General features: G+C 41.4%; 4 protein-coding genes and 1 pseudogene across 12 annotated transcripts; 2 read left to right on the top strand and 3 right to left on the bottom strand.

Annotated features, from left to right (window-relative positions):
- Positions 1 to 27,997: 27,997 nt before the first annotated feature.
- osgin2 (oxidative stress induced growth inhibitor family member 2) lies at positions 27,998 to 71,717 on the top strand. 7 transcript variants are annotated; one of them, XM_080194379.1, is made up of 7 exons: positions 27,998 to 28,248; positions 39,355 to 39,539; positions 46,763 to 46,907; positions 53,515 to 53,651; positions 56,413 to 56,604; positions 58,492 to 58,583; positions 66,713 to 71,717. In XM_080194379.1, the coding sequence occupies exons 3-7, from the start codon at positions 46,841 to 46,843 to the stop codon at positions 67,746 to 67,748; spliced, it is 1,524 nt and encodes a 507-aa protein (XP_080050505.1). In that variant the 5' UTR covers positions 27,998 to 28,248; positions 39,355 to 39,539; positions 46,763 to 46,840; the 3' UTR covers positions 67,749 to 71,717. The 7 variants fall into 7 exon arrangements, with proteins under 7 accessions (XP_080050505.1, XP_080050508.1, XP_080050503.1 ...); XM_080194382.1 differs by having other exon boundaries at positions 27,998 to 28,226; XM_080194377.1 differs by lacking the exon at positions 27,998 to 28,248 and adding an exon at positions 37,999 to 38,448.
- Positions 71,718 to 78,990: 7,273 nt separating this feature from the next.
- Positions 78,991 to 126,432, bottom strand: nbn (nibrin). Of its 3 annotated transcripts, none has more exons than XM_080194387.1 (17): positions 126,347 to 126,432; positions 121,614 to 121,747; positions 119,567 to 119,715; positions 118,164 to 118,323; positions 116,664 to 116,767; positions 115,152 to 115,269; positions 112,768 to 112,955; positions 108,577 to 108,668; positions 107,234 to 107,375; positions 104,966 to 105,019; positions 102,541 to 102,822; positions 101,902 to 102,268; positions 100,604 to 100,675; positions 99,116 to 99,277; positions 96,037 to 96,150; positions 95,759 to 95,808; positions 78,991 to 81,114 (listed from the first exon to the last, which is right to left on the bottom strand). In XM_080194387.1, the coding sequence occupies exons 1-17, from the start codon at positions 126,378 to 126,380 to the stop codon at positions 81,081 to 81,083; spliced, it is 2,256 nt and encodes a 751-aa protein (XP_080050513.1). In that variant the 5' UTR covers positions 126,381 to 126,432; the 3' UTR covers positions 78,991 to 81,080. The 3 variants fall into 3 exon arrangements, with proteins under 3 accessions (XP_080050513.1, XP_080050511.1, XP_080050512.1); XM_080194385.1 differs by having other exon boundaries at positions 101,833 to 102,268; XM_080194386.1 differs by lacking the exon at positions 104,966 to 105,019 and having other exon boundaries at positions 78,992 to 81,114; positions 101,833 to 102,268.
- Positions 126,433 to 126,720: 288 nt separating this feature from the next.
- On the top strand, positions 126,721 to 168,200 carry decr1 (2,4-dienoyl CoA reductase 1, mitochondrial). The gene is made up of 10 exons (XM_080194388.1): positions 126,721 to 126,823; positions 134,322 to 134,524; positions 136,282 to 136,339; positions 144,196 to 144,282; positions 154,227 to 154,374; positions 158,500 to 158,599; positions 163,178 to 163,250; positions 164,736 to 164,882; positions 166,381 to 166,443; positions 166,876 to 168,200. Exons 1-10 carry the CDS (start codon positions 126,749 to 126,751, stop codon positions 166,933 to 166,935), a joined length of 1,014 nt encoding a protein of 337 aa, XP_080050514.1. The 5' UTR covers positions 126,721 to 126,748; the 3' UTR covers positions 166,936 to 168,200.
- A 99-nt stretch (positions 168,201 to 168,299) lies between these two features.
- calb1 (calbindin 1) lies at positions 168,300 to 220,532 on the bottom strand. Its single transcript, XM_080194389.1, has 11 exons — positions 220,395 to 220,532; positions 220,001 to 220,077; positions 218,143 to 218,217; positions 216,347 to 216,427; positions 212,235 to 212,291; positions 188,337 to 188,414; positions 177,124 to 177,179; positions 176,984 to 177,023; positions 176,505 to 176,558; positions 169,721 to 169,792; positions 168,300 to 169,605 (listed from the first exon to the last, which is right to left on the bottom strand). Exons 1-11 carry the CDS (start codon positions 220,480 to 220,482, stop codon positions 169,492 to 169,494), a joined length of 792 nt encoding a protein of 263 aa, XP_080050515.1. The 5' UTR covers positions 220,483 to 220,532; the 3' UTR covers positions 168,300 to 169,491.
- LOC145347055 (small ribosomal subunit protein eS17 pseudogene) lies at positions 191,430 to 191,831 on the bottom strand (annotated as a pseudogene).
- Positions 220,533 to 288,358: the final 67,826 nt, after the last annotated feature.

A 288,358-nucleotide genomic window follows, 5' to 3' on the forward strand; every position in this document is an offset into this window, starting at 1 on the left:
CTCAAACTCCAGAAGAAAGAAAAGATCAATATATAATATAAAATATTTTTATTTTGTAAGATATCTCAATCAGCGCACACTGTTTGGTACAAATTACCTGATGATATTTGATTGGCATCAACAGGAAACTCATCTGCAGATTAATACCCATATTATATAATCAGTTTTATTCTTCACTCCACCATAGTTTTATGTTTTATTTTGTTCTGAAAATTATGGTTACATCTTATCCTCCTTAGAGCCGTTTGTATTTTTCTTTGGGCCGTACTCATATTAAAAGCTCACCTCTCTGTGTGGGTGACTTTGTGTCACTTGTTTCTAATGATCCACCTGAAGCAGCTCTGCATTAGGAGTAAAATTCAACTTTGGCATGAGCACAAATTGGTTTTGTCAAATCAACCAGACACTATACACCTCACTCTCCTCCTTTCCAATGGAAACGCAAAGTAATTGAACACATACAGATTTCATAACTTAGCAAGCTTTGAACAAAGAACAAAGAAAAGTACAGCCCTCCAAGACTGCACCAATCATGATGTCTATCTAAACTAAAATCATATGCATTAATTGAGTCCGTATCCTTCCATTCCCATCCTATTCATGCATTCATCTAGTTGCTCCTTAAACACCGCTGTCGTATCTGCTCCCACCACCTCTCTGTGTAGCGCATTCCAGATATTCTCCACCCTCTGTCTAAAAAACTTGCCTTGCGCATCTCCTCTAAATGTTTCCTCACGCACCTTAAACCCATGTCCCCTAGTACTTGACTTTTCTATCCTAAGAAAGAGCATCTAACAATCCACTCTGTCCATGTCACTCGTAATCTTGTAAACCTCTATTAGGTCATCCCTCAACTTCTGTCATTCCAGTGAGAACAAACCAAGTTTATCCAACCTGTCCTCATAGCTAATACACTCCAGACCAGACAACATCCTGGTAAACCTCTTCTGTGCCCTCTCTAGAGCATCCACATCTTTCTGGTAGTGTGGCGACCAGAATTGTACACAATATTCTAAATGACACCCAGCTAAGTTCTTTAAAGCTGCAACACGACCTGCCGATGTTTATATTCAATGCCCCACCGATAAAGGTAAGCATGTCGTATGTCTTCTTGACTACCTTATCCACTTGCATTGCCACTGTCAGTGATTAGTGGACACCTACGCCCAAATCTCTCTGCCTATCAGTACTGTGATGGATTCTACCATTTACTGTATAATTCCTGAATATTGTACATTGCACCAAAAGTATGGCAAGGCATTATAAAAGAGAAGCTAATTCATTAAATTAGTGACTTCTTGTATTTAAAATGTTTTTATTAAAATTAAAGAAGTTACTTTAACCTAAACATGTGAACCACAATTGTTCACTTCATTCCTTATTTTCACAATTGGGCCAGTAGATGGCAGTATGAGCATGATCTGTGGATCACAATGTTGACACTAAGGAGATTGCACAGTAAGAAGTCTCACAGCACCAGGTTAAAGTCCAACAGGTTTATTTGGTAGCACAAGCCATAAGCTTTCGGAACTGGCTGTTCCTTCGTCAGGTAAGTGGGAGTTCTGATCACAAACAGGGCATATAATCTCTATAATCTTCAGATGCCCTGTTTGTAATCAAGCAAATTAAGCAAATTAATACATTCGGAGCACACTGATAATACCAAATTGTTCTGAGGGACAAGATGAACATTGGTTCTGTTAGCGTTCATTGGTTCATTGGAACCAAAAGTCCACCTCTCACTGAATCAGGTATTGCAAAAAAATTTTACAGTGAATAAGCCAAAGGGTAAAAATGATGATGCAATTCAAGACAAGAGGAAAGTTTGTAAAAAAAAAATTATTTTGAAAATTTATATATAAGTTTGTTATTTAAAGTGCCAAAACTTTGCAAGGATTTAGGGGAGAATATCGTGTTGGGATGTGCCTCCTGTCCAGTACTGCCACCACTGGCTGCTCAAAGTTGGCAGGGCCAGAGTAAATTCCTTAATCATTAGCTTACTGATACTTATTGACCTTTCCCCCAAGATGGCACCAGAGCGAGGCAACTTCTTGCAAGCTGTGCCCAGCCTACCTTCTAATTCTTTCTTTTACTCTCGTACTATGCTTCTATAACTTCATTCTAACACTTTTAAACTACACCCTAGCTATGACTGTAACACTGCATTCTGCACTCTCTCATTTCCTTCTCTATGAACAGTATGCTTTATCTGTATAGCATGCACGAAACAATATTTTTCACTGTATACTAATATTTGTGACAATAATAAATCAAATCAAATCAAATTGAATGATGCTCCAGACAGGTATCTAGATTCCCTGCATGCTGGTGAAGCCAATAATAAAGGTTAAGGAATTGTGTGGTGAAATTGATGACAACCCAGGGCGGCTACTTGTTAAGATTTTTGAAGATTGGAATGGCCCTCAAGTTTGTCATTAAAGACAACCATGAAAGAGGAATGAGTAAGAAGGGCAATAATTCAGGAGGAAGCATGGTGGCTGGGAGGGAAGGGATGGCTTATTGGAAAGGTTAGTGAGGTAAAAAATTAGGGATCTTGATGCAGGAGATCAAGATACTGACATAGGTAAATGGCAGTTAACAATAGCTCACGTGGCATTTTGCTCCTGCTGGCTTCAAGGGCGGCACAATGGCACACATCATGGTGGCACAGTGGTTAGCATTGCTGCCTCACAGCGCCATGTATCTGTGTTTGATGCCCAGCTTGGTCACTGTCTGTGTGAAGTTGCACATTCTCCCCGTGACCACATGCGTTTCTCTCCGGGTGCTCCGGTTTCTTCCCAGAGTCCATAACACATGCTGGCTAGGTGAATTGTCTGTGCTAAATTCTCCCTCAGTGTACCCAAACAGGCACTGGAGTGGGGCGACAAGGGGATTTTCACAGTAACTTCATTGCAGTGTTAATGTAAGCCTCCTTGTGACACTAATAAATAAACAAACAAAGAAAATAAGTACATTTTTAAAATTGTAAAGAACAGAAAGTAATGTGGTCCTGGAACAACGCTGCCTATATTTTTGCCAAAGACGTCAACCCCCTGAAAGACTCCAATTGTATGTTCACAAAGAGAGAACATTAAGTGTTTATTGTAACATGCATATATATCCAGGATGTATCCCAAGCTATGAGCTAACTACATGCTGGCTTCTACACAGGTCTTGGTCCAGTTCAGAAATGATTCTAGTCTGTTGTCTTTACATCACACTGAGCTATGTTGTTTCCCATTCCCATGTTAATCCGTGCTCTGCCAGATACCCTTATACTACAACTCCCCCTATGTCTCTACTCAACATATTTACATTACAATCGCGCTACTCCTTCTTCCCCCTTCATGTCTCCAAGATGATAAATTTAGACAGTGTGAAAGCTTGTCAGTTCTTCCAGATCTTGTTCTGATCACTTCGGAAAAGAGTTAGGCTCTGTTGGTTTGAGCAACCTTCACTGATTCAGTGTTTGAGTTGTAATCTGTGTTTCTGGTATCTGTTCAATGGAGCTGAACTTCTCTTTGTCAACTCTCCATCTGATCTGCTTGGGAGCCATTGGATTGTCTCATTCTTTTCCGAAATAAAAAGTTTAAAGTTTATTTATTGGTGTCACAAGTATCTTATATTAACACTGCAATGAAGGTACTGTGAAAATCCCCTAGTCTCCACATCCTGGCACTTGTTCAGGTACACGGAGGGGGAATTTAGCATGGCTAATGCACCTACCCAGCACTTCTTTTGGATTTTGGGAGGAAACTGGAGCACCCCAAGGAAACCCACACAGACAGGGAGAGAACGTGCATACTCTGCACAGACAGTGACTCAAGCAATGCATTGAACCCAGGCCCCTGGCGCTGTGAGGCAGTAGTACTAACCACAGTGCCATCGTCATTCACCAACAACCTGTCCTGGTCCCTCCATGCCAATGCTAGAGTTAAGAAAGCCCCACCAACACCTCTACTTTCTGAGGAGGCTAAGGAAATTTGGCATGTCCACTACAGCTCTCACCAACTTTTACAGATGCACCATAAAAAGCATTCTTTCTGGTTGTATCACATCTTAGTATGTCCCCCAATCTGTCCTCTGATCACATGAACAAAGTCTAGTCCATCACGCAAACCAGCCTCCCATTCATTTGACACTATCTACACTTCCCGCTGCCTTGGAACAGCAGCCAGCATAATCAAGGACCCCACTCATCCTGGACATAGTCTCTTCCACCTTCTTCCATCAGGAAAAAAATACAAAGGTCTGAGGACATGTATCAACTGACTCAGGAACAGCTTCTTCCCTGCTGCCATCAGACTTTTGAATGGACTTGCCTCACATTAAGTTGATCTTTCTCTATACCCCAGCTATGACTGTAACAGTACACTCTGCACCCACTCCTTTCCTTCTCTATGAACGGTATGCTTTGACGATATAGCGCATAAGAAACAATACTTTTCACTGTATACCAATACATGTGACAATAATAGATCAGATCAAATCACACCATTCATGGTATGAATCCAGATTTCCTTCTGCTATGTGGTCTGCTATGACCTTTGAGAGAGTAGAAAGTGTCTCTCCCTGTTGTTTGGATGTTCTTATTGGGGGGATCAGTTTGGAGCTTTTATCATGATACTGTCCTTCTATGCAGAAAGTGTATGAGGTCCTGCCAACCTTCTCAATTATGGTGTGCACAGTTGATGGAGATGCAACGATTTCTTAACATTGATGCCTTTACATGTGGAAAGAGTAGTCACTGTATGCAGCATCAGATATGATACCCAAACCCGTGCATTCCAGCCTTTACCAATGGCTTGCATGCTCAGAATGCTACCTTAAATGGACATGATGGAATCCAAGTCTTTGCCATTCAGCGCCCCACTGAATTGCAGTAAAGTGCTCCGCAGCACTTTGCCAGCAGGGAAGTCCAGGCGGGCCCCCTCTTGCCCCCTCCCCCACCTCATCCAACTCAACACCTCACATCTGCCTCCTGTCTCGATGGTTGAGTTTGCCCTTGCGCTGGGTAAGTTCAGGCCCTCACAGTTTTTGAATCCCAGAGGACATGAGCCAAAGGTATCTGAGCAGCAAAGTGAGCAGCCTGGCTCCAGCTCATGGTCAACGCCAAATAGTTTTGACGGAGCAAGTAATTTTCTTTGGACATGGGTATACATGCAGATGTTAACACAACTTTAAATGCTGCTTTGCTGATTGATTTCTTTGTATCATAATATTCAATTGTTTGCTCCATTTTTGTTTCTGCTGCCTGTTAATTGGCCTTGTGCAGAATGATAGGACAAGAGTGAAGGACTTTCAATGGGTATCGTGAAAGGAAGGCGTCGTTGATTTTCGGACTGCTTTATACAGGATGCATGGGGTGAGGGAGACACAAGTGGGTTTCGAATTTGTCTGCGAGATGGCTGCACACGTTCAGTATAAGTGAACTGTGCCTGAGTCAGGCCTTTCTGGGCATTCTGGTGTGTTATTTGTGTGACTGACTGCTGGTGCTTCACAACATCATGCTCCTATTCCTCCTCATGTTGCTTCTCCTCCTCCTCAGAGGGAATGTGTTCTGCTCCTCCTTCTTTCCCTTATTTCTTGCTGTTATGCTCTGTTGCATTCTGGATTCTGAAAGGGAACCCACCAGGAACTTAGAGCACTTAGCTCATCCTCAGCACCCCCAATGAAAGTGGGAGGTAGAAACAGGAAATGCTGGATAAAATCAGCACATCTGACAACATCTGTGGAGAGAGAAACAGAGTTCATGTTTCAAGTCCATTGACCTTTCTACAGATTTTTTTTATTCATTCATGGGACATGGGCCTCACTGGCTGGCCAGCATTTATAGCCCATCCTTAGTTGCCCTTGGAGGGCAGTTGAGAATCAACCACATTGTTGTGGCTCTGGGGTCACTTGGAGGCCAGACCAGGTAAGGACAACAGATCTGACCAGGTAAGGACATTAGTGAAACAGATGGGCTTTTCCAACAATCGACAATGGTTTCATGGTCATCAGGAGATTCTTAATTCCAAACACTTTTCATTGAAATCTAATTCCACCATCTGCTGTGGCAGGATTTGAACGCAGGTCTGCAGAACATTAGCTGAGTTTCTGGAGTAATAGTCTAGCGATAATGCCACTAGGCCGTTGCCTCTCTTGCTAGCAAGGACCAGTCATAACTTTGCTTTGAGATGAGGAGACCTGATTGACAAAGATACCGAGGTAATTTGAGAAATGGAGATCAAACATGTTAGACACCAAAGTAATGGAAATCACCTCAAAAACATTGAAAGCATTCTCAGAGCAAGCGTTGTCAGCAACAGCCTTTCACTGAAGCAAGGAAGCAGGCATGGGATCTCAATATTTAAAACATTTCTTGCCTGTCACTTGTTTAGGCCCCAAAAATCCTTCTGTCTTCTCACCTTGCCCTCCCTGGGAAGTTCCATAACTCCCAGGAGTTATGCAGTTAAAATTCAGTAATCCTAATTTAAGCAGCTGATAAAGAGCCCTAAACATTTTATAACTGCCAACCCGCCAGTCCCAAAGTTTCTGCATGCTGTAGATTGTGTTGAGGCTAAAGGTCAGCAGTTTTGGCTTTCCACCGTGATGTCAGTGTCGGGCATTTTAACCAGCTGCTTGTCTCACAAACCTCTCCCCCAACTTGTCAAATTAAAATTCCCCCAGTAGCCTGGTTATTCAGTGGCAAACATTATCACCTACTTACTACATTTACATTCACCCAAGGACATTCTGTGGAATTTTGGACTGGAACATTTTTAATCGGGAGCCATTTTGAACAAATAATTGTGCACCTCGTTAACCAATCAGATTTGTTTTATTCATTTGTGGGATATGGGTGTCACTCGCTGGCCAGCACCTATTGTCCATCAGTAGTTGCTCATGGAGGGCAGTTGAGAGTCTGCCTCTCCCTTGCTGTGGCTCTGGAGTCACATATAGGCCAGACCAGGTAAGGATGGCAGATTTCCTTCCTTATAGGTGGGGGAGGGGGTGGGGGCAGAAGGGGTGATGGTGGGGAGGGGGGTGTGTGGGGAACCCAGTCATAGAACAGGGAGCAGTCACTGGAACACATTCCTGAACAGGGCTGGAAGTGGCATTGACTACACACTCCACAGAAGTAAGCAACAGATTTGCATAATTGAGGCCTCATTTAAGACCATCCCCTTTCTCCCCCACTGAAGTTGGAAACTGCCAGCTTCAATGAGACATATTCTTTGTGGCAGTCCAGGGAGCAATCAGAACCAAAGACTCTTGGCCCAAAGACAAGGCTGAGGGCTGTGTTCCTAACTCAATATCCAACCTTTGAATTTTCATAGAATCATAGAATCCCTACATTGCAGAAGAAGGCCCTTCAGCCCATTGAGTCTGCAGCAATTCTCCAACAGAACATTTTATTCAGACCCATGCCCTGCCCTATCCCTTTAACCCCACACATTCATCCTGCTAATTTCTCTAACCGACAAACCTTGGGACACTAAGGAGCAATTTAGCATGGCCAATCCACCTAACCTGCACATCTTTGGGCTGTGGGAGGAAACTGGAGCACTTGGAGGAAACCCACACAGATATGGGGAGAACGTGCAGACTCCACACAGACGGTCACTCAATGCCAGAATTGAACCCATGTCTCTTGCATTGTGAGACAATTGTTAACCACTGTGCCACCATGCCACCCTGTGTGCTGTGCATTTTTGCTTTGCAATACCATTAATTGCACTGTTACAATTTCTGTCATTAGGTTGGTGCAGTGGGATATGTGCATAACGGAACAAAAAGGAATGTTTAAGAAGATGAAGATGTGTAATTCTAACCTAACCTACCCGTGGGTAACTGACAGGAAAGGAACAATCTCCCACTGGCTGGAAAGGAACACTGGCTGATTTTAGTTTTTATTGAATGTAATCAGGTGGGGCGTTAAACAAGCAAAGGATCTAATCCTGTTAGTTTCTGAATGGTTGAGTTAGATCCAAATGATTCCCATGGTGTTATTTCAGAAATTGAATGTTCATATTGTCAGATGAAAGAGAATAGAGTGCTGGTAACAGCGCTGAAACTTTAATCAATATTATTTCAGTTGTTAATCAACCTTCTCTGCATTTTTTTTCATATTTCCAATATATCTGTTTGTTCATAGCATTGGTCATTTTAGTCTGATTTGTGATGATGCCAAATTTTGTGTTATCATTTTAGTATCCACTTCACCAGCAAAAGTGAAGCCTAACCAGACTGAAGTTCACCAATTTCTACAGGTGCCAACATCATCCTAAATGGTGGGCAAAGCATCATCAGTAAGGTTGAAGTGGGGCTTCACACTTTTGTCAGTGCACAATCGACTCCCAGGCCACCAAAGCCCTGCCATGTAGGTCTCAATTCAGCACAGTGAGACCTTACCTAAATAGTACAGCAGAAGTTATCAGCTCTCAAAAGAGCTACATGCTGTAATGTGTACAGTCCTCAAGGCATCACTATTTATTTCCCCAAGTTCCCTAACATCCATGCTTTTCTCAACAGTAAATACTGATGAGAAATATTCATTTAGGATCTCACCCATCTCTTGTGGATCCGCACATAGATTACTTGTTGAGCTTTAAGTGGACCTGCTGTCTCCCTTGTAACACTTTTGCTCCTTACATATTTGTAGAAGCTCTTTGGATTCTCCTCTGCCTTATCTGCCAAAACAATTTTGTGTCCCCTTTTTGCCCTCCTGATTTCTCTCTTAACTGTACTCCTACATGCCCTATACTCTTCAAGGGATTCACTTGATCCCAGCTGCCTATGCATGTCATGTGCCTCTTTCTTTTTCTTGACCAGGGCCTCAATATCCCGAGTCATTGAGGGTTCCTGGCTCATGCCAACCTTGCCATTCACTTTAAGAGGAACATGTTTATCCTGAATCCCGGTTAACATACTTTTGAAAGCACGCCATTTATCAGACATCCCTTTGCCTTCCCACAGACTCACCCAATTAATTTTTCAAAGTTCCTGCCTGATACCATCAAAATTGGCCTTGCCCCAATTTAGAATTTTAACTTTTGGGCATTTTTGTACATTTTGTTGAAGGGGTTTTTTGAAGGGGTAACCAAGATGGTAGATAAGGACAGCGCAGTTGACGTTGTCTACATGACTTTAGCAAGGCCTTTGACAAGATACCCCATAGTAATTTGTTGCATAAAGTTAAATGTTACAGGATCCAGGATAAGGTATCTAAATTCATATAAAATTGGCCAGAGCGTGGTTGCTGAGAGTTGTTTTTCAAACTGGAGGCCTGTGACCAGTGGTGTGCCTCAGGGATCAGTGCTGGGTCCACTGTGATTTGCCATTTATGTTAACAATTTGGAAAAGAATATAGGGGGCATGGTTAGTAAGTTTGCAGATGGCACCAAGATTGGTGGCACAGTGGACAATGAAGAAAGTTATCTCCAATTGCAATGGGATCTTAATCAGTTGGGCCAGTGGGCTGACAAATGGCAGATGGAGTTTAATTTAGACAAATGCAAGGTGATGCATTTTGGTAGACTGAACAAGGGCAGGACTTAATCAGTTTATGGTAGGGCGTTGGGGAGAGTTACAGAACAAAGAGATCTAGGGCCACATGTTCATAGCTCCTTGAAAGTGAAGTCACAGGACAGAGTGGTGAAGAAGGCATTTAACATGCTTGGTTTCATTGGTCAAACATTGAATCCAAGAGTTGGGACATCTTGTCGAAGTTGTACAAGACGCTGGTAAGGCCACACTTGGAATATTGTGTGCAATTCTGGTCACTCTATTATAGAAGGGATATTATTAAACTAGAAAGAGTGCAGAAAATATTTATTAGGATGCTACTAGGACTTGATGGATTGAGTAATAAGGAGACACTGAATAGACTGGGACTTTTTCTCTGGAGCATAGGAGGCTGAGGGGTGATCTTATAGAAGTACATAAAATAATGAGGGGCATAGACAAGGTAGATAGTCAATATCTTTTCCCAAGGATAGGGGAGTCTAGAACTAGAGGGCATAGGTTTAAGGTGAGAGGGGAGAGATACAAAAGTGTCCAAAGGGGCAATTTTTTCACACAGTGGGTGGTGAGTGTCAGGAACAAGTTGACAGAGATAGTAGTAGAGGCGGGTACAATTTTGTCTTTTAAAAAGCATTTAGATAGTTACATGCATACGATGGGTATAGAGGAATATGGGCCAAATGCGGGCAATTGGGATTACTTAGGGGTTTTAAAAAAAAGGGCAGCATGGACAAGTTGGACCAAAGGGCCTGTTTCCACGCTTTAAACTTCTATGACTCTATGACTTTATGATGCTGATCTTGCAACATAATTAATCATCCCTTCAAGATTTATTATCTTCTCTCTGAGGCATTTCTGGGTGTTGTGCTCCCACCTGAACAGAACATGCAGAACACATTCCCCTGAGCACAGGAGTTATTCTCGGTGTCCTGACTAATATTTATCCCTCCTCAACATCACAAACAGCGTATCTGGTCATTATTATGCTTCTGTTTGTGGGAATTTGCTGAGCACAAGACTGCAATTGGGTTTCTGACCAATCAGTAACTGCATTTTGGAAGTCCTTTGGCTGTAAAACACTATAAAACACTCTGAAAAGTCATGAAAGTTTTTTTCCTTCTTTAGTCAGTAGATGTTCCACTTAGTCTACTAGTTGGTTGAAATTTCCTGGGAAAAGCTAAGATGCCACCATATCCCACTCCCAGATACAGACTCTTGATGTTTGGGAGAGAAAGGGTAAGAAAATCTGTTCTCTCCAGCAACCAGCCTCCTCATAGAAACATAGAAAATAGGAGCAGGCAGAGGCCATTCAGCCCTTCAAGCATGCTCTGTCATTCATTATAATCATGGCTGATCATCCAACTCAATTGCATGATCCAGCTTTCCTCCTATATCTTTTGATCCCCTTCACCTCATGTGCTATATCGAACTGCTTCTTGAAAACACATTGTAATGGAATCCCAAACAGAACTAAATTTCATTAAGTTCCTCCCCAACATTCATGCTAGCAATGTGGCCAGACATGGGTGCATATTTAAACTTAACAGATCACAATGTAAGCAACAATCAATTTAATTTATGATTTTGAAGTTTAATCTCTGGTATATTTATTTTGTATTGCAAAGATAGAGACTTGTTAAAATAATGATTTGGAAGGACATGTGTGGAAAAACATCACTGATTCTGAGTTATCCCGTATGTTATAAGAACTTGTTTATTCAAATAAACTTCCTCTCATCTGTTTAATTTACAGACAAAAAAGCTCTCACGATTATCAACATTGACTTGACAGAACTTAGTGAAGCATTCACAATTTCATGATGGTATTTTATTCACAGACAAATTGTAAAGTTAGCCTGTCTTTTTGGTCAGTTGTTTTATTTATCTAACACTGCTGAATCTGGCTCCATTAGATCCTCTGGATTATTGAATCACCATTCATCTTTCATGGTAAATGAACCCTTCAGTATTTAATGGTGTTGAACATTTTGATTCAACTGAGGGGTTCAAAGTACAATGATAAAAACAGCTCTTCAGTGCAGTTATTTTTGTTGGAATGGATGGTTTGATCAAAGATTATCGGAGCAAGTAATGAGTGATAATTCTTCTCTTCTCCACAGTTACCAGCATCTAGATGTGATGTATTCCTGGAAGTTTCATCATGTGACCTCCAAGTTCCAAAAGCCCTATGCCCAGTGCCCCTGCCATCTCTGCTCTTCCAGCATGACCTTCCCACACCAGTCTTAAAGCAAGCAATCTTTTCATATCTGATTGAATGATCCTTGGATTTTAATCAACTGGCCTCTTCCGCCATGTCCAGTACTTTCAAATCTGATGAAGAGGTAAGGTCAAAGAGAGAAAAAAAAACACTTCATTAATGCCCCTATAATTTTCTGACACTGGGGAAAAGATTAAACTTTCACTTATGGAGACTCCAAAGCACCTATTGGGAGAAAAAACATGACCTTATGTCAGGTGGCCCCCATCCAAAATATCTGATTTCCCTAAAGTTCGATATATCCCCCCTGATGTACGGTGTCCAGAGCTGCTCACAGTAGTCCACATATTCACCAGCTGAAAAACTTGGATTGATTTTTTAACTTGCCACCTCCTCTTACAGAACTTTTTAAAGCAACCTCCTCTTACAGAAAATGACCGATTTTTGTTTCTAATTAGTTTGCTGCCAAATTCCTGATTTTCACCTGGAACGTAAATTTTCAGCTAATCCTTCTAACCTATACACGTTTTGGCATGTAGGGACACTTAGCATAGCCAATCCCTCTAACTTACACCTTTGGACTGGTGTCCCACCCTGGGCTGCGGTATCATAGAATCCTATAGTACGGAAGGAGGCCATTTGACCCATCAAGTCTGCACTGACTTTCGAACAGAGCATTTTACCCAGGCCCTATCCTTCTAATCCTAGCGTCTTCAGCTAATTCTGCAGCAGAACTATAATCACTGAATTGTTTGAATTTCTACAATAACTTTGTTTTCCATTAAACCCTAACATCACAGAGATAAAATTCATGACAACTTTTAACTTCATTAGAAAAACTATTACTTCTGTGAGTTCTTAGAAGTAGGAAAGCTACTTAATGATTAATATTGCTTCAGATTAAAAGGAAGGATATTCACATCTGACAATAAATAGAGAAAAGCACAGTATTCTGAAGTATGTCAAGAAATTCAGGCCAGAATTCTCTGGCCATTCACTGCAGCAGAATTCTCTGGTTCCACTGCAGTGAACAGAGATTTGGCTGAGCGCCAAATCCTCAGTCCTCACTGGCAGCAGTGGTGGGGCATGAACAGCCAGGAACTTGCAGCCATGATGTCTGAAGGGTACTATTGTTCAGTACTGATGTCTTCTGAGGTAGCTATGAACTTACCCAAATGTTAGGAAGGGGAAAAAGAAGAGGAGTCATGGTCCAAAGACTACCCCAGCGGTAGTCCCCCAAAATATCAAGGGTAAGGCAACAACTGGGGTAGAAAGGGCAAGAGAGGAGGACCAGAATGCCTCAGAGGGAAGGAAGGAGGCTAGATGTGAGATAGTGGTGGGGGATCGGAGGGTTAAAGGAATTGATAGGTGGTTCTGTGGGCAAAAGCGGGACTCCAGGATGGTAGTCTGCCTCCCTGGAGCAGGGGTACAGGATATTTCAGAGAGGGTAGAGGGAATTTTGAAGGGCGAAGGGACCCAGGCTGATGTAATTGCACATATAGGAAAGAAGGATGTAGGAAGGAAGAGCAGGGGGGATATACGTAGGCAGTTCAGGGAGTTGGGGGCCAGGCTGAAGAGCAGGGCCTCCAGGGTGGCAATCTCTGGGCTGCTACCAGTGCCTAGTAATAGTGGGGCTAGGAATAATGAGATCCTACAGCTGAATGCGTGGCTGAAGGATTGGTGCAAGGCAGAGCGTTTTACATTTGTAGACCATTAGAACATAGAACATAGAACATTACAGCGCGGAACAGGCCCTTCGGCCCACAATGTTGCGCCGACCAGTCTTATTTTTTAAAAAAAACATTGACCCACTAATCTAAACCAATCCCTTTTCGTCCATAAACCTATCCACCAATCTCTTAAACGCCCCCAAACTAGGCGCATTTACAACTGCAGCAGGCAGGGCATTCCAGTCCCTCACCACCCTCTGGGTAAAGAACCTGCCCCTGACATCCGTCCTATAACTACCCCCCCTTAATTTAAAGCCATGCCCCCTCGTGCTAGCTTTCTCCATCCGAGGAAACAGGCTATCACCATCCACCCTATCTAAACCTCTAATCATCTTATATGTTTCTACAAGATCCCCTCTTAGCCGCCTTCCTTCCAGTGAAAACAACCCCAAATCCCTCAGTCTCTCCTCATAGGACCTCCCCTGCATACCAGGCAACATCCTGGTAAACCTCCTCTGCACCCTCTCCAAAGCCTCCACATCCTTCCTGTAATGTGGGGACCAGAACTGCACACAGTACTCCAAGTGCGGCCGCACCAGAGTTGTGTACAGTTGCAACATGACGCTGCGACTCCTAAATTCAATCCCCCTACCAATAAACGCCAAGACACCGTACGCCTTCTTAACAACCTTATCTACTTGATTCCCAACTTTCAGGGAACTATGTACACATACACCTAGATCCCTCTGCTCCTCCACTCTATTCAAAGTCCTCCCGTTAGCCCTATACTCAACACATCTGTTATTCCTACCGAAATGGATTACCTCACACTTCTCCGCATTAAACTCCATCCGCCACCTCGCGGCCCAGCTCTGCAACCTATCCAAGTCACCCTGCAAACTTCGACACCCTTCCTCACAATCTACCACACCTCCGACTTTGGTGTCATCAGCAAACTTACTAATCCACCCAACTATACCCTCATCCAGATCATTAATAAAGATTACAAACAGCAGTGGCCCCAAAACAGATCCCTGAGGCACACCACTCGTAACCGAACTCCATGATGAATAATTACCATCAACCACCACCCTCTGTCTCCTATCTGCTAACCAATTCCTGATCCAAGTACCTAAATTACCACCAATCCCATACATCTGCATTTTCTGCAGAAGCATACCATGGTGAACCTTATCAAACACCTTACTAAAATCCATATATACCACGTCTACTGCCTTACCCCTATCCACCTCTTTGGTCACCTTCTCAAAGAACTCAATAAGGTTAGTAAGGCACGACCTTCCCGCTACAAAACCATGCTGACTATCTCTAATCAATTCATTACTCTCCAAATAACTATAAATCCTATCCCTAATAATTCTTTCTAAAACCTTGCCCACTACAGAAGTAAGACTCACTGGTCTATAATTCCCAGGGAAGTCTCTGTTCCCCTTCTTAAACAATGGGACAACATTCGCTGTCCTCCAATCTTCCGGTACTATACCAGAGACCAACGACGACCTGAAGATCAGAGCCAGTGGCTCTGCAATCACCTCTCTTGCCTCCCATAGAATCCTAGGGTAAATCCCATCTGGACCAGGGGACTTATCTATTTTCAACCCTTCTAGAATATCCAACACATCCTCTGTATCAACTGCAATACTTTCTATTTTACACCCCTTCACCCCAGTGACCTCCTCAGCTACATTCATATCGTCCTGCGTGAACACATTGGGAAGTGTTTGTGAGGAAAGGGCACCTGTACAGGTGGGATGGGGAACATTTAAATGGGAAGGGCACAAATATTTTAGCTGGGAGGTTAGCTGGAGTGTTTCAGCACTAATATGGAGGGGGGGGTGGGGATGAGACCGATAGCTCAGTAGGCACTGGGATTGGGAGCGAGTTGGGTGACAGGGTAAGTTTGGATGAAAGGAAAATTCCCCAGGAGAAGGAGGATCCGAGTGGGCCTGGAGGTCTGGAGTGCATCTGTTTTAATGTGAGGAGTGTGACGGGTGAGACAGATGAACTTAAGGCTTTAATGTTCGCGAGGAATTTAGGTGTGGTGGCAGTGACAGGGACGTGGTTAAAGGAAGGGCAGCACTGGCAGCTAAATATTCCAGGGTATAAGAGTTTTAGGCATGACAGAGGGGGGTCGAAAAGAGGTGGGGGAGTGGTGTTGTTAGTTAGGGAGCACATCACAGCAGTGCAGGGGGAGGATAATATAGAACAGTTAGGAATTGAGTCGCTCTGGGATACAGACTGGGATAGGCTGTTTGAGGGCAAGTCCACATTCGGCATGTGGGAGTCTTTCAAAGGAAAACTGAAATGGTTGCAGGAAAGACATTTGCCGGTTAAGAAGAAGGATGGGAAAGGTAGGATTAGAGAGCCGTGGATTACTAAGGATATTGAGGACTTGGTCAGGAAGAAACGAGAGGTGTATGTTAGGTCTAAGCAACTAGGAACGGAGAGAGTATTGGAGGAATACAGAGAGAGTAGGAGGGAGCTCAAACGGGGAATTAGAAGGGCAAAAAGGGGGCATGAAATGGCTTTGGCAGACAGGATTAAGGTAAATCCAAAGGCATTTTACTCCTATGTCAGGGACAAAAGGGTGGTTAGAGGAGAAATCGGTCCTCTCAGTGACAGAGGAGGGGAACTGTGCTTAGAGTCCGAGGGAATGGGGGAGATCCTGAATGAATACTTTGCATCGGTATTCATGAAGGAGAGGTGCTTGATGTCTGGTACTGTCTTGGAGGGAGCTGTAGATCAGTTGAAGGAACAATCCATTACGAGGGAGGAAGTGTTAGGGCTTTTAGGTAGCATTAAAACTGATAAATCTCCGGGGCCTGATGGCATTTATTCTAGGCTACTTAGGGAGGCAAGAGATGAAATTGCTGGGCCACTGACATGAATCTTTGTCTCTTCTTTGGACACAGGTGAGGTCCCAGAGGACTAGGGAATAGCGAACGTGGTACCGTTGTTTAAAAAGGGTAGGAGGGATAACCCTGGTAACTATAGGCCGGTGAGTTTGACATCAGTGGTAGGCCAGTTGATGGAGAGGATTCTTAGGGATAGGATGTATGCGCATTTAGAGCATTGCGATCTGATTAGGGATACGCAGCATGGCTTTGTTATGGGGAAGTCTTGCCTTACGAATCTGGTAGAATTTTTTGAGGAGGTGACAAAAACGGTCGACGAAGGACGAGCCGTTGATGTCGTCTATATGGATTTCAGTAAGGCGTTTGTCAAAGTCCCTCATGCTAGGTTGGTTGAAAAGGTTAAGGCTCATGGAATACAAGGACAGGTATCTAGATGGATTGATAACTGGCTTGGTAATAGGATCATGATGTGGGTATGCCGGCGTTGGACTGGCGTAAACACAGTAAAAAGCCTGAAGCTTGCGAGTATATTATCAAATAAATAGGTTGGACTAAAACCTGGTGTTGTCAGACTTTTTACTTGGTAATAGGAGACAGAGAGTAGTAGTGGAAGGGTGCTTTTCTAGCTGGAGGTCTGTCACTAGTGGTGTGCCTCAGGGCTCAGTACTGCGACCTCTTCTCTTTGTAGTGTATATAAATGACTTGGAAGAGGGAGTACGTGGTGTGATCAGCAAACCTGACGAAGGGGCTAACCCGAAAGCTTGCGAGTATAGTATCAAATAAATAGGTTGGACTAAAACCTGGTGTTGTCAGACTTTTTACTTGGTAATAGGAGACAGAGAGTAGTAGTGGAAGGGTGCTTTTCTAGCTGGAGGTCTGTCACTAGTGGTGTGCCTCAGGGCTCAGTACTGCGACCTCTTCTCTTTGTAGTGTATATAAATGACTTGGAAGAGGGAGTACGTGGTGTGATCAGCAAATTTGCAGATGACACTAAGATGGCTGGATTGGCAGACAGTGAGGAGAAGTGTCAGGCAATACAACGGGATATAGATAGGCTGGTATACTGGGCAGATAAATGGCAGATGGAATTTAATCCTGATAAATGTGAGGTGATGCGTTTTGGGAGAAATAATGTAGGGGGGAGTTATATGATAAAGAGTAGACCTATAAAGAGTACAGAAACGCAGAGGGACCTGGGGGTGCAAGTGCACAAGTCTTTGAAGGTGGCAGTACAAGTGGAGAAGGTTGTGAAAAAAGCTTATGGTATGTTAGCCTTTATAGGAAGGGGTATAGAGTATAAGAGCTGGAGTCTAATGTTGCAGTTGTGTAGAACATTGGTTAGGTCGCATTTGGAGTACTGCATCCAGTTCTGGTCACCTTACTACTGGAAAGATGTGGAGACCCTGGAGAGAGTGCAGAGGAGGTTTACGAGGATGCTGCCTGGTATGGAAGGACTGGGTTATGAGGAAAGATTGGGCAAATTGGGGCTGTTTTCCCTTGAAAGACGGCAACTGAAGGGAGATCTAATAGAGGTATATAAGGTTATGAAGGGTATAGATAGAGCAAGCAGTGGAAAGCTTTTTCCTAAATTGGAAATGCACATTACGAGGGGCCACAGGCTTAGGGTGGGGGGGGGGGGGGGGTGCGGGGGGGCGAGGTATAATTCAAATGTTAGAGGGAGGCTTTTCACACAGAGGGTAGTGGGGGTACGGAATGGTCTGCCAAGCAAGGTGGTGGAGGCAGGCATGCTGGAGTTGTTTAAGAGTTACTTAGACAGGCACATGAGTGGGATGGAGATGGAGGGATATAGGAGGCTGTTTTAAATAAGGCTCAGGAGCCTTGGGACGTCCCTGGGAATCAATTGATTCCTATGGACCTTCCAACATATTTTCTGGCTCACTTGTTTTACTTTTGAGCTTCTGGGGATTCCCTTGAAGGTTTGTACAAGGATGTACATGGTATTGATGTTTTTCTCTTTTAATCCACAGGTGCTTCGGTCCACCTTGTTGTCCAACAAGGGGCATACACGTGATGGGTCTTACGAGGGCTGCTCTTGGTTGTTTCGAGGGTAGCCTAGTACTTCACATCGTTAGTGTATGCTTAAACTGGACCAGATGCTGGGCAACACAACAGTTCAGTGACTATCACTGCTAGCTGTGCAGATGCATGGATTTGGGCCAGTGTCTTGCACATTCTCCCCATGCTTGCGTGGGTTTTCTCCAGGTGCTCCGGTTTCCTCCCACACCCCAATGATGTGCTGTTAGGCTGATTGGTGTAACAAATTGTCCCTAAATTAGTATTCCCTCAATGCGGAATGCCATAAGCATAGACAAGGGTCATGGGTGGAGGGGGGACTCATAATGATAAAATGGCAGCGCGGGCTCGCCAGGCCGAAGGGCCTGTTTCCCGTGCTGTGTTGTTCTTTGTTCTCTTTGATACTGGCCATTCTCAGATATGGAAGCAAAGGGAAGAAAAATAGCTTTTACACGATGCATAAAAGAATGAATCAAATACAAAGTTATTACAGTTGTATTCACATCAGTCTCTGTAGATAATTTCAGTTAAAAAAAAAGACATCTTGCCAAACAAATCTTTACTTTTACCAATGTTTCCCTAATTATATCTGCATGGCCATTGTTTGGAGGAGAAGCATTTGAAAAGAATTGGTGGATTGAGCTGTAATGTTATTTTGTAATTAAGAACAAGGAACAAGTAATAACTTATCTGCTGCACTATTGTGTTAAAGAGCACTGGAAACCCTCTCTTCATGTTTTTGTTTCGATACAACATGAACTTACTTCGATGGAATATACAGAACAGTTGTTTACAGATGAAAAGTAGTTTCTCAGATACAATCCAGCCAAGTTTTCACCAAAACAAAAGTTGTTCTGATAGGATTGCCTTTTGGGTTTTCTTGTTTCATTTAACTTTGTGAGAGTCATACAGTGCTCGATATAGCAATGCTGCTGCACTGGGCACTGATGCCTTTTATAATTAGATGCCAAGCCTGAGGCCTTCTCAGCACACAGTGCCACATAGCACTGTGCTCAGCTCATTAAAACCACAAAGAGTTGTTAATCAAACAATAGCCCCATAAAGTGGTCAGTGTTCTCGATGCCTATTCTAAATTGCACTGAGCAATGGAAGGAATATTCTGTTGCCACATTGCTCTGCAAGCCTTAAAGTAGGCTTGTACTGATATAATTGTTGCCAACCATTGTTCTGTTTGTTTGCATCATTTCTGGATTAGCTTTCAGCCTCCTGGGTGCCATTCGCTGGAATTTGACTCCCACATGCAGGTCAAGGTCATCAATGTCTCTATGCTGGAATCACTTACATCATAGAAGAGAATAAGAACACAAGTTATCTGAATATCAAGAGTGTATTTAGTGTCTATATTTTTCTTCATGGGAAACATTTGAGTTTGGAAAATTGAAACTGTAAATATTGCCTTTCCTCAAGAACCTTGAATATAAGCATCTGTTTTGTTTGGGATGGGTTTATGAGTAATCTATGAACAGAGTATTGTTTCAGAAAAAAGCCACATTTAAAAGTTTTATTGAAGAAAATTAGACACAATAAATATTTTACATGAGTACAGAAACACTAAACAGAGCACTGATTAAAAGAGGCCTATAATTATTTTGAGCCTTTCTTGACTATTTCAATTAATAAATGTTACAAAGTCTACTCTCAAGAAAGTTAATCATGTCCTATTTGGGGATGATTTTGTACAGGAAGGAGTAAGGATGCTACATTAATATAGAAGTCGCCTTGTTGTTTTATATCAACTCTCAGTAAATTTCTGTAACTCAGTAGAGTGAAGGCCAGAAAACTCTTGAGTCCCAATCTGTCTAATTTTACAAATGCTAGACATCTGTAGCATTCCCAATGTAGTCCCATCGTAGCATAACTGGAAGAAATGCTGTGACCTGAGTTAACTGGTCCTGACCTTAAAGGGATGCCCCTTAGGGGGCCATCAATGGAGGATGGAAATCAGGATTTGTGGACTGGGTGTTCTAGGTCCCATGTCTTCAGTACGTTATGTATATGTCCAGCAGAAGTTCAGCCCTCCTAGCCCGCTCTGCCATTTAAATTGATCATGGCTGATCTGATCTTGGTCTTAACTCCAATTTCTTGCCTGCTCCCTATAGCCCTTTATCCCATTTTTTCATCAGAAACATATCTATCGCTTTCTTGAAACTGTTGATTGATTCTGCACTCTGGGGCATGATTGCATCAAAACTAACTTGCAAAATCTACTGGTAGAGGGTTACTCTTGAGACTAGATGATTACTGAAGATTTTTTTTTTAACAGTTCACAATCATTTTACTGTGCAGGGCAGCTGCAAGGTATTCATGGTGGGGAGAAACCAAACCTTCCCTCCTCCAGCTCAGAGTTCTTTGACCAGACTGTTTGTATCTTTGACAAGGAAGATGAATCAGATGTGCCTCTTGATCTGTTTAAAGCATTAAAATTATGGGACCTGGCCCTAATCCCACACATCAATTGTAAAGGATCTATCATGACACTTTACACTGGGGTGAGAATTTTAGGGACCAAAATGTTTAATAACATTATTAAGTCTATTTTAGTATATAGTTTTATAATGAGAAGTAATTTTCAAGTCCAGATCCTCCAGTATCAGCACTGTCAGAGATTGGACGCAGGTTGGGTGATCCATGTCAGAACCCCATAGAATTCCTGACGCACAGATATGCAGCGTGGTTGACCAGAAATGTTAAATTTCCGATGGGTTGATCATCACTGCCCAGGGTCCTCTGCAGAAATTTCCAGTATCAAAGACTTGGACCAGATACATAGGGCTTACCTGAATACTTACCCTGGAAATGTTATGCTGGTTAATACATGATCTAACCCAGTGAATGGCCAGCCAAGCTCAGCACTACAACTAACATCCCCAACTTGACCTCCCAGCCCTACCAGACCAACATCCCAACCCGACCTGACCAAATGCAGGCAATTGGGTCTAGGTTAGTGGTAAAAATTGGGTGGTGTGGACAAGTTTGGCCGAAGGCCCTATTTCCAAGCTGTAAACTCTGTGACTCTACAACTGTCCTTTTATGACTGCCCTCCACTGATCTGATCTGATAACGCACCCCCCCCCCCTTCAGATCAGGTTCAGTTACACTGCACTCAGCTACATACTAGATAAGTGGATGAATGATCCATTCATCCACTTATCCACTCTTTGAAAGACTTGAGATTTTTAAAACCTTGACTAATTGCAGCAGCTAATGCCATGAAAACAGGATGTATCCTCTCTTCATCTGTCTTTTCTTGTGATCGATGGTCTTTGCCATGGATATTTGATCCACTCACTGACCCATCGTAGCTTCAACCAGGATCGAAAGTATTGATTGAAAATTTGCATAAGAATCAGGTAGCAAATTTTCATGGACAGCATCAATGCTGACCAGATGATCTGTAAGAAGTCTGACAACACCAGGTTTAAGATCTGGGCCAGTGTGTTTATTATGCAAAAACACGTACAAAATAACCTGAAATCTTCATCTTTACAAAAGGATTTACACATGGGTTGCTTAGGGATACAATGTTAACTCAATTTCTCTTACCACATATGCTGCCAGGCCTGCTGAGTATTTCCAGCATTTCTGGTTTTATTTCTAATAGAGGGATGGCTCTTTCTCTCTCCAAAGATGAAGAAAGAGAGAGACATTGCTACAGACTATTTTCTTCTCAACAAAGATTACCATATGGCTCACGAGGTACAGCATGTTATATATTTAGTTTAGAGGGAACTCTTCCAATATTCATTTAACTAATCAGAGTGACACATGTACTAGGCGTCTCTGCCCCTCCCCAATTCTGTTAATCATATCTAATAATGAGATAGTCCTGTAACTGTCACTGGGTCATAGCTTTAATCCCTGATCAAACATCACAGCCTTTTTACAGTTAATCTCAAATTTTTCAAGGTTATTTTTTCACCTGGGTGTATGAGCTATCTTTATTCTCCATTTGACGTTATTCTACATAGTTTGAGTTGGAGAAAATTTCTTTTCACATTAGTAAGAAATATCTGCTAGTATGATCTTCTTGTTTGCAAGGATGATACCAGAACTGCGAGTCTATAACTAATAGTGCTCCAAAAGCTTGTGATTTCAAATAAACCTGGTGTCATGTGACCTCTCATCTTGTCCATCCCTGACCAGCATTTACATCTCCACATCATTGATTATGAGAGGAATTGAAGATTAAAGTAAGGATGTTATGCTTCATTTACACAGGGCACTGATGAGGCCACATCTTGAATACTGTGTGCAGTCTTTGTTTAAGGAAATATATAAATACACTTGAAGTGATTGTGAGAAGATTTACTGGAACGAGTGGGTTGTCTTATTAGGATAGACAACACTTGTTTCCACTGGAGTTTAGCAAAGTGAGGGGTGACTTGATTGAAGTATATAAGATCCTGAATGGTATTGACAAGGTGGACATAGAAAGGATGTTTCTTCTTGAGAATGTGTCCAGAACCAGGGGCACTGTTTTAAATTAGGAGTGACCCCAATATGACAAGCTGGGGAGTATTTTTTTCTCTGAGGGTTGTAAAACTTTGGAATTCTGTTTCGGACAGCAGTGGAAGTGGGGTAATTTAATATTTTTAAGATTAAGTTAGATAGAATCTTATTAAGCAAGGGAATTAACGATTAATGGTGGTAGATGGAAATGTAGAACTTGAGACACAAACAGATCAGCCATAATTGTATTGAATGGCAGAGCAGGCTCAAGAGGTCTGAATGACCTACTTCTGTTCCTATTTCATATCTACGTAAATTTTATGTGGGCATCTACTCCATGCAAGAAAAATGTGATGCCCACTGAACTGATTTCTCATGATTGTTCACAGTCCTCCATTTTATTTGATTTTTTCGATTGATGATGTATTGGCATATACTGGAATGGGCCTGGAGTGAATGTTCCAGGTATTTTTGACTGAACTACTATTCCCAACAGATCACAGTGAATGACATAGAATCCCTACAGTACAGAGGATGCCATTCGGCCCATCAAGTCTGTACAACCACATCTCACCCAGGCCCTATTCCTGTAATCCCACACGTTTACCCTGTTAATCCCTCTGACACTAGGTCAATTGAGCATGGCCAGTCAACTTAACTCACACATCCTTAGACTGTGGGAGGAAACCGGAGCACCTGGAGGAAACCCACGCAGACACGGGGAGAAAATGCAAACTCTATACAGACTGTCACCAAAGACTGGAATTGAACCTGGGTCCCTGGTGCTGTGAGGCAGCATTTTCACACATTTCCACTGTGCCACCCCAAATTTATTACAATTGTGATGTTATGGCATTTGAAGAAAAGTAGCACCAGCATTACTAATTGGTGATAATTGAATGTATTAAATTGCATTTTATTCCATGAATTCTGAGACAGTTACCAATATATTGAGAGTCAAATTAAACAGCATTATCCATTTTTCTTTAAAAACTGGAAATCAATGGGCTTTGGTTAATATTAGTGTACTTGCTGTACACTTAATGCTTTCTACCACCTTTTGTAGAGCCTGAGTTACATAGCAAGATATCTAATGCATATTCATTTGGAGATAACTTCTCAGTCATTCACAGAGCATCTGCTTTCTTAAAGCTCGACATCTCAATGATACCTTCTCCATGATTATCTTCTGGTGTCCTCAATCCCTAACTATCAAGTTTCTAGGTGTCCAGATCATCAACAGCCTGTCCTGGTCCTTCCACGCCGATGCTACAGTTTAAAAAGTTCACCAAAGTCTCTACTTTCTCAGGTATCAAAAGAAATTCAACATGTCCGCTACGACTCTCACCAATCTTTACAGATGCACCATAGAAAGCATCCTTTCCAGATTTATCACAGCTTGGTATGGCTCCTGCTCTGTCCAAGACTGCAAGAAACTACGAAATGTCATGAACATAGCCCAGTCCATTATGTAAACCAGCCTCCCATCTATGGACTCCATCTACACTCACTGCTGCCTCGGAAAAGCAGCCAGCATAATCAAGGATTCCACGCACCCCGAACATTCTCTCTTCTACCATCTTCCATCGGGAAAAAGATACAAAAATCCGAGATTACATACCAACCAACTCAAGAACAGCTTCTCCCCTGCTGCCATCAGACTTTTGAATGAACTGGTCCAGCCATGAATATGATAACCTGTTGCATTTTGAATGAGTGTAACACCTATGAAGTTTCAATGAGTCTTAGCAACTCATCAGGGACTGTACAAAGGATATATACTGCTGAAATGACAGTGTGATAATCAGGGACAGGAAAAACATAATTATCAATGTAGGAACATGGATACGTTTTGAGGAGTAGCTGTGAGGTATAATAAGCTTTTTTGTGAATTATGGCTCACATAGTACGCTGATAATTAGATACCTTTATTAAATGTCATGTTGATAACAGAATTTTAAATATGACACTCTATGAAGAATCATCATCGTGATGAGTCAGCATTTCTCTTTCAGCCAACAGACAAGTTATGAAATCTCTTACTATTTGATCTTGCTGTGCACAAAATGGCAAAAATGTTTCCATTCTTAAATAATAAGTGCTGCATTTCAAAGAAATTAATTGCTTATGAATTTTTTTGAACTGTTTGAAAAACAGTAGCAGCGGCAGTGGTGTAGTAATATTGTCACTGAACTAATAATCCAGAGAGCAAGGGCACTGGAATCTGGCTTCAAATCCCGCCATAGCAGATGGTGAAATTTGAACTCAATAAAAAATCTGGAATTAAAAGATAATTATGGCCATGGAAAAATTGTGTAAAAACCCATCTAGTTACTAATGTCCTTTAAGGAAGGAAATCTGCCAACCTTGCCTACATATGAGTCGAGATCCACAGCAATGTGGTTGACTGTCAAATGCCCTCTCTGATGCCCTCTGAAATGGAGGGTAGTTGGGCAATAAATGCCGGCCCAGCCAATGATGCACACATCCCATAAATGAATTAAAATATCTGCAATTATATTGTGCTTTTAATGCGTAAAATATCCCAAAATGTTTCACAGAGGGGATACAATTACTGATCACTAGTAACATGTGGAAAGGGAATTTGAGACATGATTAGAAAGGTGGGATTTTAGTGAGAGAAACAGTAAGACAGGCAGGGGAATTTCGGGAAAGAGTTTCAGGGTGTGAAACCAAGCTGCCTTTGGGAGCCGGGGTGGAGGGATACCTGAGCTAAGAATCAAAGAGCGTCCAGGCTGGGATGTAGGGCAGGAAAGTCTCACATTAGGTGAGGCTATGGATGAATGGCCAGTGAAGTTTAATTTGAAGCACTAGGAGCCAGGGAGGCTGTTCATGAAATGCAACACAGATTTCCAAAAAAGTTGCCACAGTCACTTTTCAGCTCAGAAAATAGGGATGGATAATGGGAATGAACTCATATTGTGATAAGTGTCCCACAGGGATCTGTACTAGAGCTAAAGGTTATAATGGATTTAGAAGAAGGAACAGAGAAACATACATCTAAGTTTGCTGATGACACTTAAATATTTTTAAGACGTGGGTTGATGGGTTTTTGATAAGAGAGGGGATTAAGGGTTACGGGGAGAGGGCGGGAATGTGGAACTGAGCCACGACAGATCAGCCATGATCTTATTGAATGGCGGGGCAGGCTCGAAGGGCTAGATGGCCTACTCCTGCTCCTATGTCTTATGTTCTTACTAAGTTTGATGGCACAATAGTTAGCCTGGATGGGAGTAGAACGTTGCAAAGTGTCACTGACATGCTGTACTAAGTGAATGGACAAAATTGTGGCAGGTAGAGTTCAATGTGGGGAAGTGTCAAGTTAGCCACTGTGGATCTAAGAAAGATGAACCAGACAATTTTCTAAATGTCAAGTAGAGAGAAACTCTGGATGAACAGAGATCGATGGACGGACAGTGATTTAGGGATTAATGTACAAAAATCACCAAAAACTAATGGGCAAGTACAAAAAAGTCTAATGCAATCTTGACCTTTATCCCAAGAGGGCTGGAATATAAAGTAGTGGAAGCGATGCTGCAGCGGTACAAGCTTTTGTGAGACCCTGCCAGGTGTATAGTGGAGCGCTTCAAAGTTTTCCCACCAAGAAACTGCTGAGGTTAGGTCATTTAAACATTGACAATTTTTTCTTAGACAGGGGCATTAAGGTTTATGGAATCAAGGTGGGTAGTTAGAGTTAAGGTATAGGTTATTAATGGCTGATTAAATGGCAGAACTTGCTCAAGAGGCTGAATTGCCTTCTCATTTTGCTGTTTCTCGATGAACATGTGAAATAGGAGTAGAAAAAGGCCCTTCAAGCCTATTCTAGATAAGATCAAGGCTGATCTGTTTGTGTTTCAATTTCTACATTCCCTTGGGTGGCATGGTGGCACAGTGGTTGTCACTGCTGCCTCACAGCACCAGGGACCCAGATTCGATTCCTGGCTTGGGCCACTGTTTGGGTGGAGTCTGCACATTATCTCCATGTCCGTGCAGGTTTCCTCCGGGTGTTCCGGTTTCTTCCCACAGTCCAAAGATGTGCGGGTTAGGTGGATTAGCCATGCAAAATTGCCCCATGGTGTCAGGGGATAAATGCATTGGATAAATGCATTGGGTCACAGGGATAGGACCTGGTTGGGATAGTGGTCAGTGCAGACTCAATGGGCCAAATGGCCTCCTTCTGCACTATAGGGATTCTATGATCCTATCTATTCCAATAATCTTTGATTCCTTTGCCCATCAAAGATCATGCCACCTCAGCCCTAAAAATATTCAATGACCCCCCCCCCCCAGTTCGAGACTTGCCCACAACAGGGAACGTCTATCTTGTCAAGGCCATTCATGATTTTATATACTTCAGTCAAGCCACCCCTCACTCTTCTAAGCTCCAGTGGAAACAAGCTCAGTCTAACCTTTCATCATAAGACAATCCCAGTATCAGTCTACTAAACCTCCTCTGAACCAACAACAATGTAGTATTTCCATTCACAATGGGAATTGCCTTTTATCACTCCACTGAGTCGTTTTGTTAGCTTTCACTTCCTCTATTTTCAGCTATTTTTAATACACTAAGAATGACATTTAACACAGTCTGAGCACTCAGTGCCATTGAGTATCTTTGTTTTAGCTTAAAGGAGCCACTGGAATGTATATTGGCCAAGTTGGCAATAAACACTCAGCTAAAAGCAAAATACTGCAGAAACAGAAAATCTGAGATACAGAACAGCCATTTAGATCTTAAATGTTAATTCTGTTTCTCTCCACAAATGCTGCCAGACCTGCTTAGTTTATCCGTCTTTGGATCAGTTCCGAATGAGGAAAGTTTTTGCTTATCAAATGAAAAGAATGGTGGTGCCAGAGCATGTAACGAGTATTTTATAGAACAAGGGTTTATTTGTTTATTGTTTTGGAAATGTAAAAATCCCAGTGAGGGTGATGCAGTAGAATGTGACTGCACAGGATTTATAGGAAGAAAAAGGCTTTAGTCCCTCTTTAATCCAACCAGGGACACTGAGTAAATAGAGGATATCACACTGACAGCATTACTCTAATTGGATTATCGCATGATTATGATGCTCATAATGGCAGCAGCCAATGAAGCCTTCTGTACTTTTAATTGTGATGCTGATAGAGTACACTGATTGTTTTGTCCAATCACGTTACTGTTAAGTGGAGGATGCTTGCATTCAGTGCACACACACACACACACACACACACACACACACACACGTGCACTATTGCTGAGATTTCACACTTTGGACAGAGTGACAGTGAGATAAGACACATGCTGACCCTTCCAGATTCTCACGAGATCATCACACTGGGGACTCTCAGCAGCATTTCCTCAACTGAGAGGGAGTCTGCCAGTTTGAAGGTGACACTGCAACACCTGAAAAAAATTGCTGAATGACCTTTCCCTAAACAGCAGACCAGGTGAGACCAAGGCTTTCCAGAGGTAAGTGATGGGACCAGACAGGATGAGCTACAAGATTCCCTTTCTTTATGGGAAGACCTCAAGCTCTTTTGCAATTGTTAAGTATTTGACAACCTGAGTCAGTAACAATTAATCTTGCTAAAGATAAATCCCCTCCCCACTCCTACCCCTCCCCGCCCCACCACTATCACTTGGTTCAGTGTTACATGAATGTGATTCCACAATTGTGGCATAAGAACATAAGAAATAGGAGCAGGCATAGGCCATCTAGCCCTTCGAGTCTGCCCTGCCATTCAATAAGATCATGGCTGATCTGAAGTGGATCAGTTCCACTTTCCCGCTGTCTCCCCATAACCCTTAATTCCCCTGTTTATCGGAAATCCATCTACCCGTGACTTAAATATATTCAACAAGGTAGCCTCCACCACTTCAACGGGCAGAGAATTCCAGAGAATCACCACTGTTTGAGTGAAGAAGTTCCTCTTCAACTCTGTTCTAAACTGCGCCCCCCCCCCCCCACTCCCCCCCCCCACTCCCCCACTCCCCCCCCCCCCCCATTTTGAGGCTGTGCCCTCTAGTTCTGGTTTCATAGAACATAGAACACTACAGCACAAACAGGCCCTTCGGCCCACGAGTTGCGCCGATCACATCAACACCTACCAATCTATAGACCTATCTATAACCCCCAATCCCATTAAATTCCATATACTCATCCAGAAGTCTTTTAAAAGACCCCAGCGAGTTCGACTCCACCACCACTGACGGCAGCCGATTCATAAGAACATAAGAACATAAGAAATAGGAGCAGGAGTAGGCCAACTAGCCCTTCGAGCCTGCCCCGCCATTCAATAAGATCATGGCTGATCTGTCGTGGCTCAGTTCCACATTCCCGCCCTCTCCCCATAACCCTTAATCCCCTCTCTCACCAAAACCCCATCAACCTGCATCTTAAAAATATTTAGTGAGGCAGCCTCCACCACTTCAACGGGCAGAGAATTCCAGAGATTCACCACCCTTTGAGTGAAGAAGTTCCTCCTCAACTCCGTTCTAAACCGCCCCCCCTTTATCTTGAGGCTGTGCCCCCTAGTCCTACTGTCCTTTCTGAGCGGGAAGAGTCTCTCCACCTCTATCCTATCCATCCCATTCATCATCTTATACATCTCAATGAGATCTCCCCTCATTCTTCTAAACTCTAACGAGTACAAGCCTAATCTATTCAGCCTCTCCTCATAGCTCAACCCCCTCAACTCCGGAATCAGCCTAGTAAACCTCCTCTGCACTCCCTCCAAGGCTAAAATATCTTTGCGTAAGTACGGCGCCCAAAATTGCACACAGTACTCCAGCTGCGGCCTCACCAATGCCCTATACAGCCGCAGCAAGACCTCCCTACTTTTATATTCAATCCCCCTCGCGATGAAAGCCAGCATCCCATTCGCCTTCCTATTCACTCACCACCCTCTGAGTGAAAAACTTACCCCTAACATCACTTCTGTACTTGCCTCCCCTCACCTTCAATCTGTGTCCTCTCGTAGTGACCATTTCAGCCCGGGGAAATAGCCTCTGAGAATCCACCCTATCTATTCCTCTCAACATCTTATAAACAAACCTCTGTCAGGTCGCCTCTCAACCTTCGTCTCTCCAGGGAAAAGAGTCCCAGCTCCCTCAACCTAACTTCATAAGGCATGCCTCCCAGTCCAGGCAACATCCTTGTAAATCTCCTCTGTACCCTTTCAATAGCTTCTACGTTCTTCCTATAGTGAGGCAACCAGAACTGCGCACAGTACTCCAAATGAGGTCTGACAAGGGTCTTATAAAGTTGCAGCATTACCTCCCGATTCCTAAGCTCAATCCCTCGATTAATGAAGGCCAGTACACCATACGCCTTCTTGACCACATCCTCCACCTGCGAGGCCGATTTAAGAGTCCTGTGGACCCGGACCCCAAGATCCTTCTGCTCTTCAACACTACTAAGACTCCTGCCCTTGATAGTGTACTCGTTCATCCCGTTGGTTCTGCCAAAATGGACGACTACACATTTATCTGCGTTGAAGTCCATCTGCCACTTCTCCGCCCAGTCCTGCATCCTATTTATGTCCTGCTGCAACTTTTGACATCCTTCCAGACCATCCACAACACCACCAACCTTCGTGTCATCAGCGAACTTACTAACCCATCCCTCCACTTCCTCATCTAGGTCATTTATGAAAATGACAAACAGCAAGGGTCCTAGAACAGATCCCTGGGGCACTCCACTGGTGACTGACCTCCATGCAGAAAAAGACCCATCCACAACCACTCTCTGCCTTCTGCAGGCAAGCCAGTTCTGGATCCACAAGGCCAAAGGCCCTTGGATCCCATGCCCTCTTTTCTAAGTTTCCTTTCTAAGTGGAAATAATCTCTCTACCTCTACCCTATCTAGCCCCTTCATTATCTTGTAAGTCTCTGTAAGATCACCTCTCAGCCTTCTAAACTCCAACAAGTACAGGCCCAGTCTATTCAATCTCTCCTCATAAGCTAACCCCCTCATCTCCGGTATCAACCCCCTCATCGGCACTATCATATGAGATGGTCACCAAGAAATCCAATAGAAATCAGCAGAAATTTGTTGCCAAAATCTGGTGAGAATGCAGGTGAAGGGATCAGTATAGATCCATTTAAGAGAAAACTAGACAAGTGTTTGAGGGAGAAAGAAATAGAGGGTTACGATGAAAGATGTAAATTATATGCATATTAAGTCACTGTTGGAAGGGTGGATGGAAGTGTGGCTTTGTGTGTGCTCATTGTCCAATGGGACCTGACTTGATTTTCCTCGAATGTTGAGATTGCTTGATGACAGAGATTTCTCCAGGTTTATTTTCTCCCATGTAGTGGAGTCCAATTTACAGGCTCTGAGATTGGCTTTTAAAATGTCTTTCTACCTAAGTTTGGGATTGTATACTGTGGATTCCCATGTTCAGCTGGCTGTAGAATACTGCCTTTGATTTGCAGGAATGTTCGTGTGTTCAGAAACTAAGCTCTAATGATCATGCTGTCATTACCAGATATGCAGCATAGGGATTTTGTCCTGTCACTTATGTTGCAGATAGATCTCAAGCAGCAAAGGTGAAATGTATCAACTTGCTTTATGTGGTGCTGATTAAGTTGCCCACATCTCTCAATCATAAAAGTAATGTGAGAACCACTATATGGTAGAGTTTGATTTTTGCTTTGAGGCAAATTCTTTGCTCTCTCCAAAGTCTGTGTGTGTGCCTGCCAAATTCTGAGTTTGCTTTTGTCAGATGATGGGTTATTTCATTATACAACTTGGTGATGTTGGAGAGGATACCCCAAAGTAACAGAACTTTTGAACTGAGTTGAGACGTGTATTATTGATTGTGGCTTTGGGGTTTTGAGGTTTGTGGCCAGGAACAGGTTGGTACAACATTTCTTTTCTTCTTTAGACATATTTTAAGGCTTGGACAAAGCAGTCAGCAAACAACTGGGTGTCTTCCAGAGTGTGCGCTGAGAACAGTCGTTAGTGAATAGGAGTTCACTCAGTAGTCATACTGTGATCTTTAAGCGAGCTTTAAGACTTTGCTGATCACATAGGTTGCCTTTTGGCATGAACTGAAAGTGTAGTGCTACATTGAGATTGTTAAATGTATACAGGAGCCTTGGTCGTAAAGTCAATAGCTAGCCGAGCTGGAGCCATTACTTAGCCTTGTTTGGTGTCTGGTGACTGGAAAAGCATCTAATGAAGCACCACTCTGCATCATACTGACTATCATGAGACCATGCAATGAGTGAGTGACTCTGGTCATCTTTTCAGAACAGTCGCATCTGTAAAGCCTCTTCCACAGGCCTTTACGGTTTACTTGGTCAATAAACACCCACGTGGAGATTGTGGTACTATTCGCAGAAGCTGGCTTGAATTTGATGCATCGCAAAGGTCATGTCAACCATTTCTCATCCAGCATAAAAGCCTCACAGTGATTCTGGGTGCATTAAGTCTGCATGATGAGTGACAATTCTAATGAGAATAATGCTCTCAAGATCTTTTCCTGCTGTGGAGAGAAGTGAAATATCACAATGACCATTGCAGATGGACTTGCCTCCCTTCCATTGTACAGGTGAGCTATGGAAATCTTCTGGTAGTCTTGAGACAAAATGCCCCGCTTCCAGATAATGCAAAAAAGGCTGGTGAGTTTCATAGCTATAGATGTTCCTCGAATGATGATCTGGAGGTGGGGCGGGCTGTTAACGCGCAAATAAATGCCGCGTGCAGGAATGGAACGGCGGTAATTATGGGGGATTTCAATCTACATATTGCTTGGTCGACCCATGTTGGACGCGGTGGGCTCGAGGAGGAGTTCCTGGAATGCTGCCGGGATAGTTTCCTCGAACAGTGTGTGTTGGAGCCGACGAGGGAGCGAGCTATCTTGGATCTGGTGTTATGTAATGAGGCGGGTAGAATTAGGGACCTTGTGGTGAAGGATCCTCTTGGGAAGAGTGATCATTGTATGGTGGAGTTTCTGATGCAGATGGAGGAGGGGAAAGTGGGTTCCCGGACATGTGTCCTTTGTTTGAACAGAGGGGAGTATGGTAGGATGAGAGAGGAATTGGCAAATGTTGATTGGGGGAGTGTGTTGGAAGGTAGGTCTGCTGAGGAACAGTGGAGGATCTTTAAGGAGATCTTTCTTGGTGCTCAGCAGAAATTTATTCCAATGGTTAAAAAGGATCGGAGGAGGAGAGGTAATCAGCCGTGGATAACGAAGGAGGTGAAGGAAAGTGTTAAATTAAAAGCAGATGCGTTTAGAGTAGCTAAGAGTAGTGGACAAGAAGAGGATTTGGAGAGATTTAAATGTCAACAAAGAATGACAAAGAAATTGATAAAGAAGGGTAGGATAAACTATGAAGCTGGGCTAGCGCTTAATATAAAAAAGGATAGCAAGAGTTTTTATAAATACATAAAAAGGAAGAGGCTGGCTAGGGTGAACGTTGGACCCTTAGAGGATGAGAGGGGGGGCTTAGTGGTAGGGGATGGGGAAATGGCTGAGGCCCTGAATAACTTTTTTGTTTCGGTCTTCACGGAGGAGGACGTGAATAATTTGCCGGGTGTTAGCGATGGAAAGATGGTAGGAGTGGAGGGCCTGAATGGCATTATTGTTACTAGAGAGGCGGTGCTCGACAGACTGGAGGGACTGATTGTGGACAGGTCCCCAGGACCGGATGGAATGCATCCAAGGGTTCTGAAGGAAATGGCGGAGGTGATAGTGGATGCCTTGGTGATTATTTTCCAAACGTCGCTGGATTCCGGGGAAGTGCCGGAAGATTGGAAAACGGCTAATGTTACGCCATTGTTTAAGAAGGGTGGCAGGCAAAAGGCAGGGAATTATAGGCCGGTTAGTTTAACGTCTGTTGTAGGAAAAATGTTAGAATCCGTGATCAAGGAGAAAATAGCGAGGCATCTTGAGGAGAATTGTTTGGTAGAGCAGGCGCAGCACTGTTTCGTTAAGGGGAAGTCGTGTCTGACAAATTTATTGGAGTTCTATGAGGATGTGTCTAGGGCGGTGGATAGAGGAGAGCCGGTGGATGTGGTCTTTCTTGATTTTCAGAAGGCGTTTGACAAGGTGCCTCACAAGAGTTTATTGCAGAAGGTAAGGGGGCATGGAGTTGGGGGTAGGGTGTTAGCGTGGATAGAGGATTGGCTGTCAAATAGGAGGCAGAGAGTGGAGGTCAATGGGTGCTATTCGGACTGGCGGTGGGTGACTAGTGGAGTGCCCCAGGAGTCAGTGCTGGGGCCTCAGCTATTCACCATTTATATAGATGATCTGGAGGAGGGAACCGAGTGTATGGTGTCAAAATTTGCTGATGACACCAAGATTGGTGGAACGGCAAATTGTGCAGAGGGTGTGGAGAGTCTGCAGAAGGATCTAGATAGGCTGGGCGAATGGGCCAGGAACTGGCAAATAGAATTTAATGTTGGCAAATGTGAAGTTGTCCACTTTAGTAGGAATAATGGTAGGAAGGACTATTACTTACGTGGAGAAAAACTGCAGCAGGTGACGGTGCAGAGGGACCTCGGGGTCCTTGTGCATGAGTCACAAAAACCCAGCTTGCAGGTGCATCAGGTGGTCAGGAAGGCGAATGGGATGCTGGCCTTCACAGCAAGGGGGATTGAATATAAAAGTAGGGAGGTCTTGCTGCAGCTGTATAGGGCACTGGTGAGGCCGCAGCTGGAGTACTGTGTGCAGTTTTGGGTGCCGCACTTACGCAAGGATATTTTGGCCTTGGAGGGAGTGCAGAGGAGGTTTACTAGGCTGATGCCGGAGTTGAGGGGGTTGAGCTATGAGGAGAGGCTGAATAAACTAGGCTTGTACTCGTTAGCGTTTAGAAGAATGAGGGGAGATCTCATTGAGACGTATAAGATGATGAATGGGATGGATAGGATAGAGGCGGAGAGGCTCTTCCCGCTCAGAAAGGACAGTAGGACTAGAGGGCACAGCCTCAAGATAAAGGGGGGGGCAGTTTAGAACGGAATTGAGGAGGAACTTCTTCACTCAAAGGGTGGTGAATCTCTGGAATTCTCTGCCCGTTGAAGTGGTGGAGGCTGCCTCGCTCAATATTTTTAAGACGCGGGTTGATAGGTTTTTGATTGGCAAGGGGATTAAAGGTTATGGGGAGAGGGCGGGAATGTGGAACTGAGCCACGACAGATCAGCCATGATCTTATTGAATGGCGGGGCAGGCTCGAAGGGCTAGTTGGCCTACTCCTGCTCCTATTTCTTATGTTCTATGTTCTTATGTTCTCTGTACTTGAATACTTCAGCTGGAGTGTCATTGCCTCCCACAGACTTTGGTGACTTTGGCTTGAGATAGATGAGGGCAAGCTCATATAGAATGCAATGCTGTGGAAGTGATTCAATAGTGGCATCACATAAAGGGCAGAAATTTCTCACCCACCTGCCACGGAAATTGTAGTGAGTGGGACAAGACCAAGCACAAGTCTGTTGGCCTTGGGCGGGATTTTCCAGTTTTGAAGCGAGTCCAATTTGATACACTTTTATCCCTTTCAATTCTATCTCTCTAAAAGTGAAGCCCAGTGTTTGATTTTTTTTTATGTCCTTGTTAACCTGTGGCAAACTTTTAGTGATTGACATATTTGTACTTCAATATCAATAATTACTCCACCGAGACTTGTATCTCAGATGTTGCTCTTTTAAATGAGATAGTAAATTGCTCACCCGTCAGTTATCTGAGCTGGATGTAAAATATTTAACAGAACTCTGTGAGGAAGAGGTTCTTTGTATAAAATCAGAAAATGTTGGAAAAGCTCAGCAGGTCTGGCAGCATCTTGGAGAGGGAAATAGAGTTAACATTTTGAATCCATACGATTCTTTTTCAGAACCTTATCAGATGTCTGTCTCTCTCTCCACAGATACCGCCAGACATGCTGAGCTTTTTCAGCATTTTCTCTTTTTAATTCAGTTTTCCAGTATCCCCAGTGTTCTAATTTTAGTTTAGAATTTCTTTGGTGCCTCGGTTAACATTTATAACATTTATCAGTTGTTTATCTCACATGCAGTCTGTGGGACTTAGGTCCACACAAATGGCTACCATGTTTACATACATAAGTCACCTGAATTATTCTCCCAACGTTCTTGAGCAATGCAGAGTGCCTCAGCGTAATTCCCTCTGCTAAGTGGTGAGTGGGGTCCTTTCCCGTCTGAGAGGACAGCAGCACCCTCTCCTGGACAGCAACTCCCCCCCCCCCACCCCTCCCAATGACCAGGTCCGAATACCTCACCCCGATGGCCAGACTCGATCATCTCCTCCCTCCTTCTCCCAGCGATTCTAATTGCAGGCCCTTCCCTTAGTACCCTGCCCCCTCTAGCCCTGTCCCTTTGGCACTGTCTGGGGATCAGTGGACAGTGCCAATGTGCCTGGTGGACAGAGCCAGTTTCCTCCTTGGGCAGTGCCAGGGTGCCAGGCTGACACAGTCAGGCTGGCTCTGCCCAACGGCCCTTTAACCCTGACCTCCGGGGGGCCTCAATGGCCACTGTTTCTTCCAGTGGGGTCAACAGGTTCCCCCTTAGTGGGCAGCAATCATAAACCTGCTGGAGGGAACCACTCCCAGTGGGGGGAAGAGGGGGGAGAAATGCTAGCAGGCCTGTTAATCATATTGAAATTCCAATTTCATATTGAAATAATCAGCTCTGCAGCAATTTCTGGTACGGAGCTGATAACGCAAAAAAAAACACACTTGGGAGTCTTGTGACTGGTGTTATGTCAGTTGCAAACTTCGCTAAAGGCCTCCCTGGTGTCTTCTGATCTGCTGTGCTGTTCAAATCCTGGTTAATATGTTCAAAGTATTTAACTGTTTGTGAATCACTTTGTGATGTGCGAAGGTCCCGAAAGGTACTCTTTAAATAGAAATAATTTTCTCAGCATTGACCTAAATTTTTAGTCCTTACATGAATATATACACTACTGCTAAATACATATTACCATTACACACTTGGTAAACCTAATCTCATCAAAGGTTCTGATGCCCCTATCTTTACTCACACCAAGACCTGTTCGGCCATCATACCTGTGCTTACTGACCTATATTATTGGTTCCTGGTCCTGTAACATCTTTGGCTCATAGTCCTGTGTTCAAATCATTTTAGGCCTCAACACTGCCTTAACCTTTGTCATCCCCATAACTCTCTGAGATATTTCTGCTCCTCCAACTCCGGCTACTTGCACACCCTCGATTGTATTCCTGCACTATTGATCACTGTGCTTTCAGCTACTTTGGTTTAAAGCTTTGCAATTTCATCCCTGCAGCCACCCCATTTCTCTACCCCTGTCTCTCTTACTTTAAGATGTTCCTCAAAACCTAACTCTTTAACCAAGTTTTTCATCACCTAACCTGTGGCTGCCACTGACATTGGGTGGCACAGTGGTCAGCTCTGCTGCCTCACAGCGCCAGGGACCCAGGTCCGATTCCAGCCTCGGGTCATTGTCTGTGTGAAACTTGCACGTTCTCCCTGGCCAGAATTTTATCAGAACCTGAGCAAGAGAGGCCCGCAGAACAGAATTCTCCATTGGCTTAGGGCAGGATTTTCCAAGCCTCACCTGAGTGGGTTTCCTCCGGGTGCTCTGGTTCCCTCCCGCAGTCCAAAGATGTGCAGGGTGGGTGGATTGGCTTTGTTAAATTGCTCCATAGTGTCCCAAGATGTGTAGGTTAGATAGATTAGCCATGGTAAATATGTGAAGTAAATGTGTGTTACAGGGATAGGACAGGTGAGAGGACTTGGATAAGATATTCGGTCAGAGTGTGGGTGCAGACTTGAGGGGCTGAATGCCCTCTTCTGCACTGTAGCGATTCTATAATTTTCTTTGGAAAGCAATCTCTCTGAATTTCCTTGGAACGTTTATACAATGCTGTATAAATTGTTGTTTGTGCACTTTGGGAGGAGAGTTTATTGCTATACATCCTAGAACAAGTATCTGAGAGGGATTTGGGGCTGCATGGTGCACAGTGGTTAGCACTGCTGCCTCACAGCGTCAGAGACCCTGGTTCAATTCTGGCCTTGGGTGACAGGGTGGAGTTTGCACATTCTCCCTGTGTCTGTGTGGCTTTCCTACGGTGCTCCAGTTTCCTCCCACAGTCCAAAGATGTGCGGGTTAGGTTGATTGGCCATGCTAAATCGCCCCTTAGTATCAGAGAAATTTGCAGCATAAGTAGTTGAGGTTATGGTGATAGGGCCTGGGTGGGATTGTTGTCAGTGCAGACTCAATGGGCTGAATGGTCTCCTTCTGCACTGTAGAGATTCTATGATCCAGTGACCTAGATACCAAATGCTACCTTCAGATTACTGAGTTAGACTGCAATTCAATCCGCCAACACTCTGATCCACTGGATAGCAATTGTAGCCGGGATTTGCTATCTAGGATACTGGTGCTAAATATGTTTCCGACTTCGGTTCGACTATCTGAAAGAGTGGGGTCAGCAGAAATTACATCAGAACTCCGCCTCTCCAGTGCTGCCGCACTGGCATTGGGAGCTGAAAACTCGGAAGCAAAGTGCTTTAGCTTTCTCCGTGCACAAACACTCCTGGCTCCGGCTTATCTCCTTGCCGGCAGGAAGATCCAGTACTGCTCCTCCCTGCAGGATCGGTTCAAAGTTTAATCCCGGACCGGAACCGTGGGAGCCTCATCACCAACAGCACAAGAAATCCAGTCGGATCTGGTGGTCAGTTTCATCAAAACTTTTCATTTCTCCACGCCTGTGCTACCGTTCAGCTTTTAGTTTGCTCCTCGGTGGATTCTTTTTGCATGGAGCATGTTTCAGGATAATATGAAGGTAGATGTTGCAGGTATTTAGCAGGATCATTTAGATTTGATTGATTTAGTGCAAATTTATGCAGATGGAGAGTTTCCCTAGATCAGTGGCAGAGACAAAGAAAGGGGGACCCCCGGGTCTACCAGCTCTCCCACTTTGAACCAGCACACTGTTATAGGATCTTCTGTTTTCAGAAAGTGTACGCTGTAGCCAGACAGCGGATTCAAAAATATGTTGACAAGTTTCCTGTTATCACATTACTTGTCTCAAATGATTTAGATTCCGATAGCAGTGGTTAACACTGCTGCCTCACAGCGCCAGGGACCCGCGTTCAATTCCCAGCTTGGGTCACTGTCTGTGTGGAGTTTGCACGTTCTCACTGTGACTGCGTGGGTTTCCTCTGGGTGCTCTGGTTTCCTTCCACAGTCCAAAGGTGTGTGGGTTAGGTTGATTTGGCCATGCTAAATTGCCCCTTAATATCAGGGGGTTAATAGGGTAAATAAGTAGGGTCATGGGGATAGGGCCTGGGTGGGATTATGGTTGGTGCAGACTCGATGGGCCAAATGGCCTCCTTCTGCACTGTAGGGATTCTATGATTTTAAGTCTTACCTTTGTATTAATAGTCTGTAAATTTATTTTCCAAGACTTCTAATTAGGAACGTTTTAGAGGTGAGACCTTTAAGAAAATAGCCTTAAGTTTTTAAAAAAATGAATGTGCTCCTTTCCCTCTTTGTTCCTATTCTGTATTTCAAGCATATTTTTGTATTTTTAAATGTACCTGCTTCTAATCCAGACTTTCCTTATTTTTTCATCCAGTGCCTTCCAATACAGTAGCCTGTAGAAGTATTGCCAAGATTGTCAAGATGATTAATACTGCTGCATAGTCCCAACCAATCCCCCATGTGATTATCGAACCCACAAATCAGCTACAGGATGAGTTACATGGGCTCTAATGTATCTGGTCTGGTAACGTCTGTGCAGGATAACTCACCAGTCTAGCAGTAAGTGTTAAAGCAATACTAGAGAAATGTCCAGTGCAGGTACTGTTCCTCAGTTATTCTCTCCTTTACATTAGCAATGACAACATGTGCAGTCATGCTGCCTCAGTCACCAAAGTGTTAACTTGGGCACATTCTATCTTGGTACTAGGCTTTAATAATACTCCATAAGTTCTGATTCCCATTTCATTTCCCACTGATCAAAATTGCTCGTTCCCATCATCACCTCCGGAGTATTCTATTTAAAGGCTTAGCAAGAAAAAAGTAGAACAAAATCTGTTCAGTAGGACACTATTTCTGTCAGCGTCACTGTGCAAGACTACAAGTTGGTAGCACAGATAAAAGAATTGCTGAGTACATGGACACATGATTTTAAAAAAAACAAAGTTTATTGTTAGTACACAATGAGAGCTTGAAATGGTGAACTATGTAGATTTAGGCAATGATAAAAATAACCAGAATGCCAGCTGAATCATACTGTGCTTCCAAACTATTTTTTATATGAGTTAATTGTCTTAAATATGTGAGTTTCAGCACTGTGTAAAAAAACACAGATGATTAGCTGTAAGGCACTGTGAACTTTATCACATATATCCAGAGATGCTGTCCATTGTTTAGAATTCCCATCATTCCTGGTCAATTGGGAACAATGTTACCTGCTATACAGTGTAAATATTATTGATTCTCACTAGCTTGATACAGTTAATCACGTTCCACTGGCAAGTACTGTAGTTGCTGGAACAATCCAACAAGTTAAAAATTTCAAACATTTTAATGGTTTCAAAAATAACTTTCTCTTTTGAAAACTTGGATTTATGCAACAGTTTTCAGATCTCAATACTTTTTACTGTATACCAATACATGTGACAATAATAAATCAAATCTCAGAAAAATCTCTGATCTCAAAGAGTTTCACATGCAATTTGCAGTACATTGATTGTTATAGTGTAGGCTAATGTTGCACCCACAATAAATCAGTGACCTATTCTGATCAGCGAACCTGTTGGTGGTGAAGGGGGGAAGAATGTTGGCCATTGTTCCTGTTTTCTTTCATGTAGTATCAGGTTAGCTTTATTTTCTACTTGTGTTGGCACACATTTCATGGCTTAATACCTCATATAATTTTGGAAGTTTGTATTATTGATGGGGTCCTTACCTGTTGGTTACACCTATAGGAAATTCTGGCACAAGATAACACTTAAAACTCTGCATAAAAAGAAAACTAAGAATATTGGAAATCCAAAATTAAAACACAAATGCAGATGGTGAAAGGCTATATCTGAAATCTAACCAAGTTTTTCCTTCAGTTGTTGCTCAATGTACTTATTAGTGAGAATGAGCATTTCTAATTTTCCTTGAAAAGCTCAAATAAATTTTAAATAGTTATTTTAATGCTTTCTCTATAATCTTGTAGATGCTTTCTCATATTGTGGTTTATTTCCATAAGTAACATCAACCAACTGGTATGTCATTCAAGTGTCCTTCACATAGGTAGCCAGTGAGCGCATATCGATGCAAGGTATCACACTGCGGTGAGCAGTACCAGTGTGCTTGGTGGGCAGTGCCAGGCTGGGAGTGCCCAAGGGGTGTTTCCCTTCCCACCTTGACCACCCAGGGGATCTCAACGGCCTCTCATCCCACTGTTGAGGCCATCATGTCTGGTCCCCATCATCGAGGACCATACATGATCCTCACTGGTGAGGACCTCCAGTAGTGAGGCTGTTAAGGCATATGAGCTGGACAGTTACGTCCCGGGCCCACTAATAATATTTAAATACACACTTAAATATTATGATAAGCCTCAAGTCAGCTTCACAGTGCCACTGGTATTGAGAAAGGTGAGAAACAGGCGCAAAACTGTTTTTTTGCCTCTCTCGCAATCTTACCAGCTCACCATGCCAAAGATTATCCCCAAAGTGCACGTTTCAGGCCAATTACTTTTTTGGCTCATTAAGTAAAACTATAAACTCTGCATCTGTGCAGATATGGCCTGGTGTGCTGAGTTTTGCCAACTTTTTTTATATTTCAACTTTGCAGCATCTGCAGTATTTTGAATTTACAGCAAACGCACTCTTGAAATCTTATCATTTATATCGTGTTTAACTGCATTATGATTGGGATTAAAAGTATGCCTCTCGTCCAGAGAGACTTAAGCGAAATGTAGTGCCAAATTGCCAATATAGAAATACCTAACTGCACGCAATCCTGAACTGAATCTAAGAGTTTCCCATTCTGTGCAGCTGTGTGATATGTCAACAACAATAGCAGCATTTATATTGATAAAGCACCATTAAGGGACTGAAACATCATCGGGTACTTCAGGGGAGCATTTTAAAATAAAATCTGACATCAAGCCACAAAGGGAGATATTAGGCTGAATGATTAAAAACTTTTCCATGGAGGTACGGTTTAAGGAGTGTCTTAAAGGAATAAAGTGAAGTTTACGGAGGAAATTCCAGAATTTAGTGCTTTGGCAGTTGAAGCCCATTGATAGTGGAGTGATTAAACTTGGGCTGTATAAGAGGCCCAAGTTACATTCATGCCACACAAGTGGCAAGCAATGACCATCTCCAACAAGAGAGGATCTAAGCATCACCTCTTGACATTCCATGCATTACCATTGCTGAATCCCCCACTATTAATAGCTTGGGGGTTACCATTGACCAGAAATTGAATTGGACTAGCATGGAGGTTGGTCACCAGTGGAGTGCCCCAGGGATCTGTTCCAGGACCTTTGCTGTTTGTCATTTTCATAAATGACCTGGATGAGGAAGTGGAGGGATGGGTTAGTAAGTTCGCCGATGATACGAAGGTTGGTGGTGTTATGGATGGTCTGGAGGGATGTCAGAAGTTGCAGCGTGACATAGATAGGATGCAAGACTGGGCGGAGAAGTGACAGATGGACTTCAACGCAGATAAATGTGTAGTGGTCCATTTTGGCAGGACCAATGGGATGAAGGAATACATTATCAAGGGTAGGAGTCTTAGCTGTGTTGAACAGCAGAAAGATCTTGGGGTCCGAGTCCACAGGACTCTTAAATCTGCCTCGCAGGTGGAGGATGTGGTCAAGAAGGCGTATGGTGTACTGGCCTTCATTAATCGAGGGATTGAGTTTAGGAGTCGGGAGGTAATGCTGCAACTTTATAAGACCCTTGTCAGACCCCACTTGGAGTGCTGTGCGCAGTTCTGGTCACCTCACTATAGGAAGGACGTGGAAGCTATTGAAAGGGTGCGGAGGAGATTTACAAGGACGTTGCCTGGATTGGGAGGCATGCCTTATGAAGATAGGTTGAGGAAGCTGGGACTCTTCTCCCTGGAGAGACGAAGGTTGAGAGGCGACCTGATAGAGGTTTATAAGATGCTGAGAGGAATAGATAGGGTGGATTCTCAGAGGCTATTTCCCCGGGCTGAAATGGTCACTACGAGAGGACACAGATTTAAGGTGCAGGGAAGCAAGTACAGAAGTGATGTTAGGGGTAAATTTTTCACTCAGAGGGTGGTGAGTGAATGGAATCGGCTGCCGTCAGTGGTGGTGGAGGCGAACTTGCTGGGGTCTTTTAAAAGACTTCTGGATGAGTATATGGGATCTAATGGGATTGAGGGTTATAGATAGGTCTATGGCTTAGTAGGTATAGAAGTGATCGGCGCAACTTGTGGGCTGAAGGGCCTGTTTGTGCTGTAGTGTTCTATGTTCTATATCAATACTGTGGCTACCAGAGCAGGTCAAAAGCTAGGAATTTTACAGTGAGGATGTGGCCAGAAGCTCATCTTGTGGCCATATATAATGCCAAAGTGACAGTCAGACTATTATAGTTTCAGACTGTTGTCAGGGAGAAGGATAGAGTTGGAAGCTAAGGAATGGAGTTTGAAGAACTAAAAACAAGTTCTTCACTCTTCCAAACATTTAATTGGAGGCGACTGCTGCTCATCCAGTACTGTATGTGGGAGAGGCAGTCTGGTAATTAGTGGAGAGTCAAGAAAGACAGTGGTAAGTTAGAGAAGTGTGTTGTCAACATATGAGTGAAACTAATGCTTTGTTTGATTTTGCCAAAAGGCAGCATGGATGAGACATAGAAGGAGACCAAGGATAGATCCTGAGGTGATTAGAACTAAGTGGTTCAGATGCTGGAAAAGAAGCCATTGAAATGATTCTTTGGCCATGATTAGATTGATATGAATGGAAACCGGTGACAACAGATTCACCCAATGGGAAACAGTAGAGAGATTTTGGGAAAGGATGGTGCGATCAACCATGTCACAGACTGCAGACAGGTCAAGAAGGACAAGGAATGTTAGTTCAGTTCATAGCACAAATTTTAAAACTATATTCTAAAAAAGTGAACATAAAAGCTATTTGATGGCTGCCGAATACTATGTGACTTTTGCCATATGGATTGCAGATAACATAGTTTGTGGCCAAGTCCTGAACAAATAAGGACCAAAAACCTACAGACAATGTGGTTTACAGCCAGGCCATCTCTATATTTTGCTAGGGAAACTCAATGGGTGGCAGACAAATTTTAAATGGATCCTATTGACTTTTCATTGTATTGTGATGATCCCTCATACAACACACAAATAGACTGCTTATACAAAACATTCAAAGTGTGAAAATCTATAACACAGGATGTTTATTGGCCTAACATACCACCTTATTTGGAAGAGGATTTTGGACTTGTAACAGATCACTTGGGTAAGACAGCCATGTTTGTTTCCGACTTTTAAAATGACAATAATCAGCCCTGCAGTGACAGGGAGACCAGCAAAAGACCATTGAACCAACTGCAGTCAATTAATTAATTAAGATAATAAACAGACTACCTTGAAAGTAGGAGCAGGACTCTTCCTCCAAACCTGTTCCAAATTAAAATTTAGCTGAGAAACAACCTCTGTGCAATTCAACTACAAAGAATCTCACAACTTACTGAGAATCCTGTGTTTTTCAAGAACATCACTCCAGCCAAAGTATCAACTTATCTAAGAAACCACCAGCCTGTCACAAAATAGATGAAATAATCCCACATTGTAATTGTACTTCTTTTTTCATTTCTGTCTAATTTTTGCATAACTAATACTGGGCAGGATTTTCTGGTTGTACCCACCCCAAGGTCAGAAAATCCCAGCCAAGGTAAACGGACCTTTGCATAATAATACAGGAACTTACCAAGGCTCTTTAGGCAGCACATTTCAAAACTCACAACTGTTTCCATCTTGGAGAACAAAGTCAGCAGACAGATGGGAACACCACCATCTTCAAGTTCTCCTCCAAGTAACTTACCATCCTGACTTGGAAATATATTGTCATTCCTTCACTGTCACTGGTTCAAGATCCTCAAACTCCCTCCCTAATCGCACCTACACTACACAGATTGCAGTAGTTCAATAAGGCAGCCCACCAATACCACCTCAAGGCCAATTAGAGACGGGCAATGAACGTTGGCCTTGCCAATGATGCCCATATCCCATAAAAAAGAATTTAAAGAACTCACAAAAATGTTTGCTGCTGAAGTTGTTTAAATTGGAACAACCACTGTGAGGGTGAAAATACACACACTACAGATACTTAGATCATGGACAATAAAAGAACACATAATCTATCCGTAACACACGTAAAATGTCCATGAGCCTGTGGGCCTGTACTCATTGGACTTTAGAAGATTGAGGGGAGATCTTATAGAGACATATAAGATAATGATGGGGCTAGACAGGGTAGAAGCAGCAAGATTATTTCCATTTAGAATGGAAACAGGAGCCTCAAAATACAGGGAAGTCAATTTAGAACAGAGTTGAGGAGGAACTTCTTCTTCCAGAGGGTGGTGAATCTTTGGAATTCTCTGCCCATTGCAGCAGTAGAGGCTATCTCGTTAAATGTGTTTAATTCACAGTTAGATAGATTTTTGACCAAAAAGGGAATTAAGGGTTATGGGGAGCAGGCAGGTAAGTGGAACTGAGCCATGATCTTATTGAATGGCAGATCAGGCTTGAGGGCTAGATGGCCTAATCCTGCTCCTATTTCTTATGTTCTTACGTCTTTTGTGACTTTGATAAGAATTGTTTTGGTACTATGATTATAGCGATTCACAAATGGAATTCTGAGAAAGGTGGTCATGGATTTGGGAGACAACAACATGTTCAAGGACTTTGGAGAGGAAAGGGAGGTTGGAAATTGGATAGTAATTTGCAACAACAGTAGCGTGAAGGGTTTTTCCTTTTAGAGGGATGTTGGCAGAAAATTAAAAGGGAAAGAAACCACACCTGAAGACAAAAAACTGTCAACAATGTCAGTTAGCCTGGGGACCAAGAGATGAATTTGGGTGGTCAGCAATGTGGTGAGAATAGCTTTGAAGAGATTAGGAGGTGGGGGCTCATGGACAAGATGCCCTCTGAGAAGGCATGAGTAGATTTCTTTTTGAATAGATAAAGGTGAGGCTTCAGAGCGTGGGAGGGGTAGAAATTTAGATGACATTTGGCACCAATCTCAAGCTAGCAACTTCAGCTTTACATTCCATTAAAAGTTAAACCACTTTTACCTAAGGAGAGGCAGAGGCAGCTTTTCAGATGGTCTTGATGAGCTGTCTTCACACTTATTGTTGCAGGTGACAGTTAAGGAGGCAGAGGACAAGGTTTTATAAAGAATGTTTGCTGTAGAGAAAAGAAGATGGTAGTCATGATGTGGAGATGCCGGCGTTGGACTGGGGTAAACACAGTAAGAAGTCTCACAACACCAGGTTAAAGTCCAACAGGTTGGACTTTAACCTGGTGTTGTGAGACTTATTACTGTAGAGAAAAGAAGCCAAGGCTATCTTTCTATTTAATTGTAGAATAATAAGCAATTTCAACTGATGCCAGCGATTTCCAATAGTCTTCCAAAAACATCTGGCAATAAATGGTTGAACCAGTTGTTTGCCATTTTCTTTAGCGTTCATGAGGGTGATTGAAAAGCTAAAATTTTCATAATAACTACTGAATGATTCATTTTCGTCTTTCAAATTAAGGAGCATACATTTGTTCTGTTCCATTCATCACAGTGGGTTACCAAAAGTTGGAACAAATGTACATATTATCAATATATATTAATTCTACTTGCTATTTAATTGCACAAATTATATCAAACTTATTTTTCACCTGAAGTTAGCATGTGCACATATAAGACTGTCACTTAACTTGAAAAAATGCACTTTGGTTGAATCGTCTTGTTTACTTCCACTTGATCTATACCACAACAGAATTAAGATTTGAGAAGCTTGCGTGGAGAGCATGAAACAATAGAAAAACTGCCCGATTATTGTTCCAGAAAGATTGCAATGCCATTACTGGAAGAAAACACCCTCCTTGGAAACCTCTCCATAAATGTTCCTGTTACAATTATAGGTAAGTTACCTCTATCTTTTTACTGCAAATATGAATCCCTCTACTGTTTTACTGCAAATATTTATGATCATTACGAATCCCAGACAAGTATCATTCAGGAGTAACTGGGTGCAGGTATGAATATTTATATGGGGTGGGATGATTTTCAATTTGCTACGTAGTAGTTTAACACCAGCACTGCTGCTGTTTAGTGGCCTTCAGGTTAAGAGATCAGTTAGATCTTCCCAAGCTCCTTGTTCACCATATTGAGGATATCTAATCTAATTGGCATCTGTGCCATTTTTGCTGCAACATTTTTCCAAGTGCCTGAACTGTGAAGAATGATTTTATTGCTGTTTGTGGGAGCAATTGGGTCTGTTTTTCCCTTGTCAGTATCTGTACCTATGAAGTAATTCATCAGCTATGAGTACAAGAGGTGTGTGCAAAAGTTGCTAACTGTATTCGTTCTTAGGTGTCAGTCTTGGTTCAGTGGGAATACTCTTATCTCTGTGTCATGGGTTTCCAATCCAATGATACTTGAGCACTTGATCTGATATTATTTTGTAGAATTGTGGGAAGATTGTTAGAAGTGTTGTTCTTCACATGGAATGTTAAATGGAAGCCTGGTGTATCCTCTTAAGTGGATGTAAGAAATCCAGTGGCACTATTGGAAGAACAGTGGGTTTTATCAGTAGCACCTTGTGTGCAAATTAACTGTTATTTTACATTATATAAGTTCAACATTATTTAGTCAGCTGGAAAGTGAATTTGGATGATCTGAGATTGCAAAAGGCACTACGTAAATGTAAATCCTTTCAATATTAATAGAGGTAATAAAGTGTCACACTCGCTTCTATTTTTTGTTGTTATCTGAGGAGAGAGAATGAGTTAACTGTTTTGTATTGTTGCTACGAACAACCAGCTATTAATAAGCTTGCTGTCTGGCTTATAGCCTACAATATTCCATGGTAGAATCTTAATTCTTAACACTTTTTAATCAATTAGATTATGTGAGAACTTGTACTCCCACTGAAAAAAAAGGAGAAACTATTTTTAATTCAAATAACTTAAATATAGTAACAGGTGTGTCTGTCTAACCCTCAAGGCAGTGCTGCATTATCAGATATTGTGGAACAAAGTTTTAATTCAAAATGTCTGGCTGGAAAATGACAGGACTGGATTAGCTTCTTATTTTAGGCTTGACATCAATGTGATGTGCCATAGATAGTTTATCGGAACAGGTTGTTTTCTTGGGGGTGATAGGGGTACTTTGAGAAACAGGATAATAAGAACGTAAGCATCAACTGTAGTGGTATGATTCTTTGCAAGATACCCACAGTCACATAAGGAGGCTGTTAGAGGGGTCTCTACAATGAAAAAAACTTCCTAAAAAGAATCCACAGCACTGCTCGCATACAGACATTAGAGTGGAAAGTATTCCATCACATTCCTGATTTGTGCCTTATAAATGGTGGACAGGCTTTGGGGAGTCAGGAAATGAGTTATTTGCTGCAGGATTTCTCGTTTCTGACCTGCTTTTGTTGTCACAATATTTATATGGCCAGTCCAGTTCAGTTTCTGGTCAGTGTTAATCCCCGTGATGTTGACAGTTGGGGTTTCAGCAATGGTAATGGCTTGCATGCCACGGAGTGATGGCTAGGTTCTCCATTGTAGGAGATGGCCATTGCTTGGCACTTGGATAACACAAATGCTACTTTCCAATTATCAGCTCAAGTCTGGACGTTGTCCAGGTATTGCTGCATTTTTAGACATGGACGGCTTCAGTACCTCACATGTCACAAATGCTCCTGAACACCTTGCGATCACCAGTAACCATCCCCACTTCTAACATTATGATGGAAGCAAGTGAATATTCTGGGTGGCGTCAGCCACTGGGTCACAAGCCATGGTTTTTTGTCTGAAGGGACTATGACACTGGCCCCTATGTCTAAATTAAAATTTGTTAAATGGCCATTAACTGAAACGTTCCCTCACCCAAGAAGAATGGCTTGCAGTCTTGACCTCATGGATGATCTTTGGGCTTCTGTGCATTTCACCTAAAACTACAGGATGTGGATCTTGCTTGTGGGGGAGCTTTGTTCTATAGAGTTGGCATGGTTACACTGCTGCCCGATTTGGGTATTGCTTTCCCACGCCTGAAGTGTCCCTATGCCTTTGGCGCTTAATCAGTTGAACTGTGAGTTAGCCTTTGCACCAAAAAACCCCCTTAAAATCTGTGATGTTCACATCGTTCTGATTGCCTAACTATCTATTGGGCAGCATGTTGGCACAATGGTTAGCACTGCTGCCTCACAGTGCCAGAGACCTGTGTTCAATTCCTGGCCTTGAGTGACTGTCTGTGTGGAGTTTGCACATTCTCCTGGTGTCTGTGTGGGTTTCCTCCCAGTGCTCCAGTTTCCTCCCAAAGTCTGAAACTTGTGCTAGTTAGATGGATTGGTCATTCTAAATTCTCCCTCAGTGTACCTGAACAGGCTCCAGTGACTAGAGGATTTCATTGCAGTGTTAATGTGAGCCCACTTGTGATACTAATAAATAAATGTTTAACTTTTTCTCTGGATTGCCTTTTCCAGAGTTAAATTTTCCTTTGTTTGCATGAGGTCAGAGAGTGCACCATCTGCTACTCCTGTCGCTATTCTTTCTCTGAGTTCAGATTTTAAGTCTCAATATTCACAACCTTCTGCCATCCTCTTTAAATAACAGATGAAACAGGCAACAGGTTCTCCTGGCTGCTGGACTTGCATGCTAAACTTAGCCTTTGCGAGTATTTTATTGTGTTGTGGATTAAAATAAATGTTGAAAGATTTTATACTTCTTCAAATTTAACAGATGTTTCATTGATTCCCTGTCTTGCTATAAAGTCTTCCGTGATCAGTGTTAACCTACCCTGCTTCTGTTTTCTTATCTAAACCTGAAGTGATGCTGTGTCATGAGAACCTTTTCCTCCAAAGTCTTTAATATTGGCCAGGATATTATGCCCACACTTGTCCCAAAACCGTAAAATCCTGCCCAAGGTCAGTGGACCTTCCCATGCTCTGCCCCTTACCCGCTCTGCTTCCCGTGGTGGGGAGGGCAGTAAAATTTCAGCTTATGTGTTTGCTCTGGGCCTTGGATTAACCTGAAATGATTTGGAAGTGTGGAATTCTGATCCATGTATAACTTCTTTGAAGATTAAGTGCTTTAAGAACATTCTGAATTTCAACATGGTGTCAACATTCATTTCAGAAAAAAACTTCAAAAATAGCTGCCGGAACCAATCACCTGCAAATTTCTCTTGTTCAGCGTTTTATTAAGTCAAGAATTTGTCAAATCCTGGTTTTTGCTTTCTCTGAGCTGAAATTAGAAATTACAATTCTCCAGGATCATTTAATTAATTACTTCTCTGTTTTGGAGTGTGCTTGGATGCCATGTGTTAAGTGCTGACTTGGAGACTGGGTTTTAGCGACCAGGCCTTTTTAAACTGAACTCCGGACTTTGAATTGTTTAAAGATTTGTCAGGACATGATGAGATTGGAGGTTAAAAGATTTAGCTCATCCCTGGTAGGTCTGCTGACTCTGCACTCCTGAGTTCAAAGCTGGACTTCCAAAGGAGTTGGAATTTAAAACTTCTGTTCTCAGCTTCCAAGTTTTTCTTTGGAGCCTTTTCTCTGTGAATTTTCCTCTGCTCCTTTGCTTCTAGATCTTTTTGTCAGGTCAGGCTGATTTGCTGAATTTTTTCTCAGTCTTCCAGCATTTTAGTTTTTCTATTCATTTTCAGCAAAGATTTGAGTTTCCCACAAGCTGCCGCCATTTTGTAAGGTTGGTTACAATTTGATTGGTCTGAAGAAATCTTTGTATTCGTACGTAGATTAATTGAAAGTCTTTATCAACACTTAAAACTATTTCTATAAGAGTGAAGGGTACAAACTAGGAGCTGGCTCCAAACTTGCTGGTACACCTGGCTCTGTCCAACACTCAACTGACCGCAGGTCATGTCATCCTTTATATCACCGCATTGACGGAACTGTACTCAGTCCCACAACCCTACATGTGCCTGATCCTTATACAATAATTCTTCTATTTCATTCACTATTTGACTCTGTCAGATTTTTTTTCACTCTGCTATTGAATTATGATTATTATGATCACAATTTTGGTTTCTGTACTCATTCTTCTGGAGGGATTGTGGCACAGTGGTGGAATTCCTACCTCTGGAGCAGAAACTCCAGGTTTAAGTCCCATGGTGCAGTGGTTAGCGCTGCTGCTTCACAGTGCTAGGGTCCCAGGTTCAATTCCTGGCTTGGGTCACTGTCTGTTTGGAGTTTGCACATTCTCCACATGTCTGCGTGGGTTTCCTCTGGGTGTTCTGATTTTGTCCCATAATCTGAAAGATGTGCTAGTTAGGTGCATTAATCCAAGCAGGCACTGGAGTGTGGCGATTAGGGGAATTTCACAATAACTTCATTGCAGTGTTAATTGTAAGCCTTACTTATGACTAATAAATAAACTTCAGCTTTACTTTCAGGACTGGATGGCCACAGAAGATGCCTTTCATAACATAGCCAAACAGGTTGATTATCAGCCTGTAAATTCCTTCCAATGCACATGACAGCAGGCACTAGGAGTGGGGGACTTTCTTAGTGAGCCATAGTGCAGAAGGCAACGGCAAAACACTGCCGACCTTTGCCAAATATCATCATGGAACAATGCTATGGAAGTCCATTGTCACCAACAGCCTTTTTGAGCATGGTATCTGATGGAGAACTCATTCTTATAACCTTGAGTGCATTTGGACATTAGGGAAAAAGGAATAATCATCATCCATTTGCACAAAAGCCAATTTTGAAGTTGGGAGTTGTAACCCATTAAGTTCTCCATTTATTTTTGGCGGAAGCGGCTGTGCTTTCTCAGTAGTTTGTTCAACCAGGAAATAATCAGCTCATTGGATTAACACCGCTTTGTGTTGCTATGTTACCACAGTAGATCAAACTAAAGCAGGAGTGTTATCCACACAGTGAATAGAATAATAGTATTAAAGTGGTAGAGCTACATAAACAGATACTGTTTTAAATTTATGGTAATACAAATGGATAAATGAATTACATAACCTCTAAGATTTCAACCGTGCCTTGAGATCAGGAATTAAAATGCTGCTAATTAAACACATATCTGCCAACAGAGTTAAGGAGCTGAATTTTCTGGGACCCTGGCACTGTGAGGCAGCAGTGCTAAGCACTGTGCCACTGTGCCATGGGACTTAAACCTGGAATTTCTACTCCAGAGGTAGGAATTTCACCATTGTGCCACAATGCCTGCAGAAAAATTTTCTGGCTAAAATGACAGGTGTGGCAGGAAGTCTGTTCAAGATCCCGGTGACTTCCTTGCAACAATTTAACACAGAGGAGCACTCAGTACTTTGGGGCGAGACTCCAACCCCTATCTCAGTGGGACATCCCACCTTAAGAGATCTGTCAGCTAATCAGGTGGTTGGCAACTGTGTAGTCTCAGTATGGAGCAGTAGCCACATCTTAGGAGCCCAGATAAGTCTGAGGTTGAGGGGGTTTTGGCAAGGCTGGTAAAGAGATTGGGGGCTGGGTTCAACAGGTGGGGGCGGGGGTGGGAATGAAGGTTAAATGGGAGGAGGGGATTATCCTGGGAGTTGAGGAATGGTGAGGCAGGGGGCTGCCTTCAGTGGACCTGTGGAGCCTGTAAAGGAGATTCTTCTCCAACCCTCTGCCGAAATGACATTGATCCATGCAACTCAAGTTGTGAGGCTTCCCACATGGTATGGGCCTCGGGGGTGGGGAGAAACGTTTGAGTAGGAAGCAGGATGGGCCCTCACAACATAGAATCCCAGATCCACTGGCGGGAAATATAAAACTCTGCTCAAAGTGTTTGCTCAATTGTTTTCAACCTTTGACCAAATAGTATCAACAGAAAATAACCATATCAGTGATCTGAATCAGTAGCTTTTTAAACAATACACAATCTTGATGCATTCTCACCTGCAGTATTATAATCCAGTTTTTTTTTAAATGATTGTAAACTTTTAGTTGAACATGCCTTTTGGAAATCAGTCACACCTACATTCAAAATGGGAAAGGGAATATTAACTATTTCCGAAGTAGACTGAAACATAAAGATAGGCAGGACATTTTAAATGAACTCTCTCAATCTCAGATGTTTATACTGACCATCCTATATTGAAGTTAAATCCATTTGTATGAGCGGTTGAGTCTGTATTTAAATTTAACAAGCCTCAATTACTCGAAAGGCTGTAATTGTTCTGGCCGTTAATACCTCAAATGAAAATTTGCAGTTTATATTTTTATTGTTGATTTACTTTTCTAATTCAATATCTGAAACCATTGTATCATTTAAAAGTGGAAAATTTCATGAGTGACTTTAAGTTAACTTGTCTGGCAGGATACGGTCTACTTCACACCTTTTGTTACACAATTTTACACTCCATTGATTACAGTGGAGAGTAAAATCACACAACGTATAAAAGTGGGTGACTTACACACAACAGCCAATTACAATTTATTAGGAAGGTTAAATTAACATGATTCCATTTAGATTTTAGAAATGTTCTGTCAATATAACAATGTTGCTAAAATTATTGATCCAGGAAATGGTCCTTCTGGGATATGTCTTTCCTATCTACTCTCTGGATATAGACCGTACATGGCACCAGGAGCTGTACATCCGAACCCAGTCCTTCATAACAAGCTGGAAGAAGGAAGACACTTTTCTGTTGTGGATCAGGTCAGTGAGACGGCAGCATATGTGTTTGTGTCTTCAATTCTGTTTATTTTTTATTTAGTATTCCTATGTTTGGATTTAATTTGAGGAGCTTATAAAAAGTACAAGAACGGAATCTCCCCTTAACTCTGTGAATTCTGCCCATAGGCCTGCTTTTACTATTTCCCTTAACTTCTCCTTCCAAAATGTACATCCACTTGAGAAGAAAGCCCTTGCCATCCATGAACCCTTTGTGGACGATCACATTAATATTTTGGCCTGTTAGAAAAGTGACTGAGGGGTAGTTTCCGAATGAAACTCTTTCACTGTCTATTCTTTCCACCAACTGCCTCACTCAATCCATCTTGGTGATGGTGTCACCTTCACCAAGTCTGTTCCCCGACTCCTTTATCCCCAAACTTCTCCTTTAAGTACCTTCCCTTGTTCCATCGTCCACATCTCCATGTTGTGGAGGACATGCCCCTGCCTACATCAATGGAGATGAGTTTCAGGTTTCAGATGTTCAAATCACCAACAGTCTGTCCCTTAACAGCGACGCCATAGTTAAGAAAGCTCACCAATGCCTCTACTTTCTCAAAATGCTAAGGAAATTTGACATATCCACTACGACTCTCACCAATTTTTACAGATGCACATAGAAAGCATCCTTTCTGGATGTATCACAGCTAGAATGGCTCCTGCTGTGTCCAAGACTGCAGGAAACTACTAAGAGTTGTGAATGTCTCCCAGTTCATCATGCAACCTCCCATCCATTGACTCCATCTATTCTTCCCTCAGCTTCGGGAAAACAGCCAGCATAATCAAAGACCCCACACATTCCAGACATACTCTCTTCCATTTTCTTCCGTCAGCAAAAAGATACAAAAATCTGAAAACATTTACGAACCAACTCACAAATAGCTTCTTCCCTAATGCCATCAGACTTTTGAATGGAACTACCATATATTAAGCTGATCTTTCTCTACACCCTCCCCTTTCCTTCTCCCCTATGTACTCTATGAACAGTATGATTTGTCTATTTGCTCACAAGAAACAGCAGTTTTCACTGTACCCAATACATATGACAATAATAAATTGATTCACTTCAATTCATTTATGTCTTATATGGTTGATCTCCTTGCTCTGAGATTATGCCTCCGATCCCAGACTTTCCCACAAGGGGAAACAACCTCTCAGCATCAAAGCTGTTGATTCCTGTGAATCCTATATACCTCAGTAAGGCTGTCTCTCATTCTTCTAAACTCCATTGAGTACAGACCCAACTTACTTAAGCTCTCCTCATAAGAAAATCCCTCCATGCCCAGGATCACTAGTGCACCTTCTCTCCAATACTAGTTCATCTTTCCTTAGATAAGGGAAGCACATCTGTTCAGTTCTTCAAGTGTGGCCCAACAAGAGCCCATATAGTTTTAGGAGGATTTTAACCTTCATATCCACTCCTTATTTTCTTTCTTCTCACTACCCTCCTTTCCTCTCTAGATCACTCCCTTTATAAAACCTCTCCTACCCAGGTAGAATACCACTCCTTCGATCTTGCCACCTCATACAGTCTCACTGTCATTACTGACATGGACAAGGCAATCTTTGAAAATTTCCTTATATTGTTCTCAATTCACATCCCTTTCTCCACTCACCCTTCTCAGCATCTCTTTCTGTGCCTGACCTTGGAAAAAGCTGTCCCTCAAGTAACTGACCTCTGCGCTCTCAAATCACCAACAACCTGTATTGGGTCTTTCAATTCAGCATGTTATCTCTGCAACTATTGGTTTGCTAAACCATACCTGTGTCCATTACCATTGATGCTCTTGGCCCCACTAGAGCTATTATTGTTTCCCACCCTAATTGTTCCCCTTAACATCTTTGCATGGGATGTAGATTTGATGGCCTTTGGTGAACAACTGGTTTAACAATTGCATATCAGGCTAGACAGCTTCTGGGCTTTGCCCTCCGTTATTAAAACAGACCACTATTCAAAGCTCATTCAGGGAGATAAGGATAGCACTCAGCTTTTCTTCACCAGCACTAGCTGCCTTCATAAACCACCCGCATTATTTACCTTCACATGCAACAGTACATCTGCTAAGCTTATGGAATTCTTTGTTACAAAGATTGAAACCATTCGATCAGCTGCTTCCCTCCCTTCTCCCACCGGACTTAACTTTCTCTGAAGATACTTCCTTGCCCTAACCCTGAATCTGCATCTGTCTCCACTTACATTCCTATCTACCTTATCTGACCAAGAGGCCTCCTTCTCTTTCCCTCAACTTTATTTGTATTAAACTAACAATCCTCAACTTCCCTTCTTGGCTGCTACATTAGCTGATGCTGTTAATGGTTCTCTCTGTTCAAGTACATTCTTTTCTGTAGGTAACTTCCCAGCCTAACCCATGCTAAGGATTTTTATTATACTAGAGGAAGAGTACATCCTGCTGCTCCTACTCTCTCGGCTGATTTTGGATGATCTGAGAGGTGATACGGGTTCAAGACGTTTAGCTGGCTTTGCAGCTACAGTAGATAAGCTGGTGTAGGCTGTTTCTCTGCTTTCACCCTTCCCTGCCATTCACTCTGTGATACCATTGTGCTATATCCTCCCGAATACTTGAATGTGTCACCATCCATGTGCAATGAACTTTGTTTCACTCTTCCAACATCTGTCTCTCCACTATGAGGCAGAGGTTAATAGCGTTCACCTTGATAAGTTGAAACGAGAGGCTGTAGATTCTGAGATCTCATAGGAATGATCAAGGTATCTTTATTTTTACAGGATCTGGAATACTTATCCGAGGGACTTGAAGGCAGGTCATCCAACCCTGTGGCACTTCTCTTTGATACCCTTCTTCACCCTGATGCAGACATTAGATTTGATTACCCGTCAGTCCTACAATGGAAGTTAGAGAAACACAAGAACATTCCTCATTTGGTGCTGGGAAAGGATCCACCCGGTGGTGCGTGGCATGTTAGTATCTTATTTCATATGGAATGTAATATTGTGTAGTGTATTGAATGATAATTAGATATCCAAAAGTTATCATGTTGAGAGTGGAAGGTAATTACTTAGGTTACAGTGGGAATATGGGATATAAGAGATTTTATAAATTAGCATTCTCAGCACAGAACTTCACACAACAAGCATAGAGGTAGAGCTTTGGTAGGGTATAGAACAGGATCCCAGAGAGGAACTAAAAGATCAGTCATCAGTGATGGGGCAGATGGAGCGAGAGATGCACAGAAATCCAACAACTGAAGAATATAGCAGTGGAAAGCAATCCTGGAAGCAAATAAAAGATAAGGAAAACTGGATAGATTTCAAAATGTAGAAGAGAGTTTTAAATTGGATAAACTGGGTGTCAGGCAGCCATTCTTGGTTAATGAGGGTGCAGTTTATCAGTAGGCAAGGAGAACATTGAGTTACCAGATCCGGATTGACAAAAACAACAAGTGTAAGAATAAGGGTTTCCTTTCCAGAAAGGATAAAATTTCTAGTTTTATATCTGAATGTCTGGACAATATATCCAAATGCATATTTACTTCTAGCAAGAGCTTCATGGCATGCGTTATGGACCTTTTAATGATTTGTGATCCACCAGTTCAGCAATCTTGAGCATATATTGCTGCATGATGTATGCATGCCTGGAATTGCTCATATGTAGTGCGTTGTGCTGTATTTATTTGTGTTAACAGCCTACAATTGCCTTGTAGTGAAAAGCCTGAATAATTGTATTTTGATTTTTTTTTAAAAAGTCAATTAAAATTTGTGGGACAGGCCACGCCCAAAAGAGCCTCTCAGACTGGCTTTTAAGCCCTTTTCCCCAGCCACATCACCTCTGATGTGACAGGTTATAATTTGGAGATGTGGCGGCTCTGATCCAATCATGGAAAGTACTGAGAAAACCAGGACTCAATGTATCCAGCTTAATGTTCATTCCATTGTATTTCCTTTGGATTTCTGATGGAATCATGCCAGGAGGGATGCAGAATATTGGCCCTCTAGTTTCCTTTAGTTGTTGTAGATCTCTAGTCAACAGCTACTGCTTCCTACCTTTAATCATAGAACCTCAACAGTGCAGAAAAAGGCCATTTGGCCTATTGAGTCTGTACTGACCACATCCCATCCAGGCCCTATTCCTGTAACTCCACATATTAACCCTTCTAATCCCTCTGACACTAGGGTCAATTTAGCATGGCCAATCCATCTAATCTGCATATCTTTGGAGTGTGGGAGGAAACCAGAGCACCCAGAGGAAACTGGAGAAGACATGGGAAGAATATGTAAACTCCACACAGTGACCCAAGGCCGGAATTGAACCTGGGTCTCTGGCACTGTGAGGCAGCAGTGCCAACCAGTGTGCCTCCATGCTTTGGATCCACTTGTTGTCTTTCTCCACCTATCAATATTTTTGTTTGTATTAGTAGGCAACTCAAAAAAGATCTCCAGCATATTCTCCACCATTGAAATATCCTCTAATCCTAAATCTTTTTGATTCTAGACACTTAATTTCCCTCATAACTCTTAATTTAAGTCTGTCAGAATTTCAATCTTGCTCCTACACATTGTTCACAATCCACACATTATTGCCCCTCCCTATATTTTCTTTATTGAGGTGCACAATATGGCCTCCTACCATCACTCATTCATTCCTAGGTTCTCCAGTCTTTCAGTGTAACTCTTTCAGTATTCCCTTCTTCCTCTAACTTCCAGGTTTCGAGAACCCAAGCTTGTCACCATTTGGTGACTGTTTTTATAATTTATTAGATCTCTTTTTTGTTTCAGCATTAGTGCAGTCTGGTCTGGCCAACCTTTCATGTGGTCTCTCAATAAAAATAATCTGTTGCATGTTTTTAGGTAATGAAAGGGTCCATGCTAACGATTAGTTTGGACAGTTGGATGGAGCTACCTGGATTGAAATTGAAAGACTGGACCAAAAGTAAATGGAGGTATCCAGATTAGTAAACTCTCTAGAATCTCCAAGAAAACCTCTTCAATGTATTACTAAAGATAATTCTGCACATGTAGAAGTGTATCCTTTCCAGGAATTGAAAACTGTTTCAAATGTTCCCTGTTGCCTTGTAATGTGCATTTAGTCAAAAGATTCTTTTTGATTCTAAATTCTAAGAATTGACTTCTGCATATTTCTTTTCTTCAAACGTACCAAATACAAAACAAAAGCTATTTTTGACCTAAATTGTTTAAAGTCTGGTGGAATGTATGCTTTATTTTGAAAAGGGCAAATGTTAAATCAGAATACATTTAAACAGATATATTTCCCTGATAGTCAATGTCATCAATAGGAAAACCAATCCTTGAAAATATTCTAAAAATGGATATTTAGAAAGCATATGGCAATTTGAAAAGTCATTCCAATTGTATTTTAAGTTGAAATAGTGACAGTTAACGATTGGATAATTTTGCATGGGAAAGGCCGGCGAGCCTGGATGTGCGAATAAAAACAGAAGGTACTGAAAATTCTCAGCCGGTCTGGCAGCACCTTTGGAGAGAAAGAGTTTTGAATCCAATATCACTTCTTCAGATTCTGAAGGTAAGTCATGTTGGATTGGAAACATTAACACTGGCCATGATTCTCCAGCTGTGCACGTTCCAAACCTGGAAATTCCCACCCGAGCTCACAGGCCCTTTGAATGGTGCCCAGAATTTCTGTCTTGCCCGCTACAATTCCCACGGAAGAATTTTGGCCACTGTTTCTCTCTCCCCAGATGCTGCCTCTCCTACTGAATTAAAGACAAGGATAGGAAACGCTGACCTAGGCCTGGATAAGTGCAGTTCACTTTGCTTGCGATGGTTCTGTTCAGCAAAGGGACAGAACGATCCATTAAAATTAATCCCCATGGAACCAATTTTCCTGGTCCTATACCCTGCTAAATCACCTGAACACAGTGGACACAGAAATTTGAGTGTGAAAGTGGAGCCTAATCTTTATTTTGTCGACTTCATTGTAATCGTAAAGGCCTTGGACACAGGAACTTCTGTGTTTGCTTCTGTGTTGTCACCATGCTATGATTCCATTTTCCCTGTATTACAGACAGTCTGACATTGCAGGAGGCTGGAGGTATTGGGCGGAACAAAAGAAAATCATTTGCCATGCTGTTTAAGCAGGATTCACAATTCACAACCCACCCTAGCCAGTTAGGTTGAAGGTAGGAAGCATGTAAACTCGATGCTTCCATCTCATTTAGAATCATACAATGCTTACAGTATAAAGGGAGGCCATTCAGTCCTTCAAGTCCCTGCCAACTCTCTACAGGAGCAACTTAGTTATTCCCATTCCTAAGCCTTTTCCCCGTTCACTCCCCCACCTTTTCCCCTTAGCACTGCACAATTGCTTTCTCTTTAACTGCTTCTCTAGGTTCCTTAGAAAGCCACAATTGAATTTGTCTCCACCACACCCTCAGGTAATGCATTTCAAATCCTAACCACTGGCTGTGTTAAAATGTTTTCCTCATGTTACCATGGGTTCCTTTAACCAGTCACCATTAATCAGTGTTGTCTCGTTCTTGACTAATGGGAACATCTACCTAGACACTCCCATGATTATGAACAATTCTATCTGAGCTTTCTCTTTTCTAAGGAAACCAATCCGAGCTGAATGTCTTCTGTTCCCAACCAGTCTGCAATTTTACATGGGGCCTAAGGTCGGTCACCCACATGCGTCCCAAATAGGCCTTTAAGTGACCAGTTGGCACTATAGTTGGATGATCAGCCATGATGGTAATGAATGGTGGAGCAGGCTCGAAGGGCCAAATGGCCTCTTCCACTTTTGAGGTTGTAGAGAGGAGCCCGTGGGCAAAATAGAAGCTTTTCTATTTTGGGGGCTCAGGTGGGGCGAGGATGGTGGTGCAGGGGACACCCTGTTAATGACTCCTTTCCACAGCTAGTGGTCCTCCAATAGTCTGTCCCTGCAGGTTCTCCCACTGCCCTCTGAGCCTCTGTGAATGCAGTCCCAGCCCCAAATGCTCTCCCCCCACACTCCTGTTCCTCCCTGCTAAGAGACTTGGAAGTATAACACCATTCCTTCACCGTCACTTTGTCAGAATCCTACAACTTCTTAACATCACTGTGAGTGTACATACACCAGATGATCTGCAACAGTTCAAGAAGATGGCTCACCACCACCTTCTCAAGGGCAATTAGGGATGGGCAAAAATGCTGAGCTTGCCCGGCCCTTTAAGGAACACCAGTACAGGACCCATCTAACAGCTTAGTGCTGCGTGATTGATAAGTACGTTGCCTGGTTTGCATGGCCCAAATCTGGTATTCTGAGACTGCATCAGCTGCTTGGGCTGTGTGACATCAGTGTGGCATTCCTTGACATCTTTCTGATGCACACTTGGGCGGGGGGGGGGGGGGTTGGTACCAGAAGGGTGCCCTTCACGAGCGGATGAACTGTTGCCATGCACACCACCAAAAAAAGGTGCCACCCCTCTGCTTATTATTACAAAGGGCAGAATTTTCCAGCCTCACCAGCCAGCAGGATCCTCTGGTCCTGTCAAAGTTGACCCAACAGCGGAAAGCCATGTATGTTGTCATTGACTTTGGCGGGACTGGAAGATCCCACTAGTGGCCAATGGTGAGCCACCTCCAGTGTGGGAAGTCCTGTTGCTGGGAATGGCTGGAAAATTTTGACCGTAAAGTGCCCTATTTTTGTTTGATCCTCCCACATTCAACAAGATGTGGATACAGGAGTGGAGAAGATTAGCTTCTATGGCTACCCCATTCAAATCTTTATCCACTTCTTATTTGTGGAATTTGATCTATTTGAGTTTTAAATAGCCCTACCAGTTGCTAATGGTGACTTCATTCTTTTAATGTTACTCCTCATCAGATTAATCCAGCCTAATGAATGGAATTTACTTGTTAAACCCCATTATGTGCTCCTTTATGCAGTGTGCCTGCCTGTGGTCATGGGCAGCCTGGCTTCCTATTATATCTATTTTTGATAAAGACAGCAGGATATGAATATGTCAACAAATCTGATCAGTTTTCACATTTATTGATAATTTGTCACTCAAAACTATTTTAGTTGAAGTTGTATGGACATTAGAATCATAGAATCCTACAGTGCAAAGAAGGCCAGTCAGCCCATCGAGTCTGTCCCTGCAGATTCTCCCCCTGGGCCTCTACCAATGTGGTCCTAGCCCTAAACAATCCCCCCCACCCCCACACATCCCTGCCCCTCCCTGCTGAGAAACTTGGAAATATAACACCATTCCCAACCATCCACAATCCCACCCAGGCCCTATCCTCATAACCCCATGCATTTACTCCTAGCTAGTCCCCCTGACATAAGAACATAAGAAATAGGAGCAGGAGTAGGCCATCTGGCCCTTCGAGCCTGCCCCGCCATTCAATAAGATCATGGCTGATCTGTCGTGGCTCAGTTCCACATTCCCGCCCTCTCCCCATAACCCTTAATCCCCTCTCCTATCAAAAACCCATCAACCCACACCTTAAAAATATTTAGCGAGGCAGCCTCCACCACTTCAGAGATTCACCACCCTTTGAGTGAAGAAGTTCCTCCTCAACTCCGTTCTAAACCGTCCCCCTTTTATCTTGAGGCTGTGCCCCCTAGTCCTACTGTCTTTTTTGAGTGGGAAGAGTCTTTCCACCTCTATCCTATCCATCCCATTCATCATCTTATACGTCTCAGTGAGATCTCCCCTCATTCTTCTAAACTCTAACGAGTACAAGCCCAGTTTATTCAACCTCTCCTCATAGCTCAACCCCCTCAACTCCGGTATCAGCCTAGTAAATAACCACCAAGGCATCCACTATCACTTCCGCCATTTCTTTCAGAACCCTCGGATGCATTCCATCCAGTCCTGGGGACTTGTCCACAATCAGCCCCTCCAGTCTGTCGAGCACCGCCTCTCTAGTAACAGTAATGTCATTGAGACCCTCCAGTCCTACCATCTTTCCATCTCTAACACCCGGCAAATTATTCACGTCCTCCTCCGTGAAGACCGAAACAAAAAAGTTATTCAAGACCTCAGCCATTTCCCCATCCCCTACCACTAAGTCCCCCTTCTCATCCTCTAAGGGTCCAACGTTCACCCTAGCCAGCCTCTTCCTTTTTATATACTTATAAAAACCCTTGCTATCCTTTTTTATATTAAGTGCTAGCCCAGCTTCATAGTTTCTCCTACTCTTCTTTATCAATTTCTTTGTCAATCTTTGTTGACATTTAAACCTCTCCCAATCCTCTTCTTGCCCACTATTCTTAGCTACTCTAAACACCTCTGCTTTTAATTTAACACTTTCCTTCACCTCCTTCGTTATCCACGGCTTATTACCTCTCCTCCTACGGTCCTTTTTGACCATCAGAATAAATTTCTGCTGAGCACCAAGAAAGATCTCCTTAAAAATCCTCCACTGCTCCTCAGCAGACCTACCTTCCAACGCGCTCCCCCCAGTCCACATTCGCCAATTCCTCTCTCATCCTACCATACTCCCCTCTGTTCAACACTAAAGGGCAATTTAGCATTGCCAATCCACCTAACCTACACATCTTTGAACTGTGGGAGGAAACCCACACAGACATGGCGGGAATGTGCAAACTCTGCACAGACGTTATTGGTAACGTTCATTTAAAAAAAAACTTAGAACGACAAAGGAATCTATGAAATGCAGTTTGCCTTTAAAATGGTAAATTAATATTTAGGAATGTTTCCCATGAAAATTAGAAAGCAATTTCGTCATTTTCATTGAAATTATTAATATGCAAAAGAAGCAATGTTATAGTACAAATATTCCTCAGTTGCTAAAGTAATAATTTGCATTTATATAGCACCTGCAGTGTAATAAGGCATTTTATAGGGGCATTATCCAACAACATTTGAGGATATTAGGACAGATGGTCAAAAGTTTGCGTACAGAGGTAGGTCTTGAGGAACTTCTTAAAGGAGGATAGAAGGGTAGAGTCGGAGCGGCTGAGGGAAAGAATTCAGAGTCTTGGATCTTGGCAGCAGTAGGCATTGTTGCCAATGCTGGAATAATTCAAATTCTGAAAGTAAAAGAGGCTAGAATTGGAGGAGCGCAGAGATTTCAGATGGATTTAGAACTGGAAGAATTTTGAGAGACCGGGAGGAGTAGCACCTTGAAGGAGCTTGCAAACAAGGATGAGAATTTTCAAATTGAGGCATTGCCAGACTGGAAGCCAGTTTCAGTCAATAAGCACAGAAGTGATGGGCAAATGGGTCTTAATAAGAGTTAGCATAGACAGCAGAATTTTGGGTGAGTTCAAGTCATGGAGAGTAGAGATGGATGTCTAGCCAGGGGACCATTGGAGCGGCCAAAACTGGAGATAACAGAGCCAAAGAGGAAACTCTCAGCAGCAGAGGAGTTGAGTCAAGGGCCGGTCAGGGCTGGATGATGTTACTGAAGTGTAAGAAGATGCCGGTGCTATACCAGCAGCACCATGGATACAACAAGTGTTCAGATATGGAAATTGTAGGTTCTTATGCCCAGTATTTTTATTGTCACGTTTATCTGTTTGAATTTAATTAAGTGGTGCATTGCACTGATGTTAAAACGTTGGAAAATTCCTAACTGTATTGAAAACTCATGTAATACAACATCACCTACAATCAGTTTCAAAATGTAAATTGTGTTGGCATCCTTCCACCAATGGGACATCATGGAGATGTGACAAAAATCCATTTGGATGGAGATGCCTTCATTTAATACATCTTTGTTAATGGCTGTGAACGCCATTAAGGTTCTGCCACAAAAATGATGGTAGTGCTCACAGCAGTTGTTGCCATTTCCTTCTTTCACCAGCTAGTGACTCTCCAATGCAATAATCAATGTTTAGGGCCTTCTTGTCACACTTACAATCATCCTTGAAGCCTTGGGCACCCCAATGGTCACCTGGATCTGGTTAGCTGGCCATCCAGGAAGTCCTTGAGTGTGTGATCTTATTGCATTCTGTGGACATGGCTGATCCGCCGCAGCTGCCCCTGTTTTATTACTGTAAGAAGTCTCACAACACCAGGTTAAAGTCCAACAGGCTTATTTGGAATCACGTGCTTTCGGAGCGCTGCTCCTTCATCAAGTGAGTGTCTCTCAGTGCTCCAAAAACACGTGATTCCAAATAAATCTGTTGGATTTTAACTTGGCATTGCAAGACTCCTTACTGTGCCACCCCAATCCAATGCCGGCATTTCCAGATCATGTTTTATTACTGGCAACACCTTTGAGTGAACTGCTGCATTTGCCATTTATTCTGTCAGGAGGTATCCAGAATGTGCTTCAGACAACAATGATGGAAATTATTGAGTTTCTTTTTCTAGTGACCATACAGCAAAAATTGCTGAGAACACAGGCCTTATAAATGATTAGTTTAGTCTTGAAAGTTAGCTTGATATTATCCCAAATGCATTTTGTCAGTCGGTTCACAGCAGTAGCTGCCTTCCCAATGTGTGTATCTAGCTCTGCATCAGTGACAATTCTCTGTCACCACGGACCCAAGGCAGCAGAACCAGCTAACTACTCCCAGTGGAGTGCTACTGTGTCAACATTGCTGCTGTACTAGAGACCAGTTTGGCCGCCGCTGGCTCTATTTGAGAGAAGAAATACACTTTTTGCTGACAAGGAAAGTGTGTTGGAAATCACTGCGAGCATGATGTAGGCCCCACAGTGAGCAGTGGACTGATATAGTTGATTGAGCTCTCAATTGCAACCTTGGACTGCTTCACCTCCCTGCAGCTATCCACTGATGGAGGTACAGTCAACATTATACATGCCTACGCACTATCTATTTCCATGATGACTCAGATGATGGTCTAAGGAACTTTCCAAATGGCAAAAGGCTGTATATTCTCTGTGACTTCAATATACATATTGAGACAGGCAGTGATTCATGGCTATTTTGCCTCAGTCATCATGGGGTGAACAAGATCAATGATAATGGACAACACCTTGTTGATCTTTATGTCCTGACTTCACTCTGCACCAGTAACCCCATTTTACAGACAGACATTACTACAAGGTATCATGGCATCACTGAAGGTCAGGACATTGGCACCAACTAGGCCTGATCATCACAAGAAGGCTTAATCTGTGTGTTTTCCAACCTGCACCTAGCATAGACTGCAACACTGACCTCTCACTTGTCAGCAGCAAAGTGAAGGTGCGTCCTCCAAAGTTTCACACTTCCAAACATGCCGGCCTTCTAAACATCACCATCCCTCACACAAGCAATAATGTCAAATACCAACATTTTGATCTGTTGATAGAACAATTGCTACTCACTAAAGGTTTGCTGGGCAAGGGTGAGGCTGGTATTATTGAAGCTTGGGAGTCATTAAGCTCAATCATCTCTGAAGCATTAGAAACATTATTTGGTAAAGGCAGAATCTGCAACAAGGACTGATTTGAGACCTACTCAGCTAAGATGATCTGGATCTTTGATTGATGAAAAATACAAAAATATTTATAGGATCAAGAGAAACAACAAAGCCTACATGATACACAACATATACTCAGCGGCTAAAACATTGAACAAACTGAAAGCAGGCAACACAGCTGTGTAAAAGACAGGGAAATATAATGCAAGCAAACACTGGATCAGCTTATGTCAAAGAGTAAATGGAGCAACGATTATTTATCTAATCATACAGTATTCTTACCATTGGAGATTTTTAATATTGTTCTAAGCAGTTCAGGAAATCCTTTGAAAAGGTTGAGGATAAATAAAATATGACCAAGTATACTTGATCTCATGCTTTGTTTAACCAATAATATTTAGAATAAATATTGTTCATCTAACCACCCACATAGTTACTTTTAGTTAAGAATGTTTGATTGGAATTTGTACTTAGAGCTTAGTGACCATTTCTAAATAAGGCTGAATGCCATATAATATTTGGCTCCAGTAAACAATTAAATACTTGGGAACCACAGAACAGACTTTGTTCAAATCAACATGAGCTTAAAAATTTGAATCACAGTAATCCTGTAAGAATTGTTTGTATGAATTATTAGACTGATTAAAAAAATTAAAAACATTAATGGTCAGGTGACCTACTTAATACAAGTATTTTTTCTACAGAAACCTAATGAATGACAGAGCAACTCCAGAAGAAATAGCTTCATATTATAAAGACTACGTTAAGATTATGGGTCTTCAGAAAAACTTTGTTAGCAACACTTGGGTCACTTCCGTCTCAAAGTGTCAGCAAGATCAAGAGAATGTAAAGGACAAAATGCTTAAGAACATCAAAAAGGATGTTACTACACAACAGTTGCCTGTTACTGAAAATGGACCAGCTCACACACTTTGGGAAGTCAGAGGATATCAGAGAATTGGAGATGGATCACATGTACCTTTTTGCCTTTTCACTGAGAATGTTGTCTTAGCCACTGGCACCTACGATTTACCTGCAAAGTTAGGGATTGAGGGTGAAGACTTGCCTTTTGTATTTCACAGCATCTCAGCCTTTGAGTCTGCCATCAAAAGCTGCAAAGTCAACCAGTTGTCAGATCCTGTTGTCATTGTTGGTGCAGGGCTGACTGCAGCAGATGCAGTACTCTGTGCCTACCACCATAAAATCCCTGTCATTCATACCTTCCGAAGAAATGTCACTGATCCGGGTTTGATTTTCAAACAGCTTCCTAAGAAGCTTTATCCAGAATACCACAAAGTTTATCGCAAGATGTGCAAGCAGTCCCACACCACAATGTCACACCCCAACTATACCAGCTTCCCTGAAAGCCGAATTATTTCTTTTCAACCAGATATGAAATGCATTCTTCAGAGTGTCTCGGGAGAGAACATTGCCTTAAATATCTCAATGGCCTTGGTGCTGATAGGTACTTACCCTAATTTATCCTTTCTTAAAGAGCATGGAAAGTACTTGGGAACAGATCCAAGTAAACCCATTTCGTGTAAGCGAAATCCGATTGAAGTTGATCCCTATACATTTGAGTGTACCAATGAGGCTAGCTTCTTTGGTATGGGCCCACTCATTGGAGACAACTTTGTCCGTTTTCTTAAAGGTGGAGCTCTGGGCATCACAAGTTGTTTAGTGAAACGCCTGAAGAAAAAGACACAGTTAATTTCTGAAATAGGAAATGATAAAGGGTAAAAAATCTCAGGATTAATGATGAATTTTGACCGTTCTATTTAAAATCGAAAGTCACCAACTGCAGTCCTTTAACAATGGTTTCAAGATACAGATAAGTCAGTGCAGGTCCTATTCATACTATGATAATGGAGTGGAGGAAATACTGCAGTTATTTCTCAATATGTACTCAGTAGTAACATTGACACCTTGCAAAAATTAAAAATGCGCACATTTCTTTACGCAACAAATGGCAATGAACATGGCAAACAAGCAACAAGACATGGACAAATCCGACAAGACATGGACAAGTCCATTCAAAGAAATCCATTATTGGAACTGCATATCAAAATACAATCAATTTGTGAAAAGTGCACATAAAAATGATTGGAAAATTAAAGGTCATGTCAAAACTGCTTGGTGTTTCGGCCTTCTGCCCATCTATTTTCTTCCTCCACTTCATTGGATGGCCTACTATTTTCAGTGCTAAGAAGGTCCTATGTATATTTTTCCATTAGACACTAATAAGGTGTGAACATTTCAGTAATTATTAGCATTTTCAATCACAATTATGCCATTTAGGAAATGTTCCTAAAGCATCTTATGATCTTCAAATGTTATGCCTCTCTGATTACATATACATTCCGGCATCTGATGAGAAATTGTGTTGATAACTTAGAACATTTATATTAGAATATTTAAAATGGAGCTGGATGTTGCAAGAATATCACAGAGTGGTGTCATACACCACTGTGTCAGTGAGGAGATGCATATTAGTGACTTTGCTCATATATTACAGCTCTCAGAGGTAATCTTTCAATTTTGCAGTTTCACCAAGGGAACGTCACCCACCAACATTGTGTAACAGAAATTCTGAGATGTGCTCTATATTATATTGATTTGAATAGTTTGGAAATCATGCACAGTGCACACCAACATTTCTGATCTAATTCATTACCGAAAGAGGTTCCCTGATGGAAGTCCAAAGTTGGAAAATTAGTTCTGCGGTTTTATAAAAAAAACTTTTTTTTAGAATGGAAATTATTTGTGATGTTTGGTTAAATCTGAAATGTTCTTTTATTGATAAAGAAGACAAAGTGTGTGTTTCTGAAAGTGCTGTTTCTTTTTCTGGCTGAGGACAACTTTGCTGCTTTTGAAGGAATCTTCAGCCCTTTTCAGTTTCATGAGTGGTCTTGTTCCATCCACCAACCTCAGTCAAAGAACTTGAGCAAAAACCCAAGCAGAAAAATGGCTGAGCATGATTTGCACTTGCCTGTATGTGGGCTGTGCACTGACATTTTAAGATGAGCAGAATTAATACAATAAAAGCAATCAATCCACTGAAATCAGGAACACAACTCATTAGGAACTCGCCATATGGATTTTGAAAAGCTAAATCCAGTTGCGGGATTTAAAGTCTTGCTCAAATTAGCCAGCAGAGCTGTGAAATTTTTCCAAGAAGATATCCAAAAGGATCATCATCACTTTCCAGCAAGTATCATATTTTTATTAAAAATGCCAATCATCCATAAGGTAAACCCATTGTGGGTTCATTTATTTAGAGTAGATGCAGAAGAACAGCTGTACCAAGGTAGAACTCTTGAAAATCTCAGCAGCAAAGCTTTGCTTGCTGTGTTCTGCTCACAGGCCAAAGTGAAACTGAGACTGGATCATCTGGTACATTTCCCTTCTAATGATGCCATGCAGCTGTCCTTTGAACGCATAACAGCCCCCTTTTTTTTAAAAGACATGGGCCAGGATTCTGCGACAGGTGGGAAAATGGGTGAATTTCCTGCCCGTTTTTGGGAGTAGTTAGTGGAATCAATCTCCGGCACCCTGTCTCTCAGGGAAATTTATGTGGGGGAGTGGGGGGGCGGGGTTGGGCAGGACCTCATCCTGCTGGAGAGACCAGCAGCATAGTGCTGAGTGGGCCACTGAACTTGCAGCGATCTGTCACTGGGGAGATTGCGCACTGACTCCCCCATTGCCGGCCTCCCAATCGTTTCCCATGCTCACCTGATTGTCAGGCTACCTGACCCCTCTGCACCACTCAGCAGCTCCCCTGGCCAGCCCTGGTTTCCCACCCCCATGGCCAGTCCCAATCCCCCACTCCTAATGTGGAGTTCCAATTGCTACCTCTCCCACTGATCCCTAATGTTTAAGTTTACTTATTGTCACAACTAGGCTTACATTAACACTGCAATGAAGTTACTGTGAAAATTCCCTAGTCCAATGCCTGTTCAGGTACACAGTGCACCTAACCAGCACATCTTTCAGACTGTGGGAGGAAACCCGTGCAGACACAGGGAGAAGATGCAGACTCATGTCTCACAAATTTGGGTTTTTTGAAGGGGAAATCAAGAAGATAGATGAGGGCAGTGCAGTTGATGTTGTCTACATGGACTTTAGCAAGGCCTTTGACAAGGTGCCACATGGTAGCTTGTTGCATAAGGTTAAATCTCACAAGATCCAGGGTAAGGTAGCCAAATGGATACAAAATTGATGACAGAAGACAGAGGGTGGTTGTAGAGGGTTGTTTTTCAAACTGGAGGTCTGTGATCAGCTGTGTGCCTCAGGGATCAGTGCTGGGTCCACTGTTATTTGTCATTTACATTAATGATTTGGATGAGAATTTAGTAGGCATGGTTAGTAAGTTTGCAGATGACACCAAGATTCATGCATAGTGGACAGTGAAGAATGTTATCTAGGATTGCAACAGGATCTTAAATTGGGCCAAAGGGCTGGCGAGTGGCAGATGGAGTTTAATTTAGATAAATGCAAGGGGATGCATTTTGGTCGATTGAACCAGGGCAGAACTTACTCAGTTAATGATAGGGTGTTGGGGAGAGTTATAGAACAAAGTGTTCTAAGGATATATGTTCATAGGTCCTTGAAAGTGAAATCATAGGTGGACAGAGTGGTGAAGAAGGCATTCAGCATGTTTGGTTTCATTTGTCAAAAACATTGAATACAGGAGTTGGGACGTCTTGTTGAAGTTGTACAAGAAATTGGTAAGGCCACACTTGGAATACTGTGTAGACTTCTGTTCACCCTATTATGGAAAGGATGTTACTAAACTAGAAAGAGTGCAATAAAGATTTACTAGGATCCTACCAGGACTTGATGGTTTGGGTTACAAGGAGAGACTGGATAAACAGGGACTTTTTTCTCTGGAGAGTAGAAGGCTGAGGGATGATCTTATAGAGGCCTATAAAATAATGAGGGGCATAGATCAGCTAGATAGTCAATATTTTTCCCAAAGGTAGGGGAGTCTAAAACTAGAGGGCATAGGTTTAAGGTGAGGGGAGAGAATAAAAAAGAGTCCAGAGTGACAATTCTTTCACACACAGTGGTGAAAGTCTGGAACAAGCTGCCAGAGAAAGTAGTACAGGCAAGTACAATTCTGTCTTTTAGAAAGCGTTTAGACAGTTACATGGGCAAGAGGGCTATTGAGGGATATGGGCCAAATGCAGGCAATTGGGACTAGCTTAGGGGTTAAAAAAAGGGGCAGCATGGACAAGTTGGACCAAAGGGCCTGTTTTCATGCTGTAAACTTCTATGACTCAACACAGACAGTAACCCAAGTTGGGAATTGAACCCGGGTCCCTGGCATTGTGAGGCTGCAGTGCTAACAACTGTGCAGAGTACACAATGAATACATTTCCCCCCCCCAACCCCCCACACCTCCACCACCACCGATCGGCCCCTATAAAGTCCTGCTCCTCCTTGCCCTGCCCTCAAGGTGCACCCCCTGCCCCAACCTTGTGGGGTAAATGCCTCTGTCCCCACCAGCAGGGTGAACATGCCTCTGTCCCCATCGATAGGGACCAGCTGTAAACCTCACTGGTGGGAATCTCTCTCAGCGGGGGAGGGGGGTGGTGGAAAGAAACATAATGGCCCAGTGACTACTGTCCTAGGCTTGCCTATCATGTTGAAAAGTCAATTTTAATAAGGTAATCAGTTAGCCCCACACCGATTTCTGGCACAGGGACCCCCCCCCCACACCGATTTCTGGCACAGGGTCCCCCCCCACCCACCCCCACCCCACTGATGTCCTCTGGCTCGCTGCATTACTTGAGCAGTGTATCAGGCTGGGAGAATTCCAGCCATTGCTCCCTGTTCCAAAGAAGCATAACTATTTACAATACATGTTCACTTTAGTTACCATTACATAAATGTATAGAACTGCTGAATCTATGAGTCTTTAAGGTGCAGAGGTAATCTGCTGGTACACCCAGATCATGCAATGCTAACCTTGTCTGGAGGTTTCCTTAATGGCTTATAGTGATCTTTGAGGTTATGTATGATTGGATGTCATTCCTGTTTGCATTTGGGACATTGTCCTTGATGCAGTAAGGCTGCTCAGTGATTGAGGATTTAGAATGGATCTGATTTTTTACACTTCACCATTGTGCCCACCATTCTTCCCATGCTTGCGTGGGTTTTCTCCGGGTGCTCCAGTTTCCTCTCACATCCCAAAAACATACTTTTCAGGCTGATTGGTGTCAATAAATTGTCCCTAAATTGGGTCTCCCTTAGTCTGGTGTACATATAATTCCCTTTATTGTGGAGTTCCACTAGAGGTAGACAGAAACGTCGACGATTGACGAAAGACTTGAAAGACACTCACTGAGTGTTCAAATGGGCAGTGCGGGCTTGTAGGGCCGAAGGGCCTGTTTCCTGTGCTGTGCTGTTCTTTGCCTTTATGACTTCACAGGACCTTGGTTCTGAACAGGTCCTGAGTCCTGGTCATCTCCACTGGTTGCCAAATACCTTCTGAGGAATCTCGGATGTGAACTATTTGTCCCAACTGTAAACTTGCCAGTTCTGTGCTCTGTATTTTTATTCTGCATATTGGTTTTTTTTGCAGTTTTAAAACTTATTCTAGTTTGTGAGAGAGTAGAATGAGTTAGAACGGGTAAGTTGGTATGCACTGGTCTGCCAAACATCAGTTTTGCCGGTGATGGAACAATTACACTTAAAGGTGTTTACTCTCAGATGTAACAATCTAATGGAAAGACCTTGCTGGGTCTGTCTACATTTGAGAGTTGGGATTTCACCATGTGAATCATTCATTCAGCCAGGCCATTAGATTGAGGGTAATGAGATCAATATTCTACTTTCACACATTCTGAAATGACTTGCCAATAAATTACAGATTGTTATTCATGATATTTCTAGATACACCAAATAAACTAAAAATTGCACCTTGAGTCTGTGTGACAGTTATGTTTGACATATTATGCAATTGCCAAAAAATGGAGTTGTGGTAGTCAAAGTTTAAGTGTATTTATTCGTCACAAGTAAGGCTTACATTAACACTGCAATGAAGTTACTGTGAAATTCCCCGTCACCACATTCCGGTGCCTATTCGGATCAATGCACCTAACCAGCATGTCTTTCAGACTGTGGGAGGAAAACAGAGCACCTGGAGGAAACCACAGACACAGACAAATGCAGACACAGGGAGAATGTGCAAACTCCACACATACAGTAATCCAAGTCAAGAATCAAACCCAGGTTCCTGGCACTGTGAGGCAGCAGCGCTAACCACAGTGCCATCATGCCACCCAGTGATGGTGAAGAAGTCTGTGCCTCAGACATGAAAGAGGTTGTATGCAATTTTGGAGCAAGAATGAATAGAAACTTCATGTGAAATGAATGGTTCTTTATGCTGAATTGTATATGCTCTTGACGTATCTTGCATTTCTTGACGAAGACTTCAATATCATTGTTTATACCCAGCCAATGGCCTGTCTCTCTTCTGAGTCTTCTCACCTGCTCATAAGTCTTTGTAGCTTCATCAGCATTTACTCTAGTGCACTGCTGCTGACAATAGCCCTTTTTGCCACATTGATTGCAGAATTGATTAAAAGCTGGGCATTTCTTTGGTGCACACAGAAGGCCAAATCATTCACATGTTGCTAGGTTTTATTGGTTCTAGTGTGTGCCAACAATTGAAACTAAGCTTCGCCAACCTGTAAAGATCACTTTATACTTACATGCTGGAATAGCTCTTTGATGCAATACATTTTGGGCACATCTCATAAATCTTTCTGGAATCCTTCCATGGGAGTGAATACAATACCAACTCAATAATTCTGGCTGCTAACTCTGCATTTGAAAAATTGTACTACATTCTTTTTTCTCTGCATCTGCTGACAAAGTGGTCAATGGATTCTGGAAGCTGTTGTCAAAATGATACGAGTCCTTGTCCATGAATACCAAAGTTTAACCCGATTCTGAATTGGTCTTCCAGTATAGTTCATACCTTTTAGGGATCTTTTAGCTCTTCTGCTAATTGTGACAGATCAACATATGTAGACCTTCATTTCAAATTCACTTCATAGAAGACTTCATAAAATCCATACAGTGCAGAGGAAGACTGTTCAGCCCATCAAGTCTGTACCAACTCTGTCACAGAGCACCCATCCAGGCCCCATTCCCATAATGCATTTATCACACTAATCCCCTTAACCTGCACAGGCAGCATGGTGGCACAGTGGTTAGCACTGCTGCTTCACAGTGCCTTGGACCCAGGTTCATGGTAGGAGATATAGGAGGGATGTCCAAGGTAGATTCTTCACTCAGAGCGGTTGAGGTGTGGAACGCACTGCCTGCAGTGATCGTGGAGTCGGACACTTTAGGAACTTTCAAGCGGATATTGGATAGATACATAGCGCACACCAGAATTATAGGGAGTGGGATAGCTTGATCTTGGATTTGGACATAGCTTGACATAACATTGAGGGGCAAAGGGTCTATACTGTGCTGTCCTGTTCTATGTTCTAATTCTAGCCTAGGGTGACTCTATGGAGTTTGCACATTCTCCCTGTGTCTGTGTTGGTTTCCTCCGGGTTCTCCAGTTTCCTCCCACAGTCCAAAGATATGAAGGTTAGGTAGATGGACCGTGATAAATTGCTCCTTAGTGTCAGGGGGATTAGCAGAGTAAATACGTGGGGTTACAGAGATAGGGCCTGGGTGAGATTGTTGACAATGCAGGCTTGATGAGCCAAATGGCTTCCCTCTGCACTGTAGAGATTCTATTATTTTTCTATGATCTTGAGACACCAAGGGACAATTTACCACGGCCAAACCACCTAACCTGCATGTCTGAATTGTTGGGCATATTTTTATGGCTTTCTTGTCACACAACTGAACTAAGAAACCAGTGCTCTACATTGTTCAAACACTCTTGAATTTAGATAGTAGGTCAGCTACATCCGAATTCAAACTGGGGAATTTTGTGGAAACTTTGATAATATTCCTTTGACTTTCCTTCTCCTATAGTACCTGGGATGAAAGTCGCTGCAACCACTTTCCCATGATATTCCAAAGCTCTGCCCCTTATAATTGTAACCTTTTCTGGCCTGATTTTCGCACATGCTGGTCACTCACCTGATCCCAACTGAGCTAATCCGATGCTAGTCCCCTCAGCATACTGACCCACTCACTAAACTGATAGGCTATGCTGCAAATTCACCACAAGCGATCTGTCTGCTTTCAATGCTGTGGCTTACAATCACCACATTGCAATTTCAACACTCTCAAATGCAACAAACTCATTGCCATCTGACTAGAAGATTGAGGATCATCTCATGCCATGTAAGATAGTTGATCATGTTGTACCTGTACTTAATTATGCTACCAGGCTATTTGACCACCTCTGAACACCATGTTGTATTTTTCTAAAGATATAAAAGCACCAATCATTCATAACTGAATGGGTTCATTTATTTAGACTTGGCACGCAAGGGAAGCTGCACACAAACTAGAACACTTGAAAACCTCAACAGCCAAATTATGTGCTGGGTTCGGCCGAAATGAAGCCAAGATTGGATCACATGACAATTTCCTTCTAGTGATGGCAAGCTGCTACCCTTTAAAGGCATATTACAACAGGAGACAGTAACTGACAGCGTATGACACAAATAAGGTAGACCTAAACTGCCCATTCAACAGTTTAAGAGTTGTTGCATTGACAGATAATTCTCATGGCTTAGCTTGAGCTGAGAGCTCAGTCCCAAGAATGCTCACAACGATAAGCCAACTCATGCACATCTGCTATTTTGACAGAACCTAACGAATCAATGGATCAGGATTGATACCTTGTACTTGACACAGTAGTTTTGAAAAATAGTTTATGCACTGAGTACCTCCATATTATGAGTGTGAATTCAAGTTGTGGTAGTCAAGAAATAGTTGTTCTCTGTATCTCTGTGTTTCCTGCAAGTTGAAGTTATTCTGCTTCTACTCATAATGTGGGTGTTGCAGCAGCTGGGTATCATATTTTTAACAACGCACCATCACCAGGTAAGCTTGTCTCAGTATATTCTGCTAGAGTCAAAGGCAAACAATCTCCAAGGAAATCCCATGATGTGGCAATAGTCACAGCTTCATAGCGAGGCGAATTGAATATAAAAGTAGGGAGGTCTTGCTGCAGCTGTATAGGGCATTGGTGAGGCCGCAGCTGGAGTACTGTGTGCAGTTTTGGGCGCCTCACCTGCGCAAGGATATTTTGGCCTTGGAGGGAGTGCAGAGGAGGTTTACTAGGCTGATACCGGAGTTGAGGGGGTTGAGCTATGAGGAGAGGCTGAATAGACTAGGCTTGTACTCGTTGGAGTTTAGAAGAATGAGGGGAGATCTCATTGAGACGTATAAGATGATGAATGGGATGGATAGGATAGAGGTGGAGAGACTCTTCCCGCTCAAAAAAGACAGTAGGACTAGGGGGCACAGCCTCAAGATAAAGGTGGGGCGGTTTAGAACGGAGTTGAGGAGGAACTTCTTCACTCAAAGGGTGGTGAATATCTGGAATTCTCTGCCCGTTGAAGTGGTGGAGGCTGCCTCGCTAAATATTTTTAAGAAGCGGGTTGATGGGTTTTTGATAAGAGAGGGGATTAAGGGTTATGGGGAGAGGGCGGGAAAGTGGAACTGAGCCACGACAGATCAGCCATGATCTTATTGAATGGCGGGGCAGGCTCGAAGGGCCAGATGGCCTACTCCTGCTCCTATTTCTTATGTTCTTATGTTCTTAAGATCGTAAATTATATTAGCTAGGGATTATGCAGAGCTTTAAAATATGAGGTTAAAAATGTTAAACCATTCCAGAGCTCTCAGGCCTCAACTCCAGTGTGAAGCTACTGCAACAGTTGTAATCTCCACCAGAAACTGTATATGGCTTTGCTATCAAGTTAGCTAAGACATTATTTAAGTTCTTGTCTGCCTCTGAACAAGAACACATTGCCTTGACACTGAGTTCACACATTATTGGCCTCAAAATGGGTTTACTTGGGTAGCCCCAGCTAGTAGAAGTGTAAAAGAAGCCAGTAAGGAATAAGGAAGGGAAGTTGAGACCATAAGTTTGAACTAGGTTCCCAAAGAGGCAAGTAACATTTTCAAAACATTTTTACAGACTTTCTTAACAAGAAGCTAATGAGGAATAATCTGGGAAAAGGGCAAACACCAAAACATTTTGCAGATGGTACCAATGTGATTGGTAGGATGGTGGAGGACAGTCAGCTGCGAATGCTCAATTACTGCAAGCAGATCGTCATATGGTGGAAGAATGAGTTTGTTATTGACAAATAATTTTCACTTGGATCTGGATAAAATGATCAAATGATGCATATTGTGGGAATAGAATAAAAGCAAAGGGTGGGATTAGTACCCATAAATTGCCACCCATTCCAAAATGGAGAAGGAAGAAATAGGTCCCTCAGCCCTAGATTAGTGTTAATTCTGAGCAAAAATAAGCTCGATAGCTGCTGCCACTAAAAGAAGAACGCGGAAACAATTTAGGAAGAATTGCTGCCCCTTTGCAGATCTTGTGATTTGAAGCGTCAGCCCCACAACTGAAATGCCTAACTTGCACTCTTTTCACGGAACCTGCCAATACGATACATAAAGAAATAAATATGAGACATGTTGTGACAGTACTCCTACATCAGTTACACACCATATAAATGCAACTGCATATTTCACAATAACTTGCTTGCTGAGAAGTGGAGATTCATCATGGTGAGAGGGGTCTCTGCTCCAATTCCCCTGTCCAAAGGCTTGGGAATGTTAAGGAGAAACATCAGGCCCATAAAAAATTCAGGGCTGTAAATGTACATGTCAATCTCTATCCACATATTCTTTACCTGACAAAACAAGATTCACTTACCTTCTACAACAGCTACCTAAAATGCTTCACTTTGTTACTTCCTGTCCCATCTTCAAAAGCCCACCCCAAACCTGTTCCAATCATGATTTCGGTTAGCACTTCAAAGACTTCTATAACGTGGCCCAATTTCTCCTTTATGAAACACCCAGAGAGGTTTTATGTTAAAGGCACAGTAAAATTGTAAATCATTGTGAACAAGTTAAAAAGATACATTATTAAGAAATGTTAACTGCTGTAACCATTTATGGACAAATTAAAAAGGATTTTCAAAAATATTAAAATGTTTGACTGCTTTAAGGTATCCTTTTTAAAGTAGTAACTGCTGCTGATTGCTCATTATTGACTTGTGGTCAAAGCTGATGGTTGATAGTTTGGATTCCTGCTTTATAAAATTTTGTAATATATTTATATTATATAACTTATATACAATATAACATATAAATATATATATAATTATTTATTTTATATATAATATTTTAGTGTTTTGTGATTAAGAGAAATATTCATGGGATGTGGGTGTCACTGGCTGGGCTAGCAATTATAAGAACATAAGAACATAAGAAATAGGAGCAGGAGCAGGCCATCCGGCCCCTCGAGCCTGCCCCGCCATTCAATAAGATCATGGCTGATCTGTCGTGGCTCAGTTCCACTTTCCCGCCCTCTCCCCATAACCCTTAATCCCCTCTCTTATCAAAAACCCATCAACCCGCTTCTTAAAAATATTTAGCGAGGCCGCCTCCACCACTTCAACGGGCAGAGAATTCCAGAGATTCACCACCCTTTGAGTGAAGAAGTTCCTCCTCAACTCCGTTCTAAACCGCCCCCCCTTTATCTTGAGGCTGTGCCCCCTAGTCCTACTGTCTTTTTTGAGCGGGAAGAGTCTCTCCACCTCTATCCTATCCATCCCATTCATCATCTTATACGTCTCAATGAGATCTCCCCTCATTCTTCTAAACTCTAACGAGTACAAGCCTAGTTTATTCAGCCTCTCCTCATAGCTCAACCCCCTCAACTCCGGTATCAGCCTAGTAAACCTCCTCTGCACTCCCTCCAAGGCCAAAATATCCTTGCGCAGGTGCGGCGCCCTTCCCTAACTGCCCTTGAGAAGGTGCTGGGGCTTCTTGAACCATGTTAGTCCATGCTAATGAATAATTTGGTGTGGTTTTCCAATGTTTTTAGAATATACAATTTGAACTAATGACTGTTGCAGAAATTTGCAAATAAACAGTGAAGGACAAAATGTATGCAACAAAAATAGTCAATATAAAGATACGATACTGTCCTTATGATAAGTGCACTTCCAACAAAAAAGTGAATTGATTTAAGGCACAGAACAGCACAGGAACAAGCCCTCCAAGCCTGCGCCGATCACGTTGTCCTATCTAGATCAAATGCTTATGTCCCTTGATTCCCTGTTTGTTCATATGCCTATCAAGATAAGTCTTAAATGTGGCTAACATAACTGCCTCAACCACCTTACTTGATAATGCATTCCAGGCCCTCACCACCCTCTCTGTAAAAATCTTTCCCTGCACATCTCCAGTGAACCTTTCCCCCCTTATCTTGAACTTGTGCTCCCTCGTAATTGTCATTTCTGTCCCGGGAAAAAGCTTCCAACTGTCTCCCTATATCTCTCATAATTTTATAAACTTCTACCTGGTTGCCCCTCAGCCTCCTCCTTTCCAAGAAGAATAATCCCAATTTATTCAATCTCTCCTCATAGCTAATGCCCTCCATACCAGGCAAAATCCCGGTAAACCTTTTCTATATTTTCTCCAAAGTCTTCATGTCCTTCTCGTAGTGTGGTGACCAGAATTGGACACAGTATTTCAAATGTGGCCTAACCAATGTTTATACAACTGTAACATAATTTGCCAACTTCTGTAATCAAAGCTCCGTCGGTGAAGGCAAGCCATTTGCTTTCTTCACCACCTTTTCCACCTGTGCTGCTACTTTTGAGGATCTGTGGACTTGTACTCCCTGTCTATGCTCCTAATGCTTCTACCATTTATTTTATAGCTCCCACCTGAATTGAATTTACCAAAATGCATCACCTCACATTTGTCCAGATTAAATTCCATCTGTCATTTCTCCGCTCATTTTTCCAGCCTATCTATATCCTGCTTTATTCTCTGACAATCTTCGTCACTACCCGCAACTCCGCCAATCTTAGTATCTGCAAACTTGCTAATCAGATCAGCTACTTCCAAGTCATTTATACATACTACAAACAGCAGCTGTCCCAGCACCGATCCCTGCGGACTAGTTACAGACCTCCATTTAGAAAAACACACTTCCACCGCTACTGTCTGTCTTCTATGCCAAGCCTGTTCTGAATCCATCTAGCTAGTTCACCCTGATCCAGAGATTTAATCTTTTGTACCAGCCTATCATGAGGAGCCTTGTCAATTGCCTTACCAAAGTCCATGTAGACAACCATCCACAGTCCTTCCCTCGTCAATCATTTTTGTCACCTCCTCAAAAAAATCCATTAAATTAGTGAGACATGACCTCCTCAACATCTCAACAGAAAACACTTGTAACTGATATTTTCCTATGCAGCATTTTTCTTCAACTTCAACAGGAAAATGTGCTTAAAACTGAATGTTGAAAACAATAATTGTACAAAGAAATTTGGGATTAAAGAAATTCTTATATATGCAAAACAATGTTTTTGTACAGACAATGCACCTCCAAGACATTTTGGCATAGAATGCATGCTACAGCACAAATCACAAACTTGTGCATCTGTATATCTGCCAATTTGACACTTGTTCATTTGTCATAAAAACTGCTAATATTTGCAAACTTTCATATATGGCATATAAAAAACTTCATTTTCTGCTTCACATACATCTTAAACAATTCCAATTTTCTGAATCAACTATAGCACATGCATACATATACATTCATTTATTAGTCATCTTTACCTCGGTGCTTTCAGAAAAAACTTCCTCTGATTTCTCACAAAGCAAAGTGCAGTTGACCATAAGGTAAACAAAAAAATCAATAAAACTTGGAGAAAGATTGACTTTTAAAATTAGAAAAGAGCACAAGCTAAAAATAGCTGTAAACATTCCAAAAGAAAATACACATGACTTCCATATGTCATCATCTGCTACGTGGAATGTCTCTTTGTGGCTCAAGAATGAGAGAGTTTGCTGCCAGTGAATTCAGTTTCCTCAAATTCATCTTCTTCTTTTAACAGATTTTGGGTCATATCTGCAAATTAATTCACATAATTAGCCTTGCAAAATGAAAATAAAACATACATGGTGACATATAAGTCAACAAGGTATATAAAACAACTCCTGATTTTGGATGTCAAAATGCAGGTTTGGGCAATATTTCCATTAGGAGTTGGCCTCAATTTTCCAGCTCAGAAATATATAATGGGTTATACTCAGCTTATAAGTTGACCCTTGGAATCGAGCAGGCAGCATACGAGGTGACGCACTGAGTTGAAAACACCCACACAAAGCAGGCCGCACATGGCAATGATAAACAAATTTTTTTCCACTTCAAATGGCGACCACCCACACCAACACTAATGGTTCATATTTAATATTCTGCGTATCAGTCAAGTTGATTCCAAGGGTCAACTTATAAGTTGAATATAACCCTAATTATATACTTCTGAGCTGGAAAATTGCGGCCAATTCCTAATAGGAGTATTGCCCAAAACATGCATTTTGACAAGGATTTATCAAAACTTCAAAGGTCAATGTATTGTCTATGATCATAGGTTAAAACGCACACTTAACTATTTCATGGTGACAATGTAAAGTTAAGTGGGAACATTCTACAATGGATATTATTATTTTACACCAACCTACATTTTGGCAGAAGTAATTTGAGAATTGACAATTTTGAAACTTTCAAGTTTCTTATTTAATCTTAAACATCACTATTGATATGTAAAAAACAAAGGGTCAAAAGGAAAAGAATTCTGACAGTCAAAGCTTAAGATTGCTATTGCAAAGCACAGTGACCATAAAAAGCCTCTGCAAGGACGTAAAAGATACAAAAGTGTCCACTAGAGAATCAGTGCACTATCAGAAGAAAGAGGTTTGATTTTATTTGCCTCTCATACTGTTTTAGATTTCAGCAATTTTGCTAAGAGCAGAAGCAAGGGAAAACAAAAAATCAGAATCCATTTTTACTAAGTCTCTACAATGCAATTTGAAGAAATAGTATTCAGTTATTTGAGTTAAACAGTTGTCCTATTTTGCCATCTGCTACTCTGTCCACTGCAAGCTGAGGCAAACTGCTGCTCCAAATTAATCTCAACTGTTCAGCCAGCTGTGATATTCCATTGATACAGAATTCAAAGGACACGTCAGGTGGATATTGTGCAGATTGAGAGCAGTGGACAGGAGCTAGCAGTAGACGGTAACACAATTCATTTAAATGGATTATCTAATTCATTTAAATTTTCTCTCAAGCATGTTGACTCATTAGAGAAACAGGAATTTCACACAAATATTTGTTTCATTTAAGTAGGATTCACCATTCTGGTTTTGAGCTGAAAAAGGCAGTTTGCCCCAAATTTCAGATAGGGTGTAACCTATAGAGAGAGGACCAATAATGACTAATTTTTAAGAATAGGATAACACACCTTCAATTCTCTCAGTCACTCAAAAAAAAGAAAAATACTTTCTTTCACAAAGACCTAAAGTCTATCATTTAAGTAGGTAGTTTTGGTGGCAAAAGAATAAACTGAAAACTGTTTACCTCTGAAATTTAGCTTTAAACATCGAGAAAACAGGGTCACAGTATTCTGAGTTTTATTCTCAGTAACATATTCTGAGCTTAATGGCAAGAAAGTTTGGGCAGGAAAATTTGGTGCTGATATATGCAAGCTCAAGAATGAACAATTTCATGTAAAGAGATTATAGGACATTTATAGTGCTTAGGGCATGTTCCTTTTGTACTTGAATTGACAATTGGGACACCAAGGCTAATAAAGCATCTATAATGAGCTAGAAATGCCCAAAGGAATGTGCAAATGAAAAATATTCCACTGGGTAGCACTATAACCACCACCTTTGACCTAGATAAGTACAAGTTATACACATACAGAAACACAGACACACAAGTACCAGTGGTCTATAAACAAATTTGACTTTAATCAGTCTCAGCAATAACACTAATATTACATTTCTGGCAGCAAGAGATTATCTATTGTAAGCAAGACTCCTGCAACCATCACAAAATCATTACAAAATAAGATTCACGTCTTGTTGATTTGTTTCAGCGCAAGTATTAACTGAAGTTGAGATTTCTCGTGTTCTTCTACTTTATATCCTCGAATATAATCAGTTACGTCTACAGCACAGAATACCAACTGCTTAAATTTGGACTTAAATGGACTGCATACATTTTCACAGAACAGTTTATGATCCATCTGTTTATCTAAAGTTTTTTTCAATTTGCCCTAACAAAAGCAGAATCAAATCTACTAATTTAAAATTTAGTTGTATGTTTTTATACTTAGTAAACTTCTAAACTTGTAAATTCTTTTTGCAGATGCTTTGGCATTACTAATTCAAAGGGAAGTTTAATGTTGGCTACACACCAATATACCCGACTTGAATTTAAATGAAAACTTTTTAAATATATTACATCCTTTATATCAAATATCTCGCTGGAGCCAAACAAAACATCAGCATTAATGCATCAGTCAAATTATAGCATTAACTATTCTATATGTAAATACATCAATAGACTTCAAAACCAGCTTTATTGTTCTACATAGTTTCAGTAGGACGTGAAAATACACGTTGCTTAGGAGCACAAGAAAACTGCAAAAAACATGGCTGCCAAATCTAATACCCATTCGTGAAGTCTGAAAGCACTTTGCTAAATAGAATTTTCTACTGCATATTGCTCAGTTAAATATGATAACACAGCACAGGATTAAAATAGAAATAATACAATTATAGTTTTTTATGATTGCCTAATGTTAGGAAAAGGCTTAACAAAATTACATTTATAGAGGGTTACGTTTGCTTGGAGAATATGGCTGTTCCCATTAATCCATGTGAAAGGAACAAGATTAAGGGCCTTGGTATGGAATTTTGACTAGACTCCAAAAAGAATGCCTTTGGGCTTGTCAATGTTAAGCTGCTCTATAAATAGACAGGAAGGCTATGTGAAAATATGAAAGTTATTTTAATAGGACACTTCAATCAACTGAATGGAAACTGGTTTACAGACAAAATTAGTCAGTGCAATGCATGATTGCTTGCTGGTTCTCGGTCTTGAAAATTATGAAAGACAATGCCCATTTTGACTAAGCTATTACTATTAACCCTACAAAGCAGGAAACAGAAATTGTAACATGCTTGAAGAACTTCAACCACAGAATAGCCAAGTTTAATGTGATTTTGGAAGCCAAAAATGAGTAAGTAAAAAGTTTAATTGATAGAAATGATGGAACAACTGAAGCAAATGGATTGAAAAGTTATTCAATGAAAATTCAGCAGAAGACAAGTGGATAATTTTTAAAGAATGCAGAGTACGGGGAGCAGTAGCATTTATAAAAAGCAAGAATCCCTGATTAAACAAACTTCACACTAGCTGGGTTAACAAATTTAAAAAGTTAACTTTGACAACATCTTGCAAGTGAAAGCAAAAATGAACAGTGAAAAATGCCAAATAGGCATTTGTGGTGTACACAGTCATTCAAAAGGCTTTTGAAATGTTACACACAAAAGGATATTAATTAAATCCAATGCTAACATTAATACTCTGCAAATGGATAAGAACTTGGCTGAAGGATAGAAAGGGAACATAATTTGGCAGAAGTACTGAAGAGGAGGCGGGGGGAGAGATGATGCCCTCAGATCTTGGTGTTAGGACCACAATTGGGATTAATATAAATGACTTGGATCAGGAACTGGTCAAAAATTGGTCAAATTTGCAGGCACATTAAATGAAAAGTAATTAATTGACTTGGAGAAGGCAGCTTAGAAATTGTGTGAAGAGGCTGAATATGCAAATAGGCAAAATAATGGTAGACAAACTTTAGCGAAGATGTGTGCAAAATATTGCAAATTAAATGAAGAAAGTCATTTACATATATCATAAATGCTGCTAAAATAGACAAACTCAAAGAAAAACAGGGATTATAGCTAAAATTTAACATCTCTGCTCAATATAGAGCAGAAATAGCAGGCTACAAATCAGAGAAACTTGTGACTGAACTGTATAATACCCTGGTCACAACACAATTAGAAGGACTGTGTTCACTTCTAGTCTCAGGGCACAAGGGAAAGATTGGAAAAACTAGCATTTTAACTTGAGAAGTGATTTTATAGAGGCTTATTAAATAGGGAATGGGAAAAGTAAATCCAAGTTATTTTAATTAAAAGTGAGTTGGACAAGCACACAATAAATTTAGGACTGAGGTCAGGAAATTCAATAAATTAAATGGCCTTCCAGAAATACCTTTCAAGAAACATTTGAAAGCTGAAATACAGACTTTAGAATCCCTCTGGATGAATGTAGATGAGCCAAATGGCCATCACAGTCCACGCCTAAAGATGTTTGAACGGTCTTGAAAACAAAATCTGTTGGTTTTCATAGTATTTTCTGACAACTTGCATTCATGCACGAATGGTTTGAGTTGATGATTTGATGACCAAGCTTTTATCTTTATAATTCTAACCTCATCTTAAACCATTTTTTGCTTAGACAGAAAAATATCCCCATTTCTGAACAGAATTACGTCATCATTTAACCAGAGATTTATTTACAGGCAAACACTGTTTCTAAGCAACATAAGCACATTGCCTTACAGAGTTCAAAGAATTTGCGCATTTGTAACGTCTATGTCAATATTTCTTAGTGGAGCTGAGATTATGCTGACAAATATTGTTCTGTTTTCTGAAGTTCTGCTAAGACAATTGCTGCGTCAATTTTTCAAAAAACACAACAGAAAATATGAAACTTTATACAAAATACCCTAAGTAAGAATGACAAAATAAAAGAGTTGCAGAATGCTAGATTTAGAAACGATCATACTTCTATCATACTGGAGCATTACAGTACTCTAAAAAATAATTGTGGAACAGATTAATGGTCACAATTATCCCAATATCCCAGCATTCCATTCATGATTTTAAGGTTACAAAGGAAAGAATGGCAGTGCGGTGGCAAAGCAGTTAGCACTGCTGCCTCACAGTGCCAGGGATTCGAGTTTGATTCCCGGTTTGGATCACTGTCTGTGTGCTATTTGCATATTCTCTCCATGTCTGCGTGGGTTTCCTCCAGGTGTTCCAGTTTCCTCCCACACTCCAAAGATGTGAGGGCTAGGTGGATTGGCCATGCTAAATTGTGTCTTAGTGTCAGGGGGACTAGCTAAGATAAATGCATGGAGTTATAGAAATAGTGTCTAGGTGGGAAAATGACCACCTTCTGCACTGTAGGATTTTATGATTCTATGAAGTATATAAACATACATAAAGTCAAACTCCAAAAGTTTAATAGTTTGTAGTCATACCAGACATGGGTCACATTTCACATACAATCCCATCTCACCTAAAATACTGTGATGTAATTTGCTGTTAACTCTTTCCCAGTAGCTTGCAGTCTCGGGTAACTGACACAAGGTATGGTCTACTAATGGGATAGTAAGGTTGATTCCTCAGCAAGGCATTTCTGATAAACCTCAGCAGCTATAGCCTCTGACTTCTGAATAGCATCCCCTGCAAGTGTGCTCAACAGGAGAATCTGATTGGGGAAATCAGGCCAATAGTTTCAACTTCTGTCAAAATTAATATGGTTGTGGTTGCTAGTGATGGGCAAAGATAAAATAAGTCACAATGTGCTCTCAGAGGGAGATAAACAAATTTCTAATTAAAAATAAGTGGGATATGGGGAACAGGTGGGGAGATGTATTTGAGATCAGGGAAAGATCAGCCACGATCTGACTGAATGGCAGAGCAGGCTCGAAGGGCTGAACTTGAATACTTCTGCTCCTAATTCCTAAGTTCATAAAATAGAAGGTGGAGTCAACATTTGAAGGTGAGGACCTTTTTAGCAACCCAAACTCCTCTCCTGACAGATGTTGTCTAACTTGTCAGTTTCTGTTTACTTTTCATGTTTCCAGAATCTGATGTATTTCATCATTTTGTCAGGAAACTGGACATTGTGCTACAGGAGAGATTAGGAGAGGTGTCCAAAAGTTTGATCTATAGGTCAGAGAGATCTGAGTGGGGAGTGTTGAATAAAAATGACAGGCAGCTGGAATGTGGAGCAAAGGGAAGGAAGAGGGGGTCACAATGGAAGTTTTAAAACAGGAGAAGGTGCTGGAGAAAGAAAGAACTATTCAGAATATCAACCAGCTCAGAGGCCCAGAATAAAAGTTGGGTAATAAACTGGAAATACCACAGGTTCAGCAACATCTGTGCACAGCGAAACAAAGTTAAAATTTCAGATCGACGAACAGATGATAATCAGACACAACAGCTTTTAAAGAGATGCTGAGGCAGGCAAAGGGGAAGGAAAGAACCAAAGGAAGGTATGTGACAGGATGAAAACAGGAGAGGTTAAATATCAAATGGTTGATAAGGCAAACTGAATGGGATGATAATGGAAGAGGTTTCACCTGGAAGGATTCCAAGGGCACAGGAGAGTAAATTGGGAGGCAGTTAAGGACAAGTATCGCATCTCTTGCATGGGAAGGTGGGACGTGATTGAATGTGGAGGGAATGATCCCCTCGGCATGTTGAAAGGGAAGGCAGAGGGAATATGTGTTTGTTGTACAGGTAGTGGCAGAAATAGTGGAGGATGACCCATTGAATGTGATGCCTGAGACAATGAAAGATGAGAACAAGATGTCCCCCATCATAGTTCAGGGAGGGAGAGAATACAATAGTCAGCAACTCTGGAAATGCTACTGAGAGCACTGTTCCACTAAACCAGTTGTTTTCAGCTAGTGGACACACTACACTTTACCATCATTATCTGTTTTGATTTTAAATCCAATCCAGAAATTTTCCTGTCATAGACATTCACATGTCCCTGTTTTCTTTATGTTTCCACCCATTAATTAGATGAAATAATTTGTTACCATACATTGATGGTTCTTTGCTGCTTTTTTATTTTCAAATCCTCTTTCTCTTTCCAATTCTTGTAACATATATTTGTTCTTTGTTTCTGTTCAAAGGTTAAAATGCTGAAATCCTGATGGTTGGATCTCTCAACAGATGCAGACTGATCCGGGAATCCAGACATTTTGCTTTCTTAAAGAATGTATAGACTGCGTTAAAATTATGAAACTGTTAGGGACCAGATCAGAAACTCCAACATATGTTATGAAGTTAGCCTAGACCCCAACTTGTTTTGATTTTGGCATTAGGATGAGTATAAAGTGTTTCACTCTAGGTATGATTCAATTGACCCACTAGGAAACTTTTATTAAATCAAACTTTACTTAACAACAGTTAAAATACAGCAAAAACAACTGACATAGCTTTTATCAATTGGAATACTTAAACATGACAAGGTATAATTCTTGACAGCTAGCTATTTCTATAGTATCAATGTTAGCAATATCCCCACAGACATCCTTCTTCAGGATTAGTTAGCACAAAAACAGGTATATTCATCTGGATTTTCACCCTTTTAACCTGTCAGAACAGATACAGACAGACACCTGCTTGACTCCCATTCAGCAATTTCCAGCGAAAGAGACTTACGTAAGAACATAAGAAATAGGAGCAGGAGTAGGCCATCTAGCCCCTCGAGCCTGCCCCGCCATTCAATAAGATCATGGCTGATCTGTCGGGCTCAGTTCCACATTCCCGCCCTCTCCCCATAACCCTTAATCCCCTTGCCTATCAAAAACTTATCAACCCACATCTTAAAAATATTGAGCGAGGCAGCCTCCAACACTTCAACGGGCAGAGAATTCCAGAGATTCACCACCCATTGAGTGAAGAAGTTCCTCCTCAACTCCGTTCTAAACCGCCCCCCCTTTATCGTGAGGCTGTGCCCCCTAGTTCTACTGTCCTTTCTGAGCGGGAAGAGTCTCTCCACCTCTATCCTATCCATCCCATTCATCATCTTATATGTCTCAATGAGATCTCCCCTCATTCTTCTAAACTCTAACGAGTACAAGCCTAGTTTATTCAGCCTCTCCTCATAGTTCAACCCCCTCAACTCCGGAATCAGCCTGGTAAACCTCCTCTGCACTCCCTCCAAGGCCAAAATATCCTTGCGTAAGTGTGGCGACCAAAACTGCACACAGTACTCCAGCTGCAGCCTCACCAGTGCCCTATACAGCTTATTTCCTGACAGCTCCCAGTCTCGAAATCATAAGATGGAAAGAGGCACTTTTCTCCAACAATTCTAAGCAGCAGCAGACTTGATTTCTGTGTAAGCCTAATCCTGTTCAATCACATAAATTTTTCTGTCAACCTAATCAAGCCCCACTCTGAAAAACCCCAGGGGAAAACACAAAGATAACAGAACTGCAATAGTCCAGATTGAAATAAAAATTCTACAATTAGGACCAATTATGCTTCTGCAGTATCAACAGGGGCTGCCGGTCACAGACAAAGCAGCACTGATAAATAGAACTGACTGCTAAAAGTAATCCTGCACAAGAAACATTTCTTAAAGAGACAGTATGATCACAATACTAGAAATGTGGCTGTGTGTGCACCATTTTAATACCCCAAATACATACCATTGTTTGGTGCTCCAAAATCATTTCAGACGCAGAAGATTTAACAATGATAAAATAGTTCATGAAACTCCTTATTTTTCATTCTGAATTCTTATCTTTGTTAACCCGATTCCTCTGCTATTGAGATGTTTCATTGGTGTGCAATATCATTTTATGAAGTGAGCTTATTAAAGAACAACCAGATTTGTATATTTCAGCTACTCAGAACAAAGGGGACAGAAACCACTATGGTTTAGTGCAATGCTTCTGACCCCTCAGAACTAAGATTTACAGGCTAATCATTTTCATTTTATCTCTATAAAAAGGGAGGATAACACAGAGTGGAACTCACAGGAAGACATTGATCTAGTTGTGATGTCACTGGACGAGCAACCCAGATACAAAAACAGAAAATACTCTGAAGAATCATCATCCAGACTCAAAACGTTAGCTGTTTTCTGTCCACAGACGCTACCAAATCTGCTGAGACTTTGCAGCATTTTCTGTTTTAGTTTCAGAATCCTGCATCCGCAGTAATTTTCTCATTGCAATCCAGAGACCTGGGCCAATACTCTGGTGATGGGATTTAAATTAAAATCTGGAATTGAAAGTTAGTCTCAGTAATTGTGACCTTGAAACTATCAATTGTCAAAAAACGTACCTGATCACTAATGTGCTTCAGGGAGGGAAATTTGCTGTCCTTCCCTGGTATAGCCCCAGACGCAAAATGTGGTCAACTTTGAACTGCCCTCAAAAATAGTCTAGCAAGGCAATCAATTCATGGGCAATTAGGGATTGACAACAAGTGCTAGGCTTGCCAGCTACATCTACAACCTTATGCAAGAATAGAGAGAAAAATTGGTGGGCGGGGGTAGGGGGCATTTAATCAGATGTGAGGGAAGCCCACTGCTTTCCCCCCTCCACCCTGAGAACCAACTCTGTCTTTACTAACGATTTCCTCCTTCCAGTTTCTTTGCAGATCCACCACAGCCTTTCCTCACCGCTCCTGTGGCTTTGGATCCAACAATAATACTTGGCCTCAGGTGGATGTTGCACTGGCAGCAGCTACCACCTCACCAGTGGCACTGCTGTTGAATAGAGCTGACATGGACAGCAGCTCTCAACCTCCGTGGTCTTAGATCCTGGTAAATGCTGTCCAGTTAAGTACCAGTGGGACACTTGATACGGCAGACCTGCCGAAAAAGAGGCACTATGGGTAGGGGTCCTCTTGCCAGAATTCCAGCTGGTGAGTGAGACTTCTGTCCTCTCCATTAATACTGACCTTAATCTGCATGTTATTTCACTGGGAGAAAGGTCATACAAAGGGACAACAGCTACAGACAGTTTTACTCAGGGGTGAAATAAAAACAGATTAAACCACTTTGTCGTGCGTAAACTAAATTCATAAAATGCTTTTATTATAAAAGTATAGCAAAGACAATCTAGAAAAGGAAATAAGTAAGACAAAAAATGCCAGTACGAGACTAGATCAGCAGCTGATCTGCTCAAATGCATGTAGTGGAAGAAATAAAATCGGCAGGTCAGAGTCACAAATTAAGCTGAAAAGGAATGATACATTAGCTAGTATAGAGATTTGGTTAAAGCTGAGCAAAATTGGGAGTACAGGGAAAGGCTTACAGAAATATACAGAAAAATTAAAGTTAACCAGACTGGGAAATCTGCATCAAGCAAAAGGATACAATGGAAGTAGGAAGTTATACAAAAAGGGATGTGAAAGCATTCAAGAAATATCAAAGCTTAAAGTAAAATGTTTTTATTAACATATTATGAAAAAGAGCGGTCAATTGGAACCTGTGCCCATTAAAGGTAGGTGTAGGCAAGACTATAATGGACAATAAGGAAACAGCAGACTTGTTAAATAAGCGTTTTATATCATTTTCAGTGGTAGCGAACATAATACCAGTGGTACAAGGAAACCTAAAAAATAAGGGCGAAGATTAAGCTCACTTATTGCAGTTTTCATTCAAGTCAGCCATCAGACTGTTATTGAATTCTCAATTCCTGGTCAAGCTGTGTTAGTTGATCTTAGCTAGGGCAACAGTACAAACACTAAAATCAGCTCCAGCATACTTCTAATTGCGTCAGTGAGCCTAACAGCAAGTGTATGATTGTAGTCAATGAATTCCACGGTGATGCTCTTCGTAGTCAAATAACCAGAAACTCATTGTTTATATCGTACAAGATACCAAAAGATTGCCAATGTGAAATATACTCTACCAAGATCCCGCAATAATATTAAGTAGCATGGGAGGGGCAAAAAAAAGAGCAAAAATAAAACCTATCGCCTTAGTCATGGTCATGTCTCCAATTGCTACCCAAAAATCAGGGTTGTCAAAAAACTGGATATTTTTATAAGGTGCTGTACTTCAATTTTAATTGTTATTAAATGAGTAAAATAACAATATAGTAGGTGCTGCAGTGACAGGGTCACGATAAAGCACTGGCCAGCAGGATTAATGAAAATCCCAAGGATTTTTATACATATGTAAAGAGCAAGAGGGTAGCCAGGAAGAGGGTTGGCCCGCTCGAGGACAAGAAGGGAAACATATGCGTGGAGCCAGAGGAAATGGGCGAGGTACTAAATGAGTACTTTGCGTCAGTATTCACCAAAGAGATGGACTTGGTGGATGATGAGTCTGGGAAAGGGTGTGTAGATAGTTTGAATTATGTTGAGATCAAAAAGGAGGTGGTATTGAGGTTTTTGAGAATCATTAAGGTAGACAAGTCCCCAGGGCCTGATGGGATATACCCCAGAATACTAAGAAAGGCAAGGGAGGAAGTTGCTGGGGCCTTCAGAGAAATCTTTGTATCCTCACTGGCTACAGGGAGGTCACAGAGGATTGGAGAATAGCCAATGTTGTTCTTTTGTTTCAGAAGGGTAGCACGAATAATCCAGGTAATTATAGGCCGGTGAGCCTTACGTCAGCAGTAGGTAAATTATTAGAGAGGATTCTTCGAGACATAATTTACTTCCACTTGGAAATAAGTGGATGTATTAATGAGAGGCAACATGATTTCGTAAAGGGGAGATCATGTCTCATTAACTTGATTGAGTTTTTCAAGGAAGCAACAAAGATGAATGATATGGGTAAGGCAGTGGATGTTATCTACATGGACTTCAGTAAGGGCTTTGAGAAGGTCCCTCATGGCAGACTGGTACAGAAGGTGAGGTATCATGGGATCAGAGGTGAGCTGGTAAGGTGGATATAAAACTGGCTCGGTCAAAGAAAGAACAGAAAGAAGTCTCATAACGCAGCTTAAAGTCCAACTGGTTTATTTGTAGCAAACGCCACCTGCTTTCAGAACAGGCTGTCCCTTTGTCAGGCGGGTGGGAATTCCAATCACAAACAGGGCACAAAGACACAAACTCAATTTACATGAATAATGATTGGAATGCGAGTCTTTATAGCTAATCAAGTCTTAAAGGTACAGACAATGTGAGTGGAGAGAGCATTAAGCACAAGTTAAAAGGATGTTAATCATTAAACTGAGTTTGTGTCTTTGTGCCCTAGTTGCGATCAGAATTCCCAGCCACCTGATGAAGGGACAGCCTGTTCCAAAAGCTTGTGGCATTTGTGATAAATAAACCTGTTGGAATTTAAGCTGGTGTTGTGAGACTTCTTTCTGTTTTTTACCCCAGTCCAACGCCGGCATCTCCACATCATGTCAATCAAAAAAGACAGGGGCTAGCAGTGGAAGGATGCGTTTCTGAATGGAGGGCTGTGACAAGTGGCGTTCCTCAGGGATCAGTGCTGGGACCTTTGCTGTTTGTAATATATATGTTATATATAATGTTTTGGAGGAAAACGTAACTGGTTTAATTAGTAAGTTTGTGGATGACACAAAGATCGGTGGATTTGTGGATAGTGATGAGGACTGTCAGAGGATACAGCAGGATGTAGATCGGTTGGAGACCTGAGATGAGAGATGGCAGATGGAGTTTAACCTCGACAAATGTGAGATAATGCATTTTGGAAGATCTAAGATAGGAAATATACAGTAAATGGTAGAACCTTTCAGAGTATTGGTAAGCAAAGGGATCTGGGTGTATAGGTGCACAGGTCACTTGTGCAGGTGGACAACGTAGTCAAGAAGGCATACAACATGCTTGCCTTCATCAGCCGGGGTATTCAGTTTAAAAATTGGCAAGTCATGTTGCAGCTTTATAGAACATTAGTTAGGCTGCACTTGGAATATAGCATTCAATTCTGGTTACCGCACTACCTGTAAGATGTGGAAGCTTTGGAGGGAGTACAGAAAAGATTTACGATGTTACCTGATATGGAGGACATTAGCTATGAAGAGCAGCCGGAGAAACTTGGTTTGTTCTCACTAGAACAACAGTGGTCGAGGGGTGACCTGATAGAAGTCTACAAGATTTTGAAAGGCATGGACAGAATGGATAGTCAGAAGCTTTTTCCTAGGGTGGAAGAGTCAATTACTAGGGGGCACAGGTTTAAGGCGCGAGGGACAAGGTTTAAAGGAGATGTATGAGGCAGTTTTTTTTTATACAGAGGATGGTGGGTGCCTGGATCTCGCTGCCGGGGGAGGTAGTGGAGGCAGATCTGATAGTGACTTTTAAGGGGCGAATGGACAAATACATGAATTGGAGTGGAGTTGAGAGAAATGATCCCCGGAAGGGTAGGGAGTTATATTAAATCGGGCAGCATGGTTGGTGCATGCTTGAAGGGCTGAAGGGCCTGTTGCTGTGCTGTAATTTTCTTTGTTCTTAGATGCGCAGACTAGTTAATGGCTTCACGCGCAGGTCTTTTTTGCTCACCCTGAATGGCCTTGATCGCAAGACAAGTCAGCCATATAATACTTTATTTCTTCATTATTATATATTTTTTCAAACTTTAATTTGGTTCCATGTGTCTCCTATTATTTGAGTTAAGGTTTTGGTGTTTTCTCCAAAAACTGGCACAATCCAAAATCCAGCCCAAATCAGTCCAAAGGTTGTGGTATTGAGATACTGTGGGGGTGAATCTCCCTTCTAGAAGATTTCTGCAGACCCTGATTAGCATGGTCTGTGCTGGACGCCAGCCCCAAGCGCAACTCCCAGTGCCGGATTTCCAGCGCCATCAGCTTCACGTAAGAATAGGCAAAGAGCGGCATTCGGCATTCAAAGGAGCATTTTTATATAATTTAGTTGTAATTAGCAGGCTTGGGACTAAAGTCCCCGGGCCCACTAGCCTCTCCCACCCTGGATTTCACTCCAGCAGGGCTTACAGTAGCTCCCCACTTGCAGGGAGCTAGCAGCCCAACCCTGTTGGAGTGACCTGGAAAGGTGTGGGGGGCCTGCTGTGCCACCTGGACTGGCATCTTGGCAGTGCCCAAAGGTCAGAGTGCCAATGGCCATTGGGCAATGCCAAGGGGAAAGGGCCTAATGGAGGTAGGGCCCCTAGCGGCTGGTTGGTGGGCTGCAGGGTTCCCACTGCCACTTCGCACTTGAGCTGAGTAACAGAGGGAGGGGGGCCAGAGATTGAGGCGGGCTGGTGCAGGGGTGGGGGGGGAAATAGGGTTACAGACATATTTGCAGGACCAGCTAGCAATTGGGCTCTGGGGAGGTAAGAGCCAGTGTTGCCGGGATCGCTGGCCAGCAATCGAAAGGACGGCAGACGTACCCCCTGCGCATGCCCCAATCTCGGCGCTGACAGATCAGAACATGCGCAGTGGCCCACTCAGCACTACGCAGTGGGAATAGATCCTGCTCACTGATTTTGAGTACGATTCTTGTTGGTGCACTCTGCAGTGCACAATGTGTGGCAGGTTCTTCTCTGAACTCCCACTGAAAAATTAAACAACATGATTTACTCCAGTTGTCACACAAATTCAACATTTAGAATTTTTTGGGAGAATCCCAGCCTGTATCTATAAGAACTCCAAAGCAAATTCCAAAGGTTATTCCATAAAAGTAGTCAAAACCTAAAAGGAAAAGGCAACCTTGAGTAGGTTGTTGGATATGGATTGGCCTGAAATCAACACAGTGAGTTGGGAACTATTCCTTTTTTCAGCTTTGTCGTTACAGGGCATCAACAAGGCAGGGAAAAACCTCAAGGAAGAGCTGCTTAATGGTAATAACATTGAGTTAACACAGCATGGCAGAGGTACACTCGTCTTCACTTGTTTCCACCACGCACAGTCCTTTAAAAATTATTTGCTCCTTACCTGAACAAGTCATCAGCAAGATTATCTTCTTTGGCTTGTTGGCTTTGCTCCTAGGTCAAACAAATGATGGAATATATTACTCTGCATGCAATTAAAATACATTCAGATTGAACAAATATTTAGTCCAAGTTTAACAAAATTACTTTAAGCAGGGCTTTCTGCTTCTATGGTCAACCTGCCATGATGTTTCATGCACTGAAGTGAATTAAAAAAGGGAACTGCAGGCTGGTGAGCACAGAAGAACACCCAAGGCCTTGATCATTAATCCACTTTCGTACCTCCGCTTCTTGTCTCAACCATTCCTCCATTTCTGAGCACTTTTTGGTTTGATAAGCCTTCAGATCTGTGCCCCCAATAATTTTAGGAAGCTCTTCTGCGCCTGGATACAAAACCTACAACAACGGAAAATAGTTTCAACAAATAGCTAAAATAACACAGCCAATCAATGCATAATGTTCAAACACGCATTTAATAAAAGGTTTTTAAAAAATCAGTTGAAAGATGCTGAATGAGAACATATTTCCACCAGGCAGCACATTCTCCTGTATAGTTTTCATTTAAGCAGGCCACAGGCAATCTGCTACCTTTAAGCACAAAACGTTTCTTTGGACAGACAGAACTGCTCAGAATGACATAGGGTGTGCCTTGCTGCGGTGGGACATCACTCAACATTTTTCTGCACTGTTCAACTCAAAAAACTGCTCACAGGAGACCAGCACTTTTTTTGCCACATGTCGTGTCACCAGCCATTTCTAACATAACTCAGCCGGTGCATCTTCTCCAGAAAGGCACTCACCAGAAGCAGTTGGCTTAGCACTATACTGATGGCACATAATCTGGCTCTGGAATTCCTAAACTGAACTGGGAACACCCTTTGAACAAATTCCTGCCTCACGCTGATAGTCAAAATTTTATGTGGGGGAAAGCGTAATATTGCAGAGACTTGATTCCCTCCAGGTTCCAGCTCTTCCTGAACTTGCAGCAATCTTACGCTGTGGCAGGCAAGACATCAGGCAGGAAGCTCTCCTTGCCCCACTAGAAGCCCTTAAGTGGCCAATTAATGGATAATTCAGGGCTATTTTCCACCCAGCCTCAAATGATTGAAGCTCTGTAGAGGAAACCCAGAAAGTTTGATATTGGGCAGGGAGAGGTGGGGTATGCGCGTCTCCATCAGAAGCCACCTTTGGATGGGGGTCCCTCCCTTTAACACCTGGTGACATCTGGACCACCCTCTCTTATCTGGCCTACTCTCCAAGACCCTAGTTGGTCCTACTCAAATCTCCCCAGGCTTTCCTTTCTCTCCATGTCCTAGGGCCCCTTACACTTCTCTCTGTTCCTGGGACTTAGTTTCAGGCAGCTCCAAGCAGTTTCTCTACTAGCCACCGCAGTTTTTGGCATTACATGGACTGGAGATTTGCTAGCCGATCAGAAAGGCCCCAAGATGGGCCTTTCTCTGAACGAGGGGCAGATGTCCAATCTATTGTCAATGCTTATTAGAACATAAAATGGGAGCGCAGCAGTCAAGCACCAGTGGGGCTGTGTTCTCTAGCAACTCTTCAGTTGTTGGGGACCAAGCCCTTGCCATCCTAAAAATTCAGGCCTGTGAAAATCAAGCACTAAGCTGCAAGATGAATCTTGGACCAGTGTTATATAGTCAGGCATCCAGCTTGCAGGCAAGTTGATAATCTGGTGATGTTAATAATATCATGTTTTCCTGCTGTAAAATGCCCGAACGTGCCTGACATGGAGGTGCTACGCTGAGTTCCGAGATTTCGCAGGGATGGTTTCGTCATCCTCACAGGAAGTCAGAACATTAGGCAACCTGTCCAAATAAGGTCTGGGGCAACAGTGAAACTGTCTCTGAGTCTGCAGCACAATGGAGAGATGGAGACAAGTCTGCGGAGAGAAGAAATTCTATGCTATACCCTCTGTCAAAGCAGCCAGACTTCTCCATGCTTGACAGTGACAGGAGACTGTCCAGCTGGCTAGCCAATGAACCAAGCATTGCAGTGTCCGTGCCTCAGCAACTTCCCGTATGCTTACCCACTGAGGTCATGAGACGAGGCCTCAGCAACATAACTAAACTGCAGTTTTGCCTTCCCTTGAGCTAAGAAACAAACCATCAATTTGCATTGTTAGAATGCAAACTCCCTTCCTAATGACACAATGTTCCTGCAGTGCATCACATCAACTGCAGCAGTTCAAGAAGGCAGATTACCACCATCCTCTCAAGGGCAGTTAGGGATGGGCAATAAAAGCTGACCTAGCTGATGTCCACCTCCCATCAACAAACTTAAAAAAAAGGTGCAGCCCACTGATGCCCAATGACTCACCATTTCCCAAATCTATACAAACGTCCATGTTATGTGAAACACTAGTAAAATGTCACGTGAAGATGTAGTCACTGAATTTAACCACCTGTGCGAGGTCATTAGACATGTTGCATTGGTGCTAGGTCCTCAGGGCCTGATGTTGGGAACTGATCTCCTTATTCACCTGCTCCTAATTCCTTCCAAAGGTGGCTCTTCAATGCCTCCTGGACTTCCTTAACCCTGTTACTTCTTCTCTGGCTCACTGCTACCACTAATGCAGCATATGTCATTCTTGACCCCTCTCTCCATTCTATGTTTCATTTTCCCTCTTTTAGATTCATGCAGCTCCCCTTTAAGGTTGCATAGTGATCATGCCACTAGAATAAGAATCCAGAGGCACAGTTAATGCTCCGATGACACGGATTTAATTCCCACCACAGCAGTTGATGGAATTTAAATTCAATCAATAAATCTGGAAATGAAATGCTAGCCTTGATAATGGTGACTATGAAACCATCGATAATTGGTGAAAAACCCATCTGGTTCATTACTGTTCGTTACAGGAGGAAAGCTACCATTCTTATCAGATCTGGCTCACATGTGACTCCAGAGCCACAGCAATGTGGTTGACTTTTAACTGACTCTTAATTCAAGGTCAATTTGGCATGGGCAACAAATGCTGGTCTTGCCAGCAATTCCTACATCCCATGAAAGATTAAGACTGAACTCTTTCGGCTGTTCCTGCAAGGGGTTCAAATGATGGGAAAACTCGTTGACAAGGCAGGACAGGAAAACCCACCTCCACTTCCACAAAACATGCTGTGGTGGGGCACAGAAAATCTCAACCCCACGTAAAAGGTCAGACCGCATTTAAGAGCAAGCTCTGAAGATATGCAAATCAGTTCATTGCTTAATCCCTGAATTTACTGGTGGATTTACATATTACAAAAGTATCATGGCAACCAGCATTGATTTTCAAGCAAAAAGCATAGATTAAAACTCCAATCTAGTGACAAAAAGTGAAAGTAGAGGATATGTTATTAACCTTTTTAAACTTTTTAAAGTTCTTCAATTGGGTCTTCTCTGCACTTGACACAGGTATTCTCCCTCTTCCAGGTTGGCTAACAACAAGTGACTTGAACACGGTTAACAGAAGTCTGCTTGGAAGAGCCTCATTATTTTCAGATTCATGCAGTAATTCCAAATGCTACAAAACAAAGCAAACATATTAGCATAATTAGGAAATGTTGATTCAATTGCTCATTTGTTCACTGAGTTGATCATCCTGTCAAGTCCTTCAGCATTTCAATGAAATCATCTCATTGATCTAAATTCAAGAGATTTTAGGCCCATTCTACTCAATCACTCTTCATAAAACTCTCTTAACCTAGAATCAACCCAGTGAACATATGTAGTGCCCTTCTAAGGCGAGTACATGCCTCCTTGGAAAAGGAGATGAAAACTGCACACAATAATCAGTTCTACTCTCAGCAAAGCCCACTATAATTGCAACAAAACTTTCTTGCTCTTTTTAAAAACAGACACAGGCCCCACCCCTATCCTGGCCCCACCCATTGGCACTGCCAGGCTGACAGTGCCAGGGTGCCATGTTGGCGCTGTCAGGATCTCAGGCTAGCACTGCCCAAAGGGGTATTGCCCCCCCACCCCAACCACAATGGCATCCAGTCCTCCCAGCAAGGCCACTGCATCAAATCCCTGTTGATGGAGGCCATATGTGACTCTTGCTAGTGAAGGTCCTCACTGGCAAATGCTGTTAAGGCAAGTGAGCCCAGACAATAATTATACTTAAATGTTGATTTAAATGTTTAAATCAGCCTCGCACCCTCACAGTGGAAATGTGGGGCCAGTAAGATGACAAGAGGCAAGAAACCGACATGAACACTGATTTGACAGTGCAAGGCAAAAACTAATTTGAGAGAGATGGGTACTAGAATTTAAAAAACTCTAAACTATTTAACAATTAAGTGAAATGTAATATTTATCCACCTAGACATTCTTCTTCTGCACTGTTTCACAATAGATGTAAATTCAATTTCTGACATACTAAATAAACAATTTCAAAGTCTAGGCTTATCATTCAACAATCACACAAAACTTTCCACTTCAGACTACAAAGTATGAACTTCACACTGGGACAACACAAGGCACCAAGCAAATCTGCCCTATTCCAGTTAATTTAGTTTAAAAGAAGTAAACCTGAGTATTTTTTTAAACAGAAAATTTCCATGCACACGATTGGCCTCAGAATTGTCGCGAACATTTTTTCTATTGCGGTCAAACTAGGGAACTAAGAATTAGTATCACATAACCCAGGTATTAACCCATCCAGGATTAAGATCATTGCTGTTATTTAAGATAGACTGACCACAGTAAAAGTGATCTTATAGAAAAGGGTAATCTAGATTGCTACTTAACTGGAAGGTGCAGAATCAAGTCTGATAATAATGAATCATAAATTCTCTTTCAGTAATGATTTAATATGGTTGGATTTACAATGGTGTAAAATACTTACATTACTTGACTCCTTATTAAGAGCTGCAGGTGATTCTTGCTTAATATCGGATTCTTCTTTTACTTGTGTTGACTTTGCATGTTTGGATACAAAGAAAAACAAGATACATTTACATTCCATAATTCCCACTCAATTATTAACAAATCACAAAATTTACCTTTTATGCAAACTGCACTGTAAATCTAGGGACCAAAGGTATAATTTTAATCATGGTTACATTTCTTTAAACAAATGTTATGGGTAGCAAAGATAGGATCAGTTGCTGAACAAATTTAACAGAAGTTTGTGGAACAAAGCTTTTAACACTACCACACACATATGGCATGCAATACAATTTTTTTCTTAAGCATAATGGTCATCTGCATTATGACTGGAAAACTGACTAATCAACATGGAATCTGTGAGCAAAAATGTTATGCCTGAAGTTTTATTACAAGTAATGTTCTAAAATAATATTCTCAAAATACCAAATGTAGGCAAAACACTGAACAAAGATTAAAACAAATCAAATCAATACATTTTTTAAAAAAGTGGATTTTCCCATCCCAATCTTACTCTGCCAAAGATCAAAATATTGGCATGATAGAATTAGTAGGATTGATCTTCATTACCAACCAAAAAAATCCATTAAAAAATACAACTCAAACAAGTTCCCCGATAACTCAGTCAGCAAAGACAAAATGTTGAGATTTGCTCATGATCGATTTGTGGTCAATGCCAAATTAGTTGATCTCAACAAGGCTGGCAGTATGATGACTACCACTGGTTCTTGCTCCTTTGCTTTGAGAAGAGGAAAATTACCCACTGTTCCAACTTCTGATCACTATTTGGGGCATATCAGACGAAGACCCGCAAAACCTTCAAAGAGAACAAAAAACTAAAAGAAATATGTAAATGTCGCCACAGTCCCAGATGACCATAGGCTGCTCTCCCCTCTGTGAGGAAGCTGACTGATGGTGGATTTATCCTGAGGATCACCACACCTCAGGGAAGGGGCAAGGTTGAAAAGGCAAGCCTGTACTTTTAAACTTAAAAACGTAACGACTAGTGATCCTCTAATATTGGAGGATTGGCTGCAATCATTTCAAACATAATCACAGGTGGTTAGATTTAAGGAACAGCTATTTTGTCTTATAAAACTTGCACTTATAAACTGTCAGTCTTGTGTTTGCGAACATTAGTCCATATGCACAAAAGATAAAACCATCAATTTAGAAAACATTACTCACAGTTGCTTTAACTCCACTTTTTTGTACAGCCTCATCTTTTTCATTGAAAGATAAAATCTCAGATTCTACCTTTCTTTTTTTATTCATTCCCAGCTGTTCCTCTCTGGAGAGGATCATCTCATCTTTCAAATTTTCGTCTTCTGGGTCTTTTCTTTTTCGTACTGCCTTTTCACAAACAAACTCTGTTTTTGCAGAGCCCCGATTGCTGAATGTTTCTTCTTCACCAATTTGGCCAGGTCTTTCTTTTAAACCCTCAGCAAAGGCTCCAGTTTGATGGTTTGCAGACAAACATTCAGAATCTGTGCTCTGGCCAGCGATCTTGGAGCCTCTCTTTTCCAGTGAAGAATCTGTGGTGTACAATTGATAATCAGTGGGTAGATTTGGCTCCCCTGTTCTTGCAAATTTAGCCTGGGATGATTCAGTCTCCTCTCTTTCCCTGTTCATTTTTTTGCAGAGGAAAAATAAATCAATTTTAATACTTTTAATTTCAGTTCTATTCTTCCCTAAATACAATTCTGATATAAGTAGGAACAGAAGAATACAAAAGATTAAGATAATAACATGCTTTTTTTTTGTAATTTAGAATTGCCAGGTTGATTATATAAGTATTTTTGGACCTATATTGCTGGTTAATTTCAACTTTTAGGAAATATGTTGCAAACTGAATATGATAAAGCAACTTCCTAAAAAAAAAATTTGAACGTTCACCTTTTTCTTCCCACTGGCTGAAAGAAGTCAACGATAGATTGCTTTTGTGAACAGATGCTGCCTTTCTTTTCAACATTTTGGAGTGCTTTTGCTGTGGATGGATTTTTATCAACTGCGATGATTGTTTGTCTTTCTTCTTTGCTCTTCAATTTCTGCCATTCGTCTGTTGGAAAAAACGGTCTCTTGCAGGAAGTTTCCTGCACCACCGAAGTATCCTGTGAAACCTCTTTGCTTTCCTTTTCAGGGGTTTCTTTTATTACTTGCGTGCTATTCATGTTCATTCTGCAACAAGATTTGATAATGTTTCATGCAAGCTTCAGCTATGAACAATCAAATTACCAACGTACTTTGATATTAAATTGAACATTTTTCCCATTTATAGTTACTCAGTAGATGCCAATATCAGTCACACCCAAAAAACTTCAAATGCGAAAAAGGAAATAGCGTACTTAACAAAATATCTCTCTGATTTATACATTATTAATGGAGTGTGCCATGCATTGAGCTACAGATTTAGTGCCACTGCATGCTGGCTTACTAATATTGTACCACACTTGTAGAAGCATTGTAATGGTTAATGCAGCTGAATAAATCAAGGAAAAGTGTGATGGTGGAGGAGAGAAAAATCAAGATATTTCTATTCAACTTGTAGTGGCTAAGTGTTGGCTAGCAATTCGCTCAACACAAGATATCAACATTATCTTGGTTCCTCATGGCTGATGAGGGCAGGGAGTGAAATGAGGATACTAAGTAAAGAGGCAGAGGAGCAGGCTTGTTTGGGGGGAGCAGAGAGGAAGGTGGTAGAAATGAGATCACAGACTGAAGAAGGAAAATTTACATCAAGGGGGCATAATGTATCCAGACATTAATGGGAGAATAAAAATGCAACCAGGAATCCAGTCAACGGTGCAAGGAAAGTTACTACAAGAGAAAATAAAAGCTGCACTCGTGAGGGGTATCTTCAAATTGTAAAGAGTTGGTTTTTTGAGTAGGGAGGGGGCAGCATCTTGTATTCAACATTACATTACATATTGCCAACTGACCTTTATATTTATTTATATATGGGGATGTGCGCACAATAAAAAAGAAGTTTGTGTTCAATATAATTTGTTTGATGCATTTTGTATACTTATAAAAAAAAACTTTTAATAGAACTTAATCTATAAAATTAAGGCTTGGTTGCCAAGGTGGAGTAGTATTGTTATATTGGTGTGTGTCGCATCTGTACTGATCTCGTGGCTTGACGCCAGGATCTTCGCTCTTGCTGCTCCATTGCCAACTCCCCAGATCAGCCACACTAACATCCACACTCATTTCAGAACCCCACTGTACCTTTGCTCTCCACTCTCCTGCCCATGGATCAACTGGAAAACCTCCATTGTCTCAGCTTATCCTTTATGCTCCTGAATCAATCCCTTTTTTGCCATTGACTCCAAAACTGGACATTGGCTTGCAATAAATCTGGCAGAGTTTCACTCACTGACTTTGCATATCAGTAAACAGTGGCCATGTATCTGCATTTTTCTAGCATTATCAAGAGGAAACTTTACTTGATGTACTTGCACATGGGAATACCTGATGCCAACACCAAAATACGCTTTTTCCTCCACAATAATCTCTCTAGCACAAACATTTTGAATGAGAAAAACAATTTAGAACAGTTTGAGAAATCTAGCCCAATCTTTTCCCACAGTGATGGGATCCGATTAAGATGATTCTGGCTTGGGGGCTGCAGTATCAGGAGCACAGGGGGTCTGGAGGTTGGGGGTAGAAAAAGAACCAAGGTAATTATCATATTGTTGAATAAATGTATAACTCAAAATAGTGAGACGTGAGGTAAGATTTATGCTCAGTAAATGCCTGCCATTAAGATTTTTAAAATATAACAATTTGTACTTATATAACAACTTTAATAAAGTAAAGCAACAGGAGCATTAGCAAATAAAATCTGACACTCAGACACATCATGAGTTAAAATGGTGATTATTAAGGAGCATCTTAAAGGAGAAAATAGAAATAGAGATGCAGAGAGATTTTTGGGAGGCAAATCCAGAGCTGTGGGCTTCATTAGCTGAAGGCACAACCACCAATGGTGAAGCAATCAAATCAGGGATGCCAGAGTCAGGAGAGAAGTCATTTTGGAAATGCAAAATTAGAGAAGGTTGAGGGATAGGGAGGGAAGAGTCCATGGAGACATTTGCAAAGGATGCACATTTTAAAATTGAGGCACTGATAAAAATAGAATTGGTGAAATACTTCCTCAAATAGCAGTTTGAATGTTTCAAGTCCCACATTCAATAGAAACCTTTCACCTATTCTATACAACCACATTTTCTGAGAAAACCAATGCCTCAGTATCTTGCTAACATATAATGAATGTTACCAATGTCAGAGTGGTGTTGAATTCATGCAGCCAGTTACTCACCCTGATATTGTCTCTGTAGAATTGACACAAGGGTGTTCTCCCCACTGAAGGCAGCTATGGGTTAAGTCAAAGGCCACAAAGAGGAAAATACAACAGGAAATTTTTTTCTGCACTCAAGATAAATATTTTGCATGGTTGCCTGTTCAGTTACAGCTGCTTTGTAAATGTCAACGTAATGCTAATTAATTGAACTTGTAGTGAATCAATAAGGTTTAATGTATAGAACTCTTAATTCTAGTCATAATTCAGCCAATAAATAATCTTCATCTGCATAATAACTCAAAAATAACAGGCTTTAATTTTTGATAGACCATTATTATAGACTTACACACAGTTAATTTCTGCATTTCTTTTACTTTTTCCAAATAATGGACAGCAGTTCAGATTACAGATAGAAATGAACCCAACTCACTACGTATCTTCCTTATTGTTGTATGGGCTAACATTTCTCAGTCTTTACCATCACAAACAGTATACGCAAGGTTGACTGGCATAGGAGACCCTACAATAGGACAACTGTGCCATCTAGTGTTCACTTTAGGTTCATTTGGAAAGTACCTCTGGTAATACTGCAACTTAAAAATCTATTTCAGATCCTAGTTCACCTAATTGGTCAATATGTATTAATAAAAAGGTAGCAAATCCAGGCAAGAATCAGCAGTGACATTTTTATTAAACTTATATGACATAATAAGTCATATGCTCTGAACAAAAGATGGTACAATTTGTTGAAAATGTTAAAATAGAGGCAATTTTAACAGGTCATATATAGCCAATAAAATGGTTGTGTAATAATATTCCTCACGTGCTTTCTCATAAAACTTGGTAGTGTCAAGTGTTACATTAGATAATCACAAATGTTTAAACACAACAGGAGAAAACTCTGGGCCATTAATTCCAAATTCACACTAAAACTAGCTATTCTCACCCCAGTTTCCTCTTCTTTTCCCCATACTCCAGTATTTTTAATCAAATGTTTATCAAGCTCTTTTTCAGACATATCTTGGCATCACATGGAAAAACAAAGTAATCATGAAGCAGTCCTTTCTAGGACAAACATGCTGAACAAGTTCGTGCTAATCAAGCAAAGGTGACTTGTGCATGTGCATGGATTGGAAGATGTCTGCATCCCTGAGGAGATACCATGAGAGACATAGGCCAAGTCAAGAGGCCAGCAGAGCACCCAACTCCAATTCAAGAATGCTGTCAATAGAGACATGAATGTCCTCAACATCAATCATGACAACTGGGAGCCTCTAGCTGACCATTAATGCAAAAGGAGACACCAGCAGGGTTTTGCCACCACAATGGCGTATGGTTTCAGAAGCTCCAGAACAAACACCAGCCCTGCAAATAAGCAGTCAACTGAGATCACCCCACACCACGGGCAAGGAACAACTTCATGTGTGCAGCATACTCTGCTTTTCCAGAATTGGCTTGTTCAGCCTTCAAGCAAGTGCATCAGATGTTCTCATCTGACCTCAGAGGTCATACTCCCATCAGCTCTCGCAAGGATGTCCAGCAGCTCTTAGATGCTGTGATTTAACTGCTTTAAACTGCCACTTGCGGTAGCTTTGTTTAGTGTAACCCCTGAAAATGTGTTCTAGCCTTCACCTTTACATTTCTAGTATTAATCCTAAATTTATGCTCCCTTGTTACCAATTTGGCAATTTGCAGAAATAATTTTTCACTGGTTACTCTCTAAAATACTGTTCATTTCCAGAATTGTAAACACTTGTATTAGATCTTCACTTAATCTCTCTAATCTAACGAATACCATTTTTGTGTCTACAAGCCATCAATACCACACCTTCGAATGTCAAATATCAACTTGGTGGCACCATTTCCACGGTTGCTATTGCCTTCCAGCAGTTCTGAGCACCTCACTATTTACTTGGCCTACCATTTGCTTCTAAGAGACCTACTGGACCTAGTAAGTAAATTGGCTGAAATATGTCAGATTGCTTTTTAATGTGAATAAATGCAGGATGATGCATACAGCAAGATGTCAGGAGTGAACATCTATAAGACATGAAAGGGTCTCAACCAAGAGGCTGAAAAGTAATAAGGTTTTGGAGTGATTATCCTGACTAATGAACAAAAGACACAAAATTTACAAACACTAAACAAAGCAGAAGAATAGAGAGAACCTGCTTCCCTTTACCTAACCAGAATGGTGAGTGAATATGTGAAATTATAATTATACCTATAATTATGTGGCATACAACTAATTTGCATTTCCTATATAAAAGCAAGTTTTTCCTTTACCTTATACTGTGTTCTTGTGATGGCTGTGTATCTGGTACGTATGCAGTAATTCGTTCAGAATCTGGGGCAGACATGTTGACCATGTCCACATTTTGAGAAAGTGTTGGACCTGGAAGCATTGTTCTTGAAAAGCAGCAAGTTTCTTTAAAAAAAAATCACCATTTTTCAAAGCATGCCCACAGTAAAGCAACATTGGGTTGAAAATGCTTTGCATGAAAAACAAACTGAAACAAATATTAAATAATCAGCCCCTTCAAAGAGGTGAAATAAGAATGGAAATGCAAGGAAACAATATCTTTGGTGCCTAGAGTTACTCATCAAAATTTCTAACTGCAACTTTGTGGACTGCAGCAGGTCTTACAATGATTTCAGAATCTCAGAACAACGTTGAGCAGGGAACTCCAGAATTTGGCCCAATGACAAGGTCAATTAGGATGCAAATAATTGTACTGAACTTATAGAAGGCAAGTTGAAATGTTGGAACTTAAGTGCATCCTCACAACTGCATGCATTTTTCTCATTTTAGTTCACATCGGAATAAGACATGACATTATGGGCCCTATTTTACCATTTTGATTCTAAGTGCTGGGGGGACTTGAAACTGGGAGTGTTTCAGATCTGACTTTCAGGCCCATTCTTAGGCGGCCCCATACAGAAAAAGTATCAGCGATTCCAAATGGTGCTCTCGAAGTCTATGGGCAGGGCTTAACATGCCCAAACACGACAGCTCTGATCGGCACATCCAACTGCGCAAGCGCAGACAAAACAAAGATAGAATGCCACTCCCTTGCCACATCGCTCCCAGCCGGATAATGCCTCCACCCGGCCCCGACAGATATTACCCCACCCCTCCAACATTACTGACCCCCTTATCCCTCCCCCAAGCCCCAGGGTCGATCGCGGGTCCCTCCCGCTCTACTGATCTCAGACAGAGTGGCAGCGGACCACTCCCCCAACCAATCTCAAACAGAGAACTGTCGGACGCTTGCACCTACCTCCTCACTAACTGGAGCGCCTGAATCAGACTTTTGTGGAGCACGTTTCGCGCCGATTCTAAATGGCTGACTGCAGTGATAAAGATGGAAGTGCCGGTAAGGTTGGGCATGCAACCCATTAAGTCAATTTAAATACATGTAAATGCACTTACGTGGCTGTCATGCCCATTTCGGGTATGGTCCTGATCATGGCCATTTTCAGGCCTTGGTAAAGAGGAAACCAGCATGGAGACGGGCACAGATCATGCTATTCATCTCACGCCTGATGTTACCAAGTTTTTGTGCCCAAAAACAGGTGCAACGCAACGGTAAAATCGAGCTCTATAGGAAAATATTTTATACACTTACCAGGCTTTGTCTGGGGGTTGCAATAAATATCTGTTGAATTGTGAAGAACTGCTAAACCAATTTCTGCCTCCGGTATAGCACGTAATCTTTTTCTAATCAAACAGAAAACATTATGGTTAATACAAATCACCAAAAGGACAACTAACAATTTAATCACTTTAGCACAAGTTACATACCAATCCACACCTAAGTTTTAAATATATAATTCCAATTTGAAGTGGCTATTTATACCTAAGGTTTATAGATCATAGAACCCTACAGTGCAGAGAGACCCTTCTGCCCATCAAGTCTGCACCAAACACAATCCCACCCAGGCCCTACCCCCATTCCCTACATATTATACCCACTAATCCCTCTAACCTAAGCATCCCTGGACACTAAGGGGCAATTTCTTAGCATGGCCAATCAACTTAACCTGCACTTCTTTGGACTGTGGGAGGGAACTGGGGTACCCGGAGGAAACCTACGCAGACATGAGGAGAATGTGCAAACTCCACACAGACAGTGACCTGAGCTGGGAATCGAACCCAGGACCCTGGAGTTGTGAAGCAGCAGTGCTAACCACTGTGCCACCGTGCCGCCCCTAATCTTATCAATCACTACAAATGGTATTCAGAGTCAACCAATTGTTTTGTGGGGCTGAAGTCATTTATAATAAAGGTTATTGGGGTACATACAAAATACAAGTTTATTAAATTAAATTTCATAACATATCATGACATGACGTGAACCTTTTGTTTCATGGATTCCTGGTCAAGTATCATATTGACTAGTCCTTTTCACTTCAAATAGAAAGACTAAAAAATTGCAATAATATTTCTCAACTTTTTTATTCATTCTTGGGACATGGGCGTCACTAGCTGGCCAGCATTTATTGCCCATCCCTAATTGCCCTTGAGAAGGTGATGGTGAGCTACCTTCATGAATGGCTGCAGTCAAAGTGCTGTGGGTTGACTCACAATGCCGTTAGGGAGGGAATTCCAGGATTTTGACCCAGCAACTGTGAAGGAACGGCGATATACTGCCAAGTCAGGATGTGAATTGCCTGAAGGGAAACATACAGGTGGCGGTGTTCCCATTTATCTGCTGCCCTTGTCCTTCTAGTGGAAGTGGTTGTGGGTTTGGAAGGTGCTGTCTAAGGACCTCTGGTGAATTGCTGCAGTGCATCCTGTAGATAGTAGATACTGCTGCTACTGAGTATCTGTGGTGGAGGGATTGAATGTTTGTAGATGTGGTACCAATCAAGCAGGCTGCTTTGTCCTGGATGGTGTCAAGCTTCTTGAGTGTTGTTGGAGCTGCACCCGTCCAGGCAACTGGGGAGTATTTGATTACTTTCCTGACTTGTGGTTTGTAGATGGGGTATAAGCTCTGGGGAGTTAGGAGGTGAATTACTTATTGCAGTATTCCTAGCCTCTGACCTGCTCTTGTAGCCACTATGCTTGTGGTGAGACCAGTTGAGTTTCTGGTCAATGGCAACCCCAAGAATGTTGACAGTGGGCGACTCAATGATGGTTACACCATTGAATGTCAAGAGGCTGTGGTTAGAGTGTCTCTTATTGGTGATGGTCATTGCCTGGCATTTCTGTGGCGTGAATGTTACTTGCCACTTGTCAGCCCAAGCCGGGGTATTGTCCAGATCGTGTTGCATTTGAATATAGGCTGCTTCAGCATCTGAGGAGTCAAAAATGATGCTGAACATTGTGCAATCAATCATCAGCAAACATCCCCATCTGATCTTATAATGGAGGGAATGTCATTGATGAAGCAGATAAAGATGGTTGGGCCCAGGACACTACCCTGAGGGATTCCTGCAGAGACTGTCCTGGAATCTCTGATCCTTCACAACCACAACCATCTTCCAATTGTGTCAGGTATGACATCAATCAGCAGAGTTTGCCCAATATTCATTGATTCCAGTTTGGCTAGGGCTCCTTGATGCCACACTCGATCGAATGTGGCCTTGATGTCAAGGGCTGTCACTTTCACCTCACCTTTGGAATTCAGCTCTTTTGTCCATGTTGGAACCAAGGCTGTAATGAGGTCAGGAGCTGAGTGGCCCTGGTGAAACCCAAACTTGGCATCACTGAGCAGGTGCTGCTTGACAACACTGTTGATGACCCCTTCCATCACTTCACTGATGATCGAGAGTGTACTGATTGAGCGGTAATTAGCTGGGTTGGATCTGTCCCACTTTTTGTGTACAGGACATATCTGGGCAATTTTTCACATTGTTGGGTAGATGCCAGCGTTGTAACTGTACTGGAAGAGCTTGGCTAAGGGAGCGGCAAGTTCTGGAGCACAAGTTTTTAGTATTATTGCCGGAATGTTATCAGGGCCCACTGCCTTTGCAGTATCCAGTGCCTCCAACTGTTTCTTGATATCACATGGAGTGAATCGAATTGGCTGAAGACTGGCATCTGAGATGCTGGGGACCAAGATGGATCATCCACTCACCACTTCTGGCTAAAGATTGCTGTGAATACCTCAGCCTTATCTTTTGTACTGATGTGCTGGGCTCCTCCATTGAGGATGGGAATATTTACTGGAGGAGGAGGCTCCACGAGTTGTTTACTTGTCCACCACCATTCTCGACTGGATGTGGAATGACAGCAGAACTTAGATCTGTTTTGTTGGTTATAGCATCGCTTATTTCTGTCCATCATTTGCTGTTTTTGCCATCTGGCATACAAGTAGTCCCGTTTGGTACCTCATGAAATTGACACCTCATTTTTAGGTATGCCTAGTGCTGCTCCTGGCATGCCCTTCTACACTCTCCATTGAACCAGGGTTGATCCCCTGGCTTGATGATAATGGTTGAGTGGAGGATATGCCGGGCTACGAGGTTGCAGATTGTGCTGGGGTACAGATCCACTGCTGTTGATGGCCCATAGCGCTTCATGGATGCCCAGTCTTGAGTTGATAGATCGGTTCAAAGTCTGACCCATTTAGTACAGTGATAGTGCCACACAACACTTCTTAATGCGAAGGCAGGACCTCAACTCCACAAGGACTGTGAGATGGTCACTCTTATCGATACTGTCATGGACAGATGCATCTGCATCAGATTGGTAAGGATGAGGTCAAGTGTGTTTTTTCCTCTTGCTGGTTCCTTCACCACTGCTGCAGACTCAGTCTAGCAGTTATAGGACACAACTAGCTCGATCAGTAGTGCTGCTGCCGAGCCGCTTTTGATGGTGGACATTGAAATCCTCCATCCAGAGTACATTTTGCATCCTTGCCACCCTCAGTGCTTCCTCCAAGTGTTGTTCAACATGCAGGAATACTGATTCAGCAGCTGAAGGAGGACGGTATATGGTAATCAGTAAGAGGTTTCCTTGCCCATGCTTAACCTGAAAGCATGAGACTTCAAGGGGTCTGGGGTCGATGTTAAGGACTCCCAGGGCAACTCCCTCCTAAATGTATACCACTGTGCCACCACCCCTGCTGGGTCTGTCCTGCCAATGGGACAGGACATATCCAGGGATGGTAATGGTGATGTCTGGGGTGTTATCTCCAAGGTATGATTCCACGAGAATGATTATGTCAGGCTGTTGCTTGACTACTGTGAGACAGCTATCCCAATTTTGGCACTAGCCCCTTGATGTTGGTAAGGAGGACCTTGCAGGGTTGAAAGGGCTGTTTGTTTTGCAGTCTCTTCCGGTGCCTAGGTCGATGACAAGTTGTCCACCCAGTTTTAGTTCTTTATTGAGACTTTGTAGCGATTGTTATAACTGAGTGGCTTGCCAGGCCATTTCAGAGGGCAGTTAAGAGTCAACCACATTGTTGTGGCTCTGGAGTCACTTGAGGGCCTTACCAGGTAAGGACGGCAGATTTCCTGTCCTAAAGGACATTAGTGAACCAGATGGTTTTTTCCTGACAATTGACGATGGTTTCATGGTCATCAGTAATTCCAGATTTTTTTGTTGAATTCAAATTCCACCATCTGCCATGACGGGATTCGAACCTGGGTCCCAAGAACATATCTGGATTTATGGATTAATAGTCAAGTGATAATACCTCTAGGCCATCACCTCCCCTTAATTCATCTAATATAATATTTCTGAAAATAACAAAGATACAAAAAGTATAATTTCTAAATTCCTCAAAAATCACCTATTGTCAATGAATAAATAATGCCTGCCTAGTGTTACCTATTGACCAATATAATCATTATAAAGATTGGTTACGTACCGTTGTAAAATTTTCATCACTGACTCAATCCATTTTTCTGCTGAGTTTGACATAGTTTGAGAATCTGACATTCCAACTTCAATGACACAGCTTCCTGGTGCTTCGAGGGATGACGTATCTGAGGTACAATTCTCGAGAAGTTTAACATCTCCTCCTCCAAGAGTGAGAGCAGAGTACAGCCTCTTGTGCTGCAAGGCAAGAGGCAGCCAACAGAAATAAACAGTATAAACTGGTAGTGGGAGTCCAATTGCACTAGATGTGGTGTTTTCATTAAAATATGCATGAAAAAACCATGCTTAATACTAAATGACAAATTATCTGGTTATTTGAATTCAGCATTGAAACTAACATGAAATCAAGAAGTTACGTACATATGAACATATAAATTGTCAGATCATTTGAACATATGAAATAGGTGCAGAAATAGATATTTCAATCCCATGAGCCTTCTCCACTAATCAACAAGATAATGGCTGATCTGTTTGTGTTTCAAATTTCACATTCCCATTTACCCAATAGCTTTTGATTCTCTTGCCTAACAATGATCAATCTACCTCAGCTTTAAAAATATTCAATGATGCTGCCTACACTGCCTTTTGAGGCAGAGGTCCAAAATTGCACAACCCTGAGGAAAATTCTCCTAATTTCTGCCCTAAAAGGGCAACCCCTAATTTTAATCAGTGCCCCCTAGTTCTACATTCACCCTGAAGGGGAAACACCTTTTCTGTGTCGGTCTTGTCGAGACCATTCAGGATTGTGTATGCTTCAACCAAGTCACCTCTCACTCTTTTAAACTCCAGGACAAAAGAAGCCCAGTCTGTCCAACCTATCCTTAAAAGACAATCTGCTCATTCCAGATTTCAATCTCGTAAACCTCCTCTTAACCATCTTCAGTGCAGTCAACAAGACAAACTGCTTTCATTGCCAGGCGGGTCAGTAACCACAGGACAAATTAAGGTCATTGACAAAAGATCCAAGGGTAAACAAGAATTGTTTTGATAACCTGGACTGTACTACCCAAAAAGGTGGTGGATGCAAATACAATAATAAACTTTCAACAGGAACACGTCATTCCACCAAGCAAATTAAAGGAGGAGAAAACAATGCCACATCAGTAAAAATACGCAAGTTATGGGAATGTTTTCATCCCCATTTTCAGACAGCAAGACAGTAACAGGCTGAATATTGCAATGCAGCACTGACTACCCCATCCCCAGTGACATCCAGCTGACCTAGTTTTTGAAACAGCTGAACAAACACGAGTAGCATGCCTGCCCAAACTAGGCAAAACACCTACTTAAATACACCAACATGCAAGACCTAAATATTATTTTGCCTGTTCCTTCCAACAGAATTCAATATTAAGCAATCAAACTGGCAATCTTGCACACTCCTCTATAAGGCTTAAGTTCATCACGTAAAATAGATGTATAGCATAAGGAAAAGGCACGCTGGTTTTGAGCATGCAGGAAAAGATCACTGGGAAAGATAAGACTTAATAGAGAACCCTGGGAGTTACATCAATCAAACGATTTACATTTATGCATCTGTCAAGGCTGAGAGGACAGCATTGCTGTTGGTGCTAGTCTGTGCTGTACTGCTGTTTCCTAATGGCTACATGTGCCCATGTGCATTGTGCAGGTTCTGGACTGCGTTTGTGCAAACGCAAATCATGTGACAAAAGGACAGAGATCTAGACAGATAGCATTCCAGGGAAGCTCACACCTGGGATATGGAACAGGGGAACAAAGTCCAAGACAGTCCCTAAAATCCAAGACTGGTCACTCTGGTCTCATTAAACTTGCTTTTTCAAGTTATTTTTTCAAGTGTCTTTTATTGTAGACATAAAATACTAATTTAACTTTTGCGCCATTTCTTTATTTTCCATTTTAATTTCCTGTCTCCATGTACACTTTAATTTCCCCACATATACTTTCATCATTCTCTTCCTTTTTGCATACTTGGAGAAGCTCTTACAATCTGTTTTTATATTTCTTGTTAGTTTTCTTTAATATTGTGTTTTCACCTTTGCTATAAATGTTTCGGTCATCCTTTACTGGTATGTGAACTCAGTCAATCATCAGGCTTCTTACTACTCTTCTTAGTAGTATGATAAACCTCACCTTTTAATTAATACTATAATACAATTTGTAACCTCTTACAAATTGCAGAAAGTTTCAGCCTGACTTTAAATGATATTTTAAAAAAATCCGATTCCAGTTTACATTGTACAGTACTATACTACCAGTTACTTTTACTAAGAAGATAATGCTTCCCTTCACACAATAATTAAACACAAAAATCCGGACATACGACAGTAATTTGAAATTGCTATTACATCTAATACTATTGAAGATTGTTCCTCTTCGAAATGCAACAATTACCTGTTTTCCATTCAACAATATGAATGTTTTGCCTCTAAAGATGGATTTTCTCTCGGGCTTTATTGTAATATCCAGCTTTTCAGTCCTGATACCCGGTTCATCAATAGGTGGAGAAAAACTGCCAGGAACAAAACATACGTCATTGTTTTGGTTTTATTACAAATTTCAGAATGAATGTTGCAACACTACACTTAGGTTGAGGGAACTGGGTCTCTTTTCCCTGGAGAGACGTAGGTTGAGAGGCGACCTGATAGAGGTTTATAAAATGTTGAGAGGAATAGATAGGGTGGATTCTCAGAGGCTATTTCCCCGGGTTGAAATGGTCGCTACGAGAGGACACAGGTTTAAGGTGCGGGGAGGAAAGTACAGAAGTGATGTTAGGGGTAAGTTTTTCACTCAGAGGGTGGTGAGTGAATGGAATCGGCTGCCGTCAGTGGTGGTGGAGGCGAACTCGCTGGGGTCTTTTAAAAGACTTCTGGATGAGTATATGGGGTTTTATGGGATTGGGGGTTATAGATAGGTGTTGATGTGATCAGCGCAACTCGTGGGCCGAAGGGCCTGTTTGTGCTGTAGTGTTCTATGTTCTATGTACAGTTTTTAATATATGAAAGATTACAAGACAATTCCTAAAATCAGGAATTAAAAAAGGACAACTGTAGATTTTCTTTTTCAGTTTACAATTTGACACTTCATTAACATATTGTTAATTAGAGTTGCATTGCAAATGAAGTAATCGAAATAATACCCTGGTCTATTGAGATTATCATCCTTTGTTCTCTTATGCTTCTCAATTTGCAATCATTATTTCAAAAATGGCACATTTACACGGTTAAAAGTGTACATTGCAGGGTCGTAGAGCAACAGCACAGAAACGGGCCCTTCAACCCAATCAGTCCATGCTGACCGTGGTGCCCTCTCAGCTAGTCCCAACTGCCTGTGTTTGGCCCATATCCCTCTATACCTTTGCCATGCATGTACTTATCCATATACTTTTTAAATGTTGCTTAAATGCAGCCTGAAATTTTCTGCAATAGAAGAAACTAAAGAGGTTACAAATTGTATTATAGTGTGAATTAAAAGGCGAGGTTTATATTACTTAGAAGAGCAGTAAGTCTGATGATTGAGTGAGTTCACATACCAGCAAAGGATGACCAAAACATTTATAGCAAAGGTGAAAACACAGTATTAAAGAAAACTAACAAGAAATGTAAAAACAGATTGTAAGAGCTTTTGCCAATATGTAAAAAGGAAGAGAATGATGAAAGTATACGTTGGGAAATTAAAGTAGACGTGGAGACAGGGGAAATTAAAATGGAAAATAAAGAAATGTTGCCCCTCAGGTCCCTTTTAAATCTGTCCCCTCACCCTAAACTTACGTCCTCCAGGTTTTCAATTTCCCTACCCTGGGAAAAAGACTGTGTTTATCCTATCTATGCCCCTCATGATTTTATGCACTATACTGGAGATTGCCAAAGTTCTTACAATTTAAGGAAACTGACAAATTTCCATTACCTTTCTGGACTGGGAAGCTGTCGTCTGTGCTGGATTGCCTCGGTAAGACGAACAAAAAATTCTGGTTTGACTATGGGTCGACAACAAATCATTGCACATATGGTCTTGCAAGAAAAAAAAAATTGGTGGTATTATTACCATTGGTATGTACCAACTGAAGCAACACATAGACAGTCATGTAATCAACAATTCAATTCCTTATAGAAGGCAAGTACAACTCAGTTTGCCAAAGAAATGAAATTGTCAGCTATTTACCTTTACCGAAGAACAATTTGATCTGTGTATAACTAAGTCTTGATTTAAAGCATATTATGTCTATCACAATTTAAGCAACATAATTGAACATATTTGGATGTGTTAACTTGCATTTTGTATTCGGAAAATAACAACAGAAGAAATAGGTAATTTGGTAATCAAACTTGAACGTATCCAATGCCTTTAACTTATTAAAACGTTCCAAGGCACTTTAAACAATTTAACACTGAGCCACACACCAGGTGGTATTAGGACAGCTGACCAAAAGCTTGGTTAAAAAGGTAGATTTTGAGGACTGAGATGTGGAGAAACAGAGAGGTTTAGGGAGACAACTGAAGAAAAAATTGCATACATGCAGGAGCAAAGAAAGTCAGCGAAATGCAAGAGGCCAGAATTAAGGGACTGCAGAAAGCAAAGGGTTACAGAGTTAGGAACAGGTGAAACCATGGAGGAATTTGAAATCAAGGTGTTGGCAACTGTACACAAACAAATCTGTGTTGCATTCCCCTCCATTTTTCACAGTTACAAATGCAACAACACTGAAGAAGAAAGCGTGAATTTGTCATTCCACTCTATTGCTTCAAGACGGGTTACCAAGCAAACGTCAGAATGCTTTCAAAGAAAAACCACGTGGGCCATCTGAAAATGATCAATCCAGAAAGAGAAGTCTTAGCGCACTACCATAATATAGCAGTACTTCAAAGAATCCATACATCTACCAAGTTGCAGTCAGGCTTTATAAAGTAAAGCTTCCTGGAAATTTTTCAGTTCACGTTTAAAAAACCAAAATGAAAATCAGCAGTAAAAAAAATTTTAAATGTATTCCTATTAAAGTCAGAAATACTATCAATTATGTTCCAAAAGACAAAGGGTGCGATTTATTGGCCGCTCCTGCTGCAGCGTATTTGGTGTCCAGCTACATCTCTGTTCATTGCAGCTGGATGAGAAAATCCCGTTGGCCTAAACGTCCATAACATTATGGTCAAAGTAAAATCCATAGAGCATACTGGGTATCTCTGGAAGAGTTAAAACCACTTTGGGGACTCAGGAGACTATTCGGGTTAGTGGAAAATAATCACTATTTATTTCAAAACCTGGGAGTTTCATTTTATACTGAAACTGAAAATGAAGAGTTTTATGTTCAATTAAAACAAAATTCTCAGTCAGTTACAGCTGGCATTGATTTAAAGCTTCACAAAACCCTGTAATGTGAAACATTATTTTGTTTTATTCCATTCAGCTAACCTTCACAGTGACCTTGACTGATGACATAACAAGATGAGTATTAGCTTCTGTCCAATTGCTAGTATGATGACCTCCAAGTTGTAGAATGGATTTGTTTAGCTCATTTTTTCCTGGCCCATCCAAACACGAAGAGCATACAATCAGGGGTTCATATTCCACTCTGAGGGGAAAAATATATTTACTGTACTGCAAAGTATAAAAAGGGACATTTGAATGCACAGGAAAATCAAGCAGTAGCAGCTGACACAGTTACAATGACTGCCATGTGATTCTCAGAAAGAATACTCAAAATATCAAAACCAGTCAATTTGTAGTAGAAACAAAAGGTTATGTGATCCCCTTGTAAAGGAATCACGGACGAGTTAGGCCCATAAAACCGGTTATGCAAAACATTATTAGGGGAGGCAATGATTTAGAGCTATTATCGCTAGAACCTGAATTCCATTAAAAAAACCTGGAATTAAACATCTACTGACGACCATGAAACCATTGTTGGTTATCAGAAAAACCCATCTCGTTCACTAATGTTCTGCAGGGAAGGAAATCAAACATCCTTATCTGGTCTGGCCTACATGTGCCTCCAGAGCCACAGCAATGTGGTAGACTCTCAACTGCCCTCAGACAACTAGGGATGGGCAATAAATGCTGGCTGGCCAGCAACACCCACGTCCCACGAATGGACAAAAAAAATTGTTTTCTTTCTCCAATTACATGGTTTTGTAGGGTTGAAGATAGTTAGTTAGTTTCAGCATAATTGAGAACCATCTTCCAACCTTTCTGGATCAGGAAGGTGGTATAACAACAAAAAACATGTTACTTCCCCCCCCCCCCCCCACATTGAATCATTTAGCAGAAAGAAAAGCAACTTTTTTCTTACAAAGGAAAATTCAAAAAGGTGTGGATTTAGCACAGTGACAAATGGCCACGCTTGTAGACAAATTCTGTCAACATCTGAAAGTACCTAGTGATGGAAAAATTTAATACCAGGATTAAGAGTCAGCAGAAAGTTGTATGGTCTTAATCATTATTAAAATGCAGCAGCTAATTTTCACTGAGCAAAGTTTCACGAAGAGTAAATGAGATAAATTATTTTGGTAGTGCTGAAGGTGAAGAACAATGGCCAGGACACTGGAAGAACTCCTTGCGCTTCTGCAAAATGAGTTTCGGTATATTTTTTATCTATTCATCCAAGTAGATAGAGTCTCATCTAGGATGGTGAAGAAAAGGAAATAATGCAAACCTCTGGCCTTTCAAATGACTCTGATTTTTAAATGTCTCTGGTTTCAATAGAACTGTTGCACAACCAGAAATATGGCACTCTTAATCAAATAGGGTTGACCAATTTGAAAGTTAATCATGACAATTATTTGTCAAACATTGATAAAAAGGCAGTAAATTATTACCTGAATTTGCTTTGGAAAAGTCCAAACGTGACCAATTCTCCTGATGTCAAGATCTTTGGGCTGTCACTCTCTAAGCGCTCCTCATTTACAAAGGTTCCATATTTTGAAGTATCTTTTAACGTCAGTACAGAGTTTCTAGCAGCTTGAGTCTTTACAGAAACAGGGAATAAATTTAGAATATTAAACATTCAATATCAAAATCTTCTTTTCTCAAGGGCAATAGTCAGCTGTTAAATCATTTGTAATGGTCACATGACTACATGAAATAGTTATTAAATGTTGTGATTGTTCTGCTGAAAGTGACACTGCTATTAGGATAACCTCTATTTTAAGATGTTAACTACAAATCCAATTAACATGCATACATTGCAATCTGAGGATTTATGGTGTTATAAAGACTTTACACAATAAAAGTATATTACTAGATTATTTGGAATTTCTCAATGTTATGAAGTGGGTGACTACACAAGTACTTCTTTCTTAGTCCCATGTTGAACTTTTGATTAGAAGCGGTCACTTTGTGCTGAATTTAATCAGACAATGAAGGTCTGTTGTCATGACATCATGGGTGTTGAACACTGGCCTTAACCCACTGCTCTTATTTCTTGTGTTACATAGGTGGAGCTGCATAAAAAGGTTTAATTTCCAACACCGAGTCTAACCATAAAACACTTACAGGGCCAAGTGAGACAATTCAGTAACAATGTAGTTTTCTTTTATTTAAAGTATACTGGGGCAATTTAGAGCGATATACCATACTTCTGACATTCTTACAACCCCACAGAGGAACAAAAATCAAAAGAAAATGTATGACCCACACAATGTACACTGGATCCTTTAGCAGATGGGTTAAAGCTATCAGCTAGTTCACCATCAAATCAATATTACTTTCTGATTAAAAAAAATGCAATTTGCCATAATCAGCAAGTTGTGTTACTTTGTGACTATCTACTATGATCATTTACTTAATTAAAATAATTTGGCATATTCATCCCATACCATAATAGCATCCTCTACAATGAATCAGGTCCTTAAATTATTTTGGAGAATTTAAAATTCCAATTGAAATAAAATAATTTAAAACAGTAGAATAAAGACAGAGAGTTGGAATGAGATAATATAATTTACACTTCCTGAAAATGTTAATTTTGTTTTCATAAATTTCAGTTTTGTTCGTCCATGATCCAAACAGGCAGTGGACTGTGGCAACTAGGGGAATTTCACAGCCACTCCATTGCAGTGTTAATGTAAGCCTTACTTGTGACTAATAAATAAACTTTACTTATGCTCTGTTTTTGTCTCAATATGGCCCCTTTCAACAGACTGCATACATCATTCACTCACGCTGCAGCTGTTACCTGCTCCTCAAGGCTCATCTTCCAACCTAACTCCACAGTGAAGTTCATTACTCTATTACATTAGCAGAATGTCAAATTTCCTGATTCCTAAAGATGCTACAAGATCACTTCTCATTGAAGACACTTATCTATGTTTCAAGTCCATATGACACTTCTTCAGAGCTCCTGAAACAAAGCTCTTGGACACAAAATGAAACTCTGCTTCTCTCTCCACAGATGCTGACAAGGCCCACTGAGTTTTCTACCATTTTCCATTCTTATTTCAGATTCCTAGCATCCGTAGTATTTTGCTTTTAATTTATCAGATTTTATTAAGCACTGAAAAGAAATAACTTTATTTTTGCAGTTGCTTAACCTGCACTCCAAAGATGGGTGGGTTAAGTTGAATAGCCATCCTAAGTTGCCCTCAGTGTCATGAGGACTAAGAGGGTAAATGTGTGGGATTGTGGGGACAGAGTCTGGGTGGGATTGTTGTGAGTGCAGGCTTGATGGGCCAAATGGCTTCCTTCTGCACTGTAGGGATTCTACGATCCTATACTTCCTACCAATGGCAGCAAATATAATTTTTGTATTAATGACAATTGAGCTGTGTGATTTTTAAAAATTGCAAGTAACAACTTAAGATTGAAACAAGAGGAAAATAGAAGCATTTCATTCTACAAAGGCAACATTAAAAAAAAATTACTCACCAGATTGGCAGCCGGGTGACTAACTGAAAGTGCGGCATGTGAACGACTAATGGACTGATCATTACGAAGAAGGATTGCACAGTTCTTTCGACCAACAATGTAATCTACACCAACTAACAAATGGTAAGGCGCTTCTGGAAATGAAACAAATATTAATGAATAAAGGGGAAATTAAGTTTACAGTGAACAACTTAGTCAAATACTTCAAATAGAGCAACAGTCATAAATAATAATCCTCATATTGACTGTAACTGTGAATACACAGGAATTATCAAGATAATCAGTTATACTTGAATTGTTGCAAGAAACGTATTCAAAGATAAATAAGGGATTTCCTTCAACAATAATAGTTTCTGGGTTAGGTGCATTGGCCATGCTAAATTTCCCCTTAGTGTCCCAGGATGTGTAGATTAGAAGGATTAGCAAGATAAATGGGGATAAGTCCCAGATAGGATTGTTGGCAGTGCAGACTCGATGGGCTGAATGGCCTCTATTGCACTGTAGGGTTTCTATGATTTCTATGAACACCAGAACCTGGCCTGAGACACCAGTTCTCCACTACACGACTATTACTGACCTCAGGGCACTCTGGAATAGGCAATGAAGATTGCTCTGTCATTGCTGATTACATCCAAAAGGTTAGATTTTTAAAAAAACTTTTGGATTTAGAGTGGTAGCTCATGGTCAGCAATTTAATGCCTTGTTTGAAAAAGGTTTGAACAGAAAGAGATACATCACCTTAAAAAAAACTTTTCATTATAATTTTATTGCATTTATTGTATTAAAATGCAGTTGAATTCAGAATCATTTATATAAAAACACAGGACTGGTGACTCCTCTACTTTCAGTCCCATTAATTTGAAATAAATTTATTTTTGAACTTCTATTACCAGTGATGACATTTTTCATATTCGCTTCAGATATGCCTGTTATCCAACTTTTATCTTCCAATAGGGGTAGCATAATGGTTTTATTACCAGTCTGGTAATCCAGAGGCAGACCCAAGTTCAATTCACACCATGGCAGATGGTGAAATTTGAATTCAACATTAAGACTGGAATTAAGAACAAAACTATTTTCTTAAAAACCAAACTTGTTCACTAATATCCTTTAGGAAAGGAAATCTGCCATCCTTAACTCGTCTCATCTACATGTGACTCCAGACCTACAACAATGTGGTTGATTCTTAAATCCCTCTAAAAACACCTAGCCAGCCACTGAAATCGAGGGCAACTGGGGATGGGCAACAAATGCTGGCCCAGCCAATGGTGCCCACAACCCATGAATTAATTTAAAAATTGTAGACAATTAAGACAAATATTTAATTTCCTTTATTGCTGATTGGTGTCAGACCAATGACTGTTTCTACACTTACATGCTTTTAACTTGCTTGATTCACAATCTTTATATCTTAGATGCCCTTTGTGCATCTCTTTATTTTCTTCTTCCTATTTAACATGTGTCTTTAAAAATATAGAGTGGATTTTTAGATTTCAGACTTGACAAAAATATTGGCTTATACTAAATGTAAAACTGGGGGAGTACTCAGTGTTACATTCAGAAATGTTACATTCAGGTGCAGCAGGTGGTCAGGAAGGCAAATGGGATGCTGGCCTTCATAGCGAGGGGGATTGAATATAAAAGTAGGGAGGTCTTGCTGCAGCTGTATAGGGCATTGGTGAGGCCGCAGCTGGAGTACTGTGTGCAGTTTTGGTCGCCGCACTTACGCAAGGATATTTTGGCCTTGGAGGGAGTGCAGAGGAGGTTTACTAGGCTGATACCGGAGTTGAGGGGGTTGAGCTATGAGGAGAGGCTGAATAAACTAGGCTTGTACTCGTTAGAGTTTAGAAGAATGAGGGGAGATCTCATTGAGACATATAAGATGATGAATGGGATGGATAGGACAGAGGTGGAGAGACTCTTCCTGCTCAGAAAGGACAGTAGGACTAGGGGGCACAGCCTCAAGATAAAGGGGGGCGGTTTAGAACGGAGTTGAGGAGGAACTTCTTCACTCAAAGGGTGGTGAATCTCCGGAATTCTCTGCCCGTTGAAGTGGTGGAGGCTCCTCGCTAAATATTTTTAAGACGCGGGTTGATGGGTTTTTGATAAGAGAGGGGATTAAGGGTTATGGGGAGAGGGCGGAAATGTGGAACTGAGCCATGGCAGATCAGCCATGATCTTACTGAATGGCGGGGCAGGCTCGAAGGGCTAGATGGCCTACTCCTGCTCCTATTTCTTATGTTATGTTCTTATGTTCTTTATGTTATGTAAATCATTCATAAGACATTAAACCGAGGTGCCCCATACAAGATCCCAATGAATTATTTAAAAAGCATGCAGCTCTTGATGTCTTTGGGGGGAGGGTGGTCTGTGCAAATTGGCTATTATGTTTACTCACAAAATAGTACTGAGTTTTTAGAAAGTAAATAAATGGAACGCATTTGTCTGAATAGGTGTGAACGAATGCAACTTTATTTCTCTAATATTAATCTATTTATCTATGAAAGCACAGCTTTTGGTATGCATCAGACCCTCCCCCCCATTTTTGTTTTGTTGGATTTATTATTGTCACATGTATTGGTATACAGTGAAACACACTGTTTCTTGAATGCAATTCAGACAAAATGTACCATTCGCAGAGTACATAGGGAAGAAGAAAAGGAGACCACTTATTGTATATTCCCTTGCCTTGTTAGGCCCTCCCAAAATGCATGACTTAATAGTTTTCAGGATTAAATTCCGTTTACCACTCTTCTGTGCATCTAACCAGCCCCTCTATAGCATCCTGTAATCTAAGACTTTGCTCCTCACTTTTGAATATGAACTTACTGATCATATCGCCTACATTCATGTCCAGACATTAATGTACACTAAAAACAGCAAGGGATCTAGCATCAATCCTTGCAGAACACCACTGGACAAAGGCTTGCAGTTGCAAAAACTATCCCTCCAATCATCAGTTGGAGCTGGCACCCGAACTGCAATGGCCATCCCATGCTCGTTGGAATGTTCCCAGCCCATAAACATAGCAGCATGAATGTCCACTCCCACCCATGAGCCTGCCACTGGGGCCAGCCCCTTGGTACAGGTTGGCACTGCCAGGCTGGCATGGTATCAACCTGTGTCAAGGGCATTGCCAGAACACTGTCTGGCCATTTTCCTCTCCATCACAGGGCTATAATTACCTTTATGCCCCTGGAGAGGCCTGCATGACAGGTGCATATCTGTGTGAACAACATTTGCATGACATCATGCCAGTGCATCATCAATATACAGCAGGGGTGGCAGGTTAATAATATACTGAAATGTATACAAAGCTGCTTCATGCCCAGTATGGGTATGAATCTAACAACAATGCCAGGGAGGGGCAGAGATGATCATAGAATCCATACAGTTCAGAAGTAGGCCATTCGGCCCATCGAGTTTGCACCTATATTCCCACCCAGGCCCTAACCCTGCAATCCCATGTATTTACCCTGCTAATCCCTCTAATGTATGAATTCCAGAACACTAAAGAGCAATTTAGCATGGCAATGCACCTAACCTGTACATCTTTGGACAGTGGGAGGAAACTGGAGCACCCAGAGCAAACACATATAGACACAGGGAGAACATGCAAGCTCCACACAGAGTGACCCAAGCTGGGAATCAAACCCAGATCCCTAGACCTGAGAGGCAGCAGTGCTAACCACTGTGCCACCCAGGCCAAAGTAATGTTCTCGTCAGTGAGAACAGCAACTTCCAATCTTGAGCCCCTGCTGACTACCAGGAGTGGAAACATGCAACCAGGGGAAAAGATTGGATGGGTTGGGTTGGGGATGTTCTTGGAAAGGAGTGGCTGAAGTAAGATTTCATTGAGATATACAAAACTGTGAGGGGCCTGGATAGAGTGGATGGGAAGAGCCTACTTACTTTAGCAGAAAGATCTGTGACTCAGAAATATCAATTTAAAGCAATCGATAGAAAAATTAGAGGGGAGTGGAAGAAAAGATTTTTCATTCAGATATGATATGGGGATGCCAGCATTGGACTCGGTTGGGCACAGTACAGTATCACAACACCAAGTTAAAGTTCAACAGGTTTATTTGGATCAAGTCTGCCTAGGTATGCTGTGTTTGTGAACCCAACTCTCCACTCACTTGGTGAAGGAGCAGCACTCCAAAAGCTCATAATATCAAATAAACCTTTGGTTGGACTTTAACCTGGTGTTGTGAGATTTGTTATTTCATTCAGATAGTTGCAGTCTGCGACTCAACTGTCCAAAAGAAGCAGAAACCCTCAACTCATTGAAAGCTGTAACCTACAGGGCTATGAACCAACGACTGCAAAATGTGATTAGGCTAGGTGACTTGTTTTATCTGGCCAGTGCAGACACGTTGGGCCAAATGGCCTCGTTCTGTACTGTAATAATTAGATTTGAGATTTCATGACTTCATCTTTCCTGTCCATCTTTTCAGAACCTAGCCCAGCCTCCTTCCTACCAAATACACATTCAATTGCTTTACTACATGGTTTAGATACAGGTCAACAAGATTTTCGACTTATGGCCCACTCGCCTAATATTCCCCACCAGCGACTGCAGGAACCGACCACTTCTCAGTAATTTATGCAGCAAGAGGAGTGCAGGCAACACGCCTGTTAACCGCAGTTAACACGTGCAACAGCCAACATCGGCCCGGACCCATAACAGATATGTAAAGTGGACAAAAAAAAACCATGAACAGTGTGCCTACCTCCCGCCGAGACCACGGGCACTAATGACCACATCACCAAAACAACATCGACCGCTCTGCAAGGCCCCGCATCATCAGAGTCCCACGTGACCGCTCAGACCCGGAGGGCGGGACAGTGAGCGCCACGTGATCTCTCAGGCCGGAGGGGGAACCTAAAATATCACCACGTGACGGCCCGGATAGAGGCGAGGCAAAGTGAGTACCACGTACAGCCTTTTCCCCTCCCCCCGGGCGGGGGAGAAAGGAGACCCAACGCTATTCCATGCACCGCAGTCCAGCGGATGGATGTCACGTGACTATCTACCCGTGGGGCGGGGCAACACGTTCTAATGGGCGGGGTTTTGGTGAGAGCGAGCTGTATTTGGCGTTGTTGATAAAGTTTGAAGCTGCTTTGGGGAAAAAATGGCTGTGCGTTTGTGTTTGAGGCAGTGGAGTAGATTTAACATCACATCGACTCGGTTTAATAGACATGAGCGGGTGAGATTCCGTTAGGAATATTTTAGTCTGTTATCTGCGAGCTTGGAAATGTTTCACGCCCTTTTCGATAAAGGATTTAATTCACAATTACATGTTGTGATGATGGGGCGAAGCTGGCGTTGGACTAGGGTGGGCACAGCAGGAAGTCTCAACAGGTTAAAGTCCAACAAGTTCATTTGGTAGCACGAGCTTTCGGAGCACTGCTCCTTCACAAATTTTGTGAGGAATTAGAATTGGAAAGTTGGAAATTTATATTAGGTTAAGCAGTATGTGTGGAAAGAGGAACTGCGTTAACGCTGCAGGTCAATGAGTTTCTCATCAATATTAGAGATGTACTTGGAGTTTAACTCCAGGCACTGACAGCCAACATTTATAAAACACTTTAGACGCAGAATAGTTACACTACAAGAGGAGGCCATTGAAAAGATGCGATTCACCTAGTGCATTTGCCTTTTCTCTATAGTCTTATAGCTCAATTTCTCTTGGTTGAATTTGCCTCCACCACAATCTCAAGTTGTACTTTCCAGATCTTAACTACTGGCTGTCAATTACCTTAGATCTCTGTGCTCTTGTTCTCAATTCCCTTCCACTCTGTCCTGACTCCATGAGTTTTTTAAAGTTTAGTATCATGAATAGGCTTATGTTAGTGCTGCAGTGAAGCTACTGTGAAAATCCCTTAGTTGCCATACACTGGTGCCTGTTGTTTATTAAAGTTTATTTATTAGTCACAAGTGAGCCTTACATTAACATTGCAATGAAGTTACTGTCAAACTTCCCCCTAGTCACCACAGTCTGGTGCCTTTTCGGGTCAGTGCACCTAACCAGCATGAATTTCAGAATGTAGGAGGAAACTGGAGCACCTGGAGGAAACGCATGCAGATAAGGAGAGAATGTGCAAACTCCACACAGACAGTGACCCAAGTTGGGAATTGAACCCAGGCCCCTGGTGCTGTGAAGCAGCAGTGTTGGCAACTGTGCTGTCCAATCTATATATCAAGTCCTTATGATTTTCAAGGCGAATAGTTCTAACTTCTCCAATCTCGGCATCTAAAGTTCATTATCCTCGTGATTCTTTTCTGCATCCTTTCTGCTTTTGCATCCACCCAAAGCATGATGCTCGGAACTGGATACAAAATCCCAGTTGAGGCGATGCCAGTATTTTATGCAAGTTTAAAACATAGACATGCATATGAATTAGGTGCAGAAGTCCATTTGGCTCTCAAATTTGCTCTGCAATTCAGTAAGATCATGGATGATCTGATTCTGGCCTCAACTCCACTTTTTGCCTACCTCATAACTTTGCTCTTGTACTCAGTGCCTCCATTGATAAAGTTCAGGATGTCATATGCTTCATATGATGATAGGACATGTGCTATCAACATGTCCTGTCACCTTCAGTGACACACACAGATACATCCTGTACCCACTTTGGAACTTGGTTCTTCTGACCAAAACGAATCATTTCATAATTCGTTCTATTCAATTTTACCTGCCACTTGTTTGCCTCGTCCACCAACCTATGTCCTTCCGAAGTTCAAACTATTCTCTCGTTGTTCATAATACTTTCATGTTTTGAAATGGTGCCCTGTACGCCAAGATCTAGATCATTAAGCAATATAAGGAAGGGAGGGAATCCTTATACCAATCCATGGGAAACTTTTACTATAAACTTTCCTCTAGTCTAAAATTACCACTTTCTGTTTCTTATCACTCGGCCAATTTCATATCCATATTGATTGTTGCTTTGATTGCATGGGCTCTAACTCGTGCTGGTCTATGTGGACTTGCAAAATGCCTTTTGGAATTCATATAGACAACAGCATCATCCATCTGTCTGTTACGTCAATAAGAAAATCTAGTTAGTTAAACACAATTTTCCCTTAACAAATCTGTGCTGACTTTGTTAATTGCATTATTTTGTTCCAAATTATCATTGTTTCTTGGAAACTTTGCAACTATTAAGGTTAAACTGACTAGCCTGTAGTTACAGGCTTTACTTTTACTTGCTGTTTTGAACAAGGGTAAAAATATTTGCAATGCTCCAGTCTTCTAGCACTACTCAGAATCTAAAGAAGATGGGACGACTAGTGCATCTTCAATTGCCATGCTCTCTTGTGTATCCATATAGACAATCTGTTCCTGGTGTCTTATCAACATTTAAGCATAGAGAGCCTATCTGATACCATCCCCTTATCAATTTTAAATAATTCATGTCTCTGAACTACCTCATTTTTCATCATGACCTAGGCAGCAGTATCTTCCTTGGCAAGGTGAGGTATTAATGCCCCAGCATGGCACCTCATTTTTTGATCCCTAATGGGTCCCACTCCTTTTACAATCTTTTTACTATGCGTATGTCTATAAGAGACTTGTGGATTTCCTTTTTAAGTTAGCTGTATGTTTATTCTTATAATCTGTCTTTTTGCTTCTCTTATTTGTTCTGCCAATTCCCTTCTGAACTTTGTAATTTTTTAAAATTAATTCATGGGACATGGGTGTCGTAGGCTGGTGAGTATTTATTGCCCATCCTTAGTTGCCCTTGGAGGGCAGTTGAGAGTCAACCACACAGCAGTGGATCTGGAGTCACATGTAGGCCAGGCCAGGTAAGGACGGCATATATCTGTTCTAAAGAAAATTAGTGAACCAGATGGGTTTTTTCTGACAATCAACAATTGCTCATGGTCATCAGTAGAATCTTAATTCCAGATTTTTTTTGATTGAATTCAAATTCCACCATCTGTGGTGGGATTCGAACCTGGGTCCCAGAACATTAGCTGAGTTTCTGGATTAATAGTCTAGCGATGATACCACTCTTGGCCTTTGCCACCCCATGTCCTGTGTTCATTCCTTTGAAGTATGGTGACTATTTATAATGTGAACAATGTGGCAGTTAAATGTACAAAAAGGGCCCCTACTAACAAAAGTGAAATAAATAACCAGAGAATCTATTGATTTTCAATTTCTGCTCCTAACTACTGGCTCCGTACTGGTTCATAACCTCAAGGCGAGCTTCTGACTGCATTTGTGCCATTACTTTGACTGTCTGTTTCCACTTATGTAACATTGATCTTGTCTCAGCGCACCAATCATCTGACACCCTTATTCGTACCTACACAAAGAACAGTACAGCATGGGAACAGACCCTTCAGCCCACCAAGCCTGCGCCGATCACGTTGTCCTATCTAGACCAATTGCTTATATCCCCCTCTCTATTCCTCACTTGTTTATATGCCGATCAAGATGAGTATTAAATGTAGCTAATGCAATGCCTCAACCACCTCACTTGACAATGTATTCCAGGCCCCCACCACCCTGTACGTAAAATCTTGCCCCACACATCTCCACTGAACCCCACCCCCGTTATCTTGAACTTGTGCTCCCTTGTAATTGTCATTTCTGCCCTGGAGAAAAAAGCTTCCAACTGTTTACCCTATCTAGACCCCTCATAATTTTATAAACTTCTATCAGGTCGCCCCTCAGCCTCCATCTTTTCAGAGAGAACAATCTCAGTTTAATCAAGCTCTCCTCATAGCTAATACCCTCCATACCAGGCAACATCCTGATAAACCTTTTCTGTACTCTCTCCAAAGCTCCCACATCCTTCTGGTAGTGTGGTGACCAGAATTGGACACAGTATTGCAAATGTGGCCTAATCAATGTTTTATACAACTGTAACATAATTTGCCAACTTTTATACATGATGCCCCATCCAATGAAGGCAAGCATGCCAAATGCTTTCTTCACCACCTTTTCTACCTGGGCTGCCATTTTTAAGGATCTGTAGACCTGTACTCCCAGATCTCTGTGCATCTATGCCCCTGATAGTTCTGCCATTTATTTTGTAGCTCCCACCTGAATTGTATCTACTAAAATGCATCACCTTGCATCTGTTTGGATTAAATTCCATCTGCCATTTCTTCACCCATTTTTCCAGCCAATCTATAGCCTGCTGTATTCTCTGATAATCTTCATCGTTATCTGCAACTCCGCCAATCTTAGTATCATCCACAAACTTGCTAATCAGACCAATTACGTTTTTTTCCAAGTCATATTATAAACAGCAGAGGTCCCAGCACTATTCTCCATGGGACATCACTAGTTAGACTTTCATTCAGAAAAACACCCTTCCATCACTGTCCAACTTCAGAGGTTGGACTTTAACCTGGTGTTGTGAGACTTTTTACTGTGTTTACCCCAGTCCAACACCAGCATCTCCACATCATGACTTTTATAGCCAAACCAGTCCTGAATCCATCTAGCTAGTTTACCCCGATCCCGTGAGATTTAATCTTGCCATGAGGGACCATGTCGAATGCTTTACTGAAGTCCATGTAGACAACATCCATAGCCCTTCCCTTGTCAATCATTTTTGTCAACTCCTTAAAAATCTCAATTAAATTAGTGAGACATGAGCTCTCTCATACAAAACCATGCTGTCTATCGCATGCTGTCTACATTACCTTGGTTCCTGAATATTCTAGCCCATTCCTGGCTGGTCTCCCACGTTCTTCCCTCCAGTTATAGATTGTAAACAGTTGAGGTCCAAGGACTGACCACTGCGGCACCCCGCTAGTTACATTTTGCCAGCCAGAAGAGGACCTATTTATCCTAACCCTCTGCTTTCTGTCAGTCAGCCAATACTTAATCCAATCCAGTACTCTATCCCCAATTCCTCTGTGATATCACCTTCTGGATCAGTCTTTTATGTGGCATCTTGTCAAAGGTCTTCTGGAACTCCAGATATACTACATTCACAGGTTCCTCACTATCCACCTTGTTGGTTATGCCCGAGAATCCCTACAGTGCAGAAAGAAGCCATTTGGCCCATTGAGCCTGCATTAACATCAATCCCACACAGGCCCTATCCCCGTAACCCCATGTATTTACCTTGCTAGTCCCCCTGACACTAAGGGGCAATTTGGCAAGGCCAATTAACCTAACCTGCACATCTTTGAACTGTAGGAGGAAATTGGAGCACCCGGGGGAAACTCACAGAGGTACAGGGAGAGTGTGCAAGCTCCACATAAACAGTGACCCGAGGCCAGAATTGAATCTGGGTTCCTGGTGCTGTGAGGCAGTAGGGCTAACCACTGTGCCACTCTGCCACTCCATGTCCTCAAGGAACTCGAACAAGTTTGTCAAGCATGACTTACCTTTACCAAATGCTCATTCATCTCCTCAGTGATTGATTCCAGCAACTTTCCCACTACAGAGATCAAACTAGCAGGCCTATAGTTTCCTGCATTTTGCCCCACTACATTAGTGTGTTTCCAAACCACTGGAACCTTACCAGAATCCACAGAATTTTGAAATATCACAACCAATGCATCCAGTATCTCTGCTGCCGTCGTCTTTAATCCCCTAGGATTCAGGTCATCAGGTCCTGGAGACTTATCTGCCTTTAATTCCATTAATTTATTCATTATCTTCTCCCTGCTGATGGTTGTTGCATAAAGTTCCTCCGCATTAACAACAGTTTTCAGAAAATTCTCATTATTCTCTACTGTGAAGACAGAGGCAAAATATTTATTTAGTGCCTCCGCCACCCCTGTTCCCCATTAATACCTCACAAATATTGCCCTCTAAAGGGACATTTGTTTTACTTATTTTCTTCCTCTTTATATACTTGTAGAAGATTTTGGTATGTGTATTTACGTTTTCTATTAGTTTCCTTTTGTAAATCTTCTTGCCTCTTTTGATTCTATTTTAAGAAGCCTTTTGCTAAACCATAAAGTTATCCCAATCCTCCAGTTTATCGCTTGCTTTTGCAGTTTGTTATGCTCGAGTTTTTGGCTTTATGGCCTCTTTAACTTCCTTGTCTAGCCATGGATGATCTTATTCCTTACTGTCTCCTAGGACATAAGAACATAAGAAATAGGAGCAGGAGTAGGCCATCTAGCCCTTCGAGCCTGCCCTGCCATTAAATAAGATCATGGCTGATCTGTCGTGGCTCAGTTCCACATTCCCGCCCTCTTCCCATAACCCTTAATCCCCTCTCTTATCAAAAACCCATCAACCCGCGTCTTAAAAATATTTAGCGAGGTAGCCTCCACCACTTCAACGGGCAGAGAATTCCAGAGATTCACCACCCTTTGAGTGAAGAAGTTCCTCCTCAACTCCGTTCTAAACCGCCCCCCCCTTTATCTTGAGGCTGTGTCCCCTAGTCCTACTGTCCTTTCTGAGCAGGAAGAGTCTCTCCACCTCTATCCTATCCATCCCATTCATCATCTTATATGTCTCAATGAGATCTCCCCTCATTCTTCTAAACTGTAACGAGTACAAGCCTAGTTTATTCAGCCTCTCCTCATAGCTCAACCCCTTCAACTCCAGCGTCAGCCTAGTAAACCTCCTCTGCACTCCCTCCAAGGCCAAAATATCCTTGCGTAAGTACGGCGCCCAAAACTGCACACAGTACTCCAGCTGCGGCCTCACCAATGCCCTATACAGCCACAGCAAGACCTCCCTACTTTTATATTCAACCCTCCTCGCTATGAAGGCCAGCATCCCATTTGCCTTCCTGACCACCTGCTGCACCTGCAGGCTGGGTTTTTGCGACTCATGCACAAGGACCCCGAGGTCCCTCTGCACCGTCACCTGCTGCAGTTTTTCGCCACGTAAGTAATAATCCTTCCTACCATTATTCCTACCAAAGTGGACCACCTCGCACTTGCCAACATTATTGTTCCTCAACTGTTCTGCCCTGAATTATTTATGTCCAGTTTACTTGGGCCAACTCTTTTTTTTTTCAGGCCCGTATAATTACCTTTGCCTAACACTAAAAGTCTAGTATGGCACTTTGTCTTTTCTCGCTCAATCTGATGTCGAGCTGCACTCATCCAGACAAGTGGACAGTATTCCATCACAGTCATGACTTTTATGTGAGGCACAACACCTTTCATCCCTTTGCTGATGATCAAGAGAAGACTGATGGATCGGTATTTGGGTGGTTTTGCTTTTCCTGCTTTTTGTTGACAGAACTTATCTGGGCAATTTTTCACATTGTTGGGTAGATGCCACTTTTGTAGCAGCACTGGAGCAGCTTGGCTAGGGATGTGACTAGTTCTGGAGTTTAAGTCTTCAGTACTACTACCAGAATGTTGTCAGGACCCAGAGCCTTTGCTGTCTCCGGTGCCTTCAGCAATTTCTTGATATAATATGGTGTGAATCAAAAAGACTGGCATCTGTGACGCTGGATACCAAGCTGTCTTCTGGCTGATGATGGTCGCAAATGCTTCAGCCTTGTGAGACCTTCTCCTCCAGTTAGTTGTTTAATCGTCCACTACCATTCAGGATTGGATGTGGAAGACTGGGAGCTTAAGTGTTCTCCAATCCCAAGTATACTTCAAAGACCAAGATCAAATGAAACCTCCCTTCTCCTTCATTTTGCTCTTAGTCGACTGATATAATTTAAGGCACTTATATCACCAATAAAAAATATACTGATAAAGATACTGTTGGCTTGAGAGAGCTGTTCATAGCATTCTATTTTTGTCTGCAGTTTTTCAATCAAGGAACAAAGGTGCTGTACCAAAATAATGACTCTGCTCAAAATGTGAGGTTCCCTGAAATGAAAACACTGATGCTACCTGCTGGAACCTTTAAGGGTAAAGTGGCCTTTATCACTGGTGGAGGTACTGGACTTGGGAAAGGAATGACCACTGCCCTGTCATCGCTGGGTGCTGAATGTGTTATTGCGAGTAGGTAAGTAGATGACGTTACACAGTGAATGCTTTAATTTTGTTTAAATGCAATACATTGTAGTCACATCTGCCTTTCCCAGTTACCTATTTAAGCTAAATAAAAAAATCAACCGAGCAAGATTTGAGCAGGTTATTACAGTACACTTCTGAACTGTCTGATATCTTGAATCAATGTGTGGAATTTAATATATCCCTTCAAGGCAGGTCTGAATATGGAAGGGGCAGTTAATCAGGCACAAGGGATTGGCTCCTCCTTGCCTTCCTGTCTCTGCCCTAATTAAGTCTGAGAGACACAGGCTTCTAGATGGCCTTTGTGCCTGCTGCCATGTGCTCTCTTTAACAGACTCATCACACCATACAAGCAGCCAGCAGGGAATAAAAGCACGCCTTCTGGTTTGCTTGGATCTGGATGGCGGGGTTGCTGGTAGGGGGTATTGCCTTTTAGGAGGCTGGATAGAAGGACCTGGCATTGGAAAGAGCGGGGCAAAGGGAGGGCATCTGAAAGCCACCCATTTTGTTGTTGACTTGTTGCCCCATCATAATGGGACCCAACACAGGAGATTCAGCAGCCCAGCCAAAAGTCTATTGGCTTTGGGAGGGACTGAATCATCTGTGTGCGGGGCTGAAAAATTGTGTTTAGTATCTCTGACAATGCAGAACTTTGAGTATTGCACTGATGTGTCTAAATTATGTGCTCAAGTAATAGAATCGAGATGTGGATGGCCATAAAACAATAGATAAGGGCCATGGGTAGAGGGGGGGACTTGTGGTGTTAAAATGGTGGCACGGGCTCATTGGGCTGAAGGGCCTGTTTCCCGGGCTGTTTTGTTCTTTGTTCTTTTCGTTCTTTATTTAATAAAGCAGCAGACAAGACAACTGAACACATGATCTTTGTGTTGGAAACTAAAAAAAATTCATAAATACCTCACACTGTTTAAATATGAGGATTTAGATTTGGAGCAAAAAGACTTAAGGCGGTAGCCAGTAGTTGGTTGGGAAAGGAGTTTGGAATTATCTTTTCCTCACAGATTTATCCTAGAAACTGGACCATTTGGCTGAGGAAAGCAAGGCATCCAGAATGGAAGGTCATAGTTTTAGGATAAGGAGTAGCAGATTTAAAATAGAGATGAGAGGTACTTCTCTCAAAGGGTTATTAATCTGTGGAATTCACAGCCACAATGTGTGGTGGATGCTAGAACATTGAGTAAATTTAAGGAAGAGATGGATGGATTTTTAAATTAGTAACAGATTGAAGGGTTATGGAGAAAGGGCAGGAAAGTGGAGTTGAGGCTGAAACATGATTAGTCATGATCGTTTTGAATGGCGGTGTGGGCTTGAGGGGCTGAATTGCCTACTCATGCTTCCAATTCTTGTGTGGTCTGGCCAGGTCTGAGTGGATGGAGCAACTTGTATGCCAGCCATACTTAAGGTTGTGGACAGGATTTTCCAGCTGCGCTCATCCAGAAACTAGAAAATCCCACCTGAGGTCAGTGGACCTTTCTATGGTCTACCCCTTGCCTGCTACAATTCCCACGGCCTGCAGAATGGGAAAATTCGCCTCCAAGCTTTGTGAGCCTGAGGAAATGGTGAAATATTTTGCTCAGCACTAAATAAGGAAGTGTGACTCAGTAATCAATTAATGGTTGAAGTTGTTAAAAGTTTTGATCTTTGCATTCAATATAAGAGACTCTGTTAAATTACTTTGTTCTGTAACTGCAAATTAATCAAATAATTGCATTTTAAAAATTTGCCTTCCAGAAAGTTGGATGTTTTGAAGCAGACAGCAGAAGAAATCTCACTGCAAACTGGAAACCAGGTACATGGTTATAGTTTGAGTTTAAAAATAACCCAGACTAACAAGTGAATCTAATGTTTATGTAGCCCTGACTGCCCTGCACGTGGTTTTGTTTGTGTCAGTTTTCAAAATTCTACCCTCTGGAGCTTGGGTAATACATTCAATCAATCCAGTTGTCACCTAAAATTTGTCAATCAAATTACATTAGTATGTAAGAGAAAATTTGATCATCTTTCCAAGTTTTGTACCTCTAAAATTATCATTCAATCCCTTTAATTTTTGTAAAACATTATATAAATTATGAGCTCGAAAGAAAAATAATATTGGACTCAACATTAACTCTGTTTCCTTCTCTGCAGATGCCACCAGACATGCTGAGTTTTTCTAGCACTTTGTATTTTTTTCAGATCTCAGCGACCAAGTATTTTGCTTTTGCACTGGACAAAGATTTCAAATTATGTTTTTAAAAAATTGCAAATTTATAATTTTTGAGGACAGTCATTGCACATTAATTAAGTTTAATTGTTAGCCAAAGATGTTTTTGTTCTTATTATTGTTATTATCATGGCTACTGCTGTTTTCCCAACTTCACTTTTCATTTGAATGGTAACATGCCATTAAATGTGCTATATTACTGGAGTCAAAATGTTTTAAAATTTTAGTGGGTGAACAACTACAGTCTTTGAATATAAAATGCCGTCACCATCATTGGAATGATTTGTCCAGCAAAAGATTAAGTGATGTTATTGCAATTTTAAGTAGGCAACACTATTAGCAGCAATATACTAGTACGCTGGGTGATATTTTCACTGTTAACGTAAACAAAATATTCTTGTGTTAAACAAAGTGCAGTATAGGAACCAATCCACCTTACATGCTATGTTTCTCATTGTTTAGAAACATGCTTTGTTTCTCATTGTCTAGAAATCTACTTGTATCAGCTTCTGCATGACACTGAAATAAGCATCAGTTAGTTGCAACTCGTACAAGATAAAATTGGATGTTAAATTCAGATGAGAGTCTTGGTGCTTGGGTACTTCACAAATTATCTCTTCCGCTAGGGTGGGCAAAAAATGCTGACATGGAGAGGGCATGGAGTTGGGGGTAGGGTGTTAGCGTGGATAGGGGATTGGCTGTCAAATAGGCAGAGAGTGGGGGTCAATGGGTGCTATTCGGATTGGCGGATGGTGACTAGTGGAGTGCCCCAGGGGTCGGTGCTGGGGCCTCAGCTATTTACCATTTATATAGATGATCTGGAGGAGGGAACCAAGTGTATGGTGTCAAAATTTGCTGATGACACCAAGATTGGTGGAACGGCAAATTGTGCGGAGGGTGTGGAGCGTCTGCAGAAAGATCTAGATAGGCCGGGCGAATGGGCCAGGAACTGGCAAATGGAATTTAATATTAGCAAGTGCGAAGTTGTCCACTTTGGTAGGAATAATGGTAGGAAGGATTATTACTTACGTGGTGAAAAACTACAGCATGTGACGGTGCAGAGGGACCTCGGGGTCCTTGTGCATGAGTCGCAAAAACCCAGCCTGCAGGTGCAGCAGGTGGTCAGGAAGGCGAATGGGATGCTGGCCTTCATAGCGAGGGGGATTGAATATAAAAGTAGGGAGGTCCTGCTGCAACTGTATAGGGCACTGGTGAGGCCGCAGCTGGAGTACTGTGTGCAGTTTGGGTCGCTGCACTTACGCAAGGATATTTTGGCCTTGGAGGGAGTGCAGAGGAGGTTTACTAGGCTGATACCGGAGTTGAGGGGGTTGAACTATGAGGAGAGGCTGAATAAACTCGGCTTTTACTCGTTAGAGTTTAGAAGAATGAGGAGCGATCTCATTGAGACATATAAGATGATGAATGGGATGGATAGGATAGAGGTGGAGAGGCTCTTCCTGCTCAGAAAGGACAGTAGGACTAGAGGGCACAGCCTCAAGATAAAGGGCGGGCGGTTTAGAATGGAGTTGAGGAGGAACTTCTTCACTCAAAGGGTGGTGAATCTCTGGAATTCTCTGCCTGTTGAAGTGGTGGAGGCTGCCTCGCTAAATATATTTAAGACGCGGGTTGATAGGTTTTTGATAGGCAAGGGGATTAAGGGTTATGGGGAGAGGGCGGGAAAGTGGAACTGAGCCACGACAGATCAGCCATGATGTTATTGAATGGCGGGGCAGGCTCGAAGGGCTAGATAGCCTACTCCTGCTCCTATTTCTTATGTTCTTATTACCCAGCCAGCGATGCCTACATCCCATAAATGACTTTTTAAAATCTGTAATTAGCTTCAATTTTTCATCTTGTCCCAGTCTTTACAGCTGATTTTCAGTTTAAGCACTAACTGAAGACTTCAAGCAAAAATAGAAACTGCTGAATTATGTCATTCAACATCTGCAAAGGTTTTATATCTAGGAAGAGGCATGGCACCCTCTGGTTACGTGGATAAAGAATGGATTTACAGTTTTCTTAAAAAATAACAGGATAGTTTCACTGCAGTCTATGAAAGTAAAGTTTATTTATTTAGTCACAAGTAGGCTTACATTCACACTGCAATGAAGTTACTGTGAAAATCCCTGAGTCACCACAGTCTGGCACCTGTTTGCGTACACTGATGGAGAATTTAGTATGGCCAATGCACCTAACCAGCACAGCTTTCGGATTGTGGGAGTAAACTGGAGCACCCGGTGGAAACCCACACAGACATGGGGAGAACATACAAACTCCACACAGACAGTGACCAAAACCGGGAATCAAACCCAGATCCATGTCACTGTGAGGCTGCAGAGCTGACCACTGTGGCACCGTGCCGCCTCTCACTCAGCGTAGCTTAAGGGTTTTGAATGATGGTACCTCCCTCAGTACTAAACTGCGGTGTTTTCAGAATATTGTCTGGTGTTGTGTTCTGCAATTCACCAGAATGATTTCAGCACAAAGACTATCGTATGCATTATTTCTCAGTTTCCCTGCTTCCCTTCTGGGTACGATTAATTTACCAAGGTATTGACATAGTTCTCTTTTTTATAAGTGCATAATTTAAATATTTACTTTATCTATATGCAGAAATAATACAAGGGTTAAGTTTGCTTCAATTCCCATTATATTATATGATTTGGGAGTTTGCCACATTTTCCACAGGAGTGAAGTTATTTTACTGTGTCATTTGACTGGAATGCCAGGACCAGCTGAGTTTCAAGTAGTCAAGTGTTGCCAGTTAGCCAAGATGAGGTTTTAATTCTAATGTACAGATAAATAAAGCTCAATACTTTATATAAGGTTTGGAATTGGGCTATTTGCCACAACCAAGGTAAAACTGACAGGACACTAGCATTAACAGAAAATGCTGGAAAATCTCAGTAGGTTTGACAGCATCTGTGGGGAGAGAATAGAGTCAATGTTTCACATCTAGTTGACCCTTCATCGAGAATCCGCAGAGATTTATAGTGTTGGGGTGAGGAGGGCGGTGGGGTTGTGAAATTGGACAAAAGGAATGTAAGTGAGGATACAGAAGGTGCTGAAAGTGTCCATTAAGTGATCAGAATGCGGGAATGGCAGATCAGAGGTACAAATTGTTAAAGGACTGCCTGAGAAATATGGCAATTGCACAAGGGGGTGGGGGGAAGCAGGGAGCAGGGTATGGAATGGAGAAGTGGAAAAATAGAAGTGAAAAGCTTGATAAAATGGGTGAATGAGATGCAATTAAATGAAATAAAATGAATGGAAATGGGGTAAAGGTAGAGGAGCGAAGTTATTGAACTCAATATTCAGTCCAGAAGGCTGTAAGGTGCTTAATCAGAAGATGAGGTGGTGTTCCTCCAGTATGCATTGAGGTTTGCTAGAACATTGCAAAAGATGGATATGTGGACAGTAGATGTGTTGAAGTGGCAAGCAATAGGAAGGTCTGGGTCCTGCTTGCAAATAGACCGAAGGTGTCCAGTAAAGTGGTCACAGTCTATGTTTGGCCTCTCCAATGTAGAGTAGACCACATTTGGAACAGTGAATGCATTAGACCAAATTGAAGGAGGTGCATGTGAAGTGCTGCTTCACCTGAAAGAGGTGTTTATGACCTGGGACGATGAGCAATGAGGAGGTAAAGGGGCAGGTGTTCTACGGTTGCATGGGAAGGTGCTGAGGGCAGGGGGTGAGGTGTTGGGTGTGATGGAGGAGTGGACCTTGATGTTCTGGAGCAAGTGGTCCCTATGGAATGTTGAAAGCTGGTGTGAGGGCAAGATGTGTTGGGAGTGTCATCGTGCTGGAGTTGGTGGGAATGGCGGAGGATAATCCTTTGAATGTGGGGACTGGTGGGGTGAAATGTGAGGATAAGGGGACCTAATCCTGGTTCTCGGAGGGATGAGAACAGTTGTCTGATGAACGTGTTGGATGTGGTTGAGAGCCCTGCCAACTATAGTGGGTGGAAAACCACGATTAAGGAAGAAGAAAGACCTATTGGCACTGCTATTTTGGAAAGCAGCATCATCAGACCAGATGCAGTGAAGGAACTGAAGGAATGGGATGGAGTCCTTACAAGATGTGGTGTGTGAAATGTTGTTGTCAGGTTGTGGGAGTTGGTTGGTTTGTAAATGATACTAGAGTACAGTTTATCACTAAATAGAGAGGTCAAGGAAGCGAAGAGAAGTGACAGAAATGGACCATGTGATGGTGATAGAGTGAAAATTGGAAGCAAAATTGAAAAAACTTTCCTAGCTCTAGACACCGAAGTAGTTGTCAATGTACTGATAAAAGGAGTTGTGGGAGAAGGCCGGAGTAGGACTGAAACGAAGAATGCTCCACATAACTCAAAGAGACAGGCATTACCGTGTGGGTGCTCATAGCCACACCTTTTACTTGGAGGAAGTGAGATAGTTAAAGGAGAAATTGTTGAATGAGAGAACCAGTTCAGCCAGACAGAGGAGAGTGGTGGTGGATGGGGATTGTTCAGACTTCTGTTTGAGGAAGAAACGAAGAGCTTTGAGGCCATCCTGGTGAGGAATGGAGGTGTAGAGGGACTGGACATCCGTGGTAAAGATGAGAGGTTTGGGCCGGGGAACTGGAATCATTGATATCTTGTGGGACATTGGACGAATTGCAGATGTAGGTGGGAAGGGACCAAGCAAGAAGAGAGAGAATGGAGGAAATGAGTTTAGTGGGGCAGGAATAGGCTGACATAAAGGGCCTTGTGCGGCAGTCCTGTTTGTGGATTTTTGGGAAAGAGGTAGAAGGGAGCTGTCCAAGGTTGGGAGACCATGAGGTTGAAAGCTGTGGAGGGAAGATCTATGGAGGAGATGATGTCATTGACAGTCCTGGAAACAGTGACTTGATGTTTGATGGTTGAGTCTTGGTCTGGGGGAGAAGGAGGAAGCATCTAAGAGTTGGTGCTCAGCCTCTGCGAGATAGTGGCCTGAATGCCAGACAACAACAGCACCGCCCTTGGCGGATTTGATGATAAGGTCAGGGTTGGTCTGAAGAGAGCAAAGTGCAGCCAGTTCGGAAGGAGACAAGTTAGAGTGATTGAGAGGAATGGAGAAATTGAGAAGGCTAATATCACACTGATAGTTCTCAATGAAAAGATCAAGAGTAGGTAAGAGGCCAGAGAGAGGGTCTAGATGGAGGGGAATGCTGGAATTGAGTAATAGGATCTGCTGAACAGGGAGAGGACTCCAGTCCAAAGAAGTGAGCACGGAGCCAAAGGCAGTGGAAGAAGAGTTCAGCATCATGTCGAGCATGAAATTCATTAACATGAGAGTGTAAGGGTACAAAGCCGAGTCCTTTGCTGAGTACAGCACGCACAGCTTCAGAGACGGAGAGGTCGGGGGGTATGGTGAATAGGAGGGATGGAGTCCAAGAGACAGGAGGAGGCGATGAATTGTTGCAGCTTGCGTCCCTTAACACCTAAAAGGAAGAGAAAAGGTTTCTTGTTGATGTGTAGGAAGAAACAAAGAATGAAGTGAAACTGGAGACCAGGACAGTTTTTAGAAAGAATGAGTCGATGCTGCTGGAGAGAGAGATTGAGAGTGTGCATATGGCAGTGCATGGCTGAGCGTGGATCTCAGGACGTGGTGAGAACAGCAGTCCGAGGAGTGTTGTATGTCTTGGAGATGACTGTGATACTGAGTGGATTCGAAAGATGAGGTACGCTGGTACTGCTGGATCAGTTACTTGTGGATACCATGCTTGCCTTTTCCCAGTAACTTGAACGGAAAGGAAAATTGGTTTAGCTGTATAACTGGTGGAACATTTCTGTTTTGTCAACATTCCATCCCGCCAAAGTTGAAAGTACTGTCTGTCATTGTGTGACTTGTTTTCATACAAGCAATGATGAAACTCGTATTTTACTGCATACTGGACCACTCCCATGTCACTTGCAAACATGGCTCTGATAACACAAGTGAATCCTAGATCACTGACCTATTCTGGATTTTTTGCATGCAATGTACTGTTCCTAACTCTAGTTTTGTTTCTCTCTCCTCTATTTCCTGATGCTGTCTTTGAACTTTGCCAAAATGTTTTAAAGAAAAATATAACTGAGTTTTAAGATATGTTGAATTGAGTTGATCCCTTAGCTGCTATGCAGTTTGCACAATGTATCCTTCATTTAATCTACATATTTCCAATGATGATTGTCTATACAGACATATTAGAAAACACATCGAATTTTGTGGAACAATAATTTAGGAGCTAACAGTGCACACCATTACTGGTAAATCAAACATCAACTTCAGAGTCTACACATGTAGTTAAATGAGGATGTTGGGAATTTGGTGTCTAATTTTTCCCTACTTTGACATGAGCTGCACTACAATAGTACCCTGCAAAGACATTCGGAATTAAAATCTGTACAATACATACAAGAATGTGAAATTGCCTTATGTATCCACTTTTATCCATTGAACATGTTTAGTGCATTCAAGTGTAAGTGAATTTAACTGACATCATCATTGTAAAAGCATCAAAGAAAAGGAGCAAAAGTAGGCTATACAGCCATTGAGCCCTGCACCACCATTTAATAAGTTCAGGACTGATTACTGCCAAACAAACTCTGGCTCTGAAAACTTAATTTATTGTTGGAGATTTTTAAAATTTGCACAGTGACGCAGCGGTTAGCAGTGCTGCCTTACAGCACCAGAGACCCGGGTTCCATTCTGGCCTTGGATTACTGTGTGGAGTTTGCATGTTCTCCCTGTGTCTGTGTGGGTTTCCTCTGGGTGCTCTAGTTTCCTCCCATAGCCCAAGGATGTGCTGGTTAGGTAGATTGGCCATGCTAAATTTCCCCTAGTGTGTAGGTTAGGCGGTTTAGCTCTGGTGGATGCGTTGGGTTGTAGGGTGGGCTTGGGTGGATGTTCTCCGGAGGGTTGGTGCAGACTTGATGGGCTGAATGGCCTCTTTCTACACAGTAGAGATTCTGTGATTCTATGAATAATTAAGATTTTTTAAAAAGTAGTCTTTTTTATATCTTCTCAATTGGACCCTCCTTCCTTCCCCCTCTTTATTTCACCATCTATTTTTAGTTTTGCAATGAATTAATAGTTTTCCTTTTACATCCTGTTTCAGACTGCATGTCACATGAAGTTGCTTCAATTGGATTAGCTGAAGAGATAGGCTGTTGCTCGCCCTGGCAGCAGATACCTTCTAATTACAATAAATTGCTGCTCAGAAGCTTGTGAAAAGTCTGGATAGCTGGCAAGTGTAGAGAATGGTGAACGTGGTTCTGTCTGCAAAATTTAGGCCATTAATTTTATCTTTCCCCACTGTTACAGAGAGATGTGGGAGGTCTAATTCCTGACTTTGCTGACCTTGGATAAAATGGGCTAATGAACACTTAGTGAACACCATATTTATACTAGTCTGCCATCTTCGTTTTTGTGGGAGAAATTGAAGTTGTATTTTTCTTCTAGGTTCATGCAATTCAGTGTGATGTGAGAGATCCAAATTCTGTGAAGTACACTGTGGAGCAGATGTCTAAAATGACAGGACTTCCTGATGTGAGTACAGTCATTAAGGGATTTCGAGGCCTAAACGTCATCTGTGTGCAATCCTAGCAGTTACCCTGGAACTGGAATCCAGAAGTGTCTACTGGAATAAGAATGTAAGAAATAGGAGCAGGAGTAGGCCATCTAACCCCTCAAGCCTGCCCCACCATTCAGTAACATCATGGCTGATCTGAAGTGAATCAGTTCCACTTTCCTGCTTTCTCCCCATAACCCTTAATTACCTTTTCTACCAGAAATCTATCTACCTGTGACTTAAATATATTCAACGAGGTAGCCTCCACCACTTCAATGGGCAGAGAATTCCAGAGATTCACCGCTCTTTGAGTGAAGAAGTTCCTCCTCAACTCCGTTCTAAACTGCATCCCCCCCCCTTATTTCAAGGCTGTGCCCTCTAGTCCTGCTATCCTTTCTAAGCAGAAAGAATCTCTCTACCTCTACCCTATCTAGCCCCTTCATTATCTTGTAAGTCTCTATAAGATCTGCCCTCAGCCTTCTAAACTCTAACAAGTACAGACCAGGAGGGAACCGAGTGCAGGGTGTCGAAATTTGCTGATGACACCAAGATTGGGGGAAAGGCAAATTGTGCGGAGGGTGTGGAGAGTCTGCAGAAGGATCTAGATAGGCTGGGCGAATGGGCCAGGAAATGGCAAATGGAATTTAATGTTGGCAAGTGTGAGGTGGTCCACTTTGGTAGGAAGAATGGTAGGAAGGACTATTACTTACGTGGCGAAAAACTGCAGCAGGCGACGGTGCAGAGGGACCTCGGGGTCCTTGTGCATGAGTCGCAAAAACCCAGCTTGCAGGTGCAGCAGGTGGTCAGGAAGGCGAATGGGATGCTGGCCTTCATAGCGAAGGGGATTGAATATAAAAGTAGGGAGGTCTTGCTGCAGCTGTATAGGGCATTGGTGAGGCCGCAGCTGGAGTACTGTGTGCAGTTTTGGGCGCCGCACCTGCGCAAGGATATTTTGGCCCTGGAGGGAGTGCAGAGGAGGTTTACTAGGCTGATACCGGAGTTGAGGGGATTGAGCTATGAGGAGAGGCTGAATAAACTAGGCTTGTACTCGTTAGAGTTTAGAAGAACGAGGGGAGATCTCATTGAGACGTATAAGATGATGAATGGGATGGATAGGATAGAGGTGGAGAGACTCTTCCCGCTCAAAAAAGACAGTAGGACTAGGGGGCACAGCCTCAAGATAAAGGGGAGGCGGTTTAGAACGGAGTTGAGGAGGAACTTCTTCACTCAAAGGGTGGTGAATCTCTGGAATTCTCTGCCCGTTGAAGTGGTGGAGGCGGCCTCGCTAAATATTTTTAAGAAGCGGGTTGATGGGTTCTTGATAAGAGAGGGGATTAAGGGTTATGGGGAGAGGGCGGGAAAGTGGAACTGAGCCACAACAGATCAGCCATGATCTTATTGAATGGCGGGGCAGGCTCGAAGGGCTAGATGGCCTACTCCTGCTCCTATTTCTTATGTTCTTATGTTCTTATTTAATCTCTTCTCATAAGCTAACCCCCTCATCTCCAGTATCATCCTGGTGAACCTACTCTGTACTCCCTCCAAGGCCAATATATCCTTTCACAAATACGGGGACCAAAACTTCACACAGTACTCCAGTTGCGGCCTCACCACTGCTTTGTACAGTTGCAGCAAGACCTCCCTGCTTTTATATTCTATCCCCCTCGCTATAAAGGCCAACATTCCATTCACCTTCTTGATCACCTGCTGCATCTGCAGACTGGGTTTTTGCAATTCAACCACAAGGACCTCCAGGTCCCTCTGCACTGTAGCATGCTGCAGCTTTTCACCCTTTAGATAATAATCCCTCCTAAATTATTTCTACAAAAGTGAATAACCTCACATTTGCTGACATTATACTCCATCTGCCAGGTCCTTGGCCACTCACTCAGCCTATCCAGATCTCTCTGCAGACTTTCCAAGCCCTCCACGCAATTCGCTTTTCCACTCATCTTCGTGTCATCAGCAAATTTTATTACCCTACACTCAGCTGCCTCCTCCAGATCGTCTATGTAAATGGTAAACAGTTGAGGCCTCAGCACCGATCCCTGCGGCACTCCACTAGTCACCAACTGCCAACCAGAAAAGCACCCATTGATTCCAACTCTCTGCTTCCTGTTAGATAACCAATCCTCAATCCACGCTAACACTTTACCCCCAACTCCGTGTACCCTAACCTTCTGCAACAACCTTTTCTAAGGCACCTTATTGTACACCTTCTGGAAAATTGCAAGGGCAAATGGGAAGGTACACATTTCTACATGCTGACCACTGCATTTCGACACCACCAGATCTATTCTGTAAGAATTTACGCCTTAACTTGTCTTAGGTGAAGGAAAGTTTCCAGGCATTCCTTCATCTTAGAAAAAAACATTTTACCACCTTCCAAGACATTATCTACTATAACATTTTTGAAAACAAATCCGTCTTGAAGTTGGAGGCTGTGTTCCTGCCCTGGATGTTACTTGTGTCTGAAAGCTGGAACTTCTTACGTCACCAACTCCAGCCAATAGTAATTTACATCCTGACCTCATGGGATCATATTTGTCCTTAATTTTGGATGTAACCTTCCTTGGTTCCCCAGCTACACAGGAAGCTGGACAATGAAATGGGAGAATGAGTCGCACAGACTCAAATCCGTGTGATGCTTGTCTGATCCTGAGAAAATCCTTTTGTCTGCTTTGTACCTGTTAGCAGTTTTGAGCTGTATGGTTCTATTGTGTTAGCATTCTCAGCCCATCATTGTGTTTTCTATTAGCCTAATTGTTTGCTGGAGCAGAGGAGTGAAGGAGCAGAGAGAGAGAGACAAGAATTTACCTGTTAAAAACCTGTTTAAATTTAAGTTTAAAGCACTTTGTTCCTTGTAGAACTGAAAAGCACTTTTGCGGGCTTTTTCTATTTACCTCTTTAAGAATTCTGAGGGAGTGGTTAAAAGGGAGTTGTGGGGGAGCAAGCTTTAAATCAGCGCCAGGTTTAAAAAGAGGCCTGGTGTAGACAGCGGGCAGCGGAGTGAGGGGGAAGCAGAGTGAGCTATTAGGGCTTAGGAGCAAAGGGCTGGGGAGAAAGAGGGCCAGGTAAGTTAGTGTTGAAATTTTCAATACTACTACAGTGAATAATGGAGGGGCATGTGATGTGTTGTTTCTGTATGATGTGGGAACTGGTGGACCCCTAGGTCCTTCCCAGTGACCATGTCTGCAGTAAGTGCAGGTTGCTGGAGGAGCTCCAGCTCAAGGTAAATGAGCTACGGACGCTGAGGCTCATCGAGGGGAGAGAGGGTGCCTTTGTCAATGGGGTGCAAGTGACATCCACCCCCCCCAGACTGGCTAACTCTAAGGGTCAGGAACAAGAGGGGGCTGCTGAGAGGAGGAAGGAGGGTGGGGAGAGGAGGAAGGAGGGTGGGGAGAGGAGGCCTCAGCCTCTCAATCTGCATAGCTGGTTTGAGGCTCTTGCTTCCAGTGTGGACGAGGACGAGGGAGGTGAGGTTGGTGAGCAAACTGCACACGGTACAGTGATGCAGCAGGACATAGGCAAGGAGAAGGTGAAAAGGAACGTAGTAGTGATTGGGGATAGTTGGGTGAAGGGTATTGACACTGTCCTTTGTCACAATGACAAAGTGCACAGAAGGGTGTGTTGTCTGCCTGATGCTCGGGTCCAGGATGTCACATCTGGGCTGCAGAGGAACCTGGAGTGGGAGGGTGAGAATCCGGTCGTTGTGGTTCTTGTGGGTGCCAACGACGTAAGCAGAATGTGAACTGAGGATCTGGGGAGGGAGTATGAGAAGCTGGGAATGGAATTAGAGAGTAGATCCGACAAGGTAGTTATCTCTGGGCTACTGCCTGAACCGAGTGCAGACGGGCGTAGGGTAGATAGGATTAAGGAAGTGAATGGGTGGCTCAGGGATTGGTGTGGGAGGAATGGGTTTGAATTTATGGGGCATTGGCATCAGTATTGGGGTAGGTGGGACCTGTTCGGGTGGGATGGGGTTGGTCTGAACCGTGCTGGGACCAGAGTGCTGGCGAAGAGAGTAAAGAGGACTGTATACAGGGCTTTAAACTAATTGGGGGGGGGGGGGGGGGGGGGGGTAGGTGACGTTACGGGGGCTAAAGTTGAGGAGAGGGTACAGGTAAGGGAAGAGGCCAAGGATGTCCCAATAATAGAGGGAGTAGGGGGCGTGAGTATGGTTGGTGGCGTTACGGCAAATAGGGTCCAGGTGAAGGCTGGGATGAAGGCACTTTACCTGAATGCACGAAGCATTCGGAATAAAGTGGATGAGCTAGTGGCGCAGATCAGCGCAAATGGATATGATCTGGTGGCCATTACAGAGACGTGGCTGCAAGGTGACAGGGACTGGGAGCTGAATGTCCAGGGATATCAAGTGTTGAGGAAGGATAGGCAGGAGGGAAAAGGGGGGGGTGTACCTCTGCTGACTAAGGATAGCATCAGGGTGGTAGCAAGGGATGATATTGGAGCCAAGGAGCAGAAAGCGGAATCGTTGTGGGTAGAGATTAGGAACAGCAAAAGGAGGAAGACGCTGGTGGGTGTCGTCTATAGGCCCCTGAATAATCTGGAGGTGGGGCGGGCTGTTAACGCGCAAATAAGTGCGGCGTGCAGGAATGGGACAGCCATAGTTATGGGGGATTTCAATCTACGTATAGATTGGTCGACCCATGTTAGACGCGGTGGGCTCGAGGAGGAGTTCTTGGAATGCTGCCGGGATAGTTTCCTGGAACAGTGTGTGTTGGAGCCGACCAGGGAGCGAGCTATCTTGGATCTGGTGCTATGTAATGAGGCAGGTAGAATTAGGGACCTTGCGGTGAAGGATCCTCTTGGGGAGAGTGATCATTGTATGATGGAGTTTCTGGTGCAGATGGAGGAGGAGAAAGTGGGTTCCCGGACACGCGTCTTTTGTTTGAACAGAGGGGAGTACGGTAGGATGAGAGAAGAATTGGCGAATGTGGACTGGGGGAGCGCGTTGGAAGGTAGGTCTGCTGAGGAGCAGTGGAGGATCTTTAAGGAGATCTTTCTTGGTGCTCAGCAGAAATTTATTCCGATGGTCAAAAAGGACCGTAGGAGGAGAGGTAATAAGCTGTGGATAACGAAGGAGGTGAAGGAAAGTGTTAAATTAAAAGTGGAGGCGTTTAGAGTAGCAAAGAGTAGTGGGCGAGAAGAGGATTGGGAGAGGTTTAAATGTCAACAAAGATTGACACAGAAGATGATAAAGAGGGGTAGGAGAAACTATGAAGCTGGGCTTGCGCTTAATATAAAAAAGGATAGCAAGAGTTTTTATAAATATATAAAAAGGAAGAGGCTGGCTAGGGTGAACGTTGGTCCCTTAGAGGATGAGAAGGGGGACTTAGTGGTAGGGGATGGGGATATGGCTGAGGTCCTGAATAACTTTTTTGTTTCTGTCTTCACGGAGGAGGACGTGAATAATTTGCCGGGTGTTATAGATGGAAAGGTGGTAGGACTGGAGGGTCTTAATGACATTACTGTTACTAGAGAGGAGGCGCTCGACAGACTGGAGGGACTGATTGGGGATAAGTCGCCAGGACCGGATGGAATGCATCCGAGGGCTCTGAAAGAAATGGCGGAGGTGATAGTGGATGCCTTGGTGGTTATTTTCCAGATGTCGCTGGATTCCGGGGAAGTGCCGGAAGATTGGAAAGCGGCTAATGTTACGCCGTTGTTTAAGAAGGGTGCCAGGCAAAAGGCGGGGAATTATAGGCCGGTTAGTTTAACGTCTGTTGTAGGTAAAATGTTAGAATCCGTCATCAAGGAGGAAATAGCGAGGCATCTTGAGAGGAATTGCTTGATAGAGCAGACGCAGCACGGTTTCGTTAAAGGGAAGTCGTGTCTGACAAATTTACTGGAGTTCTATGAGGATGTGTCTAGGGCGGTGGATGTGGTCTTTCTGGATTTTCAGAAGGCGTTTGACAAGGTACCTCACAGGAGGTTATTGCAGAAGGTCGGGGACAGGGAGTTGGGGGTAGGGTGTTAGCGTGGATAGAGGATTGGTTGTCAAATAGGAGGCAGAGAGTGGGGGTCAATGGGTGCTATTCAGATTGGCGGATGGTGACTAGTGGAGTGCCTCAGGGGTCGGTGCTGGGGCCTCAGCTTTTTACCATTTATATAGATGATCTGGAGGAGGGAACCGAGTGTATGGTGTCGAAATTTGCTGATGACACCAAGATTGGAGGAAAGGCAAATTGTGTGGAGGGTGTGGAGAGTCTGCAGAAGGATCTAGATAGGCTGGGTGAATGGGCCAGGAAATGGCAAATGGAATTTAATGTTGGCAAGTGCAAGGTGGTCCACTTTGGTAGGAATAATGGTAGGAAGGATTATCACTTACGTGGCGAAAAACTGCAGCAGGCGACGGTGCAGAGGGACCTCGGGGTCCTTGTGCATGAGTCGCAAAAACCCAGCTTGCAGGTGATCAGGAAGGCGAATGGGATGCTGGCCTTCATAGCGAGGGGGATTGAATATAAAAGTAGGGAGGTCTTGCTGCAGTTGTATAGGGCATTGGTGAGGCCGCAGCTGGAGTACTGTGTACAGTTTTGGGTGCCGTACTTACGCAAGGATATTTTGGCCTTGGAGGGAGTGCAGAGGAGGTTTACTGGGCTGATGCAGGAGTTGAGGGGGTTGAGCTATGAGGAGAGGCTGAATAAACTAGGCTTGTACTCGTTAGAGTTTAGAAGAATGAGGGGAGATCTCATTGAGATGTATAAGATGATGAATGGGATGGATAGGATAGAGGTGGAGAGACTCTTCCCGCTCAGAAAGGATAATAGGACTAGGGGACACAGCCTCAAGATAAAGGCGGGGGGGGCGGTTTAGAACGGAGTTGAGGAGGAACTTCTTCACTCAAAGGGTGGTGAATCTCTGGAATTCTCTGCCTGTTGAAGTGGTGGAGGCTACCTCGCTAAATATTTTTAAGACGCGGGTTGATGGGTTTTTGATAAGAGAGGGGATTAAGGGTTATGGGGAGAAAGCGGGAAAGTGGAACTGAGCCACGACAGATCAGCCATGATCTTATTGAATGGCGGGGCAGGCTCGAAGGGCTAGATGGCCTACTCCTGCTCCTATTTCTTATGTTCTAACTTAGCCCCTCTACATCAATGAGGAATTAAAATCCTCAGTGTAGGGAGCCTTCATTTCATGCCGACTATATTAAATAGTCTTGTTTGGGCTGAATAGACATTAGACACTTCATGCCCAAACAAGGCTATTAGAAATTTTTGTGTAAGGTTTGTACTTGGTGTATCTGAGAGTGTCAGAATGGCTAAATAAATTTGACTTTGACAGTGTTTATCAAAAAATATTTACATATATGTGAATGTAACATGTATGTATCAGAAATGCTGTTGCAGGGAGTTGACACGCAATGGGCTGAATGGTCTCCTTCAGTGTTATAGTCATTCTATGATTCTATGAAATTTAAAGTCCATTAAAGCAACACCCAAGGCAAGCGTTTTTCATGTGTACTGATATTTTTTATCTAAACCGATATAAAATATGATGGTTAACATCGATCTTTAGATCAAGAGGTTTCAACTGTGATATTTTAAGGTCAAGTTTCCTGTGTCATTTCCTATACTATAAAAGCATCAGTCAGTTGACCGTTAAATAGGGTTTTTGCTTGCTGCTGGTTTGAAATTCTAATGTTTTTTGGATTTATCAATTTCAATCAACAGCCTAAATGATATGAAAGGTACTCGGTTAAAAGCTGATGAATTGAAATATTGTCACTTGATTGCTCCTATTAATCAGTTTTCCAGTGGGACCTCCACCCACCTCTGCTCATTTAGAAGCTTGACTTTTAGTGACAGCATCACTAATTTTGCTGTCCATGATAGCAGCATTTCACCAATATCCTGCCATCAATATTGTGGGGATGGTTTGTTGAAGTTTTGCTAATATTGTTCTGAGCAGCATTGGCATAGATTCCTCTGATGCAACAAAAAGGTACTGATTTATTTACTCATTGGTTGGTACTTGCCACTATTTTGCTTTTGAATGAAAAGGATCTTTAGTTTTAAGGTTTATGCTGTGAACGGTATGTACTTATTACTGAATGAGTTATAGGGAGTTCTACATAAGAACATAAGAAATAGGAGCAGGAGTAGGCCATCTGGCCCTTCGAGCCTGCCCCGCCATTCAATAAGATCATGGTTGATCTGTCGTAGCTCAGTTCCACTTTCCCGCCCTCTCCCCATAACCCTTAATCTCCTCTCTTATCAAAAACCCATCAACCCGCTTCTTGAAAATATTTAGCGAGGCAGCCTCCACCACTTCAACGGGTAGAGAATTCCAGAGATTCACCACCCTTTGAGTGAAGAAGTTCCTCCTCAACTCTGTTCTGACTCTGAGGATGGGTGAAACCAATTGTTTCTTGAGGTGCCTTTGACTTTATTTGTTGTGTGTAATGCATACATATGGAATTTTAAATCTTTCAATTGACTTCCAATTTGGCTGAACTTATTGTGACATTGCTGCTTAGTACCATGTCCTGGTATCAGATTCCGTCCTTTATACCACCTTTATTGATGCATGGAATGACACTGACCTGATCGGACAGTTGTTGCTCAGATTTTCAATCACAGGAATACCCATTCTCTCAGTGCAACAAAACAGGCAATTTATGCTAAGGTAATTTTGAAAGTAACTTGATAACTCCCGTAGTAAAGAAGATGATGCATTATATAACTTGCTTTCTGTAAAATGCTACAGAAAAACATTAAATTGAAAAGCCAACAACAAAGTTCAAGTATTAAGCATTTGTTTTTGTTAACATCCTTTGTACATGACTGCACATGAATAATTATAGCAGAAGTTCAGCTCCCCATTGTTTGACAGCATCAGTTCAGTGCTATTTCTTTTATTTTTCTTCTAACATCTGCAAGTTGGCAGTTCCCCTTCGGAGAGGGAATCGCTAGTTTTATTTGTGTATCTGAAAGTCTTGATCACTTTAAAATTATTTATAAAAACAATAATTTTTGGGTAATTAATTTTACAAAGCATTTTGAAAGCCCAGGAAAACACAGGATGTATATTTTGCATAGATGGCTATATTTTACATCTGGAGTTTTTGGTAGTGACCAAGATCCTTTATATGAGTAGTTTAGTTAGTGGATTGACATCTGTACCACATGCATATCACCTCAATGATTTTTTTCTAAAGTTTGAAATCTGTTTAAAATGAATTCACCGACAAAGTATATTACCAATCCAGGCTGATAACTCGGAGGCTTTTCATTGCTAAATAGTGTCAAGGGTGCCTTTGAATTATCGATAAAGTGATCTTGCGGTGTGCCTGATTTCCGTTGAAGTGTAATTGGTCTGTTTAGAACATAATTTGAAAAGTTAATGACTGAGAGAAAGGAAATATTACTTACAATCAGCCTGTTTTTAAAAAAAAGTCACCCATGTTAACTCAAGGGAGTACTAATGAAAATTGTACATAAGCATTCAGCAGCTATCCAAAAGTTTTTCTAGCTGCTAGTGCCATTTGTCTGTAGTGTCTCTATCGTGTCCAGTGCTAGGACTGCCCTTCTATTATTTAAAGTTGTCTTTAACCATATTCATGAAGGTTAGCTCAGTGACCCCCAGCCACATGGAACCACAAAGCAATCAGTTTCTTTACTAAATTTGGATGGAGCTTTTATTTACCCATCACCCAGAACACCCACAGCAGTTGAGTGCTAAGTCACGTTGTGTAGCTTTAATTAATTTAAATAGAAACTAAAGGCATACTAAGCCTAACATTCAGCGAGTCTTTGCTGTGGTAAATGTTTATTGTGATGGTTTGGTACGCAACTATAAAAGCCTTGGCACAGAAGCACCGTGGTATTTTGATGTTGCAGGCCACATTATGAACCAGTAGTTTTACAGATTTTTAATGCAATTTTATTTCCTTGCACACTAGGTTATAATAAACAATGCTGCTGGAAACTTCATCGCGCCCTCAGAAAGACTTTCTGCAAATGCTTTTAAAACAATTGTAGATATTGTTCTTAATGGTACTGCATATGTAACTCTAGAAATTGGAAAAGAATTGATTAAAGCAGAAAAAGGTGAGGAAAAATTTTGGTGTTTAAAACTTTTTGCAAGATCTTAACAGAACCTCGTGTACATTCCAACAAAACAGGTTGATTTTTGACTAATATATTACTTTGATTTAATGGTCATTTTGACTCTGGTAGTACCTTTGCCTCTAAGTGAAAAGGCAGTGTATTCAATTCTTACTTCAAAAATCAACTCTATAGACACACCTATATGACATTATTGGACCAGTTTATACAAACTGCTATCCTGCCTGTAGGTTTGAGGGCATGCAAAATTTCCCACAGTGTTTTCAGCTTGTGTACTTTGCATTAGTTTCAAGAATGTTTATTGAGGCAGTGCAGGGGATGGAATACTTCACTTTCATCAGCCATCAGCACTATCAGGTGCTCCCATGGCAGGTATAACAGAGTACGAAGTCTCACAACACCAGGTTTAAGTCCAACCAATTTATTTGATAGTAAACTCACAAGCTTTTGGGGTTTGCCCCTTCGTCAGGTGAATGGAGAGTTCTGGCCTCAGACAGAGCGTATAACAGCACAGACAGTTTACAGATTACTGATTAGGTTTGCAAAACCTCACATACTGTACTGTCTGGAGGCAGCCCCGGAATCCAGCGACGTCTGGAAAATAACCACCAAGGCATCCACTATCACCTCCGCCATTTCTTTCAGGACCCTCGGATGCATTCCATCCGGTCCTGGGGACTTGTCCACAATCAGCCCCTCCAGTCTGTTGAGCACCACCTCTCTAGTAACAGTAATGTCATCGAGACCCTCCAGTCCTACCACCTTTCCATCTCTAACATCCGGCAAATTATTCACGTCCTCCTCCGTGAAGACCGAAACAAAAAAGTTATTCAAGACCTCAGCTATATCCCCATCCCCTACCACTAAGTCCCCCTTCTCATCCTCTAAGGGACCAACGTTCACCCTAGCCAGCCTCTTCCTTTTTATATATTTATAAAAACTCTTGCTATCCTTTTTTATATTAAGCGCTAGCCCAGCTTCATAGTTTCTCCTACCCTTCTTTATCAACTTCTTTGTCAATCTTTGTTGACATTTAAACCTCTCCCAATCCTCTTCTCGCCCACTACTCTTAGCTACTCTAAACGCCTCCACTTTTAATTTAACACTTTCCTTCACTTCCTTCGTTATCCACGGCTTATTACCTCTCCTCCTACGGTCCTTTTTGACCATCGGAATAAATTTCTGCTGAGCACCAAGAAAGATCTCCTTAAAGATCCTCCACTGCTCCTCAGCAGACCTACCTTCCAACGCGCTCCCCCAGTCCACATTCGCCAATTCTTCTCTCATCCTACCGTACTCTCCTCTGTTCAAACAAAGGACGTGTGTCCGGGAACCCACTTTCTCCTCCTCCATCTGCACCAGAAACTCCACCATACAATGATCACTCTCCCCAAGAGGACCCTTCACCACAAGTTCCCTAATTCTACCCTCCTCATTACATAGCACCAGATCCAAGATAGCTCGCTCCCTGGTCGGCTCCAACACACACTGTTCCAGGAAACTATCCCGGCAGCATTCCAAGAACTCCTCCTCGAGCCCACCGCGTCCAACATGGGTCGACCAATCAATATGCAGATTGAAATCCCCCATAACTACGGCCGTCCCATTCCTGCACGCCGCACTTATTTGCGCGTTAACAGCCCGCCCCACCTCCAGATCATTATTCGGGGGCCTATAGACAACACCCACCAGCGTCTTCCTCCCTTTGCTGTTCCTAATCTCTACCCACAACAATTCCACGTTCTGCTCCTTGGCTCCAATATCATCCCTTGCAACCACCCTGATGCTATCCTTAATCAGCAGAGCTTTTCCCTCCCGCCTATCCTTCCTAAACACTTGATACCCCTAGACATTCAGCTCCCAGTCCCTGTCACCTTGCAGCCACGTCTCTGTAATGGCCACCAGATCATATCCATTTATGTCGATCTGCGCCACCAGCTCATCCACTTTATTCCTAATGCTTCGCGCATTCAGATAAAGCGCCTTCACCTGGACCTTATTTGCTGGAACGCCACCAACCATACTCACGCCCCTTACTCCCTGTATTATTGGGACATCCTCGGCCTCCATCCTTACCTGTACCGTCTCCTTAATTTTAGACCCCGTAATGTCACCTACCCTCACACCCTCCCCCCCCCCCCCCAATTAGTTTAAAGCCCTGTCTACAGTCCTCTTTACACGATTCGCCGGCACTCTGGTCCCAGCACGGTTCAGACCAACCCCATCCCGCCCGAACAGGTCCCACCTACCCCAATACTGGTGCCAATGCCCCATAAATTCAAACCCATTCCTCCCACACCAATCCCTGAGCCACCCATTCACTTCCTTAATCCTATCAACCCTACGCCCGTCTGCACTCAGTTCAGGCAGTAGCCCAGAGATGACCACCTTGTCGGTTCTACTTTTTAATTCCATTCCCAGCTTTTCATACTCCCTCCCCAGATCCTCAGTTTGCATTTTGCCTACGTTGTCGGCACCCACATGAACCACAACGACTGGATTCTCACCCTCCCACTCCAGGTTCCTCTGCAGCCCAGATGTGACTCTGGAGGAGGGAACCGAGTGCAGGGTGTCGAAATTTGCTGATGACACCAAAATTGGTGGAAAGGCAAATTGTGCGGAGGGTGGGGAGAGTCTACAGAAGGATCTAGATAGGCTGGGCGACTGGGCCAGGAAATGGCAAATGGAATTTAATGCTGGCAAGTGCGAGGTGGTCCACTTTGGTAGGAATAATGGTAGGAAGGATTATTACTTACGTGGAGAAAAACTGCAGCAGGCAACGGTGCAGAGGGACCTCGGGGTCCTTGTGCATGAGTCGCAAAAACCCAGCTTGCAGGTGCAGCAGGTGGTCAGGAAGGCGAATGGGATGCTGGCCTTCATCGCGAGGGGGATTGAATATAAAAGTAGGGAGGTCTTGTTGCGGCTGTATAGGGCATTGGTGAGGCCGCAGCTGGAGTACTATGTGCAGTTTTGGGCGCCATACTTACGCAAGGATATTTTGGCCTTGGAGGGAGTGCAGAGGAGGTTTACTAGGCTGATGCCGGAGTTGAGGGGGTTGAGCTATGAGGAGAGGCTGAATAAATTAGGCTTGTACTCGTTAGAGTTTAGAAGAATGAGGGGAGATCTCATTGAGACGTATAAGATGATGAATGGGATGGATAGGACAGAGGTGGAGAGACTCTTCCCGCTCCGAAAGGATAGCAGGACTAGGGGGCACAGCCTCAAGATAAAGGGGGGGGCGGTTTAGAACAGAGTTGAGGAGGAACTTCTTCACTCAAAGGGTGGTGAATCTCTGGAATTCTCTGCCTGTTGAAGTGGTGGAGGCTACCTCGCTAAATATTTTTAAGACGCGGGTTGATGGGTTTTTGATAAGAGAGGGGATTAAGGGTTATGGGGAGAGGGCGGGGATGTGGAACTGAGCCACGACAGATCAGCCATGATCTTATTGAATGGCGGGGCAGGCTCGAAGGGCTAGTTGGCCTACTCCTCCTTTATGTTCTTATGTAATACACATCTCTTTAACCTATGCATAATGCTCTTTGCACTCACATTGTCAGCATCTTTAAGACTTGAGTAGCAGGTTAGTTGTAAAGACTCGCATTCTAATCAGGAATCTGTAAACTGTCTGTGCTGGTATATGCTCTGTCTGAGGCCAGAACTTTCCATTCACCTGACGAAGGGGCAAACCCCGAAAGCTTGTGAGTTTACTACCAAATAAATCGGTTGGACTTAAACCTGGTGTTGTCAGACTTCTTACTGTGTTTACCCCAATCCAACGCTGGCATCTCCACATCAGGTATAACAGACCCAGTAGCAAAATAGAATTTTCTTGGAGTATAATTTTGTGTGTAAAATACAGAACATGATCATTTTTTCTGGCCTTATAGATCCTGCTCATGAAACAATTTTGACTTACAGTTCATAAATACACTATTCATACTGTAAATGGATGGAAATTAAATAAACTGCAGTAGTAGTTCCTATAAGGAAGTAACAGTTTTTGCAAACAGTCACTTAAAATTTGTTAGTTTTATTACTTAGTTCCTGTATTCTTATTTTCTAGAATGTTTAATTACTTTCTGAGTTCCAAAACATAATGTCTTTTAGGTGCATCTTTCCTATCCATTACTACCCCCTATGCAGAGACTGGATCAGGATTTGTGATGCCTAGTGCCTCTGCAAAAGCAGGAGTAGAAGCCATGAGCAAGTGAGTAATAACATACAACTTTTATTCAGAATGACCGTGAATCTGTCAGCTATTATGGATTAAATTGGACAGCAACTTTTGGCATGTGCACATGGACAGCAGAATTGAAAAAGGCAGAGATTGCTGTGTGATTTGTCCCTGCTCCTCCACGAATTTTACTACACTATCCCCTCACCGATAGACTCAGCATTGCAATATGTGTATTTAAGGTACTTGGCCATTGGATTCCCAGTAAACGTCAAGAATGGTTAGTGTTTGTCCATTCTGATGACAATGATTATTTTAACACCATGATGTTTCTTGGCTACTGCCAAACAACCTTTTTACCACTGCAAATTAACTTTCATAAGTGTGACCCTCAGTCCTTCAGATTTTAATTATTGGAGATTTCTTAAAAATTGAAATTAAACATTGTGCTCTTATTGTTTCTGTCTCTTATTTCTCAATTCCATTTTTGCCCCTCATTAGTTTACTTTCTTGACATGATATACATTGATTAAAATATTTTATCTTACTACTTGGTTTAGCTGCATGTGGCTGTGAGGATTCTTCAGTCTGACTAGTTGAAGAGACACTGTTGCTTGCCGTGTTTACACAAATCCCACACCCCCTGTATAAAATGTCATGTTTCAGATGCTCGATAATCGAAAGTTGCTGCTCAAAGTCCCACAAAAAGACTGTGAGCAGCTGTTAATGTAATGATTTGTGAGCACTGTTTGCTTTCTGCTGGCCGTAAATCGGGGTGGGTCTTGCTATTAAATGGCCTAACATTTTCTGAATTGAACCCAGGGTCCCTGGTGCTATGAGGCAGCAGTGCTAACCACCATGCCACCCCAAAAGCCAGGCTCACCATGGTGATCGTATTGGCACTTCCAATTCTCCAAAAACGTGAAAAGCAAAATATTGCAGATGCTGAAATCTGAAATACAAACAGAAAATGCTGGAATATTTCAGCAGGCCTGTCAGTGTCTGTGGAGAGAGAATAGAACCAACGTTTAAGTCAAGATGATCTTTCGTCAGAGCTGCTAAACAAAGGTCATCTGACTCTTTTCTAGTATTCTCTGCTTTTGCTCCGAAAAAGTTACTGAGTGTAGGAGGATTGCAATACAGCACGTACTGGAGACACACGGTACAGATCACACCATTATGCTCATTGTTGAGCGAGAAGATTTCAGAGAAATAGGGAAAGCAGGGCAAGAATGCATTGCAACAAGATAATTTAAAAGTTTGAAGGACCAGGAGCCAGGTGGAGATCGCTGCAGAAGGGGGAGCGGCACTTGGAGCTGGAGAGGATAATCACATCAGAGAATGAATAAGCTGAAGTTTATGGAGGGTTTTGAGGTGATGAGGGCATGAATAAAAGTTTCAGCAGGATGGAGTCAAATGGTAATTATGTAGGATAAAGTACACATTTTTGTGATAGGTAAGTATGGGTTGAAAGCACAGTCCAAGGTCAAATAAAACATTGATGTTACATAACAATGGGTCAGTAGTACGAGGAGTTAAAGTGCTTTCAGCTCATTCATACTCTGATGTGATTATCCTCTCCAGCTCTAAGTGCCTCTCGCACATCTCCCACCTCTGCAATGATCTACACTGGCTCCTAGTCCTTCAAAATTTTAAATTATCTTATTGCAATCCATTCTCGTCCTTGCTTGCCCTATTTCTCTGAGATCGTCCAGCGCAACCATGAAAATAATGCAATGTCTATACCGGTGTCTCAGGCAGGCACCGCACTGCAATCTTCCCACACTCAGTAACGTTTTTGGAGCAAATAACTGAAGGGGTCACTAAAAGGTCATGAAGATGATTGGAAGAGTGAGAAGTCTGAAGTCGACATGTTGATGCATTTTGAGTCAGTGAAGATAAGAGAGAACAAGAATGATAGGGCTGCAGACCATGTGGAGATGAGGACACAGGCTCAGATTCTGAAACTGACCTATTCAACATGTACTAACATAAAAGAGAGCAATGGGTTCAACCACAATCCTGCACTAATATGCTGTAATGCTTTTAACATAGTAACATTTCTCAAGATACTGTACTGAACCAAAATCAGACAAAAAAAATCAGACAAAGGTGGTGTTAGAACAGGGGACTAAAATAAAGTCAGAGGATTTATGCAGGTTGTTCAAGCATCAGAAGTGGATATTTTGAGAGATTTAGATGGAATGTTTAGGGCCAAGGCAGTTGATGGCACAAGTGCCTACCAATGGTGAGGCAAAAGGGAACAAGAATGTAATAGCCAAAGTTTGAGGAAAAGTAGAGACCTTGGAGGATTACAAGGCTGGTGAACGCTACTGAGACAGAGAATCCATGAAGGGATTTGAACACAAAGATGAGAATTTTAAAACTGAGGAATTGGCAGACTGGGAGATGATGTCGACAGCACAGGAACAATGTGCGACTGCGACTTGCTAATTAGGATACAGCAGAGATTTGGATAAACACAAATATAAAATTAAATCTAAATTTCATTAAGTTTCAGCTTAAAAGAGTCAGATGACCTTTGTTTAGCAGCTCTGACGAAAGATCATCTTGACTTAAACGTTGGTTCTATTCTCTCTCCACAGACACTGACAGGCCTGCTGAAATATTCCAGCATTTTCTGTTTGTATTTCAGATTTCAGCATCTGCAATATTTTGCTTTTCACGTTTTTGGAGAATTGGAAGTGCCAATACGATCACCATGGTGAGCCTGGCTTTTGGGGTGGCATGGTGGTTAGCACTGCTGCCTCATAGCACCAGGGACCCTGGGTTCAATTCTGACCTTGGGTAACTGTGTGGAATTTGCACATTCTCCTTGTGTTTGCATGGGTTTCCTCCAGATGCTCTGGTTTCATTCCACAGTGCAAAGATGTGCAGGTTAGGTTGATTGGCCATTGGTATCAGGGAGATTAGCAGGGTAAATGTGTGAGGTTACAGGGATAGGGCTTGGGTGGGATTGTTGTTGGTGCAAACTCGATGATCCGAATAGCTGCTTCCTGCACTGTAGAATTCTATGATTCTGAGCACTCAGGCATCAGTTCACAAGGGCTGTCCAATCTCTCTGGAAGACTCCTCTCCCTCATCCACAGACATCAAGACACCCTTCTCCTCCTCATCTGCGGCATGGTCCCTTCTCCTCCCCACACCGAAACAGATTGCCAGCATCAGGGCCTTTCTGACTGGTCCCCCTGCTCGATCCCTGACATGCCCCCTCCCCCCCCCATCCCCTGTACCAAATCAAGACTGCCTGCATGATTCAACCCCCCCTTGCCCCATCAGAATCCCCACCCCTAGCATAGTCCCTCGCACATACTGTCATGGCCCACACTAAGGCCCAAGCCTTGGCACTGCTCTGGCAGGCTGTCCAGTGCCCACTGCCAGTATGCCACTTGGGCCCCAATAGGTGAGCATTACCCAATGGTCACTGCCCAGCCATGCCCCTGATGACCAGGGGGCTTCAGTGGCCTCCCAACACTCCCAGTGTGACCATCGCACTAGGTCTCCAATATTGGAGACCAGTACTGATTCTTGCCATTATCACACCGCGCCCAGAGGCCAGTGAATTGTGCGCTGGGTTTCAAATGAGCTATGCATATTTAAATGCTACTTTCAGTATTTTAATTGGCTTCATGCCTTTTCTGGGCGTGATCTAGTTTGTGCCATTAGAAAGCGGCCAGGAGAATTGCAAACTGTTTGCAACTGAGTACAAAATGGATTTTTAGGCTGCACGCTATTCTCTGGGATAGGTGTGATTTACTGGCTGTCCCAGAGCAGCATCTTCATCCTACATGCAGTCCCATTTTTATTACATTAGCATTCCTAATGACTAAAGCATTTAATTGCTGTGATCCTATTCTATTTTGTTTAAGGTATCGCTGTACTCCTTGCATAGAACATTCCTGTACTGAAATATAACGCTTCCTGAATATGTTCCAGTTGCTTTGTTTTCAATTAAAGTGAAAAATATTTTGCAAGTAATTGTTCCAGTCATAATTACCACATTTTGTTTCAGGAATCCCAAGTAGGTATTGTGGTATCCATTGTTTTTGACAGGTAACTTAAAACCAGCAAATGAATCTTTTTGAACTCAGACATTTAGTTGTTTGATGTTTGGCATTTTGTTGAAGTATTTTATTCCTACAGCTGTGATGTATTGTAAAAATAAATTTGCAGTCCACACGTTACTTCAACTTGCCTTCAATACAGTTAAGAAGCGTTCACCTTTGAGATTTTATAGTGTTTTTCCATTGAACAGCTAGATGAAAGGATATCTTTTGGACAATCAGAATACTAAAAAGGTATTGATTATCAACTTTTATCATAAATAATTTTATGTGAGTGCAGTGACATTTTGTGTCAATCCAGCAGCAAGCATCTTAATTTACTTTAATTGTAGGAGGAGGGAGTGGATTTAGTGTTTTGGAAATAATTGTCTTTGTAGATTGCTGTGCATAATAAATATTTCAAATTTGGTATTTTTATTTCCTATTTTATCATTCTCTACTTATTATCAGTTCAAAGGTGATGTTTTTATTGCATGACCAATGCAAAAATGTTGCAATTTTTATTAATTTTGATGTAATATTACAGATCACTTGCTGCTGAATGGGGTCGATATGGTATGAGGTTCAATGTGATTCAACCAGGACCTATTAAAACAAAGGTAAAGGTAATTGTGCTTAGGTAGAACAAACACTCATTTCCTTGTCTATGAAATAGCCATTTGTTTTTACTTCAAGTATTTTCCTTCCCACTTGGTTCCTCATGTGTTTCCAGATTGCAAAATACATTGTGGAAATGAATTTTAATGTTAGCCTAGTTTTTAAAAATAGAATCATGGCAAGTTTATAGCACAGAAAGAGGCCACTTGGCCCATCATATCTGTGCCAGCAAATAAGCAAGTCACCCAGCCTAATTCCACTGTGCTGCATTTGATTCACAACCTTGTAGGTTACAGACCTTGTGGTAAATACCTGGATAACTTTTAAATGAGTTGAGCATTTCTGCCTTTACTGGCCTTTCATACGATGAGTTACAGACCCCCAAAACCTGCTGGGGGAAAAATGATTCTCCCGGTTCGCTGTGCCAGGGCCTCTGCAGTGCAACGAAAATCAATACAAAGCTGATTTAAATATTATAATTCTTATTTTAAAATCCTAACTGAAGTCTCTGGGTCGACTTGCATCTCTCCCACCACCCCTGCCCCCGAGGCAGGAGTGATTCACTTCAGCGTAGTTTACAACATCTTCTCACTAATGGAGATGGTGGCCCAACCCCAGCCGAGAGTAAGGGGGTGATGCCCCTAGGCATTGCCAACCTGGCACGACCAAAGGGACAAAGTGGCAGTGCTGAGGGGATGGGGCCTATTAGGAGGTGGTGGTGGCGGGGGGGAGGGGGGGGCGGGTGGGCGGTGGTGGTTGCTCTGCCACTCTGCATAGGAATCTGTGGCAGAGGGCAGGAAGGGTTGATCAGGGCTGGCCATTGGGGTGGGAGGATGCAGAGGCTGCCAAGGGGGAATGGTGGTCAGGGGGTTTGGGGTTGCTGGGGGATTGGTGGTCAGGGGATTCGGGGCTGCTGAGGTAACGGTGGGGATATCGGGTAGCCAGTGATCAGAGGGGCAGCGTTGCAGGACTGGCCTTTGATCGGAAGGCAGGCAGAGTGGGTCTACTGTGCAATTGCTAATCTCCAGTATGACAGATTGGCACATGTTCGGTGACCCGCTCAGTGCTGTGCTGCTAGCCTCTTGGGTGGGAATAGGCCCCGCCCACTTTTCAGCATCAATCTCCCTGTGGCACTCTGCAGTGCACAGAGTGTGGAAGATTCATTTTGAAAATCCCACTTAAAAACCAATTTTGACACTTCGAATTTTTTGGGGAGAATCTCAGCCGTAGTTTTAATACATTTCCCTTCAGATTGGTCCATTTATTTATAAACCACGTGTCATAATAGTGTTGTGCCCTCATTATTATGTAAGCCACTGAAGCAGGGACATAGATATGCTAAAACACCCAGACTGATAATGTTCATTACATTCTGAAATAATTGTATTTCAAGTGAGAGCTAAGCGTTTTTTTACTGAAACATATTTTGACTTTCAAATTAAATTTATAATGTATGCAGAGTCATTTGAATTTTCTGTTGTTTGTAGGGTGCCTTTAGCCGACTTGACCCAAGTGGTGCTTTTGAAAAAGACCAGCTGAAGCTAATTCCAGCAGGCCGCTTTGGTACAGTGAATGAAATTGCAAACCTTGCTGCCTATCTCTGCAGTGATTATGCCAACTGGGTTTCAGGAGCAGTAAGTTAACATTTGGTGTAAAATTAAAACTGAAAATAGGTCTGGGAGCATCTGAACTGATGAAAGTTTATCATATTGAAACATTAACTGCTTTTCTCTACAGATGCTGCTGAACAATCTGCTATTTCCAGCATTTTGTACTTTTAGTTCGGATTTCTCGTCTTCAGTATTTTGTTTTTAAATTTGGGCGGCGTGGTGGCACTGCTGCCTCACAGCACCAGGGATCCAGGTTCACTTCCAGCCTTGGGTGACTGTGTAGACTTTGCAAGTTCTCTGTGTCTGCGTGGATTTCCTCTGGGTGCTCTGGTTTTCTCCCCCAGTCATGCAGGTTATGTGGATTAGCCATGCTAAATTTTGTCCAAAGACTTGTAGGTTAGGAGGATCACCCATGGTAAAGCGCAGGATTATGGGGATAGGGCAGAGGGAAGAGCCAGGTTGCATTGTTCTTCCAGAGTTGGTGCAGACTTGATGGATGGCCTCTTTCTGCACTGTAGGGATCTATGGTTCGATAGTATTATTGTTTATTTAAAACATATGCTCTTAATAATGAGCCCGTAAGTACCAAACAATGACTATTTACAATAAGACAGAACTTAACCACTTTCTCAACGCTCACTGGGGTTACCATTGATACTACTGAACAAGCAGTATGAATACCATGACTTAGAGCTGGTCAAATGTTGGGTTCTTTCAATCAGTTGATGGGAAAGTCATTCGTTTTTAGGAGTTATTGGTCACCATGGGGATCATAACAGTATCTTTGTTGCTGTGTCAGAATCCTTTGACGTATTCTGTATCAGAACACGTGACAGTATTTTGTGCACCTTCAGCTCTTGGATTGCAGAGGTTTAAGGAAGCTCACCATCAAAGGAAACTATAAAATGGGTAATATATGTTGGCTTTTCCAGCAACACAGCATGAGAATTAATTCCTGAATAATAACATCAAATAGTGGTCCCCCATAATATCGTTAAACCAATCCTTGTATGAGGCAAGTTAGATAATCCAGTTTACTTCGGAAAAGTATGTTACTTATATTAGTTATTCATGCTTCCAATACAGGTATGCAAGCTAATGCTTCAGGTCTTGAATGTCAGCTTGGTTATTTGGGTGTAATTTCAAGATTGAGATCTAAATTTTAACATATTGGATACTCCAGTTCCACCAAAATAGAATATAAAATGACTGAAATAACCAACTCTGTGACGTAGAAGTAGATTGACAATAATAGTGAATTAGAATGATTTTAGTTTAACATTTGAGTCAGGAATTGAATTGTAACAGTTTTTTTTATTTTGCAGATGTTATGAATATTATTCTGGCATGTGTTTATACCGTTCGCCTGCAAAAAAATGTTTGCTTTTGAAACAATGATGGAAAGAGCTTTCTCAAAAGCAATTTCCTATTTTATGAGTTTGATATGTATTAAAAAAGACACTTTTCTAAAGTTTTAAGTCAAATGTAATTGAATATTAACCTTGTGATCATGTTGTTTTAGGTAATAAGGTTCGACGGTGGTGAATATGTTTTAATGGCTGGTCAATTTAACAATCTACTGAAGGTATTATCAAATCCACTTAATATTCTATTGTTTTACAATCCCTCTCTCCTTGGATTAGTTTGATTTCCCTACATATAAAGGAAGCAGATTTAAAATGGTTACAGACATCATAGTCATCAGCAGTCTTTGTATCAACTCAAAAGATTTGCTTTACAGCAAACTACATTTCTCTGACCCCAAGAAAATGTATCACAACTAAAGCCATGCATCAAATTTTATGTCCCAGAGTTTGAGTATACAGAAGATAAAGTTCATGTTCTTATTAACAGTTGGTAGTGTAGTAAATCTGCTCCATATTACTTTGCAGTATAATTATTTCATTTCCATGGTCATGTTTCAGGAATATGAAACTATATATTATGCATTTATCTCTGTTTGAATTGTATTATGATAATTTGACAAGTAACAGTAACAACATTTTTTAAATTCTAGGTTACAAGTGAACAATGGGATATCCTCGAGTCTTTGATCAGAAAAACCAAAGGCTCATAAGCATGGCATAGATCTTGCAATCAGCTGAACAGAATTTACAATAATGTCAATCAAGAATATAATGTCAGGCAACTTGATCATTTATTCGAGTAAAAGAGCTCTTGGTTTATATTGAGTTATTTTAATTCACTTTTTACTAATTGTTTTCAAACCTATATGTTGAAATATATTTATAGGAGCTATACTTATTGCTAGTTGTAGAATGGTAATTTGGGACAATTGCAATATTTCAGTTGTGCGAGACTAATCAGCCCAGCCATAAGGCAGAGTGAAATTGAGAAATTCTGAAAAATTTCCCTGGTAAAGTGTAATGGAATAGCACAGTCCATCATTGTGGCATGGTGATACAATGGTTAGTACTGCTGCCTCACAGTGCCAGGACCCAGGTTCGATTCGCTGCTTGGGTCACTGTCCTTGAGTTTGCACATTCTCCCCATACCTGCGTGGGTTTCATCCAGGGTGCTCTGGTTTCTTGCCACAGTCCCAACAATGTGCTGGTTAGGTGCATCGGTCATGCTAAATTCTCCCTCTGTGTACCTGAACAGGCGCCCAAGTGTGCAGACTAGGGGATTTTTACAGTAACTTCACTGCAGTGTTAATGTAAGCCTACTTGTGACTAATAAATAAACTTTAATCTTTACTTTATCTGGTTCTTGCATGGTGCCTAAAGATGGGAATTGAGAATAATTGTTTATATTTGTAAATCAATTTTTTTGGATAGAAAGGTTAACAGTGTGACATGTAGTTCCTTTCAAACATATTTTGTAACAGTTTGAAAAGGTAATAGTTAAGAACAAGATTATAGGGCTTTGGTATTATATTTAGCATAATGAATCCTGTATGACTTGTTTTAATTTTGAAATACGAGATTAAAAGTGAGTTTAAAACCAATGCTCTGTTCACTGATACTACAGTGACCACGTTATAAGCAAAAAAAGTTCATTTGTATTATGTATTTAATGTAAAAATTAATTGTAATGGTGGATGGTTTTATGTCTGATAATGGCTATTTCTGTTTAAGCTTTCCTGACTGTTCAGTTGTCCTATATTTCATGTATTTTCAAACTGTTTCCTCATTCTCTGCATTCTCTGTATATTCACAATATTTCCCATCCATTTTTGTATATCCCAGAAGTAGGGAAAGAAGGAACAAAACAAAATCTAAATAAGAGCATCAAGATATAACAGAATAAAGAGGGAAAGAAACTGAATAGACTTTAACTTTAAATCATTAATAAATTATGCACTGCCAGATTCCAATTTGACTTGACTTGCATTTTGTCTTCCATCTAGCTGAAACAGGTGTAATGTGTGTACATCTTTTTGTCTGTAGAAAACAGAGCATGTGTATTAATATATGTAAGATGAGATCTTCTGTTCACACCAGCAAGATCTTCCAGTCCTGCCAAAGGCACATTCCCATTGAGAGTTTCCCAGCAACACGGGGTGGATTCAATAGGAAATCCCATTGACAGTGGTGGGACCAAAATGATCCCACTACTGGGAAACACGCTGTGAGGAGGCCAGACAATCACACGCATTTCTTCAGTATGTGCAAATGTATCACACTGAGCACCAACTGACAATCTTAAATTGGTTATCAGCATCAGCTAAAAAAAAACAGCCATTTGCTGATTCATTCCTCAGAGCAATGCCATGACCAATCAGGATCAAATTGCCTGGTTGTGGTTGGCATGGTAACACAGTGGTTAGCACTGCTGCCTGACAAAGCCAGGGACACCTGGGTTTGATTCCCAGCTTGGGTCAATGTCTGTAGGAGTCTGCATGTTCTCCCGGTGTCTGCGAGGGTTTCCTGCAAATGCTCCAATTTCAACCCACGGTCCGAAAGGCGTGTGGGTTAGGTGCATTGGCCATGCTAAATTTTCTATGTACCCATACAGGTGTTGGAGTGTGGTGACTAGGGGATTTTCACAGTAACTTCATTGCAGTGTTAATGTAAGACTACTTTTGATACTAATAAATAAGCTTAACTTTAAACTTCCAAGCATTGTTTGAAAGTTAACTGTTAGTCACCTTGTACATTCTCCATGGCATTGCTTCTACCAATCAATCAGCAATTTTGTCTCATACAGTATAAATTGTTTTCTCCTTTTCTCGACATTCTTGCAAAGTGTCCTGGTGAGTGCAAGGCAACAAACTTTGACATCTCTTTATTTTTCAGCAATATTCAAGTTCTGTACTACCAAAATACAATGTATCGTTTAAACCTTATGCATTTATTAAACCACCTTTTCAGCAGTTTTGTGAACACTTTAATATAAACCCTTTCAGTGTAGGACAAAAACAGATGTTTTTATGCCATATCTTCTATTATCAGTTTCAGTAGTATACTTTATTGTATGAATTCTGTAGATACAAAAGCAGTAAATTACAAAGAGTATAGATACAACAGATCAGAAAGAATGTGGTGCACATTCTACTGATTAATCTATATGCAATCAGTGAACTTCACAGGTAGAAGGAAAGCATTTCCTAAACCCTTTTAGCACACAGCTATCGTCACACAAATCACAAGCACATGAGAATGTAAGATATTTAAAACTCTTCAGCACAGAGGATTAATGCCAAATCTTGCCGAAAGAGTTTTCCTCCATCAGACAAAGCCATGATGCTTTTCTTGTATGTTGTAAGATTTTGAATGTCTAGGTCCTGAATTTAGAAAAAAAGTCAGCGTTAACTAATGCCATGAACAACCTTTTAAATATGACATCATTTTGTGAATCTCATTAAAATTAGTGTTTTTTGTGAATGCGTTTTTTGCTACCTTTTTGTTCTTTTCACAGAGATCCTTTAGTAGTGCATCTAATTCATTTTCATCTATGTATCCATTACCATCCTAAGAAAAAGACACAAAATTGAGGCATTTATGTTGTATAACAGTCTCTTAACAATCCCAATCTGTTAACGTTACAGTGCATATAATATTTCTGAAATACTAAGTGACAATTTACAGTTATCATTTGGTAAAAGTCTGACAAATACATCCTGGTAGCATTTTAAAAAAGATGCTTCAGAATTCCGCAAATAACGTCTGCAACATTCACAATTGATTGCTTTTTTTAAAAAAAGTGATAACATTGAGCATCAAATATCATTTCTCATTTGGAAATGGAAAAATAATTATAATATTGGAAACCTTCATGGGCAGTTCGCATTACAAAGCACTGCTACAGGCTGAAATCTTAAAACACTTCATATAATACAAAATCAAAATATTGCATGTCCTAGAACTCAAAATAAAAAAATAAAATTCTGTAAATACTCTGCAGGCTTGGCAGCAATTGGAGACAGAATTCAGGTCTGTGAATTCAAATTTGTTGCGCAGGGAAACATGTCAAAAAGTTCTGCACCTTAACACATTTGTAATAGTGCTGTCAATTCTAAGACCATGGAAGATTGTTTACAGTAGCATAAAATCAAATCAAATAATTCCTGATTTCCTGTGTTTGTTCAGAATAGATGTAATATAAGTAAATAAAATGGGGTAAAGTCAAGACACTACATTTAAAAAAAACTAGCAGTCTGATCAATGTAAACAGTGTATTAATGGAGGTGGGCAAACAAAATGCATCACTGCTCTGCAATTCAGTGTCTTGCTCCATAAGCAGCTTGTTATACAAATGGTAAGGCTTTTGCATGCTATATTAAACATAATGCTTTTAAATTATCTAATATGGACAAAATCATGAATATAGCAGGCATAGCTTTTAGATACGTTGGCACTCATCAAGAAGTGATTTTGCTGGCTCAGGCATTTTGGCAGGATGGAAGATGGACAAAAACTGAAGGATTTTCTGTAGGCTGAGGTAGCCGAAGCCAGAGACCAGTAGGATGTCCAGAGCACTCCTTGAAAGAATCTTACAAGCATGACATGTAGGACATTGATTTTCACACCTTGGAGACACTAGTTAATGAGAGAGAAATGATAGAATTACCTGTGGGCTGGTATGGCTACCGTGACTTGGCAATAGATGCCAACACTGAAAGAAACAACCACCCACAATGATTCCTGTTAACTTTCATTTGTAACATCTGTGGCAAAATGGCTTGGTTATAGATTGGTCTCTTCAGACATCAGGAAAAGTGCACCATATGAACATACCTCATTCCCAACGGATTTGATTTGTTGCATATCCGTCCATCTTGCATAGATGGAAGATGATGAACTTTTAAGTAAATTTAAATAAATGTAGGTCATTCAGGGCAGCCACATTCATTTGTTCACAGGATGTGGGCATTGCTGGCTGGGCCAGCCTTGAACTGAGAGGCTTGCTAAGCCATTTCAGAGAGCGGTTATGAGTCAACTACATTGCTGTGGATCTGGAGTCACATGGGCCAACCAAGTAAGGATAGCAGCTAGGTTTTTACGACAATCGACAATGACTTCATGGTCATTGTTAGACTTTTAATTCCAGATTTTTATTGAATTCAAATTTCGCCAGCTGCTGTGGTGGCATCAGAACCCAAACCCCCATTTTGCTGAAATAAGCAAAATGCTGTGGGTGCTGGAGTTCAATGATTTTAGACTGTGATCTTTCACCTTTTTTAACATTTCATACATCACTGTCTCAATGCAAAAATATTCCTTCCCCTGCCCCCCTGCAGCTGCTCTCCTCTATCTCTTGATCATAAGATTGCTACACATTTATTCTAACAGATTCCCCCCCTCCCCTCAATTCTCATGAGTCAAACATACTCAACCTTAACTCTGTTCTCTCTCACTAGAGATGCTGCCAGACCTGCTGCATTTTTCCAACGTTGTCTGTTTGTTCCTGGATTACTAGTCCAGTGACAAAACCACTATGCCATCGCCTCTCCATATTAACAAATTAGTTTGGAAATTTCCATACGAAATACCAAAAGTGGGTCATGTGGTCCTTCGAGCCTGCTCTTTCAATCCACAAAATCTTGGCTGATTTAGTGCCTCAACTTCACTTTCCCGTCCTATCTTTAAATACAGTGATTCCCTTAACGCCCAAAAATCTGTTCATCTCAGTCTTGAATATGCACAATGACTGGGCAGCCACACTCATCCGGGTACAGAATTCAAAGATTCACAACCTTCAGAGTGAAAAATAGTCCCTTCATCTCAATTCCAAATAGCCACTTCTTTGTCCTGAAACTATGGCCCAGCTTCAAAAATAGAAGTATTTTGTTAATCACCTGTGGTAGAAGGGAAACAACCACTGTCTTCCTACAAAAGTAATACAAGAGAAGACGTTTTAAAATGCACTTGCAATGCTTATTGGCTGAAAGGAAGTAATAGAAATGGAATGCAAAATATTTCATTAAATATATCTAAATCCTGGAATTTTGGTCTTCCATGGCAAATTGAGTAATAAGGAAACTATGCTTATTTTGTTTATGTGGCTCAGTGTCAAATTTTGTTTTATAATACTATTTTAAAGTTCCTTGGGATAATATTATATTAAAGGTGCTATATGATTACAATTTGTTGTACAGCACTGAAGGCGACCATTACAACCATTGTGGCTGCATCAGTTCTTTCAAAGAGAAATCCAATTAGTATTAACTCTTTTCTCAAATCCTGATGATTTTTTTTTCTCCTTCAAATATTTATCCAGTTAACCTTTTGAATGCAACTACTTCATCTGGAAACAGCACCATAATCAACAGTGCATTCCAAATCATAACCACTTGTTGTGTGAAGAATGGTTTCTTTGCATCACCTGCGGTTCTTTTGTCAATCACCTTAAATCTGTATTCTCTGGTTGTCAACTTCCAACCATTTTATCGTGTATTAGTTTAGCTTTATTTATTCTTTCTAAGCCCTGCATGAATTTGAACACCTCATTCAATTGCAGCACAGTGGTTAGCGCTGCTGCCTCACAGTGCCAGAGACCCAGATTCAATTCCAGCCTTGCGTGACTGCCTCTGTGGAGTTTGCACATTCTGTGTCTACGTGGCTTACCTTCGGATACTCCAGTTTTGTCCTATGGTCAAAAGGTGTGCAGATTACGTGAATTAGCCATGTTAAATTGCCCCTTAGTTTCCCATGATGTGTTGGTTAGATGCAAATATGTGAGGTTAGGGAGATAGAACAGGGTAGTGGGTTTGGGTAGGGTACTCTGTCACAGAATTGGTGCAGACTCAAAAGGCCAAATAGTCTCCTTCTGCATTGTAGGGATTCAATGATACAAACATCTTTCTAAACTTCTCTGTTCGAAGGAGAATAACTCTACTTCTGCTGTCTATCTACATCCCTGGAATCATCCTAATAAATCTTTTAGGTACCTTCTCCAAAGCCTTCATGTCAATCCAGTGCGTGGTGCCCAGAGTTGGCCACAATATTTCAACAGGAACTGAACTACTATTTTGTGCATCTTTAGTTTAACTATCTGGCTATCTTTACTCTATGATTTTATTTACAAAGGCAAGACTCCATATGGACAGTTTAACCTTTCCTGCCACCTTCACCGGTTGGTTCACAAGTACTGCTAAGTGAATCTCTTCTTGCACTTCCTTTAACATTGTACTATTTAACATATAGGCAGGATTTTACGGCCTACCTCATCTCAAAACCATAAAATCCTGCCCAAGGTCAATGGACTTTCCCAAGGTCTGCCCCTCGCCTGCTCCAATTCCATTGGAATGCGGGACGGTAAAATTCCGGCATCGTATCTCTCCACATTCTTCCAAAACGTATCACGCTTTTTCTATGTTGAATTTCATCTTCCAAACATACGCCCACTGCACCAACCAACGTCCTCTTGAAGTGTATTGTTATCTTTCATACTTTTCATTCCACGATTATAACTGAAAATGTCATAATCGTGCCAAAGTCCAAGCCACTAATGTGTTTATATAACTTAACACATAGCACCATCAAATTTTACAGAACTGAATAGGTACATCTGCACTTAGTTCCACACCCCCTTCCATTTTATCATCCTTTATAGATTTGAATTTTTCAATCATTTATACACTCCCCTTTTAAAAGCAATTATGCATTTTGTATCCACTGCCTTTTATGGCATATTATTCTACATCCTGAAAGCTCTGCATGATAACATTGCTCCTAATTTGTCTCTGGTAGTGATTCTACATTAATGCATTCTGTTTGCTGATTCATCAACCACTGCAAATAGTTAGTCCCTTTTTAAGCTGTCCTTCCCTTTTCCACCTCAATTCTGTACAGCTCTGTGAAATCTGCTAATCTTCCTTATGACTGTAAAGTCCTATTTATGGTCTCTCAATGACTAAAATCTCTCAGTCCAGTGTTTCACCTATTCCATTATTTGATAAGATCACACCTAATCTGTTTGTGGTCTCTACTTTCCTATCTATCTCCTATATCCTTTTGTCTCTAGTCAGTGAAGAATCTATCTAATTCAGTCTTGAAAATATTCACTGACCCTGCCTCCACTGCTTTCTGGGGAAGAAAATTACACCTATTAATGGCCCTCAGAGAACAAATTCTTCTTATCTCTATCATAAAAGAGGGATCACTTATTCCTTAACCATGTTCCCTAGTTCTAGTCTCCCACAAGTGGAAGCATCCTTCTGGTATCCACCTTAGCAAGTGGCTTCAGGATCTTACGATCACCTCACATTCTTCTAAACTCCAATGGGTATAAGCCCAATCTGATAAACCTTTCTTCATCCCAGGAATGAGTTGTGAATCTTCTCTGAACTGAATCTTTTTCAAATAGACCAAAACCGTGCACAGTATTCCAGATGTGGTCTCACCAATGTCCTGTACAGGTGCAGTAAAACCTCCATATTTGTATGTTCTATTCCCCTTGCAATAAATGTCAACATTACATTCGCCATCCAATTCACTTGCTGTACCTGAAAACTACCATTTTGTGATTCTTTTTCCAGGACACTCAGTACCCTCTGTACCACCAAACTTTGCAATCTCTATTTAAATAATATACTGTTTCTCTATTCTTCCTGCCAAAGTGGACAAGTTCACTTCTTCCCACATTCTACTCCGTCTGCCAAATTTTTGTCCACTCACTTAGCAAGTGGGATTTTCCAAAGATCCTGCTGGAGGGAAGAACTGGAAGACTCTCTATGTCAGTGATGGACAATCTAAGCTGGTGAGTGGGCTCTCTTAATCCCAGAGGGCCACAAGATTGAAGTCAGGCATGTTCACTAATCATGACACCATGAATAAGATTCAATACATTTAATACATGCTGAAAATTTCATAAAGAGTTATGGAAAAGGTTAAATCATTTTTATATTACTAGAAATATCAACTTCAAATGATAAAAACAAATAAAATATTTACATTCTGGATGCAGAGTGAGTGGCCAGCTCTCACAGTCAATGTTATGTACAATCAGCATGACTCACTTCACTTGCCCTAGCTTTACATGTGTATCACTTCAGTCATACAAATAGGAAAAAGGCTATGTGGACAGAAATTAGTGGAATGTGGTAACCCTATGTGTGGGCAACAATCAACAAGATGTCTTCACTCAAAACCCAGCATGTGGTCCCTGGACCACAGGTTGCCCACTACTACTTTACATACTTTTGACAACTTACTTTCCTGCCTATCTTTGTGCCATCAGCAAATTTAGCTATCATAGATTTTGGTTCCTTCATTCATATCATCGACGCAGATTGTAAAGTTCACTGGATTGTGAAGCAAGTGTTATTATTATTATGTTGCACAGCTCATACTTACTCAAAATCAATTGTCAATTGTTTTAATCTTAATAATTGATTGGATTGTTTGCCCAAACTTTTGCCAGATTTTGAGACTCTGGAGAATGATCTTCCCATTTAGAGCAGAATTCCACAGTGGAATCTGAGCTATTGTTCTGGCTTAGGGTTTCATGGGTCAGTAATATAGCAGAATACCTTCTGTGAATAGGAAGCTCGCCAGTATCAGGGCTGAAATCCAGAATGCAGCAGGATTTTACTGCAGTAGAAGTGGAAAATGATCCTAATAAGTCAGAAGCACATTGAAGATGGCAACTAGAATTCCACTGAAAATCTGAGCATTGGACAAGACAAATGCTTTAAACAGCAAAGTGCTTGATACAACTTAAGAGGTAGGAAAGCTTCTACAATGTAATCTCCCTCCATTATGCAAACTCAATTATTCTGCAATCCAATGACACCTTCCACATGGTGGCTTCAGGAAGGGGCAGTAAGTGGGGAGGACGAAATTGAGACTCTCTTCATCCTGTTGCCGTTTGGATGCAGCATGAGAGAAAGGAGGAGTCAGTGAATGAGAAGGGGAAACCCTAATCAGTGATGAGGGCCTCACTGACCAGATTTTCCTTCAATCTTCATCATAATCCCACCTGATTTTGCGAAGTTCCCCTCTGAAATGTACAACAGAACATATTTTCTACAACTGATATTCACAATGAAAAATGTTTGGTTGTTAAATATTATTGTACTTCGTATAAGGATCAAATGAGATTTAGTTCTATTGAGCCCTTTTCATATGCAAAATGGCAATTTTCCCCTTTGAGATACTGAAATTGCTTCTCTTGTAGCAACATGTCCCTGATATATTTTGCTAATTAAAAGCTCATAAATCAGGTTTTTAAAAAACTTACCTGATCATAATAGTCAAAGATATCATTAAATTCTTTTGAAGTCATATTCACCCCCTGAAAAATGAAAAACAAATCCTGCTGACAGAATGACAAAATAAATGAAGGTTCCTTAACGTGCTATAAAACTGATAAATCTATGAATAGACATGATACATTCCCCATGGTAAGTCATAGATTATGGAGATTGCTGAAGTGCTATTTAATATTTAAATTCCAGCAAAACAGAAATGTGTGACTAAAAACAAATATCTTAGTTCCAGAAAGTGCACATATTTCTAGAGTTTGAATACCATGTTATTTTTGCGGTGTAATGTATTTTTGTGAAATTGAGGATATATTAACATTTTAATTGTCGAAAGGAGTGCCCAATCATCCCAATTGCTAAAAATAACAAAACTCTGTTTATCCATAAATACAGTTGGATGGATTTAGTATTGTTTAGCTGTCAAATGTACTCTTCTAAAGATGATAACACCTACCTGAAATTTGAGGAGAAAGTTCTCTTTGTCAGGAAGCAACCTATTAAAAAATAAATGTAACGTATTTGTAGTTTATGCATTTAGATCGCCCAATAATATTGTTGCTTTGAAAGATCAATGATGTATTGAAAGTAACATACCTTGCCATTTCGCCCAGTCCCAACTTTCCATCATGATTTGAATCGAACATTTTAAGCTTAAAAAATAAAAGTTAATGTTTCCTAAAATGAATCAAACATTTATCTTTTTTAGCAAATTTAAATGAAGATAGAATTTTAAAAACAAAATGTTGCATGAGGAAATGTACAGCTTTTAATGTTGCAGCACTACAGGTCTCTGGCAAAGGGGTTAAATCATAATAGTTTGAAGTTAAAATTCCTTTTGCAGTCTTTCTGTCTCCATGATCTGATATGTTTATGCTAATTATTCCACGTTGCTGTTTTCTACTTGTGCGCCAGTATCTAATTTAAGAGATCCCCTAGCCAAACAGATACTAAGCTGTATTTTTTGACCATGATTGATAAAAGGCTGATATATGACCAGATTTGTATCGCAAAATGTTGGTTTGATTACAATATCATATTATTTACACCATGGTAGATTGTGTAAAATATTTATAGGATCAAGAGGCAGGAGAAATTGAGGCATGAAAACAAATCTATCAGAAAAACATGGCAGACATAACTTTTTCAGTGCCAATTTTCATTTTGTTTGCAGATTCCATACCTGTCAGCTTCTATTAAATTCCTGCATTAGTCCTATTCTTTAGTATCTTTTAATATGCAGCACCTTAGCATATTATCAACTGAAGATGAGCATTTACAGCTAGGAAATATAATAGTTTTCCATTTATTTTTAGTCGATAAAGGTTGATTATCAGATGCATATTGTTTGTCGTGAGGCAGGGGAAGACCATGGGGATTTGTAATGCAATCAACTTTGGGGTTACGCACAGTTATTTGAAAAGGTGTAAATATATATAAAATGGTCAAACTGATACTTAAATAATTACTTTTCCCTACCATCAAATATTCATACATGCATATAACAGCTTAGTCAGATTAGCATTAAATATTTCTTCCATATTTGTTCTTGAAATCTTCCTGCAGGAGTTAAACAATGAAACGTTATTATAAACTGACCAGATTACTGCCATTGTCCATAAAGATAGTAGGTGTGCAATATTTTAACACAGTTAAACATAGCAATGGTGTTGAGACTGTATTTAACCTATTCAAATATTATTCACTTCTGGGAATGGACTTGATTGTAATTTGTAGAGGAATATAAAGTGAATTTTACCCAACAAGTGATAAGTGAAGAACACTAGATAAAAGTCCTCAGCTGAACTCTGTATGCAGATGAACATTTGTTTGCATGGTACTCAAACTGGCTGTGCAACAATGATTCAGTCCCAACATAAAGCAAGTTTACGTTTGTTTAAGCCAGTTTCTGTTCTAGAACCTTTCTTTCATAAATGCAGAGTTCACCAAGAAAGCAATTTCAGCTTAGGTCAGCTACGAGATAGAGTTTGATGCTTAAAAGAAACATTTTAAATGGCAGTGAGTAGGTGAATATGTTACACCACAGATTTAATGGTCTATAACTTCCAGGTTCCAGAGCAAGTATGGGGGGGGGGGGGTACTCCAAAGGTGCACTGGGGAATTTCTACCCTGTAATCTGCCCCCCAAACCATCTCCCCTCCCCCGCAGCCCTGGAGGTTTCCAGGGAAGTTTTGCAAGGCAATTGCCCATGAGGTTCCATTTTGCGATCAGCAATTGTCCCGCACTGTCAACCATCTAAAATCACATTTCAGATCACAAACCTCTGATTGTTCTAACCGTGTTCCAGCAATCATAGAATCATAGAATCCCTACCATGCAGGAGGAAGCCATTCAGCCCATTGAGTCAGCACCAACCACAATCCCACCCAGGCCCTATTCCCATAACCTCACATATTTACCTTGCTAGTACCCCTGACACTAGGGTCAATTTAATATGGCCAATCAATCTAACCCGCACATCTTTGGACTGTGGGAGAAAAGTGGAGCACCCGGAGGAAAGCCACACAGATACGGGGAGAATGTGCAAACTCCACGCAGACAGTGACCCATGCAGGGAATTGAACCCGGGTCAATTCCCACGTTCAATTCTGCTCCAACGTCTTTTAGCCTTATAGAGTCCGAATAATTTTGTATCTATTAATCTTATATCCTATATAGTTGAGTAATAGTCAATCTCATGTAAAAGTCGACCCCTGACTTTTGACCAAAATAATTCTTAAATATTCATATGCCATGTGTAAAAGTTGACCACTAGCTTTCTAAGGACACTATGCTCTGACTCAGCTCACTGCCCACTCTGCATTTAGAGTAATACGACAGAGACCAGGATTGGAAGCAGGCGTTTTCTGATCTTTCAGCACTGTTGCTAGATCACACAGGGCAATTAGCCCACTGAGACATTAGGAACTTTAGTAAAAGTTCACTTTCTTGTTGAAATGATGGAGGTAAGTTTGGAACAGTCTGTAGATTCAGTGAGCACCTGCCCATGAATGTGGAGTAACAAGCCGGCTGTGTGAACCATGAATATCGGTAGTTGAAAATAAGTCCCTTGACATTAGGCCCCTTGAAAACAAATTGGACCAGAAACTGGACACCCAGCATGGTTCTCTGCTTTTTTTTGTTCTATTCATTCATGGGACATGGATGTCGCCTGCCAGGCCAACATTTATCGCCCACCTCTAATTTCTCTTGAACTGAGTGCATTTCAGAGAGCATTTTGTTAAGAGTCAACCACATTGCTGTGGGTCTGGAGTCGCATGTAGGCTAAGCCAATTAAGGACAGCAGACTTCATACCCTAAAGGACATTCATGAACCAGATGGGTCTTTCTGACAATCGGCAATGGTTTCATAGTCATCATGGCTGTGTGTGCTGCAAGCACTGTTAGTTCAAGGCCCCTCAAAAACATTACCTGTGTGAAAAAAACCCCTTATTTTTTGCCTAAGAAAATACGTCTCATAGTAAGCAACAGGACACGCAACTGCTCCAACTTTTCAACTTTTAGTTCTGTGGAATCAATTATAATTAATTCAAGCATCCAGCATCTTAGTGGAAATGGAGCAAAGGACTTGTAGAGGCCATTTTATGGTTCAGAAAATAGATTTTCTCTTTGTCATAATTTTTCTGAAAGGCACTGAACTCCTTTTAGTGAGATGTCTAATCCTGAGATTCCCAAACGTTTATATGCTAAGTCCCTTTTGCCCCCAAATTTTCACACACATATTGGCCTCCCCGCTTCCCTCTTTTTGAGAAAGGGCAAAATTAGTCTTCCTCAATACTGAAACTGAACCGACATTCCTTTTACACTATATGACTTTCTTATCCATTTAAGTCGACATTCAGTTATGATGTAAAAAGGGCTGTTATTTGGTATTCAATGCTACTTCCATTTATTTGCATAGATAGTTTTACTTTTTCAGCTAACATATTATTTAAGACAGAAAACAAAATAGTATAGTACAGTATCTCACTCAGTCACATCCTCCTGTCCCTGACCATGGACTAAATCAGACAACTCTAGCCTAAGGCTAGAGCGTATACAGTTATGCCTCCAGCCCATTAACTCTGAACCTAAGTTCCTCAAGCTCCAGATGGTTACTGTAGGTGTGTTTGCCTTTGATCACATTTGTATTCTTCAGCATCCACATCCTGCAGCTGCAACACATCATCTGCCCTGACCTCTTTACTGTATTTTTGTTAACCAATGAATTCATTTTTTTAACTAATTTTAATTGATGCATCAAGTCCTGCCTATGCTTATTTATTTTATTATTTCAATTGATGTTCTAATGATCTCTATTAAAATTCCCTAGTTTAGATAAGATAAATTGAAAATACTCACCAGTCAATACCTACCTGCTTCCTGTGATGCCACACCATGATTCTTCTTTGTAACTGTAGCTCTGATTGGCTCCAAGTTACCAGGGTGGCGGCTGGCGCCATTCTGTGCTCCAAAGTCTCTCTGCTTTATGCCATGCTCACTGCTCCGAAGAATCGTTAACTTGGTGAGTGTTGGTTGAACCTATTTGCTGGAGCACCATTAGTGGAATTTTGTTTTGATTTGGTGAGTTACAACCACAAACAAGGCTCTATATTCAAACTGCTTCTATACTTGTCTTTTGATGTAAATAAATTATACAAATCCAGTTTCACACATACGATGAGGCAAAGTGGACACGTATTTCAACAACTCTTTGCGATATGTTGTACTACTCGTTTTGCATTGAAAGCCAGAACAAATCATGAGATGAGATTTTAGAATTGTCTCTCTAAACAGAGTCTAATCACTGTTGTGGATTCAGTTCTCTGTTGGACTCTGCAATTTTGGCCTTTGTGAAAATGTGCTCAGAAAACAGGTTTGAAATCCCAGCAAAATCCTGCAGTTCATTTGCCTCTCTTTCAGGAAAGCATTGATTGAATTTTGTGCAAAGCTGAGGCAAGTGTTTCAGAATGGCACCTTTAACTTCTCTGACCATTTTTCACTCTGTACCAAAGACAAAGGCAACATAGTTACGTTGTCGTGCAGTATATATTCCGTGGAGAAAAGCTTTATGGACAAAACTCTGTTGTTCATGCATGATAAAAATGTTACATTACTTATTTTGCAAAGAAGGTTTAAATTCATTGCCGTACAGATAGCCCAACAAAACCCAGAAGTAGTGGTCCAGGAAATGATGATGATTCAGAAAAGCCTCTTCCTTGAGTTTGGAGATTCTTGCTAATAAATGTTACCATGGAACAACCTTAGGACCGTTTTTGATTATCGTCATCTGTCCTTTCAGGTGAAAGAGTTTCATCTGAAAAAAAAATCTTACGGATTATTTTTGAGGGCAGGACGTTCAGTCTCCAAGTCACGTGTTAGTTTGCTTGGTTTCATGAATTGAAGAGCTGAAACACAGACAACACACTGCAGCCAGCATTCTTTATTAGAACCAGAGAATGTGAACTCCAAGTTCAGGCAGGAAGGATCCTATTTCCAGCGTTTCCTTTGCCTGGTTTTATTTGTTTCTTCCAATTCTCAGGTGTATGCTTTAAAACCATTCCTTCCTAATTATCGGATACCAAATACCACAACCACAACAGTTATACTGCATTCAGAACACTTTAATGCCACAGATCAGTGACGGTTACAATTTTGGCATGACTTGTTCAGACTATTAGCAAAGTATAAAGAAACACTTCTGAGCTGATGAATACCTGCTTCTGTTCTTGCTTTGGCTGTTTTTTTCTCTCTCTTGCCATTTACTGCTGTGGTGATTTGGTTACTTTAAACATTCTGCCTTTGCCTGAATCAGATTGTAACAAGAAGCTGAACTTGCAGAACTTCCCTTTTCCAGATATTCTGATATTTGAATGGTGCTTGATGCAATAGCACGCAATGTGTTAGGGCAGCCATTTCTCATTTACAGAGATCAACTTAAATCTAGTTTTGCTGAGCCTATTGATATTTGGTTTGTAATAGCACAGACTGCCACTGATGTAACTATATGCCAATTTCCTGCTATGGTAGTCTAGACAGGCAATCAAAATCACAGATTACAATGTTTGGATTCCCTCTAATTTCTGGAAGTTTAAAATTTATTTATTAAGCACCATAAGTAGGCTTACATTAACACTGCAATGAAGCTAGTGTGAAAATCCCCTAGTCGCCACAGCCCAGTGCCTGTTCAGATACACTGGCCAATGCACCTAACCAGCATGTCTTTTGGACTGTAGAAGGAAACTAGCACACTCAGAGGAAACCCATGCAGAGACGGAGAGAACGTGCAAACTCCACACAGATAGTGACCCAAACTGGGAATTGAACCTTGGTATTGTGAGACATTACTGCTAACCATTGTGCACTGTGCCGCAGTGAAAGTTGGGCCAGTCAGGGCTGTTTCTGGCAAATAACTGACTACTGTGCAGAAGATATTTTACTTGGTGCAACTTCTGCTTCTAAAATCAGTACAAATTCAGACATTGCAAATCGCACTGAGATCGCAACATGAGAACCTGCCCCAATGTATATTTTTTTCATTTTAAAATTAAGTGTGCATAGTGTCTTCAAATATAAATAATTTCAGACTTTTGAAGCACCTCCTTTATACATGATGGGAACCATCCTCCCTCCCGGCTTTTTCAATTTGGGAACTGCTGCTCTATACTCAGTGTGACAACAGGTTACAAACTGAGTGAATTCAGGAACTTTGGAAGGAAGTACAAAATAAATACTTGGAAAAAGAGCATCAAGGTAAGTGAGGAACATCATTCCTTCTCAACCTGGGAATAAGGGAGTGATATATATGTATTTCATTGCTGCTTTTAACTAAACTTGAAAGATTTAGAATGAAATAAGCAAATATTTGTAACACTAATGAACATAGTGTCAAGTATTATGTGAGGGTGTCTAATTTGGACACAAGGTAAGTGCATGGAGCATAGTTTCAACTATACCGTTTTAAAGTTATGAATGAAATAAATTTTAGCTCAGTGTTATATTCCCACAGGTTAGAAATAACCACACTTTAGTCTCAAAATGCTGGTGCTTTTTCAAGTGCATTTCTTGCTGTTCTCCATACATTGTCATTTGACACATGCTCACAGTGCGACTGTAAATATGGCACCCCAGGCTATATATTCACACAACACTTATTTCTTATCTCTTTACAGATAATATAACAATATAACACTCATTCGCATTTGTGAATGTCATTCCAGGCAACACCAAAGCTATTCTACTATAGACCGAAATATAGACAGAGAAGCTTTTAACTTTGACTTTTTAAAGCCAGGAATGAAAATGATCACATGAATATTCAGCTACATTAATGAACGTAATGATAATCGTAACATGAGCCAAGTTATTTCTTTCTTAACACTCATTTTGTTTTTTCAGGGACGCATGTCAATACATGTTCGGAAGTTGGCTATCAGGTGGCCATATTAAGAGAAGACTGCTACTGAACGGACAATATATGAAGCAATTGAAGTGGAGGTAAAGATTGGAATATACTGGTCAACTGAGAATATAGGGATCAATATATCAATATAGGTGATCAATAAATCACCTGGATGTACAAATAATTCCTATTTTGTGATTTCTAGGTGCAAACTGGAAGTATTATTTGCTGAATACCCTTCTTGAGTTACCTATGGAAGCACGCTTACTGCGGTAGGCTGGCTTACCAACAAAAAATACTGTACCTTATCCATGTAAGTGGAACAAATGGATGAAGGGTTGTTAGTGGTGGATGTTGCTACTAAGTCGGAAAGATGTGAATATTAACAGTAATTATACAGGCCACATACACAGCAGTAAAGACCATCTCTCTCACGAGCATTCACACTGGTTCAAGCCCAAATAGGAATTAAGGCTGACTTTGGCTGATTAGATAGTGTCCTGGCATCCAAAATAATAGTATTTCAGTTAAGGAATTAAGGCCTGCTGTCCTGTGCCCAGGAGAATCATTTGCTCTCAGGAAATGGCGGCCATCAGGACTGGCAGCTGTAGGAGTTATTGAATGACAACATTGCCAGCATCAGAGCAATACTTATAAATAGGCTTACACAAGTGGTTGCAGGGACCATTTCAAAGTATTAGATTCCCTGAGACAGCATAGGAAGCCATGTGGCATCATTACAAATTGGCTGCAGGGGCAAAGATTTCAATTTGACTCCTGGGAATTTCACCAGTTCGATGAGTAAGTAACCACCACTGCTAATCTTTAACCTGAAGGCACTGTGGGAACAGTGTCAGTTTCATGAATCACAAAGTTCTCTAAGTGCTAGAGGGAAAAAGCTGAGAAGACTGACACCACATTTACTCCAGTAGCATATGTGTTCTATGTCACTTCAGATACATTTGACAATTTGCCATTTTATTGCACAGAAATGAAGTTTCATATTTAAAAAGCAGACTAAAATGAACACATGTACTCTGAGACTGAATTTATGGTGAAAAATATAACTTATATTTTATAGCACATTTTACACTCTCAAAACATCCCAAAACAGTTTACTTTTTGAGTAAAATACTTTATGCAATATCATCTCCAAGCATAAATGTGTCCAATACAGGGAACAATCACAAAGCTCAATAGAAGATCTAAGTAATTAAAGTAAACTTGAAGTTTATTTATTGGTCACAAGTAGGTTTACATTAACAGCAGGATGAAATTACTGTGAAAATCCCCTAGTCACCACACTCCAGTGCCTGTTTTGAGTACACTGAAGGAGAATCTAGCGTGGCCAATGCACTTAATCAGCACGTCTTTCGAACTATGTGAGGAAAACCATACAGACACTGGGATAATGTGCAGATTTTGCACAGACAGCAACCCAAACTGGGAATTGAACCCGAGACCCTGGCGCAGTGAGGCAGCAGTGCTAACCACTGTGCTGCCATGCTACACCCATGCTTGTGTCTGCATATATGTGGTTGTGCGTTATATCCTGTTCTCTTGTGAGGTCCACCTCCATAAGAATGTGCAGTATACTGTGACATTTTCCCCTTACATTTACTGGGGGAAGTACTTCACTGAGACTCCTTACACATGGCTTTAATGTTGGGAAGGAGCAGCGTGTACAGATAGAGGGACAATCTCTAAAACCATTTTGCTGAAGTGGGGGGGGCACATAATTTTTGACACTTCCTACGTGATCTCCAATCATTTAAAATTCTCCAACTTTTTCCAAACATATGTGCTCTATTAAGAGTACAAAGGTGGAAAATGAAGAAAAGAAATTATCAGCTATTAGTTATGTTTACTTACACCTATTCTTTCTTTAACATGTAAAGATTCAAAAATCAACCCACGCTTTTTATTTTGCTTGTTTCACCTACTAAACCATGATTATTATAAATAGTTTCCTATTTGTAAGTGGAAAAACAATTGTTTTAAAGAACATTTTTTTAAAGCACAACTATAAGGCTTCGAGCAATCCTGGCGGAGAGCTCTATTTGGAAAATTATAGAACTCAACCAAACTATCCGTTTAAATTAAATGGAGAGATCAGTTTAGGTCCCATCAAATGGTGGAGCAAAGCAAGAATCAGCAGAAAGTCTACGGGATGTCCATCGGAATGATAACTAATCTTAGAGCTCTTAATGACAAGGAGAAATATAGAATTCAAGGTGGTATAAAAGCTGTTTCTAAAAAGAGGGAGTAGCTAGATCTTTTGAATTAGGAATGGGAGAGGTAAGGGATATCACTACAAAATAAAGATAGATTGGAAATACGCCTATTCACAGAGAGTGAGTGACCTCTGAAATTGGTGACCAAAATATATGGAAGTACGGATTCACTGCAATCCCTCAAAAGCAAGCTGGGTAGGTTTGAAGAAGCTGAGATCTCATGGCTAGAATTTTCCAGTCTTCCATGCTCCATTACCTCTGCCAGTGAAAATGGAGAATTTGGCAGTCAGCCTTTTATTGGCCTTTACAAAGTTGGCTGAGTTCCAGGAAACCAAGTAATGAGAGTTTGTTGATTTTCAGACTGGGGGTAGCTTTACAGCGGTGTGCCTCAGGAGTATTAGGGCCACTGCTTTCCTCGATATATACTAATGACTTAGATTTAGGTGCTCAGGCCACAATTTCAAAATTTGCAGAAAATACAAAAAACTTGAAAGTTGTGAGGAAGATAGTGATAGACTTCAAGAGGATACAGACAGGGTTGAAGCAATGGGTGGATATGTAGTAGAATAAATTTATCACAGAGAAGTGCGAGGTAATGCATTTTGTTAGGAAGAATGAAGACGGGCAATATTAACTTAAAGGTATAATTTTGAAGAGAGACGGCTCCAGATAAATGTACACAAATTGTTGAAAGTGGCAGGTTAGGTTGAGAAAGTCATTGAATGGGATCCTAGGCATAAAACACAGAAGCAAGGAAGCTATGATGAACCTTTAACTTTAGCAAGGATGTAAAGGCAATTAGAAATGAAACAGATTTATGACAATGATTACAGGAATGAAGGACTTAAGTTACGAGGGAATCAGAGAACCCCTACAGTGCAGGAGGAGGCCATTCAACCCAACGAGGCTGCACCTAGAACAATCCCACCCAGGATCTATCCCCATAACCCCACGTACCTTGCTAGTCCTCTTGACACTAAGGGGCAATTTAGCATGGCCAATCAACCAAACCCGCACATCTTTGGATTATGGGAGGAAACCAGACATAGCACATTTAGGGAGTTAGCCAATACAGCAGACAGGTAATGTCGGTACCATCAGTGTGAAATGGAAAACGTGGCTGGACGAGTTCAAAGAGTTTGCTGACAGTTGCAGCCTGTTTCTGTGACGAGGCAGCAAGGGCTTAGAAAACACAGAAACAGGATTTAGTGCTGGTCAGTGCAGGTGCTTTGGTGAGGGAGACTTCCAAAATGCTGTCTCCAATGGGAGAAAAGGCAGATTATGAAAGCTCAATGAATGCTGTGAAGGACCATTATGTGGTGACTGGGGGGAGGGGTGGGGGCGGTGCAGGGTCACCTGTTTGAGGCAGTCAGCTGAATGAAATTATGTCATTACAGATCTGATTATCCAGACAATAGATCAAGTGGTCTAACATTCTAAGTCAGGTAAGTTGAGGTGTAAACTGCTGGAAAGAGGAGGTAATGTTGAATTTTGAAAATAGCAGTTGCATTTGGAGCAGCAGGTGGACAATTTCACAGAGTGAAACTTGGTCCCAACTCTGCCATTGGCATAGCAAAAGTTTGAGGTTAATCAAGTGGCACAGTGGAATCCAGATCCAAGTGATTGCAAACAGCAAAAATCTGAGAGTAAGTGTTTCTCATAGGGGCGACATGGTGGCACAGTGGTTAGCACTGCTGCCTCACAGTGTCAGAGACCTGGGTTCAATTCCAGCCTCAGGTGACTGTTCATGCGGAGTTTGCACATTTTTCTCGTGTCTGCGTAGGTTTGGCTGTTTTCATTAAAGAAAAGGCTAAGACGCAATTCAGAGGCGTTCAGAATCACAAGGAGTAAAGACATTAAAAAAAGTAGATTTGAAATGATTGACAAAAGAATCAAATGGAACAAGGGAAAAGGCTTTTTACACAGTGAGTCCTTATGATCTGTAATGAACTGCCTGAAAGGGTGATGAAAGCAGATATATTTGTAATTTGCAAAAGGGATTGAGATAGGCACCTGAAAGCAAAAACTTTACAGGGCTAAGGGGGAAAGGGTAGGGGAGTTGGCACAGCTAACGTTCTCTTGCAAGAACTACTTTCTGACCTTCAAAGTTCTGTACCAACTATTTTGCAACCAATAAATGTTGCTAAAACAAATTAATAGAATTTCACTCTTACCGTTGTCAGGGTATACTCTTCTAGTTTCACTTCATCAAAGGGTCTGTTTGCTTTCTTTAGTAGATCTCTAAGAAAGCTCTGTTCGAAAAAAACAGTAATGTGTTGAGATCTCATCAGCTGTTTCTAATATCAAACACAGCTATATTGAAGTCTATTTTTGTATATCAATGTGACCCTTGCAGTATAAAACTACTATCGTTTCGTTCTCAGTTATAAACAATTAAAATCAATACCTTGCCAAATGAAGGCAAGATGGGATAAATATTGAACGTGCTTTGAGATATTTGTAACAAATGCATTAGTATATGGACATGACAATTCTCTGTTATTTAGCTATTAGTTAAGTCATTGAAAAAAAGGAGGCCATTGAATGATAAGGCAGCATTTTATAGGACTAAACTAAGGCATATCAAATTGTCACTTAATATTTTTTGATTATAAAGTTCAGACTAAGTTTACTTCATTAATTTATCATAAAGATTTGAAATTCATTAGGATTTCAATGATTCATGAACTTGTGACAGATTAAATGCTCTATAACAATAAAACCATATGATAGTGAAAGCAGTCTCATAACACCAGGTAAAAGTCCAACAGTTTTATTTGGAATCATGAACTTTTGGAGCACTGCTCCTTTATCAGATGAGTGAAGGAGCAGCGCTCTGAAAGCCTGTGATTCCAAATAAACCTGTTGGACTTTAACCTGGTGTTGTGAAACTTCTTACTGTGCCCACCCAGTCCATGCCAGCATCTCCACGTTATGTTGTGTTTTGATGGCATTCTAATCAATATTTAACAACATGCACATTTGTCCTTTTACCAGAGAGTTTCCAAAATGATTTGATTATAACTTGAATTGAGGCTTCAAAGTTTATTAAAGCTGTGAAAACTTAACCATGCTGCAGGAAGTCTGGTGTCATTGGCTTGTCGGCAGTCCCTTAATTCCAGAATGACGTCTACTCAAGATTGCAAATTTCTGTCATAGGTCTTCCGGTCATAGAACAAGCTGATTCTGAACCCACGCATCTTTGAGCACATGAGGCAGGAAATCACATGAAGTACTGGGATCCAGAGTGCCGGATCTACTTCCCTTTCTTTCCTTCACTATAGCCGCCCTGACTCATTATTAAGATGTTTCACCCCAAAGTCTGATGGACAAGTTGTCGCCCTTTTGAACAACAGGTAGCCATCTCTTCCCAGTCATGAATATCAATGTTATTGTGCTTTCAGTACTTCAAAATATCTTTGAAGTGCTTTCTTTGTCCTCCCCGGAACTTTGGCTGTTTGTCAGTTGAGAGAAACAGGACCTGATGGAAGAGTCACTTTTGAGCTATCCGAACATAGTGACCAATTCAGTGTACTTGAATTTGTATGAGTTTTGCCTCAATGCTTGTCCAGCTGGCTTCAAAAAGGGCACTAGCTTTTGTTTGATGGTTCTCCCATTATATCCAGAGTAGGTATTGCTGATGGAATTTTTCTAGTGTGCTTTTCTATCACTGATACACCATCCACATCTTGTTGTCGTATAGAAATATGGTGACCATAACTGCTCTTTACACTAGAATGTTGACTTGTAGAAGTCTCAGTTGTCAAGCATTCGCTGCTGTAGTTTGTAGAAGACTGAGCTGGTGCAGCTGATCTAGAGTTGGATCTCCTTGTCAATGGTGTCCATTTGAGAGAGGTGGCTGCCAAGGTATGGGAAGTGCCCAATATGTTTCAGAGTGTCTCTTTCAACATATCTGGGTGATATAATATCTGGCTGATCAGGTCTGGGTTGATACAGATTTTTTTTTGTTTCAATAGCATTCCAGGGCAGACCAAATCTCCTTGATTATACACTTCCTTCAATTTTGCACGGAAGTTCAACATAACATTTCTATTTTTCAATTCTATTCTTCCACAAGTGAATCACAGTGCTTCGTTTGCTTTTCTATTGGCATTTGCTACTTTTAGTGCTCTGTGTATCTGTACTCCCATTTCCTTGGTACCTATGGAGAGAATCTATTGATGCTCTTGGGAGCAAGAAATAAGTCAGGCAGGGACACTTTATTTTGTGTGAGACAAAATATCAGCTTCTGGAGGGTGGGTTGGAATTGCATTGAGCTCAGGTGACAGCTGTCCAGGGTGGTTGGGGCATGGCTGACCATAGAAGAAAGGGTGGCTACAGCTTCAGAAATCCAAGTGTAATATGTGAGCAGGAAGTGACAGCGGTTCAAGGTCAAAATCAATATCTGAGGCAAATAGAATGATGATGCTGGGAGTGATTGTCTGGCTAGTTGCCTTTTAAATATGGTGGCCAGACCTTTGACCCCATGAGGTAACTGCAGTGTTGCCTACTTTCTGCCCACTCCCGCTGCACAACAGGCCATGCTACTTGGCTTTGCATAGTTAATTGGCTGGCTGCTGTGTGATTGCATATGATCAAATGTCCTGTCTCTGAGTGGAGGTTCCGCTCACTTTTATTCCTGTCAATGGGACACTCACTGCTGCAACAGAATTTCTTCTTATGTCTCAGGTATGCAGTTATTTTCCAAAGTGTACATGGCCACCTTTTCCTTCTAGCTGACACTTGGGTATATTGTTTATTTATCCAATACATGCTCATTCTTCACTGTTGCTCTGTCAAAATCCTGGAACTTCCTTCCAAATAGTGCTTTGGGTGTTCATACAGCTTATACACTGCAGCGGTTCAAGAAGACAGACACCTTCAAGGACAATTAGGGTTGGGCAATGAATGCTGATCTAGCCAACGACACTCAAACCCCATGAATTAATTTTTAAAAATCTGTATTAATTTTCTTTCTATATTTTGTCACAGTTCTCCTCTATTAATTATAACTCTCAAGTTAGCACCATAATCAAATTTTGAATGTGTACTTCCAATTCCTGAGTCAATATTACTTATATAGATTTGAACAATAGTAGTTCCACCACTTCCTAACATTCGCCAATCTGTAACAACCTTCAACCACTACGTTCTGTTTCCTGTTTTGTGGCCAGCTTGCTATCCATGTTGCTACACTGTATCCCCACTTGCTCTTTTTTTTTGATTTTTGTCTTTTACAATGAGAGAACATTGTGGTACAAATAACTTTAGATTCTTGGAGTCAGGAAGGCCACTCCTACCAAAGGTTGTGTGACTTGTAGATTGGACAAGCTGCCAAAGTTCAGTAGCTTCAGCATCTCCTTGGTATCCGGGTCCACCTCAATCATCTCCTGATCCAGAGCAGAAAGCCATTGGTCATAGTTATCCCTCCTCTCCCGCTCTTCTTCCTGCAGTTTGATGGAGATGCCTCGGACAGGCCCATGTTGAATGCGCTTCATTAAGTGTGTCACATACCCTGCAATTTTGTTGCACAGTTTCTCGCTGGGGATGATGACAATCTCCTCGCAGACCCTCTTGTTGCCATGCAAGTTATTGCCAAGGCAGGTGTAATATTTTCCAATGAAGACTTGGGCAGCCTTCTTGACTGTCTTAGTCCTGACGTGACCCATTGGTCATTAGTCTATTATGCCTTCAGGCATTCTCCTATTCTCCTAATCCTCAGACTTGCTACTTTTTTGAGAACATTATGTGACTCCTCTTTAGATTGCTACTATCCTTAATTTCCTTGGTAAGCCATGCTTTTCTTGTGTTTTTTGTGCCAGAAAGGGATGTATAACTGTTGCAATGCATACATTTGTTCTTTAAATATTAGCCATTGCTTATCCACCATCATGCCTTTCAATGAAGTTCCTCAATCTATCTTAGCCAACAAATGTCTCATTCATTCATGATTTCTTTGTTTATGTTCCTTTTGTTCATGACCTACAATATTTAGTTGCTTGGCCTATTCTTTATGTCCCCACACTTCAATCTTTCATCCTTCACATGGTTCCTTAGTATGTGTTTATTGCCTCCAATTCCCCTGTTAGATCTTGGAAGTTGTGTATTTTGCTGTATATGTGGCTTAATTCATTTTAATAGCTGCGTCTTTTACTTCAATTTTAACAACCCTTTCATACTTGTTTTATCTTTGTATGGTAGTAACCAGAACTGTGGTGCTAAGTTTAAGCGTTATTTGCATCAGTGACTGGAAAGAAACAGATTGGTTACACCTACTGCCTCACAGTGGCAGGGACCGGGTTCATATTCCAGCCTTGAGTGACTACCTGTATGGAGTTTGCAAGTTTCCCCAAGTCTGCGTGAGTTTCCTCCAGGTGCTCTGATTTTTTCCCACACTCCAAAGATGTGCAGTTTAGGTTGATTGCCATGTAAATTAGGTAAACTCAGTGTCAGGGAGATTAGTTGGGTAATTGTGTAAGGGTGTGGGGATAAGACCTGGGTGAGATTATTTTCGGTGCAGGCTCAATGGGCTGAATGGCCTCTTTCTGCACTATGGGGATTCTATTGACCTATTTAAATATCTCCCAACATCTGACTTGCTTTGCTCATTTCTATTTAGCATTGTAATGATAGCCTCAAAATTTTTCATCAATGGTCCCAATCTCTTATTTTCAATGCATCTTATTTTGTTTCTGTTTAATTAATATTCTTATGGGTATCTTATTCCCACGTGAAACATTTTTATTTCACCATGTTGAAGGTGGCTTGCCACCACCTTCTTAAGGATAATTAGGAATAGACAATAAAAGCTGGCCTACAGCCAGTGATGCTCATGTCCGGTAAAAGAATAAATTATCATTTATTCCTAAGTATATTTATAACCTCCTGTAGCTTGCCCAGTTCAGCTTTGGAACCTATCACATTACTAATAGTTCAATTTAATTAAATTAGTTAATATAATTATCACCTGCAAATGTAATCACTGTGCTTGCAATTTGTTACTCCACATTATTTGTAAAAATATTAAACAAATGAGATTCCCAAGCTGCCTCCTGTGAGACTCCACTTATAGCAATCTCCCAGACTGTTAGCCTCCCACTAAACATACTTCTCAGCTGCATCTCTGTCTACAGCTTCGGCCAACAGTCGCCCTCCTCTGCTTCTGCATCTTGGTACAGTTGAGCACCACCAGTCCTGCTTGATGTGGATGTTAGCCCCACTGCATGTTCTACACCACTAGAAATCAACTAATACACAAACACCCATGTGTTTGCTATTTTGCAGACAGAATTAATCATAGAAATATATGGCAGCCACTCAGTCTGTGTTAGTTGAAAAAGGTCTTCCCCCACCTAATTCCAATTTCCAGCTCTTTGCCCATAGCCTTGTAGTTAATAGTATTTCAAGTGCAGAGCACTTTTTAATTTTTAAATGTGATAAGGGTTTTGCTCCTTGCTTTAAGGCAATGAATTCCTGAATCCCACAATCCTTTCGGTGAAAACAATTCTCAACATTGCTCTGGTCCTTCCACTAATTACTTCAAATCAATGCCAATCGATTACTGACTAAGAGGAATAGGTCCTTCCTATCCATTCTATCTTGGTCTCTCCTAATTTTTATACACTACAGTTAAATCTTCTGTTACCCTCCTATGGTCAAAAGAAAGCATTCCTGTCTCTCCAATCAAATGATATGATCATATTTCACCTGTAATGTGATAATCAGAACTGTGTGCAGAACTTCAACTATGGCCTAACTAGTCTTTTGTACAGTCCTAGTGCAAACCCCTTCTCCTATGTTCTTCTTGCTTCAGCAAATAAAGAAAAGTTGCCCACACGCTTCTTAAATACCATGGCCGGAATTCTCCAATATTGCACGCCTCCACCACTGCCTGTGACAATGAAGAATTTACTATTCAACCAAATCTTCATTCACAGCAGCAGGACTGGAGAATCTCAGCCGTGGCAAAGGTTGGAGCATCCCACATCTATCCATCCTGTCACCTTCAGTGATCTGTACACATACACTTCAAAGACCCTTTAATCCACTGCATTTCTCAGTTTCTTATCATTTATTGTAAGGTTGAAGCTTGAATGTACTGTGAGATCCAGGGAAAAGAAATCTTAGAAGGTGAGAATTAAACCCTGGAGCTAGATTCTTCTTGAAGCTGTCCAAGTAGGGGTGACATTTGGGAGAGATTTCCAAGGTGAGTTCTTCAAACATGGAGATTGAGAACCCTCGTGAGAAAAGTTTTAATGAAATCTGTTGATTCATGACATGATGAGCTTCTGGGTGGGTTGTTGAGGAATCCTTAAAATCTGCTTTGGAGTGTGGTGTGTATGACCACAACTCAACACAGGTACTGTATACTTACCCTGAATATTAGAGTATAAAATAGATATGATAAATTGTTTTATCTTTCCAAATTTGTATGGCTGGGATGAAGGAATCATGAATGTTGTTTGAACCAATTTCTTGTGTTTATATTGAGATTTTTCCAATCTTATTGTCTGAGTGGTACAGTACATTTTTTTTGGTTTGATAAGAATGTTATCCTTTGTGTTAAGTTTATCAGTAGACTCCTGTGAATTTGGATCACCAGGGTTGTTCATTTTGGAAGAGAGGAGGCTGAGGAGAAATTTGATTGAAATATACAAACTTGAGGGGCAGGATAGGATGGGTGGGAAGGGCCTTTTCACTTTAGAAGACAGGTCAGTGACTAAGGGTATAGGTTTAAAGTGATCAGCAAAAAGATCAGAGGGGAGAAGAGGAAGACTTTCTTCATCCAGAAGGTTGTGGGGGGTCTGGGACTCACTGCCTGAGAGGTAGTAGAGGCAGGAATCCTCAACTCATTGGATATACACCTCAAGTGTGGTAACCTACAGGGCTACAAACCAAATACTGGAAAGTCATAGAATCCCTATAGTACAAAAGGAGGCCATTTGGCCCATTGAGTGTCCGCCGACAGCAATCCCATCCAGGCCTTATCCTTGCCCTGCTCTTGGGTGCAGTTATGGTGGCTATAGTTGGCAGATTTCGGTGAGGGTAGCTTTATTGAAGTGCAGAGCTCTCAAACACTGCTCCTTGCTGAGGTTCTGGTTGGAAAATTTCTCCCAGAATACTTCTGATAGATGTGGCCTCCTGCTGAGAGCCCTTCGTTTCTTCCTCCATCTTCCAGCAACTTATCTGGCTTTGTGTCACTTCTGTTGACTCTCCCAGTTATGCTGTATTCCAAAGGACTTGTGCACTCATGTCTAAAATCAGCCAAACATCACTCAGTATCTGTCACAGCACTACCTGTGGACCTTTGGTGACTTCAAACAACTATAGAAAGCATCATACATTTTTAAAAATTATTATTTAATCATGGGACATGGGTGACACTGACTGGCCAGCATTTATTGCCCATCCCTAGTTGACATTGAGAAGATGGTGGTAAGCTGCCTTCTTGAATAGCTGCGGTCCATGTATAGTAGGTTGACCCACAATGCCATTAGGGTAGGAAGTCCAGGATTTTGACCCAGTGCCTGCAAAGGAACAGAAACATATTTCCAAGTCTGGATGGTAAGTACTTGGAGGAGAACTTGCAGATGGTGTTGTTCTCATGTATCTGTTGCCCTTGTCCTTCTAGATGGAAGTGATCATGGGTTTGGAAGATGCTGTCTTCATTAGCAGAATTTCATTAACAGAATTGAAGCAATAGCTAAAAAAATGAACCAATAACTAATATATAAATAGTTGTTTTTTTTTAAATAGCACTGCTGATGAATCCTTCCTGTTGGTGTGCTCAGCTGTGTGAGCTTAAGATAAAACATTACTAAAGCATCGAGCTCCAAAATGACACTGTGGATGTCAAATCAGCATTGCCTGCTGTTTGACATAATCATCATTTGCCCATTTTGCATACTTCTGGGAACAATCAATGCATGTGTGCTGATATCCATCACCAAACTATGATTCACTTCAAAATTACGTGCTCTACTTAGATGCTATTGCTAAGCTCTTGGGTGATTGTAACACCAAAAGACAGATACGTACGATTCCAATTTGTCACCAATCTTCTTTGGTCCTCACCAGAAACACTATATCTTTTCCATCAGACCCATTGCCCTATTTATTTTTTCAGATAATTTGTAAATTCAGAATCCTAATTGACTACTGTCCATCATAAAGACTGCTACCTTCTATCTCAGCCACAGAAAACCTCAGGTTTGACTATTCCAGTGTTCTGCTTGCTGACCTCCCATTTTCTATACTCTAGAACTCTGCTATCCAGATCCTATCCCACTGTAAACCCTCCCATCGTTCCAACATTGATGGCCGTGCCTTATGTCATTTAGAGCTCTGATCTGAATATTTACTCTACAATCCACTCCCTATCTACTTAAGTTCTTAAAATCCAACTTTTACTTTAAGGTTTTGATCAGTCTTTCTTCTTTACTTCAGCGTCTATTTTTGTCTGGTTATGCCTCTGTGAATGGGATGTTTTTCTATGTCAAAAATGTCTAAAAAATACAAGCTGTTAATGCAGAATCTCTGTTAATGTAGGTTAGAAACAGGTGAAATTCCCAGTCCTTGGTTTAACATCATGTTCTTAATCAATACTTGCAGCAGTATTTATTTCATCTAATTTCACATTCCTGCAACACTTTGTTTAAGAAAGTGTCTTAATTTTGCATTAGACACTTACACATAGAACTTCATTGAAAGCTTTCCAGGTGTTCATGTACATATTGATTTTTTGTTCGGACTTCCACTACTCCAGCAACAAAAAACAACCTACACTTGATATAGTACACTTAATGCAGAGTAATATTCCAAAGCATTTAATTGATAATGGTATAATCAAAACGCAAGCAAAGAAGGAACTATTGGAAAGGGTAACCAAAAGCTTGGCTGAAGCTGTGAGTTTTGCAGAGCATTTTAAAGGAAGAGTGGAGAGGAGATGAAGCTTGGGGTAAGAATTTGATTGTAAGCCAAGGTGATGGAAGGCAAGGCGCCATTGGTGTAGAAAAGTCAGAGGAAAGATTAATTTGAGCGCTGGAGTCGTAGAGCTGCAGATTACTGCAATAGGGATGGGCCAGACCCTGAAGGGCTTTAAAGACAGGAATTAAATTTCTTCAGTCAAGAAGTATTTATTTAGATGATAATTATTGTGAGGGATTGTGCTGATCTTTTTATGGTTATTTCCTGCAAAAAAAAACACTTAAACTCATACAATTCTAAGCATGCTGCTGAATGATTACCCTATTTAGGTGGTATTTTAAACATTTTGAACTACTTCCAGTGAGACAATCTCACTTCCCATGGTTAGAAACATTATTATTCTAAATACCATCAATATTCAACCATTGTATTCACAGCCAAACAACAGAAACAGCACCATAAATATTCAGCTATTAGCTCTAGATCCATTAATTTAAAATAAGAGTTCTTTCAATATATTACTGCTTAATTTTTATCTGTGTGTTCAATACTTTGATATACCATCCACAGATCATAGAATCCCTACACTGCTGAAGGAGGCCACTCAGCCCATCGAGTCTGCGCCAAGTCTTACCCAGGCTTACCCCCAACCTCATGTATTTATCCCACTAGCTTATATATCTTGGGACACTATGGGGCAATTTAGCGTAGCCAATCAATCTAACCTGCACATCAAATGGAGGAGAGAGAGAGAGAGAGAGAGAGAGAGAGAGAGAGAGAGAGAGAGAGAGAGAGAGAATGTAAATCTGTGCTTTCCATTGGCCTTTATTAATGGAATTGGGAACTTCATGAAAACAGTGATAGAAGGATGACACTGAAAGAAAATGACAATTTTCTTTGTATAAAGTTCTGTTGGCTCCATTATAACTAAATTGTTGCTGCCCTCTTGTGGACATGGTGAATGTCAGTAAACTGTAAAGTCAGTTATCATTTCTGTGCAGGGTTAGTAACATGGTAGCCATGCACTTGTCTATAATGTAATGAATTGCGCCAGTGTACAGTTCCTGTCCAACATCTTTCTCCATTTTCGGTCATCACACTTCCAGTTTCAATTTCTGCATTGGAAATCTTTTTTAGAAGAATAACAACAATATGCAATTCTACAAAGCCTTTAATGTAATCAAACAGCTTAAGGCACTTCAAAGGAGTATCAAATACAAAAAACCTGCTAATGCTACAAATTGAAAATGAACACAAAATAAGCTGGAAATACTCACAGGTCAGCCAGTTTCTGTGAAGAGCGAAACAGAGGCCCAAATATTCTGATATCTACATCAAAGGTTAAGGGCAATGCGATGAACATGCACTCAAGTTTAAACTTCTGATAGATTGATATTTCATGACTGGGACTCACCACAAAAGTTTTGGATACTGAAATCAGTATGAGAGACTTGGCCAGATACACTGGACTTGCGTGAAACTTATCTGGAAATATTATACTGTTAAAGCTGTGGGCCCTGACAATAATTAAGCAATAGTACCGAAGACTTGTGTTCCAGAGCTAGCTGCACCCTAAGCCAATCTGTTCCAGTACAGCTCAACACTAATGTGGAAAATTACTCAGTTATGTCCTGTACATAAAAAGTAGGATAAGTCCAACCCAGCCAATTGCTGCACCATCAGTCTACTTTCAAACACCAGCATAACACATTAACAGTGCTATTAAGCGGAACTTACTCAGCAGTAACCTACTCAGTTCATATTTTGCCAGCGCCACTCAGCTCCTGAACTCATTATAGCCTTAGTTCAAACATGGACAAAACAGCTGAAAGCCAAAGGTGAGGTTTTACATCAAGGCAGAGTTTGGCATCAAGGAGCTCTAGCAAAACTGGAGTCAATGGGAATCAGGAGGAAAACCATGCACTGGTTGTGGTTGTTGGAGGTCAAACATCTCAGCTCCAGGACATCACTGCAGGAATTCTTCAGGTAGTGTCCGAGGTACAATCATCTTCAGCTGTTTCATCAATGACCTTTCCTCTATCATAAAGTCAGAAGTGGGGAGCTTTGCTGATAATTGCACAATGTTCAGCACTACCTGTGACTGCACAGATACTGAAATAGTCCATGCCACATACAGAAAGTCCTGGAGAACATTCAGGCTTGGGCTGACAAGTGGCAAGTAACATTTGCACCGCACAAATGCCAAGCAATGACAATCTCAAAAAGAGAATCTAATCCTCTCCTCTCGAGAGTCAATGGCATTACCATTACTGAAACCCCCATTATCAACATCCTGGGGGTTGCCATTGACTGAAACTGAACTGAACTAGTCATGGAAATACAATGGCTACAAGAGCAGGTAAGAGGCTGAGAATTCTGCAGAGAATAACACACCTCCAGACTCCCTAAAGCCTGTCGACCATCTCCAAAGCACAACCCAGGAGTGTGATGGAATATTCTCCCTTGCCTGGTTGGGTGCAGCTCCAACAATACTCTAGAAGCTTGACACCATCCAGGACAAAGCAGCCTACTTTATTGGCACCCCATCCACAAATATTCAATCCCTTCACCACTGATGAACAGTGGCTGCAGTGTGTATCATCTACAAGATGCAATGCAGCAACTCACCAAGGGTCCTTCAACAGCACCTTTCAAACCTGTTGGCTCTGCCACCTGAAAGGACAAGGGCAGTAGATTCTTAGGAACACCACTATCTGCATGTTCCTTTCCAAGTTACATCCCATCCTGACTTGAAATTATATCACTGTTCATTCATTGCCAATGAATCCTGGAATTCCCTCCCTAACTGTGGTTCACCGACACCACATGGCCTGCCGCAGTTCAAGAAAGTGGTCCACCACTACCTTCTCAAGGGCAACTAGGGATGGGCAATAAAACTGCTGGTCTAACCAATAACGCAAAGACAATGTACTAAATTGAAAGTACAAGTAAATCTATAGTTTCTTTATTTGTCCTAATGGTGAAATATTGGGTTGAATAATACAATTGCTTGCCAGTGGTGGGTTCTGCTCCCAGAAGTTGGCAGCATTCCATCTTCCAGGCCTGCCATGGGTGCACACCCAATAAAATGCTAATTGCTGTGAATTAGCAATAAAGGCCACTTACAGACCACCATCCTGAGTCTTGACTCAGAAGCTGCAGGCATCTGGAGCAAGGTAATGGCCAGCATTTTAAAGGATCCCCTGGCACCTGACAGTGTCAGGTGACCAATCAGATGATCAATCAAGTGCATCTATTATAGATGGTGAAGATTTGTGCATCTTCCTGTCCAATCAGGTAAGTACATTTAGATATTAGCTCAAATAAAAGGAAAATATTGCAGCTGCTGAAAATCTGAAATAAAGACTACTAGAAAAACTCAGGTCTGGCGGTATCTGTGGAGAGACAAACAAAGATAACGGGCACGATTTTCAGTGCAAAAGGTGGCCCGCCATTGACGGCAGAATGATCTTTTCGTACTGCCATTGACACCGGGTCTCCTGTTGAATGCACTACTTGCTGCCATGAGATCCACAGCAGGGGTGGACAGGAAGATCCCACTGGCGTTACTGCATATAATTTCTAGCCAATGTTTCAACTCTGTACAACTCTTCTTTAGAGTTAGAGAGAGGGAGAAATATAATGGATCTTATACTGTTGAAGAGATAGGGTGGAGCATGGGGAACAGAATAATTGGTCTTAATGATGGTGTTAAAGACCAAGAAGGTGCTAATGGTGTTTTGAAGGTAAAATAGCAAATGTGTTATTAGCAGCAGAAGTATAGATGGAGTCTATGAATGGGAGGCTGGCTTGTATGATGGACTGGGTTATGTTCACAACCCTTTGTAAGTTCTTGAGTTGCGGTCTTAGTCAGAGCAGGAGCCATACCAGCTGCAAAGGATGCTTTCTATGGTGCGTCTGTAAAAATTGGTGAGTCATAGCGGACATGCTGAATTTCTTTCACCTCCTGGGAAAGCAGAGGTGTTGGTGAGTTTTTTTTAAACTATAGTGTCAGCTTGAGAGCACCAGTTCAGGTTGTTAGTGATCTGAACACCAAGAAACTTGAATCTCTACCATTTCCACTTCATCACCATTGATCTAGACAGGGACATGTTTTCCACTATGCTTCCTGAAGTTGATGACTATCTCTTTTGTTTTACTGACACTAAGGGAGAGATTATTGTTGCTGTACCAGTTCACCAGGTTCTCTACCTCTTTCCTGTACTTATTCTTCTAAATTCCAATGAATACAAGCCTGATCAATTCAGTTTCTCCTTATATGACAATCCTGCATCCCAGGAATCACTCTAGTGAAAATTCACTATGTTCACTCCATGGCTAATATATCCTTTCTTAGATAAGGAGACCAAAACTGCACACTATACTCCACCCAGGCCCTGTACAGCTGCAGTAAGACATTTTTCCTCCAGTACTCAAGTCCTCTTGCAATGCAGACCAACATACCATTTGCTTTCTTAACTGCTTGCTGCATCTTTTCTTTATTCATTCGTGTGACATGGACATCGCTGGCTGGCCAACATTTACTGCCCATCCCTAGTTGCCCTTCAGAAGGTGGTGGTGAACTACCTTCTTGAATTGTTGCAGTCTGAGCTGTGAGTTGACTCACAATGCTGTTAGGGAGGGAATTCCAGGCTTTTGACCCAGTGACTGTGAAGGAACGGCAATTATACTGCCAAGTCAGGATGTGAATTGCTTGGAGGAGAACTTGCAGGTGGTGATATTCCCATTTATCTGCTGCATTTGTCCTTCTAAATGGAAGTTGTCATGAGTTTGGAAGATGCTCTCTGAGAACCTTTGGTAAATTGCCGCAGTGTATCTTGTAGATAGTACACACTACTGCTGCTGAATGTCGGTGGTGGAAGGTTGAATGTTTGTACCAATCATGTGGGCTGTTTTGTCCCGGATGGTGTCAAGCTCCTTGTGTGTTGTTGGAGCTGCACTCATGAAGGTGAGTGGGGAGTATTCCATCACACTCCTGATCTGTGCCTTGTAGATGGTGGATAGGCTACGGGGAGTCAGATGTTGAGTTACTCGCTGCATTATTCCCAGCCTCTGACCTGCTATCACTGTGTTTATGTGTTGAGTCCAGTTGAGTTTTTAGTCAATTGCAACCACAAGAATGTTGACAGTGGGGGATTCAGTGAATGTAAAGGGGCAGTGGTTAGAGTGTCTCTTACTGGTGATGGTCATTGCCTGGCATTTATGTGGCGCGAATGTTACTTGCTACTTGTCAGCCCAAGCCTGGCTTTTGTCCATTGCATTTGAACATGGGCTGCTTCAGCATTTGAGGGGTTACGAATGATGCTGAACATTGTGCAATCATCGGCAAATATCCCCACTTCAGACCTTATAATGGAGGGAAGGTCATTGATAAAGCAGCTGAAGATTATTGGCCTGGGACACTACCCTGAGGGACTCCTGCAGAGATGCCCTGGAGCTCAGACGACTGACCCTTCACAATCACAATCATCATCCTCTGTATGACTCCAACCAGTGGAGAGTTTGTCCCCTGATATCCATTGATTCCAGTTTCGCTCAGGCTCCTTGATGGCACACTTGGTTGAATGCGGCCTTGATGTCAAGGGTTGTCACTCTTACCTCACCTCTGGAATTCAGCTCTTTTGTCCATGTTTAATCCAAGGCTGTAATGAGGTCAGGAGCTGAGTGACCCTGGTGAAACCCAAACTGGGTGTCACTGAGCAGGTTATTACTGAGCAGGTGCTGCTTGATAGCACTGTTGATGACACCTTCCATCACTTTACTGACGATCGAGAATAGACTGATTGGCCAGGTTGGACCTGTCCTGCTTTGTGTGTATAGGAAATACCTGGGCAATTTTCCACATTGTTGGGTAGATGCCAGTGTTGTAACTGTACTGGAAGAGCTTGGCTAAGGGAGCGGCAAGTTCTGGAGCACAAGTTTTTAGCACTGTTGCTGGAACATTATTAGGGCCCATTGCCTTTGCAGCATTCAGTGCCTCCAACCCTTTCTTGATATCACTTGGACTGAATCGAATTGGCTGGACACCGGCATCTGAGATGCTGGGGACCACTGGAGGAGATCGAAATGGAGCATCCACTCAGCACTTCTGGCTGAAGATTGCTGCGAATATTTCAGCCTTATCTTTTGCACTGACATGATGGGCTCCTCCATCATTGAGCATGGGGATATTTGCAGAGTTGTCCACCATCATTTTCAACGGGATACGGAAGGACTGCAGAGCTTAGATCTGATCCTTTGATTTCATTTTTTAAGTATGCCTGGTGCTGCCCTCCTGCACTCTCCAGTGAACCAGGGTTGAACCCTTGTCTTGATAATAATAGTTGAGTGGGTGATATGCCGGTGCCATGAGGTTGCAGATTGTGCTGGTATACAAGTGCTGGAAAGGTGTGTGTATGTAACAGTGAACTGGATATGTTAATAGAGGGATTCCCAAATGGAGGTCTGTGGAACATTGCGGGGCTTCTGCAGGAGTCTCTCAGGTAGAACGTGGCACGTCAGGCAGATTTGTAAAAGTTGAAAAATTTTGCCATAATGCTTGTCCAATCAGAGGCTGGCTTCTGGGGAAGCTGGCCTCTGATTGGATGAACATAGACAGCTCAGTGATGGGAATGGAGGATCTTGGAATGGAACTCAGCACCGGTGCTAGAGTATGAAGAGGATCCAGAGTAGGCCTTGGAACAGAGGGCTGTCCAGCATGGGCCACACAGCTGAAGGGGGGTGGTGGGTGCACCTCCCAGTATGGGCCATAGGGTAGAGGGCCATCCACTGGGGACAGTGGGGGGTGGAGGAGCAGGAAGAGAGAGTGAGTGTGTATATGAGGTAAGGCTTGAGTTAGTGGGGAGGGTGAATGTGAATGTGTGTGTGTGTGTGTGTGTGTGTGTGTGTGTGTGTGTGTGTGTGTGTGTGTGTGTGTGTGTGTGTGTGTGTGTGTGTGTGTGAGAGAGAGAGAGTGAGAGAGAGAGACACACACACAGAGACTGAGACTTGTATGTAGGAAAGAGGGGGATGTGTGTATGTGTGAGAGGGGATGGACATGAGGGAGCGAGAGGTGCCTGTGTCTAATGAGTATCAGCTTTCCAACATCACTCCTCATTAAAAATGACAAAAGGTAAGAATTAAATATTTTTTTAATTACTACCAGATTACCCACATTGAAAGTGGATATTACTTCTAGGGCTAATGTTAAAGGACAATGGGAGGGTGGCTCAGCCAGATGCTAGTGGGAGGGGCCACATAGCTGATGATTCTATTTGTAACTGTGTGCCTCTTCCTAATATATGCATAGATGTAACTAGAAAAGACTTACTTACATTTGATTTCTGTGTTTGTACTTATTTTGTGGTAAGGAAAGCCATGTCAACATGATGAGAATGCTTGGGGTTCACTGATGGACTTGGGAGGTCATTAGGGGTTCTGCAGCTCAGAAAGCTTGGGAAACCCTGTGTTAATTTATAATGAATAACACACCCATCCATGCACAAGTAATGACATCAAATATTCTCAGAGGCTCTCAGGTAGCCTCTCCCAGCTGAGGGTTCAGTAGATAATGCTGATGAAGCATGGATTTCTACACAATCACCTACAAAGCTGCTCTAACAACACTTTAGCAAAGAAACAGTAACAAAGATTGGTTTGAAACCCTTCTTGCAGAACTGACTTCTGTCAGAGTGAAGAACACAGTTTACCTGGCATATATCTTATTTCCTAATGCTACAGCATGTGAAAATTTCATGCTAGCTGAGGCAGTTGTGCAGAAGGCAGCAGGATGTGTGCCAACAAGTATTGGATCAATCTATGCAAAGAAATACAAACCGTGAGTGACAAAAGTAACCTTCATGCTACATACTGTACGATGATATCAAAAGTGCACTCAGCCCAACCAAAGCTGCCCATTTAAAATCTGTAGGTCTGAAGTACTGACCAACAGGCACTAGCAAACGTACCACTGGGTTGAGCACTTCTCCAAGCCACACTCAAATGAGGCAGCTATCTCTTTGCTTGTGCTTGATGATCTTCAGTTTTCTGCCGGTTATGAGCTTGATGAAAAATCCTCATTGTGAGCTTGAAAAGATTATTGAATCCCTGGCAGCAAGGAACAGAATACCAGCTGAGCTATTCCAATATGGAAAGCCCCAGCTGCTGCCATACCTTCATGATGACTTTCTCCTCTGCTAGAGGGAAGGCTTAGCCCCACTGTATACATTTGATGCAAACATCATGATATACAAAGAACAATGATAGAGGGAATCTTACTCCTCAGCTGGGAAGGTGTTTGCCAGAGTCATTCTAAAGAGGCTGCATCAACCAGACAATGGAATTTTGTTGGGTGTAGCTTTAGAGCAGGCAACTCTGTGGTAAATGTGATCTTCTAAGTTTTGAGGGAATGTAGACAAAACACCACCCTACCTTGCTGTTATGGATCTCACAAAAGCCTTTGACACTGTGTAGCAGGACAGGTCTCTGCTGCATACTGGAGAAAATTGGCTGTGAGATTTGCAGCCTCTTACGATCCTTCCATGATAATGTGCAGGACCAGTCACTTCAACAACTTCAGAAAGGGGTGAAGCACCTTCGTCTAAGCCTTTAATCTCCGATTTTTCTCTGTCCTACTAATTCACACTTTCCCTGCTGACATGGAAGGACCAAATTTCAACACACGATTGGATGGGAAACAATTCAACCAATCAAGACTGAAAACCAAGACAAAAGTGACGCATGTCCTGATCAGAAATCTTCTATAAGCTGATGATACTGCACTTGGTGCCCAGACAGAAGACCAGCTCCAAAAGCTCATGGATCATCCATGCCACGCCAATGTTATGTTCTCCCTCATCTTCAGATTCAAGAAAGCTGTAGTTGAGGGACAGAGTGTTGTGTCACTGCCTGTGATCAGACTCAACATACCACTGGAAGCAGTCAACAAATTCTGCTACCTTAGATCTGCAGTGAAAGACAAATCGGTCTCTTGGCGATCATCTCTTACCCATTTGAAATGCAGCCACCGATTTCAGCTGATAATAAATGGAGCCCACAGGACCAAGATGTTTATCTATAATGCCTATATCCTCAGCACATTGCAGCATGGCAGCAAATTTTAGAAGAAAGAAAAGTTGAAGAAAGGAAAGTTGGAGCTCCTTTCTCTACAGAAGGACGATACTGGTGTTTACTCTGCACACAAGTCTCCTCCCACTTTACTTCATTTCAGTCTACCTACTTTTTCTTTATGTGTCAGTCTAATTTCCTCTTAAATTCAGAAATGCTATTTGCCTCAACTACTGCATGCAGTAACAAGTTCTAAATTCTCACTGCTCTCCTGAGTAAGCAAGCTTTTTCTTGGAATTATTTTTTGGATAGGTCTTTAAAATTATGAAAGGTTCAGTAGAACAGAGAGGATGTTTCTGAGTGTCCAAAACTAGAAGTCATAAATACCAGACAGTTAATAATAAATCCAAAGTATAATTCATGAGAGAAAAGATAGGCTGAGATGAAGTGGGAGAAGACTTGTGTGCAGTGTAAACACCAGTATAGAACTGCTGGGCTGTTTCTGTGCTGTAATGATCTATGTAGTTCTATGAAATTTCTGCTTCTCCAACATCAGTTGTTGGACAAGTAGGTATAAGCAAGAAGAGACAGTGAAATGATCAAGACTTGATGAGATAGAGTTAAATGTTGTCACAAGAACAAATATATTTGCGTAGGTTTATTGTAATTGAATTTACTGAGATGAAATTTCAGCTTTATTAGGGCAGGATTATCCAGCTTTCCAGAAGCAGAGGCAGCTCACCATTGGAACCTTCCAGTCCTGCCGATGTCTACAGCATTTTGTGTGGCTTACCTGACCTGCCACTGAAAGATCCTGCTGGTGGAAAGGACTGGAAAATTCCACCCATGGCATCATTCACAGATCAGGTCTTAGAACATAGAACACTGCAGTACAGGCCCTTTGGCCCTCGATGTTATGCCGAGCTATGTCCAAATCCAAGGTCAAGCTGTCCCACTCCCTATTATTCTGGTGTGCTCCACGTGCCTATTCAATAGCCGCTTGAAAGTTCCTAAAGCGTCCAACTCTACTATCACAGCAGGCAGTGCATTTCACACCCCAACCTCTGAGTAAAGACTCTACCTCGGACATCCTTCCTACATCTCCCACCACAAACCTTAAAGTTATGCCCCCTAGTAACAGCTACATCCGCCCAAGGGTTTTGGGCCAAGAATGTCATGACCTCAAACTGCATTTTGCATTTATTACTAATGAAGAATTCAAAGTTAATTCTCAGACATTAACAGAAATATGGGATGGAAATTGAATGCGTTACATTCAAAAAAACAGGCATGAACAAAGCAGCCGGCTGCCTACTTATGCACTAAATCAGTGAGTAGAGCAGGTGCTGGATTCTTCAGTCTTCAACCCAAGATGATCAAAATGTTTATTTTTTAGTTAAAGGGTGTGGTTTATAAATATTTCCCATAACTTCCTTGCTTTTGTAATCTATTTATAAAGCTATGTGTCCTTTGGTTTCCCCAGCCGATAACCACTTGAAGTCAATCAGTATCCTTGTAATAATTCACAACACTTCAAGTTTTGTCATCTGCACAAATAATTCTATGTTATAATAGATCAAGAAAAGCAGTAGTCCTAATACTGACCCTGCTATATTGATTTGATTCATTATTGTCTCATGTATTAGTATACAGTGAAAAGTATTGTTTCTTGTGTGCTATGCAGACAAAGCATACCATACACAGAAGGAAAGAAGGTGCAGAATGTGTTATAGCCATAGTTAGTGTGTACAGAAAGATCTATGTAATAGGAGTTAGGTCCATTCAAAAGTTTGATAGTAGTAGGGAAGAAGCTGTTCTTGTATCGGTTCGGATGTGACCTCAGACTTTTGTATCTTTTTGCTGGCAGAAGACAACAAAGAGTATATGTCCAAGGTGCATGGGGTCCTTGATTATGCTGACTGCTTTTCCGAGGTAGCAGGAGGTGTCAGTGTCAATGGATGGGAGGCTAGTTTGTATGATGAACTGGACTTTTTTCACAACTTTGTAGTTTCTTATGGTCTTGGACTGAGCAGGAGACATACCAAGTTGTGATACACCTTGGAAAGCATTCCTTCGGTTGTATCTGTAAAAGGTGTAGAAAGTCGTAGTGGACATGCCAAATTTCCTTAGCTTCCTGATGGGCTTTCCTAACTATAGTGTCAACATGGGGGGGACCAGGACAGGCTGTTAGTTTTCTGGACACTTGAGAAACTTGAAGCTCTTGACCAATTCCACTTCATCCCTGTTGATGTAGACAGGGTCGTGTCCTCCACTACACTTCCTGAAGTCGATGATTATCTCCTTTGTTTTGTTGACATTGAGGGAGAGATTGTCATTACGCCAGTTCACCAGATTCTCTCTCTTTCCTGTACTCCGTCTCGTCATTGTTTGAGAACCGACCCACTATGGTGATGTTATCAGCAAACTTGAAAATTGAGTTGCAGGGGAATTTGGCCACACAGTCATAGGAGTAGAGCAAGGGGCTGAGGACACAGCCTTGTGGGGCAGCAGTGCTGAGGATAATTGTGGTGAAGACGTTGTTGCCTATCCTTACTGACTGAGGTCTGTGGGTTAGGAAGTCTAGGGTCCAGTTGCAAAGGGAGGAGCCGAGCCCTAGCCCACAGAGTTTGGAGATGAGTTTTGTCGGAATAATGATGTTGAAGGCTGAGCTGTAGTCAATAAATAGGAGTCTGACATAGATATCTTCATTGTCCAAGTGCTCCAGGGTCAGGGAGATGGCATCTGCTGTGGACTGGTTGCGTCAATAGGTGAACTATAGTGGATCCAGGCAACCTGGGAGGCAGGAATTGATTCGTGCCATGACTAAGCTTTCAACACACTTCATAGCGATGGATGTCAGAGCCACCGGATAATAGCCATTAAGACATGCTGCCAGGTTTTTCTTTGGTACAGGGATGATGGTCATCTTCTTAAAGCAGATGGGAATCTCACATTGTTTTAAAGAGAGGTTTTAAAGATGTCTACGAATACCACACCAGCTGGTCTGCACAGGATCTGAGTTCTCACCCAGGTACCCCATCTGGGCCAGTCACTTACCACAGGTTGATTTTTGAGAAGGCTGATCTGGCGTCTGTGATGGTGACCTTGGATACGGGTTCGGCCGAGGCTTCCGGGGTGGAAGTCATGCTCTTGCTCAAAACTTCATAGAATGCACTGAGCTCATTGAGGAGGGATGCATTAGTGCCAGCAATTCTACACGTTTTTATTTTGTAGCCTGTTATGTCTTGCGAACCTTGCGGTCGGTGGGAGTGAGTGTGGCTGGCCTGAGATTCTAGCTTGGTCTAGTTTTGCTATACACCTTCCTCCAGTTCAAAACACAACCATTCACCACCATTCTCTGTTTCTTGCTACTCAGCCAACATTGGATCCATGCTGCCATTCTTCCTTTTATTCTTTGAGCTTCAACTTTGCTGACAAGCCTGTTGTGTGGCACTTTATCAAATTCCTTTTGGAGATAGATGTACAGCATTACTGTCAACTCAATTCTATTCTGATTACAAAACTCAAATTAATTTAAAAATTGCCCTTAAAATCTGTGCTGGTTTTCCCTAATTAATCCAGATTTATCTAAGTGACTGTTAATTTTGTCCCAGATTTTTGTTTTTGAAAGTTTAAACTCACTAGTGTGAAATCAAACAAGCCTGGTGTTGCTGGTTTTATCTTTACATTCTGCTTTGTGTAATATTTGCATTTTTCTAGTCCTCTAACACCCCTGCATTGAAGGAGCATTAGAATTCCCATTCTTCCTTCAGCATTCTCAGATGCATCCCGTGACTCCTTCACTTGACTTGGGTAGCGTCATCTTCCTTGTGCAAAATCCCCTTTTAATCCCTAATCATCCTTATTATCATTTTACCAACAGTTTATTATATATGCCTGTAGAAGACTTAGTCTTTTTTATTGGCTGCCAGTCTTTTCTTATACCATGCTTTGCTGCTGTTTTCTCATCTCCTCTGAACTTTCTTATTCAGCTTGGTTCTCTCTTTTATCAATCTGACATTTCATACACATTTTTTCTGTTTCAGTTTACTCTATTTTTTTGTCCAGGGAACTCTGGCTTTGTTGCTGGGCCTTTCCCCTTTGTGGGAATGTACCTAGATTCTGCATTAGCCACCTTCTCTATAAAGGCAGCCCATTATACAATTACTCCAGCAATTTTCCTAGGCCAGATCCTGTGGGTTATCATTGACTAGAATAAAAGCTAGAACAGCCTGTTACAAGAACAGTTCAAAGGCTGGAAATTGTGATAAATAACTCAACACCTGTCCACCATCTACAAGACAAATCGAGTATGACAGAATATTCTCCACTTGGCTGGATGAGTGTGGCTCCAACTGCATTCAAGATGTTTGACACCATTTAAGACAAAGCAGCCCTCTTGGTTGACACCCCATTCACCAACTCAAAGATTCACTCTTTCCACCACCATTGTACAGTGGAAGCAGCGTGTATTATATACAAGATGCATTGCAGCAATTCAAGGCTCCTTCGAGAGCACCTTCCAAACCTGTGATCTCTGCCACCTGGAAGAATAAGGGCAGCAGACTTATGGACATCCCCTCCAGCCACACATCGTCCTCACTTGGAAATATTAACTGGATGTTCCATCCCCGCTCGGAATGTCCGCTTCCACTGAAAATCAATGGACTTTTGGCTGGACTACCAAATGTCCAGCAGTGGATCCTGGCCATATCAATTCTTTCACTGTTGCTGGATCAAAATCTTGGAACTCCCTTCCTAACAGCACTGTGGTCACACCTGTAGTGGAAGCTCTGTAGCAGTTCAAGAAGCGGGTATGCCGGCGTTGGACTGGCGTAAACACAGTAAAAAGTCTGACAACACCAGGTTTTAGTCCAACCGATTTATTTGATAATAGACTCACAAGCTTTCGGGGTTAGTCCCTTCGTCAGGTGAATGGAGACAGCTCATACCCACCTTGAAGAGCAGTTAGAAATGGGTAACAAGTAATGGACTTGCCACTGATGCCCACATGCCAAGCAAGATTTAAAAAAAAAATCAATTAATTGTTTTACTCTTGTTTGTTCTTTGTCCTTTCCATAGCAAATCTTATGATAGAATGACCACTGTCCATGAAGGTTTACCCAATGATACCTGATCCACTTTACCCACATCATTCTCCAGAACTATTTCCAGCAATGCCTCCTTCCTACCTGGACAGGAAACACACTTATGTAAAACATTCTCCTGGACATATTTTAGAAACTGTTCCCCTTATGTGCCTTGAACTATTAATGTCCCAGTGTGTAAAAGAATTAAAATTCTATTATAATTAATTTTTCCACTGTATTTTCCTAATTTTGTTCTTCAATATTTTTCACACTAAATGATGAATATTCCATGTCATGTAATGGTGTCTCTACTGTTTAACTCAAGCCAAATGTATTCTGTCCTTGATCCCTACAGGATATCCTCTCCATGAAAATTGCAAACAATCTGGTTTAGCCTCAGAACTTCTGCCAGGGAGAAGGATAAAGTCAGCAGCTAGAGGATGATGTTTAGACAGGGGACCAAAAACAATAGTCTGTCATAGCACTACTGGCCTGCACCTGACCCCCTCCCATTGCCCCTTTACCCCATCCCTGTACAACTGCCCTTAATTGAAAACAAGGTAGAAAATACAAAATTGAAGTCCTGGAAATGAGTGAAACTGCTGGCAACTCATCCCAGTTATTGAAATGAGCCCTGAAAGTGGGCTGGCTTCAGCCCTCCCAATTGGAACAGGTGCCTGAAAAAACGCATAACGAAATTTCAATCCATAAACTTTAATAAGAAAGAATATTGTGTCTACACCAGCAAAAGCTGTTTCTGTAATCAGGATAATAGCATTCATATGAGCAACTCCATCATGTGTGGTTGTAGTATTCAGCTGCCCATTAAACTAGCCATATATACTGTTAATCACACCAATGCACTCTGCATATTTTCTGTGCAACTCATTCACTGCAAAGATGAGCATAATTTCAACTAGGGGGTCACGACTGGTTTCAAGCTCTTGGAGTATTGACATATATAAAATTGTATGTTCAATAGGTCTTTACCTTCAGTTCATCTGCTTCTATGAAGCCACTATGATCTTCATCGTACCTTCGCCATGTCTGAAAATGAAAATCATTTGGGTACATAGTTCGTTCCACTTAATTACGATTTACCCACATAACTCAACTCTGGGCATGTTTTGTAGTAGGATTGTTGCTCAATGACAAAATCTGTTTCAACTCTTACGTCATCAAGAACCACTGTTTTCTTGGTGTGTATGGCAATTTTTGCCTTTGTATGTTGGTTTTTTACACGTATTCAAAGAATTTAAAAAACTATTTGTTTAAAAATTTGCCAAATTACTTTTGCATTCTTGATCAAGATATTTTTGGATTTTATTTACCTGTATGTTTAAAATCACATTTTTGCTTCTTCCACCCACTCTTAAACTTTACAATTAACCCAGTAAATGCACAACCTACATCCAAACTGTTGGCAGTGTTTTCTAGAGCTGGCTTTCAGGACATGTTCAAGGAGAACATGTATTCTTAGCCTTCCTGCTAAATTTTAAAATGTAGTCTTAACTTCTGCAACATTAAGGCAATATGCATCTTACAAATGTCCAAGAAGAATCTCACATTGTCTAAGCTATTCCTACTCCTAACATTGCAAGAAAATCTCCTATTTTCACCACTCCAGATTGCAGTGTTGCCTGTAACATAGGGGATCAAGTTGAATTTAAACCTTAAAATAAAGCATTGCATTTTCTTCAGTAACAATGTATGTTGCAGTATACTATGCAAATCCTATCCATGTTCTTATATGTTGCTGATGCGCCTTGAAATTCCTTTCATTCCTCAATTAAATCACCCAATGTTTCTATCATAATGTATTGTTCAAGCATATCCTCCGTGGAGCACAAAGATCTTTGCAACTACCACTATGTGCTGACACGTAGGGTACATTTTTATTTCTGTTGAGTGGTGATATCAACAAGATATCCAAACCACTTAAGAATAACATTTGAATAAATAATTTCCCTACTTTTTTTATGCAAATATCTGGGAAATAAGATTTTGGTACATTAAGTGCAGGATACCATAAGACATAGGAGCAGAATTGAGCCACTTGGCCCACCGAGTCTGCTCTGCCTTTCATCATGGCTGATAATTTTCTCATCCCCATCTTCCTGTCTTTTTCTCATAACCCTGGTCTGTCTTAAAGACACTCAATGACCTGGCTTCCACAGCCTTCTGTGGCAAAGAGTTCCACAGATTCACCACTCTCTAGCTGAAGAAATTCCTCCTCATCTGTTTTAAATGATTGTCCCTTTAGCCTGAGGTTGTGCCTTCTGTTTCTAGTTTTCTCGTACTAGTGGAAACATCCTCTCCACGTCTGCTCTACCCAGGCCTCGCAGTACTCTGCAAGTTTCAATAAGATCCCACCTCATCCTTCTAAACTCCAATGAGTACAGACCCAGAGTGCTCAACTGTTCCTCCTACGACAATCTCTTCATTCCAGGGGTCATTTTTGTGAACATCCTCTGGACCCTTCCCAGGGCCAGCAAATCCTTCCTTAGATACGGGGCCCAAAACTACTCACAATAGCCCATGTACAAACCTCTTACAGCCTCTGAAGTACATCCCTGCTCTTGTAATCTAGCCCTCTCAACATGAATGCTAACACAGGTTTTGCCTTGCTAACTGCTGACTGAACCTGCACTTTAACCTTAAGACAATCTTGAACAAGAACTCCCAAGTCCTTTTGTGCTTCTGATTTCCTAAGCATTTCCCCATTTAGAAAATAGTCTATGCCTCCATTCCTCCTTCCAAAGTACATAACCTCACCCTTTTCCACATTGTATCCCATCTGCCACTTCTCTGCCCACTCTCCTAACCTGTCCAAGTCCTTTTGCAGTCCCCCTGCTTCCTCAATACTATCTCTCCCTCTACATAGCTTTGTATCATCTGCAAACTTAGCAATGGTGCTTTCAGTTCCTTTTTCCAAATTGTTAATGTATATTGTGAAAAGTTGTGGTCCCAGCACCAACCCCTGAGGCACACCAGCTGCCATCCTGAAAAAGATCCCTTTATCCCCACTCTTTGCCTTCTGCCAGTCAGCCAATCCTCTAACCATGCCAGGATTTTACCATTAACAGTCTCCTATGCGGCACCTTGTCAAAGGCCTTCTGGAATCTAAATAAATCATGTCCATTGGTTCTCCTTGTTACCTCCTCAATGAACTCCCAACAGATTTGTCAGACATGACCTCCCCTTGATGAAGCCGTGCTGACTCAGTCGTACTTTATCATGCAAGTACTCTGCAATCTCATCTTTAATAATGGACTCTAAGATCTTGCCAATGACTGAAGTCAGCCTAATCGGTCTATAATTTTCCATCTGCTCCCTCCCTCCCTTCTAAAACAGTTCTTATACATTAGCTACTTTCCAGTGCTGTGGGATCCTCCTTGTCTCCAGTGATTCCTGAAAGAACACCACCAATGCCTCCACAATTTCCTCAGCTATCTCTTTTGGATTCCAAGGGTGTAGTCCATCCGGTCCAGGTGATTTATCCACCTTCAGACGTTTCAGTCACCCAGAAACTTCTCCTTCATGATGGCCATTGCACTCACTTGTGCCCCCAATTCTCCTGGAGCTCTGGCATCCCACTGGTGTCTTCCACTGTAAAGACTGATGCAAAGTAACTATTCTGTTCCTCTGCCATTTCTTGTTTCTTATTATTACTTCTCCAGCCCCATTTGTCTATTTTTGCATCTCTCTTCCCTTCTATATACTGAAAGAAACTCTTTCTATCTTCTTTTATATCACTAGTTAGTTTGTGCTCATATTTCATCTTCTCCCCCTTATCTTTTTTAGTTGTCCTTTGCTTGCTTTTAAAGGCTTCCCAATCCTCTGGCTTCCCACTAATCGTTGCCACTTATGCTTTTTCTTTTGCTTTTATGTGGTCCTTGACTTTCCTCAGCAGCCATGGATGCCTTATCCTCACCTTAGCATGTTTCCTCCGCCTTGGGATGAATTTCTGTTGTGCTTCCCGAATAACCTCCAAAAAATCCTGCCACTGCTGTTCCACTGTCTTCCCTGCTAGGTTCCCTTTCCAATCAACTCTGACCAGCTCCTTCATTTTTATTTACCTTTATTTAATTGTAATACCGTTACATCTGATTCCAGCTTCTTCCTCTCAAACTGCCGGATAAATTCGATTGTTTGGTGGTCACTGCTCCCTAAGGATTTCTTCACCTTAAGTTCCCTAATCAAGTCTACCTCATTACACATCACCAAATCCAGAACTGCCTGTTCCCTAGTAGGTTCTGTCAAAAAATCCATCTTAGACATTCCACAAATTCCTTTTTTTGGAATCCACCACCTGATTTTCCTAGTCAATCTGCGTATTGAAGTCCCCCATGATTATTGTAATAATGCTTTTTTTATATGCCTTTTCTACCTCCTGATTTATTTTCTGCCCCACATCCCAACTACTGCTAGGGGGCCTGTACACAACTCCCATCAGGGTCTTTTTACTTTTGCAATGCTCAGCTCTACCTAGAGATTCTATGCTTTGATTCTATATCGTTTCTTGCTATCGATTTAATTTCATTCCTTACTAACTATGTAATCCACCCCTTTTGCCCATCTGCCTGTCCTCTCGATAGGATACATATCCTTGGATATTTAGATCCCAGTCCTGATGCCCTTGCAGCCACGTCTCTGTGATAGCTACAACATCGTAATAGCCAATTTCAATGTGCGCAACAAGCTCATTTACAGGGACAACAGGCAGTCTAAGACTAGCGTATCCATTTATGTCTTAATAACCTCTATAGAAGGTACTGATGCTCACATAGGTGTGTATTATATAAATCAGAATTTAAAAATTTATGTATTTTTGTACCTGATAATCTTTTCATTTACTATATCATTCCAATTGAGTTTCAACATGCATTCAATACATGCAAATGAAGTGAAATTTCAGTAGACATATTAAAATATTTGAGTAACATATGTAACATTTAATAAAACTGTTATATTGCAATGTTATGGATATTTTAAAAAACACATGCAATCTTGATCTTTCCCTCAGCTGGGACATGGATGTTGTATGAAGAGTCACTGCTATGACCAAAAACTATTTAAATCACTGGAAAAAGCAATTATACCTCCATGAACTCTGTGCTTGACTTTAATTGTTGTCGAAAGAATAAGAAGAAGTTTTCTTCTGTAGGTAGAATCTGAGCAAGCTAGAAAAATAGAATATTAGATTAACTCTTGGTTGTCCAACTAATTCCTTCAATTAAAATTAGTAATAAAAATATTAAACTGTAAACTTAAATCATACATTATAAAATTCCATAACACGGTCCCTTCTCTTATGCCACCTTCTTTCCTCTACTGGAAGTTAACTGATCATTCTAATATAGCTTTCAGCCACCCCATATTATACAGAAAAATGAGAATTTTATTCATATTTTGATAAAATCATTTCACAAGAATTTACAAATCTATGTTTGTCAATGTACAGGTAAGTAATTTGACTGAAAAGCACTTGCCCTTTTAAAAATCAGACAATTTTAGCTTTGCTATTGCATGGATCAACTTCCAAGTCCACTAAATAGCCAAAGTAATATTTTGAAAATATATATCTAAAACCAAGATTTATGCCAAAGAATTTAGCTAGTCAGTTAGGATCTGTGTATGCTGCGGAGCTCTGTGTTGTCCTGACAACATATCTGATCGACAAACCTCACAAGTACATCCCTTAATGCACCAGTCTGACATTCCTTTGTCCACCTTTTGGGATCTAACTGCAAATTGTTAAATTTGTACCAGTTATTGCAGAATGCGGGTAGTTCATGATATAGATGCACATCCAATGATATTTGATCTTGACAGACTAAACTAATTTTCATTGGGAACAGGAGACCTTCATATACTTTCAAGATGTAAACATTGATCTAGGTAGATGGTATTTAACATATTCCATTTAGGGTCAAGAAATTGATTAAACTGATGTGAATAATATCAACAAATTTACTTTCTATGACAGTCTATCATTTCACTGAAAATGGTTACAGAATAAAATATCTTCTTTCAACCATTCTTATTATTTTGAACATTTCTAGTTGGGCTTTTGATTATGCATCTTTTACTGCCAAATTGGGATTTTGAAAATGTTTTACAATTATGATATTAATCAGTTTACATGCAATTCCAAGTATCTATTTTCCACCAGATGCTATGTGAGCAAATAATCATTTCTTTCTTCCATTATTATTTCTGCCAGTTTCTTTTTATCCTCTTTATTCCTCCCATGGCAATCTGCCATTCCCTGTCTTCAAAAAAAGGACAAGCGATCTGCCATTAGACGTAATGCCAATAATTTTCTATATCCAACCATTAGACAGTGTCCCAAGGTGAAGCAGTCCCAGATTGTTTCTCACTCTTTGTTTGCAATACTTCATTTCTGTTCAACGGCCTCTACTGATTAGACAACCACTGTTTTAACATAAAGAATACGATAAGTAAAAGCCAACTCTCAGGGCTACCATGTCCTTGTATAATAAACTTGTAATGCATGTTACTGTGCATTAAACATACAGTCAAGATTGTCAAAGTCTAGGAACGATAATGTAATTATAAATTCCCGCAGTGATAATTTTCAAAGTTTATTTAAGATTAAGGTTCAGGGATAGATTATGCAAATTGGCACAATGCCCATTTTAAATGTAAGCACTTCTATAAAAATTGATGTCGGATTTCATTGATATATCTAAAGATTTGTAATCTTTTATCAAAAAAATTTATATTTTCCACAGGGACACCAATATTGCCCTACTGTTATTAAGTGAGTGAACAAGAGCCATAAGCAACAATTTGCTTCTTAAAGCAACAACGAGGTCCTGCTTTCTCCCACATGAATTTTTCAGCATGAATAAAACAAATTGAAAATTCTTACATCGGCCAGCTCTATCTTTCCATCAGCACTCTGATCATACTTCTCCACCAAGGCTTTCATCCCATCGGATAATTCCTACGAATTGATCATGTTAGTCATGTTACCAATGATACTAACAGTGCACAGTCCTGCAAAATACTGTTTAGTCAGTGTACAACACAAGTAGGAGCAGGAGAAGACCCATCAAGCCTGCTCCGCCATTCAGTACAATCGTGACTGATCTTCAACCCCCTTTACCCGTCCGCTCCCGATATCCCTTAATGTAAAGGAAAAGCACAGCCTTGAATAATGTGTCGGGAGTGGATAAATCAACATTTTGAATCAACATGCAGTTAGATAGCAGCACCGATAGAGAGTGGAACGATTCGAAAAATACCAATTAAACACCTCTTAAAAACTGTCCAAAGAATATCCAGCGCCTTCGATTGTACTATCCACAACAGAAATCACTCTAACCAGTTAACTTTTTAATTACTGCGATTAAAGAAGTTAATGGTTTGCCTATACATACACAGAGAGATAGAGGGAGAGCGCCGTTCGCTTCCCCAGGATGTCCCAAAGCGCTTTGAAAACGCCGGGATTGGGGCGAAGGGGATAATACACGAACATAAATCGTACACGCAACAGTTTCTGAATAGAGAGCTCCATCAAGTTACTGTTATCATTAAATTATATCACACTTGCCCGGAGGGGAGGGTTTATCGGATCTAAAGGTGCGATTTTGTGACTAACTTATCCATTCTGGCGCTGGGCTGTGGTGCACCAGGTGAGCGCTCACACCCTAAACCGGCAGAAGAATTTTCTGCGCAGAAAATCCCTCTGGAGGAAAATCTAATCAAAATTAAAGATCAGGCAAACGTTGCTCGCTCACTGGGTGCTGCGTGCCGAATGGAAAGACGTTATTCAAAATTAGTGACGAATTAGTTTGGAAGTGCTAAACAATGGCACATAATTAAGGAGATTGGGACTTGCTGTCAGGCATTGTCGGTGTTAATGACTGATTTCCTCTTCTTACTGCCGCCTTTATAGGGAGTCTGTAGTCAAGGTAACAGTGGGTACCAAAGCATCCATTTTTTGGCGCTTGTGATGGTGTCACACATCTGGGTTTTGTTAACGAGAATTCGGATTTATATGTTTATTTAACTGCAAACACACATGTCAACACACTAAACGTGCGTTAATATGTCACTGCTTTGTTTAATTGTTCTCGGTGTTTTTATTTTCTTCAATTGCTGCCCCAGAAACATTACCAGTGAATAAAATCTACTGGATTATCTTTGCTCTGTAACTGTTAACTGTTAGACTCACGTTGTCTGCGTTGTGGATTTCAACAGTGCTAACTATGTCTAATCATCACCTAAGGTGGAGCCAGGGAGAAAGGATTTGTCAGTGACATTCGTCACCAAAAAGCGGATCTCGCTGCTTTTTGCAGCTTTAGTTATAATAGTTTTAAAAGTGTAATCCAGAATGCAAAATGTGTTCAGTGCGGGGAACTTAAGCTGAGGATTTTTTTGCAAGTGAAAACGTCGGGACGAGAGGGGAGGTTGGGCGGGGGGTGGGAGGGAAGTAGGCAAGAAAACTGTCCCCACTTCAAAAGTAAATGCCAAAAATAATTTCATCATCGTACTGGGGCGAAATTCCTTAAGTTTTGGTGGTTTTCTGCTAATGACCACACGCCCAGCCTTTGGAACGATGCAAAATCCAAACAAATTGTATTTACAAACAATGCGGCTGCTATAAAGCTATTGTTTCAGTGTGACCAGCCTTTCACCACATGTACATTTACATCTCAATCATTTGGGTTGCAAGATGTGTCTATTCTACTATGTGTGCTGCCCTCCAGTTGTTTAACACTTACTAAGCCAGCGCCTTTTCGAGCTTGCTGAAGTTCCCGAATGAAATTTTGCAGTTCGTTTCCTTCAATATAACCACGACCTAAAATAATAAATTACACTTTCACTTATAAGAAAGTTGAATCAGCTTTAATTCTACGCAGTCGGATTAAAGTAATTAGATGCGCCACTCGAGACAGCTAGATTTAATTTCTAAAGATAAAATTGACATTTCCCACTTCAGAAATGCTTTGATAACAAGCGAATAAAATCAAGCTGGTTATTTTCAAGCATCTCATTGATCAAACAGTTTGTTGAATACAAACAGCATGAAGACGTTTAACCAAAAAAGTGTTCATTTGGCAATGACAAACAATACTCTGTGGAGGAGTTAGTTTATTGCAAAATAAAAGTAGTTACCAGCATTGTCGTAGTGGTGCCAAATTTCCAGAAACTGCGTGGTGGACTCTTCAATCCCTTGCAGGTAAAGGCTGTGTGTGTCTGCCATGCTTGCTCTCTTTGCCTGCTCCCTCCCCAGTCGCCTTGCTCTGTGGAGCTCTCACTCTGAGCCAGCCCAGCCAGTGTGCGCCCTCTAAATGCGGCTCCTGCGCCGGGAGCCCAGCCCTCAGCGCGCAGTGCGCACGCGCTGCCGCTCCCTCCAGCGGGGCGAGCTGAGAGCACAGACATAGAGCAGGCGAAAGATGCTTCATCTGAAGCAGAGGCGACACTTGTTGCATTTCACTGTCGCTTTTTTGCTTCAATCAAGAAGAGAGAAAAAGGTAATGCACAATATTGACCCCACTCGTGTGTGGCGAATGGACAAGAATGCACTCTTTTTTATAAACATGCAAAACACTGCTGAAAAACAGAAAATGCTGGAAAATCTCAGCAGGTCTGACAGCATCTGTGGAGAAAGAATGGAGCCAATGTTTCAATTCTGGATGACTGTTAGTCAGACAGAGTCTGTTGGCTCTATTCTCTCTCCAAGAATGCATTTTCATTTATTACTCACTATGTAACGTGCTGAAAACTTTTTTTTGTTTTAGCCACTTACAGTATGTGTACGGCAGGGGCGAAAATGAACGACTACAGGAAAAAAACTTAATAACTGTTCCCTCTCTGTGCAAGCCTCTAATTAACTATCCTCTAAACAGGGTCACAAGAAAGCTTACATTAACACTGCAGTGAAGTTACTGTGAAAATCCCTCTGGTCACCACACTCTGGAGCCTGTTCGGGTACACTAAGGAAGAATTTAGCATGGCTAATGCACCTAACCAGCACATCTTTGGACCATGGGAGGAGATCAGAGCACCCAAGGAAACCTATGCAGACACAGGGAGAATGTGCAGACTCCACAGAGACAGTAACCCAAGTCGGAAATCGAAACCAGGTCCTTGGTGCTATGAGACAGCCACTAAGTGTATAGGAAAAAGGTGGATATCTCAATGACTATATGATTAAGACAAGAGTAGGAAAGCATTTTACTAAATATTTATTTCATGCATAGAAGAGAATATCTGCAAAGAACAGAAACATGAGTGTACAAAGGAGGGGGAGGAGTGGAAAGGTGAGAATAGTTCATTTAACTTTTATTACGTGCACAGTAAGTAGCTTCTTGGACCTCCTCACCAGATATATAGTTCAAATTCCTGTCCTCATGATTTATGTGCAATGAGATGTATTCATCTTCTTTCCTATATGTATATTTATTAATCAAATTAGCAGCCCAACAGAGATACCAATGTATTTAATTAATTTTCAGTAAAAGGTTAACTGAATTCACCACTTCCTCCTACTAAAGCAGAGATAAAATAAAAACAGGAAACACTAGAAGTAACAGACCAGGTAGCATCCATGGAGAGAAAAGCAAAACTAACATTTTAGGTCAATGGCCTTTCATCAGTTCTAAAGAAGGAACAGCAAATATTGTATTGGAAACATAGAAACAGGATAGGCCATTCAGCTTCTCCCACTGGTTTCAACATTCAGTTAGAACTATATGAATGGTCTGTGTCTCAAATTCTATCTACTCATCTTTATTTTAGATACCTTCATGAAATGATCGAGCAAACTTTTAATGATGTGTGTCATGAAAATTTCAATTGATCTAACATCCACAACCTTTTGTAAGAGAAATTTTCAGAATTCCAATGCACTTTGTGTGAAGAAAAGCTTCTTGATTTCAGCCCTAAATGTGTTAAGCTCTAATGTTAGAATTCTCCAACGAGAAGAAACAGCTTTTCTATAGTTACCAATTTCAGCTCCCTATATCAATTTGAGGATCTCAGTTAGATGTTCCCTCCCCCACCCAGTTATCTTTTTAAACACAAAGACCACAAACCAAGTTTATGCAAATAGTCCTCAGAATATAACCTTTTAAAGTAATGAATTTACAGTGTGCCCTGTCCTCAGGTTCAGTGTCCAGGAGTGAACATCAGGCAAGGTCTGCTTAAACATCTATTCAACAGATGGCTTATTTTCCTCACTTTTGAATTCTTATTGGTGGCAATCATCCACTTTGTAAGATAATGGTTTGTGCTGTGGTGATCAACACTGTATTAAGGTTGACTTGGCAATGCTCAGGAGCCCCACTCTGGCACATGCCAGTCTTTACCGCATTTGCTGCACAAGAAGACATGGGCTGAGAAGGTGGACAATTTGTTGGCCATCTTTTTCTCTCTTGGGCAGCTGAGTTTTCCATCTCTACTTGGCTCTTCCAATGCCATTCCAAATGGTCGGCCTAAAGAGGTCACGGCTGTCAGTAATGGACTCTTCAGTTAATGTCTGCCATCTTTTATTCTCGCTTACAGGTGTCCATATGGTGCCAATATGGACATCCAGAAGATCATGACCTAGTGATCAATTCATAGTACAGAAGGACCTTGGATCTACTGCTTTCATCAATCGATGAACATTGCTGTGCCATTGCAGACATTATTGACTTAACAATCAGTGTATGCTGCTCGAATTGGTACACTCCAGGACCTCTGCGCTGGCGACCTTGTCCTGCCATTCTAATGGATTCCAATCCCCTTGAGATAAAGAACAATATTTTATTAGTCTCTTGATGAACTTTGCACTTGTGAAATAGCTTTTAATGATTAATGATGGACAGGGACATAAATTCACTAAGCAGCAACAGCTCCTAGTCTCATAATGTAGTGTTATAACGTAAGCCATACATGTGACTAATAAATATACTTTATTTGGAGAATCTTCAAATTTGTTTTTCTCAGATCCTAATGAGATAGCTCCCAGCGTTAAACTCCATCTGTATTAGTACATACATACATATTTCTGTGCATTTATATAGAATAAAATCAAATCCTGCAGATGCTAGATACCTGAAATAAAAACAGGAAATGCTGGCAAAACCCAGCAGATCTGGCAGCATCTGTGGACAGAGAAACAGTTCTGAAGCAGTCATATTGAACTAGAAACATTAACTGTTTCTCTATTCATAAATGCTGCTATATCTGTTGAGTTTTGCCAGCATTATCTCTATTTCTATACATAATTGAATGCATGTTTGTAAAAAGTTAGTATGCATTTATATGTTCATACTTGTCAAGATAGCTGAGTAATTCTATGCCTTCAAAGTGCTACAGTGAAAATGCTGATTTGCATGCTTCAAGAGGTGATGACAGAAAATCTACTCAATAATTTTGAAGATCATATATATTGTTAGCCTAATTCATTCTTCTAAGGTGGACCGCGTCCTTCCTAAGTATACCTAATGTGAGTGCGCTTTCTCCGCGACCATGTTATGTGCGCACGTCCTTAATTTTGGCTGCTTAGGTTATTTAAATAATAATCTCCGAAATCAAATCCCAAGTTCATCAATCTCAATGGCAAGAGAAGCCTACAATACTCTTTCCAATAGTGAAGCCGAGTTTGAGAATAAGAGAATTTTCCGGAGCACTCTTTGAAAATCATCATGGGGGAGGTGGGGTGATGTTTTGTGTCCATACGTTTCCTGGCCCTGCAGTGCACGCCTTTCTACTTATTGAAGTAATACAATGGTTTTGCAAGGTATGTTTCGTTCATACAGCCGCCTGGTAGCCAATCATGAAACTTATATCATCCACATAAAAGCAAAATATTGCGGATGCTGGAAATCTGAAATAAAGAATAGAAAATGCTGGATACAGAGTTAACGTTTGGAGTAGAGTCATATGACTACAACAAACTCTGATTCTCTCACCACAGATGCTGCCAGACTTGCTGCATCTTTGTAGCACTGCCTGTTTTCATTATCTAAATAACATGTGCCCGCTTCAGTCTGCAGATCCGATTGGTTATCTTCGAATTCTTCAGTTGAAAAACCAGGCAAAGGTGTTTATTAATAGTTCTTCAGCCCTGCACGTTTTAAATCATTTTCTCGTCGTTTTTTGTTCAATAATCCCTCTGTTGCTCTCACTTCTGGGTAACCTCGCTTTATCTTTTAAAGTTCTCAAGACACCTGACCCCTCCATTTTTGTCCACTGATGGGGTCTTCATGTCCACCCTCCTCCCCCATCTTCCTTACCTTTATCTTTATAGCACATATGTACACTTGAAAATAAAACAACTTGCATCTAATTTCCTTGCCCTAGTCCTTTTGTCCCACCGTATTATTCACTGGTTTTGCCCATCCACATACATTTCCCGACATACTTCCTGCAAAGTCACCTGATAATCCATACTGGAACTCAAATGAATTGGCGCAGCGTCGCCCTCTTCTATGTCTTCCTGCAGTTTAAAATAACAAGTGAAACATGTTTATCCTTTCTTCTTAAGTTCTTTCTCTGTTTAACTGCTTTCAGTTTTCATTTTTTTTTGCCCACTCGCCAACCAAGTGGGCGATAAGTTTTCAAACACAATCTTAACTCAAAACTCACCATTTCACTGCCAATGTGTAATCTGACAGTATCTGGAGCAAACTAAGTTTCCAAACCAGTATGTTGTTATTTATAACGAATATGCCGACAGGCAAATCAGCGGCAAATTATTACGAGACAACTCCATGATTAAAAGTATAATAATCTATTATTCTGTAGAGCTTTGTTGAAGCATACACATATGAAGGAAACGTGTACATACTGCCCAGCCACGGCAAGAATTTACTGGGGAGAAGGATAATGATCAGAAAAATATTGTCGAGTATGACAGGATTGTGTGAAAAGTGATATCAAAATAGAAAACGTTGGAAATACTCAGCTGCCCGACTTTCCAGCATTTTCTGTCTTTATTTCGGATTTCCAGCTACTGCAGTGTTATACTGCTGTTCATATGAGAAGTGATATTGTTTTGCGGTCTTTTAAAAATAATTTCCCTTTCTTAATGTGAAGCTTATAAGTCCCTCCCCTGCCAGTGACATCATGAATGTATCGAATATCCTTATATCGAATGATATAAAAAAATCGCAGCAGATTCAGTCTCATCACCACGCCGGATCACAATCCTAATCCTCACCAAGGGATGCCTCATACACCTCGACGCGGGATCGATCGGATTATATTGGAAAATCATGTATTACTGGAGAGCTAACTCACTGATCCAAAGCCAAAGACAGTATGGAGAAAGCGTATTAAACTTGTGTTGTTTGCTCATGTAACTCTTCAAGCGTTGAGGCGTGAATCTACCTATAAGTCAGTGGGCATTTTTCATAATGAAAAGTTGGAGCCGACCCTCAGTGCGCAATGGTGTCCCTGGGGTGTGAGCATTACATTGTGTCCTAGGGAAGTAAAGAAGCCTCTACAGCAGGTATGAAGTGTTGTCAAAGTCAAGAAAAATGATCAGTTTTTAAAATTCAAAGTACCTCATCATTTAGAATCACCACTGCAACACTTTGACAAGCGAAACTGAACAGCGGCACTGCATATCAGACAATTCATTTTGCTACTGATTTTACTTGTACCTTTAATGCGCAATCTTCAGTGGATATATAACGGTAACGAGGCGGACTGTTGGATGAGAGGAGATTGCAGCTCCTTCAAAGTAGTTGGCGATGCAGAACTTAACAAGCATTTCAAAAGAAGTTGAGAACATTGCACCATGATGTGAACGATCCGAGCTGGGTTTTGGTGACATTTATAAATTATATACGAGACATCCTTGAGGAACGAAATTGCTGAATTTTGCTTGATTGATAAATTACAGTTCATGCAAAGAAAACCTGAATCGAACTCACTCAATGGCTCTTATCATGTCACATATTACTCTCACTGTGGAAAATGTTAAGTGATTAACCCATCCGTTAAAAGAGGTTTAAATGTAAGCTGAGTATATTCTAAAATGCATCATAATATTAAGTAACGAGTAGTTAAGGAGCCACTACTAACGTGTCAACGAGCTTCTTGAACCACTGAGAACTCCACAAATTTCAGTTCGCTAATTCTATTCATTCTAAATTTAGTTCAAAGTCTATGCGAATTATATAATTTAGTTATTTACCAGAGAGCATAACAACACAAGAAGAATGGAAAATGTCTTTAATTTGATGAACCTTTATGCCATAATGTGTTATTTAGTGACTTGGCCGATTGCCCGCCGCTCGACAATAAACAGGAAGCAAGACTTGGATTGCAGTGACACCGTTCACATGCTGGTAGGCAAAACTCAGATAGCGTATGCGCACACCAAAGTGGCGCATCCCAATCTGAGTCCTCGGATCAGTGAAATCATAGAATGAGATTTCCCGACAGCGGCCTGTTCCATTCCACCTGCAGTTTAACCCCGGTCTTGTGCACAACTTCCACTCAAAGTGTCACATCACCCAACGAAAAGTTTATGAATTGGCTATTGGAGTAGATAAACTGAAGCATGTAGCTTTGAGGTTGAAAGATCACCCACAAGTAATTTATCTGTTCAGAGATCAGAATATACAACTTAGATATAGAATCATGAAATGGCCTAGGAACTAAAATCGTACTTTGCTTCAGTCTTCACAAAAGAATACATGAATAATGTATTGGAAGTTCTGAGAAACACAAGTTTTAGTGAGGAGCTGAAGGGAATCAGTATTAGTAGAGAATAGTTTAGGGGAAATTAATGGGATTGAAGGCGGGTAAATCTACAGGGCCGGACAATCTTTATCCTAGAGTATTTAAGGCAGTGACCCAAGAAATGGTAGATCCATTGATGGTCATTTTCCAAAATTCTTTGAACTCTGGAATAGTTCCTATAGATTGGGGGGTAACTAATGTAAGCTCACTATTCAAAAAGAGAGGTAGAGAGAACAAAGAACAGTACAGCACAGGTACAAGCCCTTCAGCCTTTCATTCAGAAAAAAACATCCTTCTACTATTACTCTTTGTCTTCTATGCCCAAGCCAGTTCTGTAGCCATCTTGCCAGCTCTCCTCTGATCCTGTGTGACTCACATAAGAACATAATGTACCTTGTGTACCTAGCATGAGGTACCTTGTCAAAGGTTTTACTGAAGTTCATATATGCAACATTCACTGCCTTTCCCCATCTACCATCTTCGTCACTTCCTCGAAAAACTTGATCAAGTTAGTGAGGCACGACCTCTCCTTCATAAAACAAGGAGCTATAGAGTTATACAGCTTCCCCAGTGAGCCTAATGTCAGTAGTGGGGAAATAGCTTGAATCTAAAATCAAGGATTTCATAGCACAGCAATTGGAAAGTAGTGATACAATGAGATAACTTCAACATGAATTTATGAAAGGGAAATCATGCTTGACAACTCTAATGGAATTCTTTCAGGATGCAACTCGTAGAGTTGATGAGGGAGAACTGTTGGATGTGGTTTATTTAGACTTTCAGAAGGCTTTCAACAAGGTCTCATATAGTAGATTACTATGTAAAATTAAAGCCCAAGGGTTTGTGGGTAGTGTCTTGAGATGGATAGAAAAATGGTTAGCAGACAGGAAGCAAACAGTTGGAATAAATGGGTCTTTTTCCAATTGGCAGTAACTAGTGGGGTGCCACATGGATCTGTGCTAGGACCCCAACTTTTCACTTTATATATAAATGATTTGGACCAGGGAATTAAATGTATTATCTTCAAATTTGCATATGATACAAAGTTGGGTGGGAGGATGACCTGTGAGGAGAAGTACAGAATACCGACAGCACGGAATGAGGGCAGATGGCTCATTGTGCCTGCATCGACAACGATCCTACCCAGAGCCTAACTCCATAACCTCACAAATTTACTCTGCTAGTTCCATCCCCCCCCCCCCCCCCCCCCCCGCCCCCAGCCCCCCTGAACTAAAAGGCAGCTTAGCATGGCCAATCGACTGTGGGAAGAAACTGGAGCACCTGGAGGAAACCCACACAGACATGGGGAAAATGTGCAAGACAGTGACTCGAGACTGAAATTGAACCCAGGCAGCAATGCTAACCACCATGCAGGATTCAGAGATGCTTCAGCATGATTTGGACAGGCTGAATGAGCGGGGAAAATGCATGGAAGATGCAGTTTAATGTGGATAAATGTGAGGTTATCTGCTTCAGTAGCAAAAGAGGAAGGCAGATTATTATTTGAATGGGCGTAAATTGAGAAAGGTGGCTACTCAGCGAGATCTTGGTGTCCGCATGCATTAATCACTGACCTTGGTGTCCTCATGCATCAGTCACTGAAAAAGTATGTGCACAGATACAGCAGGCAGTAAAGAAAACAAATGGTATGCTGGCCTTCACAGCAAGAGGATGTTTTACTGCAATTGTACAGGGCAATGGTGAGGCCACACCTGGAGTATTGTGTGCAGTTTTGGTGTTCTTATCCAAGGAAGGATGTTCTTGCTATCGAAGGTGTGCAGCAAAGGTTTACCAGGCTGATTCTTAGGATAACAGGAGTTTCATATGAGGAGAGACTAAATTGGTTAGGATTATATTCATTGGCATTTATAAGAGTGAGCAGGGATCTCATAGAAACATATAAAATTCTAATGTGATTAGACAGGGTAGATTCAGAAACAATATTCCTATGGTAGGAGAGTCCAGAACTAGGGGTCATAGTTTGAGGATAAGGGGTAAACCTTCTAGGATTGAGGTGAGGAGAAATTTCTTCACCCAGACAATGGTGGATCTGTGGAATTCACTACTGAAGAAAGTAATTGAGACAAAACATTGTGTGATTTTAAAAAGGAATTAGATATTGCTCTTGGAACTAAATGGATTAGGGGGTGGGGGGCAGGGGGAGGATCAGGCTGTTGAATTTGATGATCAGCCATGATCATAATGAACGGCAGAGCAACCTCGAAGGACTGAATGATTTACTCCTGCTTTTATTTTCTATGTATGTTTCTATGAATGATTAGTGAGTTAGAGTTGTCCACATGATCCTGAGTTGATTTGGAGATGAAATGACATAGTGATATTGTCAGTGGGTTAGAGGTCAAGGGCAATACTCTTGGGACCTGGGTTCGAATCCCACCACAACTGATGAAATTTAAATAAAAATCGGGAATTAAATAATGATTATGAAACCATTGTCAATTGTCAAATATCTATCTAGTTCACCAATGTCTTTGTTGCTGAAATCTACCATCTTTACCTGGTCTGGCCTGCAAGTGACTTCAGATCATAGCTATGTGATTGATTCTTAAATGCTCCCTCAAGGGCAATTAGGGATGGACAATAAATGCTAGTCCAGCAAGTGATGCCCACATCCCCTGAAATAATTTTTAAAAATTATGTTATTATATCCACATGTGCACCCACAGATCCAACACTTTTAATTGATATAAGCTATGGATGAAATATTATGACTGGAATTTGACTGCCTGCCTGTCATGGGAATTGGAGTGGGCGAGGGGCAGACAATGGAAAGGTCTATTGATCTCAGACAGGCTTTTACAGTTTTGGGACAAATGAGGTTGTAAAAATCACACCCCATATGTTAGATTCCATTCAAATTGTGAGAATTCATATTTATTTTGTAAGTCGTTGCCTAATTCAATGATTTAGTTTTGTTAAAAAATGTATCTGCTTATTTTGTAGGCAGTTACAAGGAGAGTAATAGCAATCCTAGCAAATTAAATGGTTCTTCCAGATTCCACCTTTTGAGCATCAAATATTCCCAATTCAGGTTCCTTCTACGGTGCTCAAAAATGTGCCTTATTGCCAAACTTACAAAAATTTTCACTACTGCATCAATGTGACAGTTCCTTTTAAAGTTTAGTTATTAGTCACAAGTAGGCTTGCATTAACACTGCAATGAAGTTACTGTGAAAATCCCTAGTCGCCACATGCCAGCACCTATTTACATACACGGAGAGAGAATTTAGCATGGCCAGTGCACCTAACCAGCGCACCTTTGGAACTCTGGAGGAAACACACGCAGACACAAGGAGAACATGCAGATTCTGCACAGACAATGATCGAAGCCAGGAATCTAACCCAGATCCCTGGGGCTGTGAAGCAACAGTGCCAACCACTGTGCCAGCATGTCATCCTTTTCCTCACCCAGTCACTCAAATGCCCCCTGAGTAAGTGCCAATCTTATGCCAGTTATCATTGAAATAAGCAATTTTGTGCTGTGGAACTGCAGCCAACAGGAAACATGTTGAGACTGTTGAAACTCATTTCACTTAGAATTCCTATAACTAACAGAGAAAATAGAAATAAAAATGATTTTCATTCTCTGAAATTGCGTTGAAATCGAGATTAGAAGTTGAGAAATATTGTTATGAATCAGGGAGTGTACCATCTTGTCCTTGTTTGAAAAATATGCAAGTAATATTGCATTGCACGCATTCACATAATGAGTAAGGCAATTTGAGTTTGTATTTGCTCAAATAATGATGCCACATCATAACAAATACTCTTCACAAATTCAGAATGTGCCCTGTCCTTGGCTCTTCCTTATCTATCGATATATTAAGATCATTTGGCAATGGATTTTATATGTGCGGTGATGATGCCACAAATTAACTTTTAACCATTATCGTTCATTTTACAACTATCATCATGCAGTGCAGTTGCTTGTCTCATGTCAGGTAATGAATGAGTTACATGGTTTCCCCCAGTTTAAAATCAGCAGGACTGAAACAGAAAATGCTGAAAATTGATCTTGCAGAAGCACAAAGAGGTTAATGTTAAGGTTAATGTTTTGAGTTTAAAGCCTTTAGCAAAACTGGAGACTGAAGGATAAAACTGGACAAAATAAATAAAAGGAGAAGTGTAGTGAAGCAAGGAAGATATGAGTAGAATGTCTAGATGGATCTTTTGAAATGCTTGAAAGAGGCTACAACTTGTGGACGGTGAATAAAAATGTTCTCAGTGAGACGAATAGAATGCACAAAATGGACAAAAGAATGTAAAAAAATAATTTAAATGCGCAAAAAAAGGGGAATAGGGAAAAGTAAAAGTGACTTTAAGAAGTAGGGATTTTGAAACAATAGTGGAAAGTGCTGGAAACCGGGGACACAAGCTCTCTTTCTTTTGCATTAAAGGACTCACTTCTGAATGAAAAAATTGTGAAACATTAATTTTTTTTCCCGGATGCTGATGGGCCTGTTGTTTTTTTCCACCATGTTTGTTTCATTTAAGATTTCCAGAATCTTTAATATTTTCCTTCTTCATGCCAAGATGGAAGGTATTTTGTTAATCAACCATCAGAAACCTCATATATCAGACGATATCCCTTTCCAGTCATTTATTTATACTGAATCTGAAGATGTACATTCTGGTTTGTATTGTTTGATTCTGAACTGGTCTCCAAGCCCTTCATTTTGAACATCACTCAAACAGCTTTCTCCCACGTCTGGAATATCACACTCCTTCACTTCCAGCCCTTACTATCACACCCAATAGCTCTTCCCTTGCTTTCCCTTACCCTAATACGACAGAAACTTTTGAGTATGCTTTTTACAGCTCCAAGAATAATCATTTTCTCTTGGCAGATCAACTTACAAATATTCTCAACCTTGATTTCAAATATCTTCACATTGCCTCTGAAATCTTCTTCAACCTATCGTTCTAACTGTCTTACTGAACATCCTTCCCTCCTTCCACTTCATTATCCACAAAGCATTCACCCAACATGCCATGCACTCTGGAACTTTCTTTTTAACTTTGTAACTGCTTCAACTGAAAGTATTCTTCTTTAAAAATGCATTTGAAACATACATAGTGGCAACACTGGCTCACTGTAGCAAAGTTAGAATCAGTCGGCTGTGGATTTAAGCTGTGCTCCAAAGATATCATAAAATCATAGAGTCCCTACAGTGCCAAAGCAGGCTATTCGGCCCATCGAGTCTACACCAGCTCTTTCCAATCGAGCATCTTAACTGGACCCCATCCCTGTCAACCCACAAATTTACACTACAAATCCCCTTAGCCTTTATTATCTATAAAAGCCTCTCTTATGTTATTACATAAAGGAGTCAGCAAACATTTTCTCTTGGCAGATTAAGTTGCAAATATTCTTGACCTTGTTTTCAAATACCTTCACATTGACTCCAAAATCTTCTTCAACCTATTGTTCCGACTCTGTCTTATTGTGCACCCTTTCCTCCCTCCAATTGATTCTCCACATAGCTTTCACCCAACATGCCATGCATTCTGGAACTTTCTTTTTAACTTTGTAACTGCTTCAACTGAATTCACGTGTATTCTCTTTTAAAAATGTATTTAAAGCATACACAGTGGCAACACTCATTGTAGCAAACTTGTTGGGTGAATGCTATGTGGATATATGAAATGTGATAGAGCTGACCACTGACGTGCTAAAACTATAGGCAAAATTTTCCCCAAAAATAATACTGTGTTGTTTCTTGTGAGAGGTTTTCTCTCTAGATCTTATGACACTCTACCAAAAAAATCAAGGGGGCATGGTTCATGCCATCGTATGATGGGGATGGGGTCTCAAAACCCAGCAAAAATCCATTGCTCAGAGATCGAGGCACCATCTTTAAACAGCATTCCAAACAGAATCTGAGTAAATCTCCCCTGAACTCACCACAAAGGTCTCCAGAGCTCCCCTCCTCATTCTCAATCGGAGTCAGTGCTTCTCAATCAAACAGCTCCCCCAGCCTCCCAAGCGCAGCATCAGTCCTTTTCCCATGCCCCCAATCATTAGCCCATTGCTCCCCCCCACCCCGATCCTCGGCCCTTCTCCCTCCTACAGTCATCGACCCTTTCTCCCCCACTCCCCATTTACCAGCCCCCTCTCCATCCCCCAATCATCAGTAGATTAGTCATCTGCTTATCACTCCCAATCATAGCCCCCTTCCACTCACCCCATGATCAATGGCCCCCTTTCAACCACATTGATCATCAGCCTCTTCTCCAACCCCCAATCATTCCTCCTTTCTCCAGCCCCCTTTGATCATCTGCCCCTTCTCCAGCTTCCTGATCATCAGCACCTTCTCCCCCACACCCCCAATTATTTGCACCTTCTCATTTCTACCCTCCCCACACCCACACAGTCTGAGCTGACATTGTGCCAACCTAACCGTGTCAACCTGTGCCAAGGGGCAGTGCCAGGGACATTGCTAGGCCACTGCGTTGCCATGTCCGTCTCCACCAGGGACTTACTTACCTTTAGGGCCCTGGGAGACCCCCAAAACAGGTAAATGGCATTGGTGTAACATCATGCCAGTGCCCCCTGAATATCCAGTGAGAGGGGAAGTCCTGGTGACAGTGCTGGCCAATAGCATGCTGATGTATTAAAATGAACTTTCTGCAAAACTTTCTGGTCTTGCTGCGGCTGTATAGGGCATTGGTGAGGCCGCAGCTGGAGTACTGTGTGCAGTTTTGGGCGCCGTACTTATGCAAGGATATTTTGGCCTTGGAGGGAGTGCAGAGGAGGTTTACTAGGCTGATACCGGAGTTGAGGGGGTTGAGCTATGAGGAGAGGCTGAATAAATTAGGCTTGTACTCGTTAGAGTTTAGAAGAATGAGGGGAGATCTCATTGAGACATATAAGATGATGAATGGGATGGATAGGATAGAGGTGGAGAGACTCTTCCCGCTCAGAAAGGATAGCAGGACTAGGGGGCACAGCCTCAAGATAAAGGGGGGGGCGGTTTAGAACAGAGTTGAGGAGGAACTTCTTCACTCAATGGGTGGTGAATCTCTGGAATTCTCTGCCCGTTGAGGTGGTGGAGGCTGCCTCGCTCAATATTTTTAAGACGCGGGTTGATGGGTTTTTGATAAGAGAGGGGATTAAGGTTATGGGGAGAGGGTGGGAAGGTGGAACTGAGCCACGACAGATCAGCCATGATCTTATTGAATGGCGGGGCAGGCTCGAAGGGCTAGTTGGCCTACTCCTGCTCCTACTTCTTATGTTCTTATGTTATGTTCTTATGTTCAATTCCGCAGTGTGTTTCATGCTACTCCATTGGTAAGGGCCTGTAAATCCGGAACTCAGAAACTCGCTGGAACAAATACTGCTCTCTGGACTTTGAGTACATGCCAGCATTCCCTGCAGAGAGTGCAGGCTCAAAATTGCCCCCTATTTATCTGCTCCCTGGATCCCTCTGGACATGCCAGATTTAGTATGAAATAGAGCAGGTGTCAGGATTTGTGGGGTCTGCTGAATAATGCATAATTTCATAATTATAATGCACTACCTATTTGGTGGACACCTGAAAAGCAGGAGGATGAAGAAGAGGAAAAGGAGAAAGAGGAAGGAAGGAGGTGACCAAAACAATATTTTCTAGCCATGTTGTGCCTGAAGAAATACCAGTTAACTACAAACCCAATTCCCAATCATCAAAGAAGCCATATCTTACCTTCCCTCTGTTACTGAAAAAGAACAAAGAAAATTACAACACAGGAATAGGCCCTTTGGCCCTCCAAGCCTGCACTGACCATGCTGTCTGACTTAACTAAAACCCCCTACCCCTCCAGGGCCCATTTCCCTCTATTCCCATCCTACTCATGTATTTGTCAAGACGGCACTTAGAAGTCACTATTGTATCTGCTTCCACTACTTCCCTCAGCAACGAGTTCCAGGCACCCGCTACTCTCTGTGTAAAAAAATCTGCCTCGTACATCTCTCTTAAATCTTGCCCCTTGCACCTTAAACCTGTGCCCCCTAGTAATTGACTCTTCCACCCTGGGAAAAAGCTTCTGGCTATCCACTCTGTCCATGCCTCTCATAATCTTGTAGACTTCCATCAAGTTGCCCCTCAGCTTCTGTCATTCCAGTGTGAACAAATCAAATTTCTCCAACCTCTCTTCATAGCTAATGCCTTCCATAGCAGGCAACACCCTGGTAAATCTTTTCTGTACCCTCTCCGAAGCCATTCTTCTGGTAGTGTGGCAACCAGAAGTGAACACTATATTCCAAGTGCAGCCTAACTAAGATTCTATAAATCTGCAACATGACTTGCCAATTTTTAAACTCAGTGCCCCAGCCGATTAAAGCAAGCATGCCATATGCCTTCTTGACTATTTTCCCCACCTGCATTGCCACTTTCAGAGACCTCTGTACCTGTACATCCAGATCCCTCTGCCTAACAATACTCTTAAGGGTTCTGCCATTTGCTGTATATTTCCTATCTGTATTAGACCTTCCAAAATGCATTACCTCACATTTGTTCAGATTAAACTTCATCTGTCATCTCTGCCCAAGTCTCCAACTGATCTATACCCTGCTGTTTCCTCTGATGTTCCTCATTGCTATCCGCAAATCCACCAATCTTTGTGTTGTCCGCAAACCTACTAATCAAACCAGTTACATTTTCCTCCAAATCATTTATATACAGTATATTACAAACAGCAAAGGTCCCAGCACTGATCCCCGAGAAATGCCACTTGTCACAGCCCTCCATTCAGAAATGCACCCTTCCACTGTTACCCTCTATCTTCTTTGACTGAGCCAGTTTTGTATGCACCTTGCCAGCTCTGATCCCATGCGACTTCATCTTTTGCACCAGTCTGCATGAGGGAGCTTGTCAAAGGCCTTACTGAAGTCCATGTAGCCAACATTCACTGCCCTGCCTTCATCAATCATCTTTGTCACTTCCTCGAAAAACTTGATCAAGTTCATGAGACATGACCTCCCCTTCACAAAACCATGTTGCATCTCACTAATACGTCCACTTATTTTCAAGTGGGAATAAATCCTGTCTCGAAGAATCCCCTCCAATAATTTCCCTACCACTGATGTAAAGACTCACTGGCCTGTAATTATCTGGATTATTCTTGCTACCCTTCTTAAACAAAGGAACAACATTGGCTATTCTCCAATCCTATGGGACCTCCCCTGTATGTGGAGATGCTGGTGTTGGACTGGGGCAAACTCCCGTTAGACTGGGGTAACCTCCCCTGTAGCCAATGAGGATACAAAGATTTCTCTCAAGGCCCCAGCAATTTCCTCGCTTGCCTCTCTCAGTATTCTGGGATATATCCCATTATACTGACCATCATAGTATCTACTTGGCCTCAATACAAAAATAAAAGTTATGACAAATAAACATCCCAAATTAAATAAATCATGCCAAATAGCATACAAAACGTAAAATATTCAGCCTTATACATTTTTTAAGTTGCTGTCTCTATATGTATTTGGTGGCGGAACCTCCTTGTTACCTCTCCCTATGGCAAGCTGGCAGTTACAATTGTCTTGCACTTTAACATGGCAGTAAGATACTCATGCCTGCTATTTCACCACATGCAGGTCCTGCCACTGTTCCAAGTATCTGCAGTGCCAATATTTGAGCTGGTGGCTGTGAGTGTGAAATCAACTGCATGCACTGTGGCTTCATCTTCACTCCCATACTGCTGTTCCTCCAATGCCTGGCCAGATTGTTGTTCTTGAGTACCTGAAAGGAATAAAACACAATGATTGTGATGTGGAGATAGGGGAGGGTGGGTGGGTGTGTGGAAATTATGATGTGCATAATTTTTTTATTCTTTCACGGGATGTTGGCATCACTGACAAGATCAGTATATGTTGTCCATTTTTAATTGCCCTCGAGCTAAGTGGCTTGCTTGGCCATTTCAGAGGACAGTCAAGAGTCAACCACATAATGCTGTGGGCTGGATTCACATGTAGGCCAGATGAGGTAAGGATGGCAGATTTCCTTCCCTAAAGGGCATTCATGATCAAGATGAGTTCTTATAACAATTGATGATAGGTTCACGGTCACCATTCCAGGTTTAAATAACTGAATATAAATTCCATCAGCTTCCTTGGTACAATTTGAATCTGTGCCTCCAGAGCAATGGCCTGGGCCTTTGATTACTAGGTCAGTGTCATTATCACTGTATAGCACTATCTCCTCTAAGCTTACACCTGTCTAGCTTGTAAATTTAAACAGAATATGGGATGATGGGAAGTGGGAAGGAGGATTAGTTATGAGGATTTGGCTCCACAATTCCCCACATCCTCAGCAATACCTATCACAAAGCACTGTCACCTCCATGAGGATTTGGACATGTTATGTTGATGCTTCTGTGTCCCTCTGGTTAGCTCCTGTTGCCTCTGGTTGTGCAGCATCTTGTCCTAAAGGAGAACAGAAAGCAGTGAGTGTTGCGCAGTCTGTTTGAGAGACATTTATCATGGTTGAACTCCTGACACTGTCGAAACTGTGAGATGTGAACGTGGAGTTTGCAAATGCGTTAAGTATGTCAAGATGCAATGAATGTTATTTATGATTCCTGTTTGTTAGAAGATGTTGGCAGATGAATGGTTCAGCTGTAGCACTTTGGACAATGTCTGACGCTAGTGATGTACTTGGTAGGATATGGCTTTTGAACTAGATTCACTGACCATGACCCTGTAAGGTCAGGACACCTCGTCTACTTTCCATCTCCTTCATCAGAACCTTGATGCACTGTAGGAATTCTATGATATTGAGCACAACAAGCCATACACTCCTGTTATGCCATTTTATCAGATTCACCTCTTGCATTAATGCCAGCATCTGTTCCAACCCCCTGTAAAAGGTGTACTTAGTTGTAAGCACTGAAGGTTAGCTTTAGATAGTGATAGTCCAAAGCTAACACTTTTGGGCTCACTTGCTGCATTGGGAAGCGGGTGAACAACACAATTAGTGCTGGCCACAAGCAAAAGTAATTCTACTGAGCAGGCAGGGTGAAGTTAGTCAACCCCACATAATCATCCCTCTGTCTATTCTCAGGGGCTAACCAATCTGGTCCCCTTGATTTCCTGCACTGAAAGCATTGTTTCTGCTGAAAAGTGCTGTCGAATGCCCATAATTGAACAGTGTAAAATAAATGCAAGCCATTACTTGCTGTTGATTCTGTTCAGTATCTTGAAAGGAGTGACCTTGTCCTGTCAGCTGATGTTTCAGCTTCTGTATCAGTCTTCTACCTTTGCAATCTGGTGATTGGAAAGAAAAACACAATAGCATCTGCTCAGCTGACACAAATCTTTTCTTTGCATTATTTGTCTTGTCTGCAAGAGTTATCCAAGTCCCCATCAATGCTTTTTATCATGGTCTTTATCAAAATAATAATTATCACCATTTCTACACTTCAGTATGAGGTAACCATCCAGAAGCCCAGCAGACAGAATAATATATTTTTACATTATGTATATTAATAATTCAAATAAAATTTATCACGAAGCAAGTCATTTCAACAGCAGTGCCCTACCACCCTGTAAATGCCTCCAGTAACTCAGTTTGAAGTAGGCTTTGGCAATAGGTCATGGGGTGCAGTCCCTCAGTCATCTCAGAATCCTGATCCTGAAGAATGGATAGCTAATGACTTTTTTTTATATCACTAATTACAGATGGGTGCCATTTCACAACGGCTTTACAGCCACAGAAAATGAGGACCAGATCCATAATTCTAGGTCTTCATTTGTTTTGTTCACAATGAACATTTTCAGTGAAGATTGGAGCAGGCTCTTCACTATAGTATAATGATGCAAAATTCTGTAAATATGTGATCATTTTCAAGCCGTTATGCCAAGCCATAGCTACTTGCAAATCCTGCTCATGTATAATGGGTGTCCAAGGTTGCTAGGCATTGAACTGTGCATGACAGTGAACTTAAAAGCTTTAGTAAGAAGTCATTCAACACTCTTAAGAAAATCTGTGCTGTTTTTGTTGACTTTTATTTCTAATAGCCATTGGCTTCTCATAAGCCTTTATCTCAATTGGCATCATTCTCTTCCTTCTTGGTGCCATTACCGGATGTCACATTCAAGATTTTTTGATAATCTTTTTACACATAAGGGATTCAGAGAAAGCAAGTTCTGGTTTTCTGATTTTACAGGGTGCCATAATCCCTGCACCCTGCCCCCCTCCCCCCAAACCCCTCCTCCTGCCCCCTGTCTGCCCTGCTGATATTTATTGGTCAATTGGCTATTAATAAACTGGAGACAGGAGTTCCACTCCTCAGGGACAACAAATGACTTATGGGCCTCAGTAGGCACAAGGGTAAGGGATCTGCCAGATGCAGCTTGCAGGTGCAGCAGGTGGTCAGGAAGGCAAATGGGATGCTGGCTTTCATAGCGAGGGGGATTGAATATAAAAGTAGGGAGGTCTTGCTGCAGCTGTATAGGGCATTGGTGAGGCCGCAGCTGGAGTACTGTGTGCAGTTTTGGTCGCCGTATTTACGCAAGGATATTTTGGCCTTGGAGGGAGTGCAGAGGAGGTTTACTAGGCTGATGCCGGGGTTGAGGGGGTTGAGCTATGAGGAGAGGCTGAATAAACTAGGCTTGTACTCATTAGAGTTTAGAAGAATGAGGGGAGATCTCATTGAGATGTATAAGATGATGAATGGGATGGATAGGATAGAGGTGGAGAGACTCTTCCTGCTCAGAAAGGACAGTAGGACTAGGGGGCACAGCCTCAAGATAAAGGGGGGGCGGTTTAGAACGGAGTTGAGGAGGAACTTCTTCACTCAAAGGGTGGTGAATCTCTGGAATTCTCTGCCCATTGAAGTGGTGGAGGCTGCCTCGCTAAATATTTTTAAGACGCGGGTTGATGGGTTTTTGATAAGCGAGGGGATTAAGGGTTATGGGGAGAGGGCGGGAATGTGGAACTGAGACACGACAGATCAGCCATGATCTTATTGAATGGCGGGGCAGGCTCGAAGGGCTGGATGGCCTACTCCTGCTCCTATTTCTTATGTTCTTATGCCTTTACTACTCCCTGTAAAATTTCATGCAGGTCAGAGAAGGACAGATGGGGAGGTCACACTGTGTGTTTTACATACCCCTCCCACCTTCAAGTTGGATGCTACCTGTTTATAAAATGTACTGTAAAATGATTGGTCCTAAAGCTACAACAAAACCTGATGTTCGAGGTACACATTACACATTGAGTTTGAGAATAAGAAGATTATAGAAATAGAATTTTCAGGAATTGGAATTAAATGTTATGCATTGTTCATAAGGGTATATTTTTCAGAACCTGTTGATGTTATAATCCTTTGATATTCTACACATTTTCAACAACTTTTTTCCACTTATCGATTTTCCACTTTGAAAGCTGCAAACATTTTAGGACACTTTTTTAATAGTGAAGTAGAAATTGTTTTAATTTTTTCAATACATTCTTACTGATGAATTTTATGATCTCAGTGTTATTCAGGAATGGTGAGGGTGATTTTTATGCTATATGTAAATCAGGTGAGGCTGGTGTGAGGCTTGTGTTGATAAGGTGGCAAAGAAGGAAGAGTCAGTGTTAAACCCAACTAATTTTGGTCCTGAATCCTCATTACAATATGGTAATGAACTGTCAGCACAAAACTGCCTTCCTAAAGGCAGGAAATCAGCCAGGGAAACACGAGTGTTGATTAAGCGTCTCCAGAAGCACTCCAAAGAAGTTAACGTTCAGAATGAAAAAATGCAGTGTGCTAGAGCAACAGGCAACATCACTGTAAAATCTACATTTACATTTAAGGGGCAAACTCGCTATTATGATTTTAATCAGGCAATTGAGATTGGCCTTCTTGAATACGAACTCTTAAGGGCTAATTGATAGTCCAATTAAAGAGCCCTATAATCTGTACTTAAACAGGTGTGTCAGTTCCTCTGGCACTCCAGGTGTAGACTGCATACTGAGAGCACTCTGTATGATGATGTTGGATTCTGTCAATAAAGAAATTTTGTTGAAGGGACTTCTGCTTCTGAGGACTTATTACATTCACAAGACAGTCAGAAAATGTCTTCCAAACTGACTACAGCTAGAATAATATAGTCCCTATAGCTTTTCTTGGAAATAGAATAATAGAAAAACTACAGTACAACAGGCCCTTCAGCCCACAAGTTGCGCTGATCTTATCTCTACCTACTAGGCTTACCTATAAACCTCAATCCTATTAAGTCCCATGTACTCATCCAGAAGTCTCTTTAAAGCTGTAACAAATTTGCCTCCACCACCACCGATGGCAGCCGATTCCACGCACCCACCACCCTCTGAGTGAAAAACTTACCCCTGACATCTCCTCTGTACCAACTCCCCAGCACCTTAAACCTGTGTCCTCTTGTGGCAGCCATTTCAGCCCTGGGGAAAAGTCTCTGAGAGTCCACCTGATCAATACCTCTCATCATCTTATACACCTCTATCAGGTCCCCTCTCATCCTATGTCTCTCTAAGGAGAAAAGATCAAGCTCTCTCAACCTATCCACATAAGGCATGCCATCCAATCCAGGTAACATCCTTGTAAATCTTCTCTGCACCCTTTCAATGGCTTCCACATCCCTCCTGTAATGAGGCGACCAGAACTGCACACAGTACTACAAGTGGGGTCTGACCAGGGTCTTATAGAGCTGCAGCATTATCTCCCGACTCCTAAACTCAATTCCTCGATTGATGAAGGCCAGTACACCATACACCTTCTTAACCACATCCTCTACCTGCGAAGCCAATTTGAGAGTCCTATGCACCCGGACCCCAAGATCCTTCTGATCTTCCACACTGCTAAAAGTCTTACCCTTAGTATTATATTCCTTCATCCCATTTGACCTGCTAAAATGTACCACTACATATTTATCTGTGTTGAAGTCCATCTGCCACTTCTCCACCCAGTCTTGCATGCTATCTATTTCACGCTGCAACTTCTGACTTCCCTCCAAATTATCCACAACACCTCCGACCTTCATGTCGTTGGCAAACTTACCAACCCATCCCTCCACTTCCTCATCCAGGTCATTTATAAAAATCACAAACAGCAAGGGTCCCAGAACAGATCACTGAGTGTGTATCACTTCCTGACTTGCATCATTGGTGATTTGAGGTGAAAAGGAACACCAGATATCTTAACTGTTGGCTGATTTTGATTTGCATACAATGTATAAGCATGTATCACATGGAAGCACGTGCTAAAGTCAATGCTTTCACCAGTCACATCATTTTATTACAACATTGTCCTGTATCTAAATGGCACTGGTGTGAGAGTGATGCACAAAGTACCCCCAGTATCTCTAAATGTGTGATTGATTGGTGAAATAATTTTGTTATCTATTAATTACTGTTTCCACTTCTGACATAGAGAAGTGATGGACCGCTTTGAAAATACTAGAACCCCACGGAGTCACTGACCATTTTTGTGTAAAGATATCAAATATTGGGCGGAGTGCCCTTACTCATCCTTTCAATCTGTTCTATTCATTCTTTTGAACACAATGGCAAAGAATTTATTTTTATCCCAGCAAGATATAGCTAGTTCCAAAATTCATGAAGTTACAATGTCCATTCTGGTTTCAAAATATCTAAAATGCTGTTTAGGAGTGCAAATCACTAAATCATCAATCTATGATGCATCAATAAAACCATTTTCACATTTACAGTTTAGCCAGTCCATGGATCCTGCTGTATCGCAGTAAATTATTGAAGATGTCATAATCTCGTATTTAGAAACAGGGTAATTAAACAATATTGTTTTAATCTCACTGTTGAGAAAATGGTCAGTAGATAATACTACATTTTCAGTAGTCTGTTGCTAATGGTTTTGTATAGTGTGGTATCAAGTAACAGATAATATGCTGTCTGAGCATAAAATTGCATTGCTGCTGATGCATGTTATTTTGAGATGAGAGTATTTATTGTCAGTGTTGTTTTGTGAACTAGATGCACACCAACAATGGACAATACTGATTATCCCATTGCACAGTGACTGAAGAGAGGTTATTTTTCTGTTTCTTGATTTTTGCAGATTTGAATAGTGAGACTCGAGGAAGACTAGCGTGGTCTATTGCCATTAGAGCTGCACAGATTGTTATTAGGAGCTGATAATACATAACATAGTAACAGAATTAAACTATTCAATTCCTTGAGCTTGTTTCTCCATTCAAGTATATCATTGCTGGATCGCACCTTAACTTACCCAGCCTTGATAAATATGCTTTGATACCCTTACCAAATAAAAATTTAGTTTAAAGTTTATTTATTCGTCACAAGTAAAGCTTACTCTCAATCTTTATTTTAAAAAGTTCAGTTGATCCATCATCCACAGCAGTTTGTGGGAGTAATGTCCCCTCATTCTTAAGTCTGACCTTTGTTTGCTTACAGGATTACCACAGCCTTTAAATTCCAGTTCATGATTTCTCCTGCCCCTTCAACCGCATTGTTCCAATTATTGTCATTGCCACAGCTGTAAAAATTGAAGCAATTGAACACCTATGTGCCCTGTGAGCAGGAATTCCTGTATCCGTCAAGTTAATGTCCACAGTTTGCAGCAACAATCATTTGGTTTGGTTAGTAGGAAGAGCTCTTGAATATGAGTCTAAGAGGAGATCTCAGCTGGGACAAACTGATAGTGGTATCATTTTGATTCAATTATTGTCACATGTACTGGTATACAGTGAAAAGTATTGCTTCTTGTGCACTATACAGACAAAGCATACCACACGTAGAGAAGGAAAGGAGAGAGTGCAAAGTGTCGTGTTACAGTCATAGCTAGAGTGTAGAGAAAGATCAACTTAATGTTAGGTAAGTCCATTCAAAAGTCTGATGGCAGCAGGGAAGAAGCTGTTCTTGAATCGGTTGGTACATCTCTTCAACTTCTGAAGATGGGAGAGAGTATGTCAGGGTGCGTGGAGTTGTTCATTATGCTGACTGTTTTTCCAAGGCAGCAGGAAGTGTAGACAGTATCAACGGATGGGAGGCTGGTTTGTGCAATGGACTGGCTTTGTTCACCACCCTTTGTGGTTTATTGCAGTCTTGGACAGAGCAGGAGCCATACCTAACTACGATACAACTAGAAAGAATGCTTTCTATGGTGCATCTGTAAAAGTCGATGAGAGTCATCGTGGACATGCCAAATGTCCTTAGCCTTCTGAGAAAGTAGAGGCATTAGTGGGCTTTCTTAATTATAGCATCGGCATGGAAGGACCAGGACAGGTTGTTGGTGATCTGGACATCTAAAAATTTGAAGCTCTCAACCATTTCTATTTTGTCCCTGTTGACGTAGACAAGGGCATGTCCTCCACTACGCTTCCTGAAGTTGCTGATTATCTCCTTCCTTTTTATGACATTGAGGAAGAGATTATTGTCATCGCACCAGTTTAACAGATTCGCTATCTCTTTCCTGTACTCCACTGTATCATTGTCTGAGATTTGACCCTCTACGGTTGTGTCATCAGCAAACTTGAAAATTGAGTTGGAAGGGAATTTGGCCACACAATCATTGGTGTAAAAGGTATAGAGTAAGGGACTGAGGACATTGCCTTGTGGGGCAGCAGTGTTGAGAATGATCATGGAGGAGGTGTTGTTGTCTATCCTTTCTGATTGCAGTCTGTGGGTTAGGAAGTCTAGGATCCAGTCTCAGAGGGAGGAGCCAAGCCCGAGGCCATGAAGTTTGCAGATGAATTTTGCAGGAATAATGGTGTTGAAGGCTGACCTGTAGTCAATACATAGAAGTCTGACATAGGTGTCTTTGTTATCTGGGTGTTCCAGAGTTGAGTGTAGGTCCATCTGTGGATCTGATACGGCAATAGGTGAACTGTAGTGGATCCAGGCAATCTGGGAGGCCAGAATTGATTTGTGCCATGACTAACCTTTCGAAGCATTTCATAATGTTGGATGTCAGAGCCACTGGACAATAGTCATTAAGGCACACTGCCCGGCTTTTCTTTGGTACAACCTGGAATGGAGATGGAGCAGAGAGCTCTTGGGAGTGGAGCGGATTAAGCTACAATGACATTTGGCTGCAAACGGAGATATGCCCATTGAGCCCCTGGAATACTGTCCCATTGGCATATCTGATTTTCAATGAGCGTGTGAGTGTGACCAAGTTTGGCTCTGAGGAGCACTAGCAAAACAAATGAATGGGAATTGTTATTGCTGCTGTTAAGGTTGAAGAAATTGAATATGAATATGTCCTGTGACTAGGAATTCCTGTATCTCTGAGAGTTCATGTCCACAATCTGTAGCCAGCTTTGATAAATACACTTTGACATCCTTACTCAACAAAAATCCATCTATGTCACAGGAAAATGATAAGCTGATTGGTTGGCGAGTAACTAATATTAGGGATCATCTTTAAATAGCTGAAATGTAAATAACTAAACAAGATGCCAGTTAGGGAACAAAGCTAGGAAGATAAAGGAGTAAAGAAAAAATGAATCTAAGAGCAGAACCAGGTGGTTAAAAGACTGTAAGAAAGAATGGTGTGCAAGTTTACATCGCCTAAGGAAATCTAAACAACTGTTTGGGTGACTACAGTTGGATGGGTACTTACTAATACAATTGATAATTGTTAAGTTATCAGTCTGTGATTCATTGTTTGTACAAAATATATTCTATAATAACAAAAAGCAGAGGAAAGGGACCCTGGCTGATATTGTTTTACCAGGCTGATTCCTGAGACAACATAACTATAATATGAGGCAAGACTAAATTGGTTAGGATTGTATTCATTGGAGTTTAGAAGAATGAGAAGCAACTTATAAAATTGCAACTTATAAAATTCTAACAGCTTTAGACAAGGTAGATTCAGAAAGGTTGTTCCCAATGGTGGGGAGTCCACAACTATGGATCATAGCTTGAGGATCAGGGGCAAACCTTTTGGAACTGAGGTGAGGAGAAATTTCTTCAGAGATTACTGAATCTGAGGAATAATTAACTACACAAAGTAGTTGAGGTCAAAATGTTGTGTTATTTCAAGAAATCATTAGATTTAGCCCCTTTGGGCTAAAGGGATCAAAGGATATGGAGGAAGGCAGGATCAGGTTATTGAATTCAGTCATTAACATAATGAACAGTGGAACAGGCTCAAAGGGCTAATTTGTCTATTCTTGCTTCTATTTTCAATGTATGCTTCTATGTATGGCTAATTATTGGCCATCTAAAGGTCGTTTCCACTTAGCCTCAAATTTTAGGCTTCTGGGAGGATTTACTTGGCAATGTGAGAGCTTGAAAATGAACAGGCTTCGATATGGGGTGGGACAGCTGGGGCTTTTGAGGGGGGGATCTCTACCAGGAGCCCCTATCTGAGCTCTGAGGATCCTCCATCCCTTTAAGGCCTAGTGGCAGCAGGATCACGCTCCTCCATGCCCAGGCCTCTCTTCCAAAACCTAAAATGTACACTTTCCACCCCCAGGCCTTTCCTGCTCGCTCCACCTTGGGAGAAACATACCTTGGTGTCCAGTCCCATAGCATAGGCTCTGGCATGTTGAAGCAACCCCTGTTACATGCACTGTAGTTCCTGTCATTGCAGGCACAACAGAGCTGCCAGCCAGTCAGATTATCCAGTAGCTCTCAACAATTGGACTTCTTCCCAAGTGAGTTGCAGAAGATTCCTGCAGTCAATTAATGCTAATTTGAGCATTAAATAGTCACAGAGCAGTTGAAGTTGGCAGAAGTGTGTTCCCGCCAACTCTTTGGATGGCAGGAATGGAAACCCCACCATCCAAAATATTCAAGCCCTTGAAGTCCCTCCCTGACAACACTGTGGGCATACTTACACCGCATGAACTGCAGCGGTTCAAGACAGCAGCTCACCACCACTTTCTCAAGGACAGTTAGGGATTGGCAATTAACAATGGGCTAGCCAGTTGTGCCCAAGTCCTATGAATTAACAACAAAAGTGGCATGAATGGTACTTTGGTTAGAAATTGTTCCAAAGGTACAAGTGAAATGCTTTTAGGAATTTTAAGGCTCTGTCTCAATTCGATTAATTGTACCTAAATATGGTTGCCATGTCAGGGACAGAATTTAAGTGGCAGATTGTTCTTTGCAGACCAAACTAACACCGCTGCATTGTGTGCACTCAAGAGTATAACACATTTTATTTTGATTAATCTCTTCCTAGTCTGCTTCATTATTCTAATTACGAAGTGAAAGATCATTGCCTTTATTAGAAGTTAAGTAGATGCTTTGTTGCCAAAAAACGTAAACAAAGTTGAGATGGCGATATGGAATAAAAACAGAGAATTCTGGATAAACTCAAGATGTCTGGCAGCATCTATGGAGAGAGAAAAATAGTTAACTTTTGAATCCATATGACCCTTGTAATGAAACTGTATGGATGTTTGGCTTCCACTGTATGTAAACCAATGTAAGAAGTCTCACAACACCAGGTTAAAGTCCAACAGGTTTATTAGGTAGCACAAGCTTTCGGAATGGGCCTGAAGGAGCAATTCCAAAAGCTTGTGCTACCAAATAAACCTGTTGGACTTTAACCTGGTGTTGTGAGACCTCTTACTGTGCTTATCCCAGTCCAATGTCCAAATCTCCACATCATGTAAACCAATGAATAGGCTTACAGATATTAACAAATAACTTGATCAACTCTAACAAATATCATTTACTTCCTATCTACAGTTTCTCAAGCCTCCAATTTGTTTCCTCCATTTGGCATCCTTAATGATAGTGCCTATAACCAATTTAATTCTACAATTATGAAAATCAGATTTGCGCACACTTGCTCCACAGGTGGAAATGAAGATAAACCTTGATGATAAATACATGCACGTCATCCAAGAGGTTATTTACTTCATATTTGATGACATAATTCAAATGCTCATGAAAGATAACTGATAATTAAAGCACTCTCATTGCTGTTGCTGAATAATTTCACTTTGCCCTTCCAACACTAAGATCACACAGCAAACCACATGACAACAGCAACCACTTTAGACACATGAAAAAGCTTAAGTGAATATCATTATATCCCGAATACTTGTCAACAGAGATCTTACACATCCAAAATAAAACTAACATCAGACGATTCATGGAAAACATTAATTTTGTTTGCCTCCATCAGGGATTTTATTTTATTGTAAAAATTGTTCAATACTGTGCTCTACATCAGATAAATTTTCCAGCTTGTTTGTTTCTCAGTTATTGCTTTGGGAACACAGTTTGAATTCTAATATCTGTAACGACACTAACAAGCAGTTAATTTGATAAGTCTTAATGAGATAATTAAAAAATGATCATGCTTAATAATTTGGATCTCATTCCCTAATCATCATTATTATTTGATTTCCAAAGCATCAGATTTTAATTGATGCAGATATGTTTTTCTAAAAATAAAATGCCTTCCAACCAAATGCAATGCCATATTTTATTGTGTGATTTGTAACTCTTCAGAGGGTTTACAGAAGAAAAGCATTTTAATGCTATCTTAGAATAGTGCAAACTTCAAATCATAAAACATAATTTTGTCTTGAAAAGTTGAAAGTATAAGAGTTTAGGACATGATGTCCCAATATTTATTAATCATGCTGGGAAAGTAAGCAGGAGTAAAGAGCGCAAAATATCAGGAAATGATGATTCATCCAAGTTTAGTGCTGCCGAGTGCATTCCGAGCATATCGTAGTGGATCTGAACATATCACAAAACTCGAAAAGCCAGAGTTTTCTTTGTGTATGTAAGCAGCCTGGTAGATGTGATGTGCTTCTAACCTCTCACCATAAGCATCATGGGCTCATGAGAGTGGAGATTTTTACTGCAGCAACAACTTCCCCTCAAATTGGCAAATTCTCATCCAATCCCTACACTGCCTCTGTCCTGCCTTCTGAATCACCTAGTTGTAGGTACTTACATTGTCTATTTCTAAAAGAATGAGAAAGAAAGCAGCACACATGAATAGGAGTTTTGGAGTGTTCAGATAGAGGAACAAAAGGGTGATCTTGTTCCAGAAACTCTCGGGGTTGTGTTGTTTCTGATCATTCCCATCATCAGCTCACATTGTTATTCTGCTTATCATGATCACCGACATGAAATAAATGCCTCCTTCTTTGCTGCACTTCCTCTTCAGCCATGTCTCCAGCTCCTTTGTCATCAATGGTGGTGATGGATCGACAGAAAAAGAGGATAGGGATAAACATGTTTCTGGATGTAAGAAAGTATAGCTTGGACAATTATTTAGTCCAGCAGCTTTGAATTTTCTCTTCCCTTTTCCAGATGCTCCTTGCTGCGCACTGTCCATTTGACACAGCAGATAAGTGATCAGTTATTAAGATTCTGCCAATGCAACTCTAGAATTGAAACTGAAACATGCATAACGCCTGAATTGTGCCTGCTGCTTGTTTCCATTCAGCATCTTTCTCAGGTGATCAGATTCTAATTAGTCTCTTACCAGGTGAAACACTGTAGGCATGAATCCAGGTTCTCATGATTTATTTATTGAAAACACAAGTTTAATTTAATTGATTTTTGTAGAAACTTGATGTCTCATGCGAAAACCAAGTCCTGACTTTAAATGGTTTGAGGTAGAGAAGAAAACTACAGTAATATTGTGACTGAAGTTTTTTTTCCAATGCCTGGTTAGTGGGTACAGTCTCTGCTTAGAGTAGTTTGATTCTTCTTGAACTGACGCAGCTTGTCATTTTTATTTGAACAATAAGAAGTCTCACAACACCGGATTAAAGTCCAACAGGTTTATCTGGTAGCACGAGCTTTCGGAGCACTGCTCTGGTGTTGTGAGACTTCTTACTGTGCCCATTCCAATCCAACGCTGGCATCTCCACATCATGGCTGTCACCGACACTGCAAACTGCCAGCACAAAGTGGAGAAGATTTTCAAGAAGATCACGCATATAGACACAGACATCAAGTTTCTACAAAAATGCAAGAAAGCAGACATGATCCCGAAAGGACTACAGATCACGAACCCACTCAAATCGACCAGCAGTTCTCCGAAAGTTCGTGCTACCAAATAAATCTGTTGGATTTTAACCTGGTATTGAGAGACTTCATACTGTGCCCATCCCAGTCCAACATTGGCATCTCCACATCATTTTTATTTGAAGACGGCAGAATTGTGCAACCAGGTGAAATTATTTATAGGATAATTATAAAATAGAAAGATTTTGCCTTTATGCAACACCCTTCATAATTTTAGGACATCACAAAGCACTATATCGGTCACGAAGTATTTTCAAGTTCAGTTACTATTGCAATGTAAGGAAACATTACAGCTAATTTGTGCACAAGTTTCCATAAATAGCAGCGAAATAGATGATCAATGTTAAGTGAGACATATTGGCCATGACAACATCCCTGTTCCTCTTTGAATTGTGCTGTGAGATATTTTACTTCTTTCTGAGGAGATAGGTTGGACTGTCCTCAGCACAACGTCAAAATATTAGCCTGGATTATGCGCTCAAATTTCCAGATTAAGGTTGGAACATACAACCTTTACATTTCAAGGTGAGGGAGCTACTGCTGAGCCACACCAGGCACTTAGCTTCCATTACCAAACATTAACTGAGTGATGGGATAAACAAAATATATAAAGACATGATAACAGATCACAAACTGTATGGGATCAAGTTTACCAATCACAAACAAAGGACTAAATGTACCCAAAATAGAAATGGTGCAAGTTTGGTGGTCTTTGCCCCTGTACTTCCTACATTATTAAAATTCCTCTTTATTTTACAAAGGGAAAATTAACTTGAAAACATCATAGAAGGAAAAAGGCAAGAAGTCTGTGCAGTGATATTGGGTCCAGTACCAGAGGCAGTATTTACAAAGAACAAAGAAAGGTACAGGACAGGAATAGGCCCTTCGGCTCTCCAGCTTGTGCTGATCACGAAGCCCTAACTAAACTAAAAACAAAACCTTCTGTCCTTACTTGGTATTTCCTCCCTGTTCACGTACCCATTCAGGTGCCTCTTAAATGTGGCTAACATGCCTGCTTCCACCACCTGCTCTGACAATGAGTTCCAGGCACCCACTACTCTCTGCATAAGAAACATCCCCTGCACATCTTCCTTAAACTTTCCCCCTTTTACCTTGAATCTGTGCCCCCTTGGAATTGACATTTCCATCCTCTGAAAAACTCTCTGAAATTCCACCCTGTCCATGCCTCATAATTTTGTAGACCTCTAAAGTTCTCATAAGAACATAAGAAATAGGAGCAGGAGTAGGCCATCTAGCCCTGCTCCTATTTCTTATGAGAACTTTAGAGGTCTACAAAATTATGAGGCATGGACAGGGTGGAATTTCAGAGAGTTTTTCAGAGGATGGAAATGTCAATTCTCCCCTCAGCCTTCATCTTTCCAGTGAAAACAGTCCTAGTTTATTCAACTTCTACTCATAGCCAACACTCTCAAGACCAGGCAACATCCTGGTGAACCTTCTTTGCACTCTCTTCAAAGCTTCCACGTCCTTCCGGTAGTGCGGTGACCAGAACTGCGTGCAATACTCCAAATGTGGCGTAGCTAAGGTTTTAAATAGCTGCAGCACGATTTCCCAACACTTACAGTCAATGACTTAGCTGATGAAGGCAAGCATGCTGTATGCTTTCTAAATCACCTTGGCCACCTGTGTTGCCATTTTTAGGGACTTGTGGATGTTCACGCCCAGATCCTTCTATTTGTTCATGTTCCTAAGTTTTCTGCCATTTACAATATAATTCACACCTAAATTTGATCCTCCAAAATGCATCAACTCGCATATGTCTGGATTAAATCCCATCTGCCATTTCTGTGCCCAAGTATCTAATCTATGTATATCCTATATAAGAACATAAGAACTAGGAGCAGGCGTAGGCCATTTGGCCTCTTGAGCCTGCTAGGCCATTCAATAAGATTGTGGCTGATCTTTTTGTGGACTCTGCCCCCCTTACCCACCCACTTACCATAACCCTTAATTCCTTCACTGTTCAAAAATCTATCTATCTTTGCCTTAAAAACATTCAACAAGGTAGCCTCAACTACTTCAATGAGCAGGGAATTCCACAGATTCACAACCCTTTGGATGAAGAAGTTCCTCCTCAACTCACTCCTAAATCTTCTCCCTCTTATTTTGAGGCATGTCCCCTAGTTCTAGTTTCAAAGTGGAAACAACCTCCCTGCTTCCATCTATTCCCTTCATAATTTTATATGTTTCTATAAGATCTCCCTCATTCTTCTAATTTCCAGTGAGTATAGCCCCAGTCTACTCAGTCTTTTCTCATAAGCCAATCTTCTGAACTCTATAATCAACCTAGTGAATCTCCTCTGCACGCTCTCCAATGCCAGTACATCCTTTCTCAAGTAAGGATACAGTACTCTAGATGCCTTACTAGCACCTTATAAAGCTGTCACGTAACCTTGCTGTTTTTAAACTCCATCCTGCTAGCAACGATGGACAAAATTCCATTTGCTTTCATAATTATGTGCTGCATCTGCAACCAACTTTTTGCGATTCATGCACAAGGACAATCAGATCCCTCTGCACAGCAGCATGCTGCAATTTTTACCATTTAAATAATAGTCCATTTTGCTGTTATTCCTTCCAAAATGGAAGACCTCACATTTACCAACATTGCACTCCATTGGCCAGACCCTTGCCCACTCATTTAAATTATCTACATCCCTTTGCAGACTTCCAGTGTGCTCTGCACACTTTGCTCTACCACTCATTTTAGTGTCATTTGTGAACTTTGACACACTACATTTGGTCCCCAACTCTAAATCATCTACGTTAATTGCAAACAATTGCGGTCCCAACACTGATCCCTGAGGCACACCGTTAGTCACTGATCACCAACCAGAAAAACACCCATTTATCTCCACTCTTTGCTTTCCGTTAGTTAACCAATCCTATATCCAAGCAAATATATTACCCGAAATGCCATGTACCTTTATCTTATGCAGCAGCCTTTTATGCAGCACCTTATTGAATGTTTTCTGGAAATCCAGATAAACTATGTCCACCAGTTCCCCATTGTCCACTGCACTCAATGTCCTCAAAAAATTCCAATAAATTAGTTAAACATGACCTGCCTTTCAGGGACCCATGCTGCAACTGCCCAATGGGACAATTTCTCTAGATGTCTCGTTATTTCTTCTTTGATGACCGATTCAAGCGTTTTCCCCACTATAGAACTTTGCTAACCGGCCTATAGTTACACACCTTTTGTCTATCGCTTTTTTTAAGCAGTGGTGTCACATTTGCTGTTTTCCAATCTGCTGGAACTATCCCAGAATCCAGTGAATTTTGATAAATTACCACACGCGCATTTGGTATTTCCTCCACCACCTCTTTTAGTACCTTGGGATGCATTCCATCGGGGCCAGGAGGCTTGTCTATTTTTAGCTCCTTAAGCTTGCTCAACACTATTTCTTCAGTGATAATGATACTTTCTATGTCCTCACCTGCCATAGCCTTCTTGTCATCAATTTTTGGCATGTTATTTGTGCCTTCCATTGTGAAGACTGACACAAAATACCTGTTTAATGCTTCAACCATTTCCTCATTTCCCATTATTAAATTCCCCTTTTCATCCTTTAAAGGACCAACGCTTACCTTAGCCACTCTTTTTCAATTTATATATTTGTAGAAACTTTTGCTGTCTGTTTTTATATTCTGAGTTGGTTTACTCTCATAAGCTATGGCTTATAGACTATGCCTACCAGTGACTTCTTCACCTTACAATTTCCACCCAAATGGATTCAACCTTTTTCTTTATAGAACCTATATCATTTCTCACTACCGCCCTGATATCATCCTAGCTAAACCACCTTCCTTACCTTCCTGTTGGTCTTTCCGAATAGTCTGATACCCCAGCATATTTAACTCCCACGTCTCTACAATGGCCACTAAATCATACTCGTTCATGATGATTTGCGTCGTCAACTCATTTACCTTGTTTCGAATGCTATGAGCAATTTGGTAAAGAGCCTATAGGCTAGTTTTTATACCTTTTTGAATCCTAGCACCTCCATTAATAACATCTCCTGAGTTCTCCTTTCTTTTAACTTTTTTCATAATTTCCCATGTAGTTGAAACCTCCCCCACATGTTAATTTGCTGCTTTGTATCTGTTGTATCCTCTGACAATCCCTGGCACTATCAGCAACTCCATCAATCTTTGTGTCATCCGCAAACTTACTAAACACATCCCTTATACTTTCCTCCAGAGGTCTCAGCACTGATCCCTGCAGAACACCAGTAGCTACAGATCTCCATTCTGAAAAACACTCTTCCATCGCTACTCTTGTCTTCGAAAACCAAGCCAGCTCTGTACCAATCTAGCCAGCCTATCCAAATCCCATGTGACTTTAGTTTGATCTGAACTATTTCCTTGTCTTTGCTGTGAAGCTAAAAAAAACTTTCAATTGAGTATTGTGGCATTATCAGTTAAAAATGGAGGAAATGTAATCAGATCTAAGCTTTTTATTGTCAATGCCAGGTGTTTTGTTTGACTCCAGGGAATACCAGCCTGATATTGAATCGTATATATCTAACGAGTTGTTAAAGGTTGCTGTTGAAAGCCTTCAATGGGTAGCTTGAGTAATGACACAACATTTCTCACTTAGTATCTTGTACTTTTGGTGACTTTGTTCACCGATAACCAGACCAAACACTTAGATAACACCATTCCCTCATTGGAGGTGAATAGCTTTGATTCATAGAATCACAGTGCAGGAGGAGGCCATTCGGACCATCGAATCTGCACTGACCACAATCCCACCCAGCTTCCATCCCCATAATCACTTTCACCTATCCTAGCTAATCTCCCTGACACTAAGGGGCAATTTTGCATGACCAATCCACCTAACCCGCACATCTTTAGACAATGGGAGGAAACCAGAGCACCTGGAGAAAACCCACGCAGACCCAAGCCAGGATTCGAACTGGGGTCCCTGGTGCAGTGAGGCAGCAGTGCTAACCACTCTGCCACCATGCTGTCCCTTTGGGCTTTTACAGCAATACACACTGGCTTAATGGTAGGATGTGATTGAGCCAACAAGAGCAAATTAGTATGTAAGAAAGATTGGAGCAAGAAAAAAAAAATTCAATCCATCAAGTCTGCTTCTTTCTCAGACTGCACATAATAAACCATGGATTCCCCAACAAGATAATATTTTGCCCCCAGCCCCAAAAGAATGAAACCATTGTTTTGTGCGGTACTTGATCACCTCAGATTTTACCCAGAGATGAGCTGTATTTGAACGAGGATGAATAGTACTATCATACTTAATTTCTGTCTGACTTGGGAGAGTTTGGGAGTGGGGTGTGGATTAATGTGCAATATGATCTATTATAATATGCAGTGAAGATAGACAGAGGCCTTTCTCCAGCAATAATTCTCACCTTTGTTGTCATTTATGTTTTTGAATTAATAACAAAGAGCGGAGTAAAGATGTATCTGATAAGGGGCTATGTTACACACTAAGCTATTTACGTTCCATAATGACCTTTAATTTTTTTCAATACCCATTGAAATTGTTTTGACTTCCCGGCACTGTTGTTCAGAGTGGAGCTAAATCATGGTTTGTTGGTTGCTGGTTCGTACACCTGCTGAGCACTTTGCCACACTTGAAGCAACTATCCCTGTAAAAACAATTTTAATGTGCTGGATTAAACAAGTGCAGGTAATTTGTATATTTAAATAATTTGCAAAATCTCAATTGTCAGTGTAAGTGCTTGGAATTGCTGTGGGCTATTCATTGGCAGTTGTTCAAAACGTTATATGGAAGCGAGTTGGTAATTAAATGCAGTAGATAATTGAAAAAGTGATGGGATGTATTTCAAACATAAGCAAATATTTTAAGTAATTATGTAACATTGACTTTTATCTCTGTATCAGGTAAAAGAGATTGAATTTTCCTAGTCAGAACTAATGATGAGATGCAGAATGTTTGAAGATCATGAGCAGCATATCAATACTTGATGGGCGGCACAGTGGCACAATAGTTAGCACTGCTGTCTCAGAGCACCAGGGATCTGGGTTCAATTCTGGCCTTGGGTCACTGTCTGTGTGGAGTTTGCACTTTCTCCCCATGTTTACGTGGGTTTCCTCCCACAGTCCAAAGATGTGCGAGTTAGTTTAGGTTAGAATGGTAGGTTAGAATGCTCTGTCAGCAGAGACTGTTCCCTCCAGGATAACCTAGTCCACTCCTCCACTATACCCAACACCTCTCCCATTAATCATGGCACCTTCCCATGCAATTGAAGAAGGTGTAACACCTGCCCCTTTACCTCTTCTATATTTACCATTCAGGTCCAAAATATTCATTCCAGTGTTTCACTTGCATCTCTTTCAATTTGGTGTTTGCATTCACTGCTCCCAATGTGGTCTCCTCTATACTGGGGAGACCAAGCATAGGCTGGGTGATCACTTTGATGAGCACCTTTGGTCTGTGTGCAATCAGGACCCTGACTTTCCGGTTGCTTGCCATTTTAACACACAATCCTGCTCACGTGTCCACATGTCTGTCCTTGGCCTGCAGCAATGTTGCAGTGAAGCTCAACACAAACTGGAGAAACAGCATCTCATCTTCCAGCTAGGCACTTTACAGCCTTCCAGTCTCAACATCAAATTCAACAACTTCAGATGACTTGCCTCGGCCGTCTGTTTTCATTCATAACATTTTATTTAACTTTTACTGCTCTCTATCTTTTACTTCTTCATTTTTCTCCCCCCCCCCAACTCTTTCCCCTACTTCATCCCTTTCCTTTACCTTTGTCTGCTTCCCTTTTTCTACATTCTACCTCTGTTCCATTCCACCCTCACCCCCCCACCCCCAACATCTCCATCTGTCACAGCTTACAGCTTCTCTGCCGTTTGGCCATTCACACCCTTTATTCTCTCTGTGGACTGCCATTAGCAGCCTTTTCCCCTGCTTTCAGTGGCTACGACTCATCTTTCATTCCCTCACCCTGCAGTATAAATATCTTCCACTTTCTATGCCTTTTAGCTTTGACAAAGGGTCATCTGGACTTGAAACATCAGCTCTTTTCTCCGCTTACAGATGCTGCCAGACCTGTTGAGATTTTCCAGTGTTTTCTCTTTTGGGTGCGAGTTAGGTTGATTGGCTGTTAATTTGCACATTAATGTCAGGGGGACTAGCAGGGTAAGGAGTCACAGGGAAGGAGTTTCAGGGAGGTAGGAGGTATTGACATCTAACCAGGAAATGAGGTGAGCCAAGACAGCAATGGGGGGAATCTGAGGTTTCCTTGTAAGATGTGGAGGAACATTTCTTCTCCTTCTGGCCCTATTGAAAAAGTTAAGAAAGTCTTTGAAACTTATCTCTTTGTGCCTCTTCTCATCCAAGAAGCTTTGTGTTACTTCAGATTTTGCTGCTAAGGCTACCAAATCAAATGCAAGTGAGGTCCTTATTTTGCTTTTGATCTACACATTTAATGAAGAAGGATCCATATGGGTGACCTATCTTTCTGCCTTCTCAGTACAGTGGATTCAAATTCCAGGCCATAGGAATGGAGAAGGCATTGATGGTTTAGTCTCACAGCCAATTTTAATTACTCGACTTGTTTCTGCTAGGCCGCAGGGTGAATATCACCTCATAGTATAAAATTGCTAAACATTGAATTGGATTTTGCCTACTTTATAGTCCATTACTATCCAGTGTGAAGCCCATTCAGGTGACTACAGGCGATGTATCACATTAAGATTTATACTGTAATAAAACATTTAATTTCAGAATGAAATAACTAGGTACCTAATTATTAATAAAGTGTTATATGTGATAAATATCTATTATTTCTATGAATGAATGTAGTGATCAAATGTTGGAATTTTTAACTAATCAGCTATAATATTCATATATGGCATCATTGTGAGGTTTAATTGCTTTCAATCTTTAACCATTTCCACATATGTAAAGCATTAGATTATCAAATACCTAATAATGTTTGTCAATGTAAAGAAAATAATTTATGTAGAAGACAGGCAGAGTAGTTTCAACACAGGTTAGGACCAATCTGTGCACACTTGGGTCACTGTAAAAATTGTGAGGTATATTTTATGGTTGTTTCCAATGACTACACAAGACGACATTAGGCGATGCCAGGCAAATGTGGGCTGGGGCATAGCATTGACATATTCCCCCCGAGATTCATTTCATTTTCCCAATGTCAGAGCAGGTATGAGCCTGTTACAGCTTCAGGATTCTTCAATGACAACCAACAAAAGGAAGGTTAAAAAGAAATTTGAAAGAGCATTCCTATGCTCTGCTGACTCCAAAGTCCCTGTGATCATCTCACCCAGTTACTCACTGCTCCCAGACATCAGGCAGCTGCCAGCCAAGTGGCTATGCATTTGCCCTCTTCCTGCAGATGAGCTGTCTATGGAGGCATGACAACACCAGGTTTTAGTCCAACCTATTTATTTGATAATATACTCACAAGCTTTCGGGGTTAGTCCCTTCGTCAGGTGAATGGAGAGTTCTGAACTCTCCATTCACCTGACGAAGGGACTAACCCCGAAAGCTTGTGAGTATATTATCAAATAAATAGGTTGGACTAAAACCTGGTGTTGTCAGACTTTTTACTGTGTTTACGCCAGTCCAACGCCGGCATACCCACATTATGGAGGCATGCCAGGGGCCAGCAGCAAGACATGTTAATAAAGGCAGAGGATTAATTTATTTTCTGCAGGCCTCAGGTTTCCCAATTGGGTGTGTGCTGCTGGAAAAACCCGGGTTCTAGGCCTGCTAATTGAATTGTAACCAATTTCCGCTCAGCATTTTGTCTCCGCCAAAAAAAACTGACTGAAAGGTTGGGAATAACCACATCCTGGCTACTGCTGCTAAATAATACACCAATTTGTTTCGAAATGCAAGCAAATTCAAAGCCAAAGGCTGGAATCTTACCACCTTTTCCCAGCCCGTTGCAATGAATGAAGATTTGACTGAGTGCCAAATTCTCCAACCTCGCTGCAGCATCAGAGTGAGTGAACAACTGGTAAGATTACACCCAAAGTATTTAAACTTAAATAATGTAAAATTAAAATTAACGAGTTAAAGTACAACCAAGAGAATGATAATTAAGTCAAAACAGAAGAAGAAATAGAAGTTAGGTTTGGTTAAAATATTTGATAGCTTTTTACTGTTCTTTAATTCTAAAGAATTAATTTTTAATTATGTGCAACTCCAGTAATACATTAATCAAGTCTTTTGTGGCAACTGATCAAACTTGTAAAAATTAGGAATACAGAATTCTACGGAACTGTCTACAATGTTTGGGTGCAATGTGTTTTATAATTGAAACAAAATATTTAATCAAAATATAATTCATATTCAGTGTAATAGGTTAAAGAAGTTCAAATAAATTTAGTGACTAGATTCTAAGGTGAATAGTGAGGCATTAAACAGTGACATGCACATATATAATTAACAGATTGGACTTTAGAAAATTCTTTTATTCTTGGATATATGGTTGTAAAGCTTGGTACTTAAAGTGAATTTTTAAGCTTTATTAGTAAACAACAACATTGCAATTAATGAATCGTATATTAAAATGGTAAAATTCAAATCTTGAACATGTCCTTTTAATTTTATTGTCAAATGTACATATCTGCCAATACTCCCACTCTGAATCAGTCTCCCACTTTAGACCTTCCATCTCCCACACAGGTAATGTTTCTCTTACTTTCTAAGCTCAGGCTAAAATTCACAATATAATTATCTTGTTGAGATGATTCATACAGGTAGAATGACTCATAGAGCCTTTTATCATCATCGTATTTATTGTGTTTTGGCTGTTCAACCTAAAGAAAAGTGGCCTCAAAATTATGTAACTATAAAAGTGTGTAGAATTATGATATAGATCATTTTATAGACATTCATCTTTAAAACTGATGTTTAGTCCCCAGGTTAATGACAATTTATCACTCAATAGAATGGACAGTGTGAAGGCTGCCATCCTCCACATCACCAACGTGACTTCAGCCCTGATGAAACTCTGAAAGTCAAATGAAGTTTGAAGAAGGGGGTTCCGAACCAGCAAATAAGATTCATAGGCAGAATGCAGTCCTTAAGAGAACAAGGAATCAGTAAAGAGTTAAATTATTATTGGGCAAGCTAACACAAACAGCTTACACATATGTGAATGCAGTAAGTGAATCAGAGCAAGTAGTTATTATTTTATAACATATATGCTGATATTTTAAAAGTATTGTTCACTTTGGTCAAAGTTACTGAAATGCATGGTGGTAAATATCAATAGTTTAAAGCCAAAAGTCTGGGAACTGGTTTGACAGCAGTAGTCTTAGCAGGAGGACTCCTATAAGGGTGCGTTTTCTACCACATTTATGAATAGATGCATTCACTGCCCAGGCACAAGGATAGATATACCCCTGGGAGCAGGAACACATGTCTATTCAACTTGGCAGTGAACCGGTGGGAATGTTCACTTTGACCTTATGGGACCAGGCTGCAGGGATGTAGCTAGAGCCAAGAATTATAGTCATGCTGAGATATGAAGGACGAATAGAATATCACCATATTATTAAGTATCATATGGCTGGCTGTGGTACTTGACAGAGATTTGTATTGATGTATGACTACAAAATGAAATTGATTTTGAGGTAATGAAAGGCAGAATTATTGATTAGGAAAAATTATAATTGATCTGTACTTGACTACGTACTTCAGATGTTTTGGAGAAGTTCTGTAGGTCTAACCCCAGAGCTGTTTAACCCTTTGGAAGTTTCTGGTTGGCTGTATGTTTGTTCTATGTTTTATGTTAAATACATTTTATTATGTTTTTGCACAGAGATATTTGCTTTACAAGTTTTGAATTGTCTAAGACCCAATTGATCACCTTGAAATTTCCGCACAACAGAGTTCCACAAGTTGTCATAATATCTTGCGAAAGGCCCAATGTAGAAGATCTCTGACTTCAAACTTCCCCAAAGTCATGAACAATTCTAAGTCACAGCCACACATCCATGGTAGACATGAATACTTGATACACAAATGACAAGATCTTCAGCATTCTACTGTGGTCACTAAGAACAGACCTGGCAACATATAATGAGTCAATGCCTGATTCACATGGACAACAGAGGCATTACAGCAATACACTTCACTACTCCTGATATAATCATCTGGCTATACCACCTAAATGTAAAATAATAGTCATTGTCTAATTTTAGGGCACAAATCTGCAGCTGTAAGTTTGGGATGCTGTTGGGGCTCTTGCCTTAGTTGTGTCCAGTCACTTTGGTCATTTCAAGATAAAGGGCAGGATTTTATGACCTCGCTTGGCTTGAAACTGTAAAACCCCACCCGAGGTCAACAGATCTTTCCAATGTCTACCCCTCACTTATTCTGATACCCTTGGTGGATGGGACGGTAAAATTCCAGCCACAATTAGCTGAAGACAGTTATCTGTGATACTGCTGAAAACCTCAGGAGGAGGCTGAGATGTTTGGCTGAAGATGTTTGATGAGGATGGGGATTTCATGGAAGTTCTTTATTATTGTTCATCCTCATTGTTCTTTAATTGTTCACCACAATTCCTAACTGAATGTGGAAGGATTGTAGATCTTTGTCCTGATCCATTTGTTGTGAAATCACTTTGTTCTGTCTGTAGGATGCTGCTTCAGTTGTTCAGCATCCATGGAGCATTATCAGGTTGTCACCTCATTTTTAGATATGCCTGATGTGTTCTTAACATGCTCTCCTACACTTCCCATTGTATCAGGGTTGTTCCCCTAGTTTGATGGTAATAGTAGAATGAACAAAATGCAAAACCATGTTACAGACTACGGTGGAATATAATTCTACTCTTGTTAAAGGTCCATAGTACCTTGTGGGTGAACACCTTTGAGTTGTCTGATTTTTTCTGAATGATCCCATTTAGCATGGTGGTAGTACCACACAACACATTAGAGAGTTTCTTCGGTCAGAATATGGGAACTTATTTCCACAAGCATTGTACAGTTGTTACCCCTACTGTCATGGATGGGTGCATCTGCAACAGGTAGATTGATAACCACGAGATCAAGTATGTTTTCACTTTTTGTGAGTTCTCTCACCATTCAGTTATGGTCTAAAAATAAAAGCACATTTTCAAGCATCAATTTTAGTAAGAACCCCATTAGCAGGCACAAAATGACCATTTTTATTTGCTTCTATAAAAAAGCACATCAAAGGCATAATTGATTTGGGATGGATTGACATTCAGGTCAACAAGGCCATCTAGCATTTCAGATATCTAACCAATTATCACAATTTCATTTATTAAATTAAATAACGAAATTTATGGAAAATGTGACCATGCTCTCTGAGGATAATATATTCAATGAAAGCCGAAAGACTTGCCTCAGTCCTCCCTTTTAAACCTATTTCATTCATTATTACCTGCTAAGCCAGTGTATTCCACCTATTCTGGTGGTGTAGTATTTCCAGTGCCTTTTCTGACCCTTCTGTGTTAATGACAGTTACTACTGCCTTCTGGTAATATTGACTGTGACTTTTCCTACAATACATTCATTAGGAGTTGATTGTCTTTGCTGAGGTAATATTATTCATTCCAATTCTTGTGGAACAGGGAGATTGCTCTCAAGCCCTGGTACACAGAATCACATAGTGGGAGGACAGAAATTTAATTCCCACCTTCCTATCACTTCACAATTCAGAGAAATATCAAGCTGAGACCACATCGTTGCCATGTGCACCACTGAACTGAAGAACATAAGGAAACTTAAGGGTTGGAAAGTAAAATTAAAATGTCCTGTCAGTTTGGGTGGTAACTTACAAGCCATCCATCTGCCCAAAAGAGACATTATAATAATATTTCAATTTCTACAACAATGTATCGCATTCACATGTTTCAAAACACTTCAAACAATTAATTGCTTTTGAAGTACACATTCTGAGCATTAAAAGCATAAAGTCAGACAGATGAAAAGAAAATTCCAGAGAATAATGTAGACAGAAATACAATAGAGCAGAATTTTCTGTAGAAGGACATTCAACAATCTATCATTGGTTAGACTTGCAGTTCATAAAACATTGCTGAAAATGTGAGCTGATCAGGATGAAGCGAAGGAAGCAGAGCATTTGGGCCCTGAGTGAACAGGGCAACCAAAATATATCTTTAAACAACCAGGTTTGAGGACTGGAAGCAAGTAGAGGGTGCATTGTGGAGGAGGGTGAATTAAAGTGGCTGAATTTAATGTCAAATCAGTCTCAGAAAGAGAGGTAAAGAGAAAGACAATGAGAAGAAAAGAGGTAGGAAGGGGAAGAGTAACAAAAGAGTTGTCATTTTTGAAAGTTTCTCGGAAAAGTCAAAACCAGAAGTGGTGAGATGCAACACCTGGAATGGTTAATTTTTGTTGCGAGAAGAGCTGACTGTCAGTCATTAACATTTACCAGGCCATTAAAAGGTACTTCCACTTTTCATAACATTCTGAGACATGTTTACTGGGCATTAATGGACAAATCCAGCAAGTTCATTAATAACATGGAGGCTAAGAACAGGATGCCATTTTCACAGAACCAGTAGCAAAACAACTTGACAGCAACATTTGTATACTCATATCAACCGTGCCTCTGTGCCCTGCCTGAAGTTGCTGAAACATTTACTCATAGATAAAGGCAGATTCCATTACTTTTATTATTTTGACAAGCTCTAACCCGTATTTTTCAATGGCAGCTCATTAAAAGGAGCTATCAATCAGCTGCAATTAATGGAAGAGAGGGCAAACGTATCAGTGAAATTTGATCATTTTGATACTTTGATGAAACTTATTTAAAAGTTATTTTTCACTCTTATATTTATACTCATTAAGTTTCTCCTGGAAAGATTCGGCACCAAGTTCTCATTTTGTCAACGGCTAGAATGTTTATTGTGTTGTTCAGGAGGAGATAGTCATCAATGTCAGGCAGCGTAGTGGAGAACATGCCCCTGTTGACATCAATGGGGACAACGTAGGAATGGTGAAAAGCTTCATGTTTTTAGGTGTCCAGATCACCAACAACCTGGTCCCCCCGCGCCAACACTATATTGTTAAGAAAACCTACCAATGCCTCTACTTTCTCAGGAGACTAAGGAAATTTGGCATATCAACTATGACTCTCACCAACTTATACAGGTGCACCATAGAAAGCATTATTTCTGGTTGTATCACAGCTTGGTATGGTTCCTGCTCTGTCCAAGGTCACAATGAACTACTGTGAGTCACAAACGAAGCTCAGTCCATCACACAAACCAGCTTCCCATCCATTAACATTGTCTACACTTTCTGCTGCCTTGAAAAAACAGCCAGCATAATCAAGGACCCCACATGCCCTGGACATTCTCTCTTCCACCCTTTTCCTTCAGGAAGAAGTCTAAGGACAGGTACCAACCAACTCTAGAACAGCTTCTTCTCTGCTGCCATCAGACTTTTGAATGGTCCTACCTAGCAGTAGGTCAATCTTTCTCTACACCCTAGCTATGATTGTAACACTACATTCTGCACTCTCTTGTTTTGTTCTCTATGAATGGTATGCTCTGTCTGTATAGCATGCAAGAAACAATACTTTTCACTGAATACCAATACATGTGACAATAATGAATCAAATCAAATCAAATCAGATGTCTAAAGCTTATGAAATCCAGACAGATAGCTTCATTCACAACTTAGTTAACAGTTGTAGTCGACCGCTTACATTTATCTAACAATAATGATTTAATGGAATGGAATGGAGATAAAACTAGGTCTATTACTGTGCTATCAATTTAAACGTGAAAGACACAGTTACGGGGTATATGTAGGCTAGTAAATGTTGAGGTTGCGTGGGCTTGGGTTTTCATTGGAGCAGAGAAGACTGAGGGGTGACCTGAACAATTTGTACAAGATTATGAGAGACAGAGTGGATAAACATCTGCTGTTCCTCTTCGTTGAAGGGTCAGTCGTGAGAGGACATCGGTTCAAGGTGCGGGGCAAGAGGCTTGGGGGGAAGTGAGGAAAAACCCAGAGGGTGGTAATGGTCTGGAAAGCACTGCCTGGGAGTTTGGTAGAGGCAGACTGCTTCACATCCTTTAAAAATGGATGAACACTTGGCACATCATAACATTCAGGGCTATGGGCCAAGTGCTGGCAGATGGGATTAGGTGGGAGTTCAAGTTTTTTTAATGTGTCGATATGGACTCGATGGGATGAAGGACCTCTTCTGCACTGTATGACTCTATATGATGTTTGAAAACATATTATTCAAATCATAAAAAATTGAAACATTTGGGCTCAATTTTCTCTATTGCTATGTGTAACAAAATGGTTAACCTGTTGTTTGCAAATAGGTTTGTAATTCTGTCACATGTTGTGTAGAGAGAAAGGCTTCCAATGTGTTCTAATATTGGAACTGTCTTAATAAAAACTACTTAAACACATTAGTTTCTCACTAATCATCACAATGAAATATTCAAAAGATTAAGGGGAAGTCAAGTGGTTGTTCATAATTTTATATTTTATTACCCCAAAATTGATTCCTTTGCACCTTTCACTTTAGTTTAAGAATTTGAATTAAAAACACATTTAGAGACAATTGTACTGACTGTGAAATTAAATCTAGGCAGGCTATATTGAGCTCATCCAGTGACATTAATGTGGGTGTGATATTGAATTTAAATCTGTGTTTGCTCATTTCATATTTTTGCCTTCACTATAGTTTAACACAGGTACAGTTACCTTGGCTACCAATTCTTTTTCTCCTTCTTATTGCCTGGACCTTACTTATGCCGTTTCTCAAATATTTTTTCAGCTGTGACTGTTCAGTTCAAATTACTATTAAAACCCTAAACATACACATTACTGTATTGATATGTCACATCACTGATTTGTTCACTTCCAGTGTTGTTGAGCTTTCCTTGTTACTTCCACCAGAAAAAGAGAGCTGAATGCCAGGGTATGAAAAGAGAATAGTCTTGTGTCCATTACTGCAAAGCTTCCGTTTTCTTTCCTTCCAGCTGAGAAGAGGATTTTTAACACTGGATTGGAGGTAGGTGAGCATGAAGATTAAGCATTGGCTAGGCCTCAACTGTACCGAGTACTGCACAGTTCTGAACAAAATACTTTAGGAAGGCCTTAAATGCAGAAAAAAGTAACTGGAGTCGTACCAGAAACGAAGAACTGAAGTTATGTGGACAGACTGGAGAAGCTAGGGTTGTTTGCCTCAGAGCAGAGAAGGTTAAAAGGAAATTAAATAGAGGTATCATAAATTATGAGGGGTTTTGATGGATTAAATAAGAAGGTGCAATTTCCCATGGCAGGAAGGTCAGTAATCAGTAGATATAAAATGAAGGGGATAAGCAAAAGAATTGGAATCAATGAATTGTTGTGATCTCGTATGCACTGTATGAAAAGGGAGGAAAGGGAAAGAATTTACATGTCATAGGACCAAGCCAAGATTTTGGACAAGTTAGAAAGCTCTCTCCAAGAGCTGGCATGTGTCTGATAGGCTAAATTATCTCCTGTGCTATAGCATTCCAGGACACTATGATTATACATTCAAATATAGGTGTTAATCAGCTACAAACATTGAGCTATGTGGAATGTTTTCCAATCTGAACTTCTGAATCTGGTGCTCATCATTTATTCTACACAAAGGGCTGCCTCTGGGATCTACCTGATGTGAAGATGCTGGTGTTGGACTGGGGTAAACACAGTAAGAAGTCTCAGAACACCAGGTTAAAGTCCAACAGGTTTATTTGATAGCAAAAGCCGTTAGCTTTCAGAGCGCTTGCTGCTCCTTCGTCAGGCGAGAACTCCTACTCACCTGACAATGGAGCAGCAAGGGCTCTGAAAGCTAGTGGTTTTTGCTACCAAATAAACCTGTTGGACTTTAACCTGGTGTGGTGAGACTTCTTTCTGTCATCTACAACAGGGAGCACTTTCTGTGCCGTTGCAGCCATTTGTAGGACTACAGCAATCTTTAATGGAAATCTTAAATGGGCGGCACAGTGGCACAATGGTTAGCACTGCTACTTCACAATACCAGGGATTTGGGTTAAATTCCCAGCTTGGGTCACTGTCTGTGGGGAGTTTACAGATTCTCTACGTGTCTGCATGGGTTTCTTCTGGGTGCTCTGGTTTCCTCCCACAGTCCAAAGATGTACAGGTTAGCTTGATTGGCATGGTACATTGCCCCTTAGAATCAGGGGGACTAGCAGGGTAAATATGTGGGGTATGGGGACAGGGTCTAAGTGGGATTGTGGTCAGTGCTGACCTGATGGGCCAAATGGCCTCCTTTTGCACTGTGGGAATTCTATGGAAAAGGACCATTGCATGAAAAATAAACTTAACCAGTGTTATGGTTCAGGTCAGAAACTCCAAAGTGTTTTATGGAGCCAACCTGGTTCACAAATTTTGCACTTTGAATTTGGCTAGGGTAAACATGATATGTTTCACTTCAGGTATGATTCACATGACCCACTAGGGGGCTTTTATCAAACAAAGTTAATTTAAGAATGTATAGTAAGAATATTAGCAATAACCTTAATTAGCAATTACAAACAAAACAAAGCAGACACAATAACGTATAACCCTGAACAAATATACTAAAATATTCCAGTCAAATCAATCCCATAGACAAAACCTTTCCACAGATTTAACACAGCAAAGATTAATGCTCCCATGATACTAAAACGGAGTCATTTGGATGACTGCTGCAGTTCTCTTGATATGTTCAGAACAGTTTGAAGGCAGAACAGTCTCCCAGAACACCAGGTAGAGTCTCTGGTCAAGCCACCAACAGCAGATTCTCCTCTGCTGGAAGGCAATAAACCCTGCTTTCAGCTAACCAGCAGAATTTCCAAAACAAAACAGGGAGAGGAGAGTGAGACACACTTCTTTCCAGCTTGGTGTCCCTTCCAAAACTAAAAATCAAATGGCAGCCAAACAGAAAATGAAATGTTAAAATCACTAGGAAGACAAAAGTACTTGTCCAGAATCCATGAACTTCCTCCTAACAATGCAGTCTTAAAAGATCCCAAGTAAAAATAAACAAACCCCATTTATGTAGCAATAAAAGGACTCATCGAGACAACTTGGTAGCAATGAGAGCTGAGAGCTACAGAGAACATGATTTAAATAAAAACATCTCTTAAAGGTACATTAATGTCACATTAGATTAACTATTTAGAAAAGCAATAGGATGTTGCTGCAAATGAACTCCAGAATTTACAGATGATAAAACGCAAGTATCATTGCAAAAACTTCCAAAGATGTGCGCATTAGGTTGATTGGCTATACTCAATTGCCCTTTAGTGTCAGAAGGATTAGCAGGGTAAATATGTGGGATTATGGGGACAGAGACTGGGTGGAATTGTTGTCAGTGCAGGCTTGATGGGCCGAATGGCCTCTTTCTGCACTGTAGGGATTCATTGATTCTGTGAAATGCTTTGGAAATGTTGGATAAATCAATGACTCCAATCACCAACTCCTCCCAGTCATGCTATACTCTGAGTGGAAGGAGGGCTACTATGTGCCGCACTCACAGGCACTGCCCTAGGTGAGAGCAGTGCAACATTTCTGCAAGTTGTAACTAAGATCAATATTCTGTGCGGACCCAGACAAAAATATAGAAGACCTTAAGAATGACATTATGTTCCAGATAGTTGCCTTAAAGGTATATGCTGACCATGAGTAGGAGGAATAGTTACACTAAAGTAAAGCCTTTCACCAACTCAAGATATTTCAAAATGCTTTTGGAATATAGTAACCACTGCAATGTAGAAAATATGTCAATTTGTGCACAGCAAGGTCTTAAAAACAGCAAATAAACTACTTTAGTGATGATGAAGGGTTAAACTCCTCTGCTGTTCTTCAACATCGTGCCCTGAGCTCTTTTACATTCAGTTGAGAGGGCAGAAGGAATTGGCTGGAATTCTCCGGTCTCATATGCCTCACTGCCGCTGTCAGTAAGAATGGAGAATTTGGCACTCAGTCAAATCTCTGTTCACTGCTGTAGGACTGGATAATCCCAGGTACAGGCCAGGTCAGAGAATTCCAGCAGTGCAGTATTCCTTAGTGCTGGAGTTTCAGCCTTCATTTTGTGCTCAATTCACTGGGGTGATGCTTGAATCCACAAGCTTCTGACTCAAAGGCTGAGCTACACCTGACCAATAAATGGCAATGCCACAGGGCAGTGCAAATTTAAGCTGTAATTTATAACAGGATATCTTGCCAGATTCACACCTCAAAAGGACTTCATACTAAAAGTCCTATTACAACTGTTGCATGACAGGGGCTTCCCAATCGTGATGACTAATATCTTTTGTTTTGTCTTTTTCCAAAATTTGTTTAGTGACTCACTGAAATACACCAATGCACTAAAGTACAGTACCAATACATAAACATTTCCCTGTTAACAATGAGGACAGCTGCACAGTGGGGACTGGCTTGCTTTCTGTCTCAGCTGAGAAGTCTTATGATTCACAGGATCTGCTCACAAGAAAAGACTGGAAATATTCAGTTGATTAGGCATTTTTGGAGAGAGAACCAGAGTTAACACTTCAAATCAATGACATGAAAAATGGAATACTATAGTTGATGTGCAGACTTGCTTATGCTCCTAGCTACTGCACACTGGCTTGGCTTTTATATGCTGCTGGATACCACATGGACTGCAGTAGGTGGCTCAACACCACCTTCTCAAGGGCACTTAGGAATGGACAATAAATGCTGGCCTAGCCAGCGATGCCTACACTGCATGAATGAATAAATAAAAACTTGAGAGAGCCTTCAAGCAGGGATTTAGCTAGCTTTCTGCTGAACTGTTTTATTATAGTTGAGGGGACATGTTGAAGAAGTGAGCAGTAGCAGGAACATGTCAGGTGTGGATAAAGCTGCCTACACATAACACAATGACACATCTAGTCACCCACCCACACATGCACAGAAATGACTGCAGATGCCCAGAGTACAGGCAACAGCTGTCATGCACCACAGAAAGTAGTTAAGGGTTATCTTAGAAACTACTAAAAGGGATTAGAGGGCCACTTCATTCCCAAAAAGCTCCCACAGTGATGTAGCAGGTAGACAGTCCTTCTACTGGTAAGGCATTTACTAGAAGTCACAGGTTAGAAGAGGAAAAAAAACTTGCACCATACAGTTTCACTAAGGAGGATTAATGGGATGATAAAACTAGCATAGCACTAAGTGGGAAAATAAATTGGTTGCACTTTATGTGACCTTTATCCAAAGATATCTTTTCTGAAGGTATAGAATAAAACAACAGCACAGAAAAGGATATAGCTGTATGCAATAGTGATGAACAGTGCTGGGGACGATGTAATGACGAAAATGAGGGCTTTATTATTTATTATGCATTTTACTCCTGCCATTTATTTTTCCTGTGAAGACACATACACAGTTTAAAACCAGAAAAGGACCAGGTTATTTTAATACACAATATTTTAATACACAATGGGTGTCTGATTTTCTTTTCTGTGATCCTGATAGGTGGGGTTTCTGATCAGGAACATCAGAAAATTGCCCTATTGGTGTCTGCAACAAATCATTTAACTCGATTATACTACATTGTGGGGCTAGCACTAAGAAAACTACAGAATATTGTGAAAGCTGGTATCTGAAACAAAAACGGAAAATGCTGGAGAAACTCAGAGTCTGATAGCATCTGTGGAGAGTGAATAGAGTCAACATTTTGCGTCAGGATGACCTTTCATCAGAGCTGGAGGAAAAGAAAATCAGATAAGATTGATACCATGAAGGTGAGGGGGGGCTGGGGAAGGACTGTAATTGGACAAAGGGAATGTAAGTGGTGATGATAAAGGCATTCTGGGTTCTGTTGGTATACCTAAGTTGTAGCTATATGCTTGAGGTTTCTCTGTGATAAATACAAATTTTTTTGCTCCCAGTCATATTTAAAAAGTATAACCTCAAATCTGCACACTTTTTCCAATTCAATCCACTCGAATGACAGCAAGCTTGGGAATTAGACCAATGCTAGTTGCTGCTGGGACTTGTTTGGAGCAGAACCCATCAGTTCCTCCTTTTCCCATTACAATTCCAAGAAGCGTTAACCATGATAGCGAGAGGGCTGGTGGCTGGGGACATGCCAACAGAAGGCACTCCTAGTTCAAGGATTTCTCTCTCCCAGACTGGAGAACTGCATTATGGTACATCATTAGAAGAGGCCACCTGGCATCAGACCTGTTCCCATGTATAGTCTACAAAGAAAAACTACATTTAAAGTCAGCACTAAGTATAGGGACCTGATAAGCCAATTCCTATGGAATGAAGTTGGCCAGCTAAAGGCAAAATATTTGGTTAGCTCCTTGTTTCCTGTCTCTCTCTTCTGGTCTTTATAATGCAGTAATAAGTCTCACAACACCTGGTTAAAGTCCAACAGGTTTATTTGGTAGCAAAAGCCACTAGCTTTCAGACCACTGTTTCAAAGGAGCCAATCTCTGGAATGTTTAAGTTATTGCAGTGCCAAAGATAGTATTCATCAACTTTTCCAATTTGCTTTACACAGCTTAAACTATCCTTTATGGGGCTTCTAATCATCAGTGTCCAATAGTCTCATTTTTCCTGACCTGACTGCTGTTCAAATGCATCACAACTCTTCAGATACAGCCTGAGAACTTAGGGGCTCATCCAGCTGACAGCACAATTGAGATTGTTTGCTCTTCTCTATTACTCTCTCAAAGGACATGTGTCTCTTTAATTGCTTGTTTTAAATGCTGTTGCACAAACTTTCCCTCCATTCCAGTGACAGCAAATCCATTTGCACCAATCCTGCTGTTGCACTGATGGCCCACTAATTAAAAGCAAATTTGAGCCCAACTCCTTGAGTCTGTGTCAAGTGGGCAGAAAACTGTTAGCTAATCTTATTAACTTTATTGCCAATCACATTGATTACACAGACCCAAAGCCAATCATACTTTTCCTGAGTCATAGACATTGCCTTTGAACAACCTGAGTCATCATGTGATGTCTGATCTAATGGGATTTTAGACGAGACCTGAATCACTCTATTATTGTCTCCTTTAGACTCTGATCTTGGACAGGGTTATTCCAATGAGTGTGGTTTTTAGATACATGAAACTTTAACTTAAGTCAAACTATTAATCTGTAGTTGGTGAATGCAAATGTTGAGTATATTGTTACAGAATAAAAAGAATGAAAAACTGATTTCAGTAGTTTCAGAATTTCATAGAATCCACAGTGCAGAAGGAGGCCAGTTGGCCCATTGAGCCTGCACTGACAACAATTCCACCCAGGTCCTATCCCCATAATCCCACATATTTACTCTTCTAATCCCTCTGACATTAAGGGGCAATTTATCATGACCAATCAACCTAACCATTGGGCTGTGGGAGGAAACCAGAGCACCCAGAGAAAAGCCATGCAGACACAGGGAGAATGTGCAAACTCCAGACAGACAGTCATCTGAGACTGGAATTGAACCTGGGTCCTGGCGTTGTGAAGCATCAGTGTTAACCACTGTGCATTGTGCTTAATAGTTTCTTTGAAGCACTTAGAGTGGTACGATCTACTGATGGTTCAATCACAGTATTTATCCTGCACCATAAAGTTGCAAGTAAAACTAGTAATTAATTAAGAAGTAATTAATTGTTGGTTTAAACTTATGACAAAATTAACTGCCAATATCATTCTTATGATAAGCAATACTTAAAAGAAATTAGCAAACGAGTATCAGGAAAACAACAATATAATGTAGTAAAGTTAAATTAACGCCATGAGTTTGAAAAATTCTTCTTGCATGTTTGATGGAGTAAAAGCAATCATTGAAAAATCTCATTACAAAACATTAATTTGGTGACAGGCTAAAAACATGAAGGATTCTCATTTAGTTCTTATTATTGACAAATTTTTATTTGGCAACTTTCCTGAGAGCCTTCTCTTATTTCAATAGTGAGGAGCAAAAGATAAACTTAGCTATTTACAAATCATATTGCATGATCAGCCGTAACCGCCAGAGTGATAATCTTATTGAGTTGAACAAAAACAAATCAATACATTTTCAGTCTGAATGACTTTTGGCTCATCATTAATCAGGCAGAGTGGAGTATGATTTATGTTTTGAGGACTTTACTGAATGATTATTTCATGCCTCGATACTCTTGGTCCAGTATTCTAAATCAGGCTTGACGATTGTCACCAAGGTGAAACACACACTTTAGTTCAAAGAGGCGAGTTCTAACTCAGGTTCATCTGATTGAAATACAGAATCAAAATAAAAGCTTAAATTGCACTTTTCAAAACCTGATCAAATCAAACAAAGTGCACAGCCTCAAAAGCTTCTCACAGTTGGGGGACACCTGAGGCTGTTGAGGGAAGGGTGTGTAGCTGTAATCTTCTTTGAACAAAGGTGTGGTGACCATTTCTTAAACTTTTGATCTTAGATGCATTGTACCATGGAGGTAGTCCAGATGATGCACAGGGCATCCCCTACTCCCCCAGGCTAATCCCCAACCCTCCTGATATCCTCATGACCTGCAACACCCAACTATCTCCCAATTATCTTCCCCATCCCCATTTACCCCTGATTACTTATGATTGACAACAGGAAACCATGTCGTATCCTCCAGCCCCAACCTCATTGACCAGGGTGTTTTGCAGCATCTTCCATGGCAAGGTGGGCTTGATGGTGAGAATCTCATCATCATATCCAAGCACCATATTTGAAAGGTGCACGGAATCCTTACTGTCAGCACCTTACTGTCAGGAAGGGGAGGTGAAGGTCTGGCACTCAAATTTAGGGATGTCTCCCCATGCTTCCTCCCTGATTTTGCCAAACATAGGAGGGATAATCTCTACCTGGCTGATGGTAGGAGGAAGACCAACAGGGAAACCGAAGCAGCATGGGCTCCAATGCTCAATGTTGTAAATGCACGTGCGCTACTCAGGAGGTCAGCAATCTAGTCCAGCAAGAGGATGAATGACCTTATTCACTCCGCCAGGCTAAGTCTTGTGGTGGATCTTCCACAGGCCACAGAATCCACAAAGACTCCAAAATATCAGGGTCCAAGAACCAGGGCAACAGCCTAGTTCATCCTTTAGCAGACATGGAACACTACATGGAGAAGAGGTGTGAGTGGACATTGTGGGAGTGGTGATTGGTTAAGAGGTGGACCTACATAAGTGAAGAGAGAACTAGCAGCCTCCACATAGCATGCATTTATAGGCTTTCTCCTTGCATGTGGATGTACGTAGCTTTCTGGGGGAGGCTGATCCATAACCTCTGCCCAATGCACATTACTAATGACCTGCCACACAGAAGTGAGCTATCTTACAAGGGGAGGAATGAGGGATGACCAGATCCAATTCTCCAACTGTTGTAATATGTAGCCTCTCTTAAAAGTTCCCTTCTTTGTACAGAAGATGTTCTGGCACAACTGAGCTGAATGACAGAAAACTGTAGGACGTCGGCAACATCTGATGGCTCTAATGAAGTCCAAGGAGAGGACTTCTGAGCTGATGGGAATTAAGCAGGTAAGAGCCATCACCAATGGGGATCTTGGCCTTGTTTCTCAACCAAATAAGGGTTCACCTACTTAATGCAAACCTTAGGGTCACATCTGCCTCCATCTTGGAAGCAGCTGATACTGTCACTTGCACTTTCCCTTCTCACTTGCAATTGCTTCCGGAGAGAGACCAAGACTCAAGGCGGAGGACCAAGATTCCTATTCCAGCCCTAATACTAGTCAAGAGGGAAAGCGAAAGAGGAGAGCTCCACACTGTTAGAGGCGTCATAGCACTCATTTGCACCCTCCAAAAGTGGATGTACACAAACCTCCGTGGATAATAATGGTAGTTCAGGAAGGGTCTCAAAATCTGATGTCCAGAGCAGGAGGAGACATGTTCAGCTGAGCTCCCTGGCTCTCAGAGGACTGCAGGGGAAGAGGCTTCTGTGATCTATGAGTCCAATGACAAGCCTTTGGAATCGCCCTTCCAATTCATGGGGGGTAATAAGCAAGAGGCAGGATAGCATCAGGTAGAGCTATTAGACTGGCATGCGAGACGGAGGAGTCTAGCTATTTGTTCCATCATGAAGACACTAAATGTTTACCAACTAAAGGCAAATTATCTTCAACAGAAGGTTCACTGGTTCCAGTGAGAGATGGTAAATAAACATTGACCTGTTTAGTTAGTTCCTATCTGGGATCTCTCTCTTCCTTGCTCCCTTAGTGATCAGCACTGCTTCTCAGTGCCAGGGACTCGAGTTTGATTTCCGGCTTAGGTCATTGTGCGGAGTCTGCACGTTCTCCTCGTATCTGCATAGGTTTCCTCTGGGTGGTCCAGTTTCCTCTCACAGTCTGAAAGACGTGCTGGTTAGCAGCATTGGCCATGCTAAATTCTCCCTCAGTACACGAATAGGTGCTGGAGTGTGGCGGCTAAGGGATTTTCACAGTAACTTCATTGCAGTGTTAATGTAAGCATATTTGTGACACGAATAAATAAATTTTAAAACAACTTTATGGAGCCATCTCAATTCTTCAAACGGTGACAAGGCATCCCAGTCATCCAGAAGATCCCATTTCCTGACACTTGGGTTTGGTCTGCGCCGGCGCATTTAGGAAGCTGCGGGTTGTGATCCACTGATGCAAAGGCAAGGGCAGGGAACTCAAGGGCTCCAGCCCCAAACTAGAAATTACCCCAATATATCAATGAACAATATGAAGAGAAACTCATCTGTGAAACTCATCTCTAAACTCAGTGGCCTGGGCCTCTGCTCCTCCGTCTGTGACTGGATCCTGAACTTCCTAACTCACAGACCACAATCAGTAAGGAAACGCAACAGCACCTCCTCCGTGAGCATCCTCAACACTGATGCCCCACAAGCCTGTGTTCTCAGCCCCCTACTATACACCGTATACACCCACGACTATGTGGCCAAGCTCCCCTCCAATTCAATTTTCAAGTTTGCTGACGACACCACTGTACTGGGTCGGATCTCAAACAATGATGAGACAGAGTACAGCAATGAGATAGAGAATCTGGTGAACTGGTGTGGCGACAATAATCTCCCCCTCAATGTCAACAGAATAAAGGAGATTGTCATCGATTTTGGGAAGCGTAAAGGATAACATGTCCCTGTCAACATCAATAGGGACAAAGTAGAAAGGGTCGAGAGCTTCATGTTTCAGATCACCAACAATCTGTCCTGGTCCCCCCATGCCGACACTATACATAAGAAAGTCCACTAACGTCTCTACTTTCTCAGAAGACTGAGGAAATTTGGCATGTCAGCTACAACTCTCATCAACCTTACAGATGCACCATAAAAAGCATTCTTTCTGGTTGTATCACAGCTTGCTATGGCTTCTGCTCTGTCCAACACCAGAAGGAACTACAAAAGGTCGTGGATGTAGCTCAATCCATCACACATACCAGCCTCCTATCCATTGACTCTGTCTACATTTCCCGCAGCCTTGGCAAAACAGCCAGCATAATTAAGGACCCCACATACCTCGGACATTCTCTCTTCCACCTTCTTCCTTTGGGAAAAAGATACAAAAGTCCGAGGTCACGTATCAACCAACTCCAGAACAGCCTCTTCCCTGCTGCTGTCAGACTTTTGAATGGACTTACTTTGCATTAAGTTGATCTTTCTCTACATCCTAGCTATGATTGTAACATTACATTCTACACTCCCTCATTTTCTTCTCTTTGAATGGTATGTTTTGTCTGTATCATGCACAAGAAACAATACTTTTCACTCTATATTAATAAATGTGGCAATAATAAATCAAATCAAATCAAATACAAATTTCCCTATAAATAACCATGGTATTTATTTTCAAAATTCTAAATAATGTTTAGCATGAAGTGAAGTTTAATATTTCTTGTTATATTATGAGTTGTCCTCTCACTTTGTTACTCTCTATTTTAAAAACCTTCTCAGGTAATATATTTGCAATTTTAGCTTTTTAGCTTGAAATAATGCTTGACTCATAAGAGTGACAGAGAGAGAGTATGAATCTTTAATATGGCGATTTTATATAAGTGATATCAACACTCCAAAATGGAGTTCTATTTTGAAATTTTGTCTGTCAGTCTGTGAAAGAAAAGCGGTTCTCTCCCATTTAGTTCTGCACAATTGGTTGTAATTGTGATTCTTCAGAGTACTTGCTTATGACAGATTTATGGCAGTAGGACTCATGACAGCCTACTATACAAAATTAAAAAGCAAAAGTGACTTTTCTTCACCTACAGTGGCTGGCACTGAGTTTGATTTTAAAAGACACTTTCGGAAGTGGAGATTAAACAGTGTTATTTTAGTGCCAGACAATATATTTGAATTTGGTCTATGGGGCATAAGAAGCATGGAGCTCGTCAAGACAAAGTGAACTCCCAGCTGTGGTAATGAATGCATACATTTACACAATGTTTGATTGCATTGAAATGTCTCAGAGTGGTCCTCAAAATTAATTACTTACGGAGCTCCACTTAGGTTTTTACGTGGACAAGATCTGCTGTGTGATTAAAGGGCTGACAGAAGCTCCCCCCAGGAAAGCAGCAGACACCTCGTTGTACAGGATTTCTGTTACTTTCAGAAGTTTAATTGATTGTCCTCTAAAGGGAGGAACTTCCTAAGAAATGGAGATTGCCAAAGCTGCTCCCACTTCACCAGTTCCAAGGCAGATAACTTGTCAGGAAGTAAGAATGCAGTGAGAGGGCAGATGGGACTCTGCCTGCAACCAGTTGGACAGTACGTCCCGCCTGCCAATCTGGCTGGGTTGTGGGCTGGACTCTGCAGAGTGCAGCAGGATCTCCAGGTATTGGGCACTTCAGGATGTGTTGCCCATTACTGCCCATAAATATCAAGGCCATTGGCTTAGAAATTGCACAGGCAGTTAGAAATCCTACAGTGCAGAAAGCAGCCATTCAGCCCATCGAGTCTGCACCAACAACAATCCTACCCCAAGCCCTATCCCACAACCTGACACATTTTCCACGCTAATCCCTCTAACCTACACACACCGGGACACTGTGGGCAATTTAGCACAGACAGTCAACCTAACCCAATCTTTGGATTGTGGGAGGAAACTGGAGCACCTGCAGGAAACCCATGCAGACACAGGGAGAATGTGCAAACTCCACACTGACAGTGACCTAAGTCAGGGATTGAACCCAGGTCCCTGGAGCTGTGAAGCAGCAGTGCTAACCATTGTGCCACCGTGCCGTCGTCATTATTTTGGAAGTAGCCAGCCAGCTCTCTTCACAACCGATGCTACTGGATTAAGGAGTTCTCAGATTACATCCCACCCTTTACAATGCTGGGGACCATGTTGCGCATGAATGGTGCTTCCATTCCAGACAAGACCACTTTGAACATCTGGCGGGAGTAGATATATCTAGGGCACTGGTGAGAATGCATCAGAAAAGCCGTGCGAATCGATAATCCTTTTTCATACATTGTACTTTCTTTTCACTCTGGTGTTGAAAGAACAAATACAATTTTGTTGATATGATAACTGTCCAATCTTGCGTCTGAAAGAATTTGTTCTGTAGCTCTTCTTGAAATATATATTTCAATATAAACTGAATTCTTGACCAGAAAATGACCAAATATAATTTATCATATCTTATTTAAACATGGCATATGTAGATGCTTAGTCCATTCAATTTCACCCAGCCAGAAGGGTAAAGCCACTTTTCACCTTCAAGTATTTAGCATAGAAATATAGAAGCAGGAGTAGGCCATTCGGCTGTTCGAGCATGCTCTGCCATTCATTTTGATCATGGCTGATCATCGAATTCAATATTGTGAATATTCCCCCCAGTAACCCTTGATCCTTTAAGCCCCATAAATTTCTTAAATGAGAGCAGTGTTCTGATTTAAAGCATCCTTCATGCATTTCCCTCCAGCTCTCAATCATTCTTTGTACAAACAGATGCATTCTGACCTACAATTATAGAATCCTACAGTGCAAAGGAGGCTGTTCGGCCCATTGAGTTTGCATTGACCACAATCCCACACAGGCCCTATCCCCATAACCCTGTGCATTTACTCTAGCTATGTTAGTACCCCTGACACTAAGGGGCAATTTAGCATGGCCAATCCACCTAGCCCACGTATCTTTAGACTGTGGGAGAAAACTGGATTACCCAGAGGAAACTCATGCAGACACAGGGAGAATGTGCATAGTCCACACAGACAGTGACCCAAGCTGGAAATCGAACCCAGGTTCCTGGCGCTGTGTTGCAGCAGTGCTAACCGCTGTGCTACCATGCCGACCTGAAGCAGGGTATGATCTCAGTGGTATATGCATTGCATGATTTTAAAGGGGTTGGTGATTTAGGTAAGTGGCTTGCTCAGCTGGGATGTATTGTTGTTCCTCTGTCTCCAAATTTTGCTTCACCCAGAGCAAAGAAGCAAGGAAGGTATTATTATATTGTATTGCACTGAGTAACAATAACACAGGCAGCCATTATTGAACTAACCTTATTTACACCTGCCCAACAGAAGGCAGCAGAGAAGAAAACATAACAAAATGCTTGAATTTTGCAATATACCACCGTACTTAAGTAAAGCAACTTATCTGTTAAAATGTGAAATGGTACATGTACATCAGTTCCCAGAGTGCAATATGACTAAAATCTTTCATGAACATTCACTGAAAATTGAGCAGGTTGTGTTAGTAAATTGTTTTTACTGTAATCACCTATAGGACAAATACTATTAAGAGTGATTTACATAGAATCCCTACGAGTGTAGAGGAGACCATTTGGCCCATTGAATCAGCACCGACTCTCCGATAGAGAATCCCACTCAGGTCCTTTCCCATAACTCTGTGTATTTACCCCGCTAATCCTCCTAACCTATATTTCTTGAGACATTGAGGGGCAATTTAGCATGGCCAATCCACCCAACCTGCACAGCTTTGGACTGTGAGAAGAAACTGGAGCACATGGAGGTATGTGGAGAATCTGTAAAAATAAACTGTTTTACCTTAATGCTTGGGACGTTCGATTGGGACTGTGACATTGATTGATTTGCCTTCCTGACTCATTTTGCTCTACTGGTGGATTCTGTGATATTGGCAAACTTTCAGTTTCTTTCTGACTTTCACTTTGGGCTGGAGGAGAAATTTGGACTTTATAAGGTGCACTGTGATCTTCCTTTTTTAGATATTCTTTTTTGAGCGAATGAACTACATGACACTGGCAGACTCTCTCTTCAATCTTCACTAGATTTGTGAATGCAATGAGTCTCTTCAAAGTGAGACAAATGTATTAGCTAAATCAGAGATTAACTTAGATTGATACACAACAATCCTTATGAATCTTTTAAGTTCTTCTTTGTTCTCTAGTCACTTTGCCTCCAAACTCTCCTCAGATTTCTCTTGCATTGGGTGGATACTTTCACCATTTATTTGGTGACCCAGGTATGTTACACTTGTGCTTTTCAGTTTTGATACCATTTTCTTGAAATCAATCTAGGACTTGGTTCCATCTTACCGTGTGCTGTTTCTTAATCTTACTGCAAATTAGAACATCATCTAAGAAACAACGCACCCCTTTCATCTCACTTAGTACCTGATCCATGATAAATTTGGAAAACTACAGGTGCAGTAGACACTCCAGGTGGTAACCTTTCATATTGGTATAACCCTTTGTGTGTGTGAACTGTAAGCTGTGTCTTTGTCTTGTCAGTTAATTCCCAATATGCATTTGATATATCAATCTTACTGAACACCTTTCCATTTGCTAAATTAGATAACAAATCTTCACTGGTAGATGGTAGGTGAGTATCATTCTCAATCACCTTATTCACCATTTGTTTATAATTTCCACAAACTCGAGTGAACCCATCTGCTTTTTGAATCACCACAATGTGTGCACTCCAGTCACTGCTCCTCACCTTCTTATTTGCTCCTGTTCCTTCTAATTTTACTTACTGCCTCTAAACTGTGCATAAAGACATTGTCCTTTGTTACAGCCAATTTTATCATTTGGCCCTCCTTGTTCAAAAACACTTTGTGCTCACTTCGTATTTTTTCACTATCAGACGTATTCTTACTGTTACCATGGCTCATAATTTCCTGGTTCTCCAGTGTTGCCTTTGGGGAGATATCTCAATGAGGCACTGGGGGATCTCTCTGGGAAGAAGTCATGTTAGTGTTTGCTTGGCAATTGTCCAGAAGTATTAACTTCCCCAGGACAATTGTGCTGAGCCTGGAACCATCCAACAAAGCAATTTAAATTGCCAATTTCAAATGGTTCTGAAAGTTTTACCCTGATAGTTACTTCGAAAGATTTAAGAGGAAAAAAACACCTTGAACTTCAGATTAACTATTTACAAAACCCCCATGGGACAATTCCACACTCCCCCAGCAGACACCCATGTCATCCCAACAACGCACACACCCCGACCCAAAACTGGACACCTTCTCCCCACTAGTGCAACCCCTCTGACCACCTCTACCCCCTCCCAGTCCAACACCCTTTCTCCCTGTCTGACCCCACAGCCAAGTTCCCCTTTACCTGGTTTGACTCCCCCCACCCCATATATCGGTCTGCCCACCCCATCCACTCCATAAGTCCTCATTCCTTCTCCAAGTACCACCCCTCCTTGCCTGTCTTACTCTCCCCTCCCCCTAACCTCTCAGCCATCAGATCTTCCCCACCGTTTTGGTGAGGAAAACATTTACATTATCCTTATCTTCTATTTTGTTCACCTTCAGCCAAACGATAAACCATTGTTTGTAATAATATCAGACCTCTTTGTTAGTGTTGAATTCCACCATTGTCCTACAATAATTTCATCAATGATGTCCTACTCTGGGATTCACTTGGTGGGATTATATAGCCTCACTCATCCCAAAATCGTAAAATCCTGCCCGAGGACAATGGACCTTTCCATGGTCCATCCCTCGCCTGTTATGATTCCACTGGCGGGAAGATGGTAAAATTCCAGCCGTTGTGTTCCTTCAAATTGTTCGAGTTTCTTCAAAATCAACTTTAGGACTACTAAAAATGTGTCGCAATTGTTTTCAGTCCTTAATTTCTCAAATGAAGTGTAAAAAAAATTCCATCCCATCTTTCACATTTCATTGTACAGAAGAAGAATACATACTCAACTACAGGCATCCAGTGCTGAAGTAATTTCACTTACACATCCCAAACAGAGAGGGCAGCAGAGAGCATAATATAACAGAATGCTCAGATCTTGCAATATAGTGGAGAATCCATTCTATTCAGGTTCTTAACTGCTTGTCCAAAGCTTCCAGGTACATTGTCCATTGCCTCATCCTGAGCTATTTTCTTGGCATTTTATGCTGCAGGTATCCTTCATTTAAAAAACAGACAACTTACTAAAGGGTTTACAACCAAAGTCGTTTCTCTTTTCCATTGAATTCAATGGGAAGAGAAAATCAGGCTGCTCAGAGAAGGTCAGATGAAAGAAAGGCTGCTGATTTGATCAGAGCTTGTTTTGCTCTAAGTTGGAGACTAATTTCACCCCCACAGACTCTGATTAATCAACAGATGTTAGTTCTCTGTGCAACAGTGATTGTATCAATACATCAGATTTGTCTGAACTTACTACAGGAAGATAATGCACATTTAATTGTGATAATAAATAGCTATCATACAATTTGCAACAACCTTGCAACTAACCCCTAACAGCTTAAATCACGGAACAACTTCAATCACTAGAATGATCATTAAAAAATAAATACTTACTATAAAAGCAACGTAGTCGGTTTGCCAATTTCATAGTCAGTGATTTATTTCTATTTCAAACTTTATTGAAACCTGACTGCACATTGATTAATGCCCATGTTTACAAAACTCCAGAGGCTCCTGGCAGAATTCATCGTTGATAGCAGTTTATTGACATGCCCACCTGATTTTTGTAACAAGCTATCAAACTCTTTGATGCAAGGTTGTTTTATTGCTTTTTTTGATATGCTTATTGGACATTTTCTTATATTTTACATAGCAAACAAACACAGATACAGATGCACACAGTGGTTGTGTGTACATTCTAACACAACTGGGCTCAGGGACGAGGCCCTGGTACCCCTGGCACCCACCCCGTCCAAGTCCAATCAGTGACCTCTCCTTTAGGGAAGGGAGACAACATAGCTACTAGTATCTGCTGGGGCTGCTAGTGCATTGTTGATTAAAGTGCAAGAATTGTTCATTTATTACACTGAACACGAAAATATTTTCTGAGGTTCAAAGGGATATTTTATGAATTGCTTGTGATAGAAAATGCACTTTGAATTTTGAGACATTAAAACTCATGAACTCATACTTTTGTGTGGTTGAGAGTGAGATAATGGAATGAGCAGGATGCAGACTCTGGGCAAAGGAAGACAGGCAGGAAGATTAGATGGTTATTTCCATCCGCTCTTGTTATTCAGTATTTTTATATTTGCCAATATATTTCATCTCAGGAGCAAATGTGATAGCTTCTTAATCTGTTATCTGATTATTGGGGGGGGGGGATGAAATATTCCTGGATTTTAACTACTCCTGTTTTGTTTAGTGTGGCACATATGAATTGCTTCAGTCTGTACATTATTAAACAAAAGCAAACAGCAACCTGTACTAATCACTGAACATTCCTGATGTAAAACATTCTGAATGTACTCCAGTAGCAAAGAAGGCAATAATGGCTGGGCAATAAATGCAGACGTAGCCAGTGATGGCCACATCCTGTGAAAGAATGAAACAAAAAACCTAAACTGCGTGTGGAAAACAAGAGGCAACAAATGTTCTGCATCATTTCCACAATTTGCAAAAAATAAGAGTGAATTTCCATTACTGTTACTATTTACTTGTAAAATTTAGGCCACAATTTAATCTGACTTGCTGGCAGGCCAATAGATATGCCAGGGTGGCCGTGCTGTGAGGGGCAAATTTTTCCATTCCACCCGCCATGGGAATTGTAACAGGTGAGGGATGAACCATGGAAAGGTCTGTTGACCTCGAATGGGATTTTCCAGTTTCAGGGCAAGCATAGCCCCAAAATCTCACCTTAACTGTTCACATCACAGAGTATGCCACTGTTGTAATAACGAAGTTACTCAGGCATGGTGGGGCACAGTGGTTAGCACTGCTGCTTCACAGTGCCAGGGACCTAGATTTGATTCTCGGTTTGGGTCACTGTCTGTGGGAAGTCTGCATGTTCTCTCCATGTCTGCGTGGGTTTCCTCCAGGTGTTCCAGTTTCCTCTCACAGCCTGAAAGGCATGTTGGCCATGCTAAATTCTCTCTCAGTGTACCTGAACAGGTGCCAGAGTGTGGCAAGTAGGGAATTTGTACAGTAACTTCATTGCAGTGTTAATATAAGCCTGCTTGTGACAATAAATAATAAAGAGAATAAGGAGAAAGAAAGATGTCAGGAGTATCTTTATTGAATATGCAATCCAAAACTTCAAAAACAAACACAAAGGGATAGAAAAATATCTTGGGAGACAGCCTAAAATGAGCAGTATCACATTAGCTGTTTGTTATATACTCCCATGTGACTGAATATCAGGTAGGATAACAGATGGCTGATGTGATATTGTCCATTTTATGCGACCCCAAACATATAGAAATAAAAGTGTATAAAACTACTTTTTATTCAACTGAATTGCTTTATATTTCTCTCTCCTTATCTCCTGCAGCACTTTTCTATTTCTTATGTTATATATAAAGGTTTACATGGAATTTGACAGGAATTCTGAAGATTTTGCTTGTATTATGTAATGATGATTAAAGGGTAAATGCATGTTGTTGGTTTGAATGAAAAATATCATTCTTCACACACTGGGGAAACCAAGAGTTTGGCAAATACGTATTGGTGATGCATCCGGTCCTTGTGGTTCCTGATCCTGGCCCTTTCCCATCTGATGCAGAGGACCATATTTGGGGAAGATGGAAATTGTGACCCAACCAAGGCCTCCGGAAAAAGAGAATATAGGTCGATGTCATGGTCAATTTACCAGTACTTCCAAGACATTCTTAGTCAAGTTATTGCTGGGGAGCATCAGAATGCCTGCACATTGTCAGGGCCAATATCTGCAGTAGGGGAGCGGAAACTCAGCAGCCCATGCTTCTCTGCAATCTAACCATGGCTGGCAGACCACTGGATATATTACCCATATGTTCCCGGATGCTAGGTAACCCCTTCCAGGAGCTGTAAACCTCAGTATGAGTTTCCTCAACAGCAAAAAGAGAACCATGGATTCATTGGGAAAAAAAGTTACATTTTAACTGTGTAGATGCTCAAGTACAGTAATGGGGTCTAGACTGGCTCACCACCAATTGCTTAGTTCAGGTGTTCAAGAGAGGGATTTTGCCATACCTGATTCTTTGATAGGTTGTTTGGCTGCAATCCTCCTTTCACTGAAGCCACATCTGCTGTTTGGTACAAATCCATCTCACAATACAATTTTCAACTCATTGATGGTAAAAAAAAAAGAAGCCCTGCTGTTGCATGCCTGAGAGTTTCAAAGCAAGAAAGATTTTGGTTTTGACACAGGTTTAACTTATGCTGGGACTTTGATGATGGGAAAAATAAAGGATCGTTTGCCTCTTTCCAGTTAAAAGACAGAGCATTATGACTATGCCTACTACTGTACTTGAACATCAACACTGTTATAATCGGTGGCACAATCTAAGTTTCTCCCACTGAATGTTGTTGTGGACACCCATACTGAGGATAACAGGTAATGCCAGCAGGGAGCATCACCGGCCTTTGGCACAAATTGGAAACTTGTGTGCTATGCCTGATCTATGTAAAGTCAAAAAAATTCCCCCTAAATTCCCCCTAAATCTGCTGCTGATAACACAATATCATTTGGAAACAGGAGGCCAATGGAAAACTGATTAGCAATTTTTTTGTATGCACTCTTTTGGATAAGGGCAATCCATTGATCCTGCTTCAGCTCCCAAATAATTCCCTTGTTTCCCGACATGCTGTATCATAATTCACCTTTACAGGACCTCATGTTTTCTCCCTTAAGGCTTCAAGTATCACTTCAAAAATATACTGTTTTCCCTAATTCTATGTGGAAGGCTTCTTCCAGAAACTCCCTGTACATCAGTGATTGGAAGCATCTATTGAGCTACACACTCTACCTCATCACAACAGAGAGCATGGGCCTTCACCAAATCCAAAAAGCTTAATCTTTTGCACAAAAAGAAATTAATTTAACTATTTATGCAAAGTATAACACTTGGCTTTGACACTCCATAAATAACCCACTATCCTCTGACTGTAAGAATGAGATTATAAAAGCATTCCCCTTCTTTCTTTACCTCTTGCACATGTTGTTCATCTATACGAGTAAAAAGCTCATCCATATTGGATGATAATCGTTCTGAGATCTTGGCAACCATATTCTTCAATGTTTAAGATTAGGTTATAGTGGAGGGAAATGAGTTATAAGAAGGAAAAGGATCTGAAGGAACATGGAAATAATGTGGCTATGTGGATTAGATTACTATTCCTTATCTTGAGGAGGGTGGGGTGGTTTAGCTAAGGCAAGAGCAGCCTATGGTCATGTGGGACTATGGCGACTTTATCTTTACCTTACATTACTTTTCCTGAGGAGCAAAAAATCAACATGAACCTATTGGAATAAATGGTTTGTTTCCATATTGTACTTTCAATGTAATTCAGGTTTTTCTATTCAGGGATGGAACCATCGACAAAGGAGGATATAATCCCTTTTGGAGGTTCCATCCAGTGAGTTTAATCCTGGCTTTCTGGATGAAGGAGTGTTGTCGTTATTGATCCATCATAAGAAAAAAGTTATTTTAGCATTTCCTGGAAAAGCACATGTTCACTCGCACAATAGCCTGAAATGAGTTGCATGCTGCAAGGTATGTATCTTTTCGTTCTCATGCTTGTCTGGTTATTAATCGTGGTTAATATGGTTATATCATGATTGGCTATTTCCTTGGAACAGCTTCTACTTTTCATCCCTAACTTTACTGGAAGTGCAGCAGAAACCCCATCAATGGGGTGGTATTTATTGCAGGCAACGAGGGTCTCACCCACTAGCTACAGTGAGAGCCCCTGCATTGCCTCCTTTTGAGACGACTCAAGCAGGTAATTAACTGAATAGCAGGGGTCTTTCCCCTGGACCAATCGTCGGCTGGAACATACGTATTGTTTGGCAGCGCCAGTGGGAGTGGTGACTGGTGCTGGCAAAACACCCCCTAAAGCAAAGGGTATAGGCCACAAGGCACTAAAGGCAGAATGGCTTTGTGGTGTGGGGATCATGGGGAGGGGGGGGTGAGGGTAGGCTGGGGTCAGGTGGGTGGGAAACACAAGTTCCAAAGGGATATGGTACTAAGGCATCTGGTCAAATATCAAGCAATAATAGGCTGAGAATGATATGATTTTTCTGTCTTTTAACGTATCGAGTAGTTCCTTTAAATTTTAAGATAGTGCTTAGCAATCCTGGATACCAAACACTCCACCAGTTATCAAAACAGAACAGAATTGTCAGCAGCCCTGGCAGCATTTGTGGAGCGAGGAAGAAAGTTAATATTTCAGTTCAAAGATCTTTTATCTGATGATAGGACATGGCAGGAATGATATCAACATGTCATTACCACTTCAGTTGCATGTAACTGTCCAAAAGAGCAGCTTCTTCTGCTGGTCTCTGAAAATGAGCACAGATCCAGAGTAATTGGTTCCCATCCCATTTACTGCCCACTTAACCTATTTTGGCTTTAAGCTCTGATGGAGTGCAGCAGAAAAACAGAATAAAAGTTTCCTGCAAATCAATGGAGGGAATGTACTGATTAATATTCAAATATGTTCGAATGTAAAGAAGTATCAATTAACTAAAACATAAGAACGAGTTCCAATGTATATGTAAGGAATTCTGGTAAAGTTTAAAGTTTATTTATTAGTGTCACAAGTAGGCTTACATTAATGCTGCAATGAAGTTATTGTGAAAATCCCCTAGTTGCCACACTCCGTCACCTGTTTGGGTACACTGAGGGAGAATTTAGCATGACCAATATATCTAACCATCTCGTCTTTTGGAATATGGGAGGAAACCGGAGCACCCAGAGGAAACCCACATAGACATGGAGAGAACATGCAGTCTCTGCAGATAGTGACCCAAGCCGGGAATTGAATGTGGGTCCCTGGCACTGTGAAGCAGAGTGCTAACCATTGTGTCACCGTGCCACCCAGTAAATATTCAAATACAGTATTTCAACTTTAAATCATTTAAATATTGCACTAATTTAGTCCACAGATCCCAACTTCTGTGGCACTGTGGTCGGCGCTGCTGTCTCAGAATGCCAGGATCCCAGGTTCAATTCTTGGCTTGGGTCAGTGTCTGTGTGGAGTCCGCACATTCTCTCCTCTCTGCACGGGTTTCTTCTGGGTGCTCTGATTTCCTCCCCTAGTCTGAAGGATGTG

Source organism: Carcharhinus amblyrhynchos, chromosome 8, assembly GCF_965287045.1.
Source record: "Carcharhinus amblyrhynchos chromosome 8, sCarAmb.v2.hapA, whole genome shotgun sequence".
In the NCBI taxonomy this organism is placed as follows: domain Eukaryota; kingdom Metazoa; phylum Chordata; class Chondrichthyes; order Carcharhiniformes; family Carcharhinidae; genus Carcharhinus; species Carcharhinus amblyrhynchos.

Bases quoted from the DNA above. Each gene is read 5' to 3' on its own strand.
- decr1 (XM_080194388.1), top strand. From the start codon at position 126,749: ATGGCTGTGCGTTTGTGTTTGAGGCAGTGGAGTAGATTTAACATCACA. The intron at 134,525-136,281 runs GTAAGTAGATGA...TTTGCCTTCCAG, and splicing joins GAATGTGTTATTGCGAGTAG to AAAGTTGGATGTTTTGAAGC. The intron at 166,444-166,875 runs GTATTATCAAAT...TTTAAATTCTAG, and splicing joins AATTTAACAATCTACTGAAG to GTTACAAGTGAACAATGGGA.
- osgin2 (XM_080194379.1), top strand. From the start codon at position 46,841: ATGCCATTACTGGAAGAAAACACCCTCCTTGGAAACCTCTCCATAAAT. The intron at 53,652-56,412 runs GTCAGTGAGACG...TTATTTTTACAG, and splicing joins ACTTTTCTGTTGTGGATCAG to GATCTGGAATACTTATCCGA. The intron at 58,584-66,712 runs GTATCCAGATTA...TTTTTTCTACAG, and splicing joins TGGACCAAAAGTAAATGGAG to AAACCTAATGAATGACAGAG.
- calb1 (XM_080194389.1), bottom strand. From the start codon at position 220,482: ATGGCAGACACACACAGCCTTTACCTGCAAGGGATTGAAGAGTCCACC. The intron at 212,292-216,346 runs GTATAATTGCTT...TTTCATTTTCAG, and splicing joins CAAGCACAGAGTTCATGGAG to ACATGGCGAAGGTACGATGA. The intron at 176,559-176,983 runs GTAGGTGTTATC...TTCATTTTTCAG, and splicing joins ACTTTCTCCTCAAATTTCAG to GGGGTGAATATGACTTCAAA.
- nbn (XM_080194385.1), bottom strand. From the start codon at position 126,380: ATGTGGTCATTAGTGCCCGTGGTCTCGGCGGGAG. The intron at 107,376-108,576 runs GTAAGTGTATAA...TTTTTTTTAAAG, and splicing joins CAACCCCCAGACAAAGCCTG to AAACTTGCTGCTTTTCAAGA. The intron at 81,115-95,758 runs GTAAGGAGCAAA...ATTAATTTGCAG, and splicing joins CTTGCTGATGACTTGTTCAG to ATATGACCCAAAATCTGTTA.